This window comes from Saccopteryx bilineata, chromosome 4, assembly GCF_036850765.1.
Source record: "Saccopteryx bilineata isolate mSacBil1 chromosome 4, mSacBil1_pri_phased_curated, whole genome shotgun sequence".
Taxonomy (NCBI): Eukaryota; Metazoa; Chordata; class Mammalia; order Chiroptera; family Emballonuridae; genus Saccopteryx; species Saccopteryx bilineata.
Window position 1 is genome coordinate 31,379,819 of NC_089493.1, and position 288,358 is coordinate 31,668,176.

The 288,358-nt window shown below is 46.9% G+C and overlaps 3 protein-coding genes and 2 pseudogenes across 10 annotated transcripts; 3 read left to right on the forward strand and 2 right to left on the reverse strand.

Annotated features, from left to right (window-relative positions):
• Positions 1–310: 310 nt before the first annotated feature.
• SMOC1 (SPARC related modular calcium binding 1) lies at positions 311–157,221 on the reverse strand. 3 transcript variants are annotated; one of them, XM_066274144.1, is made up of 12 exons: positions 156,870–157,221; positions 80,571–80,736; positions 79,268–79,380; positions 57,562–57,661; positions 55,402–55,449; positions 39,618–39,674; positions 37,520–37,600; positions 20,275–20,467; positions 19,202–19,284; positions 16,621–16,726; positions 7,816–8,060; positions 311–2,151 (listed from the first exon to the last, which is right to left on the reverse strand). In XM_066274144.1, the coding sequence occupies exons 1-12, from the start codon at positions 156,966–156,968 to the stop codon at positions 2,135–2,137; spliced, it is 1,308 nt and encodes a 435-aa protein (XP_066130241.1). In that variant the 5' UTR covers positions 156,969–157,221; the 3' UTR covers positions 311–2,134. The 3 variants fall into 3 exon arrangements, with proteins under 3 accessions (XP_066130241.1, XP_066130240.1, XP_066130239.1); XM_066274143.1 differs by having other exon boundaries at positions 311–2,148; positions 39,618–39,707; XM_066274142.1 differs by having other exon boundaries at positions 39,618–39,707.
• A 6,105-nt stretch (positions 157,222–163,326) lies between these two features.
• Positions 163,327–166,250, forward strand: LOC136335404 (small ribosomal subunit protein eS25-like; annotated as a pseudogene).
• Positions 166,251–211,070: 44,820 nt separating this feature from the next.
• LOC136337001 (U6 spliceosomal RNA) lies at positions 211,071–211,140 on the forward strand (annotated as a pseudogene).
• Positions 211,141–218,717: 7,577 nt separating this feature from the next.
• SLC10A1 (solute carrier family 10 member 1) lies at positions 218,718–253,363 on the forward strand. Of its 2 annotated transcripts, none has more exons than XM_066277771.1 (6): positions 218,718–218,869; positions 226,421–226,942; positions 238,229–238,439; positions 245,047–245,225; positions 247,447–247,643; positions 249,264–253,363. In XM_066277771.1, exons 2-6 carry the CDS (start codon positions 226,587–226,589, stop codon positions 249,356–249,358), a joined length of 1,038 nt encoding a protein of 345 aa, XP_066133868.1. In that variant the 5' UTR covers positions 218,718–218,869; positions 226,421–226,586; the 3' UTR covers positions 249,359–253,363. The 2 variants fall into 2 exon arrangements, with proteins under 2 accessions (XP_066133868.1, XP_066133867.1); XM_066277770.1 differs by lacking the exon at positions 218,718–218,869 and adding an exon at positions 226,056–226,087.
• SRSF5 (serine and arginine rich splicing factor 5) lies at positions 252,820–258,859 on the reverse strand. 5 transcript variants are annotated; one of them, XM_066277777.1, is made up of 8 exons: positions 258,703–258,859; positions 257,691–257,835; positions 256,545–256,615; positions 256,315–256,413; positions 255,949–256,018; positions 254,665–254,738; positions 253,760–253,870; positions 252,820–253,670 (listed from the first exon to the last, which is right to left on the reverse strand). In XM_066277777.1, exons 2-8 carry the CDS (start codon positions 257,814–257,816, stop codon positions 253,400–253,402), a joined length of 822 nt encoding a protein of 273 aa, XP_066133874.1. In that variant the 5' UTR covers positions 257,817–257,835; positions 258,703–258,859; the 3' UTR covers positions 252,820–253,399. The 5 variants fall into 5 exon arrangements, with proteins under 5 accessions (XP_066133874.1, XP_066133869.1, XP_066133870.1 ...); XM_066277772.1 differs by having other exon boundaries at positions 252,820–253,673; XM_066277773.1 differs by having other exon boundaries at positions 252,820–253,673; positions 258,707–258,857.
• Positions 258,860–288,358: the final 29,499 nt, after the last annotated feature.

The window sequence follows — 288,358 nt, forward strand, 5'->3', positions numbered from 1 at the left end:
CCAGAAGCTGTGGAAGGGGCCCCCCCAGTAACATTCCCTACAGCCCAGCGGTGGTTTGGGCGGTGGGCTGCTGCCGCTGCCCAGGCAGGAGTAGGAGGGAGAATAACAAACATGGGGGGCAAGGGCATCAGTCCCTGTCCTCACTCCCGAGTGCGATGCCACCTGGTGGCCGCAGCTGGGTTCCCTCCAGCCTCCGGGGCTTCCAAGAATCAGAGCGGAGGGCCCCCCAGCCAGGAAAAACAACCGAACCTTTTAGGAAATGAAACTTGTCCATCAGAGGAAGCCACCTAAAGAAAGAGGCAACAGCCACCAAGGTTTACCCACTTTTATTTTTCATAAAACAAGCTACAAATAGTGTCCCTCCCCCTCACAAAGGAAAACCACACAACACAGCCTACACACACATAGAGAGAGGCCTGGTGGGAGCCTGATTCTAAGGGAGGTGCCTCCTCTGTGTTGACACGTTTCCTCCGGGCCAGGGAAGGGGGCTGGGGCTCCCCATCCACCTCCCCGTGTTGGGGTGGGGCCTGCAGTCACCCTGGAGACAAAGTTTAGGACTTTCACCAGGACAGCCAGAACCTTCAGATCATGTCCCCAAAAGGCCATGCTCCTCCCTGAGGGGCCCGCCCCGCCCCCAGCCAGGGCTCGAGAGGGCCAGCTAATGGTGCCAAAGCTTCCCAGACCAGGAGGGCACACGGTCTGCAAGCTGGGGCACGTAGGGGAGTACTGGGATGGATGTGAGATGGGGCCAGATTCCCGAGAGCAGTCCGTTAAGGGCACCAGCCCCGGGTACCCGCCCTGGCTCGCTGCTGCCACGGCTGCTCATGGGAAGAGGCGCTGTGTCACTCCCGCTGGCTGTCCGGTGGGCGTGCTCACCTGCGCAGCGGAGGCTGCAGCCCCCGGGAAGGCTGGGCAGCGCCCCGGGGACAGCCTGGGGCCTGCGCTCCCCCCTGCAGGGTTACGGTCCTGCCCACGCTCAGGCTTGCTCTGGAATTGGCCTCAAGCCTGGAGGCCCCGAGAAGCATTTGAAGAAACAGCAAGAACCCCAGTACTGGGTTACAAAATAAAACCATTCAGTTACCAACAAGGTGACGACCCCAACTCCTCCCTCAGGCCCGTGCTGACCACCGAGGCCTTGGGAGGGCTAGGTCTCAGAAGGCCCAGCTGTGGGCCCTGCACTCACCAGTGACTTTCTGTCCTCTTCCTTCCGCTGCTTAAACATGAGACGTCTAAATAAAAGGTCCACTGTGTGCGTTTTTCCTCTTTACCGCCCCCTCATGTTTTACACAGAGTAGGTGCTAAATGTGGGTGGGAATGTTGCCACTGCCCTGATGCAAACCCTCTGAGCATATCCGCGCAGTGGCTCACTGGGGTACTGGTCTCCCTGTGGGGCCGGGGCCACCGGGGCTCTGGATAACGGGGAGAACTGGTGTGTGAGCTGGTATTTCCCTCCCTCCAGGGCAACTCGCATCTCTCCCCCAGCCCGGCCCCCTTGAGAAGGCCGGCTGCCGGGGGGCTTGCCAGCCTTGCCAGCTGTGGCTGAGGGCGACCCTCGTCCCACCAGGAAGGGCCGAGGGAGCCGCCGTGCGAGGGCGTGTACGCGCAGGGCTCCCACCCACATGCACACAGGGGTCAGTTTCCAAACAGAAGGCAGGGGGTGGGGAGTGAGTCCTGGGTTCTAGAAAGCTGGGCTGTGTGTCCAGAGCTCCCACCACCCAGAGCAGGGAGACGGAAAGAGTAAACAAACAGCAATGCCAACGCCTGTACAAAAGAACTATACAATTTACATATATATTTATATACAGTATATAAATCTCTTTCCTCTCACTCCCACAACACCCCCTCCCCCAAAAACCCCTAAAAGTTGTCAGTAGCAGATCCAAAAACTTACACTAAGAGAGAGAATAAACAGTCTTTCTCCCCTGTCCTTTCCCAACTGTGGTATTAGATATCGGTGTTTACAAATGAAACCGAAAAGAAAACACACAAATACGAGTTATTAAAAGTGCAAACACGGTGGGCACCACTCATGTTACGTGGGATGGGGCTGGGCCGTGGCAACGCTGAAGGTTGGGTGTCTGATAATCCGTCCTGCCTCCCTGGTCTCTCCGTCCGGCCTCTGGTGTTCTGCTCCTTAGACGAGGCGTCCTGCTGCGAAGGGGAGGTATAAACAAGTTAGAGCTGGGTTTGTGAGAAATCCAACTGCATTGGTCAGTTTCCCCAAAAGCACAGCCTTTTCTGCCTGCTGCTGGATACACGGCTGAGCAGGACACAGGTAGCCTGGATCTGCAGAGAAGTCCATGTGCTGCCAGCCCATCCTTTGCCACCAGGGGGCGTCACAGCAGCAGCTGGAACAAGTCCAGCATTCCAGCGAACTAGGCTTTGCCTAGTGAGCACACCGGGTGTGCACTCTGCACATAGCACACTTCCCCCGGCCGGCTGCTGGCCTTCCAGGCTGGGCTGGCAGAGGGGGCAGGTGCTTGTGTGCAGGGGGGATGGTGGGATCCTCACAGCACTAACCAATCTATTTCTTGCATCCTCAGCAAAAAAAAAAAAGAAAAAAATGTAATGGGAGGCTAGGTTACTTGGCCAATCCTTCCAGTCCCGCTGCAGCAGCAAAGCTGCGTGAGGGGCCACAGAGCGGACCCCGGAAACACGCCCACTGACTCAGTGGTGGGATTCGAATAACTTAACAACCGGTTCTCTTCCCTAATGACCGTTTTAAGTATAAAAAAACGATATACTGAAAGGTAGTTTATTATTTCATGCATTTAGTACTTAAATAAGAATAAATGTGGTACACAAAACTAGATTATGAGTTTTCAAATACTAAATGAAAAAATATTAAATAATACCTGACAAAAAACAATAAAACTGTTATTTAAGATATTTCCATTTGCTCTTGATTGGCGTCCTCACTTGCACTTTTTTTCACCTATGAACAGAATGGACATTCTTGTGGGCATTTAGTATATGCTGTTATGCAGATGTATGTTAAAAAAAAAAAAGAGTAAGGGATGTGAATCTGTGATTTCCACATTGGGAGGCTGCCCAGGCGCCCACTTTAGGGAGAAAGAACCCTGATTACTAGTGCCACTTTAACAAACCGGTTTGCCGAACTCTACAAAAAATTAGGTGTCAGTTCTGAATCAGTGCGAACCGGCTGAATCCCACCGCTGCACCTACTGAATGGGTGTGTGCCGGCCCTTGTCCCTCAGGGAAGATGCCAAGACTGCCACCTGCAACAACAGGAGCACATGACGCTCAAGTGGACTTGACCTAGACAACTGATAGAGCTTCTTCGGCACCTGTGTTCCTGTCCCCTCTGACTCCCAAGTGGACCCGAGAAAGAGCCAGAGGTTGCGTGATCCTGCTTCCTGTTCTGTGGGTGTCAGTGGCCCTGTTCTGCCTGAGTGTATCCCTGGTTAACCAACAGGGTCCAAGGTGTGCTCTGTCACTACCCGTTCTGCCCCAGAGGGAGGCTTCTGAGGGCCCGAGTCTGCTAAAGGGGGAGAGGGGAGCTGAGAAGCAGGCACGCCACAGCTGGGCCAGCTCCTTGTGACCCTGCAGTCATGTGACTCTGTGCCGCCCGTCACCCTGTAGGTCGGTCTGCAGGATGGGAATTAGGACCACAGGCACGCTGCTTCTGCTCTGCCTCTCTCCCAGGATTGCCTTGAGGGTCAACTGAACTCACGCAGGTGGAGAAGGGGCTTCGAGGAGTAGGAGGTGCTGTGGAACCCACAGCTCCCTGCACCTCCAGTTGTGCTGACCTTCCTGAAGACCTGAGGAGGGGGAGAACGCAGGGAGGGGCACGGGGTGGACAGGGGTGTGTCCAACTGTACAGATGAGGAAACAAACTTGGAAAGACAGGCAGGTGGGAAGAGGCAGAGCCACCGCCACAAGCCCCAGCCAGCAGCTGCTTTCCCAGTGCGAGCGGAGGGCTTCCCACAGCCCTGCCCAGCCAGTGGGGCTGGGACAGGACGCGTGTGCCAGCAGTCACCGGCTCTCCCTGGCATGGCTCCCTGTGCCAGTCCCTGCACCTAAGTCATGGAACGCACTCCTCACAACAATCGTGTGGTTGTGAAAGGGTCAAACCATCCCTATGTGAGGATGATGAAACTGAGGCTTGGAAATGGCCTCGCTTCCATGCGGGGAGGGGGCCTCAGCCCTGGCTGCCTGCGCCCAGAACCCAGCGTTAACCACCCCGGAGGGCAGTGGGGAAGCAGGTCGGAACCCCGGCGGGCGGCTTCCTCGGGGGCAAGTCAAGGGGCAAGCTGCCATTTTCCAAAGATGGAGTAACTAGTCTCCACCCTGCCTGTCTCCCAGGACGGTGACAATAATTCTGATAAAGGTGCGTTATGAACTGGAAGGACCAGTTAAGAAAGAGGTCCAGCTCTCAGAATGTCTGGCTTTTTTATGTCACAGAGAATTCTGCTCCCAGTGAGGAGTATGGTTGCTAAAATTACCTGTGTTCAGGAGTCATTTCCAAAAAATTCAGTCCCACAGATCCAAAGTTACATTCACCCACAACACTGCATCCTCCTCCCAGTCCCTCCATCGCCCCATCCGTCATGCAAGCCCCTCTCAGCCCACCAGAGGGCACTACACAACACCAGATGACCAAGGCATGGGCTCCATTCCCTACAACCATCCATCCAAGCGGCTCCCCAGAGCAGGGCTGAGGGAGGCTGCTTCAGCCATGGACGCGTTCCTGTATTAGTACTAATTTGTTTGTATACATTTCACCACGAACCAGTTACTGGACTAAGTTCTTCACATGCTCCGTCTTGTTAAATCTCCACAACAAATCTATGCAATAGATAGTATCTCCATTTCGCACAAGAGGAAACTAAGGCTCAGAGAGTTTCCATAACCTGCCAGAGATTGCAGAGCTGGTAGGAGGCAGAGCTGGAGGCTTCCCTCAGGTCCTGTGCATCAGCCAGGACTGGCGGACACCAGGTGCCTGGCAAGGCTTGAGAGGAAGGTAGGAAGTCTCCCTGAGCTCCATGGACCCGAGGTCACCACACTCTGCCTCCCCTAGTGCTGTGTGGACCAGAACTACCAGCACGGGCAGGGGACCGAGGGCAGAGCCGCTACAGATCTCTGCGATTCCATCCCTGCTCAGCTCAGAAGAGCTCCTGGGAGGGCGTGGGGTCTACACTGACACTGGGTGGTCTCTTCCCAACACTGGCTTCTGCCTGTGCTCTGTGCAGTGAGCATAGACTCCAAGTGCGCTGAAGCAGGATGCTGCCACCAGGGGCAACCCCCTCACCCATTCATTCGCTCATCTGACCAGGTTCTGATGGGTCGCGACCAGGTGCCATGCACTGTGTGTGCTGGGGTTAGGAATGGAAAAGGCACAGTCCATGGCTTCAGGGGGAAATGGAAGTGAAATGCAGTACGATGTGAAAAGTGTTGTTGACAGAGACAATAATCATGGAGAAGAAAAGTAATGCTGAAATTCTACTGAGTTGTTCCAGCGTCTCAGGCATTATGGCAAATGCTCTTACTGTTCCACTGAACTGGTAAGACAGCCCTATGAGACAGATGCTATGGTTATTCCCATTTTAGAGATGAGGACACTGAAGCCCAGAAGGGCTGAGGAGCTTGTGCATGGTGAAAGATCTAGTCTGTGGCAGAGCCAGGCTTTGAACCTGGGCGTGGCACTGTGTCTTAGGGACTTCAAGTACTGTGGGGACACAAAGTGGCATCCTCATCAAATAGGAGTGCTCCAAGTGATGTCACTCACCCCAGAACTAGGGTCAAAAACCAGAGATGGAGCAGGCAGGCCCTTGGGGTAACTGCCCATGCTGCCCCCCCCCCCCCCCGGCTTAAACCGTCCACCAAGGGTTAGAGCAAGGAAAAGCTCTCGTGTCTCCTTCTGGGCAACCTCAGCTTCCCAAAGCTTATTTCAAATAAGTCAGGGGTAGTCAACCTTTTTATACCTACCATCCACTTTTGTATCTCTGCTAGTAGTAAAATTTTCTAACCGGTTCCACAATAATGGTGATTTATAAAGTAGGGAAGTAACTTTACTTTAAAAAATTTATAAAGCAGAGTTACAGCAAGTTAAAGCATATAATAACAATTACTTACCAAGTACTTTATGTTGGATTTTTGCTAAGTTTGGCAGAATAAATCTTTATAAAACAACTTACTATAGTTAAATCTATCTTTTTATGTATACTTTGGTTGCTCTGCTACTGCCCACCATGAAAGTTGGAACGCCCACTAGTGGGCGGCAGGGACCAGGTTGATTACCACTGAAATAAGTCAACATCACACAGATCAGTACCTTCAGCCCAGACCTTTTTTCTGTCCCACAGATGCACTCATCCTCCGGGGGCCTCCAACATCCCTGTCTTAGCCACACACGGTCTTCCCCACCCCCTGGGCCCACTCCATTCTCCCTTTCACGCTGCCCATCTCAGTGAACGGACCTGCCATCCAGCTGTCCAAACCAGCCTTCAGCCCCGCCTCCACTCCGGCACCAAGTCCCGCCTCTCTCAACCCACCCACTCACTCCTCCTCATCCTCAGTCTTCTGTAACGTGGGCCTGCGCCGCCCCCTGCCTGCACAGTGCCACCATCTCCTGTTGGGTCCTGTGCCGTGCTTGTCCCCATCCTGTTTCCCAGACCGCGGCTAGAAAAACTAAGCTGAGCTACAGCTCTCAGACTGAGCCCCTTCAACAGCTCCCACTGGGTTTATCAAGTCGAAACCCACCCTGCTGCCTGACACCTTCCTGCCCTTCTCACACACACACTTCCGTCACACTCACCCTCCCGGCTCCTGTCAGCCTGTGTCCGCTCCTCCGCATTCCCACCCTCCACGCCCTCCCTGACCTGCCTGCCCCACCAACCGCCACTCATCCGCAGGCACTGCCTTAGGCTGGGGGACGGGGAGGGGGGGCACCTGCCCATAAGAGCAAATATCTTAGGCTTTGCGGGCCATGTATTATCTCCGTCGTTTCTTCATCTATTTAAAAAACTACATCCCTAAAAAATACAAAAACCATTCATGCTCACAGACCACACAAAAACTGGCCATGGACAAGGCTGGGCTCCTGGCCAGGCTTTGCTGACTCCTGGTTTAGACATCGGTCCCTTCAAGTTTTCCGAGGCCGCCTGTCCCCACGCTGACCTAGGTGCCCCAACGTATGTCCCTACAATACTCCGTCCTTGTTTCCTGTGACAGAGACAAGCAGGTGTTGGCCAGAATCCACCTGCTCCTCCTCTTCCTGGGCTCCCAGTGCCCGGTGCTGCTGGGCCTGGTCCAGCCCCTGAGCTCCGCCCGTGAGACACGAGAGGAGCCGTGTGTCACTGCCAAGCTGGCCCATAACCCGGCATCACTCCAGGCTGACTGGGGACACAGGTGACCCCCACAGTGACCGTGGGAGCCACCGGATAAAGACGGCAGAGTCATTCTTAGCCTGGATCTCAGTGACTGTGGGGCAATCCCCACTCCTTCTTCCCCCCACAGCCACCACACACGCGCGTGTGCACAAACACACATACACACACCACTGTGACCGGGAATCGTGCTCAGCTATTACGTGTATGGGTCTGCACCGTCCTGTCCTAGACACTCGCATTGCACTTAGCACAACGGATGAGAACACTTTAACACCTATCTCCTCGGGAGGCTAAGGCAGGACAGAGACCTTGTCCATCAGTCCCTCCTGTGTACAAGCGTCTAGCACGAAGCATAACATCGTCCCTGGAAACAGCTGACTGAGTACCGGGGCCCCGTCTCCCGGGGTCCCCTGGCCCCTGTGCCCGGTGGGGCCAGCACCAGAAGGCCAGGCTGAGCACTCACCTTCTTTGCTCACACCCAGGCAGCCCTTCAGCTCGGGCAGTGAGATGACCTTGTCCTTGTTCAGGTCACAGTAGTCGGTGAAACGCCGGGCGCATTTCTTGGGCTTGGCTTTCTTCTTCACGTAGCGCTTGAAGGGCTTCATCTCCCGCTTGTTGATGTCGTCGCTGCCGTTGCTGTCCAGCTGGCGGAAGTACCAGTGCACCACGCGCTCCTCCAGGGTGTGGCTGGGGTCTGGCTCTGAGAACCTGGGCGGCGGCAGACACCCGCCCCAGGGGACACGGCTCAGGGTGCTGCCGGAAGCACTGCTTTCCCAGACTCGCTCCCCCAGGGCAGGTGCCAGGGCACTCGCGATGTGTGCTGGCTGCCAGGGAGACAGGGACCCTCCAGCCAGGGCCACCGAGACCCACTCGGCCAGTGGCAGAACCCAGCCATCCTCTCCCAACGTGAGTGTCAGGCCTGGATGACTCAAGTCCAGTGGGCGATACATATCACATGAATGTGCCTCACTTTCTACAATAGCCAGGAATGTTCTTGTACAAGACGGGTCCTCACGACACACTGGCTAGATTTAACTCACCTGAGGAAACCACGGAGCAGACCCAACTGTCCTCCTGGCCTAGTGCTCCCTGCCACACAAGCTGCTCTTCACACACGAACATGTACGCTCGCGGGAACATGACCAGGGGAAAGGGTGCTCTGTGTGCACCACGTGCCCGGAACCAGGCCCAGTCCTGGGAGGGCACAGCCCCGGGCCTCACGCTGCTCAATCTCAGCAACACAGAGCCGGAAACGTGAATCAGGCAGTGGCGGCTCAGAGTGAAGTGTGAGCTTCCCGGGGTCCATCACTGCCAGGTACCCAGTAGGGTAGGACTGAGAGCAGAGGGCAGTCAGGATGAACACAAACGAGGCTCCAAATCGGGCAAGTCCCAGACCCGCCAGAGCTGGGTCTCTCCACAGAGAAGTTTTAAGCCAGGAGCTCTGGGGTGGGCCCAGGACGCCACATATTAACTAGAACCCGCAGGGGACTCCGGTGAGAAGCACGGACTACAGTCGCCCAGAAAGCTTCCTGGTGTCTGGATGCCCAGCAGTGACCACGCGGTGACCAAACAGTGACCACATCTGCATAACTGCCCACACGCCTGCCCGTCGTCTCGTTGACTTGTGCCTCATCTTTTCCCCACAAGGATTCAGGGCACTAGTTTGAAAACTTCTAAAGCCAGGACTGGGTTTGTTCCAGAGGGGAGACCGAGGTCTCTGAACAGAAGGACAAAGCCACAGGGGTCCCGGGACTCCTGCCCCCAGGAGCTGGCACTGAGGGCATGTGGTCCTGGTCCTTGTGTTCAAATCTCTGGGCACCTTTCCCTTGTGGGGTGCATAAGACTGAGCCTGGAAGGGTCATTCCTCCAAATACTTAAGTGCACGGGGCGCTGGGACAGACGACATCCCGCCACGCGTCAGAAGCGGGACAGAGGGGCTCACTGTCCCAAAGGGATCCCAGCTCAGGGGTTTGGGGCCTGCCAGCACATTCTGTAGCTGTACCAGCAAGAAAAATATTCAGGGCACTTGCCAATGCCCGGGGGTTCTTCTCTGGGGCTTGTTGAGTTTTCCAGAAGGGAGGGGACCGTCCCTAACTCTTCTCCTAGGAACAAGCCAGCAAGCACCCCCCTCTTCCTACCCCCAAGTGACCTCGACGTGTAGGGGGGAAAAAGCCCAGCCTGGTAAATGCCCAGTCCTCATTAAGTAGACTGCAGTCTCGGGCAGGCCCCCTGGGCTCCCTGGGCTAATTCCAAGAGAGCGCAATTAGTGGATCTGCCAAGAGGACCTCATCCCGACGGGTTTAACGCAGGGAGGACCTGGGACGGTGGAGGTATGGCTGCCTCAGGCTCATGGGAATCTGCTTCGTCTGCCATGGAAGCCAGGCCTGGGAGGTCTCTGTAACAGGCGCTACTCAGCGCGGAGCTCAGATTCTTGTCTCTGCCAGTGCATGGTATTTGGGTGCCGTGAAGCTTCCTCTATTTTACCTGCAACACTCATTTTCGAGCTTGGCACTGCATGGCGCACCAGGTGGGCAGCAGACAGTTCTCCGCCAGCATGTCCACAGTGCAGGGGGGCGGACGGCCCGCTTCCTGGAGGAGCGCCCTGCCTGCCTCTGCCTCCCCTGAACTTGAGGAGGACCCCAGCCGGGGAGGGGCCCCGGGAGAGGTGTCCCACTCACTCCCACCAGAGGCTCTCTAATGCAGCTGGGCCTCGGGGGAGGCCCCGCTGGCCAGGGGGCCATGAGCATCCCAGGCAAAGGCAGCTGACCTTTGGGCTCAGCATGGCGTCATGTCTACCTAGAGGCTGGAATAATAGAGCCTCAGTCGCTGAGACGGGAAGGAATGAGGTCATCTCGCCTGGACGCCCTGCCAGGAGAGGCTCGCTGCCTCCAGCATGTGTTCCCGGGCTCGCGCCTGCCCGGTTCTCAGCACCTCCACGGGTGGAGCTCCCCGCACCTACCTTCGGGTTGCTCTGCAACAAGAAGCCTCTCTTCTCACTTTGCAACCTCTGAGTCCCCCTGCTCCCCGTGGCTCCTGTTCCCTTTTCCCTCCCTTTATCCAGAGAACCATGTTCCTGCCCTCCTCACTCCCAGCAGAACCTCAAGCCGGGAGCAGCCCTGACTTCTGACTGCTGGCCCCCCCGCCCTTGCTCACCTCCTGCCCTAGCCCCTGGCGGCCCCCAGGACGCTTGGCCAGCTGTGGTCCTCCGCGGGCCCTCCAAGCGAGCCCCTTTCCCTCTGTCGCACAACCCACAGCCCACCCTGCGGAGCCTGCGAGGCCTCCCCTTTCCCCCTCCTCCCAGCTAGAGCAGGACTCGGCTCGGAGGCACTCTGACCTCCAGGAACCACACTCCCCCCTCAAGTTTGGAGCCCAGCTCTGCGCGTGATGCTGGCGGGGCGAAGGTCCTGCTTTGGAACCCAGCACCGTGTCCAGGCCAAGCTCCAGAAGCCTTTAAAGCAAGCATTTCTCAGCTTTGGAAGCTCACGGGCCCTCCTGAGAACCTGTGTAAGCAGCAGTCCCTCTCTAGAAAAACGCACACACGGAGAACTCTGCAGGTTTTAGGGGTTTAACGGCTCCCCCAAACCTCAACCAAGGTCACAGGCTCGGGCAAAGAACCCCTGATTTCAAGAGAAGGAGGCTCACCGTGCCCTGGAAGAATGTTTAAGCAAGAATCTTCCAGAAGAAGATTGGGTGAGACAAGACAGTAACAGGGAAGGATCTGGGGTCGTTTTCATATTTCCAATTTAAATATAATAGAAAAAAACAACCTTAAGGACTCTGATTTAAAACTGTACATCAGGTTTGGGGCTTTGTGAAAGCCTTAACTCCCAGACTTACCAAGCTTCACACAGATCCAGTTAGGACCGAGACCCGCTGGGAGTCCCGGCTGAGCCAAACCAGCAGCGGGCAGGTGTGGAGAAGGCAGGAGGGGTCTCTGCTAACCCGGGAGCTCAGGGTTCCACAGGGAAGTCTGGACAGCGTGGGGCAGGAGGGGCCTCTGCTAACCCGGGAGCTCAGAGTTCCACAGGGAAGTCTGGACGGCATGGGGCAGGAGGGTCTTTCCCAGTCTCCAAGAATCTCTCAAGACGACGAGTCTAAAGCCTCTTCGTCACAGTTAGGCTCCCCAAATTTATCCCAACCTCAAAGCTATATACACTACTGATACTTGCTGCTACTGTAGCTTTCCCGAAGTATCCTCTAAAAACTGGCAGCCTGCCCTCCCGGCTCCAGGCTTACACTGGCATCCAACGCCCAAGAGCTCTCTCTCTCACACGTGCACACAGGATACCCACCGGAGACCAGGACTGCTGGAGTTCACAGCTGGTTAGGCACGGGCTGGGGACCCTACATTAGAGGGTACAATGGTTCCTTACAGCCACTTAACAATGATTTGCTGGTCCAGCCACAGCCTCCCTCCAGGTAAAGTCCTACTTCTACTGAAAGGGCTCTCTGGGTATGCAGAGCAGCCGCGTGTCCTTGGGTGTGGTGGGAAAGACAGTAAAATGCCATGTCCGGGCTGTGTCGGTGGCTGTCCTGTTGACTGCTGCCTCCAGGTGTAAGGACGCCCGCTGGAGCCAGGGCCTTCTCCCAGGCTGGGAGGTGGCAGGTGGCACCCAGGCTGGGAGGTGGCAGGTGGCACCCTTCGCAGTGCTCTCGGTGTTGCTTCGGCCACCCGGGCCCCGCCAGGCCTTGGCTGCCACGCGCAGCTGGAGAGCCAGCCCGTTTACCACAGGGAAGCTGGCCTCGGCCAAGCCCGCGGGCCCAGTTCTGCTGCCCCAAGCAGTTTTAAAGAAGGTGAGTTGGGACGGCCTGGAGGCACTGGCCAAACCAAGCAGACCGACTGAGCTGCATCTGGAGCGTCCGGCCCTGCCAGCTGTGCGGGAGGGCGGAGCTGGGAAACGCCAAGTAAGCCACATTCCAGCCCCCTCCTTGCAACGCCATCAACCAGTAACCGCACCGGGCAGGAAGGAGGGAGCCGCAGTCAGGACAGCCCCTCCCCAGGGGACCACGTGAAGGGCCAGGGGGTTCACGTGGCCCATCCCACCTCCCCCTCACAGCTGCCTTTCTCCAGGGCCAGGGACAAAAGGAGAGGGCTCCCCTGCTGGAGCAGAGTCACCCGCTGGAGTCTCAGAACTCTCGTCGGGGACTGACAATGCTCACCGGAAGAGGGTTGATCTACGGAGAGCTGCCTCATGCAGCCTGGTCGGAAGGACCGGGAGGGTGACCCAATCATCCACAAGCCTTCACGAGAATGGCTGTCGTGAAATGATATGAGGTCAACCCCTCCCACGCACCAGCCACAGATGTTTCCATGGACACCCCATTCTACTTTGTCTGCTTTTAGACTTGAGTGGCACTGATTTCTCCCCTAAATCAAGCTAGCAGGCCAAGAAGAGGAAGTAGACATCTCCTTCTCTTCCACTCCCTGCATCTCAGTCATCACATCCTATCGACTTCATTACCGAAGCTTCTGTGCATCACCCCCTCCCCGCCGGCTGCACTGTCCTTCCTCACCCCTCACTCCCACAGCTGCTGCAGCCCTCCTGCTCCAACTGGCTCCCGCCTGCCCATCCAGTCACGTGGTCCCCTGCTGCCCTTTCTGCCATGAATCACAAGGTCCAGCATGACCTGGGCTCTGCCCTACTCTGCAGCCTCGGCCCCTGTCTGTCCACAGCCTGCCTCCTAGGTGTAAACCATACTTCTTGCAGTTCCTACCTTGTTCATACCTCCCCACCCCGTGGGCCCCTCTGCTAGGATGCCTTCACCAGGTCCATCTAGGTCCGAGCATCTTCCCATCCATAAGTGAGGAGGTCGCTCAAATGTCGCCTCCTGAGTACAGCTTTCTCTCACATGCTCTCCCTGCCCCGAGTCCCTGCAGCACTTATCTGCCTCTATTATTATCCTGACTTTATGGTGCAATCACATGATTAGCTATTTCTTCTTCCAGGAGCTCCTCCAGACCAAGGACTATGCCCTTGTCCCTGAATGTCCCCAGAATCCAGCACAGAGCGTATACGAGGGGAGGGTAGAGATGTAAGAGTCTGTGCAGAACTCAGATCTCCACGCCCGACAGGTGGTGGGACGGGAAGGAAGACGCCGTGTTTTCGGCACAGCCCAAATATCCTTCCTGTCTCTTCCTCCTGCTGTCCCTGAGGGAGACTGCTTCCCACCGGCCTCAGCTGGCGTCCGGCTCTGAGTGCCAGACCCTGAGAGGGTGCAGGGAGGACCACATGTGTCCCCTTGATGCTCTCATGTGTGCCAAAATAGAGGCCTTATCAAGACACATTTCTCTGTACCAAGCAGGGATCCCTCCGCCTACCTACCCATCCTTCTAGCTGTTTATTCATTTAACAAATATTTACTGAGCACCTGCTACGGGGCCAGCATTATTCTGAATCCTGGGACTACCTCAGGGAAGAAGGCAGAGAATGCTCCTCTCACAGAACTTAAATTTTCATGGCGGGGGGGGGGGGGGGATGTGTGTGACACAGACAACAAATCAGCAAAATATCAGACAGTGGTAAGCATTAGGCTGAGAACTGAAAAAGAGGTGTTGTGCTGGAGGGTGACCGAGCAGCTCCTTTAGAGGCTAGTGTCTGAGGTGCAACATAAATGCACAAGCAGGAGCATGTCAGGAAGATGGGAAATGATGGAGCAGCTGACGAGGAGGCTCCGGGACAGGAAAGAGCGGGCGTGAGGTGCCCAGGAGGGTGGGCAGCCGGAAGGTACTGACCGGAAGGAGAGGAGTATGAGGCGAGGACGGAGACCAGCAAAACCGTACTGCAGGGCCAGCTGAAGTCAGAGTCGGGCTCCCTGGGGACACAAGGGGGAGGTCCGGGAGACCTCTGGGCCCGGTAAAACCAGTAACCCCGGCCAGCTCCCTCCCTGCACGACTGCTCCTTTCTCTTCCTTCTTACCCCACCACGGCCATTGATTTCTAAATTATTTCTTGGTTCCTCTTGTCTGCCCTTTGATTACAAGTCCGGCTTCTAGGGAGCACAATGACCAGATGCGGATCAACGTTTCATTCGCATGGAAACCAAACACAATCAGGTTATATGCGCTTAACACTAAGAAACAGGTTAGGAAAGCGTATTTTTAATCCCTTCAGCCCATGATCCGAAGGTAAGACATGGGTCCTGACCGTCCCTGGCAGGGGGGCCCACCTGCATTCTCGGCCCCTGCTGGCACACTCCCTGCTGGCCCAGGACTCACGGGCTGGGTCCTTCCCCAGCAGCCTCAGCCTGCCGGGAGCAAGCCCACGTGGTCTCAGGGTCTGGGCCCCTGGGGAAGCTATGGGGCGAGGCTTGAAGTCTTGTCTCCTTAGCACCGAAGCTCACGTGCCAGGCAGTGTCCTGAGCACTTGGCCAGAGCCAGCAGCCCTCATGGAGTTGGGGGGGGGCGGAAGTACCCAGACACACACTGTTAAGCCCACACCCCTATGCCCCTTCCTTTTTTCCCTCTCTTCTAATAAACATCAATATCTCCTACCCATTTCTGCATGAAATTAGAGGTATCTTTTCATATTCCAAGCATAAACAGCATAAAGGCATATAATACTGAATACGCCTTTTCAAGACTCATACCCCTCCCGTCTCCTGGGAGATCCAGACACAGCTTTCTCTGTGAGACACCCCATCGCTGAGCACCCGGGCTGTGCCCCACCGGCGGGTCCGTCAGACCCTGTCTCTGGCTCCTCAGACATGGCTGCACTCCCCCCAGGGAAGCCTCGCCCATGCACAAGGGGAGCAAAAATAGAGCCTGGCCCAGAGCCAGCCTCAGGGCTCACGGGCCCGTGGGTGCTGAGAGCAAGCGCCCCAGACAAGCCGCGTCCAACAGCAGCAACCCGGGAGGCAGCCGCTGGGCTTCATGTGACATCCAGACGGGCTCTCAGGACGGCTGCCTCCACCCTCCTCAGGACACGGAGGCACCGGCAGCTGTGCCTGCAGTCCTGCTCTCCACCCTAGACACACGCCCTGTGGTTCCCCTGAGGGTCACTGAGGGAGCCCTGCTGGGGCCCTGCTCTGGCCCGGTCACCGGGGCGGTGCTCCTTGCCTCACTGATGACCACGCTCTCCTCTGGGCAGATGTGGGGGGACTAGCACCTCCTCGTGGTGAGCCTCACAGGCTCAGAGGCAGGCTGCCCGTCCCTGCCGAGCACAGGGTACTTCCTCCACTGCAAGCACCCCGGCACCACCCAGCCCCCCTCCCCCTCCCCACCCAGCTGTGCCTCCTCCTCCGGCTTCCTACTGGGAAGCAGGTAGGACAGGCCCTTAGAGACCTGGCTCCTGCCCACCTCTGCTGCCTAGATGACAGGTGATTACCACTCTCATCTCCTCTTCCCTCTTCCCCGTCCACCCCAGCCCAGCCATACTGACCTATAGACATGAGCTTGCTTGGAGTCACAGTGTTCTTTCCTTTTGCCTAGAATGGCTTTCCTTCTTTTATTGGCTAAGTCCTACTTAGCCTTTAAAATTCAGCTCAGCTATCACCTCCTCCAGGAAGCCTTCTCTGACTCCTCCAGACTAGTTAGCAATCCTTCTTTCTTCTTCCACCTCTGTTCCAGCACTTACCACACAGCCTGTCAGTATGTCTAGAGCCCATTATCCCCACTAGGCTGCACTCTTTGAAGGAACCCCGGTCCTTAGCCCAGTGCTTGGCATGCTGTACATGTTCAACAGGTGCCGGGCAAATGCATGGGTGCACGCCTGCTCCAACCAACTGACCTAACGGCCCCAGATTAGCGAGCGCCACGGACGCCGGTCACCACGGAGCAAGAGCACTGTGGCTTCGCGCCAGGACAAAGCTGGTTTTGGCTGAGGGAGTATCGAATCCCACTGCCCAGAGCCCATTGGAATTCTCAGGAAGCCAAAAAGGCACATGGCTCCTTCCTTCTCAGAAGAAAACTACCAAGTGCTCTGTACTCCCTCCCGCCTTCCCTGCTTCCATCACGTGCCCATCCCCCTTCCTGCCGCTGAGGGCTATCACTCCAATGTATCCACCCCTGAGACCGAAGTGCTGGAAGTCTCCAGACACCCCTGGACCAGCCTGTAAACTGGTAACCACAAGCTAGAGGTGGGCAACAAAGAACAGGGAGGAGAGAGGGGCAGGGAGATTTTTAGTGGGACAAAGTGCTCTCAGAAAAAGGACTGACTTCCAGCTCTGGCCCCACCCACCCCTCTCTACCCTTCACCCCCAGCCTCCACAGCACTGGCAGAGTCAGGGGGCCCACATTCCCCACTGGGCCCAAGTCCTGCTCACATTCTCACCTCCCACCTCCAGTGGGCGCTGCTGAGTTAATGGCCTGCACCATGTCTGTGGTGAGAGCATCCAGTAGGCTGGTGATGAATTCCATTTTCTTCCCTTCCGGACAGCCTGAAAGACAAGGTGAGATTTGAAGGCCGAGGCCAGGTAAACAGTTTCCTCAGCAACCACCATTTCCAAAACCTCTCCAAGTCCTCGTCCAGCCAAATCCACTCTGGAATCCTGTCCTGCTCAGAAGACTCTCACAAATCGCCACAGCTCCTCTACCTGCAGCCCACAAAGGGACCATCACACCAAATAGATAACAATAGTATCAATTTTCTTTCATTCCACAAATTTTTGCTGTATGTCAACTTGGGCACTATGCTAAATGTTAGGGGTCTAACACAGGGTGATAGGGCCCTTATCCTTGTGAAGTTCAGTCTACTGGGGAATGCAAGCTAGTTCTATAGTATGACCCAGCAGTCATACTAGAGTCTAAAAATGTTGCTCTACAAGCAAGGGCCAGGTGCTTAAGGGACACCAAGGACAGAGAGACCCCCTTTGGTCAAAGATGACTCAAGTAAACCTACCAGTTTATCTATCCAAGAACCCCCTCCTCTTTTTCATTTCTCATCCAACTTAGATGATAATGACCAAATCTCCCTTATGAATGCTCTCAGTTTTCTTCTCCTCCATTGCACTATTCCAGCAATACCCAAAGCACGATGAGCCCTCATAGATGTGCCCTTTCCACGCTGACACCCACGTAGCCCAGTATTGCTGGTGCACACACCACCACACAACTGGAGAGACGGGTAAACTCATGATTGCCGGTCCCAAACGGACCCTCAACACTCCCTACAGAGTCCTCCTCTGTGGTGACACTTCCAGTCTTCTCTCTGCAAATCCTCCAGGTCTCTGGTTAAACACTGCCTTCTCAGAGACGCCACAGACCCTGAGGTGGGCTCTCCCTGCCCACCTCACAGCGTCTTGCTCTTTCTCTTAGAGCCGCTGCCACTGCTCCTCCTACATGCTCGTAACCATCCATTCATTCGTGTGCTCACCGTCTCCTAGGTGAGCCTCATGTCAGTTTTGATCACGAGATGAGCCTCGGTGCTGGCACTCGGCCGAATCCCAATTCCTATTTGGTGAGGAGATGGCAGAAGGAGGTACCCCGGCCTGAACAACTCCATTCTTGGAACGGAGCAATTTCTACACACACACCACACTCAGCTGGAAACCCCCCACTTTCAGAATCCTGTTTCCAGGTCTCCCTTCAGAGTCTTTAATGCAGAATGAAAACGTGGGTCAGGCTCCCATGGCGCTTGTCACAACAATATAATGTTACAGTAATATAGGAAATCAAATATTGTAGAAACGAGTTAGGATATAATATCAAAAGCCATTAAGGCAAGTGAATAAGGTTACGCCCTCTGGGCAAGAGCTAACCTAGTGTGTAGAGATGTTATAGGCAAGGTCATGACCTCTGCACAGGGCCCAGTCAGTGTGTGTGGGAAATGATACGTAGATAAAAAGGGCTCCCTGCTAGGAACCCCCTAAAAGTGGCTTGATGTGATAATCCCATAGGTTAACACCTGTTAGAAGGCTAGGCCAGAAAGGGTACTTAAGCTGAGGGGGCCGCTGCAGTCAGTCATCCAGACTCCAACGTTGGATGTGGACGCCACTCTGACCAAGGACAACCAAGAGGAACATGCCAGTGGGGCTCCACTGAGCTGTACCCAGGCACGTCATAGGATCTGTGAGTAATAAACTGCCTGTGTGATTCTTGCAACTAACCTGTGTGTCGGTCATGCCTTTCCTCCTGTGGTGATTGGCACTGATGAGTAGCATCCTCATAGCTGCCTCAGGAATAGTCTCAAAGAGGCCGCCAGCCCTGCTGTTAAGCAGGAGCGTCCCGCTGTGCGGGGAAGTTGAATCGGGGATACCTGATTGACGCAGAGCTCGGGCTCTGCTGGAACAGCGCTGGTCCCCACTGGTGCTGCTTAAGACCACAGGGTTTCAAGCCACCAACATTTATTAATTTTCTGGTAACTCATTAGTAAATAAGGGAGACCCAGCACAGAAGCCATTTAGAGGTTCTGGGCCAACCCCCAGCCTGTGTGTCTTGTGTCATAGCCCAATGACAGAGCCGGGCCGCCAGAGATCATTGCAAAAGCACTCCTCAGGGCAGGTGACAGACACTGCCCCTCCAAGACAGCCCTCCCTGTAAGCCATCTTCTCTCCGCAGCCTTGGGAAGAGAGGGTTCACAGCACCCAGCGCATTGCCCCAATCACCACAGGATAGAGAATGAATTGTAGAATTCCAGGGCTAGGATTTTCACCCAATGACCACGTTTCAAAGAAAAAAGGAAAGGGCACGGAGGAGAAGCAGTGCGCTCCATGGAGGGCGCAGGGCTGAGGGACACATCCTAGACCGGGCGCAGACCCCTCAGCTCTGGGCTCCTGGCTCCGGGCACACCCTGTCCCATGTTCCTGTTCACCTCACAGATGGAGAAACAGACCCTCAGGAAGGGCCACTCTGTGTGACGGGTAGAGGAAGGGACAGAGAGAGGCGGGGACAGCACGGGCAGCCTCATCTCCCACCTGTCAGCTCCCTGTCCTTGAAGGGGTCGTCGACCTCTGCACTCTTGGCCCGGGCGTCACTCTCACAGCTGGGCATCACGTAGCTGGGAAGAAAGAGACAGGGTGGGTGAGGGGGGACTGCAGCCACTACTGCCAGCAATGACCTGCATCATCGCGAAGCCTCCACTCCCGGGGCTGGCGGTAAAACACCGCAGCCACTGTCCGGCAGCGACAAGGCAATGACCTGCGTCATCGCGAAGCCTCCGCTCCCAGGGCTGGCGGTGAAACACCGCGGCCACTGTCCGGCAGCGACAAGGCAATGACCTGCGTCGTCGCGAAGCCTCCACTCCCAGGGCTGGCGGTGAAACACCGCGGCCACTGTCCAGCAGCGACAAGGCAATGACCTGCGTCGTCGCGAAGCCTCCGCTCCCAGGGCTGGCGGTGAAACACCGCGGCCACTGTCCGGCAGCGACAAGGCAATGACCTGCGTCGTCGCGAAGCCTCCGCTCCCAGGGCTGGCGGTGAAACACCGCGGCCACTGTCCGGCAGCGACAAGGCAATGACCTGCGTCGTCGCGAAGCCTCCGCTCCCAGGGCTGGCGGTGAAACACCGCGGCCACTGTCCGGCAGCGACAAGGCAATGACCTGCGTCGTCGCGAAGCCTGCGCTCCCAGGGCTGGCGGTGAAACACCGCGGCCACTGTCCGGCTGCGACAAGGCAGCCCCCGCCCGTGTTCCCACTGAGACGTGTCAGCCACCTCACCGCACCTCTCAAGCACAGGGATATCACCTTGTGTCTGCATGTGTAAGCCTTTCTTATCTGTAAAACCTAGTGGCTCAGGTAGGGTAATAAACTTCTCATTGGTGAAGAGAGGTTCAGAGAGGCTACCTACTTTTCCAAAGTCAGTGAGCATCCAGGACCCAGATCTTTCTGTCAGAACCTTATCTGCCCATGAGCGGAAACCCTGGTCTCCGAGTGCCTGGGCTCCCACCGTCAGGACAGCGAAGCAGGGAGGTACCAGGGGCCAGGGCAGCAGGAAGCTGGTTCTCCTGCCCCAGGACCCACCTGAGGGCAGGACAGGCTTGGGGGGCTTACCGTGTGGAGGTCCCAGGCAGCGGGCGCCCCGTGTCCACCAGCACGCACCAGCAGTAGCCAGTGGACTGGTGGCACTGCACGGGTTTATAGAGCCCCCCGGGGGCGCACTCTGGGATGACAATCCCCTCTCGGGGGTTCTGCCGGGCTTCTTCCAGGGCGCTCTGCCTCTCCTGGTCACACGAGTGGACTTTCTCTACAAAAGAAGACATGGCCTGTGGTGACTCTGACCCCCGTGACTTACCATTGCTGCCTTCATTGCAAAGACCCAGCCTGGTCTCACGGAACTCGGCTTGGCTGATGATTCACCATGGAGAGCTGTGTCTCCCCCCACCCCGGCCCACGTGAGAGGCGAGAGGTCCAGACCCCCCCCCAACCCCCACCCACCACCATGGCCCTGTCCATTGCCAGGTTTCATCAGCATTCACACCCAGCAGGCTCTAGCGGGGACTGCCCCAGTTCCTTATCAGGGTGGCGGTTTGCCCCGGGGTGGATTTCCTGACTGTGTCAGAGCGGCTCCTGCTGATGCACCGTCTGCTGGCTCCGGTGGGTGGGGGTGGGGGGTGCTGGAGCCTGACTGCACCCTGCCTGGAGCTGACGAGCTGATGCAGGCATGCCTGTGTGTGGACACCCTCCAAGCCCAGACACAGCGGACAAAGCCACAAACTGCCAGCTTCAGGGGGAGCCATGCTCAGAGCTCCCGAGAGCAGACCCCAGCTCAACCTCACTCCTTCCCAGCCTCCAACATGGCTGGACAAAGTGAGCCGATGGCCTTGATCCTATTACACAGCACTGCTCTGTCCAGTGAAAGAGAGAGACAGGCCTACAGGAAGGGGTCTGCGCCCAGGGGCCTCAGGAAACAGGTGGACCTGTCTGAATAGCCACACTGGGTTTCCCCGGGGCCAGGCTTGGGCCGAGGCCAGATCAGGGGACCTCAGAGCCATGCAGCCACTGACCTGAAAATTCTACCAGCCAACCAGTCAACCTACCTGACTTCCCTTTCTTGTTTTTTGTTGTTGTTCTTGTTGTTGGGCTGTGTTTTGCCTTGTAATTATTGAAAATAAATCGCATTGGGTTTCTTTTCCTGCTATAAAGAAATTTTTAAAAACCCATACTTCCACAAATGTAACCCTCCTTCCCTAGACCTTTTCTTACACGCACACACACGCAAATGCATGTGCACACACCTACCTGTATTTCTACAGTAAAAGGGATCAATCACATCATAAACCTGTACAATTACTCTTTTATCTACTTGTTTATTTAGCTTATTACTTCTTTTTCCATTAACACTAATCCAGAACTTTCCTCTTGGACAGGATGACAGTAATACAGTCTTGAGCATGTCATGAAATTTTCCGTGTGTTACAAGAAATACCATTCTTAAATTTTTAAAATTTTTTTATTTATTCATTTTTAGAGAGGAGAGAGAGAGGGAGAGAGAGAGACAGAGAGAGAGAAGTGGGGAGGAGCTGGAAGCATCAACTCCCATATGTGCCTTGACCAGGCAAGCCCAGGGTTTCAAACCGGCAACCTCAGCATTTCCAGGTTGACGCTTTATCCACTGCGCCACCACAGGTCAGGCCAGAAATACCATTCTTAGGGCCAGGAATGTGGTGTCAGCAGCCTGGAGACTCGTGCTACCCACTGACCAACAGAACAAGTCATCAAACTAACAGAAACTCAACTCTAAAGGAGCCAACATCTTTGAAATAATGGTTTTGTCAATGACATACAGGAGCAGGACAGATGTCTAAACTGCAGGTGTGGACATCAATGCAGAACAGCTCAACACTGCCTCAGAGAGATGTCGGGTGATGGGGATGTGACCGTCTCAACAGAGGCGATTCTCACCACAGGGGGAGGGGAATATTTCCTTCAAGGCAGAAGAATGTCAGAGGGCTAGGAGGCAGGTATGTATAGCTCATTCACTAGTAAAACATAATTTTGAATTTAAAAAGTAAAAAAAAAACAACTAAAAAAAACTTGTTTTCATAATGCAAACAGCACAGCTCAACAGACTCTGATTGGGTGAGGGAAGGAGTTTTCAACAGTTGGCAGCCATCAGACTAGGGAATCTGAACCCGATTGTAGCTACCAGCACAACAGCCTCTAGAAGCAGCTTAGGAAAGAGTCATGAACCGATGGGTGAAACCTGGCTTACAGACCCAGAGGTTTTCACTTGAGCCCCTGGCTGGGGTGGAGCCACGGCCCCTTCCAGGGGATTACGCAAGTTTTCAACAATTTGGTAGCCTTACTTTCCTACCTCGTATTTCATGCCACCGAAAAGGCGACAGAGGAGCAAAACCAAAGGAAAACAGCTTTTGACTGGCACCACGTTCATGCAACAGCCTCTGACAGAGGCTTTAAATTAAGATCCTCCGGGCCAGCATTCTAAAGCCATAAATCAGACTGAAAGCCAGACGCAAAGAGGTGGGGGGAGGCAGCTTCCCCAGGGGCAGCATGAAGGATGGACCTGACTTCACACCGCTGGGGATCCCGACACTGTGGAAATGTGGAGAGGAGCCATCGAAGAAGAGGTGGGAACCGTGGTGTGGGGGCTGTCGACGTATTTCTGGAAGTCCTCGAAGGCTGTTCTGAAATGCTTACAGCCGGCTGCCGCGGAGACGGCACCAAGTTCAGTGGAGAATAGAAACCATACAAATGAGAAAGCCTGCTAATTTGGAAAAGCGGGGACTAGCATGGAATTAGAGAGAAGGTTAAATGCAGGGTTTTACTACCCTTTTACTTGTTTGCTTGCTTGCTTATTACTTTATGGCAGTCCCCACAAGTCCAGCTGCCAGTCTGAGAGAAAGGAGGGGTTTAGAATGATAGCACTCACAGTTTATGAAGGGTATACGGAGAGTCTGTCTCCCGACAGAAAGAAAATCTCCCTTAAAATCATCTTTAAACTAAGTCAAAGCAAATATTCACGGAACAGCATGAGCCAGGCAACAGACCAAGGGCTTCACTTGCCTAGTCTCTTCACCTGTGCGAGGTGGACACTGTTATTGTGCCTGTTTGCAGAGAAGGGAGGTGGGCGTTGGAGAGACCCAGGGATTTCCCCAAGTTCACTCAGGCTGGAAAGAGGAGGGCTTGGATTCTAGTCAAGGCTTCTGAGAATCGAGCCTGTCTTGCTAACCTCTAGACCAGTGGTAGTCAACCTGGCCCCTACCGCCCACTAGTGGGCGTTCCAGCTTTCATGGTGGGCGGTAGTGGAGCAACCAAAGTATAAATAAAAAGATAGATTTAACTATAGTAAGTTGTTTTATAAAGATTTATTCTGTCAAACTTAGCAAAAATTCAATATAAAGTACTTGGTAAGTAATTATTATTATATGCTTTAACTTGTTGTAACTCTGCTTTATAAATTTTATAAAGTAAAGTTACTTCCCTACTTTATAAATCACCATGACTGTGGAACCGGTGGGCGGTTAGAAAATTTTACTACTAACAGAGATACAAAAGTGGGCAGTAGGTATAAAAAGGTTGACTACCCCTGCTCTAGACAGTCCTGCCTCTAATCATCTGCTCTCAGGGAAAAATACATTTATTTCTGTAATGTGAAGTTTTCCCACGTCAGTCACTTTGCAAACTACCGTGGATTGCTGCGTTTGAAACAGGTACTTGCTCATTCAACACAGCACAGCCTCTTTTTTATTTTCCTTTCTTTTCTAAGTGAGAGGAGGGGAGATAAACTCCCACATACACTCCAACCGGGATCAACCCAGCAACCCCTGCCAGGGGCTGATGCTCTGCCCACCTGGGGCCATGCTCACAACCAAGCTATTTTTAAGTGCCCAAGGTGGTGCTATCTCAAGCACCTGAGACCAAAGCACTCGCACCAATTGAGTCACGGCTGCGGGAAGAGAAGAGAGAGAGAGGAAAGGGAGGGGAAGCAGATGGTCATTTCTCCTGTGTGCCCTGACTGGGAATCAAACCCAGGACATCCACATGCCAGGCTGATGCTCTAACCACTGAGCAAGCTCAGCCACTTCTGAAACAATTTTTCTCAGCTTAAGCACACTACAAATCTCACACCTGAGTCCTTTTCCCTCTTTGCCTCGGGACTAAGAAATTTAAAACCAAATTTGTACATCACTCACCAATACAGAAGAGTAAAATGAATAATGATAGCTAACATCTATTTGAGTGTTTACTGTGCACCAAGCTTGGTACTGGCATCGTACTTGTATTAGCTCACTTTCAACTCATCACAAGCCCCTAAGACAGGTGTTATCATGATCCTCACTGAGCAGAGTGCCCAGGAACACAGACCGGCTATGATTTCCTCAAGGTCACACAACGAGGAAGTGGCAGGGCCGGATTCCAGCCCAGGCAGCCTGCTCCGGGGCTGTGCTCTGCACCCCTGCAATATCGACTCTCGCCACCACAGACAGGCCAACCTGATTTTTATTGTAACTTGTGTTGTTCTTTTACTTGGAGTGGCAGATCATTACAAAATGGTACCACTGAACTGCACCTCCCTGTATCCCTGCCCTTGAGTAACCCCTCCATGTTCCTTGACTCGGATTTGCTTTGATCAATAGAAAAGGCAGAGGTGTCGGTGGGTTACCTTCAGTCCTCAGCCTCCAGAGGCCTTGCAGCTTCCACTTTCACTCTCTTGGAACCCCCCTGGAGACCACCACGGAAGGAAGCCAGTCCAGCCCACGAGAGGATGAAGGGCCACACAGAGGAGAACCGAAGGGGCTCAGCCCACAGCCATACCAACTGCCAGGCGTGTGAACGAGGTCGTCTTGAACATTCCAGCCCATTTGACCCTCCAGCTGGATGAGTCCAGGTAGAACCGGTCAAGGACCCACCCACCCAACCCACAGAAACATTAGAAAAAATAAATTATTTTTATTTAAGCCATTAAGTTTTAAAGTAGTTTGTTAAACAGCAGTAGATAACTGAAACACCTGCACTTACTCAGCTCTTCATCAATTTCTCTTATATGTTTGTAGCCCTCTCAGACCCTTCCGCGAATCAATGGATAGGTCAATCATTCCTGGAGTGCGTCTCCAGAAGGCATGCAAATACTAATTACTATGTAGCAAGGCTGAACGGAGAGTTCGGAAATATCAGGAGCAAAGATGTGTCATTAGAAACAAAAGCTAAGATCATCCACACCTTCATATTCCAAATTTCTATGCACAGATGAGCAAGTTGGACAAAGCATAAGGATAGAAAAAAATTCATTTGTTATAAATCTGCTTAGCTCTATGGATACACTGGACCACCAGAAAGTTGAACAAGTGAATCCTAGAGCAAATTAAGCCTGAAACATCCCTAGAGGCAAAAATGACAGAATTGAAGCTGTCCTACTTCTGGCAGAATAGGCTTCTTTGGAAAAAAGACAATAATGCTGGGAAAAGAGAAGGCAGCAGGAAAGGAGGAAGAACAAGCATGAGATGGATTGACTCCATAAAAGAAGACACAGACATGAGTCTACAGGAGCTGAGCGGGGCTGTTGAGAACAAGTCAATATAGACATCGCCCATCCATAGGTTCAGAAGGAGTCAGGGCTGACTCGCTGGCATGTAACACAAACATACACCCCAGGGGGCATACACTCATCTGTACCTGAGGACCCAGAAGCCAGTCCCATCCTTGGAGCCATTTTCACCCCCTACCCTTCTGAGCCCCCACTCAGATTATAAAATTATAAATGAATCTTGTAATTTCCAGATATCAGTTTTCCTAGATATCAAGAAATCACCTTCCAGAATGCAAGACGAGGAATCAATATTTCAAGGTTCTCTTTATGACTGTTGGATCAGAAAGAGAGATCCCCAGAAGTAAGCACTCACTGTTCGAAAATGTGTGACCTCTGCTTGGGAAAGTTCAGGGAAGAATGACAAGATTGGAAGGTAACTGTGAGCCTCGTAACTGTGAGGCTGGGCCAGGACTACCGGTGAACACTTGGAAGACATAACAGCAGGGGAGAGGGGCCAATCAGGCTGCCTAGGGGGCCCGGGCACACCTGACCACACGTCCTTACACACTCACGCACACCACCCCCATCATCCTGTCCCGATGGTGCAGAGAAGAATGGGGCCAGGTCCCTCCCACATGGCAGTGGGTGGTTTAAGTTTCCCTCCCGAGCCTGGAGTGCCTAAAAGAAGACCCACGCCAGGGAAGCATCCTGTGGGAGAAGTGGGCGCACGGTCCGGCCCCGGCCACCAGAACGCACCCCACCCTCCGTACCAGCAATGACACAGAGCAGCAGAGCAAGCAGGACTGGAGTGGGGTGGGCGTGGGCACAGAGGGAGGGGGAGAAAAAGACTGGACTGAACCACACAAACAGAAACCCCATCTGCAGGCCCGGGGCGCAGGTTCTTATGCAACCTGCCAAGACAGGAGAAGCATGGAGAACGCTCTGCCGCTCTGGCGAGCCCCGGCCTCTCAATTACTCATGGTCATTAGGAGCAAAGGGGAGCGTGGGTGACCTAAATCCTCAGCTAATCCCAAAGCTCGAGTTCAGCCCAGACTTTATCCTTTGATTCTGGGAACCTTTTCTCCTTTATCATCTTTTCCTTGTTTCTTCTTTACTTTGTTCAACCAAAAATGGCCAAAAAACGTAAAATGAGAAGATTCTAAGTTCGGGTGCTCGGGCTGGTCTTTCTTTCTGCCTTCCAGAGGAGGAAGTGCTGAAGGAGTGAGCAGACAGAAAGGCTGAGGGGCCGGGAAACCCAACACCTGAGTCAGTGGAGCAGTCACGTGGGGAGGTCTGTGGAGAAGGAGCAGGGGGACCTCAGGGTGGTGGAGGCAGTCAGGAGAGCAATGGCGAGGAGGCAGCGGTCAGAGGGTCAGCAGTAGTTAGGGTTAGAAACAGAACTAAGAGAAGGCATCCACACACACAGATACGTATGTGTATGTATGTATATATGATACATACAGATATATTTGTGTGTGCATACACACACACACACACACACACACACACAGAGAGAGAGAGATCTATTTTAAGGAATTGACTTAAGTCTGAAATCTGTAGGGCCGGCTGGCAGGCTAGAAATTCAAGCAAGAATGATGGTGCAGACTTGAGTCCAAAACCAACAGGTCAGGCGAGCAGGCTGGAAACTCCGGCAGGGTTTCTACGCGAGAGTCTGCAGACAGAAGTCCTCCTCCTTCGGGAAACCACCGTTTTTGCTCTTCAACTGACTGGATGAGACCCTCCCACGGTACAGAGAGTTATCTGCATTACTTAGAGAGTCAACTGATTTTTAAGTGGTTAATCACATCTAAAAAATACCTTCAGCGCCACATCTGGACTACTGTGTGACCAAGCTGAGCACCACAGCCCAGCCTAGTTGACACGTACAATTAACCGTATGAAAACTCAGAGCAAGAAAAACGCCAAACCTTACCGGAAACCGTACACAGAGGGACCAAGAAGACTCAAAGGCCACAGAAACAAGTATTGGGAAGACGCCTGGGTGGGTGATGCGGTCCTTCCGGAAGCCCTCTTCCTCGTGCAGGCTCGGCTGGTGATTAGGGGCAGCTGCTCAGCCGCCCTGGCTGAGAGCTGCTAACACTCAAGAACAGGGGAGTGGGAAGCGGACAGCATGGGGACAGTGTCCTGGGACAGCAGGGTACTCCTGAGTCTTGAACCTAACATGGGATCATGAGAAACCCACGCAATTAGGGCTCACAGGGTGGATGCAGAGAATGTTGGAGACCTGCGGGAACCCAGTTCTCACGCAGGCCAGTACTGCGTGTGCTGGCACAATGCTGGGCTCTGGAGAGGTCAGAAACATTTTGTAAAATGTAGCAAGAAAAAAAAACCGGACATGTGATCTTAACCTAACCTCATCCCAGCCTCCCTACATCCCCTGACGGCCCCACCCCAGAGTGCGGGCTCCCTCAAGCCCACCTTACGCCTTGTACGGTGATGAACCCGACTGGAAGCTCCTGAGAGCAGGGACTCTGTAGCACCCTCCTGTTTACCACACACATCCTGGGCCCCCAGCTCCTCATTCAGAGGAGAACAATGAAGTCGTGGTTTTAGAGGCTCCACAGAGAGTATTTAGCCCAAGAACGCCTCCATTGAACCCTGCCGTGCCATCCCCGGCCGCGGCACTCTGCTCCAGCCTGACCCCTCAGGGAGTGGGGCCGCCCGCTGCTGCTGAGAGCCAAACCGTGGGGAAAAGACGAGGAGGCTGAGAAAAGAGTATCCGTCCCTCTGACTCACTCTGGGAAATGGTATACTCAGCCCTCAGACTATCAAGTTCTAGATTTCCTTAGGGGGAAAAAAAATCAATAAATGGTTACCTCTAGAAAAAACAAGAGGAGCTTATTTACGCTCCACTGCAGAAGGAATCAGCTCACCAGGCCAAGAATATTCAGGGAAACACTAGTGCTGTGTTGCCTACAATTACCCTGAAACCCATTCAAATCCCTCACACCTGCCTAGCCTCTTAACAAAACCGAATGAAATGCTGAACGAAAACACAAAATAACAAATTGCGTGTTAAAAACCACCTTCCCTAAATCACAACGTGAAACTCCAGAGGCGTAAGAAATCGTGGGCTCCTGCGTCAGGGTTCTGCGGGTCGGCGTGTGGGCGCGCTGTCAGGACGGCAGAGCCAAAGGCGGGAGGACCAGGCTGGGAGGCTCTGGCTCTGGTTCTGGAAGGGCCGGCCCGGGGCCGAAAGACATCTCCAGGGGGAAGACGCCACTGGAGACCACGGTCTTTGGGAGGGATTTACGGTAGATCCCTGAGCAGGTCCTTTGGTTTATCTAGCCACACGGGGTTTTAGCACTTGAGGTTTCAAGCCAACTATGTGAAGAAGTTATTTTTCTTACTTGTGGACTTTGTGCTTGTTCACAGGAGGGGCTAAGTGGCCCCGGAGGACCATTTAGCCAAGCAGCACTGGCCGGGCTGGTTCTGCCATCCCACCACGGGCCTCCTGTCACATCCAGCACCTAGCTGCCACCTGGCAATCGTGAGTTCACAAATCTCAGATTCATCTAGGGACTCCAAGAACCCCACCAAGAGAAGGGAAACCCACAGAAAATTTATCAGGGCTCCCTTTGGAACAGAGGGCGGACAATAGGCCTGGAAAAGGAAGGCCCAGCAGAGAGGCCTTGCTGAGGCCGGGAAGGAGCAGATATGCCGACACAGAATGGGAATGGTGCGCAGCTGTGCATCGAGCAGGGATGAGGTGGGGAGGAAAGAAACAGAAACACACACATTTAAAACAGTCACCTTGGCCCTGGCTAGTTGGCTCAGTGGTAGAGCACTGGCCCAGCATATGGAAGTCCCGGGTTCGGTTCCTGGTCAGGGGACACAGGAGAAGTGACCATCTGCTTCTCTGTCCCTCGCCCCTTCTCTCTCTTCCCCTCCTGCAGCCATGGCTCGAATGGTTTGAGCTAAGTTGACCCCAAATACTCAGGATGGTTCCATTGCTGAGCAACAAAGCAGAGGACCCAGATGGGAAGAGCAGCGCCCAGTAGGGTCCTTGTCAGGCAGATCCCGGTCAGAGTGCATGCGGGAGTCTGTAGCTCTGCCTCCCCACCTCTCACTTAATAAAAAATAAAAAATAATAAAAGTCACTTCTTCCATGGGAATACGTTTCCTGATCTCATTTAATCTGAAGGCCCTTTCCCCCACAGAGTAGGCAGCCAAATGAAGTGAAAAAGATAATGTCACCTCCCAATCTTAACCTAGAGTGGGGCCTTGGACCACTTCCCTGGAGGCGGGCCTCCCTTCCGATGGAATAACCAGCCAAGAAAAGGGATGTTCTTGAGCTCTGGCCCAGAAGAAGAGAGGGTGTACAGAAGACTCAGAGGGACGGCAGTTTCGAAAGGCCAGCGGGAACTCAGGGCAGTCTGAGGGAAGAGGTTCCAGGGACAGGATGGGGGGTAGTGGGGTGTCAGGCGTTCTTGGCAAGGCTGCAAGCAAGAGGAAGTGCCTGTTTCTGTGCTCCTGCACATGTCACCCAGGGCCTGCACACGGATGGTTCTGTCATGGTTTCATGGAACTCAACAGCAGTTGCAGTAGAGGCAGTAAAGCGTGGTGGTCAAGACACTGGGGGTCAGCTGGATCAGCCTCTACCACTTCTTAGCTCTGTGACCTTGGACAGCTTATTTGGCTGTCTAAGTTCCTAGTTTCTTACTTGTGTAAGAAGAGTAACCATAGCACACATCTCATTAGGGTCACTGTGAGGATGAAATGCAATAGTGTACGTGAAGCATTTAACCTGGCACCAGAGTAAGATGATAAATGGTAGATTATTAGCTGGCCTGAAGCAGCAGTGTCCTCAGCAAATGTGGAGTAAGTACAGACTTCCTGACCTGTCCCTGTGAATGACCGGTCCCCCTAACTGGACTGCAGGGGCTGACCATGGGCAGGCCGTGGGCCCAGCCTATTCCAGGCAACAACAGGGTACACGGTAGGTAAACTAAAAATATACAGATGACTCAGAATCAGTCTGCTTTTTATGATCGCCATGCCAGCAACTCTAAACAATGTGACAGAATACGTCCTCCCCCCTGTGGCGGGCTGTCCCCTCCAGCAGGCACACTACTGCCCAATGGTCAGCTCCTTCCTGAGATGGGCCTTGTATTTCTTCCACGGGCCCCTTGGCACCAAGTTGAGGACTTGACACATAAGAGTTGCTGATGGCCTGTGACCCTGAACAAGGCTTTAACCAGTCTGGTCTCTCGTTTAAAATGAAGCGGTGGTGTTAGATGAGACCACTGTCATAGCCCACAGCCTTCCAGTTAGACAGCATTGGGTGTGCTCCCCACAGCTCAGGGGCCCCCAACACCAGGAGGGCCCTGAGCGTCGGGCAAGGCTGCGGGGACCCTCAGGGTTCTCCCTTGCACCTGTGCTGCCCGCCACGCTCATGCTATGTGGCCCGGCCTGCTGTGGCTCAGAGGCCCCATCTGCAAATCGAAATCAACGGAGCCTGGCCCGCTCACCGACGCTGTCTGCAGTGGCTGCTGTGAGTCGGGCTTGTAGCTGGGACGGACTGCCACAGCTGAGGAGGTACAAGGGAAAAACAACAGACTAACTAGCCTGTCCTAAATAACTTCTCTCTGTGGAACCTGAAACGGCCACACACAGTGCACCACTGTGACCTGTCCCTCCCTCCCCACACACAGAAACTGAGGAGTGAAAGAAAACAAGATATAAATTCTACCGACAATATTTCTTCTAGGATGGATCGTCCCCATATAGCACATAGGCACAACAAACAAACAAACACACAAAACCCTTTCCCCCCAAAGCTTCAGCCACTCACATCCACTCACATTTAGAAAAGGTCTATGGTCTCATGCCATTCACTGAGCTCAGATGACCCTTCCACCAAAAAGAAAATGAAACGCTTCCCAGTGGTTTTGCAATGAGAAGTGGCAAGCTGTCTTTTTCTAGTTTTTCTCAGTAACTCGTTGACCTTGACCTAAAAAAGCTCTGTCTTCTAAGGACAAGAATTAGTAAATTAAAAAAAAAAAAAAAAAAAAAAAAAAAGGACAAGAGAAGAAGCAAGGGCGCAGGCCAAAGGGGGAGATGGGTGAGAGGTTTCTTTTAATTTGTCAAAATAAAGTATCAGAACGTCACCCCTCATCCCCCCAAACACTAATGCCATGTGTGTAAGTGTGTTTATAAGATCTATACCCTGCCGACTTCCAAAGCCATTTTACAAATAAACACAGAATAAGGACCCTCAGATCAAAGCAGAGACTACAGCTGACTTCTAGCAAATTGGAAGGAGTCAATTACAATCCCTCAGCAGGATCTTTGATTTCCGTTTATCATCAACAGAGGCCAAAAACACGGACACGCAGTTTTGCTATCAACACCAAAAAAGCATACAAACTCGCTTACAGAGAAAACAAAACCTTCGCTGGCTGAGCGAGTTCCAGAGGCCGGGTCACCCCCCCACACCCCACACCACTGTGCCTCTGTGCTCCAAGCAAACAATGTGGGGGGAAGGCCCCAGGCAGCCAGAAAGGTTAATTTGAAAACAAGGTAAAAAAGGACTGTGGGCTAGGCTCCCTGGGAACTCCAAACATGTTTACGGCTCCCCTCTGCAAAGGGAAAACCTGAGAAAGGCCTTTGCTGCCACAGAAAACGCCAGGGCCGATCACCCATTCCCGGTTCTAGTCCATTGGCCATGATGGACCAAGACACCTGCATAAGATAGGTGGGCAGATGTCCAGAAAGCCAGTTACAGAAATAAACATCAAGGGTTTGTTTTTATATAGATGTTTTAAATGCACACAAGCCCAGGCTCATCGGAGGAGGCTAACGTTAGTGGATTACTCATTCTTCCTTCCAATCACGTCATGTGTGAGCTTCCAGGTGGCTGCGGGGTATTTGCTTACCACGGCTACCGCTGGTTTCCCTGAGAGCTGTTTATTTTTCCAGGCCTCAGGTCATTACATCACCCCGCGGTTTCTGGGCAGGCCAAGAGTGCTGGTTTGAGAGTGGGGGAATCGGCCAGGAGGTGCAGCTGCCTCAGTGACCCCAAATCCCAATCAGAGCAGCAGCTCTCCAGACAGGAACTTCCCTGGTGAGGGAGGAGCAATCCAAAATGCAGCCAAAGGGGCCCAAAGCAGACCTCAGAGGAGCAATGCTCTAACCCCAGGCAGGTGAGGGCAGGATGTTATCCTGTGACATGGATGGGGAGGCAGGCAAACTCACTCATATATGAAGGGACAGGGGGCCATATTCCAGGCAGAGCTTATAGGAAATGCATTTCCAACTGAGTGTCCACTGACGCCCGTCTCTGGGGGCGCTTACCTCGGGCTGCGGCACCGGTTTGCTGGGCAAAGAGGAAAAACATAGTCTTTCTGGATTTAACCCAGAGGGCCCGTGTTCTGGGGCCTTCCTGAAGCCCCAGATTAGATTACAAAAGCAGTTAACTAGAAAAGATGGGGATAAAAGAAAGAAAGAGGTGGAGAAAGAGAAAGGGAAATTAAATGACCCCACCAGAGGCTACAAGAGTCAACCCCTGGGACTGGGACGCAGGGAAGGGCCCCCGGCCTCGAGGGCACTGCCATGCTGCACAGGAAGGGAAGGCTCTGAGGACCGTGCTTCCTGAGAGACAGTGTTTTCCCGGAGAAGAAAGCACAGACTTTTGTCTTACAGAAAAAAGAAAGAAAAGAAAAAGAAAGACATATAAATCAAAGCCGCAGGCAAGTGTCCACCAATAGTAAAATGAGAAGCAATGAGCTCCAGGATAAAGAATGAGATGAAGCTTAGTTTTTGTCATTTCTTTAATCTTTCTCCTCTCTTCTATAAAATGTAGATGACTTTAAAAAATTATTTTAATTCTAGTTATATTAAGAAATTCCTTGGTAGCTAGCCCCCGAAACAAGAAACTCAGCAAGAGTTCATATTTTCTTATAAAAGCAGAACAGAGTCTGGCCAACATGCATGTATGAGAAGACGTCCAGTCTCGAGTTCTAGGTGTTGGCTGGCCAGGTACGTGGTCTTCCTAAAGGCAAGGACTCCTGGTATAAGAACCAGAGGCGAGAGTCAGAGAGAGGTCCACACTGAGGCAAACCCGTCAATGCTGAACTTGCCAAGTACTCAAAAGGCGACACTGGGACCATGGCGAACAGATGACAAAGCCTTAAAAACAAGGACCAGAACCTCCAGGAGGAGCAAAGGAGGCAGGCTAAGTCTGCAGGCATACGTGTCATGTTATTGCAAAACTTCGGCTGCCCAGTGGAACCTTTCCAACGTCAACAGTCCCCAGGCCAGAAAACAAACCTGGCGTCACAGGGTCTGAGGGTGGAAGAAGGACGTTTGGGGTGTAAAAGAAACTGGGATGGCCTCTTTGCTTCTGAGACAGAGAGCTGAGAAGAAGAGCTCTCACTAAGTCAGTTCTCAGAGTCCCACTCCAGAACCTTATGGCAAACTCAATGGGAACCTGCCTCAGGGGCTTGACCCAGAGGGTCCAGTCCATACCAAGGCCGGAGGCCCAGACACACGTTATCACTAAAGTATATCTGACTTCTCATCAAACCAAGTAAGATAATCTGAAAAGTGGCTAGCACAATACATAAAGATATTCCACCAAGAGTAGCTATTGCTTTTATCTCTCCCCCAACATCCGGCACTATCCACTAACCTTAGGGACACAATGTCACACAACGGGGCCAACCAGGGGGAAATAAAGGTGGCTGGGTCACTCTAACAAAAGGCAGGTGATTATACCTGCCTGGAAATCATTTCTCAACATGACCCCATACTCATCCAACTGGAAATCATATAGAAACAGACAGCTGGGTTCAGTGGAAGCAAACAGTTCACTGTAGCTAGTATCAGCTAGCTTGACGTGGCCACTTCACTACATGCAGAGAACACATAACTCACAAAGACAGGCACTCTGTTCCCAGGGACAGGTGGTTTTCTCCAGGCACATCACTGACTAGCTGTGACTCAGCACAAGTTCCCTCCTCTCTCTCTCTCCACGTTGACGCTTCCTCTGTGAGATGGGACTATAACAGCACTTACAGGGTTATGTATGGTAAAGCTCCAAAGAGATAACGCGTGGGAATTTCTGCAGGACCTGACACGGATGAGCTGTGATGACAGTGATGGTTCTGATTTTGCCAAGGATGACGGTCTTTCCTCCTCCATCCTTCCCCAGAGCACTCAAACACCTCGAGCTCAATTCAATGAGGGATATATTAGAAAACCAATAGAGCCCTTGTCCTCACAGTTTATAATCTAGGCAGAAAACCTAAAACCACTTATAGATAAAAAGGAAGCAATTCGCCCTGGCCGGTTGGCTCAGTGGTAGAGCGTTGGCCTGGCGTGCAGGAGTCCCGGGTTCGATTCCCAGCCAGGGCACACAGGAGAAGCGCCCATCTGCTTTTCCACCCCTCCCCCTCTCCTTCCTCTCTGTCTCTCTCTTCCCCTCCCTCAGCCAAGGCTCCATTGGAGCAAAGTTGGCCTGGGCGCTGAGGATGGCTCTGTGGCCTCTGCCTCAGGCGCTAGAATGGCTCTGGTTGCAATAGAGCGACGCCCCAGATGGGCAGGCATTGCCCCCTGGTGGGCGTGCTGGGTGAATCCCGGTCGGGCGCATGCGGGAGTCTGTCTGACTGCCTTCCCGTTTCCAACTTCGGAAAATTACAAAAAAAAAAAAAAAAAGGAAGCAATTCAAGGAAGTAATTGCTAAATATCAAATGATTGTTCCAGGCATAAGGTGCTGTATAATTTCAGAGCTAGTACACCCTCACACCGACCACGTGGCCACAGAATTCAGCCTCATACTGTACTGGGCCTTCGCAGACCTGTGGGGGGCTCAGAGACCGGATAGACCATTTTCAGGTTTCACTTCCAGATACCACAAGCACCAAAACCAGTTCTCTTTGACTTACAATATTTGCCTAACAGTGAGGGGGAAGTGGAGGAGGGTCTAAGTAGAAGCTTCCTAATAGATGCTTTTGGTTCCTATACAATCACAAATTCTCTCCTGATTGAAGAATTCTCACTACAAGCAGAATCATTAATATTCCCATTTCTTCTTACCTAAAATGATGATAATAACAAATACATGTACTTAGAATTTATCAGGCACTTACTCTTTGTCACTTACCAGGCACTGGTTAGGTACCATGCAAACATTAAATCAGTTAATTTAACCACAGTCCTTTAACCACAGTCCCCTGAGGAGCGATCATGATCTCAGATGAGAACTGAGGCTCAGGGGGATTACTGGACTTGGCTGGGACACTCACTATGTGCTGGAGCCAAAAAGTGAACCACGATTTCACTGATTCCACAGCCTGTGCTTTAACCACAGCCCTGTTTTATCAAAGAATCCAGCCCACAGGAGTTCACATGGTCTCCTTCCTACCCACTACCCTCCAGCTCCCAGCGTTTATTCAACAAGGAACCAGACACATGCTGAGGTTCTGGCCTGCCCAAATCACAGAGGCATCAACCAATGGTGCACAGATTCACCTTGTGGTCTAACTCCATGCATGCTTGTCCCCACACTAGGGTAGAGCTAAAGTGAGCCAAGGACAGCATACTCATGACTTGCTGGTCACGCAAAATTCTACCAGTTGAAAGGGATGTATCTTTTGTTTATAATCCTCGCTATCAACAAGGAAAAGATGATATGGCAAAAGTCAACCAACAGGCATAAATCATGCCAAGTGGCATTTCTCACAATAAAGCCTCGGGCTGAAAAAAGGATGACTCCCCCACCCATAGAGATACACAATGAGTCTGTTAATACGTTTCCTGTTGATGGACATCTGGTCTTTACTGATGGTAAATAAACTTTATTGACTTTGGTCCTCACTGATATAAATGAACTTGACAAATCTTATCATCCTTTAAAAACTACCACCTTTCTACAAGGGGTTCAGCTAGTAGCAAAGCCTGACCATGCACAAGATCCTCAAAAGATGAGACTAGAGCCCTGGCCGGTTGGCTCAGCGGTAGAGCGTCGGCCTAGCGTGCGGAGGACCCGGGTTCGATTCCCGGCCAGGGCACACAGGAGAAGCGCCCATTTGCTTCTCCACCCCTCCGCCGCGCTTTCCTCTCTGTCTCTCTCTTCCCCTCCCGCAGCCAAGGCTCCATTGGAGCAAAGATGGCCCGGGCGCTGGGCATGGCTCTGTGGCCTCTGCCTCAGGCGCTAGAGTGGCTCTGGTCGCAATATGGCGACGCCCAGGATGGGCAGAGCATCGCCCCCTGGGGGGCAGAGCACCGCCCCTGGTGGGCGTGCCGGGTGGATCCCGGTCGGGCGCATGCGGGAGTCTGTCTGACTGTCTCTCCCTGTTTCCAGCTTCAGAAAAATGGAAAAAAAAAAAAAAAAAAAAAAAAAAGATGAGACTAGAAAAGATACAACCATAAGCAGCTCTTCAGAGCCTTAAAGACACGGAGAACCAAGGCGCCTGAGGCTTGAGGTCCAAGTGTTCTACACTCAACCCTTCCTCTTTCAAATACAGAAAGTCAGTGAAAATACTGAAACGTAGAGCATAAAAGGTTTTTTTAGCTCAAAGTATCCACTACTCATGAAAGATGATCCCTGAGATAATAATTCAAGACAATTAAAATTGGAAGGGATTAGCTCATCTAATCTCATTCTACAAATCAGTTTCTACAGAAAGACCAGATAGGTTAAATAAAGTCCACACAGTCAGTAGTTATGGGGTAACCATGGGGTAATCATGGGGCAACCATAGGTAACCAGGGGGCAACCATAAGGTAACCAGGGGGCAACCATGGACTATTAGATAAGTATAAAATCCAAGGCGGATTATTTACCTGAATTTCTTACATTGGTGTTGTTCAGTTTGGAGTCCTTGATTACCAAGTGCTTAATCCATAGAGTGGGAGCTGTGATTTCTGAAAAAAAAAGGGGGGGGGGAGGGGAGTAGAGGTTAGAGAGAAAATTAAGCCTGAGCAAAGAGAGCATGTAAGTTTGAATGTAATCCCCAGACTTTTTAATAGCTTTTTTTTTTTTTTAAGCCTGAGGCATCGAGGCTTGACTATCAGCCTCATCTCCACTTTGTCACCAAACCTCTCCCTTCCTCACTAGGGAAGCTCCTCCCCTGTCAGCTTCTAGGAGCCAAGCAGGGCTCCTGTTCCGGGAGGCAGAATGGTCAGAGTCCAGAGCACTGAGCCACTCCATCCAGGAATAAAAATATTATCCTAGGAGGTGAGGAACATGAGCCAAGCCAAGTCCCTCTCAGCTGCTTCCCTGGAAGAATTTAAAGGGGATAAATCAACAAATGAACACCAAACAAACCACAAAAACCATTTTGGAGGAAACAGCTGAGGCACAACAGATTTTAGGTCTGAGACTCTGCGGCACACGGGAAGACAGCAAAGGTCCAGTGTGGGCTGCAGTGCCCTACCGAATGGTTTCTTGTTGAACAGAGGCTGACCTCCCTCTGGAGAATGCTGGGGTGCCTCTAGGCCCTCCAGGGCTCGGGTCAGCCAGTGGACAGGTGATTTTGGAATCCAGGATGACCCTGAATTCACTGTAGAGGGACAAGATCTTCAGTGAGGGGAATGGGAAGGTCTCCCAAGCTGGTTTGTTTTCATTCCCCACCCAACCCCCAGGGTCCCAGACTTGCCGATGATAAAGGACCTTTGTGGATCACAGAAGCATTTGACCTAGGCATGAACACACATATGTCCTGCTAAGTGACCAGTTACAAAGGATAGTTCACGTTTCAATTCCTCTATCTAGAGCTGAGTCTGTGCTATTGGATATCCCTAGCCACAGTACTAGACACTGGCCTGATTTCTTTCTATTCCTCTGTCTCACTGTCCAGTCTCCTGCTGCAGCCGGGATACACTCAGCTGAAAGCTACTAAAAGGCTGCTGGGTACTGCAGGGGGAGCTGAGCCTTGTGGGCAGGTTCGGCACCGTGCTGAGGTTCCTGCTCCTCCCACGGGAACCGGGAGTACTGAGCAAAGCACGTGGAAGAATACAGGCCTGGAGCACCTCAGACTCAGACGGAGGCCAGCCTTCTGCACCCGCCTCCTCCTGAGTCCTCCCTACACCTCCAGGCACATCCACCTCTGTTTTGCCAGTGGCGCCACTAGTTCTCTTGACCTAGACTTTCTCCTCTCCCAAACGTCTTGACTCAACTCTCAAGGTCCCTACAATGTAACCAAACCAGCTCCACTCACCAGCCTCTTCCCTGCTCCTCTCCTTCCCGCACCCCATCCCCACAATAGTCCCTCCCTTGTCCTGCCAGGCCCCCCGCCTGGAATGCTCTCATTCTTCCTCCCCACTTCTAAGATCCAACTCAAGTCCCCCCCATCTCCTCACAGAATCTTTCCCCAGACCACGGTGATGCCTTTCTTCCATAAATTTCTAATATAATAGCTACCGGGGCCATATAATTTAACGCGTGAAGCCCTCCACAGTTGTCGCCGTCACTGGAGTCCAGGCTTCATCTCATCTATGTCTCCTCCTCCCCCCCCCCCCCCCCCGCGGCCCCGCACGAAGCCGGGCACACGGCAGGAGTCTCTATGCGCTGGCTCGTCCCCGGAAGGGACGATGCCGCCTGCCTGTCTTTCTCAGCCAGGGCTCCGCTGTCTTGGCAGCCCAGTGGGTCCATCCTGGCGGTGTTATTGTTGGACATCAGCAACCAGGCAGGAAGCCTGGCAAGAACAGAGGGCCTTTCCAGAAGTGGAGAGCATACCAGTTCCTGGGAGGGTTTGCATTTTTCAAAAGGTTAAAACAACCCAGTTTAAGCTGGGAAAAATTAAAATTAAAAGAAGGAAAAATAATAACCATAAAGCTTAAACAAACATCCGAAGGGAAGATCGGCCTTCCCCAAATCTGAAGACGGGTGTATGTGTGTGTGTGTGGGGGGGTGCGAGTCGGCGGTAACACCAGGGCTTACCGTCCCCATCGAACACCGGCTGCGTCTCCATCGTGGGCGTCGGCTTGGACCCGTCATCTGAATTGAGGGTTAAAAAGAATCGAAAAGAGACTACCATTATTGAGGTAAATACTATCTACTCTCCAGCACTGTTGAATGGTTTGGGTTTGCGCATGGCCCGGCCAAGTCCCAGTGAAGAGACCAACGGGAAAGAAAGGAAAGAAGAAAGTACAGGAAGGAAAAGAGAACCACAGAGAGACACCAACAAGTCAGACGAGCCCAGGAGTGTGCTCACCCTTCTACCAGAGGGACCCAGGACAGCAAGGCGGGCAGGGCTTTGGAGGACCCTTCCTCATCGCTCTGAGGTCCTTGTCCCTCCCCACAGGAGAGCTAGGAGGGCTGCTTCCCCGCGCAGCCCTGCATTGGGGCCAGGCGTGGTAAGACATGGTCGTCACATATTGTGGCATCAGATTCTGGTGGCCCCAGTTTCTTCCTGCTCTCCTGTCTCTGAGAGGTAGCAGCCCTGTGCCTTTCTAGTGGCCATGATTCAAGAGCTTAAGGAAGACAAGAGACTTCGGTGCTAGTCCCTTCCCAACTTCGAGCCATTTCGCCACCCTCCTTTAAAGCAAAGGATGGATAGCGGAGGGGTGAGAGTCAGTAATACTGTAACAACTCTGGGTGGCGTCAGACGGGAACTAGACTTACTGGAGTGAGCAAGTTGCAAGTGACATAAATGTCTAGTCACTGTGTTGTACACCTGAAATGAACATCATATTGTATGCTAACTCTCACTGAAAAAATAAGATAAATAAAATTTAACAATTAAAAGGAAGAGAAGGCTGAAAAGATCATTCTCTCTCTAGCATGCTGAACTGAAGAGAACTGGGAACCCCTGTGAAACAGCATGCACCCCAATTCCCTGTGAGAGGTGGGGGTAAACAACGTGAGAGGGGACACGGAAAACCGCGCCCTGGATTTGCTTTCGGACTTCTAATACAGAGGACGGAAGCTGGGAGCTCCCAGGAACCAAGCATCTCATGTCCCAGCAGCACCAGCGGCTCCTGCACAGCGAGAACTTCTGCGGGTCCGGAGTGGGTGCAGACTTGGTCTACCTTTCAGGACTCGGTTATTTCATCAAAATAAAACCTTAGTTTACAGCAGTGTTCTTCAACTTTTTTTTTTTCATTATTGCCTCCCTAAGGAGCATTTTAAGACATTTTTCTCCTAATCACCTTTCTAATAATAATAAAAAAAGATACACTCTATGTACTGTACGCATCTCTGTGCTTTATATGTAAACAGAGCATACCGCCCCACTCCCAGAACCAATTTTTGTCTCCTTGGCGAAAACTGGGAGCAGGTACCTTTGCCCCCACTGAGAATGATAGTTTAGAGCAGGGGTCTCAAACTCGCGGCCCGCCGAACAATTTTGTGCGGCCCGCAGACTAATCCACGAAGTTCAAAATATTTTGGATAAAATTAAGTAAGCCTAGGGGCCTACTTGTATTTTTCATTTCTCTAGCATCCTAGCTAGATGTTAGCTTAGTTAACAGCAGTTGTGATGCGAACTACAGTTTCTGGTCGTTTTGTGACACTGAGTAAACTGCATGTACAAATTGTGCTTGTTGTACTGATTTTTTTTTTTGTTTTCAACTGCAGTGAAAAAAGTGTTGTGTAACAGTTGCCTTTTGTAGACCTAGTGCGGGCCCACCGAACGGCTGTGATCTTGCTCTGCGGCCCACATGCTGAGTTTGAGTTTGAGACCCCTGGTTTAGAGAATTCTGTTTTCTCCCTCAGAGCGGGGAGAGAAGGGCACTGTGGTCTCAGACATCTTTCTGATTACACCATTTCTCTCCTCCCAGGACCCCCAGAGGTCTTTCAGACCTACATATGTTATTCTCCAGGCATTAACTATTTATGGAGGGCAAGGTCTCAGACAGCTTCTGCGAAGCCAGTCAGATCATCAATAATAACACACCCGTACCACTTGGAGCTCCCAGAACCTTTGGCTGACTTCCCTGCGTCTTACTGAGAGAGCGAGAAAGAACACAGAGTCCTGAGCCCCATCTTGCGCCAACACCCGACCCTTGGGATCTTCAGCTGGAGCTCTGCAGACCTCAACCCTTGCTGGAGGCTGAGCCAGCAACCCGACAGTTGTGTGACACCTGACCCTGCTCTTTATTCTCTTGTGCTGACTCCAAGACCGAACTCCCAGAGGGGCCAAGGCGATCCTGAACCACCTGACATTATCCCAAGGGATAAGATGCAGCAGGAAGAGAGGAACTAACCATGCTGGCCATCTTATTTGCCTCCAACTGGAGGCCGGAATAGGCATCTTTGGTGCCAAACTGGGTAAGTTTGATCTGGAAGTCATTGAGGGAGGATAAACACGGAGCAGAGCTACAGCATGTCATGTTTTAATAGCATCACTTCCCCTGACTCCATTAACACCTCTTTCCATTGAATTCAATGAGCCACTGAATGAAGTCTTTTGGCAGCTGCAACACACATTTGGTTGCTCCTGCTGGATGGGAAGTTCATCGTCTAAATTGCCCGGCACGGTGTGTTCAGCCCCTTCACGCAGGGGGGAGGGGAGGGGAGTCTGAAGGGTCACAAAGAGAAAGCAGAAATCAGACATTGCCAGTGGGACAACTCGGGGTGACAACCCAAGTGCAAAGCAGCTTAGGTAATATTTTAATACTCAGTTAAAGTCCTCCCATATTCCAAGAGCTGTATCTCCCTCTGGAGCTGGATGACAGAAGACATTCTGTTTATTTCTGCCATCGTCCAGATGAAAGTCCGGGGGGGGGGCTGCCCATCTGGCCCAACCGCAGAAAACACTGTCTGCTGCTCAGGGAGAGGAAGGAGGGTTTCAGTCTCCGGGGAAACTGGGCACTTCTGCAGGTGGAGGACTCCATGATCGCCAGATGCGGGCCCAGAAGCCCACAGAGCACGGAGCCACATGCAGGGAGCAGCTCTTCCTGTGGGGGGGGGGTGTCACCGAGGGCAAAGAGATGCAGCTGCCCTGCCACGGGGAGGCCCGCGATGGAAACCGTTATAAGGTGAGAAAAGACAAGGTGCTCTGCTGCCAGGAGGGCCACCTGTGACATCCAGCACACCCAAAGGATGGGAAGGCAAGCCAAAGCCAACAGGACCCTCGGATCATCACCTCCGGGCACCTGGGCACCTGGCATCCAACCCAGCAAACAAACGTTCCCTTCCACCAAATAGACCACGGCCTGGGTCCAAGGTCCACACCAGTTCTGCCTCCTGGCAAGCCTTGGGGCAACACCAGGCCTCACACTGGGTCCTGGGGAGAGAAAAAGCTTCCACATGTGCCCTGGGCCTCCTAGTCTCCAATGGGGTCGCACCCTGCATCATATGCAATATGGTGGCAATCTGAACCCCTCACTGTCCTTCTCTGGGAAGTGATATCCTCCTCTAAACAGGAAGACTGCCTGCCTCCCCAGCCTCAGGACACTGTAGGAGGAAACGGCTTTAAAGGCCTCTTAAAGGAAATGTAGTAGTTCTAAAACACCTTATCCTACAGCTTATTTTTAAAATTGTATTTGCAAAATTAAAATCCTACCAAAACTTTTAAGTTAAACAATAAAGTAAACCTTACATCTCAATAAGAAGTCAAACCACCTGATTTTAAAATAGGCAAAATATTTTAATAAGACATTTCACCAAACAAGATGCACGATGCCTACTAAATACATGGCAAGATGCTCAATGTCATTAGTCACTAGAAAAACGCAAGTTAAAACCACAACGAGATCCCACGACATGCCTAACAGAATACTAAACTTTTTCAATAGACGGTCCCGAGTGTCGGTATGGAGGTAAAGAAGCTGACACCCTCGTTCACTGCAGATGGGGATGGAAAACTGGGTAACCACTTCGGAAGGGAGTTGGGCAATTCCTTTAAAAAGGTAAACATAAACTTACCATTCAACCCAGAAATCCCACTCCTGAGATTCTAGCCAAGAAAAATGAAAACATGCCCACCTAAGGACTAGTATACAAATACTCACAGCAGTATTGTTTGTCAGCTAATTAGCAGATAAACTGTCATGTCCATATAAAGAAATATTACTCAGGAGTTAAAAGGAATGAACTACTAATACATGTGGCAATACAGATGAACCTCAACAACACAGCAAATGAAAGAAGCCATGTGCAAATACTACATAGTGTGTGAGTCCACTTATGTGAATGAAACGCCTAGTAAAGGACAAACCATAGAGACAAGCAGAGCCGTGGTTGCCGGGGATGGGGTGAGTGTGGGGTATCACTCTGAATGAATGCAGGGTTTCTTTTAGGGGTGATAGAATTGCTCTCTGGTAGCAGTTAGTGCTCTAGAAATGTACTGAATTCAGCGAATTGTACATTGACAGTAACTTTTATGGTATGTAATTCTACTTCAATAAAGCTGTTAAAACAAGGGGAGAAACATCAAAGTCATCACAGATAAACCATCAGGCAGCTGCAGCTAGATGATCTGAGCACTCCTTGATTTGGGAGGGAAACTTTTCTATATATATTAAAGAAAAATATATCTGAACCTCAGTGTACATGTATGCACATAATAATGTGATGCCTGAGACTTATTCTTGGTGATTCTTTTGGACCTTAAATAGTAAGACTTTATTTCTCTTTGCTGCCATAACTTCCTTCCGGACCAAGGGGAAGTGAACTGAAAATAAAATGCCAGTTCAAAGATTTTCACTTTTCTTACAAGGAGAAAAAAGTAAATCCGGAAACATTAAAAAAAATAAATAAGGCAAACTTGAAAAGAATTTCTCAAGGATGATGTCAAGATCAACAACAATAATATTATCACATTTTGCAACACTTCAAGTTTTTGGCTGGTGGCTTTCCTCGCCTAGTTGCACCACCAGCCGCATGGAGGAAGTCACCAGGCTGATAAAAACAGACCGAGTCTCCATAGGAAAGTGGTTTGCTCCAGGCCCCAGAGGCAGTGAGCAGCCTTGGACACTGCCCAGACCCTGAGCCACGGAGTTTGACCTTCCAAGGTCCCCCAACCCCCAACCACGCCTCTTCACAGGTGCAGCCCCAGAAAGTTGCAGCCCCCGCATGGGCTCTGGGAGCCCATACAGACAGCGGGTTTGTGTGACAGCACAATTCCTTGCACTGCAAGAAGGACTGGCCCACGCACAGACAGCTGGAAGTGACTGCGACCCCCGATGACACTGTTCAAAGCCTCCTCTGTTTGGCTTTTTGATTCCTGATTGACATTTGCTGGTGAGTGGAGATAAATGCTGGGCTGAGGACAATGTTGATCTGCTGTGACTATTCTCAGGGAAAAAAAAAAAAACTTTTCAGAATAACAAACAAAACAAAACAAAACCCAAAAACATTGGTGCGCTTAAGGGACTGAATAGAGCCCGAGAGGTCCAGGGAAGCAGGGCTGGGCCTTTTAAGGGTCTGGCAAGTCCATTGAGGAGTTAATTGTTTGGGTGTACAATGAGTTTATTCTGACCACATACAAAGAGCTTTCTCTTCCAGGTCCTTCAAAAGCAAATGTGTCAAAGGGTCCAGCAGAGGAATCCTTATTAATGGCACCTCTTGGGGTCTCCAAGACTGAGGAGCCTTGGAGAATAAGGAAAGAGGAAACCACCCCCATCCTGAGATTCAGAAGGTCTCTCAATGATCCCAAGTCCCCTTCCATTCTTGGGCTCTGCCCAGACAAGGTCTGTCACTGGTCACCCTCTTACTTATATTTTTAGGTTTCCATTGGCCATTTCTTTTAAAGACATGGAGATAAACTTCAGCCTAGTAAAGGTGTCGTAGGTTCTGGCTTTTGAAGGGGCCACGTTTATGCCAGAGCCACCATCCCCCTTAGCATGTGACCCAGGGACCCAGTGTAAAAGTCGAGATCACTTATTCTGAGCACCATAAAGACACAATTGTACCTGATTGCAGAAGTCTCTTAAAAACCTGGCCCGAGTCATACCAGGAGGACCTCGGCATTTCCTGGGATGTGTGTCCCATAACCAATGAGGCTCAGAAATGTACCGTCAGCTGTTCTGACCCTGGACTTTGAGAGCAGAAGTTTTCTGGGCACTCTGGGTCCTTTCCAGAGCAGAAGATCAATGTTTCACATTCTGTCTGCCCACCTGCACACTCCCTCCCAAAAGAGGTGAGAACAAGCTCAAGGTTGTCGTTCGGCAAGCAGCTGCCCACATCCTCACACTCCACATTTCCCTGAACAGAAGCAAAAACTTGAGTATGGTGAAAAGGGTAGACCAGAGGTGGAAGAGGAGGGGACAGGAAGAGGTGGAGGTGGAGGTGGAGGGAAAGGAGGGGAGAAGGGGGAGAAGTCAGTTCAGGGCCAGGCTGACAATAGTAGACTGTGCTAATTTTTTTTCTGAACTTTTTATTTTGAAATGATTATAGATTCACAGAAAGTTGTAAAAATAAGACAGAGAGGTCCCATGTATCCTTCACCCAGTTTCCCCCATTGATAACATCTTTATAATTAAGAATTATATAGGTAACATAATTATATAGACAATATCATTATCGTACAAGAGCAAAATCAGGGACTTGATATTGGTATATGTCACAGGATGCATTAACGTTCCACTGGATTTACATGCACTCATTTGTGTGTGTGTGTGTGTGTGTAGTTCTATGCAATTTTACCCAGGTGTAGACTCATGTAGCCTTCACCACAGTCCAGACACAGCACTCTTCTATCCCAAGGATCTCCCTCCTGCTACCCGCTACAGCCACACTGGCCCGCCTCCACTTCATCCCTCACCTCTGATGGCCGCTCACTCCATCTCTATAATTTTGTCATTTGTATCAATAGAACGTTACATAAATGGAACCATGCAGTATATGACCTTTCGAGACTGGCCTTTTTCACTTCACATAATGGCCAAGAGCCATCCAGGTTATGCATATCAGAAGTCTGTCCCTTTTTACTACTGAGCAGTGTTCCATGGCATGGAAGCAGCACACTCTGCTTTACCCATTGAAGGGCATTCAGAATTGCTCTCATCTTTGGCTCTTCCAGGTAAAGCTGCTGTGACCATCCACGTACAGGTCTTTGCGTGGACATAAGTTTTCATATCTCTGGAATAAGTGCTCAGGAGTGCTATTGCTAGATTATATGGTTAAGTGTATGTTTAGATGTTTTGTTTTGTTTTTTAAGAAGCTTCCAAAGTACTTTCCAGAGTGTCTGTATCGTTTTACATTTCTTACCAGCAATGCATGAAAGATTGAGTTTGTCCACATCCTCACCAGCATTTGGTATTGCTATTATTTTTTAAATTTTAGCTCTTTTAATAGATGTGTAGTGATGATATCTTATCATAGTCTCAATTTGCATTTCTTTATGACTAAGGATGTTGAACATCTTTTTGTGTGTGTATTTGCTCTCTACTTATGTGCTTTGGTAAAATGTCTAGTTGTGTGTTTTGTCCACTTTTAAATTGAATTGTTTTTAAACTACTGGGTTTTGGAGAGTCTCTGTATGTTCTAAATATAAGTCCCATGTCAGACATGTGGTTTGTGAACATTTTCTTTCAGTCTGTTGTTTTGTTTTTGTTCTCTTAATAGGATCCTTTGCAGAGCAAGTTTTAAATCCTGATTATGTCCAACAATTAATCAAGTTGATTCAGCAGCAGAGCACTGGCCCAGTGTGTGGAAGTTCCGGGTTCAATTCCCGTTCAGGGCACATAGGAGAAGTGGGCTATCTGCTCTCTCCCTCCCACAGTCATGGCTTGAATGGCTCGAGCAAGGTGGCACCGGGCACTGAGGATGGCTCCATGGCATTTCCTCAGGCACTAAAATAGCTCTGTTGCCAAGCAACTGAGCAGCCGCCCTAGATGGGCAGAGTATTACCTGAAAGGGGCTTATGGGTAGATTCCAGTCGTGCATGTGGGAGTCTGTCTCTCTGCCTCCCTGCCTCTCACTTAATAAAGTCAACAACAAAAAAATTTTTGGATCATGTGTTTGGTGTTCTAAGACAACAAAACTCTAGGTTCATCTAGTGATAGATACGAAAGATTTTTGTCCTGTTTTTTTCTAAAACTTCTAATAGCTTTACATTTTACATTTAAGTCCAAGATGCATTTTGAATTAATTTTTATATAAGGTGTGAAGGTGTTGGGTGTTCTGTTTTTATGTGTGGATGGCCAATTGCTACAGCACCATTTGTTGAAAGGAGTATCTTTCCTCCACTGAATTGATTTGGCACCTTTGCCAAAAAAAGTTTTCCATACTTGTGTAGTAGGCCTATTTCTGGGTTCTCTATTCTGTCCTATTGATCTAGGTGTCTATCTTTGGCTGATACCACACTGTCTTGATGACTACACCATTATATATAATCTTAAAATCAAACAGAGTGTTATGATTTTTAACTATGTGCCATTCTGAAAAAACAAAATTATGGAGAGAGTAAAAAGATCAGTGGTTAGTGGGGTGGAGGAGGGGAAGGGATGAATAAGTGGAGCACAAAGGATTTTTAGGACCATAAAAATATTCTGTATGATACTGTAAGGGTAGATACATGACGTCAGACATCTGTCCGTTCCCACAGGACATACACCGAGAGCAAACCCAATGTAAACTGTGGACTTTGGCTGATAATGATGTGTCGGTGGAGGTTCACTGAAGGTAACAAATGCAGCACTCTGGCAAGATGACAATGGGGAGGCTGCGCGTGTGTGGAGGCAGGAGGTCCAGGGGAAATATATGTGCCTTCCTCCTGGTTTTGCTGTGAACCTAAAACTGCTCTTTAAAAAACGTCTTTTTTTTTTTATATAAAAGGAAAATGAAATAAACATTTCAATGGAGGTGGCTCACAGTGTTTGTTCAGAAGAACAAAGAAAAGCAGCAACTGAAAATTCATAAAGGGTCATGGAGTAAAATATTAAAGATATCTTTATTTAAAAAAAACAGAAGAGCCTGATCAGGCGGTGGCGCAGTGGATAGAGCGTCGGACTGGGACACAGAGGATCCAGGTTCGAAACTTGAGGTCGCCAGCTTGGAGCGCAGGCTCATCTGGTTTGAGCAAGGCTCACTATCTTGAACTCAAGATTACTGGCTTAAGCAAGGGGTCACTCGCTCTGCTGTAGCCCCCCGGTCAAGGCACATATGAGAAAGCAACCAATGAACAACTAAGGAGCCGCAACGAAGAATTGATGCTTCTCATTTCTCTCCTTTCATGTCTGTCTGTCCTTATCTGCCTCCTCTCTGTCTCTCTGTCTCTGTCACACACACACACACAAACACACACACAAAACCAACAAAAACAGAGTGGTAGCACCCACTTTATTTTTCTTTTGAACAATTGTTTCAGCTGTCCTAGCTCTGCTGCCTTTCCGTACACGGCTCGGAACACGCAGCCCTTGACTGCCACAGCTTCCTTCCAACAGGAACAGACTCGGTGCAGTAGGACCCACACTGGTAACTCCTTAGCCTTGGCCCCAGGAGCTACCTGGAGCTCAGAGCTGGAGACGGGTCAGATGTGGCCCTTGAGGCCTTTCCTCCCACATGCCAAAGTCCCTGGCTCTCTCCAGGTTTCGTGTCACACCTGGAACTGAACTCAATCAAGGAACAGTGAGCAGGTGAGCATGTCTTCAGTGGCCTGACAAGCTCTGGGCTGCCTCACCTAAACTTCAGGGGCCCCCCAAAGGCACCTGACAGAGACCAAGAGCCTGCCAGTGGGCCAGGCTCATCTCAGGCAGGCAGCCCCACCGAGGGTCCTTCCTTAGAGGCTCTGGCCTTGAGCCCTACCAGCCAGGGCTGCCTGGAGGGCCCGTCCTCCTTATTCCCTGCAGAGGCCACGTCTAGAAGTCTGTGCTCCCTGGGAGGCTTTACCTCCACCTGAAGATAACGTCCACAAGAAGGGACTAAGAACTATCAGAATATGAGCTCCACAAGGTAAGGTGAGGCCAGGGCTCTTACATTTTACTTGTTGCTGGAGCCTCAGTGACTGTAATAAGCCTGGCACTCAGTAAGTTTTCAGTAAGTGTTTGTTGAATTGAAGAAAAAAGAACCAAATATAAAACATCAATGGTTACTAATAACACTAGCGACTGGTAAGAATCTATGATTAGGAGATTCTTCCAGGACCCTATAATCCATTCCTTCTCCCGCCCTTGGGAATGGGGAGATGCCAGGGGTGTGAACTCTTAATTTAGTTAGTATCCTCCATGCATGACTTTCATTTGGAGACCCCAGAATAGGGGCCAAGATGGAGGGCAGGGGTTGAGCAGGTGGAACCATCCTGGGGAATACTTAACTGTGGGAATGAGGGAGATGTGGTGCACCCCCTCCTGCACCTTCTCTCTGCAGAGCTGGTACATGGACATGTATGCCAGGCCTGGTCAGGGTGGCTCAGAGCACCAGAAAGCAGTAGCAACACACACGCAGAGAGCAAAGAGCTGCCCTTCGTGGGCTGGGAGCTGTTTAGGCACAGTTCTATTCAGCAGGTGCAGTGTTAGAACAAGAACACTCCTCCACAGGGAAGTTCAATGGGCACAGAAGCCAACCTGTACAGTCATCAGCCTCCTGCCTCCGTTCCAATCCAGCCAGGCTGGTAGGTAATCAGACATTTGCCATTTGATGGCAATACCAACAGATTAACTACTGACCCAGCCTCCCCCTCGGTGCTGGGGAAAGAGGTAAAAACGAGATTGCTGGGAAGAGGTTCAAGTCAAGTGAGCAGGAGTGACTGACGTTCTGCATGCAGACAGGCCTGAGACAGGAGCCTGCACGCCTCGGCCAGTCTCAGGGCGACAAGGTGAATCTCCTTCAGGTGTGTCAACCAACTCTCCTGAGCACTGAGGCTGGAAGCCACCTAGTCCCCTTCCTCTGGGACGCCTGCCACCAGTCGCCCTGCCCTAGGCACGTCCCTCAGCCCTGAATGAGGGTGCTGTTTCATCCTCCACTTGAGTGACAAGATCTCCAAGTTGGCACCAACCTGTAGATCAGCATCCATGAGAAATTCTAAAGATAGAGACAAAGGCAGGAACCTTGGAGAAATAACTGTGACCTACTCTTTCCCTGGAACACATACTATGAAGCAGACAGTGGGGGATTTTTTTTCCAAAGTGAGAAGTGGGGGGGGGGAGCAGGCAGACAGACTCCTGCATATGCCTGACTGGGATCCACCCAGTGTGCCCACCAGGGGGCAATACTCTGCCCATCTGGGGCGTTGCTCTGTTGCAATCTGAGCCATTCTAGCACCTGAGGCGGAGGAGGCCATGGAGTCATCCTCAATGCCTGGGCCAACTTTGCTCCAATGGAGCCTTGGCTGCAGGAAAGGAAGAGAGAAATAGAGAGAAAGGAGAGGGGGAAGGGTGGAGAAGCAGATGGGCACTTCTCCTGTGTGCCCTGGCTGGGAACCAAAACCGGGACTTCCACACACAGGACCGACACTCTACCACTGAGCCTACCGGCCAGGGCCCGACAGTGGGGATTTTTTTAAAACTCTCTGCAAACTAAAGGTAGGTTGGGTTTTGGAAGTTCAGCCCCTCTCCAAGACGTGCTTGACAAATACAGAAGCCCACACAAAAAGATGCATGCAAAGTATGCCAATGTTTTTTTTTTCCTCCCTTTCCTCAAAAAGCTAACTCCCAGATCTCTTACAAGCAGGGGAAAGGCAAACTGCAGAAAACTCCTGATGACCCTAAACTTTGACTTGCCACTTACAGAAGCACCCGGTCCTGGGCACGTGAAGGAAAAACTCCCAGAGAACTGCCAGAAATCACTTTACAAGTGCTCTCCCCTTATCCTTGCGTGTCATCATTCTTCACCACCACCCCCTGCTGTCACCCTGCTGGAGACTGAGACCTCCCCCCTTGCACCTCACAGGCGATGAAGCCCAGGACCAGTCCCTGACTCTGTTTTGTTCTGTTATCCCCAAACCATCCACGTTCATTATCATCAAGACCCTGAAGAGAGGCACCACAGGAAAGTCCACAAGCCTTGGTCTGCCAGGAAGAGCCACTCAGGGTAAATTCACGCTCTCTAAACACATTCACTTCCCAGCCATTCTTCAGACGATGTCAGTTGAAACCAAAAATCCCTCTCATCCACAACGTCTGCAGCCTTTGACTGTTTCAGCAGCAGACCGTCAGAGCTTAAGGGGCTGCTGGGTGGGGGCCCTTTCCCCTGTTCTGACATTGCTCTGTAGCCCCAATAAAGTGCATGTGGATGCACGTGTGCCCGCCCCCTCTAAATACACAGACTCCTTCCACTGCTCTTCAAGGGCGAGGACCGAAGGAGAAGGGAGGGGTGGCCAGGATGGGAGCGCCCAGATCAATGGATATTTGAAACTTAAACACATGGCCAGGCCCTACACTGCATGTGTTAATGACCACACATGTGCCTGTAAAGGAGTCCCTGAAACACAAGGGGCCCAGAGATCAGAGCGAGGCAAAGACATTCCAAGGGATTAAATAAATAGTCTGAAGTTCTGACCCTCTCCCTTCCCGGAGCACGTGCATCTGGGTAAGATAACAGCACCTCCCTCCCTCCTTCCCCCCCTTCTCGCCTCGGGCACCACACCTGTGGACCCAGGAGCCTCAGCGACCCAGGCCTCCCTGTCCAGGCCAACTGGCTGTGCCCTGCTGCCGCCTGGCCGCTCTCCCTCCTCCTTCCCTCCTGCTATCTCTCTGGGCCTCCTCCCCCAGCCTCCTCTCGCTCTGCCTTTCTCCTCTCCTACGGAAGACTAATTCCTGGCTGGCAACCAGACTCTCCATCATTGCACAATACGCCTTTTCATTCCCTCCAGGCAGAGAGAACCGATCCCTCCAGGCCTGTCCGTGGAGCACGTTCAAGAGGGTGGGGAGAGAATAGTCTGGGCTGCTCCCCCCCACACCCCCCACCACCCCATCGCGCGCACACCCAGCCCTGCGGCCGTGCCTCCTCTCTGGCCATACCCCTTACCCTGCGCCAGGGCCAGGCCCAGCATCTGTCTGTGGCAGGCCTCAGGCTCTCTGGAGGTGCCTTCTAGGAAACCCCACATGTGGGCACGAGCTCAGACAAGGGGCCTTTGTGTCTTCCCACCTGCTGCCCTCCAGAGCACATTCCATTCTTAAGTGGCAGCTGAAAGAGGGACCTCAGCGGGCCAACACAGGATATTACGAATGCCCTCTCGCACCCCGTCTCCATTCAGACCTCAGCTTCCTGGACAGGTGTGGCTTCAGGTGGCCCTTCCTACAGGTGGCCCCAAACTGCTTTTGACTGCACTGCCCATGGCAGACAAACAGAAGAGCATCGATCGACTCCTACATTGATCTTCCAAAGGAGAAGGAGAGAGAGAGAGAGCCCACTGGCAGAGGCCAATACGCCAGGGGCAAGTGAGCCCCAGCACCCCTCCCCCCAGGCCTTGGCACTCGAGAGGAAGCCTCGGCAGGACCATCTGGCAGGGAGGAACTCATCTGGGGCAGGAGAGCAAAGAACTAAAAATTCATGGCGACGTATCTCTGAGATGAAGCTTCAGACTCCACCCCCCCGGTTCCCGGCACCATCCCTGGAGAAATCAGATTCCCCTGTCTTCTTCCGGATGAATCCACAAGATCCCGCCACGACCACGTGTCTGATTCTTCTTGTATCCATGGGGTGCCAAGTGGCATCAACCTGGAAAGTGCTCCTCTGTGCAGGGTAAGAGCCCAAGCCCGGGGTGGCCTTGCTTGGTGTGGGGGCTTAATTCAGCATCAGGCCTTCAGTTCCCTTTCAGGGAAAATCTGGCTGGTCGGTTCTGCGTGATTGTCAATTTCTTTCTTCTACCACCAGGACCTCAGGCCCAGAAATAAAGGCCATGTTCCGAAGGCTCTAGCTGCAACAAGCAGAACTAAAGGCGGCTTTCCTCGTCGGCCCCAATAAATAGTAGACACACGCCATTCACAGTGTCGACGAAATGTGCACACCCCTCTCCCACTAGAAAGTAACCACCAGCATGCATGGCTGTCTCCTCTGCTCTGGGAAAGGCCTGGAAAGACGCTGCCACCTTTTTCTACCCACTTACTCACTCCTGCTCACAGGAAGGAGAGCAGGCCAGTGGGTCCACTGGTCCATGTTTTCTAGTGGGTGGTGGTGTCACCATGCTCCACGTCCACACCTTCTTGGAGCACCTGCATGTTAGAGGCAGCAGGTTCTCCTGACACTCATCGGCACGCGGGAAGGATGAGCTTACCTCCTCTTCCCGTCCCCATGTAATGACCAGGGACTCGCCGAGGTCTCCCTGTGATGGTGTCTGCACCTCACTCTGATCCTCTGCAGACCCAACTACCATGTGGACTCATGAACCTCAAGTTCCCAAGGCCCAGACTCAGGCAGGAAGCCTCAAACTCAGCCAAGGTCCCCTCTCTGGTTCTACCTGAGAGCCCAAAATGGGGTTCTGGGTCGCTTGCTCAGGCAATGAAACAGATAGTTGTTTTCTATGAGACTACAGCCCTCTGTGGGTATGTCGTCCCGGAAGTGGTGAACCTTAGTGTCGGGCACACTGGAAATTACGGCCAGCACAGCCCAGGGACCTATTATACCTCATGACAGCTGCTCCACTGAGGAGCAGACAAATGCCTTAACTGGGGTACATATAATTTGTAGGGCCTAGTACAAAATGAAGATGAAGGGCCCCTTGTTCAAAAAGCAGGAAAAAGTGTCATTAAAGACACTAAAAATAAAGTTTTGTTCTCTGCTCTATAGCCTCTCTCGGCTTGCCATGGTGTTGTTTTTTCATTTGCTATTTAATGTTGTTCTAGGTAAAGAAAAAATAATTTTCTTTTTTTTGTGACAGAAACAGAGAGAGACAGAGAGAGGGACAGATAGGGACAGACAGACAGGAAGGGACAGAGATGAGAAGCATCGATTCTTCATTGTGGCACTTTAGTTGTTCACTGACTGCTTTCTTATATGTGCCTTGACCAGGGCGTTACAGCAGAGTGAGTGACCCTTTGCTCAAGCCAGCAATCTTTGGCCTGAAGCGACCTTTGTGCTCAAGCCAGTGACCATGGGATCATGTCTATGATCCCATGCTCAAGTCAGTGACCCTGTGCTCAAGCTTGTGAGCCCGCGCTCAAACTGGCGACCTCGGCATTTCGAACCTGGGTCCTCTGCCTCCCAGTCAGATTCTCTAACCACTGCACAACCACCTGGTCAGGCAAAAAAATAAATGTTTAAGCATACTGTACAAGCCCTATAACGTGCATCACAAAAGCAATAGACACACGGGGACCAAATATCAGCAGCAGATATGCACACTGCACGGATTTCTTCTGCTCATGTATGCCTCATCATCCTATCGACTTTACACACTTAACACAAGTTCAAAGACAAAGTAATGCCTGCAACTGCACAGATCACAAGCCCATGAAGCCTCCGTAGTCTTAGTGAAGAGAATCTGGCTGAGGTGGAATCATTATTAAGAACAGGCAGGAAAAAGTGCTCTGATGGGTTTCCAAAATAAGAGGGTCTGGCAGACTTGAGCGCTCCTATTTTCACTGTCCTTCTTGGTTTTAATGCTGGTGACACTGATGAATTGATGGACTGAACTTCCTAGGACAAGGCTGCCAGGGTCCCCCACTAGCTCTGTGACCTGCTCTCGCTCACCTTCCCCAGAAATTCTGGGAGCTTGCTGCCCACCACCAAGGAGCCTTACTCACCTCCGGTGCTTCTGGGAGGAAACACGGAACGAGAATGGAGATTCTCTGTAGGGAACTTTTAGCTTTCACCCCAGATCCTTCCATGTCGCCCAAGAATGCTTGCTTGGACTGGCTTTAGAAGCAAACATTTAGATAAAGCACAAAACTCTACTCACCTTTCCTTCCCGAGTTACCCTGGCTCGAGGGCTTGTCGGTGACTGAACCTTGGGTGAGAGGGGAAAGAAAACACAGACATTCAGAATGTATCGCGGCTGGTTCCTCCCCCAGAGCTGGCAGGGCCTGAGGCTACGGGCAGGCGGTTGCGTGTGTATCTGTACAGTACACATACCTAGGGACACTATATACAAACTGAGTCCGCGCACACGTGTCGAGTGGGGTTTATTTAACGTCAACGGCACTGATTATCACAGCACTGCTGAGATGAACCATGACTGCCAGGCTCCCTAGCAACAGTCTTAGCCAGACTTTTACAGAATTCCACACCCGTGTAGCTCCCTTTATTGAACATTCCGATAACTGCCCCTCGCCTCCACGCCCCATCTCCCCCACTCTCACCAGCTCCGCGTTCTGAGCCACAACCACTCAGTAGGGCCAACCGAAAAGAAACCCCCTCTCACTGCAAACGCACTGATTGACACCCCTTGCTGGTTAGGGCAGGAAATCGGTGATTTTCCATCTGCATTAAGTAGAAAATTGTTGGCCCAATTGTCCTGAATGGGCCAAAATAGTCTGAGGCATGGAAACAATTTTCTAGATGCAGCAGGCTGTTCCTTAAGGTGGGGGTAGGTAGTATGTGTGTTTGGCCAAACGCTTTGCCCTGTGTGTGCTAGGATGCCACAGGCACCCAGCCTATGGTCCGGCCCTGTGGCACCTGTCTTCCCCTTGATGCCCACACACAGGGCAGAGCCAGTTCGTCCACTGAAGGCCATCTGTGGAGGTCCCACCAACAACATAATCCGTATTCTTTCAATCTATACCACACCCCTTCCCCATGTACAGATTTCGTGAGAATTCAGTTCTCTTACCCTGCATGACTTGTTTCTAGCGCATTTGTTTGCTTGCAATGAAATTTTCCAGGTCACCTGCAAGGAGGGCTCGCTCCTGCCCCTCCCTCTCCACAGCAACCCCCATTAAGGTTTCTAGTTTCCATGTAAACCACAAATAAACTTTCCTTTCTGGCTTGCAAATCTTGGTTTCCTAATGTAGATACTTATTGCCCCTCCCATTTACTTCTCCCTTTATATAGCAGGGCCAGTAGAAAAATGAATAAATTTTGTGGAAAAAAAAAAGTGTTAGGATAGCGGGGTCGCTAACCATTAGAATTTCCAAAAGGTTTTTAAGAATGTTTTATACTTTGCTTGCACTTAAAAATAAGTAAATAAATATAAAACCTCATACACACAGAGAGATCTATGAAGCAGCTGGTGGTGGGCCAGGGTTCTTTTTTAATGAGGGCCGAGCTGGGTACTGAATTAAGGAGTGACCCCCCAAGTCCCTTACAATCTTCATGGAAGTGGAAAGTGTGGGGCGTGTGTAAATCCATAATCCACAATCCCATGAAGCCGATCTAAGAGCAAAAACTTCCCTACGCTTAGAAAGTTAGAGATAGAAAGCACTTAATTTTTGCCACGGGCTGACCTAGAGGGTCACTATGAAGGAGTGGTTCCCTAACTCGTCTATTCATCAGAACCACCTGAGAAGCTTAATAAACATGTGGACTCCAGGTCTCACCCCAGACCTGCGAGGTCAGGATATACAAGGAGGGGCCCCAACACCTGGGCTCTCTGTAATTCCCCGGGCCCGCTGATGACAGCCAGATTTGAGGGCCCCTGTGATGCAAGTTTTCTCTCCACCACTCTTGTTACATTGTTCAGAGTGGCAAATGTATGGCACGCAGGCCACCACTCTCCTCTCCTATGCTCGTGACGGGCATCACTAATTGATCATCATGGCCTTTGATGTTGAACCCCCATGCAGTTTTAAAATCCACCTCGAGAAAATGCTCCCAGGGTCACAAGCAACCAGTGTATTCAAGCTAAAAACGTACATGCCAGGCTCGAGGGGTTCCAGCCAACAACTGGGGGAAACAGAAACCTACACTTAGAATAACAAATCTATGCACACAGGCTATACACTGAGCCTGTCACCCACCAGACTACAGAGCAGTGCACGTGTGAGCAGGCTCCTCCCTCACCTGGGGGACGGCTCATAGCCACCCCCAAGCTTTCAAAGATCCCCCTGCAAGATGCAGGAGAAAGCCAACGGGTCTTTCTCTAGCCCTTTTCTTTCTTTCTTCCCGCCCCTCCCTACGGTACCTGAACATACAGGAGTTTTATTCTGCACAGAAGAGCCACTGATGGGCTTCCCGTCTGGGGTGACACACCAGCAGTACCCTGTGTAAGTGTGGCACTGCACCTGTATGGAAAAGTGAAAAGGGAGAAAGAATTTTAAGTCTCGGGTCACAACATCCACAGTCACTGTCCATCCCTTTGACAGCAGCCCCAGTATGATGGACCAGCTCCCTCCACCCCTCACCCCAGCGTCTGTCCCCAGGGTGTCGCTTGCAGGAGAGCCTGTCAGTCAACTGTGTTTTCTCTCATGCACAACCACAGAAATTTCTTTCTTTCTCATGACTCTTAACATTTAATATCTTATACTTAGATACATCCAATATGTGTTTCTCGTGATGGTTCTCACCAATGCCCACACATTTTTCCCCCAAGCACTCCCATCCAACTGTAAAAAATTCTGATTGGTGAACTAATTTGGCAAGTTACAGTGTTACAGTGTCACCACTGTAGGTTGAGATGACCCTTCTTTATCAAGCGGAGACACGTGGTAAGCTTTTTTTCCTTTCCCGTCTCTTTCCAGCATCCACTCAGATGGTCAGCCTGCCTGTTGATCAGGCGGCACATGTGACGGGGTTTAAAGAACAAGGTCACCGTGCCCGCAGGTTCTAGATGCCCCTCTGTACCATAGTGTGATCCTGCTCAAGCCTCACGACTGGGCCCCCTCTGCCTGGGAATAGTAAATGAAAATGAGGCTTTTGCTTCATTTGGGGTAACTCTTCTTCTCCTGCTGACAGCTGTCATTCTATCCACCTCCTCCCACTCAACCATCCTCTTCCTGTCTGCTTTCTACCCGAGTTCCTAGACACAAATCAGGGCATCACTCCCCTGCTCAAAACCCCTGGATGATTTGCTAGGCTCAGGATGGAGATTAAGTTCATGATCACGCAAGACCTCAAGCGCCATGCAAATGAGCAAATCTGCATAGCGCTTGAGGTCCTGCGTGATCTGCCCCCTTCCTATTCCCGCAGCCTCGTGTTACACCCATGTCTCCGCACACTCTCCATTCCGGCCACAATGAACCCTTTGAAACTTGCAAGCTCGTCCAAGTTTCTCATGATTCTCAACTTTGTTTGCTCCTACTATTCAACCTGTCCAGAATACCACTCCTAAGCCCTTCAAATTCCCACCCTTTTCATGATACACCTTCTCTGCAAAGTGGTCCCAGCCTTCCTGCCCCTCCTTCCTCTGATCCTCCACGCACCCTGGTTTCCCAAATTCTTATCACAATGAGCTAAAACCATTTCTCTATCTAGTCTATTTCCCCCCTAGACTGTGACCTCCCGAAGAGAAGGGACTACATAGTGGTTATTTCTATATTCTGAGCATCTAGCATAGTGCCTGACATTTATTGTAGGTGAGTGATAAGTAGAATAAAGGCATGAATTATCATATTTCTTCAATCTTGGTCTCTATACATTCTAACAATGTAACATCAGTTTAAAAAGCCCTGCCACATTAAATGTAGACCTCTTTTATAAGATGTGTGCCAATTTGCACAGATAGTAAAGTGTAAAACAAGGTGTGCCTCTTGGGACCATGAACACGCTGAAATGGAGGACAGATAGACAGACAGCCTGGAACGGCACACACGCGAGAGCTGAGGTCTACGAGGCACACAGAGGCCCAAGAGAGATCTGAGGGCCTGGATGAACTCCAAGAGTTATCAGCAAGGCAGAAAAGCTACAGAAAGGCTTCTGCTTTTGTGTGAATACCAGACACCGTAGTCTTCCCAAGGCTAGTTGTTTCACGGTGGACCTACCCCCAGAAATCAGGACACGAACCAGGTGAAGGGCATCATGCTCCCACCAGTATGATTCTATGTGTAAAAGAGGCATTTGCCTCTCCTGCCCATGCAAGGAAACAGTAGCAATGCCTTTGCCCCTGTGCCACATTCCACTCCCATTTCAGCTCCTGGAGATGATCCCATGGCCACGGTTGCTTCCCAGATGGTCACTCAAGGTCAACATCTTGCGTTGGGTCCATATTACCTTCTGAAGAGATGTCATGGTGAAATGGAAAGAAACGCAGACAGATCTAAGTTTGAATCCCGGTCCAGACAGTTACAAACTTATAGATGGGGACTCTTTGAGCCCCATCTATACAATGGGGATAAAATGGGGGTAACAGGGCCAAACCTGCAAGGCTCTGAAGAGGAAAACCAATGGTGTGAGCCCAGCTCCTGGCATGGGTGGTGGCCGGAGGCAGGGTGGCTGTGCAGGGACGGCTCTCGGCTGCGTCAGAAACGCCTGGCAAGCCGGCCTCCGCCCACGCCAGCGCTCCCCTAGCAACCTCCTGAAGCCTGGGTGGCAACCGTGGCTGCAGATTCTGTCAGCCCTTCAGGGACAGGTCCTAGAGGCGATTCCTTGCACTGGCAGTAATTTAATAGGGCCTGGCTGGCTGCTTTCTCATCCTTGGCCGATAATCACCTCGAGGGAAACCTGTCCTTGGGGCCGGCTGCCACACTGACTCACTCTTGGGCCCCTTGGCCCCCACGGCCAAGGCTGGCCTCCCTCTCCTTGAGGACGGTGCTGCGTAAACCCAGCAGCCAAGGCTGTGCCCTTGGCCAGTGCAGGCACTGTGGTCAAGGCGCACAGAGAATGGTGGGATGGAAAGCCCCCTCCTCTTGGGTGTGCAAAGTCCCAGCAAAGGCTGGTGGAGACAGAACTAAAGGCATCAATAAGCATTTAAGCCCAAAGCTTTGTTTTGAGGGATATAATGTGACCTCTGGGCTCAGCAGGTCCCAAGGGCCACATGCTCACTAAGTATGCCCATTGTATCCCTGAGGACCTGTGGACACTGCCTCCCAGCCCCCAACCAGGCCGACAAACCCAAACCCAGCCTCTTTCTCCCCAGGGCCCTCAGCACTTTCCTTGAAGCAGGCTCCAAGGAATAGACTTCATATTACAAAATCCTCCAGCTGGGAACTGCTTCCAAGTCCTATACAACTGGAACCTCAGAGCTGCCGCCTCTAAGGCCTGGAGCACACAGAAATAGGCACACCTGCCCCAGGTGTGCTGGAGGTGCAGGAGCTGCCCATGAGGTCACTTCCCTTTGCTCAAAGAGCCCAGAGTGAATTAACCCAGATTCTCAACCAAGAGGATGTTTGTCAGTCGTCTTAGGGAGTTTTCAAGATGTCTTCTTGAAGAAAAAGAAGCCATATGATTGAGTACTCAGTTAAGCAACGCTATTTATTATCATTGTGTTACTTTTCAGCTCAAAAAGGGCACATAGCCAGATCCTCTGCTGGGAACAAGAGGACATCCAATTCTGACCAGTCACAGAGGAGGGGGCAGTCTGAGATCAGCAAAAAAGTTTGAAAAAGTTTCAGTGGAGGATAGGGAAGTTTCATTTCAAATAGCAATAGTTTTATTACACTCAGAGGAAAGAAGTAAGGCTTTTTGCAGGAAAAATGATCAGGATATCAAATTTGTAGAATTGATGGTTTATACAGACATCAAGATGTAACTTCTACCTAGTTTAGCCTCCTCTGCACAATTATGTATTCTCTTGAATTAATAAATTCTTTATTCTTGGTTCCACCTCCCATATCCCAGCCTCAAACTAATCAGTTTTTGAATTAACTTATGGGAAAAGCATGGGCCAAGAGGAATTGGCAAGGTAATTAATAGGCCATTCCTAGTATCCCACTGTGCAGTTCTCAAAACAGCCTGTTCTGGCCTCAAAGGTACAAACACAGGCCATGGAATTTGCTCCTGCCCCACTCCAGAGCATTCTGGGAAGGCTGAAAGGTCAATTGATTGGCCCTTCCTTAAGAGTCAAAAAGTATTTGTACATCATCAACCTAAGAGGGGTATAATGCTCTGCTTAACTGTTCTGTTGAATATAACTGGTATTCCTAAAGGTACTTTAAAATAGTACATTCTTAGGTAAGTAAATTTTTAAATTGAATTTATTGGGGTGACACAGATTAATAAAATTATATAGGTTTCAGGTGTACAGTTCTATAATACGTCGTCTGTGTGTTGTATTGTGTGCTCACCTCCCCACATCGTCTCCTTCCATCACCATTTACCCCCCTTTTACCCTCTCCTCCCTCCCTCACTCCATTTTCCTCTGCTAATCATCATACTATTGTCTGTGTCTATGAGGTTTTATATTTTTATTTTTTTTCTTTGCTTAATCCTTACACATTTTTCTTAGGTAAGTAAATTTCACACCTGACATATATTTAATAGATTTTTGGCTTGAAGTCCTTTGTACAAACAGCCCAGTGGTATTTTGCAGATCAAGGTCTGTCCAAATTAAGACAGACTTTGAAATTACCTTAAGCCCGTTAATCTTCAACATGAGCCCAGCTCCTGGATACGTGGCAGAAGGTGGGCGGCCGCCACTCCCAGCACCGGCTGGGAGTGCAGCTGAGTGAGGGGTGAGTACAGTGGGGCAGAGAGAACGGCAGCTCAGCTCACAGGACGGAGCGGATCAGGGAAGCAACGGAGGAAAGCACCAAGAACAGCGGAGAAGACATGCGGACGAACAGCGCGGGCCACTGCATACAGACGACAGTGACCACAGGAGCCACGCCCCACCTGGAGAGCGCCACCTTCTGCTTTAGAGCGGCTTTTCCATCACCACCAACCATCTGTGCATGATCTCATTTGGGCCTCAGTCACCCTTTGTGCACGTCGGTCACGGGAGAGGCACAGGGAGCAGAGGTCATCTGTTCAAATGTCAGAGCTAGTTCACAACAGCACAGGAATTCGAATCCCCGTCTCCAAGCTTTCGCAGAGCTTCAGAATGAAGAAAGCGCTAGCAACCACCAGCCTAACCCAAACATTCTACCAATGAGGAAACCAAGGCCCAGAGACAGAGAGGCAGCCTGGTCGCCTGCACCTAGTTGTGCAGGTGGCAGGTGTGGTGTCTGAGCGAACTGACTGTGTCTCTTTGTGCCCCTAATTCTCCAGCAGATGGAACTCTCTGGGGGGAGAAGGAGGATCAAGGAGCCAGCTGGAAGAGTCCTGTGCTCCAGTTTGAGCGAGAGGCCCTTCCTGGAGTGATCTGGAGGACACCCTGGGGGCCTCTGCTACACCCAATGGCTGGCCTGCTCTCTGCTGTGATTCCTGGGGGTGGTTCTCCAACAAGGGTCGACCTCACCTCCCAAAGTTCCTCCTCTGTCGCTGGACGTTTGCTTTCCCTCCTATGAAGGGCCCCTGGATCCTTAGGAGACCCGAGCACCTTTACTTCTGCCACTTTGATGTAGTGATGAATGCAGTGGGACTAGGAATTTTGGAGAATGTGAAGGCTCTCTAGCCAAATAACTTTGGAAAAATCAGGTTAACTAAAATTAAAAGAGGTCTCGCCTGCAGGATGTCTCAGAGCCTTGAATCGATTCATGACTTATCTCCAAGACGATGAGATCTTTTGCAGCAAGTCCTAAAGGTATTTGGCTGTGGGACTCTCCCTTCACTTTGTGTGGTGCACACTGAACTTTGCTGGGAGGGGGCAGTATAATGAAGCCCAGCGCCCTGCTGTGTTTCCTCAGTTCGCCCAGCCCTACTTTTCTACAGTCCGGCATCAGGCTCTCAGTTCATCCTCTGATCTTGAAATAATTTCCCTCCTTTTTTTGTAATGCTCTCTCTCTCTGTGTACCTGTTAAGAAATCCATCTTGAACTGCCTCAGACCTTCACTGACAACTGGGGTCCCCTCCAAGACACAACTCAGCCTGTGCTTTTGGGTCCCTCCTCTGTTTCTTCGTGCTTCTTCTGTAAAATAGAAAGTGTGAACCGTATGCAGAGACAGGCTGGATCCAGCCTCCTTAGGAGCAACTACCAAACTTGCAATAAACTGAGTACTGCAATTTCCTAGTGGGAAAAACAAGCTAAAAGCAGAAGGCACATGAATATTTCTCTCCTTTGGCGGTGGGAGTATGAAGCTGTCTTCTTATTTTTCATCTGCCAGTTGCTCCAAATCAGTTCGCAGGTTCTTCGGATTAAGCAAATGCACAGTGAAAGTTAAGGATCTTCCCGTTGGTCCAACTGATCACTCGGCTTCAGGGAAGTCCCATTTTGTCAGCATTCTGTACAAAGCCCTGAGAAAGTGTTTTCCGTGGGTGCCATGGTCCCCGGCTGAAGACTGAGTCTCCAGGCCAACTGAGGCTGCTGCGTGCACCCCCCCCCAATATCTCTCTCCATCAGAAGCTCAGGAAAACAGTGCTTATTGGATGTGCATTAGAGGTACCTGGAGAGCCTATGAAAACAGATGATTGGGTCCCTCCCACAGAGCCCCTGGAGTCATCAGGTTTGGGGCCAGCCAGAGAATTTGCCTTTCGAACAAGTTCCCAGGTGATGCCACTGCTGCTGGTCCCAGAACCACCCTTCAAGAACCAGTTTTAAAGGAAATTTTTATGCCACCATTTCTGGGATTATCACGAAATACTCAAGAAACAAATACAACATTTTCTAGGTGGGAATATCCCAATAAGGAGACTTGTGACCCTACTTTCTCCCAAACTTTTTAGATTCAATTGTTTTGATGGCATGTGGTCTTTCATTGATGGCTCTAGTGCAGTGGTTCTCAACCTTTCTGACGCCGTGACCCCGCAATACAGTTCCTCATGTTGCGGTGACCCCAAACCAAAAAAATAATTTTGGTGGCTACTTCATAACTGTAATTTTGCTACAGTTATGATTTGGAATGTAAATACCTGATATGCATTATGTATTTTCCGATGGCTTTAGGCGACCCCGCGGGGGTCGCGACCCACAGGTTGAGAGCCGCTGCTCTAGTGACTGCACCCATGCAGGAGAGTCGGAAGCAGCGAGGAGCAGGGCAGAAGGACAGGGTGGCGTGATCCTTTTGGGCTGCTGAGCAGGAGAAGCACGCTTTTCCCTCAGTTCAGAAGAGGTTATCCCACAAACATGCTCCTCGTTCACAGTCTGGTTTGGCTCAGAAGCAACAAGATGCAGAAGGAAAACCATAGCTTTGCAGCCAAACTGACCTAGGTGTCAATACCATCTTGCCCACAAGCCATGTATGTGACTTTGGTAAAGTCATTTAACATCTCTGAGTCAATCTATGAAATAAGGCTAATGGCGCCCACCTTGAAGGTCACTGAGAAGACAAAATGAGACAAGATATACAGTGTGGGGCAAAAGGGGGGGTTACAGTTGTTCATTAAAAAACTATGATAATTAACAAATAATAATACAAAAATAAACTCTTCCGTGTACTCACAACTGCAAACCTCCTTCTACCCCACCAAGTACAAAGCAGCTGAAGTCGTGTTGGGTGCAGAGCACGTGCTCAGCATACGCTGATTTCATCCCTTTCCCCCTTGCCTTGTGCAAGGGGGATGGAGGCCACAGCTTCAGAGTGCAGCTTTTCTCGCTGGCTGTAGACACTGTCCCCTGCTCCATGCCAGGTCTAGGGAGGACTGTCTGCTAAGGAATGAAGGATTTTCCTCTCACAGTACTTACCCTCACCCTCCAGAACTTAACGGAGGAGGTGCAGGGAAGGAAGATAACCCTTCAATTTCAAACCCTCCTAAATAAGGGATTCTTTGTTGATTGCTTTTTTATGAGATGATGGTATAATGGGGCGGCCAGCACCCTGTCAGTCAGCAGTGCCGTGTCTAGAATGAGAGACAGCTGCACTCTTCCCCAGGCTGTTTATGACCACATCCGAAACCTCGTGTCCAGTTAGAGGAAGGACATCTATAACTGAGTTCAGGAGAAGGCAGCCCCGGAGGAAAGACAGCCAGGAATCCCTATGATATGAAAATGAGCGATAGAACTAAGGATGTATGCCAGGGCAAAAAAGAAATCTTTGTTGGCTAAAAGGCAGGGCTTCATAAAAACCTAACAGCGTCTGTTTTTAAATCTTTCTGTGGAAAGTGGGATTTCGGTGATTCTGTTAGTCCCACAGCTCAAACTGGGCTCATCTGTTGGAAATTACAGGAAGACAGCTCTCAGTCTTTGTAGAGAAGGACTTTCCAACTAAATTGTCCCGAAATACATTATGTGTGTTGACACTGGCAATAATAAGCTTCCTGTCTCTGGTGGCAATCAAGCAAAAGTTAGATGGCTGCTTGGTGAGCAACTGGCAGTGGAAGCAGAGCCCTGGATGGGACGGGGGAGGGAGAGGAAGGAGGAGATGAACCAGGTGCCTCTAAGGTCGTTTTAAACCACAGGAACCACAAGTCCTGTGATTCTACAACCCTGCTCCAATTTGAACTTTTGCTGCTTAGGAGTAAGGTGGAAATTTATAAACTGGTACCTAATTGTCAGTGTTAACACCATTCTTCCAAGTATATAATGATTTTTTTATTTTTTTAATATTTTCCAAAAAAGTATGAATACCATATCCCTAACACACATTTAAAATGTTTCTAAAACCTGGGTGTTAGGGCTTCAGGGACTCAAAAAGCTTTATTTTCTTGACTCCTGACCCTCCGTTTGGTGCTTAGAAAGCCTCGGTTTTGTAGACAGCAAATATGGTACCTGGTTCATTCATTTTTTATTTCCACTCAGGAGGGAATCAAGTATGATTTTATGTTTTAAAGAATACCCAGTAAGAGTCGCTCTTGTGTAGGAGCTTGGTTTGGACCTGAGCTGGGAAAATCCGGCCGGTCCTGGGACCAGGGTGGCCCGCAGAAGCGGAGCTCCTCTGGCTTCCCAAACCTGACTTCACTTTCATTAAACTTTTCTGCCTTCGTATCTCCCTCCTGTGTTCCTATTACTTTTCTCTACTTTGACACGGGGCGGGGGGAGAAATCTGATCCTTTTAATTTTGCTAAAGAGTTTAGCTGACTGCCCCACGAGGTCACCTCCTGGCACGTTGTATGCACACACGGTGGAGAGGCAATAGCCCTAAGAGTAGGTATTAATGGCCCTGCCTGGAAGGTTCACGAGTGTTTGCTGTGGACCTGGTGTGGACCTACCCACCTTGTTGAACATTAGCTACTGTCATAAAATCCTAAACAATGTGCAAGCTACCTCCCCGGAGTCTCCAGTGTAAGCTCCTCCCAGTACAGTGGCATGCCCTGCCCACCCCACAGTACCCTGCCTGACGTCCTTCAGTCCCTGCCTGCCCACTTCCCAGTGAAGTTAAGTTCTCTTTGTGTCAGACATTCCATCTGTGAACTGCTCCACTCGTAAAAAGTTCTTCTTTACTTTGAGCCAAAATCTGAGTATTTTACTCAGTGATCCTGGATAGCTCCGTGAAACTATTCGTGAAAAAGCTACTGTCGGCCTGACCTGTGGTGGCGCAGTGGATCAAGCGTCAACCTGGAAATGCTGAGGTCGCTGGTTCAAAACCCTGGGCTTGCCTGGTCAAGGCACATATGGGAGTTGATGCTTCCTGCTCCTCCCCCCCTTCTCTCTCTCTCTCTCTGTCTCTCTTCTCTAAAATGAATAAATAAAAATAAATAAAAAAAAAAAAGAAAAAGCTATTGTCATCTACAAACATCTGAAGATGGCTCTCAACTATCCCTTTGGTCATCCCCCCCCACCCCCCTTTGAGTCTCTAAAACAAACCAAACATCTCTGGCTCCTTTGAATATTCCTCATGAGACAATATTTCCCAACCTTACTCACCTGAGTCACCCCTGGCTGTGCTACAACCAACATAACTTTAAAAGACTCAATGCCCTTTAGAGAGGCATAAAGAGTGGTGAATAGGAAAAGAACTCTGCAGCCAGGCGCTTGGGTTTGAATCCTGACTCTGCTACTAGCAAGCTGTGTGACCCCAGGCAAGCCAGTCAACTTCTCTGGGGTTCCACTTCCTCATCTATAAAATGAGGATATAATAGCATCATAGGTCATAGAGAGGACTGAATATGTCATAGGTCATAGAGGGGATTGAGGGAGTTAATATGTGTCAGGCACTTATAAAACAGGCTGGCACATAGTAAGAGCTATATAAGGAAGTGCAGTTGTTATCTGAAGGAGAAAAGAACAGCAGAGATAGTAACTGAAGCCCCCTGCCCACCCCGAATCACTGGGCCTCCCCATTCCCATAGGCAGAAGAGCAGCTGCACATACCACCTAGAGCTTACTTCTTTCATTTCCACAATAGACAAACTGGAGGGACAGACTCACCAAGGGCCCCAGCTGGGAGCACCCAGACCCTGCATGCCCACTCCAAAGCAAATGAGGTCAGCCAATCTGGAAAAGGATGCTCGGTGGCCATTCAGCTGGAGAAAGGCCATTGAAGAGTAGGGCCGAGCAGCGGTCGGGGAAGGCAAGTCCCGACAGAACACAATGGATACAGTGTCCTGAGCACAAAGCAAGCTCCATCCAGCCTTCTCTTACTGCACATGTCTGCACCTGATGCGTGACCCAGGCCATGCCAGTTCTCTTAATGAAAAGACGAGAGAGGTAGCTCCCCCCCATATGCAGGAGATTAGAGGAGTCCCTTGCTAGACAAGTCCTTTCTGCACACGGCTGAATCAGCCATGTCCCTGCCATCATTTATAAAATTTAAAGTTTGCTTTTGCAGCAACATAACTTAGATCATATATTCACTACAAATTACATCTCACTTAGACAACCTACCAGAAGGCAAGAAGTAGAGTCCCCACGGGAAGCCGGCTGCTGGCTGTTGTCCCCAGGTCTCCCCTTCTACATCTTTTCAGATCGTGATGTGCTGAGAACCTTCATGACCACCGAGGCCGTATCAGTGCAGGGAGACGAGCAAGCACGAGCCGGTGCCTGACTCTCGCAGCAGGAATACATCTCTCCTCTAAGGCTCCAGAGTCACTGTAACCCAGTCTCTAATTTGAAAAGGAAACCCCTTCTCTGCTTGTAGATTCAAAGAAGAAATACTAAGTTGCCAAAGACAGAGAGCTCCCTAGTGTCCTGAGGGAGATTCTAGAGTTTCTCACTCTCTCATTTGTAGCTTTCCCTCCCCACCCTTTCCTTCCCTTGCAAGTACCTAATGGAGAACATTGATACTTGTCACAAAACCTCAAACCACAGCACAAGCTTCAGGCTCCTGGGCTCCTGTCTCCTCACTCTCCTGGTGATGGCAGCTGGCATTAACCCCACCCTGGGTGCAGAACACCACTCACCTCACTGTTCATTTAAAAAGGAAAAGGAAGATTCAGAACTTACTACAAAGCTATAGTAATAAAAAGAGTGTGGCACTAACATATGGACAGGCATGGAGATTAATGGCATAGAACTGCAAGTTCAGAAAGAAACCCTCACAGTTATGTTCAACTGACTTTCAACGAGGGTGCCATGGAAATTTAAGAGGGGAAGGAATAGTCTTTTCAACAAATAGCACTGGGATTACTGGGTATATACAAGGGAAACCTCATACCATGTATAAAAATTATCTCAAAATGGATCATCAACCAAAATGTAAAAGTGAAAACCATAAAACTCTTAAAAGAAAACACAGGAGTAAATCTTTGTTACTTTGAATTAGGGAATGGCTTCTTAGGTATGACACCCAAATCACAAGCAATGTTTTTTATTTATTTATTTTTTTTTTTATTTTTTTTAAATTTTTTTTATTTATTTATTCATTTTAGAGCGGAGAAAGAGAGAGAGAGAGAGAGAGAGAGAGAGAGAGAGAAGAGAGACAGAGAGAGAGAAGGGGGGAGGAGCTGGAAGCATCAACTCCCATATGTGCCTTGACCAGGCAAGCCCAGGGTTTCGAACCGGCGACCTCAGCATTTCCAGGTCGACGCTTTATCCACTGCGCCACCACAGGTCAGGCGCAATGTTTTTTAAAAGTAGATAAATTGGGCTTCATTAAAATAAACTTTTAGGTCCTGGCCAGTTGGCTCAGTGGATAGAGTATCAGCCCAGCATGCAGACATCCGGGTTTGATCCCTGGTCAGGACACACATAAGAAGTGACCATCTGCTTCTCCCTCCCTCCCTCTATCCCTTCTCCCCCCCCCCCACCTCATAGCCAGTGGCTTGACTGGTTTAAGCATCAGCCCAGGTGTTGAGGATACCTCGATTGGTCTGAGCATTGGCCTAAGGTGCTGAGGATAGCTCAGTTGATTTAAGCATCAGCCCCAGACAGGGGTTGCTGGGTGGAGCCCAGTCAAGGCCCAGTCAAGGGAGTCTATCTACACTCCTCTCACTTAAAAAAAAAATTAAAACTTTTATGCATTAAAAGACATTATCAAGAAAGTGAAAAATCAAACCAAAGATGGGAGAAATATTTATAAATCATATATCTGATAAGGTCTTGCCTCTAGAATATATAAAGAGCTCTTACAATGCAGTAATAAAGACAAATACCTGAATTTAAAAATGGACAAAAGCTCTAAATAAACATTTCTCAAAAGAAGAAATACAAATGGTCAAAAGGCATATGAAAAGATGCTCAATGTCAATAATCATTAGGAAAAATACAAATCAAAAACACAATGAGATATCACTTCACAGCCAACAGGATGGCTATAATAAAGACAGACAATAGCAAGTGTTTGCAAAGATATAAAGAAATTGGAACCTTCATACATTGCTGTTGGAATGTAAAATGGTGCAGTCACCTTGGAAAACAGTCTGTCAGTTCCTCAAAAGCTTAAACATAAAATCATAAAACTAAGCAATTCTAATTCCAGGTACATACCAAGAGAATTCAAAACATACATCCAAGCAAAAACTTGCACACAATAGTTTATAATATCATTTTTTACAATATCCAAGAAATGAGAACAACCCAAATGTCCATCAGCTGATGGGATAAACACAACGGGGTATATCTGTACAATGGAATATTATTTAACAATGAAAAGGATGGAGGCCCTGGCCGGTTGGCTCAGCAGTAGAGCGTTGGCCCGGCATGTGGCAGTCCCAGGTTTGATTCCCGGCCAGGGGACACAGGAGAAGCACCCATCTGCTTCTCCACCCTTCCCCCTCTCCTTTCTCTCTAACTCTCTCTTCCTTTCCCACAGTCAAGGCTCCATTGGAGCAAAGTTGGCCCAGGCACTGAGGATGCCTCCATGGCCTCTGCCTCAGGCGCTAGAATGGCACCAATTGCAGCCAAGCAAGGCCCCAGATAGGCAGAGCATTGCCCCCTGGTGGGCATGCCGGGTGGATTCCGGTTGGGCACATGTGGGAGTCTGTCTGTCTGCCCCCCTACCTTCTCACTTTGGAAAAATACAAAAAAAAAAAACCCCACAAAAAATAAATAAAAGTATGGAGTACTGATTAATAATAGTATAACATAGATGGACCTTGAAAACAGTCTAAGTAAAAGAAGTCAGTCACTAAAGACCACACACATATTACATGATTCCATTTACATGAAATGTCCAGAATAAGCAAATCCATAGAAATAGAAAGTAGATTAGAGGTTGCCAGGAGTTGACGGAAGGGGTAATAGGGAGTGATTGCTAATAGGTACAGGAGTTCTCCTTGGGTGGTGAAAATGTTCTGGCATTAGATAGTGATGATGGTTACACAACCCTGTGTACTGAACACCACCGAATTGGGTACACTTAACAGTGTGAATCTTATGGTATGGGAATTATCTCATATAAGTTATATTTCGTCTATCAAAGTCAAGCTCTTATTTTAAAGAACAAAACCAAGTTTCCTGGCCACAGGTCAGTCTGCCAGCCTCGGGAACAGACCAACTAACTCTTCCCTTTTACAGGTGAGCAAACTGAGACCTGCAGAGAACGAAAATAAACATTTGCCAAATAACAATTATGTCCTAAATAGTGGGCATTTTCACAGAAATTATCATATGCACTATCCGGATGTTTGGAACAAAAGCAATTCTAATGAAAAATCACATGTACAGCAAGGAGTAAGATGCCCCGGGGCACAGTACATGTTCAAATTGTAACAATACTATGTTTACTGAGCACTTAACAAAAAGGAAAAACAAAAGCTTGCCCAACAGTGGGGTCTACTGACCATTATGCCATCTATATATAAAGGATAGGCTTGGATTTTTAACAGCGAGACTGCTTAAAAAAAAAAAGTTGGCATTGTACGTGCCACAGAAGGCCCACTAAAATATACAGAACTGGCTTTGTTTGAGGGAATCCAATGGGCTGGAGAAGTCCACAACACTCCAGCTGCAACCAGGGTCTTAGCCCTGGAGTGCTCTGAACCTCCAGATTCTTCTGGGACCTCAAAGTTCATCAAAGATAGGACAAATTCTTCTCACCTCAGCACTCCAGCCTGTCCAGGTTTAATCAGCTGAGGCCAACAAAGGCTCACAGTCCACACAAACCACTGATACCTTCCATACCTGCCGGAGATCTGGATGAGGGAGGCCCAGATGGTAAACCCAGGTGTTTCCAGGGCAAACTAGTCACACAACTCAGGCCTGAAGAGGGACGTCAGGAAGTGCAGTTGTGTGCTGTGGGGCAGGGAGGAGGAGGAGCTAAAAGGACCATCAAGGCCTGCTCACACCCGAGCCCACGTCCTAAGGAAATAAGCTGCAGTTCCCTAGGTTTTGGCAAATACAACAGTAAGAGCTATAGAAATGCCGACAAGGGGGGCCCACTGTCTTTGCCAAAAAGCCACAGCACATTCTCTTTGTGCTTCCAACTTCAGAACAAAGCATCATGAAGAAGAAAGTACAGTTCCCCAGGCCCCCATAGGCAAAAAAAAAATGACTCTGGGAAATAAAAGGCTGTGTATATGTGTTCCGTGCTGGAGGAACAGTGATTAGAACAAGTAAAAATGGGGAAAGTGTTAGTGACAGAAAGAGCTCTATCAAGAAAGACTGTTCCTGTCCTCGTCTTGAGCGCAGGCTCATCTGGTTTGAGCAAGGCTCATCAGTTTGAGCCCAAGGTCACTGTCTTTTTTTTTTTTTTTCCTGAAGCTGGAAACGGGGAGACAATCAGACAGACTCCCGCATGTGCCCGACCGGGATCCACCCGGCACGTCCACCAGGGAGCGATGCTCTGCCCCTCCGGGGCGTCGCTCTGTCGCGACCAGAGCCACTCTAGCGCCTGGGCCAGAGGCCAAGGAGCCATCCCCAGCGCCCGGGGCCATCTTTTGCTCCAATGGAGCCTCGGCTGCGGGAGGGGAAGAGAGAGACAGAGAGGAAGGAGAGGGGGAGGGGTGGAGAAGCAGATGGGTGCCTCTCCTGTGTGCCCTGGCCAGGAATCGAACCAGAGACTTCCACACACCAGGCCGACGCTCTACCACTGAGCCAACCGGCCAGGGCCCCAAGGTCACTGTCTTGAGCAAGGGGTCACTTGCTCTGCTGTAGCGCCCCGGTCAAGGCACATATGAGAAAGCAATCAATGAACAACTAAGGTGCCACAATGAAGAATTGATGCTTCTTATCTCTCTCCCTTCCTGTCTGTCTGTCTGTCCCTATCTGTCCTTCTCTCTGTTTGTCTCTGCCAAAAAGAAAGAAAAAAAGAGAGAAAGAGAAAGAGAGAGAGAGAGAGAGAGGGAGGGAGAGAGGGAGGGAAAGAAGGAAGGAAGGAAGGAAGGAAGGAAGGAAGGAAGGAAGGAAGGGAGGGAGGGAGGGAGGGAGGGAGGGAGGGAGGGAGGGAGGGAGGGAAAGGAAGGAAGGAAGGAAGGAAGGAAGGAAGGAAGGAAGGAAGGAAGAAAGGAAAGGAACCTAGCATATTTTTCACATAGAAGTAACATTACAAATTGTGTTTTATATTCTATGGCATTGTTAGAACTACAATCCATCTATACAAAAAATTAAAATGGTTAATTAACCACATTGGTGCTTAACACTATGGAAAGCAGTTTAGTAGTATGCATCAAATGTCTTTAAAAGTACATGCTCGGGACCCTGGCCTGTTGACTCAGTGGTAGAGTATAGGCCCGGCGTGTAGAAGTCCTGGGTTCAATTCCCGGCCAGGGCACACAGGAAAAGCTTCCATCTGCTTCTTCCACCTCTCCCCCTCTCCTTTCTCTCTCTCTCTCTCTCTCTTCCCCTCCCACAGCCAAGGCTCCATTGGAGCAAAGTTGGCCCCAGGCACTGAGGATAGCTCCATGGCCTCTGCCTCAGGTGCTAGAATGGTTCTGGTTGCAACAGAACAACACCCCAGATGGGCAGAGCATCACCCCCTGGTGGGCATGCCAGGTGTATCCCAGTCGGGAGCATGCAGGAGTCTGTCTCTCTGCCTCCCCACTTCTTACTTCAGAAAAATATATATTAAAAAAAAAGTACATGCTTGGTCCTGGCAGGTGTCTCAGTGGATAGAGTGTTGGCCCGGCATATACATGTCCTGGGCACACAGGAGAAGCAACCATCTGCTTCTCCTCACTCCCTCTCCCCCTTTACTCTCTCTTTCCCTCCTGCAACCAGTGACTCCATTGGTTTAAGCACGGCCCCAGGTGCTGAGTAAAGCTCCACTGAAGCACATCAGCCCTAGGCACTGAAAATAGCTCAGTACTTAAGCATTGGCCCCAGATGGGGTTGCTGGGTACATCCCAGTCAGAGCACACGCAGGAGTCTGCCTCCCTATCTCCTCTCCTCTGACCCAAAATAAATAAATTTTTAAAAAAGTGCATGCCCTTTTCACCCAATATTTACCTTCTGAAAATTTAATCCCCAAATTTCCAGGATTCATTGTACTATGTTCATATAATGAAATACAAGGCAGCCATCTAAAAAATTAGATGGAGTTACATGTAACTAACATGGAAATAAGTCCAGTCCACAGTATAATTAGTTTAAGAAAGGGTTATAAAATGATATATGATATTACACCACTTCTTTCCTAAATAATAAGTACACACAAGGAAAATAAATCAGAGGGTTACAGACTTCATTGTTCTTGTTTCAGGAAGATGAAGTCACTAGCTTTACCTTCCTACCCTATGTATTTATAGTCAGAATGCATTTTACAAAGTGTATATAACTTTTCTATTTTGAAAAGATGTAAGAAGGTCTCTATTTAGTTAAGTCTCTAACATACATGCAGATACAATAAGCCTCTACAACACACTGTTTCAGAACCTGTATAATGTGGCTATATCATCATTTGTTTAAGCAATTCTTTCTTATTGAATATTTATGTTATTTCCAAATTTTTTGCTACTATAAGCAAAACTTAGATGGAAATCCTCATGGCTAAATATTTGCACATATTTTTAATTATGTCCTTAGAATAAATTAGAAGTAGAATTTCATGCTCGAGATGTGGGCACAATCAAAAACTTTTGAATCATATTGGAAAATCATCCCATAACAACTCAGTGCCAGTTCCCCCCCCAGCTGCAATGTGGGGGTAGCCTTTTCCCTGCACTCGAGCCTGAATGTTCCAATTTTTACCAGTGTGGTCTGCAAAATGACACATCATTATTTCTGCTTGTATTTCTGCAATTACTGAGGAAAAAGACATCATTCACTTTCACTTATTGACTATTTGTTAGTGTGTAACCTGCTTATTGACATTTCTTGCCCACTTTTCTACTAGAATCTTTTCCTTTTCTAGTTTGTTAAGAGCTCTTTGTATAATATTAGTCCTTTGTCATTAAGGCTAATATATGTCATTTGCCTTTTAGTTTTCCTTAAGGTGTTTTTTTTTAAGTTCAAAAAATTTTAATTTGTATATATTTTCTCAACAATAAAATATGCTCGGGATTCTAAATTACTGATCTGGAAATGGGCATTTGAAATATAACTAGTTGTACATGTATGACTTCATATTCTGGCTACTTTATCCTATGTTCTCATATCTCTTCTGCATGTGAGCTCCTTGAAGGCACAGGTCATGACATTTCTCAAATCCCACAGAGCAACCAGCCCAGAACATAGCAGAGCTCCAAAATGTCTGAGATGACAAAATACTTTGTCTGGGATTTGCCTTGAAGCAATCCAGTTTGGGGTGGAAGGTAAAAACTGAATACGATGAAACAGAATCAGCCACATGTCAGTGATTATTGAAGCTGGGTGATGGGTACATGGAATTCATTATACAATTATTCCTACTTTTTTATATATTTGAAAATTTCCATAATCAAAACAATTTTTTTTTTTTAATGTCTGCTTGACTGATTGGTCAACAGCATCAGAGAGGGGACTTCTAGAATAACAATGCTGAGGAAAATGAACTACATTTACATCAAGGACTGTTCTGTAGCACAACAAAGTTAAGAACCCAAAGTAGGCTGGGTGCAAATTCCTTCTAGCTTAGTGACCTTGAAACAATTATTCAACCCATCTGAAACTCAGGTTTCCGTTATAAATAAGGGAACTAATAACTACCTCAAAAGGTCCTAGTGAAGATTAATGCCTAGCACCAAGTAGCACTCAATAAAGTGTCGCCACCGTTACTATTCAGCGACGCAGAAGCTCGACAAGCCCACATTTCCTGGTGGTGGTGGCCCAACACCTTTCTACGACAGCTGTGATTTCTGTGAATCAGCTCGGGCACTAGGCAACTGCTTGGCAGAGAACTTAGTTGAACAGATGTCAGGAGTCATGTTCCTGATACCCAGAAGACAACTCAGATAAGGCTATAGCAGAGGACAAAGACCATAGCCCCCGGCCTTACTTCACAGGTCACCAAAGAGCATTAACTCCACATTCCAGTGATGCAATCAAGAGCAAGGGCGATGGAGCCCTGACAACAGTGGGCCATTTGCAACTTTGCCCAATCACTGGTATCACCTGAGAGCTTGAAATAAGACAATGTCTGGGTCCTACTCCTAGAATTTGATTTAATGGGCTGGAATGTGGACTACATAAGTATCAAGGCTTTTAAAAATCAAATGTGGCCTGACCAGGCGGTGGCGCAGTGGATAGCGCGTTGGACTGCGATGCGGAGGACCCAGTTTCGAGACCCCGAGGTCGCCACCTTGAGCACGGGCTCATCTGGTTTGAGCAAAAGCTCACCAGCTTGGACTGAAGGTCGCTGGCTCAAGCAAGGGGTTACTCGGTCTGCTGAAGGCCAGGGTCAAGGCACATATGAGAAAGCAATCAATGAACAACTAAGATGTCGCAACAAAAAACTAACGATTGATGCTTCTCATCTCTCTCCATTCCTGTCTGTCTGTCCCTATCTATCCCTCTCTCTGACTCTATCTCTGTAAAAAAAAAAAAATATATATATATATATATAAATCAAATGTGTCTAATGTGCACCAGCCACTCTGCTGCGTGAGTTGGGTGGAGGGGTACAGAAGGGCGAAAACAAGAGAATAGAGGCCACTGCATCCCACACGAACTCCATAAAAGCCAACCCAGTCATCTGGCCCCAAATATGTTCTATGCCAAACAACGAGTCCCATTCGGGTTCCTTTATTCACGCCATAAACTTTAAGAGTGTGTTACTGTAATAATTCACAGGGCTAACCTATGTTATTAACACCAAGATAAGTGCATATCAATATTATAAAGATTATTAAAGCAACACAGCTGATATCTGGGTTTTGGACTTAAAAAAAGTTGAGCTAAGAGATGGCGAAGGTTGGGGGAGGGAGAAAAGCATCTGTCCCATCCTTTTGGCAGCCCGTCAATGCAACTGAAGCACACTCGAAGAGGCAGCCTCATTCTGTGAAGTTATTGCAGTGTCTTTGATCAAGGGAAAAAGCACATCCATTTCAATCACTGTAACAGCAACCGGCAGGCTGTCTGGCTGCCTGGCTGTCCACCAGGGCGGCCAGCTGTGAGCCTGAAGACACATGGCAGTGCTTAGCGTGTCAAACAAATGAGGGGGTTCTTGACTGTCTATCCAACCTTTGCTGAACTTCAGGGGCCCTCTCACTTAGCAATTCTTCCCTGACTAATCTGGAAGTTCCTCTCCCTAGCAAACACCACCTGGTCTGGCCCAGCCTCGCCCAAACAAAAGCTGGCCAGCAGCTGTCTGTCACGAGGTAGCAAACACTTCAGAACCAGGAGGGCAGGGGTCAACCGCTCTCATGAGCAACACACTCAGGATTACACAAGCCTGGAGAAAGGGGAAAAACGAGTTGCCTCCTCCCTGTGACCTTTACCCCGTCTCGGCCCCAAACCCAGCCGACAGAGGTCTGCTTTTCTCCCCCATACGTGAATTCTCAGATCCATATACAAAGATCGCCGGCATTCTTTTCACAATAAAAAATTGATGAGGGAGTTCATCAATTTTCAAATTTGGGGAGGTTCAATGAAAGGTTTTATTTTCGGAAAGTGATGTCATCCATACATTCTGAGGAAGATGTTAATAGCGAAACCAGACGGAGATAATGATGATGGTGGTGGTAAGATATTTACTGAGCAGTCTAGGGGGCTTCTAGTGTTTTACATGTAATAACTCAATCCACAATCTTATGAGATAAGCTATAGTAATACTCATTAGTGATAGTAATAAGAGTGACATAATAATACAGTATGTATAATATGGTAATAATTATTATGTGTAATAATGGAGGTAACCCAGAGATGTTCAGTGAATTGGGCTGAGAATCACACTCAGACAGTCTGGCTCCAGGATCAGTGTGCTAACCACAGCACTAGACAGCCTTCTCCCGGTCCGCTCCTCGGGATCTCCTTTAAAGCTGCCGGTTCAGAGAACAGCCAAGTATGGAGGCCTTTGGATCGAGAGGGAGTCTGCATCACCGTTCTGCCACTCTGCATCCCACTGGGGTTGCAGCTTCTGAAAATGGGGACGATAGCACCTACCTCACAGGGTGAGGCTTCAGTGAGAAAATGAGTAAAAGCATCTCTCACAGGGGTTGCAGCCACGGTCAATTTAGTGCCGTGGCCCGCAGTCCCGGGTGAACATTTGAATCAGCTGGGAACTTTTAAAAACGTGAGGTCCAGTCGCTTCCCCACCACCCCTTCACATTTCCTCCCAAGCCGTGGTCACTGAAATTAACAATCCCCTGGGCCCAGCTGGAAAAGAAATCTGAAACCCATGGGACCAAAGGCCAGCCCACACTCTCTGCCCCACTGATTCAGAATTACAGGGAAGCTTGGAAACCTCTGAGGCCTTTCCCGCCGTCCAACTCAGCTCTCTGCACTGAGGGAGTCCCGGCACCAGGACATCCTATGTGGCTGCCTCACCCCTGTCCAGTGGCCTTCCCCACTTACATCCCACAGAGCCTCATCCAGCTGCTCCCACCTCCCAGGCTGTGTCCCACCGCCAGCCTAACAGCTCAAGAAGGAACAGCCTTTTGTCCCTATTGTCCCGCGCTGCCTATGTTTTAGAAATGACCTGTGCCAACATCAACACAGCCGGCGCTACCTTTACGCATAGTTCTACCCAGAGCAGGATGAGAGATGGGACTGCCTGAAAAGGAAATTTAAAATCCATGTGCATGCATACACATGACTGTGCACGCATGTGCGTGCACACACCATCCAGCCCACACTCACACACACCACACATACTCCGAGATCCACAGTACACTTTGTGTTCAAAGGGATCACTGCTTCATTTGAGGACTTGGGGGCAGGCAGACGGGGAGCACAGAGGGTAGCAATAAACAGTGCAGGGAATACCAGGGTTGCCCATGGAAACTGGCAAGGGTAAGAAAAAATAATCAGCCGACATTTGACAGAAGAGAAAAATGGAGAGGGCCAGCAGGGAGGATGGGGACCGAGTAATGCCAGTTTCCTGGCTGAGACTTGCATACGCCTTTTCAGGACCCACTGCCAGCTGGCAAGGGGTAGCGTAGAGGGTCCAGGAGGGGGAACATGGGCAGCAGAAGGTAGCACAGAGGATGTCAAAGAGCCCTCCGCTGCTTCCCAGAAAGCCCCGGCTCGAGCGGCGGGCACCTCCCCTGGGCCTCCGTCCAGGGAACGGCCCGGAGACTTGCGGGGGCCTCACCTGGGTGAAGGAGCCGTCCTCACTGCACTCCGGCACAAACACCGCCTCCTGGGGCTTCTTGGCTTGCTCCAGGGCCTGCGCCCGCTCCAGGCGACACTTGCTCTGGCCAGCGTCTACAAGAGGGGAGGAGCGAGCCGATTTCCCACTTCGCTTCCATTCCACGCAGGAGCCGTGGGACAAAATGGCTACCCCTCTAGGAACGCCGAGAGGAAACCACGGCGCGGTGGGGCAGCCCATGCACAGCCTCCGCCCCTCACCCCCGCGGGCAGCAGCCCACGCACAGCCACACACACCGCCCCCTCTCCTCTAACTTCGCGAGGGCAGTGAGTGGCTGGCCGATGCCACTGGCCTCATCTTCCCCTTCGGTGTTCTTCTTAGAAAAGTGCGGGGTTGCATCGATACCAGGCTCTACTAATTTTTTTCTCCCAAGTACCGCACCCCTCCCAGGGGGAAAATAAAAGTTCCATTTCTATTACTTTCACTGGGTTTTAATTCAAAAACATGCCCAAAGGGCCTCAGAAATGTTTTATAGTTCAAGAATTGCAAGCATTTTCTTTAGAAAATCAGACACTCTCGAGTGGCCTGCTTAGTGTCCCACAACTCCTCTAATGGCTCTAAGCAGTCCAGAATCGCAAATTCAAATATCTACAGGGTGCAGATAAGTGACATAAATGAGAGAAGCAAGCTGGGTGTGCCAAGAATGACATTCAGCTTGGAGACAAATATGGGGTGCTGCGGACTGTGACAGACTGGAGAACAGGGTCCTCTGTAAAGGAGGTAAGGGCTACTCAGCTCCAGCCATTGTTGCTTTATGGCAGGGAATACAGACCTAATATTCTCAGTGTTTCCAATTTATTATGACATGTACAAAAATCCAGATTTTTATGTCAAATCTCCAATTTCTAAGTGTTGTCTCAATTGTTTTGAGTATTTTTAAACATGTTGAGCAGACAAAAAAAAACCCCCACATTTCGTGACCAACAATTTGGAATTCCTATTCATAGGCCAGCAATAATGTTTTGCTATTTTAAGTATCTTCATTTATAAAATAAAAGTAAATAGCATTAGCCACACAGCAACATATCTCTCTAAACCCAAGCCTGGTGACACTATTTGAAAGAGAGAAAAGTGTGTGTTCCTTCAGGTAGACCAGCTCTTCTCATGGTCCCTGGTAGAAAGGCTGAGAGGATAGTATAGCAAACCAAATAGACACGTTCTGAGCTCCCCCCACAGGGAGTGCACCATGCAGGAAGCGGTGGTACCCAGAACCTCTCTTCAACTGGGCAGAGAGGCACACACTTACCTTTGCATCTGCCTCGATGGACCACACCCAGGGTTGGGTCCCTGCACTTGGCTCGCTGGTACTCACACATGGACTCGTAGGACCTGCTGTCGGAGGCACAGATGGGTTTGGGTTGAGTCCTGGAGCAATGGAGGTTGCACTGAGGGTCGCGGTCACTTATGAGAAACTAGATTGGAAAAAGTGAAAGGGTTTAGAGGTTACTCTTGCAAGAAAATGAAGGGTGAGTCCATGACTTACAATTCTGGTTTGCTTGAGCAAGTCCAGAAGAAACCCAAAGGTATTAATATACTCCAAAAGTAGAAGGGAACTGAACAGCCACAAAGTCTAACCAAGGAAGGCACCTATGCTACACAATTCCCATGCAGGATCTATCTCGTTAATCTTCACAACCCTATGAAATAGAAACCATCTACTTGTAGATAAGGACATCAAAGCTTAGAGAAAGGTAACTTGCCCAGTGTTACATAGCTGTAAGTGGTGAATTTGAATCAAGATTAGACAGAGGTCAAATCAAAGCTTTTATCACTGGGAGGGACACTCAGCCTTTCCACCCACGCCGATGGTCACAAGTCCTCTCTCTTGGTACTTCCCCAAATTAGAAACTCCCTAGCATCTTTGGAATGTTCTGATTATTAAAAAGTAATATTGAGCCCCAAATCTATTACCTTTAATATCTGCCCACTGTTGTCTGGCAGAATGTAAGTTAAATGATTTTTTTTGTGTGAGCAAGGGTTTTCCTGATTTTAAACATAATAATAATCAGCTTAGAGAATGCTGAGTTTAAAAAGGTTTCTCTTTTTTTTTTTAAGACTTTATTTATTCATTTTAGAGAGGTGAGAGAGAGAGAGAATGAGAAGGGGGGAGGAGCAGAAATCATCAACTCCCATATGTGCCTTGACCAGGCAAGTCCAGGGTTTCGAACCGGCGACCTCAGCATTCCAGGTTGACCCTTTATCCACTGCACCACCACAGGTCAGGCCAAAAGGTTTCTTTACTGTAGGACAACACCTTGGATACATTCTCATACATTGTAAATTTCCAAGAGATACAGTAAATTAAAGATAGCTGGAAATTATTTGCTACTCTTCTCATTGAGCTATGGAGTCTAATTCCTTCCCCTTAAATCTGGACTGGCCTCACTATCTTGCCTACCCAATTGAATGCTGTGGCAGTGATGTTTTGGGATTTCTAAGCGGGCTCATAGAAAACCGTATACCTTCCACCTATACCTCTTGCAACACTCTGGCAGAAACAAGCTGCCATGTGAGAAGCCTAACAACCTTGAGACTGCCATGCTATGAGGAAGCCCAAGCTAGCATATGGTGAAACCATAAGCAGAGAGAAATCCCCAGACAACCGAGACATGGAGACACATGAATCTACCCCCAACTATCCTCTGATTGCAACTAACAAATATTAAAGGAAGTAACTTCATGAAAGATCCCAATGAGAACCGCCCAGCTGAGCCCAGTCAACCCACAGAACTATGAGATATAATAAGAAGTTGTTATTTTAAGCCATTAAGTTTTGTGGTAGTTTGTTACATAAATCAAGGGACATATATGATGATGCATCTCCCAAACTTATTTGACCATGAACCCCTTTCTCAGTGAACCCCTGTTAGCTACTATAGAATACAGTCAGGAAACAATAAGTAGGTCCTACAATCCATGAGCTGCTTTTAGATAGCCCATGATTACATTGTATCGGCCTTGAGAGCTGTGTCTTCTCTCAACCACCCCATATAGCAGAGCTCTGGGCACAGCAAAGGCTCTTCATCAGCATGGGGTAAGGGAATGGATATCCCACAAAATGCATGGCAATGTCATGAGCACACATCTGGCGGTCAGTGGTGCTAGAATTGACTGAGGTATCACACCAAGTTCACAGGGGTTAGGGAAGGTATGAACACAACCTGTTTTGGGTATATCTGCAGGCCCTTTGTGAGAAGCAAAAAGATGAGAACTTGCTGACACTTTTCCAGACGGCAGAGGGAAGTCCATTCCCTTCAGGGGTGCCCTGGAAATACACACCCTTACCAGGCAAATTTCAAGACAGTCCAAGCCTGTCCATTATCATACAGATTGCCTCCCAGCTGTCAAGTAGTCCCTCCTGCCACTCTGGCCACACACCTGGGTGCAGGCTGCTCAGCACAGGGAGGGAGCAGCTGAGGGCGGACACCCCACACCGGCTTTGTCAGGAGGGACAGCGCGTCTTGGCTCTCTCTTCAGATTCCCCAAGCTGCTGTACTCAGTTTCAACCTGGGTCTATCCCAAAGCCCAAAAGGAAATATCCTGAGAGTGTTTCATGATGAAGTCTAGTGTTTTGGGATAACACCCAATAAAATGTAGAGTCACGTCCAGAGGCAGACCACCACACACAGGAGGGAGGAGCTTACTGGATAGCAGGAGGGGCACATGGTCCTCAGCCTCAACTCCCCCCGGCTGCCCTTGCTGAAAACCCCTGAGTGGTTTTAAAACTCTCACAGGTGAGGATGGGTCCCCAGTAATAACCTCTCACACCCCACTTTTCTTTCATGGCTTTGAGCGCAGTTAGTGATGACGAATGGATGTGTATGCTTTGACTAACAATGAAAGCCCCAGCTGGGAACCCCACAGGGACAAGGATAACTGTTCTGCCTGTGGACACATCCCCAGCGTCTAGAGCAGGGGTGGTCAACCTTTTTATACCTACCGCCCACTTTTGTATCTCTGTTAGTAGTAAAATTTTCTAACCGCCCACCGGTTCCACAGTAATGGTGATTTATAAAGTAGGGAAGTAACTTTACTTTATAAAGTTTATAAAGCAGAGTTATAGCAAGTTAAAGCATATAATAATAATTACTTACTAAGTACTTTATGTCGGATTTTCGCTAAGTTTGGCAGAATCAATCTTTATAAAACAACTTACTATAGTTAAATCTATCTTTTTATTTATACTTTGGTTGCTCCGCTACCGCCCACCATGAACGCTGGAACGCCCACTAGTGGGCAGTAGGGACCAGGTTGACTACCACTGGTAGAGCAATGCTGGGGCAATGCTGGGGCACTCGAGTCTCTGTGTGGTGAATGAATCCCAGTTGTGGCATTTCCCACCGAGCATGACCTCAGAACCGGCCAGTGCGCTGCGGCAGGCCTCGCCTCCCAGGGTCCTGCCACCCCAGGGGCTCTCCAGGCCTCTCCTGCACCCTACGCCCTGAGCTTTCCCCTCCCTCCAGAATTATGCTGTGGGCAGCAGTGGTCCACAGCTTCCTGCCCTAGCCCACCTCAGAACTTAGGTTATCTCTGAGGCTGAGAGGTGCGTCTCTCCCACCCCGACCCCTGTCCCCTCTGCCACTACAGCCCTCCCAGCCTACAACTGACGGTGCACCAAGGACATCTTGGGAACCAAAGGTCCAGCTGAATGCAGCAGGCTTGCAAAGCTCTGGCCAAAGGCTCCTGGATGGGCACAGGACACAGATGGATGCAAACAGCAAAGGCTGGCCTCTCTTCGTCACTCAGTAAGGCTCCCTCAAACCCATCCCTAATCTGTCTGCCACCTAGAAATGCAGCCAGACCTGGCTCTGTAGGCTCCCTACACCAAGCCAGACGGCAGGTGCAGTGTCCTCATGGGCCAGGCTGATCAAGATCAGGTGAAGGCTCTGCTGTCACCATCCCACTCTCTCTTTGTCAGTGGAAGTCAGGGCCACTGACATGAGGTAACACCCTGATTTTTCAGACCTCTTATTAGGTCATTTTGCCATGTGAATCAGCAGGTGCCAAGAAAGAGCATTCCCTTTGTTTTCATGATCACACGAGGATGAAAATATCTGTACCTTCTACCACCTGGAAAAACCAAGGAACTCATCCTTGGTCACAGAGGGATCTGGTAGCCAGACTGAAGTCTGAAGAGTAATAATAATAAAAGCTGATAATTATATATCACTTATGCTATGCTAACGATTTAATCTTCACAGTAACCCTATAAGGCAGGGTATGTCACAATCTTCATTTTACAGATCAAGGGGCCGAGTCCGGAAGCAGTCTGGAAGTGTACAGTCATGGTCACCTCATGAAGATGTGTGGCAGGTGGCTCTCAGGAAAACTACTATCGGGATCATCCTGGAGCCTCTGGCAGCTTTGCAGAGGGGATGATGGCTCCGGACTAGAACTGGACTGCCTTCCACGCGCCTAATCAATGCAGTGATGGGGGTGGCCAGTACATGTGGTGTGAGTGGTAGGTTTAAAGAGAAGGGGATATTTTTTGCTTGATGTTTCATTTGTCCTTGGACCGCTCAAGCTGAACAGTACGTGACCACTGCTTCCAAGGACCCAGCCCAACTTAGCTGGTTGGGTGCAGAGTTTGTTTCATCCCCAGCTGTACTCACAGCTTTTAGTCTGGCACGTTAGCCTGACCCGTTACACCTGCAGCTAGGACCTTCTCTCTGTAATTGTGGATGGCGTTTGTTTTACATGAAAAGAGAATGTCTTTGATCACTAGAGCCTGTCCGTGTTGGGTTGCTTCCTCTGTGAGGTTCTTAAACATTTCTACTTCAGAATTAATATTAAAGCAATTCATATTAGAGACCCTTTCAACATGAAAGGTGTGTCATTGACACATGATGTATATTTTATTGTTTATAATAAAAACCATCTCCATAAAAGCCCTAGGGTTAATTGTAATATTTGCACAAATCTGTTTTCCATGTAATACACACAATTTCACTCACTGTTGATGTTATTTTCTGTTGAGATTCTGGAGCCCAGGGAGCTTGTGGGGCTTTTTGTTTGTTTGTTTGTTCATTTTCATCCTTATTTCTCTAAAGTAAGAGACTTTGTGAAGCATTAAAGTGCAAGGACTTCACACCAATTCTTTGTATTCTACTTGGTTGCCTCTTGGCTATATAACTTCTGATTATAAATAATTGAACTCCTTAACTAATACCACAGAGAATATATCACAATGGGTAAAGAAAAAAAGCAAAGGAGAGCCCAGAGGAGTTAGGCAATTTCTGAAAGATTAAACAGCATGCACATGTCCATGCTGGGATTGACACCCATGTCCTTGCTCCAGAGCCAGGCTTTCCTTGGCTCAGACAGCCTAGCCCTTTGAGCCTACTGTGAGAAGCTCCTCAAAAGGGTCCTTTTCACCTTAAAAAGAAATAGGCATCAAGAAAAGACATTTTCTTTTAAACTCAAGGAGTTTGCCCTGCTGTCTCCTCCTCAGCTCACAGGAGATGACAGTTGTGGGCGCCACTGGGGCATTGAACTACATACAGTTCATAAATTTGGTTTAGAAATGGCAGCCTCTGGGCCAAGAGAGATGCCACAGCAGCTGTGCCAGAGACCAGCTCACTAACTAGGGAAACACTCTGTCTACAGCAGACAGGTTAGAGCTTCAGTAGAAGCCCCACCAAACCCGACATGTGGAGATCCTTCCAGCTTCAGAAGAGATCCCAAAAGATTCCATCTAGAAATTGCTGATTCCTGAGACCAAATAAAAAAGTTCTAACATAGCACAGGGTCCTTGCTAAAGGCTAGCTTCAGTCATCTGTGGTGTCTCGTTTTCATGTTTTAGGAACCGTGTGGGTTTGTGATTGTTTAAAAAAAAAAAAAGGCAATGAGCCCTGGCTGGGTACTTGGTTGACTGGAGTATCGTCCCGATGCACCAGGCTTACAGGTTCAATTCCTGGTCAGGGCACATATAAGAATCCACCAATGAGTGCATGAAAAGGTGGAACAACAAATCAATGTTTCTCTCTCTCTCTCTCCTTTCCTCTCTCACTCCCTAAAAATCAATATATCAGAAACATTTTGAAAGGCAATGAGTTCTATAAAAATGGAGTTTTGCTAGGATGATTATACCCTAATAGAACCTCTTGAACCTCCAGGGCCCCAAGGGGATAACTGTGTGTCCACAAACACTGCTTTTGCAGCCACCCATTCATCTACTTTTGTACTCAACAAGCAAGTACTATGATGAGCCCAGCACTGCAGGAGGCACGGGCGTCAGAACAAAACCAACAAAGTCCTGCCCTTAATGAGCTTCCATTCTAGGGTAGACACACAAGCAAGACAATGACACTGCAAGGGAACAGGATACTGCAGGACCAGGAAGGATTTAATCCTAGAGTCTCTGCAATGCTACAAAGCCATACAGTCTAGCAGAACTTTCTGCAGTGATGGACATGTTCTACATCTGGCTGTCCAATATGGCAGCCAGAAACCACACGGGGCTATTAAGAACTACAATGTAGCTAATGCAACTGAAGAACTGAATTTGTAGCTGCATTTAATTTTGGTTAACTTACATTTTCCTAGCTACGTGTGGCTAGTGGCTACTGTATTTAAGAGCACAGTTAGAGAAGGGAGGGAAGGAGAGGTTCATCCTCACTGGAATTTCTCCTAGTTGAGCTGAGCTCAGACAGATTGGACCAAGGAGAAGAAAAGAAGCAGAACCTGAGGATAACTTCCACATTCTTAAACTGAACACGAAATCAGCTTATTACTTATGTGTCAACAACAGGACATCCCAGGATTTCATCCCAGTCTACCAGAAGTCACAAAGGCAGATTTCTCCTCTTTTCTCCAGGAGGCAGGAGGTACAGGCTAAATGTCGCCAACATCAGCCTGTGGTCCAGGTCACTTTTCTCAGCACACAGACAAAACTCAGCGTCTGAGTCAGCCTGCTGAGACCTGAACCTCTGAGCCACAGAAGTCTGTTGTGGGCTCAAGAGCAACCATAGTTGGTGGAAATTTTTGGTGTTGGGCAGAGGCAAGCTGTTTCCCCAGTGAGGCAAACATTGAACCATTTCCCTCTGGGGGAAAATAGTATTTTCATAAAAATCCTCACATACATTCCCTTCCTTCTTCCTGACCAAAAGACAACAAAAACAAAATAATTATGTTAAATAAGATTGCGTAATAAGGAAAGCAAACAAAAGGAGTCCGGACAATGGTACATTTGCAACCGTTTCCGCCCTGTCTCCTTGGCGAGTGAATGATTCCAAAGCAAACACACAACATTTTGTGGTCTGCTCACATTTGTAAAGTAGGACAAGCACTTGAAATACATATAAACAATCCATCCTTCCTACTGGAATAGTGAGCTACCAATGAGGGTATTCTTTACCATAGAAGAGGTGAGGGTAAAGGAAATCAATGTTAGACCAGCAATCCCTTCTGTCTGAAAAACTCACACATGCTGATCTGGCCCTGGAGCCTCCAGCAGAGCAGAATGCAAACCCTGCTACAGCCTTTGCTCAGAGAGACCACTCCAATACCACAAGCTGTGTTAGGCTTGACTGCCTGCCAAGTTTCCATGACAATATAAGGAACAATAGAGGCAGCTGAAGGTTCCATCTGGGAGATGTTTGAGACTTCACAATATGGAGTTGGTCTTAGCTTCCACCTGTGCTATGCTGACTTAACCTGTGTCTAAACCTCTACACAGGCATTCGTCTGGTAACATGCATTATCTCTGCATGTTTCCCAGGTGTAAAAGCAGGGGTAGGAACCACACTAAACAACCGAGGCAGTGGCCCAGCAAGTGGGTTTGGAAGTGAGAGGTCCACAATTTAGAGCAGCAAGTGGCCTTCCTCTTTATGATATCAGACTCAAAATTCCCAGGCTACACTGAACTTTCTTGAGAGGTGTTCATTAATAAACTCATGGGTAACACAGCTTCAGGTACTCATTCCTTTTTAATTTGTTCTTTTCTTATTTTAGCAAGAGGAGGGGAGGCAGAGACAGACTCCCACATGTGCACCATCCAGATCCACCCAGCAAGCCCACTAGGGGACAATGGTCTGCCCATCTGGGGCCCTTGCTCCATTGCAACTAGAGCCATTTTAGTATCTGAGGTACAGGCCATGGAGCCACCCTCAGCACCCAGGGCCAACTTGCTCTAATCAAGCCTTGGCTGCAGAAGGGGAGGAGAAAAGAGAGAGAGAGAGAGAGAGAGAGAGAGAGAGAGAGAGAGAGGTGAGAGGGGGAGGGGTGGAGAAGCAGATAGGTGCTCCTCCTTTGTGCCCTGACCAGGAATCGAACCCAGGATATCCTCATGCCAGGCTGATGCTCTACCATGGAGCCAGCTGGCCAGGGCCAGGTACTCATTTTGAACATTTTGCTTCACTCATCAATAGCTGAAAAACAAACCACCCCCAAACTTAGTGGCTTCCAACAACGATTTATCATTTCTCCCCATGCCATGGGTTGGCTAGGCTCATCTGGGAGCTTCCTCGGCTCCATGTGGTGTCAGTTGAGGTGACACACTTGGCTGCAGTTCCTTTGGGAGCTTGCCTGGGGCTAAAATCTTCATGATGACACCACTCTTTAGTGTCTCCACTGGAGTGTCTGAAATGGCCAGGGGATGGCAGGGCCTATCTTTCCAGCTGGCTTTCCTCTTATCCATGATGACTTTATTCAGTCCTTTATCTCTTGCCTCGATGTTTGACTCTTTGCCCCCAACCTCTCTTCCCATTCAAGTTCAAATTCCATATAGCCACTGAGGTTATCATCCTAAAAACCAAATGCTTTCATGTTTTAAACACCATCATTAGCTCCCTTAATCCTCCAGCGACATTGTGTTCATACTTCTATAAAAATCCTTAATATACTGCATTATCATTTATGTGTTTGTATGTCTAGAAAAACTCTTATTCCTCTTTATATAAAGAGGGCTTAACAGCACCTGATCTAAAACAGTTGTTCAAAACATATTTGAAGAATGAATGGGTGAATATCATACCTTATCTAAAATATAAATATATCCTAGATAAGAAACTCCCTTTCCTATCACTTACTATGAAGAGAGGTATTCTTTGTCCAAACACCACCAAAAGCTTAAAGCTCTCAAATGCATAGAGTAATGAAGTCTGTTTGCTCCGTTTTCTCCTTTTAAGAAACATCTATTAGAAAAGGAAAACCATACATTACACATAGCGCTCTTCCCTTGAATTAAAGGAAAGGGGAAAAACTCACTAAGTCATTGATGAGAATGTATCAAAGTGGCTGAGACAGTACCCATATACCATGGCATCTGATCACTAAGTCACCACGGAATTCATTCCTGAGGAGGCTGGTTTAGCCTGAGAATCACCTCGCACAGTCCTCCAGGAAGCCTTTCCACCACCCTACAGGTAAACCAAGTCACCCGTAAATCAGGCAGTAATCTGAGATGCCCAGGGTGGCCAAGCCTGAAATGAGTATGACTTAACAGCTGATGTGACTAGTGCTCTGATCTCCCTGACAGCTCCCATATGCATGCCCTAAAGTAAGAACAACAGCCAGATAATAAAATGGATGCATTTGTAAGTCAGATGTTTCACACCCTGAAATCATTTTTCTCTACAGAATTAAGGCTGTAAATAATGGCGAGTTTTCCAGCTCCATCCACAAATATATATTTGGAAGGAATGGGAAGGGGAAGGTGTGTGCCCGCTCAGTAGGGAACAGGTACAGGAAAGGACCCTGGTACTCGGACCCCGGCTGCATAGAATGCCTTGGCCCCACTGTCCTGTCCTTCCTGTCTCCAGGCCTGGCACATGCCGGTCCTTCTCCCTGGACTGTGCTCCCACCTCCTAAGCTCCTCTCCATCCTGATCTCAGAGCCGATGTGGCTCCCTTGAGGCATTTACTTCCCAAGGAGGTCAGGACCCTTCCAGCGAGCCTCTGTACACTCTCTATGTTACACTGTGGCCTTCATCACACTTGTTATTAAGTGACCAACTGTTCAATTTTGTTTCTTGCCCACCCTCCCCACTAAGCTGTAAGCTCCCTACGGGCAAGAACCAAGATCTGCTGGGTGCCACACTGCTGGATCCCCAGTGACCAGCAATAAAAATTGATTGACTAAAAGAACAAGAAGAAAGCCAAAGCTCAGCCGGTTGAGCTAGCAAGGGTAGAGCATGCCTTTAAGTCTGACTCTAAAGGCCCAGATGCCTTCTGCTCCCCGGCACCGGCACCGCCTCCTTCGACACAGCACCTCCAGCCCAGCCCGAGGCTGGTGGTGCGCCAGAGGGGCTCTGCTGTTAGCTCCGGTGGTGGCCCCTCAAGGGACAGCAAAACAGCGCTCTGCAAGCAGAGAGAGCTTTCCTGAGAAAGGAAGACTCTTCCTGTCCCATGTGTAAACCACAGTCCAGCTCAAGGTTTTAGAACTCAGGCACCAGAAAGCATTCCTGGGAGGGAGCTCTGCTATTGAAGTGGGGGAGCCACTCCTGGAGCCAGGGCCTGGAACAAAAAGGAGAGAGCACATTCCAGAGGGCTCACTGCAGCTCAGCGTCTTCCTCTCCAACCAGGGACTGTCCACCTTTTGTCACTTGCTGCCTCATATGCAAAACCCCAACTGCAGCCTTTTCCTCTGGGGCCCACGTCTTTGAGAACGAAGAGCGGCTTCCCATTAAAACATCAGTCACCCACCACTATCTAATCCATCATCTGCATTGAGAGCCCACACCCCTGTCCTGCCAGCTCGGCTCACCCTTCCCTGACCCCGCAGCCACTGCATTTACACAGGTGCACGGCGGGGTGGGGGCACGGCGTTTGGAGTGGGGCTCGGGAAGATGGAGGAGCGCAGATAAGGGAGGTCAAAGGGAAGGGGCGGCGCCCCATCGCTCTGCTCTTCCTCCGCACACCTCCGCTGCCGGCCTGACAACAGTGTGCCCCGATTAAAGGGCTTTTCACGCTGCTGAGGGAAAGCAGACGTCCCCCTCCAGCTGTTCAGCAGCTGGAACCACTTCTGTTGTTTTAGCCAGGAGAAGCCTGACCTTCGTCACCCCACCCACCCCCTACCCAAGGGAGGAATTTAGTGGTCACTCCACTCCACCTAGCTTTCTTCCTCTACTGTGCCCCCCACAACTACGGGGATGACTGGTCAGGACCCAAGGGAGAAGGCTGTCTTACACCAGGTGCCATTGTGGGGGAGCGGGGAAGGGAGGGTCAGTGGGTCTGACAGAGCCGCTGGAACCCTGAGCTGAGACTCACCGAGGTTGCACCCCCAACCCAGGGCCCGTGCCCATCTGTTACAAGGCGGGTGCAGGTCATCAAACTTCTAAACTATGAAGCATTAGTCTAAGTGAAAGGACCCAGGCTCAAAAAGCTACATACTGTATACTGTATGGTTCCATTTATAAGTGACATTCTGGAAAAGGCAAAACTATGTTGACAGAAATCAGATCAGTGATTGCCAGGGACTGGACGGGGGGGAGGGGAACATGACAGAAGGGGTGGTGAAATATTCTCTGCCTTGATTATGATGGTGGTTATAAAACTATACAAATTTGTTAAAATTCATAAAAGCGTATACACCTAGAAGGGGTGAATTGCACTGCATGTAAATCATATATCAATAACAAGAGAAAAGCATAAAACTAACAAAAAATAATTCCAAAGAATGTTTGTTTTGAACAGCAGGCCTCCCATAGGTCCTCAAAGAGCTTACTGGAGATTTCTCTGCCCACCCCCTTCAATTACCAGGCATCGTGCTAGGTGCATTGGGGGTTATAAAAATAAACAACAAAAGCTCTGCCCCCAAAAGCTGAGCTCGTTGCAAAGACTGACATGTGTACTGGTAACTCCATAGGGACTACATTTTCTAAACCAGCAACCAGGAAGCAAAGCCTAAGTCACAAACAAGCAAAAGGGTAAAACATTAGAAAATGGGATGCCAGGAAGTCCAAGATGTGAGCTGCCTAACTAAAAAAAGGAGGAGAGGAGAGGAAAGGAGAGGAGAGGGAAGGGGAAGAGAGGGGAGGGCAGGGAAGGGGAGGGGAGAGAAACAAAAAGAAAAGGAAAGAAAAGAAAAGAAAAAAGAGGCATGCATTCAGCAAAGAACTACTGAGCACCTCTGATGCCGCAGGGCCAGGCCGTGTGCTGGACCCAGAGCAGCTGACCCAGTTCTGTGGGGTCAGAAGGAGAGGTTATCTCAGACTGGTACATGGAAGTAAAGAAGCAAACTCATTTCAGAAGACAGCAGAGGAGGGTAAAGGGAGGATGAATACCGACGGAAGGAGACTTGACTTGGGGTGGTGAACAGGTGGTGCAGGGTACAGATGATGTATTATGGAATGGCACACCTGAAACTCATGTAATTTTATTAACTAATGCCACCCCAACAAATTCAATTTATAAATAATAATAATAAAATACCAAAACATAGTTTAGAAATGACCATTTATGGGAGAAATAAGGCTCTAGGGTCAGGCTGGGGGAGTGAGATCATGGAGGATCTTGAACATTCTCTGTTGCCTTTTTCTTCCTTATTTTTTTTTTTTTTTTGAAAGAAGGAGAAGCCAGTGGAGGAAGTAAAAGACAATATCAGACCTGAGCTTTAGAAATCTCTGGCAGGGGTATGAAAGACAACAGAGAGACCAGCTGGGAGGTCATTATAGCCAAATATAGCAGCAGGAAGAATGGAGAAGAAGGGGCCAAGGCAGTAACTGGGTGAGATAAAAGCACCAAGAACCACACAGCTCTCTGTGGGTCTGTAGGGAGTGAGCTAACTGTCCGTAGGAGCCGGTCTGCGTGCTCCGTCACAGCTGGCAGGACTCCCATGAGGCCAGGAAGGGAAAGGTGGATGCCACAAGCATGCTGGCAAGAAGGAAAACATGGAAGATGAGTGGCTTTTGTTTCTTTGAAACAAAATAAACAAACAAACAAAACTGAAACAGACTCATAGACACAAGAAAACAAACTGGTGGTTGTCAGAGGGAAGGGGACTTGGGGGACGGGGTGAAAGAGGTGAAGGGATTAAGAAGTACAGACTGGTAGTTACAAAATGGTCATGGGGATGTAAGTAAAGTATAGGAAATACAGTCCATAACACTGTAATAACTACGTGTGGTGCCAGTTGGGTACCACAAACATGGAGGGGAACACTAAAGTATGTGCTTGTCTAACCACTAAGTTGCACACCTCAAACCAACACAAAGTAAAATTGAAAGAAAAAAAAATTAATTTTAATTAAAAAATATATATTTCTTGAACTAAGTGGAGTCCTTTGGCTTAAAAACCACTTAGGTTTTAGCCTCCCTTGACAACCAATGGGGTGTCCAGGCGGACAGCACTTGTTTTTGTTCCCTGCTTGCAGTCCCATCAGAACCTATGAGGCAACAGAACTCACAATCAAGGGCATGAACAAAGTCATTTGCCCAACCCCCCCCCATCCCTCAAACTTTGCCACCAGCATAAATATAAACTCCTCTCAGTCCAAATCAAATAAACAGTGTGCTCTCCAGGACTCAGGACCCAGATATTTTCAATTCTCTCAGCCCACTAGCACTGGGGAAAAACGAAGGTTCAGTTGATGATATTAACAAGGTCTTGTATTTGGGGTGCATCAAATAGATGATGAATTACAAGACAGAAGTCAGATGGGCCTGACCTGTGGTGGTGCAGTGGGTAAAAGCGTCGACCTGGAACGCTGAGGTCGCCAGTTCGAAACCCCAGGCTTGCCTGGTCAAGGCACATATGGGAGTTGATGCTTCCTGCTCCTCCCTCTGTTCTTTCTATCTCTTTCCTCTCTCTGTCTCTTTCTATCTCTGTGTCTCCTCTCTCTAAAAAAATGAATAAATAAAATGTAAAAAATAAATTGTAAAAAATAAAAGAATTATAAAAAATAGTCAGATGGCATGCAACGCAAAGAGAATGGAGATGGTGTCCTTAAGGACCTGTTTGGACCTCCATGCCCAATGCTTCATCCCAATGACACACATGTCCGGGGGTAAGGTTTGCTAAATTAGCACTATCTCTCCACCTGGCAGGAGTAATTGACTCCATCAAGGCTAGCGGCTCCTTCCAAGGTTATCCTGAACTCTCCCACAGGCTCTGCCCAGTGACATGCTCCAAATTCTCAGTGGGTATTAATACTAAGTTCAGAACTCTTGAACATGTCACTGAGTATCCTGGCTAGTGGCAATGGGGGAGACTACTGCTGCACACCTTGGGCTCTGCCCTACCATACTCTGCCCCACCATCACTAGTAGCGTTTCATGCCCAGTGATATGTGACGTGTTTTCTAACTGGGGGAATGAGTGAGGAGACTGGTCAGGATTGGAACTAATGGCTGCAGGGTGTGTGTGTGGGGGGGGGGGGGTACCAGGATTGGCCTTGATCCAGCTGGGTGCTGGGTGGTGACTAAGTTCCTCTGGCTGAAAAGACAATTGTTTTCATGGGTGCCTCGGTGAGATTCCAGGCAAAGGAGGGCGCGCAGAACCTGAAAAGGGTGCCTGAGAGATTCAAGATCACTTTGAGGCGCGCAGAGAAGTGTCTCGGGGCCTTGGTGACAGACAGCCACAGAAACGAGGCAGGCCCTTTCCCCCACCTCCACCTGACACCTGGCCCTGCTCTGGCAACTGAATCAACACCTTTGGCAGCAGCTAGAGACAGTTCTATGGGCACAAGCTTGGGTGACTTGTGCTAGGCACGGCAGCAATGCATCCTCTAGATACAGGAGGAAATTATGACCAGCTTGTGGAAATGCTTAAAGTATCCCAGAGTGGGGGACTGCTGTTTGCTGAATCCTTGTCATTTTGGAGTGAAGGTAAATGGGGCACCATTTTGTAATCACAGGCAGAAGAGGCTTGGAAATACCAGTTATAAGGATATGTAGATGCTAATGGGAATGCAGGCCCACTCGCCGGCTGCGGGAGGTGGAACGAGCAGCCCAGAACTTAGTCAGACTTTGCAAAGTGACAGTGAGCATGGTCGTCAGGTTCCCAGGCTGGCCAACAAAATGCCTCAGGAACTCCTAATGTGGCTGAAATGAAGCTAATGGCACTTGACCCAGAGCAAGGTGGAGAGTCTGAGGGGGATAGAAAGGGCCAGCCAACTGCATCTGTTCATTAGCTGAGGCATGAGTGTGTTCATTATGTGGACACCTGCACATCTGTGTGTACATACACACTCACATATTCAGAAATATCTTTGGAGGGCACAATCACTAGCCCTTGTTCAAGAATATAGGGTCATGCACATTGAAGGAGAAAGCTGCTAGCTAAATTACTTGCAAAAATATAGCCCCGGTAGTCTTTGTGTCCCTCTCCTTGTTGATTTGCTCTGCCCTTTGATACCACCGTACATTCCCCAAACAAGGTGAACAGAGATTCTGTTTAGTGAGCCTCACAGCACCCAGAGAAGTCATGCTCATACACTGCTAGCCCCTCCTACAACAGGGCCAGGTGAGCCCCAGTCCCAGCATGCTTCCTGCCCCCACCCATCCTGGGTGATGACTGGGCCCCAAAGTCCCTTCAAAAATGAGCCCCTTACCCTGAACGACAGACACTCATTGGGACCAAGTCTCTTTTCTTATCTTGCTAGAAAGGCCACCTTTGTCCCTCACGAGTCCACCTCTCAGGATTCGTGGTGCTGCTACTGTCACTTATCTGACCTTAGGTATTCATCCACTCACATACTCTGCAGTGAGTCCTCCAGCCTTGGCCAGTTCCTGCTCCCCTTATCAACAGCACAGGCCAACAACAGCCTTACCACAGCCCACCCAAGATTTAAAAAACCTTTCAGTGTTTAAACACAGTGGGAAGATGAGACGGGAGTAATTCACCCTCCCAGACCCTGGGGATTAACTCATGGCTCCATGATAACCAAACAGCAAAACTAGTATACTTTCAATGTCATGGGATTATCACAAAGGAAGATGTCATTTTAATGCCTGTTTCATTTGAGCAAGATACTGCAGCATACACAGAGGCTCATCTTTGCATCCACTTACGCAGTGGAGCAATTTACATTGACAAAGGAGATAACAGCAAAAGTCACTTTTTCTGTAGCACTTGAGGAAATCCACCCCCCTTACAGCACTAAGCCCTGGGGATGAAAGCTGAGCAAGCACAGCCTCAAACAAGCAGAAGGGGAACTCCCAGCCTCACTGTCATCGAATTATGTTGAGGCTGTGTGTGCTCGCACCGTGAGTTCCCAGTTTCCTTTCACTGAGATTTCCACTGTCATCTTGAGTTCCTGCTGTCCTGGTGGTGGCTTCCGATCACGACACAGAATCAGATGCTTTCATGCCCGTGAGTGCCACACACACACACACACACACACACACACACCTTGAAAGTCACTTGCTGACAAAAGAGAAAAAGAAATAGTTGGACCCGTGGGGGACTGCTATGTGCCACATAAAATCTGATGCTGTCAGACCATCTCGGGCGGAATCCCCACTGTGTCTCTGAGACAAGGATTAATGACTGCTGTCCAGAGCCCAGGCTCACATCTTACTTCACACAAGTGTGAGGCTGTTCTGGGCAGGAGAGAAACCCTGTTGACCCAAACCAGGCCAAGGAAAAGTAAATAGAACATGTCAAAGTCTACAGGCAGGCATGGAAGATTAGCAGGACGGAGAAAGAATGGTTCTTCCATTTTCCTGCCCTTTCAGTTCCTGGGCACAGAGAAAGGCTTCCTGTATTTGACTTTTGAGGATCTTTTTCTTGTAGCTCAGACATCTATAACCCTTACATCCAGAGTTCCCTGAAACACTAGACCTGGCTGAGAAGACCTCTATGCAGAAGCTCCCATCCGAGAAGCAAACAAGACAGCGGGGGCTGGGCTGGCTGCTCTGCGCACCCCAGACACGCCCCCAGACACACCAGGCCAGCCTGCCTCCACCCGCCTCCGCCCGCCTCCGCCCGCCTCTGCCCACAGAGGGGCTTCTCAGCTTTCTGAGTTGCGATACAGGTCCCGCAAAGACTTGGCTCTAAAGACTTTTATTCCAGGCTCCAAAGGGTTTCTCAAGACTTCTTATAGGCCAATAGAATGCTTACAATATAAAGTTAAATAAAAGCAAAGCAGACTATCAAACATATATGCATGTGTGTGTAGATAGATGAGTAGATATATATACACATAAATACATACATATACACATACATATAAAACATACATGCACACATACATACATATATATCTCTTCCTCCCACTCCAGAGAGAAAGGACAAAAGACAGAAGGAGATACTCCAAGACGTTAGCAGTGGCTCTCTCTAAAGGACAGGAATACAGATGGGTTGGCATGTTTGTTTTTCCTTTGCATTTTCTTTATTTTCCAAGTGTCCTATAGTAAGCATGTTTTAAAAGGGTTGAGGGTAAAGCACGTACAAAACCCACACCTGCCCCTTAAGCAAAGTTTCCTCCAAGCTCTACCCCAGATTCTGTTGTCACCTCGGGAACATTGAAACCTGAGAGCCAATGGCCCACACAAGGCCAGGGGAGGGAGAAGCTTGCCCTAGCTTGAAGTGCGAGGGGAAGGGGTCTTCCTCTTAGTTTCTTTATCTCCTAGAAACTGATCAAGTTTCCCGTTCTTCTGCATCACACACACACTTCTGGCAAAGCAGGCACAGGACAGCGTGGCATCTTTCCATATGGTGCCATGTGGGGGGCTGATGGCAACTGCAGCATCTTTCCAGCCTTCTCTCTGGAAGGAACTCTGAATCTCACCAGTCAGGATGAGCTCTAAGCTTCCAGTTCACAGCAGTGCTGTGACCAGGTCTGCCAGCAGCATTCAGCAGCCCCTCTCTCAGAGGCACACCCACCCCCTGCATTGGCCATCAGACTACAGGGTGAGGACAGATGGTGAATATTTTGTCATCTGAGGGATGGAAATCATGTGGCTAAAAACAAGGCCTTAGAGGACAAGCTGCTGTAGCTCCAGGCATGGCAGGGAAGCAGAGGACCATTCCCATCATTCCTGAAGATGCCTTTATGAACAAAAATGCCGTTGCATCTAGTTCCTTGAAAAATAAATCAAAATCAGCAAGGCACTTTTGTATCCTGGTGCCACAACTTGCTACATTCATTTACTGGATAAATATTTATTAACCCCTCTCCAGCCCAGGCAGAGTGTGGGTCCTGGGCACATGGTGAGGGACACAGTGACACGGTCCCCACCCTCATGGGCTGTGTTGAGTCTACAATCCTGTTGTCCACATTTCACATACAGATGATGTCCTTCGAGACAGAGTTGAGTCCCAGGCCCAGACTTCAAGGTAGGAATAAGCCAAAGCAGGGTGTGCCACCCACACGCAGCAAACCCCTCGAGAAGTCTCTTCTTGGCCTAGGTCACAACACAAGTGCCCCCACCCCCCGCAGAAAAAAATGCCATTTCTGAGCTGATTCAGAAAAACAGATCAACGCTAAAGAGAACCCAGAAAACTCACTGGAAGAGTGACTCCTGAGGGCCTCAGACCCTCTTCCAATGCTGCTCAAACTAACCAGAGGACTCAGGCTGAGCCAAGACCCAGGGCGACTGCCTCCAGCCCGGCCTCCAAGAGGAGGGGGCAAAGGGTAATGTCCTAGGGCAGGGGTCCCCAAACTTTTTACACAGGGGGCCAGTTCACTGTCTCTCAGACCGTTGGAGGGCTAGACTATAAAAAAAAAACTATGAACAAATTCCTATGCACACTGCACATATCTTATTTTAAAGTAAAAAAACAAAACGGGAACAAATACAATATTTAAAATAAATAGCAAGTAAATTTAAATCAACAAACTGACCAATATTTCAATGGGAACTATGCTCCTCTCACTGACCACCAATGAAAGAGGTACCCTTCCAGAAGTGCCGCGGGGGCCAGATAAATGGCCTCAGGGGGCCGCACGTGGCCCGTGGGCCGTAGTTTGGGGACCCCTGTCCTAGAGCGCTGGTCTTGCGTAAGAAACTATGTTTTCTAAGGAAGGCAGAAAAAGACAATTTCCAAGGTGCCCTTTTATGCCTCAACAGAGTATATCCTCCCAAGTCCTGGTGTAGTTTAAAGCATTTCTAAAGAAGAGGCTTAAAGTAGAAGCTTCTTTGCTTTAAATAGATAATCCATGCCAGATCTAAATCTATTAGGGTCTCAGCACTCACCATAAAACTGCTTCAAAACGCTGTAGTTTAGTGCAGAAGTTACAAGAAAAGAAATCTACATTTATCTAGCCTGAGAGGAGAAGAGGCCATAGCCTCAAAGTACTCTGAAAGGGGAAGAGGCCACAGCAGAAACAAATTTGAAGGAGGGAGGATTCTCATTCATTGTACGACGTCGATCCATTAGGCACAGTGCAAGGCATTTTACATAAATTATTTTAATTAATCCTGACAACAACCCAAGACGTAATATTTTGTATCCCACTTTGCAGTTGAGAAAACAGAGGCTCAAAGAAGTTAAGCAATTGCTTAAGGCCACAGTCAGAATCCCAATTCAGACTCGTACTCTGTAATATCCCAGCCAACAAGGAACTAAGAACCATGTGAGGACCCATAACAGTTACCCAATCTAGCCTTGGACTATGTAAAGGCTTAGCAATTTAAAAAATTCAATCTTGGAAGGAGACTTGACTTTGGGTGGTGAACACACAATACAATATATAGATGGTGTATTATGTAATTGTACACTTGAAACCTATATAATTTTATTAACCAATTTCACCCCAATAAATTCAATAGAAAAAATTTTAAATACAATTTTCTATCTGAAGTGGTTACATTTTCGCACAACTGAGTAAAGAAAATGTAGATTTCTATTACCCAATCGCCACATATTCACCTCCTCTGGCCCTTCCCCTTAAACAAATACCAGACAAGAGGGCAGTGGGAAAGAACAGGACTAAGCAAAGATTCTGGACCCATCATAGGCCACTGCAACCGGTCTGTCACCAGCAGCAATCTCCCCAGAACTCAACATTTCCACCCTGGTGGTCCAGCTCCACCCATCTTCCCAGCTTCCCTGGCCGGATTGGGAGATCTCTCTGTCTCACTCCTGGGGAGCTGCTGTCTAACATGGTGAGGAGCAAATGTCAGGGACTAAGTTCAGAGTCAGTGCCATTCTATTTCTGATGTGGGGGGAAGAGGCTGTCCTTATTTACGGGCTGGGGGGAAGACAGTTGTCAGCCTAGTCAACACCCCACCTGTCAGCCAGTGGTGACATTGTTAACAGAGATTGGACGTAAGCCTTTCACAGGACACAGCCAAGAAGGTGCCGTCTGGGAAGGTCTTACACATCATATCAGGCAGAAAACAGAGGTGTTAAATGCATAGACTGACCCGGTCCCTGGACTGTGGACTTGTCAAGATACGTCCTTCTGAGTCTCAGTTTCCTCATCTGTAAAGACAAGGAGATACAGCAGTTCTCCTATCCATGCTTGATCACAGGATAAAAGAGTAGGTTGGCATTTTTTAAAAAACTGATAAATCTTAGCTATTACCATATTATTTCTCCTATTTATCAACTAAATCAAGGTTTTTTAAACTGCATCCCATAGTTTCACCTATTCTCACTGACGATCCTGGGGACTGGTTTGCAAACAAAGTTAAACTGTGGCTATTTTGAGAAATAGCCACATTTTCTTGTATTTTACATTTGTGTGAGTGCGTTTCTTTCTAATTTCATATTATATTTCATATTTTCAACCCATAGCAGGGTCATCAAGATGATGACAAAAAGAAGTGGAAAATATTTAAGTTCTAAAATTTTATAAATTAAAAAACTGATACAACTGCTACTACCTTTAGTCAAAAATGTCTTTGATTTGTTTGAGGGAGATAGCAACAATGTATTTTTTGAATGTGAGACTAATATTATTATAACCCCGCAAATTCCATCTGAATCTCACAAAAAGTGAAACACTACTACCCTAAGTACTTTATTTTAGACCCATTATTTCCAATAAGAGTCACTGGCTTGAAGGAAAAGAATAAAATAAAAATGTATCTTAAAGATTTATTTTGCAGCAAAACTATATCTTAAAAACACTTGTAACCCTCTTTTTGTGAGATTTCTACGGGTGAAACTCAGGGAACCATATCAATGTTGAAGTTTTGCTTGCACATTATAATATGCATCATCCCACATATACCAGAAACATGGTGTGGTTTAGTACAAGAGTTCCATGTCTTCAGAAAGTCTGAAAACTGCTGCCTAGGCCAGTCTACCCTTGTACCTGGTATCTCAGAATCACTTAGAACTCCTCATGGGGTGACAGAAGGTCACAGAAGGAGAACCAGTGTTCTCCAAAACTTCCAGGACTGACAGAGCAGCCTTTGCTCCCATCATCCTGTGGTCCCGAGGAGAGAGCGGCCACTGCCCCGCCAGCTAGCACCCCTCCATCTCCCAATACAGGGGTTCCCAAAGCACAAGGGCCGGTCCCCCGACCCACAAAGGCACCCTGAATGAACAGAGCTGAGGGCCCCGGCACGCACCTAATCCGGCCGTTGAGGACCAGGAGACAGCTACAGCTGTATGAACGATTCTATACCTATAGCCCAAATAGGCACCAAAAGGTCCCTGTCTCCTGCTGCCCGTGTCCCCCTGACTCCATCACAGTTGTCATTGTTCCTCACTTCTGCCACTCCTGTCACTCAGCGCCCACCACCACATCCGCAGGGAGACAGCAGAAGGCATGGGGGCTGAGGGCCACGTTGCAGCAGTCTGGAGGTATGCTCCATGGAAGCAGGCAAAACAGCAGAGGAAGGTCCCCCCCCACCCCGTGTCTCAGCTGTGCTCCCATTTCACTGGCACGCATTCTACTGCACAATATACATCCAGGCTTACCATAAAACCAGTACCCCACCTCCTCTCTAGATGGGCCTTCAGGAAGCTGTGCTGTCCAGGAGCTGAGCCAGTGGTTCCACACTCTGGCAATCCAAAGCATATCGCCAGCCTTGGTTAGCCAACGTGTGCTTGGGGAAACCCGGGGGTGGCAGAGATCACGGTGTTTCTGTCCGTTTGGGCAGGTAGGCATGGGGACTGAGGCATACAGCCGACTGTGCACCTGATCGCTGGTGTAAAGCTCAGGTCTCGGGCAACAGAATGGCAAAGCCACTCTGGCTCAGGACTTCCAGAACAGGTGAATGGCTCTGTGACTTTTGCTCTAACAAGGCTGGTTGGTGCCCCCCACCTTCCTTGTGCCTCCTGTGTCCCTTCTTTTCTCACTTCTTGTGTCCACGTCAGTAATGGCCTGACTGTGGCAGGGTCATGGGAGGGCAAGCAGAGAGAGCACCGATCAATGACAAGACCAGAGGAGAAAGGCAGGTTCCAGATGAAAACTGGAGTCTGTGCCGGAGACTGAAATTGGAGCTCGGCCATGTCTGTCTTTCCTCCCCGTTCTCTATGCAAACCTGCCCTGGGGCCGCCACCACACACCCTGTCAGCCTTTCCCAGGTGAGCTGTCTCTGATCTCTCATGAACATCACAAGACCTCCTACTGCTACACCCTTCCTCGATTGTCCTCTCCAAACAACTCACTGCTCTCTAGAAATCCTTCCTTAAGTCTAATCTAAATCCCCCATGCTGCCATTTAAGCTTATTTCCTGCTGGTCAGCTGAACAATTATTGCTTGAGGACCCATGACAGCCCTGACTCCAGACGTGGTCTGGCTCCTCCCTTCCCGACGCCAGGGCTCTGGCTGAGAACAGATCCGCAGCTGAGGAGCCATCCTCTACCTGCCTCGTCACCTGTCAAAAGCAGCAACAGCACGCGGGGCTATAGGGTCTGGGAGAAGGATGAATGGAAGCGGCTGAAGAGACGGCACAGAGTGTGTGGGGCGAGGGCGAGGGCTGCTCCTTGGAGGGTAAATAATGGTTTGTGCTCCGGTGGGCAGGTGGAAGTCAGAACGCCTAGAGCACAGTGACTGCGCATGCGCAGGGCACCACGGAGTCCGACCGAGCTGCAGCACACAGTGACTGCGCATGCGCAGGGCACCACGGAGTCCGACCGAGCTGCAGCAACATGTCTGTGTGAAGATGGGGTGGAGTCCCCCAGTCTTTTGAACCAGAAGGAACCCTTGGAGGCTTGGTAGGAAAGACACTTCATAAAAAAAAAAAACGGGTGGTTTTCCGCTGGCTGTTCTGGCCACAGTGGGTAGAGGAGGCTGAAGGAGCGTAAATGCAAAAGAGACAGTGAAGAGGCGCTGCTGACAGCGAGGCCGGAGCTGCTGACAGAGGCGGGGCTGCCCAGTGGCAGTGCAGACGGAAAGAGAGACTCAATATGGAAGACGATTCAGAGGAAGATTCTGGAAGCGGCTGTCACTATCTTCTGGCTCCAGCCTAGTTCAGTAAATGTGATGTAATTAGGTCACTTCCTGCATTCCCTGCTTCAGGCCAAGGGCTGCTTCAGGCCCTGGGTGAGTGTCCTCACCAGGGAGCAAGCTTCGGAGTGTTCTCTCGCCAGCCAGGCTCCTCTTGGGACGGGCTCTCCGGGTCCTCCCTGATGAGGGCGCTTTTCCAAGGCCCAGCCCCAGAGGCCAGCAGCTCTGGCTCCCTGACCCATTCCTTAGTGTCCCCAGTGCCCCTCCTCACAACTCGGACCCTCCAAACTCCAGCCCAGGAGCTGGGGGGTGGCTCCTGCCCAGGAGAAGCGTTCAGAAGTAGCTGGGTGGTGTTACTCCGTACCCGGTCAGCTGCCAAAGGAAAAAGACACCTCCCTAAAGCTGCAGTTTGGTTCAGGCTACTTAAACTAATGTTTCACAAGAGGACTTGTATCCCCTGACCCTCCTCCCAAACACACATCCATCTGTCCTCAGAAATGTTTTTGGTACAAGGCAAGTGTCAGGTGGACCTCTGGAATGGAGGGGTGCAGCAGCTGACTCAGGGGACCCACTGTGCAGTCATTCTAACCCAGATGGAGACGTGCAGAGATGGACAGGGGCCCGTCGGGAGTGTCAGTCACTAGAAGACAAGGGGCGGGGTTGGAGGCAAGGATGGGACAGAGGCAGTAACGACTCTGAAGCAGGCAGCAGAAGCACATCGAGCTGCTGCAGCCCAGTCTCTAAGATGGACGTGAGGGTCAGGCTGCTCTCCCAGGGGCTGGGACATGCCCCGGCCAGCACCCACCTCCTTCAGGGAGTTGCTGAGTGGGCCCCCATTGAGTTCTGCACCAGACCTTACTTAACCTCCAGAAGAGACTGTCCTTTGCCTAGCCCAGGAACCAGGAAGAGGCTTCCTCTTTCTCCTTCTCCGCCACCAGCCCGATGCCCCCGGGCCTGCCTTCCTCCATGTCCACATGGAGAAACAAGCCCCACAGCATCTGACCAAACTCTCAATTACTACTAAGAAGTTCCACCTGTGTTTATTCAAGACCCAAGATGCTTTTTATTGACTTGGACTTTTCCCCTGGAAAGCACATCCCTCTCTCCCATCTCCTCTGGGGACTCAGATTTTTAAAGGCTCCAAGATTCAATACCCTGTGTCCGGGATTAACTCTCCGATGCTCCTAGAGCACATCTTTAAAACATGCACCCCAATGTCCTGGAAGGCACTCCGTTTTCGGGCATCTCTTTGGCCAGTGTAGAGCAATGTTTAAGAATGTGGGCTTTAGACTCAGACAGACCAGGTTTTCAAATCCCATCTCCACCACTTACTTGCTGTGTGACCTTGGACAGGTCACTTAACCTCTCTGAGATGCTTCTTCATCTGTAAAATAAGAATAATGCCCATTCCATGGATTTGTTGTAAGTTCTGGCGAGATGGTGCATACAAAGCACTTCAGCACAATCCATGGCAAACGATAAATGGTAGTAATGTTTATTAGGACCACTCTACAGCCCTCAGACCAAAACTGAATTTATGATAAAGGTGAACAATGAGAACAAACCTAGGCATAGGAAGCACAGCTATGTATGATTTAACTATTTGGTCTCTGAAAATATGTAATACTAGTAACTATATCCAGACTTAACACATTAATTGTGCAAAATGGATTAGTCTAGATTTTCTCCTGAATTGTTATGTGAGGTGGGTTCTTCTCTCCCTTGCACTCTGAAATAAAGGTCCCAGGCAGCAGGAAAAGGGCCCACAGAAGAGCACCCCAATGTAGAGCACATAGGAGGCCCAAGGCACACATGCACGCTACACACGCCAAGGACCAGAAGGACCCAGAGCTGGAGCCACGCTGGAGTCCGCACACCCAGCCACGAGGCTGTGTGGGCTGGGCCGGACCCTCGCCCCCGGCTGGCTCGGGCCCGGCCTCCAACACACTGGAGCCTGCATAAACAAACGGGATGTTGCTGACCCGGACTGTGAGGAGATTACATTTTTGCTTTCTGAAAAAGTTGCGATTTGCCAAGAAAAACCATCTCTGATACAGACAAGGCAAATCCTGAACTAAATGGGAGCTGCACACGAGCACAGCCCAGGAAGCCCGCCTGCTTTCTGCAGGAGGAGGCCTACTAGAGGTCTGTCCACCCTCCCGCTCCCCACCCTGGGTGTCAGCCACAAACATCCACAGGTACACGGCCTCCTCCAAGCCTCGGGCAGGTCCCTTCTCCCATCTGGGCCTCAGGTCTGAGCTTCCTGGACTCGTTCAGGGCATCTCTTCTCCGGCAGGAATGCCACTGCATCAAGCCCAGCAGTCCCCCTTGCCGCCGTGCCCAGTTCCCTGTCACCCCTTCTCCTTCTCCACACTGACCCCCACCTGTTCTTCCCGTTCTGCTTTCCTCTCCGCTGCACATTACGGGACAGAAGGGAATTCGGCTCCATTCCGTCTGGCTGAGGTGGCTTGAGAATCCTGCCAAGGACTTGGTTCAGATGTGGGCAGGGAAAGAGGACCAGGTCCTTCAAGCCTCCCTCCAGAAAACCAAGGAACGGCTGGAGAGTGGCCTCACCCCAGGCAACCCTGCATCTCCTCTGAGGTTTTCTGGCCTGGGTGGGAGGTTTCCTCTTACCATTCCACGGAGATCCAGTTCCCCGTGCTGCCAACCCCCTCACATTCTCAAGCAGTTGCAAAGCCCTTCCTGTTTGGCATGTGTGGGTCCCAGCATACACACCGCAAGTGCTCAGATGTCAATGACCTCCCAAACCAGACCCCGGGCCTGGACCCTCTGAAGCCTCCTCCAATGTGTGATACTGAACCGGCTGGCGGTTGGCCCATGCTTTATAGAGCACGTTCTGCATAAATGATCTCAATTGGTCAGGAGAAATAAATGCATGGGTTCAACCCTTCACTTTAGTCTGTGGCCTTGGACATGTTGTTGAACTTATCTTTGCTTCAGTTCCCCCAGCTGTAAAACGAGCATGATAATAGAACCATCACCCATAGATGTTATAATTGAAGTGAAGGACAATGAAGGATGTAGCATTGTGCCTGGCACGGGTTGGGTTCTTGGGGAATGTTAGCCATCGTCGCCATGATCGTAACCACATTCGGGTTCTCATAGCACCCTGTGAGCTATGCTGGGCAGAGCTCAGCCAAGGTGCAGAGAGGTGGAGGTCACCACGGAAGAAGTGCTAGAACACAGCTCTAATGAGGTCTGCTTACTCCAACATACTTTCCACCGTTCAGCAGCCAAGAATGTTGGGTGCCAAAGTATCATTCTGATCAAGGAGCAACAACGATGGCAGGGCAAGCATGGTCCCCACGGTTCCCCTGCGGGGAGTAGAAAGTATCAAGAGAGGAAGTTGGTTTGGGCACCGTCTGGCAGGTCTGGTCAGAGGTGCTGGCTTCTGAAGAAAAGGCCATTCATCCTCTGCAGAGCCTCGAGGACTGGGGCCACAAGCGGGAGAAACAATAAGAGAAGGAATCCAGCTCTGTCCTGCACCCACTGCCCAGGCCCTCGAGCCAGCCCTGTTGCTGCACTTTCCCACCCCTGCTTTTATTTCCCCAGACCAGCAGTCCGCCCGGCACACGGCCTGCCCTGAAGCTTGATGGGAGGACGGTCCAGTCTCTCCAGCCCCTGGCATGGAATCAAACACTAAGGTCCAACTTCACTTCTATGGGGAGCCGATGAGCGCTAGGACTGAACCTTTTCCTTCCAAAACTTCTCCTCAGAACCCACTTGAGAGGCCTGGCTGGCCTAACTTCATGACTGTCCTAAAACTCTCCCCAAAAAAATCCTGCTTCTTGCTCTTCCACAGAGTTGTTGTCCAAGAGAGCATAGTTCACTTGTGTTTGTTCCCTGGACATGCAAGTTCCGGAATGTGTTGGGGGTTTGGTAATACCAAGTCAGAAGATGAAAAGAAATATTAAAGACTGATATTACCAGCTGCACAGGCCTCAGTGCCGGAGGGTTCTGAGAGGAGCCCCTCGTGGGGAGCTGAGAAAGTCTCCAGGGAGGAGCATCTTCAGCTGGGAAGAGCCAGGACACCACTCCAGTATGTGCTCAGATTTTTCCAGATTCATCTTTTCTTCCCGGTAGTCTGAGGTATGAGCAGGAAGCTGGGTCTATTTCCTGCTCTGCTTATTTTGATAAGAAGAAAGTTGGAAAAAGAACAACTTCTAACCTACAGTGAACTTTCTGGATAGAGCTGCCTGACCTTAAACGGGCCCCTAAAGGTTCCTGAAAGCTGGCAGCCCTCATGTTTACTCCTCCCAGTGTTCAGTCATTCAGTCAACACCCCTTTGAGCCTACTATGTGCCCGGCACTTTCTTAGTGCTGGGGATTCAGCCCTGAAAGGGAAACACGTGGCCCTGCTCTCCTGGGCTTTGCCTCTTCCTGGGCTGGGCCAGGCAAGTGCACAAATAAATGGACAAATGGCTTCAGATAGTGATGTTTGTTCTGAAGAAAATAAAACAGGGTGGTGGCACAGCAAATGACTAGACCATGTGTCAAGGAAAGATGGGGGAGGAGGGATATGACATTTGAGCATAGAATTCAATGTCAAGAATGAGCTGCCAACACAAAATCATGGGAAAACCATGGCTCTTCCCTCAAAAGCCTCCCAGTCTAGTGGAGGAGGAGAAAGACACATAAACATGGAGTCATGTCCTACCTTACCTACCTTACCACATCCTACCTGATGCAGGAGGTCGGAGAGTATGGCGGAGGGGCAGAGGTCAGATTATGGAGGATGCAATACAGGCCAGGCTGAGAGCTTAAACTTCATCCTAAGCACCATAAGAAGGCACTGAAGGGTTTTCACAAAAGAATGATGTAATTTGATATATACTTTTTAAAAAGATTCATCTCTAATGAGAAAACAAATAACCCATTAAAAAATGAGCCAAAGACCTTAAGAGACACCTCACCAGAGAAGATACCCCGATAGCAAATAAGCACATCAAAAGATGTTCCACATCATATGTCATCAGGGAAATGCAAATTAAAACTACAAGGAACCTGACCAGGCAGTGGCACAGTGGATAGAGTGTCGGATTGGGACACGGAGGACCCAGGTTCAAAACCCCGAAGTCACCAGCTTGAGCACAGGCTCATAAAGCAATCAATAAGCAACTAAGGTGTGCAATGAAGAATTGGTGCTTCTCATCTCTTTCCATTCCTGTCTGTCCTTATCTCTGTCTCTCTCTGTCTCTGTTACACACACACACACACACACACAAACTACAATGAAATATCACGACATGCCTATTAGAATGGCCAGAACTCACAGCACTGACAATACCATGTGCTGATGAGGATATGGGACAATAGGAACTCTCATTCATTTCTGGTGGGAATGCAAAATGGTACGGCCACTTTGAAAGACAGTTTGGCTGTTTCTTACAAAACTAGACATACTCTTACCATATGATCTGGCAGTTGCACTCCTTGGTATTTAGCCATAGGAAATGAAAACTTATGTCTACATAAAAACCTGTACACAGATGTTTATATCAGCTTTATTCAAAATTGCCAAATTTTGGAAGCAACCAAGGTGTCCCTTAGTAGGTGAATGTATAAATAAACTGTGGTACATCCAGGCAATGGAATATTATTCAGCACTAAAAAGAAATAAGCTATTAAGTCATGAAAAGACATGAAGGAAGCTTAAATACATATGACTAAGTGAAAGAACCCAATCTGAAAGGGTGACGTATGGTATGATTCCAATTATATAAAATCCTGGAAAAGGCAAAATTCTAGAGATAGAAAAAAGGTCAGTGGGGTAGGGGTGGGGAATGAAAGAGTGCAGACAAGTTTTAGGGCCATGAAAACACTCTATATGATGCCATAATGATATTGATAAATGTTATTATATATTTGTCAAAACCCATAGAATGAAACCTATATAGGTTCATCAACTATAACAAATGCAGCATTCTGGTGGGGGATACTGATAATGGAGGAGGTTGTATAAGTGTAGGGGCAAGGAGTATATGGGAAATCTTTGTACCTTCCTTTCAATTTTGCTGCAAACCTAAAACTACTCAAAAAAAAATAAATCTTTTTAAGAGAGGTTTACCCCAGCTGCTGTGTAAAAAAGGATGAGAAAATAAGCAGGGAGACCTAAAGTGGGGTTACTGAGGTTCTGCAAGCTGTTTTAAGTAGGATGATTTAAGAGGAGAGAGAAGCCAATGCTGATTGGATAGTTTGGAGGTAGACTCAACAAACTTTGCTAATGGACCAGATGTGGGTGGTTGAGGGGGAAATAAAGGACCAAGAGCGATCTCCAGATCCTTGTCTTGAGAAAATGGGTGAGCGGTGGTGCCGTTTACTGAGACAGGGAAGTCCGGGGAGGACAAGGTTGGCAAGGGAAGAGCAATTTGAGGCTCATTACATTCTAGACGCTTATTGGACATCACAGGTAGCTGCTGTTGGCACCCCACACAGATCCTTTATTCAGGCCGTGCATCCACCCACCAGTCGCTGAAGGCGCTGCAGGTCCTTCCTACAGAACTGCCCTGAGGAAGGCAGCACCCCAACAGGGCACACCAGGGAGGTTATGTGCAGCCTTCCCAGCCCACCCAGTAGATCAGGCCAAGGCCAGACATTACCTAGAACCATGTCCTTTCCTCTTCCCCAGCTTCACTGAAGTGTGACTGACAAAAGTTGTATATATCTAAGGTACACAACATGATATTTTGATACATGTATACATTGTGAAATGATTATACAATCAAGTTAATTATCACGCCCATCATCTCACACAGTTACTCTATCTGCATGGTAAGAAAACAAGATCTACACTCTTAGCAACTTTCAAGTATACAATAACTATGTTTTCATGGCAACAGGCAGCCGGGCCTGCAGGTCATTTTTTCTGGTTACAGTTTTGGTGAGCCAGCCAGGAGCACAAGGGAGCCCCCCACCCTGGTTCCCCAGGCTGCCTATAGCTGACCGACCCCATGAGGGACTTTGGGAGTCCCTAGCAGCAGCCAAGTGATTTTAGTTGAGGACTGTGCTTCACTCTCCTGGTGCTGCTAGTTAGTCCCCTGCTCTGCCTGGCTGGTGAACGGAAACAGGCCTCAGGGTAAGTCACCCAGTGCCTCCGCAGGTGAAGTCGGTTGTTTGTCTGTCTGTCCGTCAGCACTAACTCTGGGGAGCTGACAGGCTCTGCTGGGTAAGTCCCTGGTGTGCATGACCAGAAGCCCTCTGCCCCACCATCTGGGGCTCTTCTGAACCATCTGGGACTCCATAAGGAATCAATCAGCGCCATCCGGCAAGGGGCAAGGCTTTGTGACACAGAATCCCAGCCCCCTGCATGAAGATCTGTAAGCACTCACTTTTCTGGACGTCTGGAGTGCTCTGGACTTCTGAACTCCCAGGTGTAAATACTGTTCTGTTTGTTTTGAATACTCTTTTGTATATATATTTTGTAAGCTATGGACTGTTCTGATTGTATATACTCTGTAAGTACTGGCTTGTAAGAATCACATCCTTTCCATTTCACTGGTTCTGTCCTTGGGCTGGTAACCATGGGAGCAGCACTGTCCATCCCCATGGGCAGCCCCCTCGGCCACATTTTGGCTGATGGGCCTGCCTATGGCTACAAGCTAATGACAAAGAAGAAAATGTTTGTTTTTTTATTATAATACCACCTGGCTTATGTATATAGTTGATCTGGGGAAAGGATGGTCCCTGAATGGGTCTTTGTATTAACCTACTGTTCTACAGTTAAAGTTGCTTTGCCAAGGGTCTGGTAAATAGGATAAGAGCTCTTATATACAAACTTTCATGTTGTTCCATAATAAAGATTCTACTCAGAAAGAAAATAAATTGATGATTTAAAGAGGGGGAGAAAGCTCTTCCTCCCCTCTCAGTCAGCAAAACTCTGAAGGAAAAAAGGGGAAAATAATGTCTTTTAAAACACTTTAAATCTTTCTTCTGGAGGTCGAGGAGCTGCTACCAGGAACAACTGGGGAATTAATACCACCCCAAACCTTCTACAGGCTGTGAGAGTGAAAAAGGCAATTAGCCTGCCCTTCATATGAAAGGGGGGGAAAATGCCACTTTTAAAACCCAAGTGACTCCAAGTTGCCCATCCCTGATACCTCCCCGCCCTCCTCTCCAGCCTCCTTGAAAAGTTGTCAAAGACAAAAGGAAAAATCTTGACTTCTCTACAACTATTAATCTATTTATTTATATGGTAAAATATAAAAGTATCCCAAATGATTTTTTTAGGATCAGGTGGACTGGGAAAGCATTCAGTATTACTACTGGTTTCAGTTTAGTTAGTCTTTTAAAGTCATTAACCGAAAAATATGTATTTGTTTTGCCTGGGTTTACAAAAGGTTCTTGTTATCTCTGTTATGTCTTTTTAAACGATGAGTGTGTTTGCCAGTGAAAGAACCTGTTTCTTAAAGTTATGAAATGTGATATAAAAGTATCCATCTAAAGAATGCTGATTACTCACTTTTGGTTGTCACTGAAGGTTAAGGTTTCTGAGAATTCTAATTAAATTGGAAAAAACTATATGGTTTTAGTAATGAAATTATAAGATAGAAAGATACATTTTTAAAGGGCAATATTAAGAAAGCACTGTTTTAAAATAGTTATTTCTGAAGAAGTTTAAAAAGGCCAAGTAACCCCACCTGGATGGCTCAGTGGTAGAGGGTTGGCCCGGCGTGTGCATGTCCCAGGTTTGATTCCTGGTCAGGGCACACAGGAAAACCGACCATCTGCTTCTCCACCCCTCCCTCTCCTAGATCTCTCTTTCTCTCTTTCTTTCTCTCCCACAGCCATGGCTCAGTTGGTTCAAGTTTATCAGCCCCAGGCACTAAGGATGGCTCTGTGGATCCTCCACCTCAGGTGCTAAAAATAGTTTGGTTGTGAGCATGGCCCCAGATGGGCACAGTATTGGCTCTAGACAGGGGTTGCCAGGTGGATCCTAGATGGGGCACATGTGGGAATCTCTCTATCTCTCCTCCTCTCACTTGGAAAAGAAGGGAGAAAAGGCCAACCAAAGGGGACTGGAAAGTTTCAGGAGGAGGTATGTGTAAGTCGTGGAAGGTCTGTGCAACTTGCAGGAGGTTTGTGCAGAAGAAAAAAGCAAAAAGAGAAAGAATTAAGGAAGTGAATAAAGGTGAGAAAGGCAAATAAAAGAAAGGGACATAAATATTACAGGGAAGAAGGACACCGGAAGAAGAATTGTGCTAAAAGGAAAGTGAAAATAGAAATGAAAGAAAAGGAAAGGAAAGGAACGTAGATAGCTGGTGGAGCTAAGTGGTGACTCGGACAGCAAATGGAAAGGCCCACAGACACTCCCCAGGTATGATGGACAGTGGGGGACAAATTGATTGATTTCTTAATCAATACTGGAGCCACTTATTCAGTTCTAAATACAAAGTTGTTCAAAAGGAGTCAGGCAACTGTCTCAGAAGGAGTTACCAGATTAAACAAAAGGCCTTTCTCCAATCTTCCCAGTGTTTAAATTTTAGGAGCCTTTTTCTTTTTTTTTCTTTTTTTAAATTGTTTATTGATTTTAATTTATTGTGTTTACATAGATTCAAGTGTCTCCCCAAATATATCTCCCCCCCACCCCCCTGTTCCCCCGACACCCCCCCTTCCTCCCTTCCCCCAGTGCCTTCTCCCCTTCCCTCCAGGATCTACCTTTCTGCTCTCTATAACGCTGTTATGTATATATAATTTCACTAATCTCTTTCCCTTCTCTGATCCCGTCCTCTCATCCCCTTCCCCTCTGGTCCCTTTGATCCCGCCTCTGCCTCTATTCCACTCTGCAGTTCACATTGTTCATTAGGAGCCTTTTTCTTAACTGAGAAAAGAATTCAGGTTATTCCAATGGCCCCTGGAATATCAAGGATTTGTTCTCTCTCCTAATCAAAGAGAAATTCTGGACTAATTAGGCCTATTTAATATACTTGAAATTACATGGGAAGCTTTGCCAAAATATAATAATAATAAATCACAATATTCTATTTGTATACATATTATTTATTAAAGTAAATATTCTGGAAATTCTGTGAAAATCTCCAAGAGTCTACAAGATTCTGATATACTTTCATTTACAATTTTAATGGTTATCTTAAAATGTTGTTACAGAAAAGCAAATTCCTTTGTCAACTGCATTGTCATCAAGTCTATAACCAGGTCATTGAACGCTTTTCCCTTTGTCATTTAGAGGCAGTCATTGTTTTGGTCTAATGTACTTCTAGCAAATATATTACATCTTCAGGAAGATCCATCGAAAGGGCTATTATTCTAAAATATGGATGTCCAAGAATAAATGTCCAGGTCATACCTTTAAACCGGATGAAGATGTATAGAACGCTGAGAAATAACAGAACTCGTGGAAATAATGACAAATAATCAGGATAAACAAAGTTGGTTGTATGTGACTGCATGAGCTAAAAAATAGTAATTATTTTTCTGACTGTTCAAAATATTGTTGACTTTTAAATCTTTTTGTTTTCCAGAGGTAAGGAAACATTTTTTCCTTAGAGCAATATGATAAATGATACCTTTATAAGCAATATTGGGACATTTATATTTTTTTCCCTGCTTGATCCCGCCAGAAGCTGGTAACTTTTAATGAGCAAGTATTATTGTCATAGTAATATACTTGTTTGCACAAATCCAGTAAGAAACTGCTCTCTTTATAATAGGATACATTATGCCTGTTTCCAATTATGGTTTTATTAACCCAGACTCTGACTGGAATGACATGTCTGAAAAAGACATGCCTGGACTCTGACTGTCACCAGAAAGCCTTAAGAAATTGAGATTGACTTTTGAAGCTGGTAAAAACCCATTGGTGCAGAAATAACCTAGTACCTTGCTTGATCACGTGATTCGTGGCAGTCTGTCCAGGTAAGGGAAGAAGGTTGCTTTCCTGAAAAATGGCAAGAAAATAATCTCAAAACATCACTGGGGACCTCAAGGACTTGAAGACCTATAGGTACTGACAGCAAAAGCTAATGGGAACAGAAGGGCTTGGCTTCTTCGCCTGGAAGGGCTAATTAAGGCTCAATCTAAGGATTCCTTATAAAATTCCAGCAAAGCAGTTTTGAAAGAGCCTATATCATCAATTACTATTCTTGTTGTGTTTATACAAATAACCAGGCCAAATTGAAACGGGACTTAATGCAGTAGGAGTCTTGATTTGACTATCTTCAATTTAAAGGAGACTGAATTTAGGGGGGAAACTACGTTTCAATAGAATATATAATACACAGCTGTGAATAGCAGACTCTAGACTAGATCCTGAATTTTTCTAGTTTTCTTGAATATTTTGGTTACAACCCTCAGAACCAATGTTTAATTTTTCTCTTATCCTTTAACTTGAAATTACTGAAAACTAAAACACTTTTCTGAGCTTTGCCACGGCAAACTACAGCTAAAGAGCATGACGTGAACTTTAAAAAATTATCACAACAGCTTGAACAACCTTGGTGACTAATGCTATGTAAGTCATACAGAAGTTACCTAAACACCTGATGGCATCACCAGGACATCTAAACTGCAGATAAGAAGGCTCTATCAGATTGCTGCTACCTGCTTTCCTTCCAGCAAAAGAAACAATGAGCCTCTGCATCCATTCAACCGGGAAATGAGGTTTCACTAAAGATCTGGGCCCTGGCCAGTTGGCTCCACGGCAGAGCGTTGGCCCAGCATGTGGTTGTCCCAGGTTTGATTCCCAATCAGGGTACACAGAAGGGGCCATCTGCTTCTCTACCCTTCTGCTTCCCCTTTTCTCTCTCTCCCTCTCTCTTCCTCTCTTCTTCTTCCACAGTCATGGCTCGATTGATCTGAGCACATTGGCCCCAAGCGCTGAGGATAGCTGCATGGAGCCTCAGGTGCTAAAAAATAGCTCGGTTGTGCCTGACCAGGCGGTGGCGCAGTGGATAGAGCGTCAGACTGGGATGCAAAGGACCCAGGTTCGAGACCCCGAGGTCGCCAGCTTGAGCGCAGGCTCATCTGGTTTGAGCAAAAGTCCACCAGCTTGAACCCAAGGTCGCTGGCTCCAACAAGGGGCTACTCGGTCTGCTGAAGGCCCGTGGTCAAGGCACATATGAGAAAGCAATCAATGAACAACTAAGGTGTTGCAACATGCAATGAAAAACTAATGATTGATGCTTCTCATCTCTCTTCGTCCCTGTCTATCCCTCTCTCTGACTCACTCTCTGTCTCTGTAATAAATAAATAAATTTAAAAAAAAAATAGCTCGATTGTGAGTATGGTCCCAGATGGGCAGAGCACTGGGCCCCAGATGAGGGTTGCCAGGCGGATCCCAGTTGGGAGCACATGTGGGTGTCTGTCTCTCTGTCTTCCCTCCTCTCACTTGAAAAAGAAAAGGGAGAAAAAGACCTGGAGGACCCAGGCACTGGAGCTGGCTTACAGGTTTATTCTCACGGATACCACAGGGATTCCAGGCCACACTTGGAAGGATTTTTAATTGGAACTAACTCTCCTGTCTTCATTTTACCTGTTTTTATTTACCTGAAACATTTTAGATCCGAGGTAAATTTTTAATTTCCTTTAATTAAAAAGACTTGAGTCTATAACATCGTCACATGGTTCAGAAAGATCAAGCCAATTAAAAAAATTAAAAAGATGTTTATCAAGAAGTCTTTCTTCCACCCTCCTCTTTTACTGTGTGATCCATCTCTTTCATATCCAGTGTTATTAGTTTCTAATATATCCTTCTAGTATTTCTTTATGCAAATACAAGCCAACATGAATATACAGTGTGTCCATAAAGTCATGGTATAACCTGCTCTTCTTGTATAGGCAAATGCATTTCCGCCTGACAAATGCCTTTGGAAAGTAAGCCTACTTTTAACTCACAAAATTCTGTTTTACTGTAGGCCCAAGTCTTCCACTCCCCTAGGAAATCTGGAAAACATCAATAGCTCCACAGCAATGGAGCCAGACTGATAGGGAGTTGTAACCGGGAATAAATATGCTGTATTACCGGTTTACTGATATTCATCTGACTAGCCATAAAATAGAGCTAACTAAGAAAGTGAGCTTAAGAATTTCTTAAAAAAGAGAAAAAAAAGAATTTCTTAACCAAAAGAATTTCTGCAAAATGTTAAATTCAGTTTGTTGTTCTTTTAACCACAATTTAATATAACTAGTTTAGTGATCACAGTTATGAATTCTGTGATAAAGCAACAGTACATAATCAATCCTGTGTTTTCACCCCTGGCCAAGCTCTCGTTACAGTTAAAAGGCCCGTTCCCCTCCTGCTGACATACATCAAGGGTTAACAACTGAGCAAGAAGAATAAGCATAAGCAGGAGACACGTGCACCTCAGCCTCCTCCTCCTCCCACTGCTCCCATCACACTGAGGCTTACGATTCCGATTCTCGCTCAAGGCCAACAGGGCAACCTGACTACGGGAATATGTGGAAACCTGCTATGTAGAACAAAAACCCTAGTTTATAAGTTACTTACAAGCTTCAGTTCCTGTGACAATCAAGGGAACAAACTCTGCCCTTCAGATAGGCTGGCTCCCAGGAGTTACTGACCTTCAATAACAGACTGGACCAGCTGGCACACAGACCCCCCCCTTAGCAAAGAACTATCACCCCCCTTCTTTAAATTACTTTGTTCTATTTTTGTTCATTCCCCCTCCTTTTCCCTCCTTAAACAAACCCCCGCCTGAACCAGAGGAGTAACATAGGCGTCTGAGGACAGGAGTCTCCCCCATCTTTTCAGGTTGCTGGCACTTGAATAAACCTCTTTCCTTCTCATTAGCATGTGTGTCACGTAATTGACTTTCACGGCAGCTGGACCAGTCGGTCATTTTTTCTGGTTACAATTTTAGTCATCATTCTGTAGGTTAGATCCCCATAACTTACTCCTCTTACAACCAGAAGTTTGTACCCTGTGACCAACATCTCCCCACTTCCCCAACCCAGCCTCTGATAACCACCGTTCTCTCTGGTTCTGTGAGTTTGACTCTTAGTTTCCACGTGTAGGGGAGCAGCGCCACATCCTCGTTTAGCCTCTTCTCCTGCCCTACCGCCCTGTCCCGCTTCCCTCAACCCCTTTCCCTGGAGAGAATGCCCTCAATACACCCCATGCACTAGAATGCCTGTCTCAAGTTCTGTTTGCAACAGGGAACCCAACCAGGAAAACACCTAAATGAGGATGTGCACTGAGCACCTGTCACGGGAGCGTAGAGGTAACGGCTGGAGATATACACGTGAAGCCACAGGACTCGATATCCTCTGGGGGAGTGAGTACAGCTGGAGACAGAGGGTCGAGGACCAAGACGTGAGCAACGCCACACTGAGAGCAGGCAAATGGAAGGAGGCAGCCAAGGAAACTGAGAAGGAAAACCCAGAGAGATCAAAGGAGAACCAGCAAGTCTCTCACTCCTTCATGTCTACAACAAGTCACCCCATGCACTCCTGCCATCCCCGCCCCTCTCTGCACCCAGGTGCAGAACCAGCGAGAGGAAACTCACAGGTACATGGAAACGGTCTGCTCTATTTCCTCAGTTATTTATTGAGTTCTACTGCGAGCCAGGCAGTGAGCTGATACCGAAGACGTATGATAATGATGGCCCTGCCCTGACCCAAGAGTCCACCTGAGAGAGGAGAGAGTCAGTCAGCAGGTCAACGAAGTTCGGTGTGACAACCGATGGGAGGCAAAAAGTCACAGATCAAGTTCTCTTGGTTTTCAGTTATCTCCTCTGCTTACTCCCTCCCCCCTCCGCCCATATGTACTCTCTCCCCACCTGCACCAAAACTAGAGTGAGGGCGCTATCCTCACGAGTGGATACTATGTCAAGCAGGCTTCCCAAACGTTAAGGTGCACACGAATCATCTATGGACCGTGATAACATGCAGATTCTCACTCAGTCAGTCTGGAGGGGGCCTGGGATGCTGCATTTCTTTTTTTTTTTTTTAATTTTTATTTTATTTATTCATTTTTAGAGAGGAGAGAGAGAGGGAGAGACAGAGACAGAGAGAGAGAAGGGGGGAGGAGCTGGAAGCATCAACTCCTATATGTGCCTTGACCAGGCAAGCCCAGGGTTTCGAACCAGCGACCTCAGCATTTCCAGGTCGATGCTTTATCCACTGTGCCACCACAGGTCAGGCGATGCTGCATTTCTAATAAGCCCCTAGGTGATGCCAGTGAAGCTGGCCAGTAGACCACACTTTGAGCATCAATGTGTAGAGTATGCATTACACCCAACAGCAATGCGGGCACAGCAGGAGGTTAGCCTGGGCCACGACTTTCCCCAGGTGAGCCAGTTCCTGGAGCAGGAAGGGCTCAGTGAACCCTGAGCCACAGTGCAGCACTTCAGGCAGCCGCACACACTGAGCCTGAGCACGTGATGATGCACAGAACACCCTGGAAGCATGACAGGAAGAGTAAGAGAAGCAGCTATGTCTACCCGTTTACTGAGCTCGCTGACTTTGTGCCAGGCCCTGTGCAAAGGACATTGGGTATGGTTTTCAGTCTATCTGCCCAGCTCGCAGTTGTATCTTACCAACGAGAAAGCTCTGGGGATCACGTTACTAGACCAGGACGACACAGGCCTCACCCAGGTGGTCCCACTCTGCGCCTGGTCTCTGCATCATGACAACTGAACTGCCTCTTCAATGAGTGAATGGAAAACGAAGCCCACTGCTGTGAGCTGAGGCACTGCCTGATTCTGCAACAGATCTCTGGCTCAGAGAGGTAAGAGGTTGGGGAAGATTAAAGCAGTGTGCCCAGGACAGGCAAACCATGACCACAGCCAGCCTAATTCACCAGGAGCACCGTGGGGGGCACAGGGAGGAGGAGGGGCCTCCTTCCCTTTGTCCCCCATCCCCATCTTGACGCTTAGCCTGCTGTTTCTGGTTGCTACCACAAAGCACTAGAGGCTTCAAGACCCTCTAAGCCATTTTGTAAAAGAAAAGAAACACATGAGAAGCATCAGTCCGTTCTCCAGCTGGATGCAGTGAGACCACCCAGGCAAAGGCCTCGGCCCAGCCCCTGAGAGCGCTCTTGGGTTGGAAACAGAAAACTAATGAGACTCTCCTGGGGTTTATGTCAGCCCCCTCCCTCCCCAGAATGCAAAGCCCTGCACAGATACGGGGTTTCATTCACCCCTCTCACAGACCAGTTTAGAGAAGGGAAGGTGGGCTGGCCTCATCACCAGGGTGAGAGTCCCCAAAGATATGGGACAGAGCCTGTTACCTCTGAGACCCCGAGACACAGGGCCCAGGGACTCGGAACATGACACATCAGGGATGTGCGATAAGTATTTGTTGAATGAATTGATGTCTCCTCTGTCTACAGGGAAACGTGGCCCAGAATAGAGAAGAAATCATCACTCTGAATTTCACAGTGAGTAAGTCAAGATGTAAAACAGTGCAGGCTGTGAGCCTCGTGTCCTGAGAAGGCCCAGGCTCACTGTGGTCAGGCCAGCCCTGCTTCTCTCCACCAGCTTGCGAGATCTTGCCCATCATGTAACAACCAAGGCAGAAGTCTGCAGAGCCAGGGGCTATATAGTCGAGTTCCCTCCTACCTTGCCCCCTCTACCCCACCACCCCAGGCTGTGACTCAGTGGGGAAGCAGAGCTCAGGCAGCACCTGGGCAGCCCCACGGCATGAAGGTGGTGTAACAGAGGGTAGTTCATGGCCCATTCCAGACACTCAAGTGAGGACCTTCATCCTTAAAGAAGTGTCTCACAGGAGCTGGGGTGCATCATACATCCTAAGAAACCCAGTGCTAAAGAACACAGATCAGGGCTCACCATCTGAACAGTGATTGTGACCTGGCTTTAAGAATGGGTAGAGGCCCTGGCTGGTTGGCTCTGTGGTAGAGCATCAGCCCAGCATGTGGAAGTCCCAGGTTTGATTCATGGTCAGAGCACACAGGAGAAGAGACCATCGGCTTCTCCACCCTTCCCCCCTCCCTTCTCTTTCTCTCTCTCTCTCTCTCTCTCTCTCTCTCTCTCTTCCTCTTTTCCCCTCCTGCAGCCATGGCTCAGTGGAGTGAGTTGGCCCCAGTTGCTGAGGATGACTCCATGGCATCCACTTTAGGCACTAAGAAGAGCTAAGTTGCTGAGCAACAGAGCAACACCCCAGATGGGCATAGCATCCCCCCTAGTGGGCTTGCTAGGTGGATCCTGGTCAGGGCACATGCGGGAGTCTGTCTCTCTGCCTCCCCTTTTCTCACTGAATAAAAAAGAAAAGGAAAAATAAAGAATGGGTAGAATTGCAACAGGTCAATCTTTCCCTGTGCCCTCTGCCTAGAGCGCATCGCTTCACTCTTCACTGAGGGAGAGCTCCTCCCCCTCCAGACCTCGCCTGGAACACCTCACCCTCAGGAATGCCCTCCTGCCTGTCTGACCTTCCAAACAGAGTTGAAACCCCAGGGTCAAGCAGTTCCTCTCTGTGGCTCACGCTTTGTGGAAGCTATATTTTAGTGGTGCGATTATTTTATTGCCTCCCCCGCTAGATGTCAACCCGTGGTGGCGGCGGCTGTGTCTGTTTTGTTCTCATCATTGTATCCTCACCTGGGGCTGCATCTGGTACAGAGCAGAGACTCAGTATGAATGTGCCAGGTGAATGTTAGAACAGTGTTGGGAGGACAGAGCAGTGGCATTTCAGGTAGAGCAAATAGTGTGCATATGGCAGGAGCTGGGGTGGAGTATGAACCTATGAGTTATGATTATAAGTTCCACTTCTGCAACAGCCCTGTATTAATACTAACACAGGGGCTTCTTGCTTCCAATGAGGGCCCCCCCACGGCTCTTCTGCATCAGCCTAATTTGCACAGCCAGGTGGGTGGCAAGAACAGAGCCAGCATAGACACTAACCGTATCTAGAGTGAGCACATTGGGGTTCATTCATTCGCAGAGTCAATCAGAGCAAAGCCTGAAAGAAACCAGTCACAGAAAGAGACAGAATATAAGGGCCCGGGCTGTCATGCTTGCTGGCACCGGCCCCATTGCGGGGCAGACTCTGCCCTTCTGCCTACAGATCCAGATACCACCAGAGGCTCTGAGCCTCTCTCCAATATGAATCTGTTCCACCACAACAGCCTCGGCAGCACCAGGGCGCGAGAGCCCACCACGCCTCCAAGGAGACCATGGGCGTGGCAGCACCCACCTGGGAGTTGAGGTACAATGTGTGCCCTTTATACCTACTCCAGGAGAGAGAAGGAGAGAGAGAGAAAGGAATTAATAGGACGGTTTAGTCCAGATGGTTATGTTAACTCTATATTGGATAATCCTCTAAATTTATGTTGAATAATTGTATAATAAAAACACAGTTTTTGAAAAATCTACCTCTGGCAGGTTCCAATGATTTCATCAAAGCCGAGAGAGTGAACAAAGTAGGATTCCTACAGGTCTTAGGCCCTCATGGAAGCATTGACAGCTGTGAGCTAAGAGCATGAGATGTGAAGTCACGGTCACACTTTGGTGCCCAGCTTTACATTCACAAGCTAAGCGACCTTAGGCTCAGGTCAAGTTTAATACACCAGTTGCCTCTGCATATCCATAAAAATGTAAATAATCAGACGAAATGGCATGCTATTACATGTGCCTGGCACCTTCCAGGTATCTATACATATTAGTAGTAATAATTGCTAGGTTAAAATAATAATCGTTATCAGGTTTTTTTTAAGATTGTTTGAATTTTTATTTATTGATTTTAGACAGAGCGGAAGGGGGGGAGAGAGAGAGAGAGAGAGAGAGGAATAGTTTCTGCATAGCCCTGACCAGGGATCCAACCAGCAACCTCTGCACTTTGGGATGATGCTCTCACCAACCGAGCTGTCCAGCAAGGCCAATTGTTATCATTTTTTAAATTACTGAAGGCAAAAAGGGTTTAGAGTACATGTTGGAAGTAGAGTAACTCCCCCTTGACTAAAACACAAGCTGGACAAGGGAGACGTGAGGCTGGGGAGGTAGAGTCCAAGATGAGGGAAGAGACAGGGAGGGCTGCCTCAGGAGACCGGGTATTATTCTTCACCTACATAGGGAACACCTGGGTTTCTGAGCGTCTTTTCTGTCCCAGAAGAGGCGAGGGTTGCTTTGTCCAGCTCTTCCCATGGGTCTGACCTGGCTGCACAAGACAGCAACAGGGTTTCTCAAGGGGAATCCAGCCCCATGAAGAAGATTCCACTCCCTTCTACAAAAATAACCCTAAGTCAGCACTTCTCCAACCCACCGCACGTGGGTGTGCCCCAGAGGCAGCAGCAAAAAAACAGACGACAGAAACTCCGGAGAAGTGGGAATCAAAGACGCCCAGGTCACCACCCCCTTGATTATCCACAATAACAGAAAGATGTGTCCTCACTCCTGTACCATTTGTCTGGGTGTGGTTGTTGTCCTGAGAAGTGTCCCAAGCCCCTCAAAATGCTACAGTTCAGAAGGAACAGAAAAGCTTTTGTTCGCAGCTCAACATCCTATGGTCTTTGTTAACTAGGCTGCTCTGAAAAGTGTCACCTCTCAGAATAATAATAATGACAAACGTTTTTATTGCACTTAGAACAGGTACTATTCTAATTATTTAACATATTCATTCATGTAACCCTCAATAAATTCTTGTCAGATAGGTACTTTTTACGGATTTTAAAGATAAAGAATTGAGGCACAGGGAAGTTCTGTTACTTGGCCAAGGTTACCAGCTGGTAAGTGATGGTGCCACACATGGAATCCAGCTAGTCTGACTCTACGGTTCAGGGTCAAAACCACATCATACAGGCAGGAAGGAAAGGTGAAGCAAGGTTTTACTTTTGTGAAGAGGTCACTACATGTTGCCTCCCTCCTGACCTCCTCTGTTTTCATTCAACATTTAATATTCATTAATCAAGTGTCTACTGTGTGCTTAGAAGCTATTTTTGGAGTCATCCCTAATGGCCCTTTGGGAACAACAACCAAGTTCACTAGCCTGGTGCCTACTGCTCACTAGATTTTATTCATGTAGAACCTGCCTAAAATAAATGTTTGCCATTTTTAAAAAGAGTGTTAAGAAAAAGAATAGCCTGACCAGGCAGGGGCGCAATAAATAGAGCGTCGGACTGGGATGTGGAGGACCCAGGTTCGAGACCCAGAGGTCGCCAGCTTGAGTGCGGGCTCATCTGGTTTGAGCAAAGCTCACCAGCTTGAACCCAAGGTCGCTGGCTCCAGCAAGGGGTTACTCAGTTTGCTGAAGGTCTGCTGAAGGCCCACGGTCAAGCACATATGAGAAAGAAGTGAATGAACAACTAAGGTGTTGCAACAAATAACTGATGATTGATGCTTCTCATCTCTCTCCATTCCTGTCTGCCCCTATCTATCCCTCTCTCTGGCTCTCTCTCTCTCTCTGTCTCTGTAAAAAAAAAAGAAAAGAAAAGAAAGAATAAGAAAAACAGTAAGTTAGAACAGTTTAACTGTTTTTAAAAGCTTTTTTTAAATGAACAACTGCTGTGTAACTGTCCAGATTTTAACACACTGAATACTGCCAATACGATGTCTTGTGGTTTTAAGGTTTCTGCACAACCCTCAGTAATAAAACTTCTCCCAGGCCATATCTCTGTGTGTATTTAAATGTTTTCTAAATATGTCATTCGTTGATTAAGAAGCTCGATGTGTTTTGCTTAGTTGTTTTTTTTTTTCAATTGAGGCTGCACATGTCTGTTCATGTGAAATTCTACAATCAAGTAAAGTCACTCCAGCACATGTGCACTCCAGTCCAATGCTCAGGCACACGCACTCAGCAAGTGTGTTCTCATCAAAGTGTTTTGGTCAATTAAAAACCCATAAATGTGTAACTTACCACATCATAATAACAGCTCATTATTGACAGTTTGAGACCTTATTATAAATCTGGATATTTCTTTCCAGACTGGGATGTGTGTGTGTGAGAGAGAGAGAGACAGACAGACAGAGAAAGAGAGAGAGAGAGAGAGAGGGAGGGAGAGAGAGAAGGAAGGAACAGTTGTTAAATGCTGCCAGTAATTTAACTTTGAAATAAAAATAACTTATCTTTCCTTCAAACTTCTGGGTCAGTTTCACTCAAGTATATTCTGGTATTGCATAGTAAATCAGGACTTTCTCAACTTTACAAAAGGACAACAGAAACAGGGTAAAAACTAGATAAGCTCAAATTAATCAAATATCATTGATATCCATCCTACAAATGTGAGAGAAAGGTTAAGAATTCCAGTTGCAAACAAGAAAAGACAACAGATGGACCAAAGGTTTCATTACAACTCTAAAGGCAGTGTTGTCACTGATTCAGTTAGGGAACACTACAGGGTGAATGGGTTTGGTAGGTTGGTAGGAAAAACCTGGAGTTTGGTTTTGGTCATTTTTAGTTTCTGATACCTATTAGACATCCATGTAGCGATGTTGAGAAGGAAGACGGGTGTTTGACATGAATATATCCACGCTAGAGATATAGATGTGAGATAGCTCTGCATAAAGATGCTATTTAAAGCATAAAATTAGATGAGATCAGCAAAGGAATACATGGAGAAAGTTCCAAAGACTGAGCCTTAAAGAATTTCAACGTTTAGGGGTGGGAGAGAGGAGGAAGCAGGAGATGAGGCAGATGAGGAGCATCTGGGAAGGTAAGACAAGAACTGAGACAGTGCTGTCCCAGAAATTAAAGGAGGCAGTGAAAAGTGGGTCAGTGCTGCTGAAAGCCTAGTAAGATGAACAGCAAACATTGACTATGGAATTAACCAGCTTGGAGGTCAATATGACATTGTCAAGTTGTTTCAGGGAAGAGATAGAGATGAAAACCTAATAGGTGTGAGTTCAAGATGGAAGGAATTGAGGAAAGACTGTACAGACAACCCTTTCAGAGAATTTGATATCAAGGGAGGCAGAGTACCATCAAAGAGATGACATGGGAGAAATTACAGCAGGCTCACACTGAGGAACTGACCCAGATGGGAGGAGGGCAACAGGGACAGCGAAGGCAGAGAGACAATGGTTAAAGTAATGTTCTCGAGTGGGTACATGGAGGTGAGAGCTAGTGCAGAAGTGGAGGTTTATTCTGGGTAGAGGTGATAGCAGTTCACCCACAGTGACAAGAGGATGGATGGAATATTTGGGGACAGGAATGAGTAGATTGGAAACGTAGTAATGGCAGCCTGCAGAAGTTCTCTTCTCTTGCCTGTATTTTCTCAAAAAAGGAAGCAAGGCTACCCAGCCGAGAGTGAGGAAGGAGGTTGCATTAGAGGTTGAAGAGCGAATGTGAGACCTAGTCTCTTAGAACAAATGGAGAGTGAATGCACTAGAGAAATCAAATGCAAGTGCCAGTTAACATGAGATAAACAGGAATAAGTTCCTAGTGAGAGCAGTCCGAATGGTCTCATTAACAAGCATTCCATTTGGAAACGAGGAAAGACTATAGATGGACCAAAACACTCCAGTCACTGGGCCCCTTGAGAGGGACACTTCTCTGACTACAGCAGACCCAGGCAGCTGTTGTATTTTCTTTCTTCCTTGTGGCATTAACTACTTGTGATAATTTGGCTTTTTAGGAGCATTTCACATCTACCAATAAAGAGAAGAGACAAGTGACAAGCAAGTCTAACTACTTTGAAGGAGTCTTAGTTTTTTCAGGGGTCATAAACTATTCAGAAGAGACACATCTGGCCCAACTCCTCATTTTTGTGACTATAATGCCTTATTTACTTTATAACACAGCCACACCCATTCTTTAACACACTGTGGCTGCTTGCACCCTACAATCGCAGACCCTATGGCCCCTAAACCTAAAATATTTACTTCTCTGTTTCTTTACAAAAAAGGGTTGCCTGCCCATGATTTAGAGCAATGGTTCTCAAACATCATTATGTATCAGAATCACCTTCAGGATTGTTAAGAACAGATCACTAGGCCCAACACTTAGGAGTTCAGGATTCAATAGGTCTAATAAATTCCCAGGCAATACTGATGCTGCTGGTCCAGGGACCACACTTTGAAAACTACTGACTTACAGAACTATCACCATTGGCCTACTGTGCTCACATCATACGGGTTTTCTTTGTGACCCATAAACTTGAACTTTTCCATCCTAACTCTACATTCAAATGCATAAATAGATATTAAAGAAAAAAGGAACACAACTCTTTTTTTTTTAATTCTCTAAATAGGCAAGGGATGTGGTAGAGCGTCAGCCTGGCGTGCGGGAGTCCCGGGTTCGATTCCCAGCCAGGGCACACAGGAGAGGTGCCCATCTGCTTCTCCACCCCTCCCCCTCTCCTTTCTCTCTCTCTCTCTCTTTCCCTCTCGCAGCCAAGGCTCCATTGAAGCAAAGTTGGCCCAGGCGCTGAGGATGGCTCTGTAGCCTCTGCCTCGGGCATTAGAATGGCTCTGGTTGCAATAGAGCGACGCCCCAGATGGGCATAGCATTGCTCCCTGGTGGGCATGCCGGGTAGATCCAAGTTGGGCACATGCGGGAGACTGTCTGACTGCCTCCCCATTTCCAACTTCAGAAAAATACAAAAAATAAAAATAATAAAAATAAATAGGCAAGGGATGGGCCAAGGAAATAAGGAAACACAAACCTCACATCACCCCTCGATCTCACAAAACCCTAGCCAGGAGATGTCTCTAAGTGCTACTGTATTGACGACTGTTCTTATTAGCAAGCTCTGAAAAAAAAAAACAAAAAACTTTTATTGATTGTAGAGAGAGAAGGAGAAAGAAAGAGAAAGACACATTGACCTGCTGTTCCACTCATTTAGGCATCCATTGGTTGACTCTTGTATGTGCCCAGACTGGGGATTGAACCTACAACGTTGGCATATCAGGATTATGGGCTTCTAACCAACTGAGCTACCCAGGCAGGGCAGAAAAACTTATTTCTCTTGCTTCAGGAGAGCATCAGAAGTCCCACACTCAGAGCAAAATTATATCAACAAATTTTGTACCCTTGTGCCAAGACAGAGCGTGTTTCATCATTAAAATCAATTCTATCCCACCAACTACATCAGGCTGAGAGGTAATCAGGGCCTTCTTCTGACACACATATGGTCCAAGTAGGATTGCCAGACATTAGAATGTGTAGTTAACCTGGAATTTCAGACAAGCAGTAAATAATACATTTTTAGTATAAGTATATTCCGTGCACTATTTGGGACATTCTTATACTAAAAAAATTTTTTTAATAATTATTTATCTGAAATTCAAAATTAAATAGGTATCTCGATTTTATCTGGCAGGCCTAACATTCAGGTTCCCCAAAGACTCCAATCACATTTCACTTTATTGGGTCTTCTTGGAAAGCCGACGAAGAGTGCACAATTCACGTGGGTATATACATAGCACACTGGATAGAAGTGGAAAAGCCACCACGCTTCTCCCCACAGAAGAACACAATCTAGTAGGAAGGAAAGAGGTACAGAAATTATTTTGTTACTGGCAAGCCAAGCATCGGAGTGGAATTACATAATCAAGATGCCACAGGCACCAAAGTCACACTGAGTTGTCTGCCCCTACACTGGATGGCCTTGGGCTGTCATCTGGATTTTTTTCTGTGAAGAAGTTTCATTGTCAAGTATCAGTGGTCAGTGTCTTCATTTGTCAGCCTTTAGCTATCCCTCCTCTCCAACATTTTGATGCTTCCAATTTTCAAATAAACGTAAGAGGCACAAACTTATTCATGTCATGCTTAACCTGTAAATAAGCAGGCTCTAAGTGAAAGCCTGGCTATCTCCTGTCTGCAGAAAATAGTCACACACATTGAAGGATAAAGACCAGCTGAAGGCCCTGGCCAGTTGGCTAAGTGGTAGAGCGTCAGCCCGGGGTGTAGATGTCCCAGGTTGGATTCCCAGTCAGGCCACACAAGAGAAGGAACCACTTGCTTCTCCACCCCTTCCCCTCTCGCTTCGCCTCTCTCTCTCTCTCTCTTTCTCTCTCTCTTTCTCTCTCTTCCCCTCCTGCAGCCATTACTCTACTGGAGTGAGTTGGCCTCAGGCACTGAGGATGGCTCCATGGCCTCTGCCTCAGGCACTGGGAAGAGCTCAGTTGCCCAGCAATGAAGCAACATCCAGATGGATAGAGCATCACGCCCTAGTGGGCTTGCCGAGGAGCATGAGGGAGTCTCTCTCTCTCTCTGCCTTCCTTCCTCACTGAATTAAAAAAAAAAAAAAGGACCAACTGGACCCTGGATAAGCTTGCAACCAGAAGGGTAAAGAAATGCACATGTTTAACATGAGAAAAAGCTAAAAGAACCTCTTCCAGTTCCCTCTCTCTAGGCTGGAAGGTAGTGTTATGGCTAGAGCACTGGAAACCATCTGTGACCTTGATGAGGAGAACCTGGGTCCCTGATGGTCTGTGGAACCACTGTACCAGCTCCAAACATTCTACATCTGGAATTCCCTTACGTGAACGAATAAGCCCAGATAAAATTATTGTGCTATTTACTTCTTTAAGCCTAAACTATAGTTGGATATCTGTTCATTGCGGCCAGACACCATTCCTAAATGCTACAGGCTTGGGAAAATATCAAAATGTAAAGAAATACCAAAACAGCATTACCAAAATTAAATACCAAACCGCATACCAAAATTTAGTTAAATTTTAAATGCAATTGACCCTTGAGTAACATGAAGGTTAGGGATGCTGACCTCCATGCAGTCAAAAATCTGTTATACCTTTTGATTCCTCCCAAACTTAACTACTAACAGCCAACTATTGACAAAAGCCTTACCGATGGCATAAGCAGTCAATTAACACATATTTTGTATGTTACATATATTATGTACCATGTCCTTACAATAAAGTAAGCTAGAGAAAAGAAAATATTATAAAAAAAGTCATAAAAAGGTAAAATACATTTATATATAGTATTCATGGGTGAAGAAAATCCACGTGTAAGTGGCCCTACACAGTTCAAACTCATGTAGTTTAAGGCTCAACTGTACCTGGCCAGATAGCTCAGTTGGTTGGAACTTTGTCCTGACGCACAGAGGTTGCCAGTTTGATCCCTGATCAGGGTACATGCAGGATCAGATCAATGTTCCTGTCTCTCTGTCTCTCCCTCTCTCCCTTCCTCTCTCTCTAAAATCAATAATAAGCATTTTTTTAAAAGGGTCAACTGTATATACACCTAACAAATTAATGGGTCTTTTTCTACATAAAAAATTAATGTGCTATTTACTTCTTTCAATCCTATAAATTGTGACTGTACACGTAACTTCATTTGGAAACAATGTCCAAAACATTTCAATAGAAATGCAATTTAAAACCACAATGAGCCCTAGCTGGTTTGTTTAGTGGTAGAGCATCAACCCAGAGTGTGGAAGTCCCAGGCTCGATTCCTGGTCAGGCTACACAGGAGAAGTAACCATCTGCTTCACACCCTCTCTCTTCTCCTCCCACAGCCATGGCTCGATTGGTTCAAGCACATCTGCCCTGGACGCTGAAGATGGCTCCATGGAGCTTCTGCCTCAGGTGCTAAAAATAGCTTGGTTAGGAGCAGCCCCAGATGGGCAGAGCATCGCCCCCTAGTGGGCATGCAGGGTGGATCCTAGTTGGGCACATGCAGGAGTTGGTCTCCCTGCTTCCCTGTTTCTCACTTCAGAAAAATACAAATAATAATAATAATAATAATAATAGCAATACCAAGTGCTGGCAAGGACACAGAGCAACTAGAAACCTCATGCATTGATGATGAGAATACAAAATGGTATAGCCGCTCTGGACAAAAGTTGGGCACTCTTCTCATAAAGTTAGGCATGCAATTATTTTATGACCCAGAAATCCCACTCTTAGAAATGAAAACTTATGTCCACACAAAAACCTGCACATGGATGTTTCCAGCAGCTTTTAGTCATAAAGCGCCAAAAACTGGAGACAACCCAAATATCCTTCAGCTAGTGAATGGATAAAAAAACTGTGATATATACTCAGCAATAAAACTATTGATATACGCAATAACATGGATGAATCTTAAATTCACTATGATACGTGAAAGAAGCCAGACTCAAAAGACTGTATAATTCCATTTATATGACATCCGGGAAAAGGCAAAACTATAGGGACGAAAAACAGATCAGCGGTTGTCAGGAGTTAAGGTAGGATGGGTCCATTAAAAGGAGCAGCAAGGAAGAATTTGGGGGTCGAGAGAACAGCTCTGTATCTTTCTTGTGATGGTTATGCAACTCCGTGCGTTTGCCAAAACTCATAGAACTGTGCACCAGAAAGAGTATTTCATTTACTCTGTATAGATTGAAAAATAAGTTTTTAAAAAGTTGTAATGAGTGGCCTTCAGGAAAATAGTTGTGGGCCACATGACTTTCCTGAGTGTCCACCTAGTCTCAGTGTCCATCCTAGTCTGTTCCGTCCCCACCCCCTAACCACAGTCACTAATACGGTGCTAGGCAGAGAGGATTCTCCATCCAAATCCTGAACACATTTTAACACCAGCCATTAACTGGCACCCCTGAAATGCAGAACAATAGCCATATTGTATGCGGCTCCATACAGGCCACTGCATAAACATTAGCAACAAGTTCCATGGTGACTCCCTGCTACTGGCCTTTGCAGCTGCCCAACTCCCAGGACTTGAGGATCTGCCCAGGGTAACATGGAGTCTGGATACAGTTCAATGTGTCAGTCTTAGATCTATATAGTTCATAAGAGTTTCAGTCCTTGGAAACTCCCTGGTTAATAATACAGACATCAGACACATTCTCACCAAAACCCCCTGTTTCAGGCTTCCTGATAGTTATCCCCAATGATCTCCTGGAAGACATGGTACCCTAAAGCTTTGAATGTCCAGGGTTAATCCCTGAGAGTTAGGCCATGGAAATTCCATCTGCTCAGGAGGCATTCTGACCAAGGCACACTCGCTTTGACACCTCCTCGGCATAAGCACAGTCTGTCTCTCTTGACCTTATGCGCTACTAAGCCTGGTTCGTTAAATATTGAGTATCCAGGCTTATTGCAATAGGGGTATTTTTGTCAACCAAAAAAAAAAAACCCTTCAAACATAAATCATTTGAGGCACCCTCCACATTAGCTGGCATGAAATAAACAGAGCCTGTCTTGTGGGAAGAAGGTGCCAGAATAGTGTTGCCAGCTTCAAACCTCCTGCCTGGCCATCATAAACTCCACCTTCCATGCCTGAAATATAGTAACAACCTTCACAGAAAGGTTTCTTCCTAACTATTTTTTTCCACCCACCTGTGCTGGGTAACCCGAACCCTGCTCTAATGTGCTATTACTGCAGCGCGGTGTATTGGAAAACACAAGGACTTTGTAACTAGACAGACTTGGATTCAAGTCCAGTCTTCCTAGGAGTCCTGGGCACTGTCCTGAAATTCCATGTGCCTCGGTTTGCTCATTTATAAGTGGGGATGATAACTGGACCCCTTTGCAGAAATAAATGAGACTATGGAAAACACTGAACATGGTACAGGAGTCAAAGAAAAAACTCTCATCACATTTGTCTTTCTCTCCCTTAGGTTAATTCCCTCTTAAAAACACAGGTAACTCAGAAAGCAGAGGCAGACGACCAGAGAGCAGGAGGAAGAGGCCATCTGCTCCAAGTTAGGGAACCTGGTTCAAAGGAGTGACTGATACATGAGTGAAGAAAAAAAACTCGGTCTCCAGTTGTGTCACCGTGACTAGTCATCAAGTGGGGTCCCTTGCTAGGGAGTGTTAGACCAATAAACCTCTGCTCTCTCACTCCCCCAATTCTCATTCACACCCGGTTGGAATTCTTTTTGGCTCAAGAATCAATGAAAAACAAATTAAGTGGCCAATGTCCATCAGAATACAGATTTTTTTTAAAGTGTTTTAACTGCTCCTACCTCCTAGGGTGCTCTTGGAAAATGCCCTAACATTTTCTGGAAACTTTTTACACAGCATAACTTACAAACCAAGATTGTTTTCCCATGGAAAACAGCTCTTCACCAAAATAAGAGACTGAACCTTCATTAAAGATACAGTCACAATTTTTTTTTAAAGACTTTATTCATTTTAGAGAGGAGAGAGAGAAGGTGGGGAGGGGGAACAGGAAGCATCAACTCCCATATGTGCCTTGACCAGGCAAGCCCAGGGTTTCGAACCCGCGACCTCAGCATTTCCAGGTCGACGCTTTATCCACGGCGCCACCACAGGTCAGGCCTACAATCACAATTTTAAAGATTTCACATAAATCTTCACCAGAGTCCTGTTTCCCCATGCTACACCCTGAACTAAAAGCTGTCTCTCTCCACCGCCTAGACCAGGGGTCCCCAAACTACAGCCCGCGGGCCGCATGCGGCCCCCTGAGGCCATTTATCTGGCCCCCGATGCACTTCTGGAAGGGGCACCTCTTTCATTGGTGGTCAGTGAGAGGAGCATAGTTCCCATTGAAATACTGGTCAGTTTGTTGATTTAAATTTACTTGTTCTTTATTTTAAATATTGTATTTATTTCAATTTTATCTTTTTATTTTAAAATAAGATATGTGCAGTGTGCATAGGGATTTATTCATAGTTTTTTTTATAGTCCGGCCCTCCAACAGTCTGAGGCACAGTGAACTGGCCCCCTGTGAAAAAAGTTTGGGGACCCCTGGCCTAGACACTGCAGGGGAACTGCGTCAAAGTGATGTCCATCAGAGGGCGTGTATGTATTTGCTTACAGATGTTTACCACAAACAGGGAAGAGCATTAGCCAATCCCTGCTATTAGATGTGGTTTATTACATGTTCCAAGCATAAGACAATAGTTTATACACAGTTAAAGTAAAATTACATTGCATATAGAGTAATTATGTACTATGATTCAGAAACATGGGAAACACATATTTATGAGGAAATGCTGGTTGGTGCTTGATACATGTTGGGCCTTGGGAATGACCATGTTGAATATATAGAGACTGAAAACAGGTCTGTCTTCTGAGTTCTATTTTTTTTTTAAGTGAGAGGAGGGAAGATAGAGAGACAGACTCCCACATGCACCCTGACCAGGATCCACCCAGCAACCTTTGGGGACAATGCTCTGCCCATCTGGGGCCACTTGCAACCAAACTATTTTTAGAGCTTGAGGCAGAGGCTCCACAGAGCCATCCTCAGTGCCCAGGGCCAATATGCTCAAATCAATTGAGCCATGGCTCAGGGAAGGGAAGAGAAAGAAAGAGAGAGAAGGGGAAGGGGGGGGGGCAAATGGCCACCTCTCCTGTGTGCCCTGACTGGCAATTGAATCCAGACATCCACATGCTGGGTCAATCCTCTACCACTGAGCCAAGTGGCCAGGGCATTCTGAGTTCTTTTGATAGAGTTAGCAACATGGGATTCCTGCCCTCAAGGAGCCTACAGTCTAATAGGGCAAAAAGATAAATAATCCATCACTTAGCAGATGTGAGTAGACAGAGAGCAAGAGGAGAGGGACATTTCATATAGACAATCTGGAAAGTAGACGTCTCCCAAATAAAAGTCTCCCAAAAAGAAAGTAAGTAAATACACAGATATAACACACACACACACACACACACACACACACACACACACACCTCACAGAATACTTAGCATTAACAGAAAAAGGGGAAAGAAAAAGAAAGAAAACAGAAAACAACTCTGCACTGTTTCAAGCCCAGCCCACCCCAGTCCTAATTGTACCTGGAAGGTTACCACAATAGACCAGACCGGTCTCTCCTTCCAGCCTCCAACACTAACAGGAAGGACGTCGGAGGGCACTGGAAGGCCAGCGCAGCACCCGCAGAACACAAGGCACTGTCAGAATTAGAGGAGCATCCAAGATATACATATTTTTCAAAGAAACAAGACAGAGGCCAGATGAGAAGGGGGGCAGAAAGGATGCTGAGGCTCAGGCCCTCCAGTCCTGGCTAGCAGATTCCCAGGGGTCTAGCTGTGCTCTTTCCTTTTTTTATTATTTTTTATTTTATTTTATTTTTTTTGTATTTTTCTGAAGCTGGAAACGGGGAGAGACAGTCAGACAGACTCCCGCATGCGCCTGACCAGGATCCACCCGGCACGCCCACCAGGGGGCAACGCTCTGCCCACCAGGGGGCGATGCTCTGCCCCTCCTGGGCGTCGCTCTGCCGCAACCAGAGCCACTCTAGCGCCTGGGGCAGAGGCCAAGGAGCCATCCCCAGCGCCCGGGCCATCTTTGCTCCAATGGAGCCTTGGCTGTGGGAGGGGAAGAGAGAGACAGAGAGGAAGGAGAGGGGGAGGGGTGGAGAAGTAGATGGGCCCTTCTCCTGTGTTCCCTGGCCGGGAATCGAACCCGGGTCCCCTGCACGCCAGGCCAACGCTCTACCGCTGAGCCAACCGGCCAGGGCCACCTTTTTTTGTTTAAACACAGCGTGTCCTGTGGCCAGTCTGTCTTGTTCCCACCACCCTCTGAGCAGCAGCTATCATGAAGGTGCAACATGGCCTCACTCAAGGGGGCAAAATGTCAGGAAAGGTGACAGCCAAGACTTACCTTTTTGCATATAGATAATAACCATGCAAAACTGTTGGTCAACTCTGATACTTGAAATGAACAGACAGGCAGATTCAGTGACTGCTTCATTTTTACTAATTGCATTTATACACACAAGAAATGATTGCTGGCCCTGGCCGGCTGGCTCAGTGGATAGAGCGTCAGCCCCGCCTATGGACGTCCCGGGTTCAATTCTGGTCAAGGCACACAGGAGAAGTAACCATCTGCTTCTCTTACCCTTCTCCTCCCCCTTTTCTCTCTCCTCCTCTCACAGCCAGTGGCTCAACTGGTCTGAGCATCAGCCTGCGGAGCTAAAAATAGCTTGGTTGATGTGAACATCGGCCCCAGACAGGGGTTACCAGGTGGACCCCAGTCAGGGTGCATGCAAGAGTCTGTTTCACTATCTCCCTGCCTGCCTCTCACTTAAAAGAAAAAAAAAATGCTGTTCTTTTTAAACAAGGAAAATGAAAACCTCCAGAATCCTACCACCCAGAGGAAACTATTACCATTTTAATGTGTACTCTTTTTTTCTGTGCATTTTACCATTTACAAATTGGAACTCTTCCCTACACAACACATAAGGTTTGAACCTCCCTTTTTCCCACACTAAATACATTGTAGACTTAAACATGTCAAAACAGACAACCATTTTTGTAGATTGTGCCACAGATCTCTGCCATACCTCACCTACTTTCTAGTTCGGTTCATTCTTAATTTCCTCTGTTTCTGTCTTATCCTCCCTCGTTTTTACTGCATGTCACTGAATTGGAGACATAGTGCCTCAACAGTCAAAAAAGAGCAGAGTCACCTTAAATCTTAGGTCCTTACTTATGTTCTGTCTACTATAGGTTAATTACAAGACAAAATGGGATCTGGATGTCTTTGGTGTAGCTCTGGAGGACTAGGAGCAATGGGGAGAAGTCTCAGAAAGGTGGAATTCCATTTAAAGGAAAAAGCAATGATTATGTACTTAAACAAGAAAGCAGATCAACAGTGAGAATGTTTTAGAAAGAATTTAATCATCTAGCTAAGATTCCTTGTGGTAGATTTCATCTTTTATAAATAGATAGTGAAGTTAAGTGAGTTTTGCTATCAAAACAATAATATAATTCCTCAATGATGAGATACTAAATGGAATAGTACTGCTTCCTGTGGTTGTCAATCCCTGAACTGTGAAGCAATGTCTGCTCTACAAAGAACACCATGGTGGACACAAGAAGTAAAAGCAATTCTGGTTCCCAGCCTCAGAAATGATCTATCTCTACCACTATTCATTGAACCTCCTTCTCTCTTCTTTAAAGGCTGCTCAAGACCACTTCTTCATTAGGGTGATTGCTTTCATTAAACTCCTCCCATTTCCTTTAAGACCTTCCTCCAATAATTCATGCTTTCTGCATCTCCACCACTTACCCCTTTCAAATACTTTCCTATGCCCATTTATTTATTTATTTATTTATGACAGAGATAGAGAGAGGGACAGACAGACAGGAAGGGAGAAAGATGAGAAGCATCAATTCTTTGTTGCAGCACCTTAGTTGTTCACTGATTGCTTTCTCACATGTGCCTTGTCGGGAGTAGGGGGGCGTACAGCAGAGCGAGTGACCCCTTGCTCAAGCCAGCAATCTTTGGGCTCAAGCCAGCGACCATGGGGTCATGTCTGTGATCCCACACTCAAGCCGGTGACCCTGTGCTCAAACTGGTAAGCCCACTCTCAAGCCAGCGACCTCGGGATTTTGAACCTAGGTCCTCTGTGTCCCAATCCAATGCTATCCACTGTGCCACCACCTGGTCAGGCTCCTATACGCTTTTAAAGAAAATTCTTAGACCCTGTATCTCTAGTTAATTCTCACCCTTCTTATCCCATGTTTCATGGCCAAGCTTATTGAAAAACTGGTCTGCAGTCCATTTCCACTTTCCTCCTTCACGGCAATCTGACTTCTGTCTTCAGGACGCCCTGAAAGTGTTCCTGCTAAAGTTGCTAATGGTTTCCTAGTGGCCAAACCCCCTGGCTACCTCACCGGCGTCAGCTCTCCAGACCTCTTCTAGGCCTCCCTCTTGTTCGGTTAGCTTCCCACTTCTCCTGACTCTTCCCTGTTTTCCTTGATCTGGTTACTTATCTATCATTGTATAGCAAATTGTCCCATGTCATTGTGAGTTCAGGCTGCCATTACAAAAATACCATAGACTGGGTGGCTTAAACAGCAAACACCTATTTCTCACAGTTCTGGAGGCTGGCAAGTCGAAGACCAAGATGCTGGCAGATTAGGTGTCTGGTGAGGACCCACTTCCTGGTTCACAGACAGTGTCTTCTCACTATGTCCCCACATGGCAGAAGGGGTGAGAGAGCTTACTGGGCACTTTTATGAAGGCACTAATTCTATTCATAAAGCCTTTATCCTCATGAACTAAACACCTCCCAAAGGCCCCCACCTCCTAATACTATCACATTAGAGGTTAGGATTTCAACCATGAATTGGGGGAGATACAAATATTCAGTACATAACACCCTAAAACTTAGCAACTAAAGCAACAATTTTGTCATTCTCACAGATTCTATGGGTCAGGAATTTGGAAAGAGCACAGTGGAGTGACTTTTCCCTGCTTCTTGAAGGACTCAAAGTGATAGGCTGAATTTACAGCAGGGAGGAAGGATCAACTGACAGTGTCTTCATTCAAACTTCTGACAGCTGATACCGGTTGTCAGCTGTGACCTCAGCTAGAGGCATTGGTCAAAACACCTATACCTGGCTTCTCCCTGTGGCCTGAGTTCTTCAAACCATGGCTACCTCAGATTCATACATGGTGGCTCAGGGCTCCAAAGGAACCAGTGAAAGCTGCATCTTCTCTTATTACCTAGCCTTGGAAGTCACACAACATCATCCACACCAGAGTCGCAAGCCTGTTAGATCATGGAAAAGTGACATGGACACCGCCCCTCTCTAGAAGGAATGTCACTGTCACATAGTAAGAGGAACATGAGGGATGGAGAATACTGTTGCAGTCATCTTTGGAAAATGTAATCTGCTACATTCCTCTTGCATGACTTCCCTTCCTATGCCCAACTCAATGGTAGCATTCTCCAGAGTCTGGTCACACATTTTCCCAGGACAACTTTAGCCACACTTATGACTTTAACTCTCATCTACACATTAGTTGTTCCTCGGTCTATCTCTGATCTAGGATATGTCCTGAAAACTTCACCTGGATTTGAAGCTTCAAAGTCAACAAGTCCAAAACCATCCTTCCTTGCCCCTCATCAAATCGGCTTTGTTTTCTGTGCTCCCCTTCCCCCCTTTGCCTGTCCCTGCTCCTGGCTACCTAGCTACCTATCCTAACAGCTCCTCTGCTGGCTTCAGCTGGGCTCACTTTTGCAGCTGCACTAGGCTAGAAGTTCCCAAGGCAGCCTCACTGACATGCTGGGCAAATGGTGCTAGCAGTTGGCTGAGGCACTTCAGTTCTCCTGCACATGGCCTCTCATCCTTCAGCAGACTGATTTTCTTACATGGCAGCCTCAGGGCAGAGGTGCAAAAGAGTGACGGTAGAAGGTGTAAGGCCCCTTGAGGCCCAGTCGCCAGATTCATACATTTTGTTCTCACCACATTCTATGAGTCAAAGCAAGTCACCAGCCAGCCCAGATTCAAGAGGTGGGGAAATAGACTCCACCACTTGATGGAAGAGCTGCAAAGAAACTGTGGCTATATTTAATGAATCACAGGAAGTTACTGGCATGTATAAATGGTAGATACAAGACAGCTTTAAGCACAGCTGCATCCAAATGCTCACTATGTATTATCAGAAACCTGGCTTGAATTTCAGCTTGTTTCATTCTGCGTTGGTTTAATTCTCAGGCAAGTTTTTCATTCATAGTGACCCAGTGAACATCACCCACTATAGACCTACATCCTCAGAATGTCCCAACCCCAAAGCTTCTCTTCCCTAATAGTTTCAACAAAATTTCCAGAATTGAATTCACTGGCCCAGCATGGGTCACATGACCACTCCTGACAGCAAGCAAGCACACACTGATTGATTGAGCAAGGTCCAGTCACACATTTACTCTGCAACTGGGAGGTGGGATCAGTCCACTTAAGTTGTGGGGACTGAGAGTGAGGGAGATATTTTCCCCAAAAGAAACTAAGAGACTCTATTACCAGAAAAGAGAGAATAGAAACTAAGCAGACCAAAGCAACAGATGTGTACTATAATAGGCTTCTCAAGATGATGACAGGCCAAACAGCCACCACAGAATGCACTGAACTTTTCTTTCCCACTGCACCATACAACTTCCCCAGCTGACAGGTCCCAGCTTCCCAGTGGGGTGGCATGTGCACCATTGAATAGCTTGTTGTGAATATGAAAAACAAAGACATAGGACAAAGCCTTTTGCAAAAAGCATTTGCACAATCCTCTGGCAAAAGATGTCTTTTCTTGAATATTTGTCATATTACTCCCAGAGATGCCCCTCCTTAATAAGAATCAGAATGCTCTTTGTCTTTTAACTTAGTGGTTTTTCTGGATCAGAGGCAAACAAAATTTCCTCCTTGCCTCCCATAGCCCTTTTAAAGGCCAACTCATAGATGAATAAGCGAATGAGGTCATGAATCAAAATGTCCTTCTCTGACTGAACAGTGATCAGACCCAAAGCTTCAAGTGCAGGGGGTAAAGCTAGTGGGTGGAGCGTTCCAATCGGTTCATCTCTTTGACGCCTCTTGGACTTCAATGTACTAACATACTTTGTAACACTTCTTTTCATCTTCTTGGACATCTCCAGAGTATGGGACATGGGATGGAAAAAGAAATCTTTGTTTTTCATTTCATCTTATGGTATAGCAGTTTCATGTGGCCCTTAAGACGTAGCCTTCCACAGAATTAGACATCACTCTTTTAGAACTGTAGAGCTGTCCAGCAACGATTCTCAATTTCATGTCAGTGCAGGAATGGCTCCAACCCAAAAACAAGATGCTCCACCACTCTCAAACATGAACATAAACATCTGGGAGAGCAGAGGCCAGAGATGTCAAGCGGCTTCCTTCCAAGAGAGCTTGTTTTGACATATGTAAGTAGCTACTAGGAAAAGCAAATGGAATTTGCATTCATTTATGATCTTTTAAGTCACAGGTTGCATAAACCATAGATTCTAGGCCTTGCCTGAAATTGTAGTTCCTTCTACAATTTTAGTCTCAAAATGTCTCAAACTAGAGTGTGCATGAGAATCATATACAGTGTTTTTTTTAATGCAGATTTCTGAAACTTGTAGCATCTCAGGTGAACTACAGACTAGACTTTAGGAAATACACGCTTTGAGAAATACAAGTCCACAGGATATAAGAAGATTCTTAACTGTTGGTTCTCAGCTGTTCATAGAAGAGGCCAATTTTGGTATCTAACTAACTAAATAACTAACTAACACTAGTTAAGAGACCAATAATGATGTCCAGTTATAGGTAGGCATGACTGAAGGCTCCATGTGCTGGACCAGGCCATTGTGGTATGTGGTCATGAGCCCAGTCACCATGGTGAGTGCAGCAATGGACAAGCAATCTACACTGTGATGTGTAACTCACTTGCTTTAGCACTGGGGAATACCCGGTTGTCAGGTTTTTCATAATTTACAAGAGGGGAGACTTTGGGTATTGGAGATTGGCAAGAATATGTATCTGAGTCTCATAGTGAATGTCAGAGAAAAATCTCTCCATGTTTCTAGCGGGGGGAAGGGAAAGTAGCCACTTTGAAAGAGCCAAGAAGCATTCTGTTTCTTTTTCTTTTTTTTTTTTTTGAGTTAAAGTAAGAAAGATACAGAGACAGACTCCTACATGCGCTCTAACCAGGATCAACCCAGCAACCCCCATCTGGGGCCAATGCTCTGCCAATCTGGGGCCATGCTCACAACTAAGCTACTTTTAGCACCTGAGGTAGAGGCTCCATGGAGCCATCCTCAATGTCCTGGCCAACATGCTCGAATTAATGGAGCCATATGGGAGGCAAAAACAAAGAGAGAGAGAGAGAGAGAGAGAGAGAGAGAGAGAGAGAGAGAGAAGGGGGAGGGGGAAAAGTGGAGAAGCAGATTCCCTGTGTGCCCTGACTGGGAATTGAACCCGGGACTTCTACACACCAGATCAACATTCTACCATTCTACTGCTGAGTCAACTGGCCAGGGCTTGAATTTTTTAAAAAAGATTTTATTTATTGATTTTACAGAGGTGGAGTGTGCCAGAAGTATCAACTTACAGTTGTTTCACTTTAGCTGTTCATGGGTTGCTTGTCATATGTGCCTTGACCCGGCAAGCCCAGGGTTTCTAACCAGCGACCTCAGCATTCCAGCTTGCCCTCAGGAGAATCTATTTTACCGGAGCCTTCCTTATTAAAGTTTTTAGAGCCTAACCCACCTGGAGGAAGGGAAATCTCCAGCTCCAGCTCCCTCTGGCCGTCCAGTCCCACCTACGGGGAAACAAACACTGAGAAGCACTTAGAACTCCACGGCCCAGAGGTTCAGGCTTCCTGAACTCTGACAGACTGAGACCTCAGCATTGCACTGTGGAACACTTCCATGCCCCCTGCATCTTACCACTACCCCACTAAATACCCATCTACTGCAGTTCCTTTTACCCAGTATTTCACATCTGACTTTCAAAAAAAATGACAAAACTTACTAAAATGCAAAAAGACATAATTTTAAGAGACGGAGCTATCATCAGAACCAGATTCAGATATGTCAGAGGTGTTCAAATGACCAAATTAGGAATTTAAAACTATGATCAGTATGCTAAGGGCTCTAATCGAAAAAGTAGACAGCATACAACACAGGTGGGTAACGTGAGGAGAGAAATGAAAATTCTTAGAATCCAAAAAAATTCCACAAACACTGTAACATAAATGAATGTCTTTGATGGGCTCATTAGCAAACTGAACACAGGGAGAAAAGAATCTCTGAGCTTGAGGATGTATCAATAGAAACTTGCAAAACTGAAAAGCAAAAAAAAATAAACAAATAGATTTTCAAAAACTGTTGGACAACTACAAAAGATGTAAATACAGGTTAACAGGGATACCAGAAGCATAAAAAAAAAAACAAAATAAAGAAACAAAAATATTGAAAATAATAACTGAGAATTTTCCCAAAATTAATGTCAGACACCAAACCATTGGTTCAGGAAGCTCAGAGAACACCAAGGCAGATAAATACCAAAACTCTATGCCCAGGCTTATTACATTTAAACAGTATGAAATAAAATCAAAGATAAATTTTAAAAATCTCAAAAAAAACCAAAGGAAAAAATGCCTCACCTATAAAAATAAAAAACAAAACAAAACAAAAAAACACCAAAGGTAAGAATTACATTGGGTTTCCTCATAAACCATGCAAGTGAGAAGTAAAGTGAAATATTTAAAGTGTTGAGAGAGAAAACAATCAACCTAAAATTTTGTACCCTGGGTCAACCATGGAACATGCCCCCTGTGCTCCAGACCATTTGTCATGTGACTCTGTGTACATCTGCACTGATTGTATTGCTATTAAGGAACATTAAGAATCTTAATGTCGGCCCTGGCCAGTTGGCTCAGTGGTAGAGCGTTGGCCTGGGGTGCAGGAGTCCCAGGTTCGATTCCCGGCCAGGGCACACAAAAGAAGCACCCATCTGCTTCTCCACCCCTCCCCCTCTCCTTCCTCTCTGTCTTTCTCTTCCCCTCCTGCAGCCAAGGCTCCATTGGAGCAAAAGTTGGCCCGGGAGCTGAGGATGGCTCCATGGCCTCTGCCTCAGGTGCTAGAATGGCTCTGGTTGCAACAGAGCAACATCCCAGATGGGCAGAGCATCGCCCCCTGGTGGGCGTGCCGGGTGGATCCCGGTCGGGCGCATGCGGGAGTCTGTCTAACTGCCTCCCCGTTTCCAACTTCAGAAAAAAAAAAATAAGAATCTTAATGTCAAGATCCACCTCTACTTCTTCAAACTATCTCTGGCTACTTGTTTTGGTTATAGCCACTGTAAATTGGTGAATTAGCCAAAGGCAACTAGGAAATATAATCTTTTACCAAAATTCAATATTTTTTCAAAATACTTCCTCTCTTTGACTAGACTTGTGCAACTGTCTCAAGTTTCCTAGGGCATCTGTAAATGAAAAAGTTAGGGACAGAGCAACTGAGGTGCAGATCTGGGTCGTGACTCCGGCTCTGTGGCTTGTTGGACATGTGAACTTGGACATTCCTTACCTGATGCATAAAATGAAGACATTCTGAGACTTCTTAGAATTGTGGGTCTATATAACCATGTCCTCATTTGGGGAGCCTTCTGGAATCATATTCTTTGGCCTATTTATTCTACTCTGAAAGTGCCCAAACTCTTCCTACGTTCCCTTTTTCCTATCAGCTCTTTATCTTGGAATGTCTGTGCTGGTAGTCATGTTCAAAGTCGGTTAGTCTTCCTTTAATAGATGAAGACACTGATCACACAGTTAACATACGTGTCAACAGTTAGTCTCCCTTTAATAGATGAAGACACTGATCACACAGCCCTTTCTGGGCTCTGCCCATCAATGTCCAGTGCACTTTTCACCGCACATGCCACCCCACCACTCTGCTGGTCTACCAATTCTACAGATCCCAAAATGCACACTGGGCTTGTTGCCCCAGCATCCCCTCTACTCTCTCATCTTGTATAGTCATGTGGTCAGGAGGAAGGAAGAGGAATAACATGACCCTCAGCTCCAGAAATGGGTACCCTATCACCTTCCCTGACATAGTGAATAGTCCACAGACTCTAGGCCTAACTCACTCACAGCATGGCACTCTCCTGGCCAAAGGGATTGGTTAAAAGAATAGACATTTAATTCAATTTAGATCAATAAGCTAAGAGTCAAAGTTTTCTGAGAGCACATGGGAGAGGGCAACGGGATGCCAATTCCCTTTTCTAGAAAGTGTGATGTTTAGATAGAATGCTTAGAACCACTGCAGCGATTCCGTCACCCTGGAAACCTAGGCTTCTGACTAAACAGACACCACAAAAGGCAGAGAGGAGAGACATCCACTCACTGAGTGTTTGTTTTTGGGTTTTTTTGGACAGAGACAGAGAGAGAGTCAAAGAGAGGGACAGACAAACAGGAAGGGAGAGAGATGAGAAGCATCCATTCTTTGTTGCAGCATCTTAGTTGTTCAATGATTGCTTTCTATGGGCCTTGATGGGGGGGGGGGCGCTACAGCAGAGCAAGTGATCCCTTGATCAAGCCAGTGACCTTGGACTCAAGATAGCAACCTTGGGCTTCAAGCTAGTAACCTTTAAGCTCAAGTCAGCAACCATGGAATCATGTCTATGATCCCATGCTCAAGCCAGTGACCCTGTGCTCAAGCTGGTGAGGTCATGCTCAAGCTGGACGAGCCCGCACTCAAGCTGGTGACCTCGGGGTTTCAAACCTGGGTCCTCTGCGTCCCCTTCTGATGCTCTATCCACTCTGCCACCACCTGGTCAGGCCTCACTGAGTGTTTGGATGGCACCATTAAGCTGCTGAATCAAACCAGTCCTGGAGCCCACCTTGTGTCTATCTGTACCTTCTATTAGGACTTGAGCCAATGAGTAAGCCAGTTCAAAATTTGGTGTCTGTTTCTTCTAACACACATTACCAACTGAGGTATACATGGCAAAGATCACACACAAAGTTGATCTACAATTATGCTTTACAGGCCTCCTAATTAGTACTAGAGAGTAAAACCAGCTCCCTCATACTTTTACTGTGGGTACCCACAACCAAGGAGACTCCCCTTCCTTGGCCACCAACCAAGAACTCACGCAGAGCTTCTTGTGTGACACAGCTCTGCAGGCACACACAGCTTCCTTACCCAGAGGCACTGCTGGGAAGGCAACGAGGGCACCTAAGCCCCTTTCTCCGTACCCTTCTGTGGTAACACCAGAGACCAGGAAGATGGCAAAGCCACACAAAACTTGGAAGCCTTTTGCACTCTACTTGTTTAAAAATCAGTGACAACTCCTAACAAATTAACAGGTCCCAAATGGTCATCGCTGGATGCTAACACCACCGGTGTGATGTGCCTCCTGATGAAAGTACATACCAACTCCCATGAAATAAACTAGCCAAAAATATATCAGATCCATATCTGATCAAGCTTCCAGCTCTATCATTTTACAGGAAATAGAAAGGACAGAGGAACGTGTCACACAACACTAAGGGAAGGCAATCAGCAAAATCTAGTATGGAAAGCCCTACAACAACCTGTTTATTCAGCAAATAAATGGCAACGTAAAAAGGAAGTGGAGGGAAACTCATAAAGTAAGAGAGACTTAAAGTACAGATAAGTCGCCCTAGCTGGTTGGCTCAGCGATAGAACGTCAGCCCAGAGTGTGGAAGTCCAGGGTTCGATTCCAGGTCAGGCCACTATAGGAGAAGCGACCATCTGCTTCTCCACCCCTCTACCTCCCTTTCTCTCTCTCTTTTTCTCTCTCTCTTCTCCTTCTGCAGCCATGGCTTGAATGGTTCAAGCAAGTTGGCCCTGGGCGCTGAGGATGGCTCCATGGCCTCACCTCAGGCACTGAAATAGCTCAGTTGCCAAGCAATGAAGCAGTGGCCCCAGATGGGCAGAGCATCACCCTGTAGGGAGCTGGCCAGGTGGATCCTGGTTGGGGTGCATGCCGGAGTCTGTCTCTCTGCCTCCCTGCCTCCTCGCCTATCACTTAATATAAAAAAAAAAAAGATAGGGATTTTTTTTTGGGATGTTCTTATTTGGATGTTGATTCAAATAAACAGAAAAGCATATTTGAGAGAAACTCAGAGTGATTTAAATGTTGATTGAATTATATTATATGAAGGAATAAATTATTGTTAATATTTTTTGGTTGTGAATACGGTATTGTAGTTAGAGTTCTTATGAGTATCTTTAGAGATATATATGAAAATATTTACAGATGATAAAGTACAATGTCTAGATTTGCTTCAAAATAATCTAAGTGGAGGACTTGGAGGATGGGTGGAAGAAATGAGATGGGTCTGGAATTGTTCATTTCTGAAATTGGTAAGAGTTCCACAGAATTCATCACACTATTCTCTTCATTTTGTGTACATTTGAAAGTCTTTATAATAAAGAAAAGAGGGTTTTTTTAAGTAAAAGGACTCAAAGTTGAAGGAGAATCCAAATTATTATCATTTCTATACCCTTAGAAGAGGAAGGCCTTTTTCATCCTGACACCAACGTCAGAAACCATATGACAGGTTAGCTACATAAAGGTATCAAGTTTAGTAGATTAAAACCACTGTCTTTTCATAATAAAAAGGCATTTGCCAAACATGTCAAAAAACAGATTAATATCCTCAATATTAAATTTAAAAAAAAAAAACCTCTCCCAAGTCAGGCAGTTCAGTAGGAAAAAAAGAAAATAAAAACTACCTCTCTTATTTTAAGAATTAGCAAAATATCTGTTCAGATGATTCTCAAGAGAAAAGGAGCTACAGGGGGTCCCTGGGTCACGAGCATCTTGACATAAGATGTTTCAAGTTTATGATGCTCAATCCCATAAGAACTTTAAAAAATTGAGATGTGAGTGTTTCAGCTTATGTCTTTAGCACCAGACTTACGGGCTACATGGTTGAACTAGTTTGGGTGCACGTGGCAGAATACTGCATACAGTAACGCAGCATCTGAACGAGGGAGCTGGTGGTCCACAGTACACTTACCTACGCCATTTTAGACTGTTAAAAGTGCAAGTGTTCCATTTGTGTTAAGCTAGCTTGTGTTTCTACTTACACCAAAATTCAGGTTACATCACTGCTGTAGGAACAGAACTGTGTCTTAACTCGAACTTGAAGACCCCCTGTCATGTAGACTGCCATTACCATACAGGATACTCTGTTAAGTTTATCTTTCACATAAATAACAAATAATTTCAAATAGTAACAAATAATTTCTTATTGGGGCCATACTTATACTAAAACATTTTTTGTTGCTTATCTAAATTCAAATACATGCAACTTACATTGTTTTACATTATATCATTCAAAATTTACATTATTCAGTGACATTCGATTTTACCCAATTTATAATTTAGGCAAGCCTACGTTAGTATTTTTATATGCCAACTCTGACAACCCTAACTAATGGCCAATAGATTTGAGAAAACAATCGACCTCACCCCTTATCATCCAGGGAGAGCAAGAACAGTGAGAAGGGTGAAGAGAGATGCTGGGGCAGCGGAGAGGAGCACAGGCACCCCAGGGAGAGGCGGGGCAGGGCAGCACACGTGCGTGCAGTGCGTGTGCCAGTCCTGAGCTGGTCAGGGAAGCCTGACCTCAGGAGGGCAGGCCGGTGGAGGCCAGCTCTTGCAGCAAAGGTCACCAGTGTGGCTAACTGTCCCTGAGCATGCTCTTCGGGGGAAAGGAAAATCATAATTAGGAGCACGGAGCAGAGGACCCCTTACAGAAGCATCACTTATATTACTTGCTCTTAAAACTTTCCTGTGATCTATCCAAATGCATTTTTATATTTTACGGAAAAGTTTATGATGTATTATGTAATGCATACAAAAAGTATTTTAAAATCCATGTACTCACTGCCCACCTGAAAAAACATAAAACATTACCAACATATTTCTCTCCCTCCTGCCCTCACAGCTCTGAGCTTCGGAGTTATCATTGCACTTAATTTTCCCACAGTTTTTATAAATTTATGGATTGATTTTTAGAGCCAAAGGAAGGGCACGAGAGACACAGAAACATCTGTCTGTTTCTGTATGTGCCCTACCAGGGATCAAACTGGCAACCTTTGTGTATTGAGACAACACTCCAACCGACTGAACTATTCAGCCAGGGCTTTCTTACAATTTCTTTACATATGCATCCACCCCTAAACAATATTTAGTTTTTGCATGCTTTTAACCTGAATATAAATAGCAGCCTAATGTATATTCTCGTCTACAATTTGTCTTTTCTCATCCCATATTTTGATTATAAAATTGAGCCATAACAGGTATAGCTTTAAATTAATCATTTGCAGTGCTGAATAGTATTCCATTATTTGGAAATACCACAATTTATATTTCTAGTCTCCTGCTGATGGGCATTTAGGTGGTTTTTCAATTTTTTACTACTACCAAAAAAAATTGCTACTGTGTAGGTCTTTAAACATGTTTCTTGGTATATATTTAAGTGCGTTTCTCTAGGGTGTAGATAGGAGTGGAATTAAAATGTCAAAGAGTGTGTGCAACTTCAACTATAACACTACAGAATAATTGTACTAATTGATATTCCCACCAGCAGCAATAAATCCATTTTTTTTACAGTTATGTCCTGCTGAGGTTCATTGAAAACTCTCCTTTAAAGCAGACTGAGTTCAAAGTATGCTAAAAATGAGTAGGAGGCCTGGTATGCACAGTTACTAAACCCTAAAAATCGGCCCAATATAAGCACAGGCCGACTGCGTCAAATGTAGGCCGAATCCAAGGGTCTACAGGCTGGATCGAGGCAGTTTTAGAGCTTTTATTTAAAATCAGGCATGTTTTAATCTTTATTACTTTCCATTAAGATTACATGATGCTCATTGTAAACAAAATTATTTTCATAATTACTAAGACACATCTCATAGAAATGGAACATCCCCATGATAACCAACATTAACAGCATGGCATATAAATCATTCAATTATTCTATACAACGAACTTTTCTTTTTTGCACAAAGGGGGTTATATATTCTGGTTTCCATTTTACTTCTTTTTACTGTTCAATATTTCTTTACAAGGAAAGAAACAATCTGCATTTATTGAAAATTATATTATTCAATAAACATTTACTAAGCACCTGCTCTTGGGCAGGACGGAGTCTATAAAGGAAATTAAACAACTCCACCATTAAAAGACTCCTACTCTAAAAGGAAAGAAACTAATACCTACAGGTCATAATAATGATCCCCATTTATCAAGCACCTTCTATGAGCCAGGCGCTGTGTTAAGTGCCCCCCTTAATGAGTGGGGGGACAGAATAATGCCCCACCCGGTGATGCTCAGGTCCTCATCCTAATACTGCTGTGTAACCTGGCAAGGAAGAATTAAGGTTGCTAATCAGTTAGCCTTTAAATAAGGAGACCAGACTGAACTCTCGCAGTGGGCCCAATGTAATCAATCACAAGATTCCTTAACGGGGAGAAGAGAAGCAGAAGAATCAGAACCATAGAGATGTAGCCTGAAAAAGACCGGACCAGCTATTGCCGGCTTTGAAGGTGAAAGGGGGCCATAAGCCCAGGAATGCAGGCAGTTCTGGAAACCGGAAACAGCAGGAAAATGGATTCTCTCCTGGAGCTTCCAAAACTAAGCTCTGCTGACTGGTTAACCCGTTGAGAGTTGTTCATTGAAAACTGTCCTTTAATGCGTGTTGTTGAAGCCGCTATGGTTGTGATATTTGTTAGAACAGAAATAAGAACAGGAAACTAAGACATCTCATTTTGTTCTTCCCCCCACTCTGGAACGCAGATGCTGTGACCTCCATTGGACAAATTAGGGAACCAAGAACCCAAAAGGTTACTAGCCCAGACTCACAGTGGCAAAGCCAGGCTCACCTTGGGTCTGTGCACCTCCAAAGCCTGTGCCGAGGCTGCCCCACTACCCTGCTTCCTCTGGTCAGCTAGATTACAGGCAGATGGGGACATACATCGCTCTAGGAGTAAGCGAAGCACAGGCGGATGGATGAACTCTGCCTGCAGTGAGGCTGGGAGGGCTGTGTGGAGCCACTGGAGCCCTTCCGAAGAAGGGCAGAATTTTGACAGAGATGAAGAGAGAAGAGAGGTCAGGAAATGCAACATGGTTCACTGCAGCCAAGCTCCGGGCACCTGGGGATATCCAGTGGGAAGTAAGCCTGGGCATGCTGCTCAGGGTCCAGCTCTGTCCAGTGATACAGGCATGAGCCACATGGGGCTATTAACATTTCAATTTAAATTTATTAAGAGCAAGTTAAATTAAAACATTAGTTCCTCAGTTGTACTAACCACACTTAAAACTTCAATAGCCACACGTATCTAACATTGACATTGCAGACATGGAACATTTCCAACCTGGCAAAAAGGTCTACTGCCAGTCGTTTTTGAGCAGGTCAGTGGTACTGTATACCCGAGGAGTGATTTCTGTCCTTTCATAACATGCTCTTGCCTCAACCTCGTCCTTACTATCTTCTGTAGTGTCCTCTCCCCAGAGCCTTCGCAGAATTTTTCAAGAATAGATGCACAATAAACATACACACACACCTATTAAACTCCCAGCCAGGAATGTCCTAGAGATGCTTACCTATTCCTAAAAAGAAAACATTCTAGGAAGTAGGTCTAGCTTTTCTCCTCTGTCAACACTCTAAAAAACAAAACAGCCCTCACAGATAAGTAGTTATAGTTATCACCTTGACACTAGACCGTAAAATGGTTTTTAAGGGGGGGAGGGCATGTTACTCTCATTTGTAGAGTATTTGTCAGGTTTCAAAGGCCCTGACACATTATCTCATGAAGCTCTTTCATTCTTGGTCCTCCCTGGAGGCGAGAGGAGCTGAGTCTCCATTCTCACTAGTGGCCTTTTCTTCTTTGTAGAGGCTGCCCCACGCTGGCTCCAATAAAAGGAGTCTGAAATCCACCCAGGGGAACATCCGGCAAGTACACAGAGTGCCTCACCTATCAAGCTTAGCTGTCTGCCAAAGGTAAGATTAATGGTGATCTAGTCATTCAGTTGAGAATGATGTCAGTTGCAAAGGGAAATCTAATTAATTGCTATAATGACCAATGTTGCTTTGGGGTCTTCACCAGGCTGTTGTAAGTGTTCATGGAGATCCAATCCTCTTGCCCCCTGGGTAAGTCAGGATTCGTGCAGAGCACGTATGTACAATGCTAACCCTGTTTGACAGGCTTCACAAGCAGGTCCGATCGATTTCTCATCCGCAACTCAACCCTTGTCCTCTCCCAAACAGCTCCGCAGTGACAAACGCTGACGGAGGGGGCCCTCCGCAAGGACATCCCCCGCCACCACCAGCAATGCCAGGAACTTGGCTGCCTGAACAATAGATCTCTATGTGGTCGGGAGAGAAAGGGTGCCCTGTACCTGCTAAGCAGGGCCATGCCCCCTCCCCCAGCCTCTGCAAAGGGGGGTGAGGAGGAGGCCGGAATGAAGACAGGCATCAAACCAGAAATACGCTTCCCCCACCCCCACTGGCAAATAAGGCTTCTGACCCAGGCCTCAGCTAGTGAACTTTTCTGCTCTGCAGGGCTGGGTGCTCAGATGTCCAGGGCTGATTCCCCTGAGCAAGGGAGAGGGAAGATTGCCCACTGCCAGCTCAGCTTTACATGAGCCCTTTGGCCAGCTGGTGTAGATACTTGTGCCAGGGCCTGGGCCTGCTCTGGGTCTAACTGGCCAAGAATTGAAACAAAGCCAATAATCACTCCCCAAGGTGGTATTTTAGGTAGGGCCACGTGCACATCTGGAAAGGGGGTGGAGGGAGCAGAAGGCAGGAAAGGTGTCCCTACTAAGGAAATTCTTGTTTCACATGAAGTGCAAAGAATTTAATTATAATTTTTGGTTCATAACTCATTCAACATTGGTACATGCAGGGTCCACTTTTGTTTTTTATTTAAATTTTTATTTAATCAGCTATTCAATCGTTACTAATGGACAAATACCTTCTAACTCATTCTCCCTTACAAAAACATGTGAAGGACTTACACTAACCAACTGCTCGTGCCCCCCAATCCATCCCCCTGCCTCACCCTAACTTCCCCTTGAATCTTGTGTCCATCATTACCTTGCTTTGCTTTTTATATAGTTGTGGGGGTTTTTTCTGACAGAGACAGAGAGAGAGAGTCAGAGAGAAGGACAGACAGACAGGAAGGGAGAAAGATGAGAAAGTGCATCAATTCTTCACTGTGGCAACTTAGTTGTTTTTTTGTTTTGTTTTGTTTTTTTTTACAGAGACAGAGAGTCAGAGAGAGAGATAGGGACAGACAGGAACGGAGAGATGAGAAGCATCAATCATTAGTTTTTCGTTGTGACACCTTAGTTGTTCATTGATTGCTTTTTCATATGTGCCTTGACCGTGGGCCTTCAGCAGACTGAGTAACCCCTTGCCGGAGCCAGCGACCTTGGGTCCAAGCTGGTGAGCTTTTGCTCAAACCAGATGAGCTTGCGCTCAAGCTAGCGACCTCGGGGTCTCAAACCTGAGTCCTTCCTCATCCCAGTCCGATGCTCTATCCACTGCGCCACCACCTGGTCAGGCGTAACTTAGTTGTTCATTGATTGCTTTCTCATATGTGCCTTGACTGGGGGCTACAGTAGAGTGAGTGACCCCTTGCTCAAGCCAGCGACCATGGGGTCATGTCTATGATCCCACACTCAAGCCAGTGACCCCGCTCAAGCTGGTGAGCCTATGCTCAAGCCAGCGGCCTCAGAATTTCGAACCTGAGTCTTCTGCGTCCCAGTCCAACGCTCTATCCACTGTGCCACTGCCTGATCAGGGTCATTTTATATAGTCTTATTGCAGCTATAAGTATTCCTACACATTATTTTCTTTAATTTTAGCTATGTATAAGTTTATAAAAGCTGCTGTGCTCCATCATTTGGGGCATTTCTTTTACTTTCTATCATATTACCAAGATACATCCATATTTTTGCATGTCACTGTCATTCATCTGTTTTGACTGAGTTTAATTCTCCACTTTATGAACACATCACAGTTTATTCATCTGTCCTCCAACTCATGGGTATTTAGACTCTCTCCAGGCTCGTAGTATTGTGAACATAGTTGTACGTGTCTCCTTCTGGACAGGAGTTTCTCTTGGGCATACATACCTAGGAGTGGACTCGCTGGGCCGCGGAAATGTGCGTGTTCAATTTCCGGAGATAATGAGACAATATCAAAGTGTTTTTCCATTTGATTGCATTTCCTCGAGTTTCTAAGATGATTGTTTCCTCCTCCTGTCCTCCTCAATTTTGTTTCTTTAAATTTCTCATGTCAGCTCCATCAAAATGTTTAAACCAAGTTCTTGACCTAACACCTGAGTAGCATCTCAGATAAATCCTCCATGTGGAAAAGAAGGCTTCTTGTCTGGCACACAGATAATAAGAGGGACATCTGTGTAGACACAAGGACCTACCCTGTTCCAGCAAGAGAGAGGCTAATCAAATAGAAGGAAACTGTCTAAAAGCTGCTTCACATTTGGCAAATGCAAGATAAATAAAAAAAGGTTTAGGGTGGAGCTAACACCTGTTTCCCATCCAAGTATACTTACTCTCCTCCCAAACCTCCCATAACCACCACACACAATTATTTTTAAACAAAGAACAAAAGCCTAAAAAATGAGAAATCACTTGTAAGTAACCAACTTCAGGTTCAAATGAGAACAAGGGGTCCAGCTTAGAAATCACTGTACGGCCCCATTCATTACAATAAATATTTACAGAATGCTCTGCAGTGTGACCAGTAAGATCTTCGTTCTGCCCTCAAGGGTTTTCAAGCTTGCTCTCTTAAGACAGGATCGTGCACGAAGTGCCGAAGTAGCCAGTTAGTGCTGAAAAGATGCAGATGCTGGCGGGTTTTCAAGATGTTCACTATAGGATTAGCCAAAGTTAGAACACAAGTGCGCCAGATACAGAAGTTGTTAGGTGAGTGTGATCAGCTTTAACCAACAGGGAAGTTCCTAGAGAGTGAAGCCGGAGCTGGGTTTGCGGGATGACCCAAGAGAGAAGACAAAAAGACTAGACTTAAAACAATTAAAAAATCAAATGTCTTACTCGGACTTCTGGACCTTCCGTTTTCTCCTATTTCTTAAACTTTCTAAATCTATTTCCTGCCTCTAGTCCTGCTAAAACACCAACAAAATAGTACCCATGGATCACTGTGAAGCATGCACAGCTGGCATTTATTTGTTCGTTCCACACACACCTACCAAGTCAATCCCTTGTGCTGAGCTCTGGGGACACCCCAACAGCGAAGGCAGCACGTTACCTGCCCCTCCCAGCTCCAGCCTTCAAGGGCAGACAGAAGATTAGACAAAGACAGGCAGTTGGGTTGGCCTGACCATCAGCCAGACTCCACCGGCCTGCGAGAGAGAGACACTTCCCCGTCCCATCCTCCCCCTGAAACATTTTCAGTAAATTGTACAGGATTAAAGAAATGTCTGCCTCCTTGGTAATTAAAAGAATCCTGATCATGTCCCAGGTAGCCATGCTGCTCAGAGCTGAGAGACCAAAAACTCAGGTGCTTCCTACATAATAGCCTCCAATCTGATACTTGATCACGGCTGGCTTCCAGAGTCAAACAAATGTCAGGAATTTTATGAAGTCAGGAAGCAAATACGAGGGCAAGGATTGGGGTCTAAGCCTCGGGGGAGCTCAATTAGTGAGCCAGATAAACTTAAACCGAAAGGGCATGCTCTCGGTTTCCTAGAAAGCCAGCTGGAAAAGATGCCAATCCTTAAGCCTCTGTCACTCAAAAGATTAACAGAAGAGACCCAGGGGTGCCCAAGGGAATACTGCAACAAGCCAGATGTTTCTGCTCCTCCTATGATGCTGCCTCTCGCCATCAAAGCCACACTTCAGAGACCACCAAGAAGCCACATAAGAGAACTGTAGTCTTTTCGAATAGGTAGAAACTCAAAGATAGCATCGATTAACAATACAGACAGCCAAAAATATCATTAACACTTTCTTTTATTATTAACAGACTCGCCTACGCATGTGGGTTCAGTAGTTTCTCATTGAGCTGTATCTTTCCTTTAACAGCAATGGCATCCCTAGTTCAGCGAACACTCCCTGCAGCTGCTTGGTGGTGTGGCAGGCACACAACTTGTAAACCCATATAAACTGTGATTTGGCTCCCAGCGCTGCATATGCACCATGAGTGTTTCAAGCAAGCCATTTAGCCTCCTGGGTTTCACTTGCAAAATGTTCTCATAAGCACAAGCGATCCTAGCCCAACTGTTCATAAATGGTAGCCTTATTGTTCCCTATAAATACATTCAGGTAACCACATGCTCAAGATAGCAGCTTCCCCTGGGTACTTTCTAAATACACGTGTATGTGTGTGTGTGTGTGTGTGTGTGAGAGAGAGAGAGAGAGAGAGAGAGAGAGCGCGCACGCACGCGCTCTGGGACACACACAAACCTATTTACAGTTCTTGTTTATGTTCTATCACTTCTATCAAATTAAAAACTAAAGAAGCTACAGGGAAACCTAACCAATGCTTCTCTTTTCCCCTGAAGCCCCGAGCTTTCCCCTAAAAGTTGCTTCCTCCAATTTCAGGAGTCAGGGAAGGAGAGCCATATGGCTTAAGACGCTAGACATGCCCAGCAGCAAATGAGCCCCCCACCATTTGTCTCTGGGCCTCTCATGTGGGCGGGCTTCCAGATTTCACGCGGGGTGCTCTGGTCTGCATCTCTGTCTTGACTGTTCCTAATTATTGGAGGGAACGCGCCATGGCTCTCCTGACCTCCGAGTTTAAGAGCTGTGAGTCCTAATATCAAACCAAGCAGCTTCATTTAAAAGGCATCCTCAACTGCATTCATAAAAGTCACTCCCAGAGCCCTTACTTGCCTCAGCTTTGGGAATGCCTGCTGTCGAGGATTTATGACACGCCCTGGATCTAATCTGCCGCACTTTAACTGCTGCTGTTGCACATCTGGTCATAAAAGCAAGGGCCGGCCCAACACGGGGACAAACACTTTTCTTTCCTAAGTGGCTGCAAATCTGATCTCACAGTGATAGCTGGGCTCGGATGTAATCAGCTAGCATCTGGGCAGTCATTAAAGCTCGTCAAACTTTGCGAGGCTTTTGCTCTCCACACGACAGCTATAAAGACGATTCTCATATAGCAAGAGCTATGAATAAAGAACCTGCCATCTGAACAGGTGGTAATGAGGCTAGGCCCAAGGATATCCAAATCCAAAAGCACACGTTGATTAAGGAGCCAACCTCGTTTTTACAAAGATCCTAGCTATTTCATGGACTCCCATAATGCCCGTTGGGGCAAGCAGGTACCGTGAGAGGTGACTGCCCTGACATAAGCTAATGCTCAGCCAGAGATGGTCTGCATATGCTTGACCAAATGAACAACGAGGGGGTTTAATAGTACACTTTTTTAAAGCAGTGGGATTCTTCATTAGATCGATCCAGACCAGAAATGAACACAATGCTGTCGGTTCCAGGCGAGTTTACAATACCCTGGACAGCCTGTCCTGTGCACAGAATTGGCACGTTTCGTATCGTTCAGAAACTCCAATCAGACCAAGGTTCAACAAGTAGTCCAAGCCTCCAGCCTCGGCTTGGGGAGGAGACCCTCGCACCCTGCGCAGCTCCCTTCCACCGCCTCTCCGCAGCCCCCACAGCCAGCCTCCTCCAGGGCTGTGCCCAGCAGGGGGGAGCATTAAAATTATCTGCTGTGGGTTTTACGAGCAGCGATCGGCTTTTAAAACAACAACAACACAAGGTCCTTGTGTGGCTCTCGAGTAACCTAAAACTCCGGAGGCAGAGCTGCCCCCCGCCGCCTGCCAAGAACGCCGGCGCTCCGGGAGCGGGCGCAGTGTGCGACCGCAGGGCAGCCCCACTTGCGCGGAGAGCGAGCCTCCGGGACGCGGGAGGTACTTCTCAGGGTCCTGGTGCAAACTGCCCTGGGAGAAGAGGTCGGGAGAGAAAACCCACCGGTGACAGTTCGGGGGGTCGGGAGATCGCTGAGTCGGTGCTGCAAGAAAGGACTGAGGGTGGGGGACAGACAATGGGCGAATTTTTTATTTCAGCAACTTCGCCAAGAAGCCCGCAGGAGACTGGGCAGTACGTTGGGGGTTGGGAGAACGAGGTCTGACACCTCCCTTCCTCTCCCCCTCTCCCCCCGCCCCCGAGAAGGAGGGCGAGCGACCTTCGTCTCCCTCCGCAGGTGGGCGCGCGGCTGGAAACGCACTTACCCGGGGACCCGTGGTGCGGTGGCCGCAAGCCGGGGACAGCTGCACCAACACGAGCAGCAAGTGGGGTGTGAGCAAGCGGGCGTAGCGCGCGGGCAGCATCGTGCCGGCGCGCTGCGGGCCGGGGTCGCGGGCTCCTCCGGGCGCACTGCCGCGCCTGCCTGCCTGCCTTCCTTCCCTCGGGGGCCCCGGCTGTGGCGGCGGGCGGCCTGCAGCGCGGGTGCAGCGCGGGCTGGCGGAGGCTGCGGGCAGAGCGCACGGTCATGAACCGAGAAGGAGGGAACTGGAGTGCGAGCGTGTGATCTGCGTGCGGCAGTCGCTCCGCCGAGCCGGGTCCCGGCGGCAGCAGGTTGGATGCCAGAGCTTGGGCCATGGGAATTCCCGTTATAAACCCCCGAGAGGGGCGGGGTTGAGCCGATCCTGATTGACGGGCCAAGAGGCCCGTAGAAGCCGCCCCTGTGGCAGGTGAAAGCCAATGGAAGAGAGGAAAGAGGGGCGGCTCGCGGTCAACCCCACAGGGGAGAAATACCCAGTTGCTCCGCCGCAGTGGGCTCCAGGAGAGATGGGAATCAAGAGGACCTTTCTCTCCACCCTTCCGGCCAAGGAAGCCTAAGAGACCTGTAGCAGCCTCAACCTATTAGAAAGCTTACCCGATTTATAACAATGCTTTAAGCTTATATAGGTTTCAGCACGGGTAGTTGAGTTGTCATAACAGCCCAGTGAAATACGCAGGGAAAATACTACTAGTCCCATTTTTCCAATGAGGATACTGGGACGCACAGAGGCTGAGAAATCTGCTTGCCCGCTGTCTCAACACTGAGAAGAACTGGGAAGTCACCGGATGACCCCTACCGGGCAGGCTGTTACACAGGCGTTGGGAGTGGGGAGTGGGCGCATTCATTTCTTTCAAAGAAGCTTCCAGGACTTGGGTGACACCCAAGTCCTACAGCGGTTGCCCTAGAGGAAATGCGAAGAGACGAGGTGAAGCTCTGCTGGGTATCTGCCCCCGGGGCGGGCCCCTGTACGGGGGGCGGGAGGAGGGGCGGTAATAGCCCACCTGTGGCTTTGTGGTGGATCTGGGATTGGAACCCAGGTGTTCTGGATCCCTGCCTTGAACTGGAAAGCCTCTCTGTGGCCTAAGAGCCCGGAAGAGGGGACCAAAAGAACCCTGGGTCTGTGGGTGCAAAGACCCCAGGGATGGGTCAGAGGAAGTAGGGGAGACTTCTCTTGGATGCCCAACCACTTGGAGAGGAGAGCACAGCAGAGGGTCCAGTCAAATGTGGGAAGGCTCTGCTCAGGTTGGTTTCCAGAGGGCCATCTTGGGAAGAAGCGCAGCATCACACCAGCTCCAAACCAGAGCAAGGTGTCCCACTGCATGCACACAAGAGAACCACGGTTTCTCTTCTTGTGTGGGGCACAAGCCTTAGAGTTCACTCCTATTGGTATGGACCACCCACTTCGCGAAGAAATTTTTTTTTTTCTCCAACCAGACTACAAGCAGCATCAATACTTAACTCCTTCTCCTTCTCTGGGCCTAGGAGGCCCTGACAAAGATTAGCTCTACTCCCCTACGACTTCTCTCCTGCGTTATATGAACAGGCTTCCTACCCAACTCCTGTATTCAGTTTTGTTCACTCCCTTGGCCCACCCCATCTACCCTATAGCCAATCATCCTTCCAAAGAGCACATCTGAATGCACCACTCCCTGCTTCAAAGGCGTCAACTCTCCCCAGCACCCTCAGATTTAAGAGTTCAGATGGGCTCTGGCCTGGTGGCTCAGTGGATGGAGTGTTACCTCAGCACATCCAGGTGGCTGGTAGATCCTGGATTAGGGAACATACGAGAAGCAATCAGTGAGCACGCAACTAAACGGAACAACTAAGAGGAACAATGAGTTGATGCTTCTCTCCTCTCTTCCTCTCTCCCTCTCTCTCTCTTGCTCTCTCTCCCCTTAACCCCCCACCCCACTCAATCAATAAAAAAGCCTAAAAAAAAAAAAAGCCCAGACTGGATGCTGAAACACTAACAAGGTACTTGTGATTCTCCAAACAAAGATAACACATCTAAGAGAACTGCCCAGCTTCTTCTGCTGGGAAACAGTGCCGTGGTCAGATGTGTTCCCTAGAGCTACCCTGTTCCCCCGAAAATAACACAGAGTCTTATATTAATTTTTGCTCCTAAAGACACGCTAGGTCTTATTTTCAGGGGAGGCCTTATATTTCTAAGCTTTAAAAAAAAATTGCACTAGGTCTTATTTTCAGGGAATGTCTGATTTTCGGGGAAACAGGGTAAATAGGATGGGTTCAAATCCTGGGTCTGCCACCTAGTGGTATAACCTTGCACCCTTGCACAAGTCACTTTACTTGTCTGAAATACAATTTCCCCCTCTGTAAAATGGGAATAAAAATACTATCCACCTCACGAGTTGTTGTCAGGACTTTAAAAAAAGAATGGAGTAAATAAAGCCCTTAAAATGGTTAATTTAGAAATATCACCATCTGACAAGTAGTAGTTAGATTCAACTTCACAGGAAGTATGTGGATACTCCATGCGATTGTGACTTGCCTGGCCTCATTTGGCTATAAATGACATTCAAGATTCGAGCCCAGGTTTTCAGAGTCTAATTCTGCCTCTGTCATGTGATGACCATGATGTCCCATCTTAAATGCCATAGTTTTAAAAATTCCCTGTATGCTCCTTGGGAATTTCTCCAGTGGCCTGCAAGGAAACTGAGACTTCTGAGCTCCACTGAGCTCCAGAATGTGGGAACAGCAAGGGTCAGCCCTTCCTGGAAACAGCCCTTGTGCTCTGGCATGCTGGGAATTTGCCCAGCTGAATTTGTGACACGTATCCAGTGCTACTGTGCCTCATGCAGCACTTACATCAGTTCCCATGTGCCCACCTAAGTGTTTACCTGCCAAGGGTTCATTCAGCAAGATGGAAATGTTACCACTGGACTCAGCAGCCTGACAGGTTTGTCCTGATTCTACCACCTGGTGACATGCATCCCCATCAAGCTGGTCAGCAGCTTTCTTATTGCTGGAATTATTGAGAAATCTGTTGGCCTAAGTAAATATGCTTGAGATGGCCCCCTGGTATCTGGCAGCACCAAATGCCCAGGGAAAAGGCATTGCAATAGTCCTTTCTATCCATAACACGACATGCTTGCTTTGCAGCCAGAAAGCTTATTTCCAAGTGGTCACTGGTCCAAAATTCTACATTATTATGGATTTCAACCATGTAGCTTAGTTTAAAATGTAAGCGACTGCTTTCCAGTTACTTTGCTCAGCAAGTATTTTCTTTCCCTTCGGTTGGCATGCAGGGCCTGTCGTAACCATGGCCATCATTCAAATGATGCATTTTCTTCTCCCAAATCCTCCCAGGTCCAGAGAAGGTTAGAAATTCCAGAGAACTATTAGTCCCAAACAGCGTCTCTCTGCCAGGCTCAATCTTCTGATCCAAGCAAAGAGTGAAATTGACAAGTTCCTTCTTTCCCTGGAGGCCAAGCTTATAAACAAATCTAGCTATCCGGGCATCTGGTCTGTCCAGTTTCAGCCATACTCCTGGTCCTGTGGGACTTCTATTTGCAAGGGGATACTTCAGTAGAAGAAAAATAATACTCTATATCCCATATTGAGGCCTGAAGGCCTCAAATATTTAGCACTAGCTAGGAATGCCCATTTCAAATAAATCTGTTTCTGTATAATCCAGAGGAAGCTTGCCTCATCTCATATTCAGAATAAAACCTTTCCATTCATTTTAACAAGCACTTTGATGCATCTCCTCCTGCATCCAGCACATGCCTGTCATTATGAGGGTTCGTTGGATGCATACCCTGCCCTCTGAGAGGTTACAATCTAATTTAAGACAGAACAGACAGATATTTGGAGCCCATATGTGAGAGCAAAGCCTGAGATGTGTTTTAGGGACTCAGAGCAGGGACCCACTATAGACCTAATGGGCAGGGAAGGTCTCATGAAGGTAGATCTGAAATGGGGCTTTGGAGAAAGGTGCATTTATAATATAAATATACCTTGATTTATGTTTGCTTCACTTATGACAACAGCTACCAACAGAAAAAGGTGAGTTGTGTCTTAAGGTCCAGGACTTTTTTCAAATAAACTACTGAGCTCAGAAGCCTGGGGCTCCAAGAATCCTGGATTCTTTTTCTGGATTTATAACTAACTTGCAGTAACACTTAGCACTGGGCTTGCTTAGATATAATTAGTCCCATTATGCAGATAAAGTTGACCCACAGGATTTAACATTATCATGTGAGTCCTTAAATTTTAAATATACATAACAACTTACCTCAAAAGTAAATATGTGAAGTGATAGATGTGTTAATTAACTCAGTGGGGTGGGTGGACCGGTTCACAATGCATACATATATCAAACCATCATGTTGACACTTTAAATATCTCACACTTTTATTTGTCAGTTACACCTCAATAAAGATTCAAAATACGCATGACAAAAATAGTTATAGTGACTCAAACGATTTAGATTATTTCTCTCTTTTGTACACAAACTCCCTTCAAAGTATAGGGTAGCTCCTTCTGACCCAGGGTCCTTCTGGTATAGCTGCGTCATCTTTATTAAGCATCTTCTACCTTGTGGTCCAAGATGGCTGCTCAAGTTTTAGCCATCACATCTGTTTTCCAGTCAACAGGGAGGCAAAAGGGTAAAAGAAGAGCACGCCCCCATCTTTAAGAACACTCCCCAGAAGTATATTTTATTTTATCTATTGGCAAGAACATAGTCATATGACCACATCTCCTGATAGAGAAGGCTGAAAAAAATATAGTCTCCACTCAAAGTAGACAAAGGAGTCCAGCTAAAAATCAGGGTTTATGTTACTAAGAATAAAATACCGGGGACAACTAGCAGTTGGGGCCCTCATCATTATGATAGCTTAAGCTGCTGAACGTAAGAACCACAGACCATGCAATGAATCTGGGGGGTTCAGTGTGGTTTCCCTCTAACTCTAGGTAGAGTCCAGCTCCCTCGTGCTAAAAAATAATAATGGTCTTAGGGCCAGACACCCAGACTCTTTCTTTCTTTAGATATAATTGACATACATACTGCTCACAAAAATTAGGGGATAGTTCAAAATGAATATGAAGCATTGAAATATCCCCTAACTTTTGTGAGCAGTATAACATTATATTAGCCCAAGGTGTACAATATAAGGATTGGATATTTATATATATTTTGAAATGCTCGCCCCAATAAATCTAGTTAACATCTATCACCTCACAGTTATAATTTTTTTCTGTGATGAGAACTTTTAAGATCTACTCTCTTTGCAACTTTCAAATATACAAGACAGTGCTGGTGACTGTAGTCACCAAGCTGGACATTACAGCCCCAGAGTTTATTCATCTTCTAAACTGGAAGTTTGTACCTTTTGACCCACTTCACCCATTTTTCCTACCTCCACCCCCTAATTCTTGGGACCACCAATCTGTTTCCAATATACGCTCAGGATTTTTTGTTTTGTTTTTAGATTCCACATATCAATTAGATCATACTGTATTTGTCTTTCTCTGTCTGACTCATTTCACTTAGCATAATGCTCTCAAGGTCCATTCATGTTACAAATAGCAAGCCCTCCTTATCTTTCATTGCTGAATAATATTTAATTGTGTGTGTGTGTGTGTATATATATATATATATATATATATATGCCACCTTTTTAATCCATTCATCTATCAGTGGACACTTAGGTGGTTTCCACATCTTGGCTACTGTGAATAATGCTGCAATGAACATGAGCACAGAAATCTTTTCAAGTTAGTGTTTTGGTTTTCTTTCGGTAAATAACAGAAGTGGAATTGTTGGGTCACGTGATTGTTCTGTTTTTACTCAGACTATTGATGCCACAAAAATTTGCTCCCTGTATTTCCCTGTCTTAGACACCGTCAAGTGGGAGGAATTGAGAACACACTGGGATGAAATTCGGCTCCATGGTGCCAGGGTGGCAAGAAAGGAGCCCCTTAAAGAGACCAGCAGTCAGTATGATCACCAGGAATAATGCACATCCTTGTGAAAATATTCTTGGTGATCATCTGGATTTGTCTATTTCTATTCCTTTCCCTCCGTCTTCCACCTACAGGGGGGAAGCTCTGTTTTCACTTGGTTACTCTTCTGTGACATGCTTTCAAAATTAATAATAATAGTAATAGTAACTAGGAGGCCTTAGCAAATGCCAGGTATGCAGACATTAAACATACACTCTGGCATTTATTCTGTGAGGTAGGTGTCATTACTGTTCTCTTACTAAGAAAGAGACTTCAGGAGGTTATATAACTCACATAATGAGAAACAAGTAGCAGACTTAGAATTTGAATCCAAGCTACCCTATTCTACTAACAGCTGAACTTTTTGCTAAGCACTTTCACTACATGATCTCATATCCTCAGGCCCAGCCTGTGAGTTCAGTATTCTTAGTCCCGCTATGCCGGTGAAAAACTGAGGCTTGACCACAAAGGTCCTTAAATTTTGCATATACATCAAAAGTTTTGGTACTCTGTTAAATCTACTCATTTTAAGAGTCAGAAACACATTATCATGTATTTGCACATGCTATTTTGTACATTACTGAAGGTTAACTCCTATTTCCATGTATGTAAATTTTCCCCAATCACATGCTTGAATTTTTATTTGTCGGCTTCCATGGTTTGTATTATTCCCACTGGAGCCCATGAGGCAAGGAGCCCTTTTATGTCTTCAGGCCCATAACCACATAGTTGGGTACTCTAGAAAAAACATTGTTACAAGGACCTTGTTCAGACTAGGGTTTAAGATTCCATTACAAATCATCACCATTAAGTCCTAATCCATTGGTACAGAGACAAACCAGTCAATCAAACAAATTTTATTGCATCCCAACTGTGTGCCCAGTATTCTACTAGGTGCAGGACATACAATAAGAACAAAAGGAAGCCTGACCTTGGTGGCACAGTGGATAAAGTGTCAACCTGGAACGCTGATATCACCGGTTCAAAATCCTGGGCTTGCCTGGTCAAGGAACAAATGGGAGTTGATGCTTCCTGTCCTCCTCCCCTTTCTCTCCCCCCTCCCCTTCCTAAAATGAACTAAAAAATAAAATAATAGAAGAACAAAGGGAGAAGAAGGTGACTGACCTCAAAGAGTTTACAGTTTAGTAGGCAGACAGACATTAGGCAACTAATTACTAATAATTCACTAAATATAGGTGCCCACAGTACTGCAAAGATGTACAAGATGTTTTAGGAGTTATTAAAAAGATGCCTAACTCAGTCTGGAGGGTCACCTTTCTTGAAGGCGTGATGTTTAAGATGAACAAAGAGCAGGGGGAAGGCATTCTAGGCACGGCAAACAGCATGTGCAAAGGCACAGAGGCAGGAAGAACAGAGAACTAAATTTGCAACTAACTGAATCACTCTTATCCCTTGAACTCTCAGTAGCCCAGGAAAAATATTTATCACTATTTACCATGTGGGTCTGATACAGTTATTTTACGTTTTTATATTTTTAAGTCATTTTACAAATAATTTACAGAAGTAGGAATAAAGGGATAGTGTCTTCATATCTATTGCTATGTAACAAATTACTGCAAAAACTTAATTTTAAAAAAAGCTCACAATTTCTACGAATCAGGAATCTAGGAATGGCTTAGCTGGGTGGCTCCGGCTCAGGGTTTCTTAGAGATGGCAGTCAGAGCCAGCGTCATAGGCATGCAGCCTGTACAATAATGAAAAGTCCCACCTTTAGCTTAATCCTCTGTTGCTGCTGTCATGAAATTTTAATAATTTTTTAACAAGAAGCCCCCTATCCATTTTTGTTTTGCACTGGACCCCATAAGTTATATAGCTGGTTCTAGTTGCAGTCAACCTATCAACTAGGGTTACCATCATTTTTAGCTAAAAGACCCACTTCCAATTTCATCCACGCGATTGTAGCAGTCCTCAGTTCCTCACTGGCTGTTGACCGAATACTTCCGTTCTTCTCCACGTGGATTCTCACAACAGAATAGCTGGCTGGCTTCCCCCCAGAGCAAGTGATCAATGAGAGAGCCCAAGATGGAAGCCACAGTCTTTTATAACCTAATCTCAGGAGTGACATACTAACACTTCTGCCAATTCTATTGATTACACAGGCCAACCCTGGTATGATGGAAAAGGGGAATATGTATGAGTGTAAATTCCAGGAGGCAAAGATCAATGGGGATCAACTTGGCGGCTGATGATCACACATAGTAAAACCCAACTTTGTTAGAATTTTGTCTGACATCACCTGATCTGTGATGGTGCAGTGGATAAAGCATTGACCTGGAATGCTTTGGTAGCTGGTTCAAAACCCTGGGCTTGCCTGGTTAAGGCACATATGGGAGTTGATGCTTCCTGCTCCTCCCCACCCCCTTCTCTCTCTCTCTTTCTCTCTCTCTTTTCTCTAAAAAATAAATAAATAAATATTTTAAAACAAGAATTGCTAATAAAAATTTTAATATATGTATAATAAACCCAAAATTTGTTTCTATATTTTCCTAGTTTTAAAGGAGACATACCTGAAATAGACAGTAAACTTTGATCGAAACCATCTGCTCATCAAATGTCATGAACCTGAAACATACTGATTATGTAAATACTGATTCCAGATTTCAAATGTACCTCTAATTGGTCTGGTTTATCATTCCTTTTTGTTCTTTTGTTCGCAATTGCATCATCAAAGCATAATACCTTTGAAGGCTTTGGTGGCTCATAATTTTGTTGAAGAGAGTATGACCATCTTCTTTGTTCCATAATTGCAAAACATTTCCATTTTCAGATTGATAAACATAATTTACAATCTTCAATCCAATCCAATTCATATTTTTATTCCTACATCATCTATTTCCTCTTTGTACACACACCTGCCTTTGATACTCAACCACACGCAAAGCACTTCAAGTAAACTTTGGTTCACAGAAATCTAAAAGATTACTTTTTTTGTCTGACATCTTAGCAAGGCTGCAGTGGTAGCCGCAGCTTTTGGAGTTGCGCTCTGCAGCCCAAGGGCAACAAGAAGAAAGATGCTGGAAAGTCAGCCAAGAAAGACAAAGACCCAGTGAGCAAATACAGGGCGAGGCCAGGAAGGAGGAGTGGTCCAAAGATAAAGTTCAGGACAAACTCAGCAAACTAGTCTTGTTTGACAAAGTGACATATGACAAACTCTGGTCTTATTATAACCCCAGCTGTTATCTCTCTGAGACTGAAGACCCCCAGTTCGTTGGCCAAGACAGGCCAGCAGGAGCTCCTTAGAAAAGGACTTATTAAACTAGTTTCAGAGTACAAAGCTCAAGTAATTTACACCAGAAAGACCAAGGGTGGGGTTGCCCCAGCTGCTGGTGAAGATGCATAAACAGGAGGTCCACCAGCCATACATTTTGAAAAATAACACTTTATTGAATAAAATAATACTTAAAAGATTAAAGAATATTGCCATCTGTCTTTTTAAGAAAATAGGAAGGTTTAGGCTCTTGTCAAAAAATGTTGTATAATTGAATCCATCTGGTTGAGTGACTAACTGGATGAAAGTACCATATTTCCTCTTTTTCCTTAAAAACATATTCTTAATTTATTGAAAATTATCTAGAATATCATTATCTAAAGATTTACAGGCTAAGATTTCTCTTACACAATCATTTTTGCCATTATCACTTGCTTATATTCTAGAGTGCTACATCAATCTTCTGACTTATATAATAATTATAAAAGCTCACCCTCTACCTCCTGTTGCCATTATAGGTAGAAAAGGAAAAAGCCAGAATTTTCAGTTTTAGCAAATGAAACTAAAAGCAGACCACAAATATGATATCTCTACTTTTCTTTTATATCTTCTTGAGAAATGATACAGTACTTTAGGCAACAAATTAAGAAAACTGGAGGATGATAAAATACTCATCATTTATTATACTATTGCTTCATCCTTCTTGGTAATTTCATCATTCTTCAGTTTTCTTATTATTTTAGGCTCTTTCAGCATAGTTGAGAATAATTGATGAGTAATAATAAAACAATCCTTAGGAAGACAAAAATAACTGCTCCAAGATATAAGAAAAAATAAGATTACTAAGATTTCATAATATATGTTACAATTATAAGAGTTCCAATGTGCTCATATCATAACTGCAAGAGAGAATAAGTTTTATTTTATCTTTAAAAAATAAGTAATAAAGCATCGAATTGGAATGCTGAGGGCGCTGGTTGCAACCCCGGGCTTGCGGGGTCAGGGCACATACCGAAAGCTCTACTATGAGTTGATGTATCCTGCTCCTCCTTGCCCCGCCTTTCTCTTTCTCTTTCTCTTTCTTGCTCTCTCTCTAAAATAAATAAATAAAATCTTTTTTTTAATTAAGTAAATAATGTCTTTGTGCTTTGGAAGATATCTCAAGACAAAAGTCAAAAAATATCAATGCTTCACAAAAATTTCAAGTGCTTTAAAAAATCAACTAAAATTTGGCACAATAGACCGTGGATGGTATTAATACAACTGATCTACTGAATCTGGGAGAAGTGGCACCACTAACACGGCCTGAAGCTGACACTACTGCCCCACTCACTTCCCCTCAACCCACAAGTTTCCATGCAGCTTCCTAAACTCCCAGCACCTCATCTTTCTGCCTGAGGACTCCCTGTGGCTGAAAGTGCCTGCCTACTTATCCTATGCAGAGGGTGTGAGTGCCTGAAAGGTCACACCCCCAGGAGCAGCCCTCAGCCAATGAGGAATCAACATTAGTGTGTAAATATTCCAACTTCCTCAAGCTCCAACATGACAATTCAGATGTGTGTTCCACAGACTTCCAATGAGCCCCCAACAGGATTAGGCCTTAAGTTGCCCACAATAATAGCCATCTCATTAATAAACCATTAGTTATATGGATGAAAAAGGGACTACCATATTTCCCCATGTGTAAGACGTATTTATTTATTTATTTTTGAAAAACTGGGTGCATCTTATACAGTGGTTGTGGCATTTAAATGCCCTGGATGGAACTGAGGACGAGGCAATATATGAAGACAGTGATTCGTCATCAGACACAGATGAGAACAAGCTAATGGATGGGAGTTTTAACAGTGATGAGTTGTATGAATTTTATGATGAATAAAACCTGAGTTCAATAACCTTATGTAATACATTTTTTTTTCAAATTTCAGGTCCCAAAATTAAGGTACATCTTATACATGGGCGTGTCTTATACATGGGGAAATACAATACATACTAAGCCTCACAATCTCAGGGGAGGCTTGCATGCAGGGCCTGCTATCAGAAACCAAAAGTAACCACACAGGATGGTTTCAACATTAAAATTCCTAACTAAATGCGGTCACGGCAGATAGTCACATCCTAGGCCTGTAGCTTCTTTGACAAAGGTGGATCTTTACCTAAGTCAGTGGTTCTCAAAGTGTGCACCAGGGTGCACTGGTGTGCCCTAGAAGATTTCCAGATGTGCCCTATGATATTCCAGAGAAATATATGCCTGTTGGGGACCAAAACACCAACAGGGTTTTTGGAGTTTAGATTTTGAGGGGACGGGACAGAGTTGTGGGGGATTGGCTGTAAGCTGACAATCTTCCCAACCCCCCACCTCACTTGCCTGATTAGGTTGCAAAAGGCTGTTAAGCTGTGGTGCTGGATTGTTTACGCTACCCCCCATGTTCCCTGGAAAGACTGGAGGCAAGTTTTTTCTATTCTTTGTTTGGTATAAAGTTAAGATGATATGTATGGTGGAGATTTTGGATTGATGATTAAACATAAGGAATTGTCTCTTGAGGCCTCTTGGATTTCTATAAAAGAAGAATATGTGGCAATATCTAAAAAAGCTTTGAACATTTTACTACAATTTTCAACATCCTATTTGTGTGAATTAGGATTTTCTACCCTCAACACAATTAAGAGCAAAAAGAGAGGAATTCTTCAATGTATTGATGAGAATACGAGAGTTTGCCTTTCAAATATATGCCCAAACATTGAAGAAATCTCTAGGACACATCAGGCTCATGTTTCTCATAAACACAAGAATGAAAAAACTGGCCCTGGCCGGTTGGCTCAGCGGTAGAGCGTCGGCCTAGCGTGCGGAGGACCCGGGTTCGATTCCCGGCCAGGGCACACAGGAGAAGCGCCCATTTGCTTCTCCACCCCTCCGCCACACTTTCCTCTCTGTCTCTCTCTTCCCCTCCCGCAGCCAAGGCTGCATTGGAGCAAAGATGGCCCGGGCGCTGGGGATGGCTCCTTGGCCTCTGCCCCAGGCGCTAGAGTGGCTCTGGTCATGGCAGAGCAATGCCCCAGAGGGGCAGAGTGATGCCCCAGAGGGGCAGAGCATTGCCCCCTGGTGGGCAGAGCGTCGCCCCCTGGTGGGCATGCCGGGTGGATACCGGTCGGGCACATGCGGGAGTCTGTCTGACTGTCTCTCCCCGTTTCCAGCTTCAGAAAAAAAACAAAAAAACAAAAAAAAAAGGATAACTTTTCTGTCTTTTTTTATTTTTAACCTCTCTTTTTTATGAATTCTAAAAAGCATTAACTCAAAAAATGTAACATAAATATGTTTTTTAATGTCAGAATAAATTTAATTTTGTCTTATTCATTTTGTTTAATTATCATAAAAGCACGCTTGGACTTTATCTTTTTTTCTTTAATATTTGACTTAATTATTATAACATATTTCTCAGAAATTTGTATATAGTGCGCCTACAATTATTTGTAGGATTTTAAATGTGCCCCGACTTCAAAAAGTTTGAGAACCACTGCCTTAAGTAAAGGCCTGTCTATTGTCCTTCTGCATCTAAGATATCGTACCCTTGGAATGTCAGAGCAACCCCTTTCCAGACCCCGTCAGGGCACAACCAAAGCACCAGAGCGTGAGACCACAGAACCCCTCATTGTTATCCTGCTCCCCACAGACCGGCTCCGTGTGCTGTGAATGATGATTACTAACTATCCGGGACCCACCGATGTAAAAGGAGTATGTATCTCTCCATTTTACCTTTCATCCAGTCCCAGAGATTCCTCCCACCATGTTTTCTCCCCACCCACGCCATCCCTTTAAGCTACCACCAATGGGTTTCCTGTAACCCTGTTTAAGGTTCCTCCTTTGATTCTAATGTAGGAAATAAGCTGCAAAACTGGCATTCTCCGGAACATTTTCTCAATCTGTTTAGATTTTGCTTCCTCACAATTGTCGTCAGTTTGGCTCCAATAAACTAAATAATTCTTACTGTTTCGGATGTGTTCTGCGTGGACAACTGCCCTTCCTCCCTTCCCAGCTGCACTTCCCCACTGCTTTGCTGTGTTTCCTTGAATCACTTCTAAATAAATTCCAAAATTTGTACCGAATTCCTTATTTTTTTTAATCGGATATTAAAAAATAAATAAAAAGGAAAGAACCTACACCAAGAAACACCACAATAAAGCAGCTGCAGCTCCAAAAATCACTGGTTTGGCAACTCTTGCTCTACCTGGAGGCCTCACCTACATCAACCCAGAATAGAACAGAGTGGGCTGGTGCAAGCAGGCCACGCAGCCAGGAGACTGGGTAACGGTGACAGACTGCAGTTTAGGAGAATTCACGCTCATAGAGGTCATTAGAGCAAGGAGCTGTCTAAAACCATCAGAAATGTTTTCTCTACTTGACAAAAAGTTGGAATGGGCTCCCCGTGGGTGGCAGATGGACAATCTGATCTCATTTCAGAAACAGCCTGGGCAGCAGAATATCCCTGGGCATAGAGATGGGAGACTTGGACTCCAGTCCAGGCCTCTCTGCCTTCCATTGCTGCCTCTACCAAACAGGGATAATAAAGTCTTCACAAAGTTGCCTGAAGTGATCCTGGGTTGTAGTAGAATGCGTGGTGTTTTTCATCTTCTTTAGCAAGATAATTTGCCAGCAGCCTTGGGGTGTAGGCAGGGACAGAAATTCACCTCAAAGGCCATGGGCCTTGTTTTAGATGTGTCCCTAGAGTCCCCTTTAGTCATGTAAATGAAGGCTCCATAGGCATCAGTGTCTTGGAAAGAGAGTATATAACAAGCCCTTTTTTGTGCTGTAAGCAGCTCTGCTCCTTTAGAGGATTTTGGCCACTGGGGAGCAAGAGGGACCCAGTGGCAAGTACGGGGTCTTCCAAGCTCACAGCCCATGGAGCTCTCTGCACCCGGGAGAGGCTGTGAGAGGGAGCTAGGATACATGGAAAATTGGGACCCTGGAGCTCAGCTCTCAGGATGAGGCCGCTGGATTGTGTTTGACTGGGGGTGGGGAGAAGGCACTTCCCTTGCGGCATTGCAGTACCTGGATCCGAAGATCCAGCTGCCCCCAAACTGCCTCCTACCTTCGAGGATACCTTCCCAGCTCAGCTAGTGCATCCCCTCCCTCTGGCTGCCACTGAAGAGAGCCCATCACTGTTTGGTCTGTGTGCCACCTCGCCGCAGGTCATGGGCGGCAGCACCTGACCTCCAACATCCCCAGGCAGCCCCTAGGAACTTGACTGATGAGGGCACCTAGAGCTACACTCTCCAGGACTTGGTACTGGCCACCCTGGCAGCTTGGTCTCTGTCAGCCATGGAGAGTGTATGAGGCAGATAGGATTCCTCTCCCATGTGAAAGTCACAAGCACCACCCAGGGCTGATGCCGAGTGGGGAAGGGGCAGAGAGACCTGCCCTGGGGTCTTGCATCTATTTCCAGCAGGTGAGGGCTTGTGCTGGCACAGCAGCACGCATGCTATCAATACAGAGAACTCTACTAACACACCCAGCCACCTAGCAAAACACCCCTGCACGTGCCCAGTCAGTGTTGAGGATGTCAGCTCCCACCCTGTGTCAGTTTCCTATTGCTGCTGTAACAAATTACCAGAAACAGTGGTTTATGACAACCCAAACTTACTATCATACAGTTACAGCAAACAGTAGTCCAAAAGGGGTGTTAGCAAGCTAAAATCACAGTGTCAGCAGGGCTGCATGCCTCCTGTAGGGTCTGGGGAAGTCTGCTTTCTTGCCTACTTCCTGCAGGCTGCCTCCATTCCTTGGCTCATGCCACACCCTCCATCTTGAGAGCCAAAAGCTTCTTTCACCCTCTCTCTGACTCTGACCCTCCGCTCTCCCTCTAATATGCCCCCTTGTCATTACATTGAGCTCAGCCAGATAATCTAAAACAATCTATCTCAAAATATCTAATCACATCTGCAAAATCCCTTTTGCTGTATAAAACAACATATTCACAGGTTTCATGGGTTAAGATGTGGACATCTCTGCAGGGAGGGGCTGATTAAGCCTACTACATTCCCCCACACTTCATTCCCCTCCCTCTCACCTTTCTTTTTTTTTTTTTCTTAAGTGAGAAGTGGTGAAGCAGATAGACAGACTCTCACATGTGCCTGGACCTGGATGCATCCCACCCGGCAAACCCACTAGGGCATGATGCTCTGTCTATCTGGGGCTGTTGCTCCATTGCTCAGCAACTGAGCTATTTTAGTGCCTGAGGTGAGACTATGGAGCCATCCTCAGTGCCTGGGGCCATGGCTGCAGGAGGGGAAGAGAGAGAAATAGAAAGAGAGAAGGAAGAGGGGTGGGGTGGAGAAGCAGATAGTCAATTCTCCTGTGTGCCCTGATCAGGATTCAAACCAGGGACTTCCACATGCCATGCTGGCACTTTACCACTAAGCCCACCAGCGAGGGTCCTCACCTTTCATTTAACTAAAGTGTCACTAACTTCATACCTTTTGTTCCTATCCTTCTAGATTCTGTCCCTTCATTGGGGGCTTGTCACTAGTCACGGCCTCAGTGCCAACCAGAGCTTGGCTGACTCTCAAACTAATGCCTACAGCCCATGTGCCTTGTCATAGCCAGAGTGCCAGAGTGCATTATCTCCTTGTCATCCCCAAAGTCTCACCTCACCCCTACACCTTAGCTACCACCCATCACACCTCTAGACACCTGGACCTCTAGCCTCAATACTCCTCCCACCCCCCTTCTTCCAAACCCTACCACTGTCCCTCAGCAATGCGGTCACCACACGTGTGGTCCTCCACTCTGTCCCGTGTTTTCTCCAGCTTCCATTGCATTTCCTGGGCACAGGTCATCCTACACCATGCCCATCGCACCATTCTCCTGTTCAAGGACTTCCAACTATCTGCATTTTTGTGTTAAGGGGAAAGCATTATTTAAAATATAAAAAGTAAAGATCAAATCCAGTCTGCCTTCTCCATACACCAAATCCATAAACTACCTTCATTCACTTTCATAGCCCCTCATCAGCAACCCCCATCCCAACTGGGATACTCATTCATCAAACAGGTCGTGACACCCGCCCTGCAAGAGACACACACATTGGAGCATTCAGCCTCCATCCTTATCTAGACCATTTTCTCTCCTCTTCAACAAGTCAACTGGCCTCCTCATCCAATAAGTCAATCATGAGGATGTAGCCAAAGTGACAAAACTGTCCAACAACAAGGAGAAATAAAAATATAAACCTAGTGGGTTTTTCTACAAGCTTTACCTATAGATGCATTCTAAGAGCTACTATTTATTGAACATTGGCAATATACCAAGCTCTTTATAAACATCTCATTTCATACTCATGACAGCCTTATCATCTCTGAAATATCATATGTAGGATAAGGAGACTGAAACTCAGAGAGGCTAAGACACTTCACTGTGGTTACACAGGCGTCAGTGGCAGCATGGTTTTTAACTTGTCCGACTCCGAAGTCCATGTTCTTCACTACTAACCTATATTGGAAGAACTGGACAACCAGATGAAACTTGTCTTACAGGGAAGTCTAAAGGTTGGGCTGGCACCAGAGGCAAGAGCCAGGCATGGGACTGAGGTTTGAAGTTAATGGTGTGATCTGGGGGCAATGACCTATGGACAAAACAGCACTCGGAAAGGGTCTGGAGTCTGAGAGGCAGGACAACACCAACCGCAGCCTCCTTCTCTAGGGCGCACTCCATGGACTCACACCAGGCTTGCATCCAGCCAAGGAGCCAGCTTGCCCTCGACCAGGAACACTCCCTGACCGACCACAGGGTCACCACAATCAGCCTCAGTCCTTCCGTGGTCTTGTGCCTGTGCTTCTGGATGAGGCTGCTCAGAGGACCACATGTCTCTGGCTAATTAGACCACAAAATCTTGAAGTGGGAGCCCCTAGTTTCTATTTTCTGGCTTCTCTACCTTCCCACATAAGGTCCATGCTCATCACACTTGCTAGTTAGGCCATTCAAATAGCAAGGTGACATTGAGGCAAAAGATTAGAGTGACTGAATTGAATAAATTACTTTAAAATTAGGATGCAATGTAGATTAGGGATAAATTACATGTAAGAGGTGTATTTTCAGTAAGAACATGTAAAAGCTCCTTGGATATATTTTATTTTTACATTTGTGCCTTTATTAGATGTCATGCATAATTAGACATCTGTGCAAAGACAGAAATACTTGCATTTGGATACATGTATTAGAGGCAGGAACTTGGGAGTAAGACTTTGATTCCAATTCTATCTCTGTGACTTGCTAGTTGACCATGGACAAGTCATCCACCTCTCTGAGCCTCAATTTCTTATTTGTGAAATAGTAATTAAAAGTGCCTTCCTTATTTATACCCATCAGGATAGATATTTTATTTTTATTGTTTAACTGAATTTATTGAGATGACACTGATTAACATAATTATACAGGTTTCAGGTGCCCAATTCTACACTTCTCTGTAGACAGTATTGTGTTCACCCCCTCCAAGTTAAGTCTTCATCAAGCACCATGTATTCCCCCAAACTCTCCTCCATCTCCACCTTCCACCCCCACAATCAACACACTGTTGTCCATGTCCATTATTTAAAAAACAAAATAGAACAAAACAAAACAAAAAAAGAAAATAACAAGTGTTGGCAAGAATATGAAGAAATTAGAAATCTTTACTAAAATGTAAAGTGATGCAACTGCTATGAAATACAGTACAGTAGTTCCTCAAAAAATTAATCATAGAAATGCCATATAACCCAACAATTCCACTTCTCAGTATAAACCCAAAATAACTGAAAACGGGGACTTGAACAGTTGTACACCCACATTTAGAGCATCCTTATTCACAATAACCAAAAGGTAGAAGCAACTCAAAAGTCCATTAACAGATGGACTATCCAAACAAATGTGGTCTATCCATACAATGGAATATTATAGGGCCATAAAAAGGAATGAAGTATTGATACACGCTATGGACGAACCTTGAAGACATTATGCTAAGTGAAATAAGAAGTACACAGAAGGTCAAATATTGTATAATTCCACTTAAATGGGGTGCCTAGAGTTGTCAGATTTTTAGACACAGAAAGTAGCATGGGGTTGCCAAGGGCTGGAGGGAGCGGGTAAGAGGGAGGTGCTGTTTTTATGGAAACAGAGTTTCAATTTGAGAAGATGAAAACGTTTTAGAGATAAAAGATGGTGATGGTTGTATCATAATATAAAGTTACTTAATGCCTCTGCACTGTACACACAAAAATGGTTAAAATGGTAAATTTATATTCAACTGAATATTAGCCATAAAAAATGAAATCTTGCCATTTGTGACAACATGAATGGATCTTGAGGGCATTATGCTAAGCAATATAAATCACAGAAGGACAAATATGGTCCTGATCGGGTGGTACAATGACTAGAACGTCATCCCAGCACACCAAGGTCATGGACTCCATCCCCAGTCAGGGCACACACAAGAACAATCAACCAGTGCACTAAATACAACAAGTAAGTGGAACAAGTTGATGCTTCTCACTCTCTCTGTTTCTCTCTCTCTTTTCTCTCTCCCTTGTCTTCTCTCTTTTTCTCTTTCTTTCTTCATCTTTCAAATCACTAAAAAAAAATTTTTTTAAAGGAAAAAAATACCAAATGATCTCACTAATATGTGAAATCTAAAAAAACAAGCTTTTAGATACAGAGTACAGATTGGTGGCTGTCAGAGGCAGGAGGTAGAGGGGATGGACGAAACAGGCAAAGGAGGTGAAAGGGTACAAACTTCCAGTTACAAAAATAACTAAGTCAGGGGGATCTGATGTACAGCATGAAGACTATAGTTAATAACACTGTATGATTGACTGGTGGTGGGACAGTGGATTGAGCGTTGACTTCGGATGCTGAGGACTCAGGTTCAAAACCCAGAGGTCACTAGCTTGAGTGCAGGCTCACAAGCTTGAGCACAGGGTCAACCAGCTTGAAGCCTAACGTCACTGGCTTGAAGCCCAAGGTCGCTGGCTTGAGCAAGGGGCCACTGGCTCAGCTGGAGTCTCCTGGTCAAGGCACATATGAGAAGCAACCAATGAACAACTAAAGAACCAAAACTATGAGTTGATGCTTCTCATCTCTCTCCCTTCCTCTCTCTTTCTCTCTTTCTCATTCACTCTCTCACACACAATATACATCTATATATATGTATATATATAAATATTAATAATACTGTGTTGCATATTTTAAAATTTCTAAGAGAATAAATCCTAAAAGTTCTCATCACAAATAAAAAAGACATTCTGTTGCTATGTGTGGTGATGGATGTTAACTAGACTCATCATGGTGATCATTTCACAATATATACAAATATTATATTATTATGTTGTATACCTGAAACTAATATAATGTTGTAAGTTGATTACACCTCATTATTTTTAAAAGGGTAAATTTTATGTTATATATATTTTACTACAGTCTTAAACGTGCCTTCCTTTAGTTTTGTTTACTAAGGGACTAACACTAGTAAAGCCGCTGACAGTACCCGGCACATGGTAGGGGTTGCTAAGTTGTGGACATCCCTATCATTGGCTTTTGTGTTCAGAATCAATGGCTGAGTCTTGAGCAACCCAGGGTCTACCAGTAGAGCTGAACAAGAAAGAACAGATGAATAGAGAACCCCAGACTGAGACATAAGGGGATTATAACAAGAGAGAAACAACAACAAGGCCCTGGGGAGACCTAACTTTCAAAAGCACCCAGGATGGACAGAGGGGACCCGAGAGAGACCCAGAGAGGAGAGATCTGCAGGGCCTCACATGAAAGAGGGCCCGGGTAGGGCTGCCGGGAAGACGCCGTATGCTGCTACACTTGAACATCAGAAAGACAACAAGTAAATTTTTTTGAGAGAGAGAGGCAGGGAGAGAGAGAGAGAGAGAGAGAGAGAGAGAGAGGAGAACGTCGAGCTGCTCCTGTATGTGCCCTGACCAGGGAATTGAACCGCAACCTCCACGCTCTAGGACAATGCTCCACCCAACGAAGTTATCCGGGCCAGGGCAAAACAAATGAATTTTTTGTAATAATTATGTCGCAAATACGGCGTAATCTGTTTTGTCTTATGGAATGTACTTATACTAAGAACCTATTCATTGTTTATCTGACATTCAAATTCAGCTGGGCGCCTCAGCCTGACCAGGCGGTGACACAGTGGATAGAGCGTCGGACTGGGATGCCGAGGACCCAGGTTCGAGACCCGGAGGTCGCCAGCTTGAGTGCAGGCTCATCTGGTTTGAGCAAAAGCCCACCAGCTTGAACCCAAGGTCGCTGGCTCCAGCAAGGGGTTACTCGGTCTGCTGAAGGCCCGCAGTCAAGGCACATATGAGAAAGCAATCAATGAACAACTAAGGTGTTGCAACGAAAAACTGATGATTGATGCTTCTCATCTCTCTCCATTCCTGTCTATCTGTCCCTGTCTAACCCTCTCTCTCTGTCTCTGCAAATTCAGCTGGGCGCCCTGTGTTCTTACTTGCTAAATCTAGCAATTCTGGGCCAGAGGCATGGCTCAGCCTCCAGCACTTTGCACTAAGTCATTAAAGATGATTAGAGACCCAGAATATCCTGGTATCTAAAACTCTGGACAGAGCAGTGGAGGACAAGATAGGATTCTTTGCTTTTCAAATTTATTCTTTCACAGTAGAGGTCCTAGAAATAGTAAGCTCCCTTAAACATCTTAACATAGAAATTAATTTCTTATAGAAATTGATTTTTTTAAACTTAAATTTGCAGCCCCACTTTTGAAGGAGATCATCTGCCAAAGTTTAAGGCCGTGTAGCCACAGTTCCAAAAACTGTGGTTCTTTGGGCTTCTGAGAGCAAGAGGGGAGTAACCCATACTGAGGTCCAAACCCATACCAGGTCTGAGGCCCACTGCAGACGGAGCGGTCCGGTTGGAAAAGGCTAGATCACCACCCTGTGCCTCCCCACCCCCCAGACCCCAGCTCCAGAGCAACACCAGCACCTTCTGCCCAGGCCGCCCTGGCTTTTTGCATAAAGGACAGTGGATTCCTCGCAAAGCAGAGACCTAAGAAAAAGGGCTTTGTCTCTATAAAACTGTTGGTCAAATAAGTTTGTAAATATGATATATATGTTTGCTCACTTATAGTTTGCATTAGATGTGGGGGGCAGGCTGTAAGCAGGCAGGGTCGTTACAGCCTAAGGCTTAGTTTTAAGACTAAGCCTTTCTCACCCTAAGTGATTTTGTATCAGAGACTTCCTTGTTTGTATATTGGATTAAAGGTTTTGATTTCTACATTATAAAATGGAACAGACCAACTGGGAGCTTGCTCTCCCTCGGTTCCTGAGATTAGCATTAGAGAGGAGAGCAGAGAAAGGCCATGTGGAGGAGAGGAGAAGCAGCCAAGATGGCAGAGTGCTGAAGGAGAAGCCAGTTTGTGCAGAGAGGAGATGGGGAAGAGAGGTGAATAAGGCTGGTGAGGTTAGAAACTTTTGATTCTAGGAAACTCGGATAAGTCTGGCTTTGGGAGTCCCGAATGGAAAGGGAAGTGTTTTCCCACTGTGTGTATTTCTCACCTGCTGGGTGCAAGCTAGGATTAAAGCTAATGGCCCATCAGTTCTTGGCTCTGTTGTTTCATTACCATCTGTCTGAATCAAATGTGAACCTGCGTGGGCCAGGTGGGCTGTGATGGTGGCCGCAGCTACTGGCCTTACATTTGGCGTAGTCTGTGGCAGGATTTGATACAGATTGGTATGGAGCCACCACCAACTTTGAGTGGAGTAGAGGACTGGCTGCTGTTATGGTTCCTCATGGCTCCCTTTTGGGGGCTGTAGGCTGGCTGACTTTTACAGCCATACATGAGGAAACTGAGAGCTCTGTGGAAGAGGTTGCCTGAGACCTGCAAACTGAGCAGTGGAAGAAGCTGGAGCAAACATGGGAGAAAGAGATGCCGACCCTGGAGCTGGAGCAAGCACAGGAGAAGGAGGCCGACCATGTTTGTGAGATTCACTTGGTATAAAGCCAGTAGTGATGGTCACCATCACAGCCGCCTGGCCCATGCAGGTTCACATTTGATTCGGATAGATGGTAATGAAACAATGGAGCCAAGAACTGGTGGGCCATTAGCTTTAATCCTAGCTCGCACTTGGCAGGTGAGAAATATACACAGTGGGAAAACACTTCCCTTTCCATTCAAGGTTCCCAAAACTACTGACTTGTTTGAATTTCCTAGAATCAAAGGTTTCTACCTCACCAGCCTTATTCACCTCTGTTCCCCATCTCCTTCTCTCTGCACAAACTGGCCTCTCCCTCAGCACTCCGCCATCTTGGCTGCTTCTCCTCTCTTCCACATGGCCTTTCTCTGCTCTTCTCTCTAATGTTAATCTCAGGAACCGAGAGAGAACAAACTCCCGGTCTGCCCCATTTTATAGTGTAGAAATCCAAAACCTTTAAGCCAATCTACAAATAAAAAAGTCTCTGATACAAAGCCACTTATCTGAGGCATAAATGGGATTTCTCATAAGAGTGCACCACCCCTATCATGCAACAGTCAAGGGTGTGGGGAAAAGCTTAGTCTTAAAATTAAGCCTTAGGCTGTAACGACACTGCCTGCTTATAGCCTGTCCCAATGCAAACTATAAGCAAGCAAACATGTATATCATATTTACAAACTTATTTGACCAACACTTGGAAATGGAGCAGCCACTGGAGAAGGAATCATAGGTTCATGAGTTGCAGATTGCACTGGACGTTGGGGAGAGCCAGCAGCAGCAGGAGGCCACGGCTGAGTCCGAGGCTGGGGCTGCACAGCCCGTGGAACAGAAGGCGGTGGCGCCCCAGGGCACAAGCCCGGCAGCAGGAGCTGGTGTTTCCAGTTCCTCTTTGAAGGATGAGGAGAATCGGGCTAGAGTTGTGATCCTCAGTCTCTAGAAGATGAGAGCTGAGCAGCAAGGAGACCTACTACAGCCCTGGTAGGTCTGTGATTTTGGGACATAGGGGTGAACCCCATCATGCTCTCTGGAGCAGAGATGGAAATGCTGACTGCCATTGCCATGTGCTCCTCTTTGGGACAGTGTAAGACCTGCCAGGATGGCAGGGATGAGGGGGGTGGCTGAGGCCCCGTGTGCGTGGACTGATTCCTGGACTATGACCGGAGTGAGCACTGGCTCCTTTGTTGAATGGACTTAAGGATTTTGGACAATGTGAAATACCCTGGTGGGGGTGGGGGGCGGCTTTGCTGGAGGCACTCCCCTACCGCGGGAAGCTTTTCCCATGGCTAGAAAGAAGGCCGAGGACATTTTGTGCTTTTGGCAAAGTGCTCAGAGACTGGTGAAGTGTATCTTTGTAATTGTTGAAATTGTATGATTTGTCATGTTGTAATTTGTGTAATGTGCCTAATTTCCTTGGGCAGGAATACCTGTGCTTTAGATTGTAAGCGAGAAAAAGAGGTGGGATGTTGATCAAATAAGTTTGTAAATATGATATAAATGTTTGCTCGCTTATGGTTTGCATTGGGTGTGGGGGACAGGCTGTAAGCAGGCAGGATCGTTATAGCCTAAGGCTTAGTTTTAAGACTAAGCTTATCCCACCCTAAGTGACTTTGTATCAGAGATTTCCTTATTTGTATATTGGATTAAAGGTTTTGATTTCTACACTATAAAATGGGACAGACCAACTGGGAGCTTGCTCTCCCTCGGTTCCTGAGATTAGCATAAGAGAGGAGAGCAGAGAAAGGCCATGTGGAGGAGAGGAGAAGCAGCCAAGATGGCAGAGTGCTGAAGGAGAAGCCAGTTTGTGCAGAGAGAAGGAGATGGGGAACAGAGGTGAATACGCTGGTGAGGTTAGAAGCTTTTGATTCTAGGAACTCGGATAAGTCAGTGGCTTTGGGAGCCCTGAATGGAAAGGGAAGTGTTTTCCCACTGTGTGTATTTCTCACCCGCTGGGTGCAAGCTAGGATTAAAGCTAATGGCCCATCAGTTCTTGGCTCTGTTGTTTCATTACCGTCTGTCTGAATCATATGTGAACCTGCATGGGCCAGGTGGCTTAATGGTAGCCATGTCTACTGGCTTTACAAAAACCAAACACAATTCTCTCGCCTCAGCCCTAAACTGATTAAAAGCTGGAGTTGTTTTGTTTTGAGAAGTGCCGGGATTTATGCTCAGGGATCCCCCCTTCCTCACTGCTTCCAGCTGCTGAGGCACATCAGGGTGAAAGACCACACACCACCGCAAGCCCAGCACAGAGGCCCGGCCCATAGACACCCAGCACAGAGGCCCGGCCCATAGACACCCAGCACAGGGGCCCAGCCCATAGACACCCAGCACAGAGGCCCGGCCCATAGACACCCAGCACAGAGGCCCGGCCCATAGACACCCAGCACAGGGGCCCAGCCCATAGACACCCAGCACAGAGGCCCGGCCCATAGACACCCAGCACAGAGGCCCGGCCCATAGACACCCAGCACAGAGGCCCAGACTGCAGAGGCCCAGAGCAGAGGCCCAGCACAGGGGCCCAGCCCGCAGAAGCCCAGCCCGCAGAGGCCCAGCCTGCAGGGGCCCTGCCTGCAAAGGCACAGCCCGCAGGGGCCCAGCCCTCAGGACCCAGTCCACAGAGGCCCAGCGCAGAGGCCCAGCCTGCAGGCCCAGCACAAAGGCCCCTTGCAGAGGCACAGCCCGCAGGGGCCCAGCCCTCAGGACCCAGTCCACAGAGGCCTAGCGCAGAGGCCCAGCCTGCAGGCCCAGCACAAAGGCCCCTTGCAGAGGCCCAGGCTGCAGGGGCCCAGCCCACAGGGGCCTGGTGGAGATTAAACCCAGGCTTTGGGGAGGGTAGTCAATCCTCCCCTCCCATAGAGAAGGAGAGCTGAGGTTGGAGAGGAGAGTTTAAGGACAGCCCTCCCTGCACGCAGACCTGAATCCCCATTGACTACAGCAAGTCTTATCCATCCTACAACCAGACAAGGGATGGATGACCAAAGGCAAGTCACAAATAAGAACACTGTACTGAATGAGGCCAAATATGCCTGTTGGGCACATAAGTTTGTAAAATTTGTGTTATTTGACTTTACTCACATTTATTGTTAAAAATGACCGCTGCCTGCCTGACCAGGCGGTGGTGCAGTGGATAGAGCGTCAGACTGGGATGCGGAGGACCCAGATTTGAGACCCCGAGGTCGCCAGTTTGAGCACAGGCTCATCTGGTTTGAGCAAAGCTCACCAGCTTGGACCCAAGGTCGCTGGCTTGAGCAAGAGGTTACTCGGTCTGCTGAAGGCCCACGGTCAAGGCACATATGAGAAAGCAATTAATGAACAACTAAGGTGTTGCAACGAAAAACTGATGATTGATGCTTCTCATCTCTCTCCATTCCTGTCTGTCTGTCCCTATCTATCCCTCTCTCTGACTCTCTCTCTGTCTCTGTAAAAAAAAAAAGAAAAAGAAAAAGACCACTGCTCATGTGAAGTGTGAATTGCACTGCCAGGTGAAAGTGCTCATTACCTTCCTGCTTGGGAAGGGCCTTGTTATGCTAATGTGTGCTGCAGGAGGAGTTTTTCAGGCAAAAAGTTTTAAGAAGAAGAAGGAGGAAGAAGGAGGCCATGTTTTGCAGAGTTTGTGCAGAGAAGGAGATGGGGAACCAGAGGGGACTGAGACTGGTGGGGCCTTTGGTTCTAGGAAAAACTGGAAAAGATTCTCCTGGTTGTGGAAACGGAGAAAGTGTGAGTGTGTTTTGGTGCCTGGTGTGTTTGTTTTCACTCACTGGCTGGGTACGAGGCTAAAATAAAGGAAGGGCCCACCAGTTTCTGGCTCCACTGTTTCTGCACCGTCTGTCCGAATCTCATGGGAACCTGCACGTGTCTGGCTGTGACGGCCGCGGCTACTGGCCTCACCATGCCTTTCCCTCAATTTTTTTTTAACTTAACCAAATTTATTTACCATGTAACAAACCTAATTCGAGGAGAAAACCGGGGACAGACGTTTTGGTTTTTCATCTCAGCTTCACCAGCTAACTAGGTGACCTGGGACCATTTGCCTCACCTTGGCCAGCGGCCTCGTTCTCCAACCAGGGAGGCTACGATCCCAGACTGAGCCCCAGAGAGATGTGCGCCTCGGTTATTTCCATGGTCTGACTTAGGATCGCCTAAAGGACTGTGTTTGTTTGCTTTGTTCATTGCTGGTCTCACCAACGGGAATGTCAGAAGCTCAGTGCTGCGAACCTGGTGCCAGGCATCAGTCGGGTCAGGGTCAGGGTCTGGGCCCCGGCAGGAAGGAAGTCTTCCTAGTGGAAAGGAGAGAGTGTGGAAGGTGTGCAGAGGAAGGAAGGGAGCTGGGCGTGAGCTGCCCTTCCCACCTGAGCACACCTCTTCTCTTCCCGGTGATCTGTTTTCTTGGGACCAGAGGGGACCTTTCTGAGTGCCCCGGGTTCCCGGCTCTTTTTCTCACGTCCAGTTCTGAAGCAAATGGGGGTTAAATGTATAGTATTGGGCATTGGAATCTTCCTCCTCCCCCCTTCACCTTTGGAAACAATGTCCTCACCAGCCACGCTGAGGGGGTCTTCAGAGACGTGGCAGGGGTGAGCTTTCTGAGGCCACAGCAGGGAGCCTTTGATGAACCCCTCTTTCTGACTCTACCAATAGAATGGGCCAAGTGCCCTACCAATAGAATGGGGTTGTCTGGGCTTAAAGAAAATAAAAACGGGGCAGGAGGTACTTGGGGGAGGAGGCCCGAGTTCCTGGCCGGCCCCAGCACAGAAACAGGCCTAGGTCCGGTGTGCCTGGAGAGAAGCAGAAGCTTTCTGTCCCCACAGCAGACTTGGTGCTTATTCTGTCCCTCTCCTCCCCCACCCCCACTCCCGCCCCAGTGCCATAATGAAAAATTTATGTTAAAAGCTTCCCATAAGATCTAATTCTCAATATGTACTTTAATTGGAGTAATCGAAGCAGGGGCTATAGTGAGCCCTCAGCCCTTCCTCCCCAGGGTCCCTGTCGCCACAGCTTCCACTCCCCGTCCTCAGCTCCTTCCCCAGCTCCTCTCTCTTCCCTGTGCTCCCCTCTGCCTCCTTCTCTCCCGCCCTCGCTCCCCTCCTCACTGTCCTTCCTGCCCCCCAGACTCTCCTCTCTGTGCCACAGCTTCCACTCCCCGTCCTCAGCTCCTTCCCCAGCTCCACAGCTTCCACTCCCCGTCCTCAGCTCCTTCCCCTCTTCCCTGTGCTCCGCTCTGCCTCCTTCTCTCCCGCCCTCGCTCCCCTCCTCACTGTCCTTCCTGCCCCCCAGACTCTCCTCTCTGTGCCCAGCACTTCTTAAACTCCAGTAAAACCTTCCTTCTTCCCCAACCGAGGGGAAAGCAGCTGGATTACTTAAAATCTTGACAAACGGGAGTATTTCTAAGTATCTGACCAATTGGAGAAATTTGATTTTCCTGGGTTCTAGAATATACACTAGCTACTAAGAAAGTTACAGGACAATAGCACTGAGAGTCTGCGACAGGTAGGAAGTAAAGCATACTCAGTATATCAGTTACTGGTGTGTAAGTGTCACGGGTAAAGGCCCTCGTTCTTGAAATGACTAACATTTCCCGAACATAATCTGGGCTTTGGCATGGCCGCCCCATATTTTTACAGATACAGCTCAACAGCAGAGGGAAAGGGAAATACAGATGCCCTAAGCTGTATCGATGATGCACAGTAAGTGGCTAGGAGGTGCTCTAGCCTTAGCCACAGTAACGAAATCCTATATAGCTGAACAGTTCTGGACAAGTGTGCTGACACGGAGCCCCAGAACCTACAGGGTGGCCCAAGGCTGACTCACAGTGAGACTTTGAACACAGGGCTTGATTCCTCTACCCTCAGTTACTTCATCTGTACAGCGGGAGAAGCAGTCTGGACTGGTGAGCACCACACTTTTTTCATCGTATGCCTCCATCAGTAAAAAAGCCTTTAGAGCATTCATCCCCACTTATATTATCTAAATATTTAGTTATATTATAGAAATATAACATATCTACTTATAATGTACCATTTGTATCAATATACTATGTATACAACATTTAGCAGATTTTAAGGGATAAAAGAAACATGATGTAAATTATGTTTTTATGTTTTACTAATCATGATGGTTTGAATTTAATGCTGGCTAATATTTCAAGGCAACATATTTCCTTAGTACAAGATTCTCCTTGAGAGTTGTTGTAACTCCATATTTCAAGTAGCAAGATCATTTCCATCTGTTTTTGTCACTGCTTTCTTGCCAGATCATTGTTTTTCCCTCCTAACTTGACTGAAAAGAACTCATAAGAGAAATTAGCAAAGTGTCAGCTCACCCACTGTCACTGTATATTTTTGCTTGCAATGCAACGTTATATTATATAACATTATATTATTAATATCTTAAAAACTCAGTTTTCAGCAGGGATCTCTTTAAGCTTGTGAAGGTAGGTATGAGTTACACTTACACAATATAGTTTGTAAATTTCTACTGATGGGCAAGCCCAGGAAAGAGGGAGGGGTTTCCTCCTGACTCTGGGATCTCCAGCCCCACACCCAGCACAGTGCACGCCGTGGGATGTATGACCTGAGCGAGGGAATGAGAGCCATTCCATGATTACACATTAATAAGTACTTTTATTTCTTGAATTTAAACAGACTACAGATAGAAAGAAAAATGCTACTATTCTCTTCCCATCCTCCAGAGAACTGTCTTGGGGTCGCCCTTTGGTGACCACTGCAATCCCCTTATCAATAAAGCTCTTTGACTGCTCCTGTCTCCGTAGAATCTCTCTCAGCTCTTCAGTCTCCCTGCTGCTTGCTGTCGGCACTCCCTACGTGTGAGCTGAGCCAAGGTCGCAGCTTGCACTGAGGTCTACATGCTGCAAAGAACTGAGCTGTCTGGGGTGAGCAGCACTTAGTGCCCTCAGACAGGGCTGGGCCAGACTGAGTGGAGATCTGGCTCCAGGAATGGTTCTCCACGGCTCTTCCTCTGTACAACCCCTGTCCACACCGGAGACCCTCCCTTCTCCAAAGTATGTGAGTCCTTCCCCTCTCCTCTTCCCCTACCCAGGAACCCAGTTTCTGCGTAGCTAACCCCACTGCTCCTGCTGGGAGAAGTAAGAAGACCTTCTGGTATGCATAGGTTCTCACACAGGTGGAACGAAACTGGACTTTCCACCTAGGACCTTTTACCCAGTTTTGCTTCTAGGGAGACTAAGCATGTTGACCTGGGTCATAAAGCTACTATGTGGCAAAAGTAGCATGTGAAGTTGAGGTCTAGTTAATTCCAACACCCATACTGTTTCCTACTCTCCCAGAGCAGAAAATGACTAGGGTTTATATATGTATCATGTGTTTCCAAATGTGCACCTATGTACACATAAACATACATATCTACATGGTCATACAATATAGTTGATCACATGGTAAATGATCAGATAAATAGCTGCAGTGGAGATGCTGACATGTCCAGGAAATCATAGGTCCAAACATAGACTGACAGGTTGAAAATCCTTGGAGCTGGCAGTTTCCTTAGCCCACACCTAAGACCAGCTTCTGGTGACTAATAAGAGAATAAGGGTGTAGCCACTCACAACCTCCTGGGGAAACTGAAAAATAAGACCCAGATTTGTCGGCTCCTGACTTATCTGCTTGGTCTCTTTGAAGGGGTGGTATTTACTCTAGCCTTGGACAGAAACCTGTTCTGGTTTGGAGAGGAATCAGATTCCTTGTCAAGGTGATTATGACCCAAGCTCCTCTTGGGGCCCTTCTGCACCAGCTGTCCAAGCTCAGGGGAATAAATTTAGTGGGGAATTTGTGGTCCTTCTGCCTCTACGTGACTATGTGTTTGGCCATCGAGTCCAAGTTTTAAAAATAAGAGAGCAGAGGAATAGAATCAGCAAAACAGGGCTTGGCTCACCCCTCCTCCTTAAGTGCTATTAGTTAGGGGAGAGTATTTCAAAATAAAAGTCTACACTCCCTTTGTCACTTCACCCCACAGTATTGCCAGTCCAGCCCCACTCTCACTTATGGGGGGGTGTCTCAGCATCAAGATAATGAAGGTGATGATGACCACGATGAAAATGGTACACCATTTGTTGTACACGTCCTTTGTGCCAAGAATTGTCATAAATAGTTATCAAACATTATCTCAATTTACCTCATAGTCCTTTGAGGTCACAACTATTACTATCTTCAGATGAGGAAACTAAGGCTCAAAGGTGCTGGCTGGGTAATGAACCCAAGTTCACATTGCTTTCACGGGCTGGAGTGGGGAGTCAAGATTTGAATCCAGATCTATCTGATTTCTAAGATCATGATCTTAACCACTGCTCTAGGAATCCCAGGTTGGAAACCAAAAAGAGAAGAACCACCCTCTTCTAATGCATTTATCATGAAATAACTTGACAGAGACCTGAAGGACTGCGGGGTTAAGACCTGCAGAGATCTTAAAGAAGCACATCCGACCCTGGCCGGTTGGCTCAGTGGTAGAGCGTCGGCCTGGCGTGCAGGAGTCCCAGGTTCGATTCCCCGCCAGGGCACACAGGAGAAGTGCCCATCTTCTTCTCCACCCCTCCCCCTCTCCTTCCTCTCTGTCTCTCTCTGCCCCTCTTGCAGCCAAGGCTCCATTGGAGCAAAGATGGCCCGGGCGCTGAGAATGGCTCTGTGGCCTCTGCCTCAGGCACTAGAGTGGCTCTGGTCACAACAGAGCGATGCCCCAGATGGGCAGAGCATTGCCCCCTGGTGGGGGTGCTGGGTGGATCCCTGTCGGGCACATGAGGGGAGTCTGTCTGACTGCCTCCCAGTTTCCAGCTTCAGAAAAATACACACACACACACACACACACACACACACAGAAGCGCGTCCCAGGCAGGGGGAACAGCAGATAGGAACTAACGGTGAGAGCATGCTGGAGACCAGGTTTGCCCTGCCTTCCCTTTTGTTAATCTTGCAGGACTCTATCATATACATACTTACTTCGCTGTATGGAGAGCAGAGGCCTAGATTCAGAAAGTTCTTCTCTGTGGTTTCACAGAAAGAGGAAAAGCAGATAACTGGTATTTTATGTACTTATATGAGCTTAGGGAGTTTTACAATGGCTCTGAAAGATAGGACTAAAGTTATGGTCTGCTGGCTCCACAGCCTAGGCCCTTTCCACCCCACCGTGTGAAGTGAACCACGTGACACCAGACTGATGTAATTCCTTTCTTCTTCAGATCTAAGAACACCTGGAAACCAGGACTTCAGGTCTTCAGCCACCCAGCATCGGCTGCAAGCTGCTTGGGTGCCAGGCTCACACTGGGCACTGTGAGGATGTGAGAAAGACACGGCCCCTCCTCTGAAGGATGGCCTCCCCATTCAGCAGGGCCACTTCTAAGGCACACAACCTGATGCGTCACACGCACTCTTACCCACCCTCCAGCCCTATGAATTCCTCCCATCCTGGCTCTGGCAAAGTTAAAATGAGTCCCGAGCCTCCAGGCCTCCACTAACTTTGAGCTGCCCCCCAGGGCTCAGTCTCTGCCACCCACCCCCCTCAGCCTCCACCCTGCCCCGGGAAGTCCTCTGGCTGACAGAGAGCCGGTTTTTCAAGCTGAACTCTCCAGTTCTTGCCCACTGACCGAAGTAGAGGGGACGAGGTAACTAAGATCCTGTCACTTCCCCAGGAATGGAATTTGAGAGACTCCAGAGGGTGGGCCAACCCACAGAGAATCCAAGATGGGCTTGGGGATTCAGACAAAGGTCGGGCCAGTTCTCATTTGATCAAAACAATGTGCCTGACAATAAGCCTACCACACCCCCTGCATCCAAAGGGAATTCAACTCTATCAAGGGTTGCCAGGAACCTATTTCTCAAGTTCTCCTAGAGGGTAATGTAACTTCTACACCCCATGGATCTATGAAAGGAACCAGGAACAGCCAACAGATGAGACAGGAGTCTGACTGAGGGCTGTCAAAGCCTATTCAGAAATCAGCCTGTCAGCCCACGGCTTCCCTCCATCCAGAAAAGCGAAACCGGGCCGTTAGAAATAAGACTTGGAGGGATGGCAGAAGGGAGAAGTATTAAATTGCAGCTACCCACCTCCCCCCAGCCTCAAGGGCTTCTTCTCCTCCAGTGTCAACAAATATGCAACCAATTAATGTAATTGCGGAGTTATTTACGGTGCCCAGCAAAGTGCACCAGATCCTGAAGACAGGGTGGAAGCAGAGAAAAAAAAAAACCTCTTTCTCAGTTTTCGGCGTGCAGTTTTCTTGGTTGGATTTTTTCCCCTCTCCTTTTCTTTCAGATGTTTCAGTCAGCTTGTGGGACCCTGGTGTCTGGTGGTCCTGGCCCCTTCCAGTCCATTTGCAGGTGTTCCTGCCTCGAGGTGCAGGGGAAGAAGGGGGAAACTGGAGGGGAAAAGCGAAAGGTCTTCAGATTTCAAACTGTGACCTGACATAGAAGACTTTTTCAAGGTTCTCCACCCTGACTGCACCCCTGTCTTAATCCTCTCCATTGACCCTTTCCATAACAACCACCACCAAAAATTGCATAGCGATTTTTTTTTCCCCCCATAGCTCTGCTATGTGATTGTTTGGAATGACAGCTGTGTTGCCATTCAGCTCCCCACACAAGACAGGTTTTAATTAGAGTTATTGAGGGGTTTGAATTGGCACAATTAGGGCCAGCATTAATGGGGTCTCCATGTGTTCTTTTGAACAGTTTGGCCCTCTTTTTTTTTTGTCCCAGGGCAGGAGGGGGTTGCAACTAATGAAGTTGGAGAGTGCAAATTATCTCAGCAAAAGGAGGGTGAGTGTGAGCCACCCAGGGGAAGGGTGTGCAAAGAAAAGAAAGTGGTTACATATGGTGGAGACACACACCGGTTTGCACATACTTGTTTTTGTGTCTTCCTTTTAGAAGGAAGTTCTTGCCACCGAATATGTATCACTGGCTAAGAGAGGAAAGAGAAAAGGTATATCTGATGCCAAACTAAAGGTAAATAAGGATGTGTGTGTGTGTTATGCACACACGTGTCTCTATACTTGCCCCAAATGCATATGGGCATATCAGGGGAAGAGCAAGATACAAGGACAAACTTCAATTATCAAAAGTCCTAACCCGTCTGACCTGTGGTGGCGCAGTAGATAAAGTGTCAATTGGAACACTGGGCTCATCCCCTTCAAAACCCTGGGCTTGCCCAGTCAAGGCACATACAAGAAACAACTACTATGAGTTGATGCTTCCTCTTCCTCTCTCTCTCTCTCTCTCTCTCTCTCTCTCTCTCTCCCCTCTCTCTATAAAATAATTTTTTTTAAAGTCCTAACTCTTCCTGATTGCAATGTGGCTTGCTCTGCACTCTGCACTATCCCAACTTTCCATATCCTTTCTTTCCAGATGTCTGTTTTTCTCTTCTAACTCCTTGAGCCCTTGTCCTCTACACTCTCTTGACAGGACTCAATCCAAAGATACGAGCCCCATGCCCATGACCCGGGGCTCCCACCCACAAACCGTATGCAGTCTGGAGGGTACTGAGGCCACTGAGCTAAAGTCTGGTAGGCCCTAACGCCTCCGACTTTCCTGTGGACCTGACACTTCCCAGAGGGGGTTTGTTAATGGCATTTCCAGTAAAAAGTCAATACAGCCATCTGGATAGTAGGAAGGTCAGAATTGGAAAAACAATATGATGGAGCCCATTATCAATCAACCCTAAGTGAGAAAAGGGCAGTTGGACTGACACAGACCTCGGTTCAGTGTGGCCCTAGAGCCTAAGGTTGGCTTTTGAGTGGCCTGAGCAACTCTGGGGACTGGGGAGTGGAACTATTCAGTCAGCTAAAGCACCAGCGGGTCACAGCAGGACAAGGAGGTGGAGGAAGGGTCACATATAAGTTGCAGCTAAAAATGGTGTAAGCACTTATAAAAATCAGGTTAAAGCCCCCTGCCATCATCAGGGGCCAGGAATGGAGCTGGCTGCCTGCCTCAAGGTCTTATGTCACAAGGAGGCTCCATTCTGCTTGGGTGACATCACCTTCCTTCAAGCTGCCATCACTCCCCCTTCACTGGCTGCACTTCCTGCTGTTTTAGCTCTTCTAGTGGCCAACGCTACTCTCGCTCTTTGGCAGAGTGGATGGAGGTTGGCTCACACCCTGCGGGACAGGCTTGGCCAAGAGAAACAGGGAGAGCAGTTGAAGGGACTAAAGGCCATTCCAGATAGACGGATACCCGATTCAAAATGCCCCCAGCGCTCCACGGAGTTTTGGGTTCTGGTGTCCAGACAGTTTGGCCTTGTCTGGTTCAGCCAGCTCTTCTGACACACCCTCTATAGCCCACAGGGCCAACCTTCATAAAGAGAGTCCCACACTGCTTGTCAAATTGGTTTCCCCAAAAGACGAAATACTGGGCCCAGTGAAAACCAGCCTGCCAGCCGTACAGCAGGCCAGAGTTGCTTTAAAACAGCAGTTCTCAATGGGGGGAGGGTGACTTTGTCCCCAGGGAACATTTGGCAATGTCTGGAGATGTGTCCATTGCCAGGCCTGGGAGGGGGATCCAGAAAGAGAAGGCCATACATCCTGCAATGCTCAGGACAGCCCCACAACAAAGCATTACTGAGGCCAAAATGTCAACAGAGCCCACGCTGGGACAGCCTGTTTTCATGTCAAACAGACCTGGGTACAAACCCCAGCTCTGCCCTCCCTACCTGTGCAATTTTAGCAAGCCAAGGACCGCTCTGAGCTTCGCTTCCCACACCTGTAACACAGTGATGTAAATACCTCACTCACTCCTAGATGAAACTTTGTTAGGGGGCAAGAAATACCCCCCCTTTTTTTCCTATTTGTTCTTGTTAACTTATAAAGAATGTTCTGGGCTATCTTTATTAGAATCACTAAAAGAATGTGGCACTTGGGCATTACTACTGAAGTCCTCCAGCCCTGCAATTGTCTTTCACACTTGCAGCTGTCACCTGCCCCCTTCCCGAGGTGTATTTCTCCCACAGAAATGAGAGGGCTGGGTGCCCAAGCCCTTGGGCAGATAGATGCCTTCAAGACACCTTATATTCGGAATCAAAGCAACACGGGGAGGGGTTCTGCAGGGCGCACGTGCCCTGGCCGCCTGTGGCCAGCTGCGCTGTGGTCCCGGCTGCGCCCCCAGAGACCGACCCTGTGGGGGGAGGGGCAGCCTCATTTCCGGTGGAAGTGGACTTGAGTTCGGCCTTTTCTTTTGAACCACACGGCGGCCAAACGTCAATTAGCAGAGCCCTGAAAAATGAGTGTGCTCTCGCTGCTCCTGGGGGAGGGCAGGGCGCCCCGGCCCGGCCTGGGGTGGCTGCCCAGTTCCCCCTATTGTGCCGCCCAGAAGAGCGTTTCATTGAAAAGAGCCGAGTGCATCTAATGCAGTTATCCGTGTCCGCCCCATCGGGCCTGGACTGGGGGCGAGGGCGCAGCTGTCACCGCCTCCCGCGCTCCAACAAAGGAGCCGCCTGGAGAATGTGCTCCCTTTTGAACAGCTCATCTGGTTTCCATTTTTGAAAGGTCCCCAATCTTCGCTTCCACCCAGCCCCCACCCACCTGCACCCTTCCCAGCTCCCCTCCTCTGTGCTCTAGATGCCCCTGGGCGAGGCGCTTTCCCCGCCTCCCCGCCACCCCCACCTCCTCCGGGACACCTCCAGGCGCTCAGTCACCTCCCCACCTCCCTCCTGCGTTGGAGGCATGGGTTTCCCACCACTCCGGCCAGGGCGGCCTGTGGGGGCCTAGGGCTGGGGTGTGCCTGACTTCCCCGCCAGCCTTAGTTTCCCCACATTTAAAATGTCCCGCTTGGATGCCACATGGCGCGTTTCAAGTCCAGTGGTCTCTGAGTCAGCGAAGTAATTTGTAAAATATGTGGCAAATGCATAACAGTATAATCCAGAAATGTTAAATTGCCATAAAAGTTCACAGCCTGGAGATAGCCGCTATTAACATTCCAGAGTATTTTGTCCTAGCTTTTTTTAAATGTGGAATATGTCATATACAAAATTATTGTTGTTTAATCGGGATCATGTTGTATAAACATGATCCTGCGTTTACTTTATCTGGAGCATTTTCCTATGTTAATAGTACTTGAAAATATTTTTAAACAGCTGCAAAATTACAGCTTGTACCATAATTAATTTAACTGGTTCCCCCATTGTTGGACATTTAAATTGTTTTCCTGTTTGCTTGGAGTTTGTTGTTTCAATGTGGGTTTTTTTTGGGGGGGGTTGTTGTTGTTGTTGTTGCTGTTGTTCCCCCTCACTATTACAAATTCAAGGCGATTTTTAAAGATAGATTCCTCAAGTGGCTCCCCAAGTTGACAGCTGGGACTAACCCCTGCCCCATTATAAATCAAAGGCATAAGGCAGGCACTTCCAACGCTTCCTAGGGCTGGCACGGAGGGGAAAGGTCATCACTGGCCTCCTCCTTCCCTCCCTGACACCTCCAGGCACCTGCAAGCTGAAAATTCTGGTGTGAATCATGGCCCCTATAAATTATGGCCTGGGGCAAGTTGTATAAACCTCAGAGTCCTCAGTTACATAATGAAGATACAATCATACCGACCTCAGAGGGCTGATGGGAGAACTAAATGAAATAAGATACTCGAAGTGCTTAGCTGACGCCTGGCACCTAGAGGTCCCTCCTTGTTAACTGAGGCCGAATTCCCAGATGGATTTCAGGTCACGCCAGGCTGGTAGGGGCTAGAAGGAGAATATGAGAAGGGGTCCTCCTCAGATCTCCCAAACCCTGCCCACAGAGCAGAGTGTGCAACTAGGACACAGATGCCCGGATGTCCCTTTCACTGTGTGACCTTGGGCAAGTTTCCTAATCCTTCTGTGCCTAAATTTCTCCACCAGTGAAAGGGAGAGTTGTAACGATTAAAGGAATACATAAGAAGTATATGAAAGAATGCCTGGCACATACTGAGCACTCAATAAATTTAGCTGTCCTTATTGTGTACCCACCTCCTTGCCCTGCTTGTGAAGAGTGACGTCAGCCTCCCCCAGGAACTAGTTTTCTCTTTCATCTCTCAGGACTAGACCTTTCCAAGGCCTTATCAACACAGGCTCCTGCCTTTGACCTCAGGCCCAGCGCAAAACCAGATTCCAATGAAATGCTGAGCCCAGCTAAGAGCCCAGTCCCCAGAGAGAGCTTCACAGAGCATGCCCGGCCCAGCCCCAGCCTCTGTTCCTGTGACTTGGCATTCCCACTGGCCCAGAGGAGGGGCTACATTGGGATGAGGAGGCTGCCTCTCTATGAACCTCCTCAGGACTTTCTGTTCATTTGTCCAGTTAAAAGTAACATCAATATCAGCCACCATTAACTGAGTGCCCACCAGATGTCAAACCCACAGCTCATTTAATCCACACTGAAGCCCTAGTAAAATTTTACAATAGTATCCATTGCTTGATGAAGTATGGAAACTCAGCTCAGGAAGGTTAAGCAATTTCCCACAGTGGTAGAGAAGAGATTTGAACCCATGAGAATCTAACCACAAAATTATGTTCTTCCCAGGACACTACATGGCCCAGGTTCCTTTACTGGTAAAGTTACAGAGTCACCTTTCCTGAAGAACCTAAAATGGGGAGGCACTTGGGGTAGGAGTGCCAGATTTAGCAAATGAAAACACAGGACACCCAGTTAACTTTGAACTTCAGATAGACAATTTTTTTTAGTATAGTCCACTTAAAGTCTTCATTACATATTCAAATTCTAAATTAGCTGGGTGCCCTGAATTTTATCTTGCAACCCTAGTTCGGGAGTCTCATTCACACTCCCTGGCGACCAGTTCAGCTGATGAGATGCACAGTCTTGATCTCCAGATCACATCACGCCATGGTGTGCTGTCACTAACCTCCCTCATCTCAGTGCTCCTCGTCTAACTCTGAGTTTGCATGACTTGTCTGAGATCACAAGACTGGAAGTTGACCCCACACAGCCCCTATCCCCGTCCTGAGTCTCCTGCTGTAATTACAGTGCTTAGCAAAGCTGTTGCCACAGCTCCAGGGAGGATCTGTGCTTCCCACTATGTAACTCACTCAGCTGGATTAACACGAGAAAATATATTGTGAAAATTTTAACAAGGGATACAACCTAAAGACTCTCTCTAAAGATTTATTAAGAATCTTTTGGCCTTGGCCAGTGGCTGAACATCAGCCCGGGGTTTAGATATCCTGGGTTTGATTCCTGATCAGGGCACACAGAAGAAACTATCATCTTCTTCCCCTCACCTCTTCTCCCCCTTTACTCCCTCCTTCCCCTCCCACAGCCAGTGGCTCTATTGGTTTGAGCGTGGCCCCAGGTGCTGAGGATAGCTCAGTTGGACTGCATCAGTCTCAAGCACTAAAAATAGCTTGGTATTTGAGCATTGGCCCCAGACAGGGTTGCCAAGTGGATCCTAGTCAAGGCACATGTGGGAGTCTGCCTCACAATCTCACCCTCTTCTCACCTAAAAAAAAAAAAAGAAAGAAAAAAGAATCTTTTGGTCATAAGTGACAGCAACCTTGACCTAAAGTGACTTAGACTAAAATGGAATTCATAGCTCAAGTCATTGAAAAGTTCAGGGGACTGCTAGGATAGGGGCCAACTGAAATCCCCCAATGCTCAAACCCAGGACAATCTGAGTAACAAAATCAATAGTGTTGGATTAGATCTCAAAGTATAAAATAAATATGCAAAAGTACATACTTATATAAATAAATAATTGAATAAATAAAAAGAGGCAAAGAGACAAATCTCCTGTGCACAAGTTTTTCAAATAATTTCTGTAGATACTCCGAGGGGAAGGAATATAAATCCCCACTCCTTAAGCATGGAACTGCCTTCCAAAATTACAATTTGGAAAGGGGGAAAAACATTAACTATCCAGTGGAGAAACATGACAGACCCAACCTCAGCCAGGTGATCAAGGTCCACATCAGCAATGAGAAGTCTTGTTGACAGTATGTACCTTTGATAAGATGTGACGAGAATGGCACGTTGCTTCTGTGATCTTCCTCAAAAAACATATAACCCTAGTCTAGTTATAAGAATGACATTCCACAAATCCCAGCGGAGGAGCACTTGACAAAATATCTGACCAGTATTCCTCAAATGTGTCAAAGTCACCAAGAACAAGGAGAATCGGAGAAACCGTCATAGCCAGCAGGAGCCTGCATGTAATGTAGTCCCCTTAACGGGCTCCAGGATAAGGGGGTTAGGGGAAAACTGAGAAAACCTGAATAAAATTTGGCCTTTATTGAATAATCATGTGCCAATATCAGTTCATTAATTGAGACCAAGATGCCATACTAATGTAAGATGTTAATAACAGGTGAAACTGGATAGGAGGTCTATGGAAACTCTCTGTGTATTTACACAAATTTTCTGTAAATTTAAACCTATTCTAAAATAAAACTTTTCTATTAAAGAATAGACAGAGGCTTTAGTCATACGTGGACCTGAAGCTTCAACAAGGTCTCCATCTTTTGACTCTGACTACTTCTGTGTAGGCTTCCGGCACCACATCCAACACTGTGTCCTATCAGATTACACACAGCAGAACGGTGCGTGTGTGTAAGGCTCTGTGCCTCACTGCGTCTTGTTGACCCACAGGCTCAATCATTGGGCCTGGAGGAAATAGAAGCTAACAAACCTACTAAAGGTTTGTTCCTGGCCCATGCTTCAGTTCCGAGTCAGCGGCCGATTGTGGGGGGAGAGATGCATGCACCAAAAAACTGGAGGGTGGCCCTGGCCGGTTGGCTCAGTGGTAGAGCATCGGCCTGGCGTGCAGGAGTCCCGGGTTCGATTCCCGGCCAGGGCACACAGGAGAGGCTCCCATCTGCTTCTCCACCCCTCCCCCTCTCCTTCCTCTCTGTCTCTCTCTTCCCCTCCCACAGCCAAGGCTCCATTGGAGCAAAGTTGGCTGGGGCGCTGAGGCAACAGAGCAATGCCCCAGATGGGCAGAGCATCACCCCCTGGTGGGCATGCCAGGTGGATCCCGGTCGGGGGCATGCGGGACTCTGTCTGACTGCCTCCCCGTTTCCAACTTCAGGAAAAAAAAAACAGAAAAAAACCAAAAAAACCTGGGGGCTATTACCTAAAGCAGGTGAATAGGTGTTTGGTGGTCAAAACTCATTGATGTCCAATGCCCCCTTTAACATTTTTGGTGCTAAAATGTCCCTGTATGAGATGATGATCATCATTCTTTCTTTACTATCTGTACTTGTCAAAATACTATAGTTAACTACTCTATATTTGTCCATCAATTTTTAGAAATCTGATTCAAGAAATCCAAGCATGGAGGAACCACTGTTCAAGTCTGACCCAAAGAGTTAAGCATCTCAGATGAAAAGAGTGGGAGCAATGAACTGCCAGACAGTCCTGACCTCCCTTTAGGGCTTCATTTTAAGGACCCAAGAAACTGAGGTGACCTCCTGTACATAGAATAGAAAAACCAGAGGGGTCCCCCAAAATGAGCCCTTCTTGAGCCGAAGCAGAAAGGTTGAGCAAGCCCCAGTTATCATAATAATAATTAGTGATTCTTACAATAAGTCAGACATACTGCTAAGCAGTACATGCATGAATGTCTGTGACCCTCAAAATAGTGCTATGCAGTAGGTATTATCATCCCCATTTGATAGGTGGGAAAACTGAGGCAGGAAGCTTCTGCAAATTTGCCCAAAGTCACACAGCTGGCAAGTTATAGAGCTGGGATCTGCTCTTAGCCTCTGGATCCAGAATTCTTCTTTTAGGGCCTGACCAGGCAGTGGCACAGTGGATAGAGCGTCAGACTGGGATGCGGAGGACCCAGATTCGAGACCCCGAGGTCGCCAGCTTGAGTGCGGGCTCATCTGGCTTGAGCAAAAAGCTCACCAGCTTGGACCCAAGGTCGCTGGCTCCAGCAAGGGGTTACTCGGTCTGCTGAAGGCCTGTGGTCAAGGCACATATGAGAAAGCAATCAATGAACAACTAAGGTGTCTCAATGAAAAACTGATGATTGATGCTTCTCATCTCTCTCCGTTCCTGTCTGTCCCTATCTATCCCTCTCTCTCTGACTCTCTCTCTCTCTCTGTCCCTGTAAATAAATAAATAAATAAAAATTTAAAATAATTAAAATAAAATAAAAACTGAAATAGGAAGATGACTCAAAAATACAGATAGTATTCAATATCCACTCCTCACCCTCGGTATTTCAGGCTTGGGTCACTTACCACTGACTTTCCTTTGGTTGAAAAGTCATTTCAGTTTTTAACCCTTGGGGGCCTGGACCTTGAAAAGAGGAAAAAACGAATCATCTCTCTCTAGAAAGGAAATACAAACCAGCGGGGGAGGGACTGAACGGCGGCCTGTAGGAAACGCAGATCGGGTCCTCTGCTCAGCCTGCATCTCTGTTGTTTCCCCTTGGCTGATGCCCAAGGTATTTTAGATCCAACTTGATTTTTCCCCTCTTCCGAGTCTGTCGCCAGTTTGCACATCCAGTGTGCCCTGACTGCTCCCAGCTCTGGGCTGGCATGCGGCAGGTGTTCAGAATGAGTGTGGCATTCCCAGCAGCAGCACTCCTGCCGGGGATTCAGCCGGGCCCAGGCCCTGGGCTAACGGTGGGTGTGGGGACCTGGCATGCTGAGCCTCTCTCAGGAAACTCCCGTCAGACTCTTTTTTGGCTCTCTGTTCCTCGCTATTACCAACCTTGAGTCCACAGTAATCATCAGAAAGTCACTCCAAACCCAACTCAGCATCTCCCGCCATGAACCTGCCCCTCCGTCCATGCTCCCTGCTGAGGCACAGATGTGCTCCCTGCTGGGACACAGATGCTGCTGCCACCAGCCAGCCAGCCCTGGCCCTTCAAAGCAGAGTCCTGGGCCTTCACACCTCAAGGCCAACCAGTCCTGAAGTCCAGGGAAGTCACCCCCTCCGTGTCTCTCAACCCACCTGTCCTTACCCCTCACCTGGCCTGTTATAACTCCTTCAAACCCTTGCCTCTAGCCATCCCTCCCCTGTCAGAGCCCTCAGTCTAGAGCCAGCATTACCCGAAACCCAATAACAACCAACTATCTAAAACAGCCCGTGGACCCCCACCGCCTACAAGAGGAAGACTGGGATTCCTGAGGACCCAGCTCGGGTCCAGGAGTAATGGGAGAGACAAGAGAAAAGGGGCATTGCCTTTGTACCCAGGGGCCACTGCAGAAGCTGCACGTGAAGCAGACCTGGAGTTTATAGAAGTACAGTGTTTGGCAGAGTGCCTGGCTAAAGTAAGTAAGAGTAGTCATGAGTAGCATTATCATTATTATAGGGTAGTACGTGCCAGGAGCCAGCCAGCTGGAATTAGGCAGAGAACCCCATGTGCCTCCCTTTTTACATTTGCCCAGTGGGGGCAGCTTTGGGAAGAAGCTTTGGAGCCCTTGGATAAAAGATGTTTGCATATCCAGGCTTTTCTGGACTTGTCCCTCAGCAACTCTCCAATTTCTCGCAACCACCACTGTCGTCCCTCCCAGATCGGCTGGGAGGCTCCCTGTTGGTGCAGGAGGGCCCCACTGCCCAGGGACCACGGCACTGCCTGGCCCACTGCCTGGCCTTCCCTGGGACCATCCCCAGCTCTGCTTCGGGAGAGAAGGCCCTCGGGAGAGCTCTTACTCTCCAGGTCAAGACCTAGGGTGCTCTCTCCAGCTTCCTTACAACTGGCTTTCTTCACCAAAGTGGACAGCAGACATAAACACAGGCCCGGTCCCTGAGCTACGCAGGCCCTGACACCCTTAGCTGTTATTAAAATTCCAGCCTTGCTTTTCAGAGAGCCAGTGCCTTGGCCAGGGTGTTAGATCACACACACACACACACTCACACACACACTCACACACACTCACACACTCACACACACACCCCCGCTACTGGTCTCCCAGGTCTCAGTCCCTCCCCTTGCTCTGTGCCAAACTCCAACACCCGCAACGGTTTCCCAACTGCTGCCACTAATCCCATTCTGGGGAGCAGGTCAGCAATGAGGGAGCTAAGCTGCAGCTCGTGTGAAAACAGCCTGGGCTGGCCCCAGCCGCTTACACCTGCACACTCCATTCATCCCCACTGTTTACACATTGTCATCCGCAGTTACTGCTTTCCCAGCAATGGCAGTGGGCTGATTGCCCCACCGGCACATAGGGACCCCATCCTGAGCCCTTGTGTCTGTTAAATTGAGCATGGGGCCTGTGATTAAATTAAGGTCAGTGGCTCTGTTGCTGTGGCCCCTGCTCCATCCCACTCTCCACCCCCTCTTTCTCATCATCTCCCTCCCTCTCACCCCTTCTGCTTTTTCTTCCCATTCATCACAGGGCTTCTTTGCAGTTTGATGGAGGGAGGTGGTCAAGAGGAAATGGCCTGGCCCCTGGACAGGGAGGAAGAGTAGATATCTCCCCCTGGAAGCAAGGATCAAAGAGGATTCGTGACCACTTGGTGAGAGGGTTCTGGGGAGAGAGCACAGTGCTGGAACCAGAAAGAAGAGGGTCGTGTGGGGCCTTTGCTAAATTAAGTAGTCGATTCTGAGAGCTGGTATGGCAGAGTGGTTAAGAATATGGGCTCCAAGGTAGACAGACAGCGATTGAGTTTGATTCCTGGCTCTGCCACTTTCTACCTCCGGGATCCTATTCAAGTTTACTAAGTCTCAGCCCTAGTCAATTTGCTCAGTGGTAGAGCATTAGTCTAGCATGCGGATGTCCTAGATTCAATTCCTGGTCAGGGCACACAGGAGAAGTGTGCTTCTCCACCCCTCCCTCTCTCCCTTCTCTCGCTTCCTCTCTCTCTTCTCTTCCTGTAGCCATGGCTCAATCGGCTCGAGCACGTCAGCCCTGGTGCTGAGGATGGCTCTGTGGAGCCTCTGCCTCAGGTGCTAAAAATAGCTTGGTTGCAAGCATGGCCCCAGATTGGAGTTGCCAGGTGGATCCTGGTCGGGGCGCATGTGGGAGTCTGTCTCTCTATCTCCCCTTCTCTTACTTGGAAAAGAAGGAAAAATACATTTAGTAAGTGAAGAAATAGAAGAAGCAGGCACCCTCAATATGAAGGGAATGGCACTTGATCTCTCTGGTATTGTTCCCCAAACCCCATAAACCCAGTCAGATCATGAGGAAAACATCAAACAAATCCCACAGAAAGATGTTCTACAAAACACCCAATACCTGGTATTCCTCAAAAACCAGGAAAGTCTGAGTAACTGTCACAGCCAAGAGGAGCCTAAAGGGACGTGATGACTAAAGGTGATATCTATTCTAGATGGGACACTGGAACAGGGAAATAAATTAAGTAAAAACTGAGGAAATCTGAATAAAAGATAAACTTTAATTAATAATAATATGTTGATATTGGTTCACTAATCATAATGAACGTACCATAATATTGTAAGGAGTTAATAACAGAGAAGCCCTTTTAATAATAAAGAAATCTTTATAAGATTACTCTAGCTAATCAACAAAGAAAGAGTGATAGAATTAAAATATAATCACTTTTATAACCCTTAATGAATGATGAATGAATGTACTAAGCAATGATTATCAATGGCTGATAAATTAAAAAATCAAAATAATCAGATATTATATATCTCTCAGTGGAGGTATATGCCACCATCTATGAGATAGTCTTGCAAAACACACAAACAAAAATCCCTAAAATGGACCTAACTTCAAATCCAACTTCCAAGATCTAATTTTTACAAGCGCAGGGGACAGAGAAACATGTTAAACAATACCACAGTTAGGAAATCAGCAAAAACGTGGGACTTTTACAGGGCAAAGAATTCATTTCTCCAGCAACAAAAACAACCAAGTTATAAAAAATAAAATAGAGATGGAGAAGGAAATTACAGACCAGTAGAGGCATAAGAGCCATATTGATCAATTATAATATGTGAACCCTCTTAAATCCTGGTTCAGACAAACTCATAAAAACTGCAAGACAGTTGGGAAAATGTGTTCACTGCTCACTGATGATAAAATGAGGGGTTGTTCATTTCTTTAGGTATGGTAATAAAATTGGGGTTACATTTTTCTCAGAGTCTAACTTTTAGAGATACTTGGTGACATATTTACAGATGAAACGGTACACTGACTGATTTGCTCGCACAGAAGGAGCGTGGGTGAGGAGATTAAGTATAGATGAAACCAAGCTGGTGTCATCAGTGATGGTGCATGCTTAAAAATTTTCAGTTTAAAAAGAAAGACAAATTGGAGGGGCGGGGAAGGGACAGAACATTGATTTGCCAAGATCTCCAGCAACCACACTTCCATAATATGAGGTAATTCTTCATCTGTTCCAGTTAAAACCATGATCAGCAATGCTCCCCCTGTCTTTTCTCTTGACCTGGGTTACGGCTCCAGCCGTAACATATGAAGATGAGAGGTCCTAAGATCTCAGGACCTGGGGCCTGGGTTCCAATACTCACCTTTGGGGACCATTTTGCCCATGTGACAATTCACTGTGGGTGCTTCTTTAACCCTTGTTTCCCTCTGTTTTCTATGACCAAAAGCATGGCCATTGGTATTTATTTCCACAGAACAGAAAGACCTTTGGGAAATTGTTGAATGCTTGATTTAATTAACACTTTGAATGTTCCAGAAATTTTAATTTAAATTAAGGAAAACACACAATGGAAAAAGAGGGCAAGTGAGGGGCGGGAGAGGTAAGGTAGGAACTGGGAGACCAGCAGGCTGGGGGGTCGTCAGCGTGGACTCCAAGGTTGCTGGGGGGGGGGGGGGGGGAAGAAGAAAACTGTCCAGGCAAAGCGTAGAATATCTTCTAGGATCAGTCTCCTGTCCCACCCCAGGGGGGGGTGGGGGGTGTCCCCAGCCCCCTGCTGCGTGGATGCAAGCACCAGAGACTGTCACAGCTGTTCAGGCTGCTGTAACAGAAACATCATAGGCCCTGGCCGGTTGGCTCAGTGGTAGAGCGTCGGCCTGGCGTGCAGAAGTCCCGGGTTCGATTCCCAGCCAGGGCACACAGGAGAAGCGCCCATCTGCTTCTCCACCCCTCCGCCTCTCCTTCCTCTCTGTCTCTCTCTTCCTCTCCCGCAGCCGAGGCTCCATTGGAGCAAAGATGGCCCGGGTGCTGGGGATGGCTCCTTGGCCTCTGCCCCAGGCGCTAGAGTGGCTCTGGTCGCCGCAGAGCGACGCCCCGGAGGGGCAGAGCATCGCCCCCTGGTGGGCAGAGCATCGCCCCCTGGTGGGCAGAGCATCGCCCCCTGGTGGGCGTGCCGGGTGGATCCCGGTTGGGTGCATGCGGGAGTCTGTCTGACTGTCTCTCCCCGTTTCCAGCTTCAGAAAAGTACAAAAAAAAAAAAAAAAAAAAAAAAAGAAAAGAAAAGAAACACCATAGACTAGGCCAGGTGGCTTCTGAACAACAGAAGTTTATTTCTCACAGTTCTGGAGGCTGGAAGTCACTGTGAGGTCAAGGTCGAGTTCTGGGGGGAGTTCTCTCCCAGCCGGGAGACCACTGTCTTCTTGTTGCAGCCTCCCATGGTGGAAGCAGAGGGTGGGCGCAGTCTCTCACGACTCTTCTGAGGAAACTAACCTCCGTCCTGAGGGCACCACCCTCAGGTCCTCACTGAGTCCTAATCACCTCGCTAGCCATGGCCCCACCTCCTAAAACCACCGCATTGGGAGGTAGGGTTTCAACGTGTGGATTTGGGAAGACACAAACATTCAGTCTATAACACATACCAAAGCCCAAGGCAGAGGCTCGGCAAGCACAGGAGTCATGGCTTCCTGACCCCACTGGGCCCCCAGGGAGCTGGCTCTCCACTGATGAGCTGACTGCACCTCGGCTCTGCTGGTGGGACGGCTCCAGTTCCACTGGCCCCGCTGGGACTTAAAGAAAGTGAGGGAAGACGTCACATTGGGGTGACGTCCGTGAGGCAGAGGTGGAGAACCAAAGGAGTTGGCTTTCTAACCCGCCCTAATGGGGGTTCACTGAAGAGACTGTGCCTAGCACAGTTTTTGACACCCAGATTAATCCACAACACACCACACACACACACACACACACACACACACACACACACACACACGCAGAGAGAGCAATTCTCCACCCAGTTATAGATGTGGAAAATAGACTAGTGAACAGATTTACAGTAAGGGTAAAATAGTGGGAAGGTTTTCCTGTACTAGTTCTGTCATTAACTAGAAACTTTTTAAAAAAGAATGTGAGGCCTGACCTGTGGTGGCGCAGTGGATAAAGTGTCGACCTGGAAATGCTGAGGTTGCCAATTCAAAACCCTGGGCTTGCCTGGTCAAGGCACATATGGGAGTTGATGCTTCCTGCTCCTCCCCCCTTCTCTCTCCCCATCTCTCTCTCCTTTCTAAAATGAATAAATAAAAAAAATTTAAAAAAAGAATGTGAGGACACCAAAGATTCCAAAGCCCCCAGACCTCTGTTCTTTAATCAGAGTAAGCAGCTCTTTTTCTGGACCTCGTCAAACCCCAACAGCTCTCTAGAAGCAAAGACATCCAAGTGGAAGGGACCCCGAGTCCACATGAAAAGGAAAGTGAACCAAAAGATTGTCTGCCATCCACCTTCCTTCCCTTCCTTCCTTTCTTCCCTTGGTTTTTTTTCCTACTTTTTTCCCAAGAAAACCTTTTATTACATTTCTATTACACAAGTAATACATGCTCTTTGTAGAGCAATCAGAGAAGAAAGATTTGGATTTATCTGTCCATGGTAATAATATGCAGCCACCTAAAGGCATGCATTCTTTCAAGCATAAGGTTGATCTCCATGTACTGACATGAAACAATGTCCATGACATATTGTTTACTGAAACAAGCAAGTTACAGCACAGTGTATGTAGTGTAATCACATTTGTATTAAAATATACATACACATATTTTTATGTGCATACAAATGTCTGGAAAAACATACCAACCTGTCCACAGCAGTCCTCTCTGGGGAATGGAGCGATGGGGGAAAAGCATCCATCTTCTTCTGTCTGGTTTGGATTTGTTACAAGCCTGGAGGAGTCTCGTCATATTTTTTCAAAATCTAAGAGAGTAAAGCAAAACATAAATGGAACAAGGGAATTAGTACAGATATTTCAACATTAAAATAAAAAGGAAATATCAATAAGTCAAAAGAAAAAAAGGTCACATATACCTTTAATCTTCCTTCCTTGCTTTGAGGCAGGCACTTTTGAATATTTTGTTGCATTGCCCAATCTATTTTTTAAACATGTAATGCATACATTATTTTTATTTTCATAAAAGAGATTTATTATGCATACTATTTCCATTCCTCACCTAATAATACAACATGAACATCTTTCCAAATAGATGAAAAGATTTCTCTATCTTATTGTTTTATTTATTTATTTTTGAGAGCTAGAAACAGAGAGACAGGTAGGCAGGCAGGAAGGGAGAGAGATGAGAAGCATCGACTTGTAGTTGTGTGACTTTAGTTGTTCATTGATTGCTGCTTTTTTTTTTTTTTTGGCATTTTTCTGAAGCTGGAAACAGGGAGAGACAGTCAGACAGACTCCCACATGCGCCCGACCGGGATCCACCCGGCACACCCACCAGGGGCGATGCTCTGCCCACCAGGGGGCGATGCTCTGCCCCTCCGGGGGGCCGCTCTGCCGCAACCAGAGCCACTCTAGCGCCTGGGGCAGAGGCCAAGGAGCCATCTGTTCTTGGACAGATGTGTGTGTGTGTGTGTGTGTGTGTGTGTGTGTGTGTGTGTGTGTTGTGGATTAATCTGGGTGTCAAAAACTGGCCAAGGAGCCATCCCCAGCGCCCGGGCCATCCTTGCTCCAATGGAGCCTTGGCTGTGGGAGGGGAAGAGAGAGACAGAGAGGAAGGAGGGGAGGGGGGTGGAGAAGCAAATGGGCGCTTCTCCTATGTGCCCTGGCCAGGAATCGAACCCGGGTCTCCCGCACGCCAGGCCGACGCTTTACCGCTAAGCCAACCGGCCAGGGCGATTGCTTCTCATATTTGCCTTGACCAGGGGGCTGTAGCCAAGCCAGTGACCATGCCTCAAGCCAGAAACCTTGGGCTCAAGCCAGCGACCCCACACTCAAGCTGGATGAGCCACTGTTTAAGCCAGTGACCTGGAGGTTTCGAACCTGGGGTATCAGTGTCCCAGGTCAATGCTCTATCCACTGTACCACTACCAGTTAGGCTGTTACTTTGGGTTTTAACGTTAGGATTTTTTTTTAATGCTGGAAGGTTTTTAAACTTTGAATCAAATGAATTAGTCTCTTCCTTTATGGTATCTCTTTTTGGTGTTATATTTAGAATATCCTCCCACTCCAAGACTACATAAATATTTACCAATATTTTCTTCTAGTGTGACATTAAACCCTTCAGTCCAAAATAAAAAGAATGTGGAAAATTTCCTTGCAGGACATTTGGTCCTGTCTAAAACATCACAGAGACATTTAGTCTGCATAGTTAACATAAGTCCCACTTTCCTACAAGGTTGGAACCCTGATCCATTTGCCTAGCCCTAGTCAGGCCACTGAGGCAAGAAGAATTATTATTGCCAATACAGCCACAACACAATTATTAGACCTATAAACCATAATAGTATTTTTTTATGTATTAATCCTGTAAAACAGAAGTAGAAATAAACATTATAGACTATTTGACCCCAGAAGCAGCTTTTAGGGTTAGACACTTTGGGCAGGATCAAATTTCACGATCCTTTGGCATGGACCAAATGTCTCCTTGAGCGCTTTGGTCAAAGCCAAATGTATGCTAATCACTAATCAGGAAATTTACTTAATTCATTTCACCCCTGGCCAGATAGCTCAATTGGTTAGAACATCACCCAGAAGCACAGAGGTTGCCAATTTGATCCCCAGTCTGGGCACACACAGGAACAGCTCAATGTTCCTGTCTCTCTCTCTCTCTCTGTTCCCTTCCTCTCTTGATAAAATAAATAAATACAAATTTTACAAAGGAATTCATTTCTGTTTATCCAAATAATATATGAAGATATTATGCAAATATCCCTGAATATTGACAACCGCAAACAAGCCCGGGGCTCCTCGTGAGCCCTGGCGGCACCTAGCTGGCTCCAGTCATGCCAAAGCACCGATTATCCTTGGCAGCAAGACCCAGGCTTGTGACTGGCCAAAGGAGGTCCCAGGGTCAGTTCAGTGTGAATGTCTTGAACAATTTTTTTTTTTCAGGCAGACTGAGGCTGAGGGCAGAGATGTGTCTACGGTTTGGAAAAAACTTAGACCCATCTCATTTTTCTACCTGGATCATGCCAAACCTATCCAGAGCTTTCCACGCAAACTCCAGGAAGCTCGAGTTGTTCCCAACAAGCTCAGAAGCAAGGAGTCCAGGCAGGAAGTCAGCAAGGCCTCGGCTTTATCTTGGAAGCGGGGAGGGCTCGCTGCAGGGAAGGGGTGTAGGAACCTGAATGAGCCTCCATCATAGAGAAAGCCCACACCTGTGGGGTTTCCCATGCGTTAGGAGACCAGAAGATCCACAGCCTGCCTGGTCACCTCACATCACAACCACCTCTACTTGGTGGCAATGCCAGAGGGCCTGATGAGCACAGCCCTGGTTTCTAAGAATCAAGTAAAAAAAATAAGATGGTTCGCGGGGAATAACAGCTTAATGAGCATGGGGTTTTAATGCAGGGTGAGTCAATGTTTCGCAGCTGGACAGAGGTGGTGGTCGCACAACATTGTGAATATACTAAATGTCACTGAATGTGTTTACTTTAAAATGGTTAATTTTATATTACATAAACTTTACATCAACTTAAAACAAGAAGATGATTTGATACAGCAGATAAATAAAAAATTAATGCCCAAGAATTACATACCTTGACACAAAACAGAAATGTCCAGTGAAAAAATGGAAACTGGGCCCTGGCAGGTTGGCTCAGTGGTAGAGCGGCAGCCCAGCATGTGGAGGTCCTGGTTTCAATTCCCAATCAGGGCACATAGGAGAAGCACCCATCTGCTTCTCCACCCCTCCCCCTCTCCTTCCTCTCTGTCTCTCTCTCTTCCCTTCCCACGGCCAAGGCTCCATTGGAGCAAAGTTGGCCCAGGCACTGAGGATGGCTCCATGGCCTCTGCCTCAGGCGCTAGAATGGCTCCAGCCGCAAGAGAGCAACACCCCAGAAGGGCAAAGCGTCGCCCCCTGGTGGGCATGCCGGGTGGATTCTGGTAGGGCACATATGGAAGTCTGTCTGACTGCCTCCCCACTTCTAACTTCGAAAAAATATTAAATAAAAAAAACAAAATAAATAAAAAATAAAGGAAACTGGAGGGAAAGTCCATTTTAAAAAGTAACCAGAACTGAAATACTGAGGAGTAAACTTAACAGGAAAGGTGTGAGAGCTGTGCATTTGAAATGATCACATTTAATTTAAGGACAGAATGGAAATAATTTGAATATATGTGGAAAGATTTACCATAATCCTATATCGGAATTCTAAATACTGTGTAAATGGCAAATCTACCCACAGTGTTTTGTAAGTTAATTGCAATCTTAATCAAAATCCCAAATTATTTTCCCGAAACGGAAAGTTTTACTAAATAATTCATTTAAAAATGTAGAAAATAGAAAGTACAATCTCTGTAATTTGCTCATAATCCTAAACAGTTCACATGACTTCTTTCAGCAGTCCTAATGTATTGTGTGATGTGTGCACACGTCTTTGGAAAAGCTATAAAACGCAGCGGCAAAGGTGTCAGGCTCTGTAGTCAGTTGATCACAACTCTGCAGCTGAAGGTGTGTATGAATTTAGCCAGATTACTTAACCTCCCTAAACCTCAATGATCTCTTCTGCAAAATGGGGAAGATATTAATACCTATCTCATACATACGAGGACTAAGTGAAATTTTCATGTTCGAGTACTTAGCCTACTATTTCAGGCATAATGGATCTCAGCCTCTACACACATCCCTATTAACCACCCACCCTGCAACCCCCCCAGCAGTCTCTGGGTTCGAGGCAATCCCAGAAGAGGTGATTTGCTGCCATCTGGTGGCAGCATTGATAAGAACAGCTAATATTTTTGTCCGTTGGTTTGATGCTTCTGGTAAACAAGGAATATGATCTACAACAGGGGTCCCCAAACTACGGCCCGCTGAGGCCATTTATCCGGCCCCCGCCGCATTTCCAAAAGGGGCACCTCTTTCATTGGTGGTCAGTGAGAGGAGCACATTGACCATCATTAGCCAAAAGCAGGCCCATAGTTCCCATTGAAATACTGGTCAGTTAGTTGATTTAAATTTACTTGTTCTTTATTTTAAATATTGTATTTTTTCCCATTTTTTTTTACTTTAAAATAAGATATGTGCAGTGTGCATAGGGATTTGTTCATAGTTTTTTTTATAGTCCGGCCCTCCAACGGTCTGAAGGACAGTAAACTGGCCCCCTGTGTAAAAAGTTTGGGGACCCCTGATCTACAGGAACAAAGCAATCATTTTTTCTCTTTTATTGGAATGTAATTGACATGTAACATTGTATAAGTTTAAGGTGTACAACATTTTGATTTGATACTTTTATATATTTTGATATGATTGCCATTGTAGCTACAGGGAATGTAAAGATTCCAATCAGCACTCCTTCCCAGAATCAGAAGACATTGGGGTTCCCAGGAAGCTGATGACAACCTGGGGTCCCTTCAAACCTGTTTTAACATGTTTAGTTGGAGTAGGTATTCTCTATTTAATAAAATGTTTTCTTGTGTCAAATAAGGAATTTCCCGTATGCACTCATATAAAGCTTTAATCATTCACATGTAACCAAGGAAAGAGATCATTTACAACAAACATCGATATAAAACAATGTCCAAACATGCTTAAAAGTTCTCTTGCTGACTTTGTCAGCAAAATATTTCTAAATTTCTTATACTTCTTCTTAGTTCTCTTTTGCAATTTTCCTAATTGGGCAACTTTTTTAAAGGCAAATTTAAGGACTTTTAGGGGGAATAATACATCACCCCTTACTGATAACATTATGCCATGATTACTTGATTTCAGAATTTTGGCTGACTTCAAATGGCTGTCACAGCTGACAGTGTATCCTAGCATTTTATTGGACAGTCCGCGTTTCCATGGTACAGAAATACTTATAGATCGTTTGTTACTGGCAGGGACTTTTTTTTATTCCCGATCTAGGATGCTGTATCAACAAGACAGTGCTGGGATTCAAGTAATTTAACAACCGGTTCTCTGCCCTAATGACCGTTTTAAGTATAAAAAAAAATGATATACCAAAAGGTAGTTTATTATTTTATACATTTAATATTTAAATAAGAATAAATGAGGTACACAAAACTAGGTTATATTATAAGAAAGAGTTTTAAAATATTAATGAAAAAATATTAAATAATATCTGACAAAAAAACCCAATAAAACTGTTATTTAAGATATTTCCATGTTACTTCATGTGTGTGTGTGTGTAAGAGACAGGGAGAAAGAGAGGGGGACAGATAGGGACAGACAGGAAGGGAGAGAGATGAGAAGCATCAATTTTTCATTGCAGCAACCTTTTTAGTTGTTCAATGATTGCTTTCTCATATGTGCCTTGACCGGAGGGCTACAGCAGAGCAAGGGATCGCTTGCTTAAGACAACGACCTTGGGTCCAAGCCATCAACCTTTTGGGCTCAAGTCAGCGACCATGAAGTCATGTCTATGATCCCACACTCAGGCCAGCAACCCCGCGTTTAAGCTGGTGAGCCCACACTCAAGCTGACAACCTCAGAGTTTTGAAACTGGGTTCTATGCGTCCCACTCTGACGTTCTATCCACTGTGCCACCGCCTGGTGGCCAAGCGGTATTACTTCTTGATTGGCATCCTAACTTCCAACTGAAGTTCCAAACACGAGGCAATTAAAATGTAGCATTTCACCAAGGGTATTATGAGTTTTATTAAATGAATAAATAAACATTACAAGCATAGTTCCCTCAAATTTTTATCACCTATGGACGGAATGAACATTCCTACAGGCGCTTAGAATGAGCTGTTGCACAGATGAACGTTAAAAAAGAGTAAGGAATGGCCCTGGCTGGATAGCTCAGTTGGTTAGCACGGAGGTGTGCTCGCTTCGGCAGCACATATACTAAAATTGGAACGATACAGAGAAGATTAGCATGGCCCCTGCGCAAAGCACGGAGGTTGCTGGTTTGATCCCCAGTCAGGGCACATACAGGAACACACTGATGTTTCTGTCTCTCTCTTTCTCTCCATTCCTCTCTAAAATCAATCAATAAATTATTTTCAAAAATAGTAAGGCATGGAGGCCCTGGCCGGTTGGCTCAGTGGTAGAGCGTCGGCCTGGCGTGTAGAAGTCCCGGGTTCGACTCCTGGCCAGGGCACACAGGAGAAGCGCTCATTTGCTTCTCCACCCCTCCCCCTCTCCTTCCTCTCTGTCTCTCTCTTCCCCTCCTGCAGCCGAGGCTCCACTGGAGCAGGGATGGCCCGGGTGCTGGGGATGGCTCCTTGGCCTCTGCCCCAGGCACTAGAGTGGCTCTGGTCGCGACGGAGCGACGCCCCCTGGTGGGCGTGCCGGGTGGATCCCGGTCGGTCGCATGCGGGAGTCTGTCTGACTGTCTCTCCCGGTTTCTAGCTTCAGAAAAAAAAAAAAAAATAGTAAGGAATGTAAATTTGTGATTTTCACATTGGGCAGGGCGGCTGCCCAGGCGCCCACCTTCGAGGGAACCCTGATTACAAGTGACTTTTTTTTTTTGAAAGAATTTTATTTTTAATTTTTTTTTTATTCATTTTTAGAGAGGAGAGACAGAGAGGGAGAGAGAGGAGAGAGAGAGAGAGAGAGAGAGAGAGAGAGAGAGAGAGAGAGAGAGAGAGAGAGAAGGGGGGGAGGAGCTGGAAGCATCAACTCCCATATGTGCCTTGACCAGGCAAGCCCAGGGTTTCGAACCGGCGACCTCAGCATTTCCAGGTCGTCGCTTTATCCACTGCGCCACCACAGGTCAGGCCACAAGTGATATTTTAACAACTGGTTTGCCGAACTCAAACAATTAGACATCGGTTCTGCCAAACCAGTGTGAACTGACTGAATCCCACCACTGCAACGAAAGTAGGCAGGTCCAGTTTACTCCCCCCCCCCCCAGGAACAGGGTTGCATTTAGAAATTTGAGTTAACTGACTAGAATCCCAATACACTCCAGCGATTTATTTAACGTATGTATTATGAAGTATTTTCTACATCTAAATAATGCATATATGTGTTACAAAGAATAATAAAATACAGCAGTACACACTGCCCAGATCAAAAAAGAGAACCTTGACAGGGACCCTAAGACACTGCATACTGTACCCCCCCACCGAGGGGGACCCAATCCAATGATGTTTTTGCATCCTGTGTTAGTCAGAGTGCCTGGCTGAAAAGCACAGACACAACTTTCATGGTCTTAAACAAAAAAGGGGTTTGTTGAAAGAACAGAAGGCTTCTCACAGAATCCATAGGAAGCTGAAGGGTCCGATCAGACTTAAACAGGCAGGAACCAGCAGGACGGAGGCTGGCCTGCCACCCTTCACACTGGCTAACCGCTCCCCAGGCAGGAGCCCATTTTACTTTTTTTTTTCTTTTTTTAAACTTTATTTAGAAAATTAACTTTAACAGGGTGATATTAACCAATGAGTAGTACATAGTTTGTTGTTGTTTTAATATTTTTTTGTGTGGTTTTTTGGGTTTTTTTTTTTTTTGTATTTTTCTGAAGCTGGAAACAGGGAGAGACAGTCAGACAGACTCCCGCATGCGCCCGACCGGGATCCACCTGGCACGCCCACCAGGGGCGACGTTCTGCCCACCAGGGGGCGATGCTCTGTCCCTCCCGGGCGTCGCTCTGTTGCGACCAGAGCCACTCTAGCGCCTGAGGCAGAGGCCAAGGAGCCACCCCCAGCACCTGGGCCATCTTTGCTCCAATGGAGCCTTGGCTGCGGGAGGGGAAGAGAGAGACAGAGAGGAAGGAGAGGGGGAGGGGTGGAGAAGCAGATGGGCGCTTCTCCTGTGTGCCCTGGCCGGGAATCGAACCCGGGACTTCTGCACGCCAGGCCGACGCTCTACCACTGAGCCAACCGGCCAGGGCATTTTTTTTTTAATTTTTAAAATAATTTTATTTTTTTAATGGGGCAACATCAATAAATCAGGATACATATATTCAAAGATAACATGTCCAGGTTATCTTGTCATTCAATTATGTTGCATACCCATCACCCAAAGTCAGATTGTCCTCTGTCACCTTCTATCTAGTTTTCTTTGTGCCCCTCCCCCTTTCCCTCTCCCTCTCCCCCCTCACCCCGTAACCACCCCACTCTTATCAATGTCTCTTAGTCTCACTTTTATGTCCCACCTACATATGGAATAATGCAGTTCCTGTTTTTTTCTGATTTACTTATTTCACTTCGTATAATGTTATCAAGATCCCACTATTTTGCTGTAAATGATCTGATGTCATCATTTCTTATGGCTGAGTAGTATTCCACAGTGTATATGTGCCACATTTTCTTTATCCAGTCATCTATTGATGGGCTTTTTGGTTGTTTCCGAGCCCATTTTACTTTTGTCTTTAAGTCATCCTTCATTCACAGTAAAACAGTTTTCTAAACCTGGGTTGTCTGTCCACAGCAAGCAAGGGGGTGGCTTCTGGGACTTCGAACCCTGGGGCAGTTGAGTGCCCCAGAGCTGCCAGCTGGTCCGCCTACAGCTGTCTCTGCTCATCCTCAGATTTCTATCTTGGAGGGAAGCCACGCAGGCAAACGGGGCACTGAATGAAGAGTATGTGGAAAGCGTCCCGTGAGGCCGCAGGATGAACGTTACTGAGTGCACACAGACATGACGGACATACGGGAGGGACAAAATACTTCCCTCCAAGGACAGTTGAGTCCCTAACAGGATGGGGAGGATTCCGAAATGGTGTCAGGTCGTGGCAGACCCTTGTATGTCTTCATAAAAAGTTTGGATTTTTTTTTTTTTTTTTTTTTTTTTGTATTTTTCTGATGCTGGAAATGGGGAGAGACAGTTAGACAGACTCCCGCATGCGCCCGACCGGGATCCGCCCAGCACGCCCACCAGGGGGCGACACTCTGCTCACCAGGGGGCGATGCTCTGCCCATCCGGGGCGTCGCTCTGTCGCAACCAGAGCCACTCTAGCGCCTGGGGCAGAGGCCAAGGAGTCATCCCCAGTGCCCGGGCCATCTTTGCTCCAATGGAGCCTCGCTGCGGGAGGGGAAGACAGAGACAGAGAGGAAGGAGAGGGGGAGGGTGGAGAAGCAGATGGGCGCTTCTCCTGTGTGCCCTGGCCGGGAATCGAACCTGGGACCTCTACACGCCAGGCCAATGCTCTACCACTGAGCCAACTGGCCAGGGCCTAAAAAGTTTGGATTTTAATCCTGTAGGACATGGAGGGCTGCTAAATGGTGTGTGTATGTGTGTATGTGTGTGTGTGTGTGTGTGTGTGTGTGTGGTTGTGCTGCTGGTAAGACTCAACTCAAAGAGACCCGTTGGTCATGGGGTTGAACTGCCTCAGTTTTGACTGCTGCTTGAATTCTCAAAGAGAAAGAAAGGTAAAGGGAGGAATGGGGGCCTCTCCATTCCCTTGGCATTGGCGTCATTCTCCCGCCCAGCTCCCTCCCCTCACACCTTCACCCCTGAGGGTGTACAGAGACTGATTCATGGGTGAGCTCAGGAGAAGGAGCCAAGATTGTAGGTCAGCCTTTCCCCACTGTCTTCTCTTGGGAGCCCAGCTCCCAGCAGGCAGTCTGCGTTCAAACAGAACCTGCAGTGGAGAGTCCCGGAGTTTTGACACACCCTCTCCTGGGTCTCCACCGCCTCACCCGTCCCTTCCTCCTCGGTCTCCTTTGCTAGATCTTCTTCCTCCTTGCCCCCAGCTCCCAATGCTGGGAAGCCTCAGAGCTCCGACCTCGGGCCTCACGTCCATGTCCTCATCGGCAGCCCCGGCACCAGAACGGCCGCCTACACCCTGGTGACTTCCAAATGGGCACCCTGACTTTCCCTCTGAATTCCAACTCCAGATTGAACTCTCTGGAGGAGAGAGAGATCTCTCACTCAGCGTTTCCAGATTTATTTGTGGATTTCCCCTCCCCAGCCAGTTCCTTCCTCAGTGTCCCTCATCTCTGCAAGCAGCACCATCAGTAAACCAATTGCTCGGCCCTCACTTCTCACTTCTCAGGCTCTTGCCATTTCTTGCCACCCTCTGTTCCCTCTTGAGCTCATTACGGTCCAATAGAACTCTAGTACGAGCCACATATGCAATTTTAGTCTGTCTAGAAGCCAGATATTAATTTCTTTTTCCAAGTGAGAGGAGAGGAGATAGACGGACTCCCGCATGCACCCCTACCAGGATCCATCTGGCAACTCCCATCTGGGGCCAATGCTCTGCCCATCTGGGGCCATGCTCACAACCGAACTATTTTTAGCACCTGAGGTAGAGGCTTCATGTAGCCATCCTCAGCACCATGCTGATGTGCTTAAACCAGTAGAGCCATGACTGCGGGAAAAGAAGAGAGAAAGAGAGACAGAAAGGAGAGGGGTAGGGATGGAGAAGCAGATGAGTGCGTCTGTGTGCCCTGACCAGGAATCAAACCCAGGACTTTCACATGCCAGGCAGACACTCTAACACTGAGCTGACTGGCTAGGGTGAAGCCATATTTTAAAAGTAAACTGAGGCAGGTCAGGTTAATTTTAATAATATATTTTATTAACCCAACACACCCAAAATATTATCATTTCAATGTGTAATCGATATTTTTAGAAGTTGTCAGTGTGAAATTTAAATAAATAAAATTTAAAAAGTTATCCATGCGATCTTTTATTTCCTAATTTTTGTGGTAAATCTTCAGAATTCAATGCGTATTTTACACTTGGGGCACATCTCAATTTAGACTAGCCAGGTTGCAAGGGCTCGTGGCCTACGTCTGGCTGGGGCTCCATCCCGGACAGCCCAGACAGAGTCTCAGAAACCTTTATCTCCAGTCTGGATTACTGCAACCGTCCCCTGTCTGTTCCCACACTGGCTCTGCTGAGGGCCTTTTCCACAAGGCAGCCAGCTCCTTCCCTTCCTCATCACCTCCCGACTCCCTTTCTTGGCTGCCTCACCACTTGAGCCTCCCTGCTGCCTTTCGGCCTCCAGACAAGCCCCCAGCACAGACCCTCCCTGCCTGCTGTTCCTTCTGCCCGGAACACTCCTTCCCCAGTCACATTCTGTCCGTGTGCCCGACTTCCCTTTATCCCAGCCACGAAGTCCCTGTAACCCAGCCAGTCACATGACCTTGCGGCCACAGCAGTCAGAGAGAAGCCCACCAGCTTGGGTCCTTTCAGCCCAGATGTGCCATCCTGCCTTCTCCACACAATGGCTGCTGGCCACAGCAGGGGACTCTAGGATCTCAGTCCATTCCCCCAGGCCCCAGCTGGGAAGGAACACAGGTCCTTTCTGCTCTAAGGACCCCCAAATTCATTCAGGTGACTGTACCCAACCTGAGGTCATAGCCCTGAGTGGAGCAGAGGGGACAGGGTACCAGCCCTTTCCAAGGGACTTCATTTCTCTCGGACTTCCTCTCTGATTCTCTCCCTTCCCCTCCCATATCTTCTGAAACCTGTTCAGACCTTGGTCTTGAAATTATCAGGACTCTTCTGTTTTGAGTTTCAAATAAAAAGCTGAGTGTTGCCTGACCAGGCAGTGGCACAGTGGATAGAGCGTCGGACTGGGATGCAGAGAACCCAGGTTCAAGACCCCGAGGTCGCCAGCTTGAGCGCCGGCTCATCTGGTTTGAGCAAAAGCTCACCAGCTTGAACCCAAGGTCGCTGGCTCCAGCAAGGGGCTACTCAGTCTGCTGAAGGCCCGCGGTCAAGGCACATATGAGAAAGCAATCAATGAACAACTAAGGTGTAGCAACGCGCAATGAAAAACTAATGATTGATGCTTCTCATCTCTCTCTGTTCCTGTCTGTCTGTCCCTGTCTATCCCTCTCTATGACTCTCTCTCTGTCTCTGTAAAAAAAAAACAAAAAAAAAACCTGAGTGTCCACATGCTTCTTTCTCTCTGCGTTTCTACACTCCTCTGTCGGTCTGAGACCTTGCCAGCCAGGCAGGGGAGGGGCCACACGGTGCAGGACAGTGTGGGTTTAGGGATGAGGAAGGCATTACCAACTTGCCACTTATTAAAAGGCATTTCTATTCAAAGATATTTCTGTTGCAAGATACCTCAATAAGATTAGTGCTAAAGCCTGACTAGGAGGTGGCACAGTGGATAGAGCGCCGGACTGGGATGCGGAAGGACCCAGGTTCGACACCCTGAGGTTGCCAGCTTGAGTGAGGGCTTATCTGGCTTGAGCAAAAAGCTCACCAGCTTGGATCCAAGGTCGCTGGCTCGAGCAAGGGGTTACTCAGTCTCGGTCTGCTGTAGCCCCACAGTCAAGGCACATATGAGAAAGCAATCAATGAACAATTAAGGTGTTGCAATGAAAAACTGATGATTGATGCTTCTCATCTTGCTCTGTTCCTGTCTGTCTGTCTCTATCTATCCCTCTCTCTGACTCTATGTCCCTGTAAAAAAAAAAAAAAAAAAAGATTAGTGCTAAAAATGATCCATTGTATGATGTCATGGCACCATGATATGTTACGAATTCAATTCTCATTACACATGAGATCCCCTGGGGGGGTGAAACTTTGTGGGCAGAAGGGAAGACCCCAAGCTCTTGAGCTCTCGCAGCCTGTGATCCAGGACCACACCCTGTGCTGCCCTAGAGGGGGTGTCCTGTGTGTCTCCCCACAGTAGAGCTGCAGGTCTGCAGGGCTCCAGCCTGCCCACCAAACCACATATGTGGCAAGTACAAGTTAGCACCCAGGAGTGGCAGGAGGGGCTAGGTTCAAGGCCGGCAGAGAGAGACAAACACATTCCTAGGTTAGTGGTCACCAAGAGGTTATTGCTCATCTGATCTCATCTGCACATTTGCTTATTGCAGTTTTTATGTGGTCCAATCCCTTATGCTTCAATTAAATTCTTTTTTTTTTTTTTTTTTTAGTTAAGTGAGAGGTGAGGATGCAAAGACAGACTCCTGCATGCAACCCACCAGGATCCACTAGGCAAGCCCATATTGGGGTCGTGCTCTGTCCTTCTGGGAGCTATTGTAGCACCTGAGGCAGTCCACGGAGGCATCCTTAGCACCAGGGGCCAACTTGCTCAAACTGATTGAGCCATGGCTGCGGGAGGAGAAGAGAGAGAGAGAGAGAGAGAGGTAAGAGACAGAAGAGAGAGGGGTGTAGAAGCAGATGGTCACTTCTGTATATCCTGACCAGGGATTGAACCCAGGACTTCCACATGCTAGGCTGATGCTCTACTGCTGAGCCAACTGGCCAGGGCGTCTTCAATTAGATTTTAACTAGCATTTATGGAATCTTGGAAGCAGCTCCACAGAGTCCTGGGTCCACTAGGAAACCACAAGACTAAAATATTAACCATGCTTATCTCTGGGTGGTGAGATTTTCGTTTTCTTTTTTGTTTATCTTTATTTCCTCCTACTCCAAAATAGGCCCGTGTGACTTGTGTAATTTTGTTTAAGCCTAGAAGTGATCAATGTTATGAAGGACCCCTGACCCTGTGAATCCCACACTCTGGGCCTGGGACCTTCAGGCTCCCATGCACTTTGCCCTCCCCTGGCCACAGAATATTTGCTCACATTTACAAGCTGGTGATGAGTGCCTCAGGGGGTGAAGCTGACCTTCACTCCACCAGCCTCACCATTTTCCAGGCCGAGTGGTGCAGGAGCCATAAGGAGTGTGGCAGTAACCCCAGCCCGAGTGATTCCAGGAGGGTACTGATTCCAGGAGGGTACGGAAGAACTTCAGTAAACGTTGTAAGTAAGACACAGGGAGTTGTCTTTCCCAGCCCCCGGTTCTAGCTCATGATCATCAAGTCCAGGAATCATGGTCTGTGAAAGACCTAATCGCCCTCCACCCCCCTCCACCTCCTCTCACCCTCACCCGCCTGACCTCTCAGCTCTCAGGGATGGGCCAAGTTCTCTAGCGTCAGGGTCTCCGCGACCACGTGAGAGCCTGCTGAGACCCCCATCAACGCAGCATCCCATGTGTTCTGTAGAACAGGCAGAGTTTACAAGTCCCCCCAGGGGGCAGGGTGGCTGTCTCCAGCCACAGGAAGAGGGAGGGCATGCTAGCTGCTCTTTCAACACCCCACCTTTCAGCACATTTTATGTTTATTTTGGAATGGTATCAATCCTCAGAGTGAATTAAAGAGTGTGCTTGCTATCTTTGCTGATTTAGCAGCTTGCATACACATTTCCCAACCACATGTTGGAACATTGGACTGGTACCATTTTGCTTTCATCTCAACAGACTTATAACTAACAGATGATGTTTAGGATTATATGAACCCCTTCTCTTCATCCTCCCTTCACTAACACATCTCTTTCCCTGGCTAGTTTAATTCTAGAATCTCAAGTTAGAAAATAACATGCTAGCCTCCTTGTCCAGCTCCCCACTTGGTACTTGAATCCCCTGAAAAAGAGTCTTCTCTGCTTGGACCTGTCCCACCCACCCACGCCCCAGTGACAGGCACTTCCAAGGCACATCATTCCTTCTTATAAATAGAAGTTCAAAGTCTTCCCTCTGTGGCATCAAAGACAGAGTCACCTTCCCAACTCTGTAATTCTTCAGTCCAAAATGCTTTGAAATCTAAATGTTTGTTTGTGATTCCTTTGACAGCAAACCCTGTTTTCTACGGGTGTGAGGCGATTCATTGTCTTGATTTCCTCATCACATGGTTCACTGCAGAAATGTTGATGTGTTTGAGTATGGTGCTATCCCAAGCCCCAACTGGACTGTTAACTCATACACAGATCATGTACCATATCACCATTCCAAACTTTGAAAAACTATGGAAAGTTTCGATCGAGAAATTGTAAACATGTATCTACTTCTCTGATATTTTGGTCTTCTATATCTGTTTTATTTTTTTTCTAGATGACTTGTAATTGATTGAAAGCGGTGAGTTAAAGTGTCCTACTATCCATTTGCTTGTCCGTTTCTCCCCTGGGTCTCCTGTAATTCAGCCTTATTGCATTTTCTTATTTGGTATATAGGTTTCCTTTTTCATTGTGAATTGCATCTGTGAGCATTATAAAGTGCCTTCCTTCATTTTCACCTTATGTGATGTTAAGATATGACCTGTGCTTGCTTTATTTATTTATTTATTTATTTAGCAAGAAAGACAGAGAGAGGGATGGACAGGGACAGACAAACAGGAGAGAGAGATAAGAAACATCAATTCTTTGTTACGGCACCTTAGCTGTTCATTGATTGCTTTCTCATATGTGCCTTGACCGGGGGGTTCCAGCAGAGCGAGTGACCCCTTGCTCAAGCCAGCGACCATGGAGTCATGTCTATGATCCCACACTCAAGCTGGATGAGTAAGCGCTCAAGCCAGCAACCTCAGGGTCTCAAGCCTGGGTCTTCTGCGTCCCAGTCCAACACTCTATCCACTGCGCCACCGCCCGGTCAGGCAACCTGTGATTTCTTTTCTATGCATTTGTTTCCTGTACCTTTGTACATACTTTTATTTTCAACCTTTAGGAAAATACTTTGTCTTAGATGGGTCATTTGCTTGATTACAGTATGAAGGTGGGTTTTGCCTAGAGAGAAGTCTGAATGTCTCTTTTCTGTGAATAGATGAGTTGAATCTATTTTACCATTGACTGATATGTCACACGTTAGCCTTGGTTCTGCCATATTAATATCAGAGCACTTCTGCTTTTGTCGTTTTTAAAATGCCTTCACTATGTAGTCAGTTGTCTTTGTTGCCATAATTCTCAAATTCTGAAAAATTTCTGTTTTTTGCTCTAATTGTTACATTTTTAATGAAAGCTTTATATAATACCTCTAGTTTTCAATTATTCTATTTAACAAGTGTCTGTTAGTTCCTTATTATGAACCATAAAAAAAGTAATCAGGTGCATCTCTTCTTCTTTGCTTCCTCTCTACCCAACTTCGGTCAATAACATCTTTCTCAGAGTTAAGCTTTGTATGTTCAAAGTGCTGCTTGTGCAGGGATTTTTCTGCCTCCCAGTTATTACCCATGGTGCAATCAGTAAACTCTACCTCTCACCTCCTTTCCTCCTTCCTCTACCAATATTTGTTAATTACATTGTTTATCTGTTGTCAGGTCATATCATTTTCACATCTTTCTCTGTCACTCTAATGTGTAAAATTATTTCAGCTTTAGTCCACAATAAATGTATTCAAACCTTGCTGCCAATGTTTTTTTCATAATTTCCCCCAATTATCTTTCAGTTGACTGGCCTTCGTCTACTGGTAATTTCCTCAAGAAAGGTTCATAGAATAGCATTCTCTAAATTCTGTCATGGTCAAGACTATGTAGTCTTTATAGTTGTATGATAACTTAGCAAGATATAAAATCCTTGGGTAGCACATTCCCCTCCCCCCCGGGAACATCTTTTAAGTATACACCACCAGCTTCTGGCATTGAATGTTGTTCTGGAGAACACTGATTATTAAGTGACTTGATCATTTTGCTTGATTGATCATCTTTGAAGTCTAAAAACTTTACTAATACGTCTCTCAGTTGACTTCTGCATTAATTTTTTCTCATACAAGGTCTAAAGGAAAGTCCTCTTTATTTCAGAAAATCGTGTTCATATTTGATCTGTTCATTGTTTTGGCTTTCCTCTGTGGAGACTCCAATTATGTTTCTATTGAATCTTAGTTCTTTCTATTCTATATCTACCATTTTCTCGCTACTCTTTTTTTTTATTTTTATTTTTATTTTTTTCATTTTTCTGAAGCTGGAAACAGGGAGAAACAGTCAGACAGACTCCCGCATGCACCCGACCGGGATCCACCCGGCACGCCCACCAGGGGCGGTGCTCTGCCCCCCAGGGGGCGATGCTCTGCCCATCCTGGGCGTCGCCATATTGCGACCAGAGCCACTCTAGCGCCTGAGGCAGAGGCCACAGAGCCATCCCCAGCGCCCGGGCCATCTTTGCTCCAATGGAGCCTCAGCTGCGGGAGGGGAAGAGAGAGACAGAGAGGAAAGCGCGGCGGAGGGGTGGAGAAGCAAATGGGCGCTTCTCCTATGTGCCCTGGCCGGGAATCGAACCCGGGTCCTCCGCACGCTAGGCCGATGCTCTACCGCTGAGCCAACCGGCCAGGGCTTCTCGCTACTCTTTAACTCTTTTTTATTATTATTCAGTGAGAGGAGGGTAGGCAGAGACAGACTCCTGCATGCATCCCAGCTGGAATCCACATGACAAGCCCACTAGGGGGTGATATTTTTCCCATCTGGGGTATTGCTTCATTGCTCAACAACTGAGCTCTTCTTAGCGCCTGAGGTGGAGGCCATGAAGCCATCCTCAGCACCTGGGGCCAACTCGCTCCTACTGAGCCATGGCTGCAGCAGGGGAAGAGAGAGAGACAGAGAGAAAGCAAGAGGGGGGGGGGAGAATGAAGGGTAGAAAAGCAGATGGTTGCTTCTGTGTGCTCTGACTGGGAATTTCTACTGTTTTTTTTTATGTATTTACTATAATTTTTAATGTTATATTAGAGTATGCTATTTCTTTTTGTTTTTTCATCTCCCTAATTTTATTTTTTTAATGGAGTGACATCAATAAATTAGGATACATATATTCAAAGATAACATGTCCAGGTTATCTTGTTGTTCAATTATGTTGCATACCCTTTCTACTCTTTAACTCTTTATGGCCATTCTATGTTGCTTGCTTTACTCATTTCTCTCTTTTATGTTTCTTACATAATTTTCTCCATGTGTGTATCTCTCTTTCTCATTATTTTATTTATTTATTTATTTATTTATTTATTAGAGAGAGAGAAGCAGAAAGACAGGAAGAGAGACAAAGAGAGAGAGATGAGAAACATCAACTCATACTACGTCACCTCATTGTTCATTGATTGTTTTTCATATGTGCCTTGATCCAGGGGGCTCAAACCCAGTCAGTGACCCCTTGCTCAAGCCAGCAGACTTGGGCTCAAGCCAGTTACCCTGGGTTCAAGCCAGTGACCTTAGGCTTCAAGCCAATGACCTTTGAGCTCAAGCCGGCAGCCCTGGGATCATGTTGATGATCCCACACTCAAGCCAGTGACTGAGGGGTTTCAAACTTAGAAACCTCAGTATCCCAGGTCAATGCTCTATCCACCGCACTATCACTGGTCAGGCACTATGACTTTCTTTTGTTTTATTTGTATTTCTTCCATTTCATCTTTGGCTCTCTGACACTGTGTTTTACCTGAGTTTTGCCGGCCAGGCTTCATCAACTTCTGTTATCTCACCATCTTATTCCTGTGTCCTTTTTCTCTTCAACTTTTTATTATGAAAAATTGCAAACTGACCAACATATTGGAAGGATAATGCAATGAGTATCCATATAGTCTTCATATAGTTTCACCAATTGTTATCATTTTGCCAGTTTGCTTTTCCTCTTTCTAAACACACACAATCAATACACAAACACATTGTCCCAAACCATTTTAAAATAAATTGCAGGCATCCTGACACTTCATCCATCATGACATTAACCTGCATCTCCTAACATGAGAATATTAAAAATAAATACATAGTCCCTGGCTGGTTGGCTGAGTGCAGAGAGCATCACCCCTGCAAGCGGATGTTCCAGGTTCAATTTCCAGCCAGGGAACACCTGAGAAGTGACCCTCTGCTTCTCTTCTTCTCCCCTTTCCCCTTTTCTCTCTCTCTCTTCCCCTCCCACAGCCATGGATCAACTGGTTTGAGCATCAACACTGGGCATTGAGGTGGGCTCCATGGAGCCTCCACCTCAGGCACTAAAAATAGTTCAATTACAAGCATGGCCCCAGATGGACAGAGCATTGGCCCCAGACGGGGGTTTCCAGGTGGATCCCGGTTAGGGTACATGTGAGAGTCTGACTCTCTGTCTCCCCTCCTCTCACTGAAAAAAAATAAATACATACATACATACATACATACAAAGCCCTGACCATTAGAGCATCATCCTGAAGCACCAAGGTTGCGGGTTAGATCCTCATTGAGGTCACATACAAGAAGCAACTGATGAGTGCACAACTAAGTGCAACAACGAATGAATGCTTCTCTCTCACCCTTCTTCTCTCTGTCTCTCTAAAAAATAAAAAGTATACATAAAATAAAAATATTTTTAAAAAATAAATAAATACATAAATAAATTAAATAAAATAAGAACATTGTCCAGTATAACAATAGTAATTTGATAATTTCCTAATATCATCTAATAACACTCCATATTCAAATTTTCCCAATTACACCCAACATGTTTTTAAATATCTTTTCAACCCAGTGTCCAATCATACATTGCATTTAATTCTCTTTATTCTTTAAATGTAGAACAGATCCCCAACTTTTGTTTTGACATTTACTTGTTTAAGAGGACGTGTCAGTTATTCTGTAAAATGTCCCATATTCTAGATTTGTCTGGTTAGTTCTTTATATTTTGTTTGTTTGTATAACACTCGTTCTTCCAATAAACTGCCAGTTAGGTCTAAAGGCTTGATGAGAGTCAGAGTAAACATTTTTGATTATGTGTATATCATCACTTCATACTGCATTCCATCAGGAGGCACGTGATTTCAGGTGGTGTCACTCTTAAGAATCCCAAGGTTGATCATTTGGTTAGGTGAGTAACAGCCACCTAATATGGTCTTGTCCATATAAAAGTACATATCTTCCCTCTATAATTATAATACTAGCTAAGCTATGTGGTCAATAGTGATACTTTATGAATACCCTGTTTCCCAATTACTTTTTACCCAAATGTTTTAGCCTTTATTGATGATCTTTGCCTGAATCAACTATTACATTAAGGGTCCCAAAACAGTGATTTTTTTAAAAAAATGTATTTGTGTTTTTGTATTTTTGTTTTGTGGTCCTCCTTCATAGAAGCAATTATTGCATTCAGTTTTGTTTTTTGTTATTTTTTTAAATTCAGTGGTATAATGTTTAGACAGCTTTTGTTTGCTGTGGCAGTGAATAGTCTTCAATTGTTGAAAACGTTTCCTCTTTTACTTTATAGTAGATTTAATTTAATGTTGTGTATTACTCAATATCCAATGGGCTAGTTATTTGCATGGCTCCTGCTGGGTGGGCCAGGGGAGCCTTCTGGACTTCCAGCCTTCCATCAGCCAGACACTGGCTGCTTCTTGTGACTACTGCTCACCCATCAGGTTCTTTGTGTAGCCCCAGGTGGAGGATCCTGTCACCTAACCTTGATCTGTGCAGAATTCCAAAGGCCCCCAGAGCCATTGTTGGAGTGTACTCATTTTTAGGAATGTCTTTATATCAAGCCAAAATCTGTCCTCACCTCTACCCCATAGTGGTTCACACCCTGGTCCTTGTCTTGCCCTCTGGAATCCCAAATAACCAGCCTAATCTCCTGTTTCAGCAAATATGAAACCATGAGACCCCCACCCAGCCAAGAGGCGAGTGTGTTTCTGACGACTGTGTTTGTCCCACTCTGAAGGTTCACCCCTGCTGCTGGGTTGAGAGGAGGGAGGCTCAGTAGGGCCCGCACACACTGCGAGCCTGCCCTGGGCCTGCCTGTCTCCACCTGTCTATCTAATGCTGCTGCTTGCCCAGAGCCTGGCTCCCAGCCTGAGACACACAGGCCTAGATCAATAGCAGAGGTGTCAGGTACTGGAAAGAAAAGCCTAGGTATCTCAGCTTCTTGCTCAGAAAGTTTCCCAAGCTACGGGGCTCCCCAGGCTGCCTGCCAGGGAGTCCGGTAACCCATCTCCGGAGCCAGGGTGCCCTCGGGGGCGCCCTCAGAGCTGCCCTGAGAGCCTTGGCTAACCCTGCAGGCTCTTCCCTCAGAAGGGGAGCTACTCCTCCCCTGGGCCCTACACCAACCAGGTTTGGGGACAGCACCAGGATTTCCCCAGGCCAGGCCAGAAGGACACAGGCACCTCACCTCCTAGGAAAAGAGTTGTGGACACACCGCCCCCTAGAGGCCAGGGACACACCCGCCCCTGCCCAGTTCCACAACCCCTGGGGATATGTTACCTATGTCCAGGAAGGAAAGGTAACCTAAAGCTTGACTCTTTCCACTCCTGCGGGCTTGGGGGCAGATGGGCATGGGGAGGACACCCTCCTAAGGCATCAAAGACTGAGCAGAGGATGAGAAGGGCTGGCCTTGGACAGGGTCTGGAAAAAACTGTCTGGGAGCACCCAGTGGGGGCAAAGGAGAGAAATGAGTCCGCTTGTCCCCGAAGCGGCAAGGTGATAAAGGCGTGTGAGTGACACCAGAAAGGTCGAGGAATTGGGTAGAGCAGGGCAGGCTGAACAGATAAGGCTCTGGGCTCTTTTTCCTTTGGGGCCACAATTGCATAACCCTTCTATTTGCATTCTGGTCCAGACAGCCTGCCAGAGTAGGCCAGTATCAGACCTGCTCCAGCTCCATTTGTCCTGAAGCTCTTCCCTGGGAGGTGATTAAAGAAGGTGCCCAGCAAGGACTGAGCAGCGGAGCAGCGGAGGGAGCCAGGGTGTGCCGGTCTCTCGGCTTTCCGCCACCGTGCAGGAGGATGGAGACCCTCAATGTGTCTGTGGCGCTCAACTTCTCCCTGCCGCCCAATTTCGGCAAGCGCCCCACTGACCTGGCGCTGAGCGTCATCCTGGTGTTCATGCTGCTCATCATGATGCTCTCGTTGGGCTGCACGATGGAGTACAGCAAGATCAAGGCTCACTTCTGGAAGCCTAAAGGGCTGGCCATCGCCCTGGTGGCACAGTACGGCATCATGCCCCTCACCGCCTTTTTGCTGGGCAAGATCTTCGGGTTGAACAACATTGAGGCGCTGGCTATCCTGATCTGCGGCTGTTCACCTGGAGGGAACCTGTCCAACGTCTTCAGTCTGGCCATGAAGGGGGACATGAACCTCAGGTAGGACGGGGGTGGGGAGGGGGCAGCTTGGGCACAGGGGCCACACTGGTGGTGTCACAATCAAAGGGGAAACACGGGATAAAGACAGGGGAGGGAATGAGTGGGGGCTGGGGGCAGGATAGAGCAGGAAGTGGCAAGTTTTGTTGTCAAGAGCTTATATGTTGGGCTGGGAGCAAGAATATGTCTTGGTTTAAACACCAAACCAAAGGGACCACGCTGGGTCAGGGGAGTCCTGGAGACCCCATATTCCCAGAGGCATCTCAGGTGGAGCATAAGGATTGTCTCAGAGGAGTACTGGTTTAAATCAAAGGAGCCTCTGGAGAACTTCACCCACCTACAATGGTGGGCACGTTGTTTGCTTTGAGGCCAGAGAGCTGAGACCGGGAGCAGATTGGCTCCAGGCATCTCCATGGAGATCAAGGTGGCTTGGATCTGAATGAGCACCTCCAATTCTTACAAAGCAAGCAAGAGGCCCTGGCTGGTTGGCTCAGTGGTAGAGCGTCGGCCTGGCGTGCAGAAGTCCTGGGTTCGATTCCCAGCCAGGGCACACAGGAGAAGCGCCCATCTGCTTCTCCACCCTTCCCCCTCTCCTTCCTCTCTGTCTCTCTCTTCCCCTCCCGCAGCCAAGGCTCCATTGGAGCAAAGATGGCCCGGGCGCTGGGGATGGCTCCTTGGCCTCTGCCCCAGGCGCTAGAGTGGCTCTGGTCGCAACAGAGCGACGCCCCGGATGGGCAGAGCATCGCCCCCTGGAGGGCAGAGCATCGCCCCTGGTGGGCGTGCCAGGTGGATCCCGGTGGGGCGCATGCAGGAGTCTGTCTGACTGTCTCTCCCAGTTTCCAGCTTCAGAAAAATACAAAAAAAAAAAGCAAGCAAGAATTTCCAAAGCTCTTCCCAACTATCCAGGCAGATGGGATGTCTTCTCTTAGCCCCTTACCCCTACCCCTGTGAGACACAGGAACATTTCCATGGGAAGGAACAACCAGGTAGATCCAAGAGTTTCCCAGCGCGGGCCAGGTTAGGCTGGGCTTCACTCAGCCAGACCGCTGCAGGGAGGAAGCAGCAGCACCACCTACGCCGGCTGAGGAACTCACCTGCAGGAGCTCCTGCCTCAGCCTCAGCCTCAGCCTCAGCCTCCAGCTCAGTGTCCTTTGGTTGGGTCCTCAGTGGAGATGCTTTCCTGTGCCAGGTAGGGCAGTGTCTGTCAGCACCCTGTCCCTGGCCAATGTTTACCAAGGAAAGCAACCAAGACAGGAAGGAGCTGCTCCTGGTGACGCCAGGTGAGGCCAAGTGAGGCCGGGGCCAATTTTTAAATGAAACAAGAGAATGATACTTGAGGTGTGCCAGGAGCCGCCGTCCGAGCAGCTCTGGACTCCCCACCGTAGGAGTCAGCCCTCACCGAGGTAGTCGATGGGAAGACAAGGACGAGACGGGGCTTGGCTGCTACAGTCTCCCATGGGAACATAGCCCGTGTTTCACCACCTCAGTATGAGGAAATTCTCCCCTCCAACTAATCCAAACCCTTCCTGCTGCACAGCAAGCCCCGGGTCTTGATCTGGCCTCTGGACAAGGCTCGGCACAGCCTCCATGTCCTGAGAAACCCAGGCTGTATCTTAATCGTTTTAGAAGTGATGCTGGAAGTCAGGTGTCAGTCAGGCAAGGGGTCCTCTGATGGCTTTGGATCTATATCCATCACATGTTTCCAGACTTCGGATTCCAATTTGAGTTCCTCTAGGACAGGGGTCGGGAACCTTTTTGGCTGAGAGAGCCATGAACACCACATATTTTAAAATGTAATTCCGTGAGAGCCATACAACAACCCGTGTACGTGTACATTATGCATTATCCAATAAAACTTTGGTGTTGTCCCGGAGGACAGCTGTGATTGGCTCCAGCCACCGGCAATCATGAACATGAGCGGTAGGAAATGAATGGATTGTAATACATGAGAATGTTTTATATTTTTAACGTTATTATTTTTTTTATTAAAGATTTGTCTGCGAGCCAGATGCAGCCATCAAAAGAGCCACATCTGGCTCGCGAGCCATAGGTTCCCGACCCCTGCTCTAGGACAACTTGTTGCATGTATTATAATTAAACTAATGAAATTGACAACAACAACAACAAAAAAACAGGCACTGTGCCAAGCGCTTTTTCTGAGCTCCTCACACTGGGAGGGGCCCATTTTAGAGAAGCAGAATCTGAACCAGGGGCTCCACAGCCTGTGCTTTACTCAAATATCTTCAGGGTTCAGGCACGGACATAAACAAACAAAAAACTGGAGGCATGGCCCCCCTACACAGGGCAGACGCCACGGGTGTTCTCTGAGAGTGGGAACCCACCACCACAGCTTCCTGCTTTTTGAGAGAAGGTAGAAACTCCGTTTTTGTGTGAAATCTCCAAATTTTTAAATATTGGCAACTCATTCAAAATTAAAAAAAAAAATGCCATGCAAGCCAAACAATACATGTCAGAGGGCCAGATGTCACGCAAAGGCTACCAGTCTGAGACTTCTCCATAAGCATAGCCCTCTCTTAGTTCCCGTCTAGAGTCTTGCCCATGAAAGGGCTGAAGCCCAGAGACCTGCCAGAGGTTTTCCAGAACTTCTGGGGAAGCGATGTCTGGAGCCAGCCCTGGGCTCCCTCCTCCTGGGACTGCCTCACAGCTGATGTGAGCCTGGGGCAGCCGCCACCACGGGCCACCTGGGGCACCTCTCAAGGCAGCCAGGCATGGCAGCTCCTTCCTCGAGAATGCCATTTAGACAAGTTCCAAAAAATGCAGGTAACCCATAGGCAAGAGAAATATCCTCAAAGCTGAAGCAAGTTTAGCTTGTCGGGGACAGAGAGTGCCAGAGGGAACTAGGTCCCTTTGAATACCTTTGATGTCCCTCAAGTTCATCTGCTCCCCCGGGACCCAGCTCACAACAGCGCCACTGGGTGGGGGCAGCAGCCATGGACACAATCCAAGGATTCCCACAGCTCTACCCACCAGACAGAGGAAACATAACCCGGATGAGATGGAAGCCATTCGGCTTCCCAGAAGTTTCTACTTCGCCACAGAGATTCTGACAGGTCCCCTTACAGCTCCCTCAGCTTTTGCCTCTATTGACAGGGGTTCAAAACCCTTCCCCAAACACAGGGTACGGATGCCCAAAAGCAGGGTGTGTGCAGTGCTCTGAGAGCTTAAGCAGGAAGGATAAATAAAAAGCTGAAGGTGCTCTTTTTCCCCTGGCTCCCTGGCCCCCTGAGAGGCAACCGGGTCCCCAATGTTACTATGGAACAGGTTCCAAATCTGAGAACTAGACAAGTCACTTCCCATCCCTGTCCTTCAGGGTAAACTGAGGATCATGAAAGTCACAGATTCCAGTAAGTCTAGAGGTGGGCAACCTGACCAGGATCCAGGACTTACATATGTGGATGAGGTCTCTGAAGGTCCACAGTCTGGCTCTCACACCCCCCATGAACAGGGCACACCAAGTCCCAGAGCAAATCCCAGAACTCCCAGCATGCCAAGCCAAAGTAAGCATGACTCCTCTGCTCATGACATCAAAACAAGCTCACTTGTATCTGTGGCCTTTCTTCTAGGAAGAAATCAATAGATAGCTTCGTGTGTCCCTCTCCAATCTCATTCCCCTCTCCCAGCGCACAGGGAACACCTCTAGGAATTTAGCACTATTATAGTATAATTTTATACCATTACTCCTATGTACTGATCCACAAACAAGATACACTGTTGTATTTGCATGCTTTTATTTTTTTTAACTTTTTAAAAGATTTTATCTATTGATTTTATGGGGTGGGGGCAGACAAGAAGTATCAACTCATAGTTGCTTCACTTTAGTTGTTCATTGATTGCTTGTCATATGTGCCTTGAGCTAGCAAGCCCAAGGTTTGGAACAAGGGACCTCAGCATTTCAGGTCAACGGTCTATCCACTGCGTCACCACAGGCCAGGCTGTATTTGCAGGCTTTTAAATTTTATACAAACACTATCATACTGCCCATATCATTTGACAAATTGCTTTTTTTTGAGATAGGTATATAAATAAAATAGCCGCTTTGTGCATTTGAACTGCCGTGGAGTTCGCTTGTATTTATCTATTCTCCTGTTGTCAGATGTTTATGTGGACTTCATGTTTTGTTGCTCTGACCAGTCTTGTGCATGTGCCCTGCTGCTCACGTGGGAGAGAGTACACAATAAAAGCAGGATGGCTGGGTCATGAGGTTCACACATCTACAAATAGTCTCTAAATAAAAAGTCTTCTAAATAGTCTCTAAATCGTCATTCCACTTCTTCCATGTCTTCATCTATCTGTATTTGGAATTGTCAGACTTTTTTTTTTTATTATTCATTTTAGAGAGGAGAGAGAGAGAGAGAGAAAGGGGGGAGGAGCAGGAAGCATCAACTCCCACATGTGCCTTGACCTGGCAAGCCCAGGGTTTTGAATCAGTGACCTCAGTATTCCAGCTTGACACTTTATCCTTTGCGCCACCACAGGTCAGGCTTGTCAGACTTTTTAAAGATTGTATTTATTTATTTTTTAGAGAGAGGGAGAAAGAGAGAGAGGTAGCGAGATCATGGTTGCTTCACTTTAGTTGCTCATTGTTTGTTCCTCGAACGTGCCTTGACCAGACAAGCCCGGGGTTTTGAACATAGAACCTCAGCATTCTAGGTCAACATTCCATCCACTTCACCACCATAGGTCAGGCAAGAATTGTCAAACCTTTTTTTTTTTTTTAATTGATTTATTGATTTTAGAAAGAGAAGTGGGAGAGAGAAACAGAGTTGGGGTTAGGGAGGATTGCTCAACTCATGACAGTTGCTTTTCATATGTGCCTTGAGCAGGGAAGCCCAGGGTTTTAACCAGTGACCTCAGCATCCAGGTTGAAGTTTTATTCACTGAGCCAGCACAGGTCGGGCAAGCACTGTCAGACCTTTTAATTTTTGCCATCTGGTGAGATTGAAATGGGTCGCGGTGGTTTTAAATTTAATTTCATGGGAAGTCTAATGCCTTTTCAAATATTTATTGGCCATTTGGATGTTCTCATCTGGAAATACCTCCTTTGCCTATTGGGGGGGCTACTATTGTGTTTTTTCTTATTAATTTGGAATTTGTATTGTTTTTATATGTTGCAACAGCCAACTGACAGTTTGGGGCTTATCTTCACACTTTGATAATTATGTCTTATAACACAGAGCATTTATTTTAATTTAATCAAATTTACCAATATTTTTTCTTGACAGTCTGTGTTTTTTTGGTTTCTTTAAGAAGTCCTTGGCCCTAGCTGGTTGGTTCAATGGTAGAGCATGGACCTGGCATGTAGATGTCCTGGGTTCAATTCCTTGTCAGGACACACAGGAGAAGCCACCATCTGCTTCCCCACCCTTCCCTCTCCCCCTTCTCCCACTTCCCTTCTCACAACCATGGCTCTATTGATTCAAGCACATTGGCCTCAGTTGCTCAGGATGGCTCTGGGGAGCCTCTACCTCAGGTGCTAAAAATAGCTCAGATGCCAGCATGGCCCAAGATGGGCAGAGCATCGGCCCCAGATGGGGGTTGCCGGGTGGATCCAGACGGGGGAGCATGTGGGAGTCTGTCTCTCTATTTCCCCTCTTTTCACTTGGAAAAGAAAAAAATAAAATAAAAATAAAAAAGAAGTTCTTTACTAATCTCAAGGTCATGAAGATATTCCCCTATATTTTCTTTAAAAAGTTTTAAAGTTTTGCTTTTCACATGGAGATCTTCAATGACCTAGAACTTATTGTATATGCTGTCATCTAATTTTATCTTTTCTGTATGATAGTAAAATTTCCCAGTACCATTGAGTGAATTTTCCTCCAGTAATTTGTAATACTATCTCTCCTACAGATTAAATTCACACTTATGGGCTTGTGTCTGGGATCTATCTTCTCTTCTGTTGGTCTATGTGGCTATCCTTGCACAATATTACTTTTTCTTAATTATGACTTTATAATGTCTTAATATCTGAAAGGTAAGTCCCCCTACCTTGTTCTTGAAAATTACACTATTTGTGACCCTTTACTGTTGCAATTGAATTTTGGGATTAATTCTCAAGTCTACAAAGAAATGTTTCTGGAATTTTGGTTATATTTGCATTAAATTTGTAGATAAATTTAGAGACCATCTTTAAAATATTGAGTCTTCTCATCCATGAAAATGGTATAGCTTTTCTTTTTACTTAGGCTTTATTTTATACCTTTCTATAGAGTTTTATAATTCATCCCATAAAGATTTTGCATATCTCATTTTGATTTATTTCTAAATATTTTGTAGTTTTGTGGATATTATAAATGGTGCCTTTTTAAAAAAAAATCATATGATAATTATTTTTCAATTATTCAAGACTCAACTGATTTTTAAAATATTTCTAATGTATTCAGGGACCACATGGATTCTCTTATTTACAAGTCATAATTAAATTTCACTTGAATTTCCTCTGTGAACAGTCTAATCATTGGTGTATAATGAAAATGTAATTTCTTCCTTTTCCATCTCTATAATTTTTCCATGTCTCATTTTGCTTTGCTAGCAAAGACCTATATACAGTAAAATTTAAAACAAAGTTGATGATAACTGGTATCCTTGCTCTAGTTATCTAATTTTTCACCATTAAATATACTGTTTCCTATAGATTTTTGAAAGATAACCCTTTTCAGTTTCAAGAATTTCCATTCTGTTACCAGTGTGCTAATTTTTATCATGCATAAACATTGAATTTTGTTGAATGACATACCATTTATTAATTTAATTATAGTGATATATATCAGTAGATTATCTAACATTAACCCACTCATATGTTGCTGGGATTAACCCATCTTATTCATTGTATTATTTTGTAAAGGCATTGCTAGATTCATGTGCTAATAATTTATTTATTATTTTTGCCTCTGTGTTCATAAGTGAGAATAGCTCGTTTTTCTTTCTCATAATGTTCTTTTCCAGCTTTGGTTCTAAAATTATACAAAAAAAAAGGGGCCATGCTTCGCCTTTTGTATTCCCTGTATAATATTAGGACTTGTATATTTTGACTATCTAGTAGAACTCTACTGTAAAACCAGACACATGGTGTGGAGTTTGGATGAGAGATTTCAGACTACTTATTAAATGTCTTTATGGCTCTAAGTTGATTTGGATTTTCAGCTATATTTTGGATTAGGTTTTATAGATTATATTTCACAGGAAATTGTCTATTAAATCTTAACTGAAAAATGAAAGTATGAAATTGTATCTGAAATTATGTTCCTTTTTTCATTCCTAATATCAATTGTGTCTTCTTTCCTTTTCTTTGATTAGTCTTGTCAGTGGTGTCTATTGGACTTTGCAAAGAACCTGCTCTTGATTTAATTGGTCCTCTCAATTAATTTATATAATTTTTAAAGTTTATTCACTCATCTTTAATATTTTCTTTCTTCTACTTGCATTGGGTTTACTTTGTTTTTTCTGTTTATAATTTTTTTTTTTTTTTGTATTTTTCTGAAGCTGGAAACGGGGAGAGACAGTCAGACAGACTCCCGCATGTGCCCGACCGGGATCCACCCGGCACGCCCACCAGGGGCGACGCTCTGCCCACCAGGGGGAGATGCTCTGCCCCTCCGGGGCGTCGCTCTGCTGCGACCAGAGCCACTCTAGCGCCTGGGGCAGAGGCCAAGGAGCCATCCCCAGCGCCTGGGCCATCTTTGCTCCAATGGAGCCTCGGCTGCGGGAGGGGAAGAGAGAGACAGAGAGGAAGGAGAGGGGGAGGGGTAGAGAAGCAGATGGACGCTTCTCCTGTGTGCCCTGGCCAGGAATCGAACCCGGGACCCCCCGCACACCAGGCCGACACTCTACCGCTGAGCCAACTGGCCAGGGCTCCTGTTTATAATTTTTGAAATAAAATGCTTACCTCATTTTCTTTTGTCTCTGCTTTTCCTATATAAACATTCAAGGCCATAAAGTTTTTTCTAAGAGTTTAATTGCTGCCTAGATTTTTTAAATTAATATTTTTGAGATGTAATTCACATACCATCATAAAATTTACCCTTGTGAAGTGTATCATTCTGTAGTTTTTAGTATATTCACAAGGTTGTACAACTATTAACCCTATCTGATTCCAGATTATTTTAGTTATCCCAAAAAGAAACCCTGTACCCATTAGCAGTCACTCCCCATCCTGTCTAACCCCAGCCCCTGGCAACCACTAGTTGCCTTTTTGTCCCTGTAGATTCCACAGAAATGTAATGTTCCCATTTTCAAAGTTTAGCCCTGTGGTAACATGTAGCAGCACTTTACGTTGCTTTTATGAGTACACCATATTTTGCTTATTCATTTATCAGCTGATGAATTTTTATTGTTTTCTACTTTGGGGCTATTGTGAATAATGCTGGTATGAGCATTAGTATACTAGTTTTTGTATGGAAATATGTTTATTTCTCTTGGGTATATACTTAGGAAATGCTTGCTGGGTCATATGACATCTCTAACTTTTTGAGGATCAGCCAAGCTGTTTTCCAGAGCAGCTGTACCATATTACATCCCATCAACAACATGGGAGAATTACAATCTCTCCACATGCTCACCAAGACTTACCCATCATTTTTACTGTAGCCATACTAATGGGTATGAAGTGGTACCTCATTATAGTTTTGATTTGTATTTCTCTTATACACACTTTTGCACATGTGTATTGGCCAGTTGTACATCTTCTTTGGAGAAATATCTACTCATGTCTTTCCCCCATCTTTAAATTGAGTTATTTGGGGTTTTTTAAGTTGTTGAGTTGTAAGAGTTCTTTATATATTCTGGATACAAAACCCTTATATGATTTTTTGCAAATATATTTCTCCCATTATGTGGGAGACTTTTTTGATAGTGTTCTTTGGAGCATAAAGATTTTTAGTTTTGATGAAGTCAAATTTATATTTCTTCTTTGGTTGTTCATGCTTTAGGTGTCATGTCTAAGAAACCATTGCCTAATCCAAGATCATTTCACCACATGGTTTTTGTGTGTGTTTTTTTACCACGTTTTTAAATATGTATCATCTTATTATTCTGTTCCAAATATTTCCTTTTTATTATTGTTTTACATTTGACCCATAAGATAATTAGATGTTTTATTTTTCCAAATTTTTAAATTAATATTATTGATCTCTTAGTTTTAACTCTCCTCTTTTCAGTAGCCTAAGATCTCAATTCTGGTCCCTCCCTTGGACATTAAAACATAAGCCTCCAGATTACCAACAGTAACCCTCCACCCACCCCCCCACCCGCTTCACACGGTGCAGCTTCAGCACGAGCTCACCCATTAACTAGAGCAGGTCCTTGTTTTGTTTCATTATAATGTTGATGAGATGCTGTAGGAATTTAACTCTTGTTTGTGTCAATTAGTCCATGGTAAAATTACCTTCTGTATATACCTCATTTTTTCTTCCTTACAGGAAGCAGGGAGGCAGAGAGACAGATTCCTGCATGCACCCTGACTGGGATCCTCCTGGAAAGCCCCCTACAGGGTGATGCTCTGTCCATCTGGGGCCGTTGCTCTGTTGCTTAGCAACTGAGCTATTTTAGCACCTAAGGGGAGGCCATGGAGCCATCCTCAGCACCCGGGGTCAACTTGCTCTGCAAGAGGGGGAGAGAAAGAGAGAAAGAGAAAAGAGAGGGGGAGGCATGGAAAAACAGACGGTTGCTTCTGTGTGCCCTGACCACGAATCAAACCTAAGACATCCACACGCTTGGCCGATGCTCTACTGCTGAGACAACCAGCCATGGCCATAGACCTCATTGTGCTTAGTCACAAAACTTATCAACAATGTTAAATGAAGATTTACTTCACTTTGTTTCTGATCCCTGGAAACCTCCCTTAGTTTCTTACAAGCTCAAGTATGTGCTTAAGTGCTGCTGGTGTTCATAAGGGAGGGGTTTTGCCATTATTTAGTCAGCAATATTCTTTAAGGTTTTTCTCCTCATTTCTGACAGTTTCTTATCCCTTGTAATGCCTTCTCCTTGTTGTTGTCCTTGATGGCTATGCTCTGGACCCTTTGGATTAGGCTGTACTTGGTGTTCATTTAAGACATAGTTCACCTTTACGGAAACAATGAAGAAGTATGCATAGAGGATAGGGCTGTGTGGAGAAGGGATACACACTCACTGTGATTTTCCTGGGGTCTCGCCAAGCCTTCACCCCCAACCTTCCTACTAGAATGGAAGCTGAGCCATCTAGGGTAAGATCAGTGTTGACAAATCTAAGAATGTTCTCTAGCAGCTTCAGTCTCTCAGTTGGTCTTTCTGGAAGGTCTGTGCCTTTACAGGGTCCTGGGACTAACATCTAGCACATTCCAAATGGAAATGGTAATAGGACAATTAGGATACAAATTAGAGCTGGGAGGATGTATTATTATTCAGGCTCTGAGACTCACACTCAATTTATCTTAAATAATGTAAGGATAAAACAGATAGTAAAGATTTATCAGTGTTGGGGACGGGACTAGAATTGTAATCAAGATACAAAGCAAGTCTGATGACCAGGTTATCTGGTCACCTACTCAGCAGTGGGTAACTATTGCTGCCTTCTCCATTGCTCCACCATTATGGTCCTTCAGTTACTGTTTCTGCTGCTTTGCTGTTATTTGATAGTCCTTCTAATAATGACCTCCGTTAACTATTTTGTTGCATGTCTTTGGCTTCTGCATGACCATCCTTCCTATGCCACCCACTCTCAAAGACCAAGCATCTGTCACTGTGTCTCACATTCAAAATCTCCAAGAGAGAAAACATTCTTAATGTTAGTTAATCCTTGTTCTCTCAGATGGACATTGTATCTCAATAGCCATTGTATCTAGCCATCCCCTAGGCCCTAAGACAGACACTTACAACTGTGGTTCAGGTGCCGTCTTGTGATCCAATGGGATTTAGTCAAAGTGATGAAGTCATTCAGCCTTCCTCCAAAAGGGCTGTACAAATGGCAAGTGCTCAAAGCAAAACAAGTTCTCTTACAGAGATCAGAACACTCCCTCCAATAATGAAGCACATGGACTGAAGCAGCTGGGTAGACCAGCATACAAACCCTGCCTCAGCCATTACTACCTGTATGATCCTGGGCAAGTCACAAGTCTAATCCCTAGCCTCCTCATCAAAAGAGAGATAGTATATTTAGTTCCTAAGGCTACCAGGAAAAGGAAATGAAGCAATATACATAAAGTGCTTAGCACAGTGTCTAGCACATAGCCGGCACTCACCAAAATGGTCTATATTAATGGGCTTTCTCTCTGCACTCTTCCTATGTCTCCCACCCAGCATCGTGATGACCACCTGCTCCACCTTCATTGCCCTGGGCATGATGCCCCTCCTCCTGTATATTTACTCCAGGGGGATCTATGATGGGGACCTGAAGGACAAGGTACCCTATGGAGGCATTGTGTTATCCCTGATCCTGATTCTCATTCCTTGCACCATAGGGATCTTCCTAAATGCCAAACGGCCACAATATGTACGCTACGTCATTAAGGTAAGAACCTGGGGGCCTGGGCAGGGAGCGAGAACCCCGCTATCGCCCAGTGTATGGCTTGAGGCAAGTCATTTGGGCTTTTTCTGTGTTGGTTTTATCCTTGTTTAAAAAAAAAAAGTTTATATTATTGGGACACCTACTTCATGGGATTGTAATATACCTGAGAATACTTTCAAAAATGAGAAAAAAAGTAAAATACTGCACATAACAATAAGTTATAATCATTATTTTAGTAATTAACTTTTCTTTTTTTTTTTTTTTTTTTTTTTTTTTTTTCATTTTTCTGAAGCTGGAAACAGGGAGAGACAGTCAGACAGACTCCCGCATGCGCCCGACCGGGATCCACCCGGCACGCCCACCAGGGGCGGTGCTCTGCCCCCCAGGGGGCGATGCTCTGCCCATCCTGGGCGTCGCCATATTGCAACCAGAGCCACTCTAGCGCCTGAGGCAGAGGCCACAGAGCCATGCCCAGCGCCCGGGCCATCTCTGCTCCAATGGAGCCTTGGCTGCGGGAGGGGAAGAGAGAGACAGAGAGGAAAGCGCGGCGGAGGGGTGGAGAAGCAAATGGGCGCTTCTCCTGTGTGCCCTGGCCGGGAATCGAACCCGGGTCCTCCGCACGCTAGGCCGACGCTCTACCGCTGAGCCAACCGGCCAGGGCAGTAATTAACTTTTCATTAGGCACCTACTAGATGCTAATTTTCATGCTACACACTCTGAGGATTCACTGTCTCAAAGAGTTTATTTGAGAAAGTGAAGAAGCACATGAAAAACAAGACCCAATAGTGTACAATCAAGCATGGGCAGAATGCAAGGAAGTGAGGTTAGTGAGGGCCAGGTAATCAAGAAAGGCCTCCTGGAGGGGGTAGTCTTGAGCCAGATCATGAAGAAGGTATAGGATTTGGGTAAGTCTAGGGACAAGCCTCGGGACAGAGGAGCTCAGGGGGAACCAAGGGCAAACTTGGCTGACTCATCAAGAAGCCAGAGGGGCCTGACCTGTGGTGCCGCAGTGAATAAAGCATTGACCTGGAATGCTGAGGTCGCTGGTTCAAAAATCTATGGCTTGCCTGGTCAAAGTACATATGGAAGTTGATGTTTCTTGCTCCTCCCCCCTTCTCTCTCTCTCTCTTCTCTCTAAAATGAGTAAAGTCTTAAAAAAAAATTTTTTTTAAGCCAGAGGTGTAGATCTCCGAGGAAGAGGTGGTGTGCACACTCCCAGCACTTCGGGAGGGGGATGAAAGGAGGTGGAGCAGCACCCCAGAGGGTGTAGGAGAGCACTTGGGCACAGACAGGGCATCACGCCACTGCCTTGGCCTCGGAGGAATCACAGACTCCTGGAATGCAACCTTGGTCCCTCTGCTCTTTGGTGACCTCAGAGCTCAGTCCTGCCGGTCTCCATTCCGGCTCACTGTCCATCACTTGTCCTCAGGAAGGACTCTGCCTCCTGACATTCTGAGGGCCTGTTTCTGTTCTGCCGCTGGATCTGTGACCCTGGGCCAGTCTACAGAGCAGGAGACCTGGAAGCCAAGGCTTAGCAGCAGTGTGGGCCCTGAGGCAGAAAAGCTGCAATTCAGGTTTTCAGGGTTATTTGATTTTCACACTACCATTATCAAGAGTAGTTTTAGCCTGACCAGGCGGTAGTGCAGTCGGCCTGGGACCCGGAGGACCCAGGTTTGAAACTCCAAGCTCAACGGCTTGAGTGCAGGCTCACCAACTTGAATCTGGGATCATACACATGACCCCATGGTCGCTGGCTTAAGCAAGGGGGTCACTGGCTCAGCTGTAGCCTGCCAGTCAAGGCACATATGAGAAAGCAGTCAATGAACAACTAAGGTGCCACAATGAAGAATTGATGCTCTTCTCATCTCTCTTTCCCTTTCTATCTGTCCCTGTCTGTCTCTCTCCCTCACTTAAAAAAGAGTAGTTTTGCCCTTGTCCTGGCCCAGTTCTAATACGGTGGTCACAACTCCCCTTCCCACCTGTTGAAAGACATGGACATCGTGTCTCCTCCTGTCCATGCTGATCATCCTACTCTGCTTTGGATGGCATCTTCCCATTTCCCCACCTGTTCTTCACAGAGACCTCCTTCTATTGATCATGTCTCCTACCCTTGCAGTTTCCCCCATCTCGCTCTCATTTCTAGAACATCTCTGTATTAGTTCTTGACAATCAGCATTGATACAGGCTCACCTCTCTACTATCTTTAAAAATAAAACAAAACTGGCCCTGGCCGGTTGGCTCAGTGGTAGAGCTTCAGCCTGGTGTGCAGGAGTCCCGGGTTTGATTCCCAGCCAGGGCACACAGGAGAAGCACCCATCTGCTTCTCCACCCCTCCCCCTCTCCTTCCTCTCTCTCTCTCTTCCCCTCCCACAGCCGAGGCTCCATTGGAGCAAAGTTGTCCCGGGTGCTGAGGATGGCTCTGTGCCTCTCTCTGCCTCAGGCGCTAGAATGGCTCTGGTTGCAACAGAGCAACGCCCCAGATGGGCAGAGCATCGCCCCCTGGTGGGCGTGCCGGGTAGATCCCGGTCGGGTGCATGTGGGAGTCTGTCTGACTGCCTCCCCATTTCTGGCTTCGGAAAAATACCAAAAAAAAACAAAAAAACAATCCCTCACCTCCCACTCGGGCCAACACTGCTCTTTCCTCCCCTCTTCCTAGCTGCAGTTTGGAAAACACCCCTCCCACCACCACTTCCTCTTGTACATCTCCCATCCCCCACACCCTCTCCCCACCACACCACCACCAGGGCTGCCCTCACTAATGACCAGGCCCTCCGCAATTAGGCTGTTATGTGAACCCCTCCCTTCCCTTCTCCTTGGTCTCCCACCCATTCAGCATTTTAATGACACTGGCTCCTCTTTCATCACTAAATCCAAAAGATTTTCTCAATTTTGTGACCTTTCAGCAGCTTTTGGTGTGGTGGACCATTGGCTCCTTCCCGGAAGCCTTCTCCCTCAGCCCCGGTGACCGAGCGCTCCTGCTTCCCTACCACCTCCCTGGCAGGGTGCTTCACCTCCAGTAAAAGTGACTTCCCTGCACTCAGCTCAGCTTCCTGCTTTTCTCGCCTCGGATCTTCCCACTGCGGGAGCTAGCCCACCTCGGCAAACATCTACAGGGCGAGATGACTTCCAGAACAGCAGCTTCAGCCCTCAACTCTCTCCTGACTCTGCAATCCATTCATTAAAAACTTTCTACATGAATATGCTTCAGGCATTTAAAACTCAGCATGTTTTAAATGAAAATCATCTCCTCCCTAAACCCGCTCCTTCCCTCCTCCCCCTGTGATTATCTCAATGAATGGCACCCTGCAAAATTATTCTCGATACCCCTGTCTCTCCCCCTCACACTAATCAGTGATTGTCAATTCTCCCTGCTTTTGCTGGAGTCCATCCATTCCTCCCTATCCTGTGTCTACTGTCTTGATTCAAACCACTACCATCTCTCACTAATCTGGCTCCCTGACCTGGTTCTAATCTGAGAGTGGCAAGTACAAACCCCATCACGTCACTCCACCACCTAAAGCTCTCCCCAGGTCAAAGTTTAAGCTCGTCAGGCCTTTCTCAATTTGGTTTCCTAGCCTCTCCAATGTCAGCTCTTTTCTTCGCACATGCCCTTCCTTCGACCTGGAACACTCCCCTCTCCAAGTCCCACTCACTCACCACCTTTCAGCGGGCTCACATCTACTCACCCTTCACATCTCAACACAATGGCATCACCTCTAGGAAGTTTTCCTTAACTCACAGCCTGGGTAAGAGGCTGGTCTTCTTTGCTCCCATTGCACCCAACACCAGCCCCTTGTAGCACACATCATACTGTATTACAGATACTGTTTGATTTTCCACTCATCTCGAGTTCCTCAAAAAGAGAGGTGCTATGTCCATGTGATGGGCCATGTCCAGCACCCATCACAGTGGCCCTGCAGCCGATGCCTGACAATAAAGAAAGGAATCAGGGCAAGTCCTGTCTCTCCCACACACTAGCAGAAAAAAAACAAAACAAAAACAATGTGTTTGTGTCCATCATTGCATTTATTCAAGATAGTTTGTGGGGGTGTAGGAGTAAAGAAAAAAATAACAGAATATAAAAATGTGGTGACCCCTGACATGACTTAATGCAACTCTCTACCTTTCCCCATTTTACAGATGAAAAAACCAAATAACTAGAACCCGGAGTACAATTGATATAAGAACTTATGCCTCCTTTTTACTTCAGAATAACTTTAGATAGCATTCTAAGGATGCAAAAATATCAGATTTTAGAGCTGGAAAGTCCTTCAAGATGAAGTTCAGTTTCCTACCTTACTCCCATTTTACAGGTAGAATAACTGAGGCCCAGGGAACCTACCTGGCAGAGGCAAGATCATCAGTCAGTCTACCATTCCTGTTGTGCTGCACATCCACTGCTCAGTTCCACAGTGAAAATGGAGTCACACTAACCCCAGAGAACACTGAAAGGGCTACTGTGCACCTGGACTAGAAAGGGACCAGTAACAAAGAATCGTATGAAAGGTGACCCGCATAACACAGGGATGCATGAGACCCAATTCAGCATGGCTAACCATCCAGGGTCAGCAGTGCCATTTATCAAATATTCCCAAACAGAAATCACCCCAGTGAGGATACAGATAAACGTGTGGTCACGAGGCTAACTCTGAGGTTTCCGTACTTTTATGGCTCTTAGTGGGCTGTGTTCATCCTCCATCTCCCATTTCCATAAAATATAGTAAGTTTCAAGCAGAAAAATGAGCCAATGGTCATCCCAGCCTCTTTGCACATGAAACCCTCCTAGAGATTTTCAAATCAAAATTATCCAACTCCTAAAAACTGGTTTTGGCAGAAAACTGGAAAACTCTGTCCAACCAGTTACATTTCTAGTGGTAGGTCATACTTAAGATATGCCAAGATACAATTTCAGAGATTGCCCGTTTGGAAAGGCAATTCAAGCAACCCTTCATCTCACCCACACAGCGGTTTATTCAAGGCTCTGTGGCTAGGTTGATGAACCAGAATACAGCACGACCAGGAGCCGCTTTTGCCATAAGCCATCCACTGCTCTTTAATAAGGGTCCAGGCAGTACAGTGACTCCACCCCTCCACCTATGCTTCTCCCACACCCAGTGCTGATGAACTGACCAGACTTCTTCGTCACATAGCTTCTGCAGCTTGTGGCTTCTGGAGCTCCCAGGCCTCTTATGTCTTTTAACATTAGCATCTCTTCCTGCTTCCCTGTAATCCTGAAAACTCCTAAAATGAGAGGATGCGACTAGTTGGGTCATTCACCAAGCTGTGTTGGCTACCTTTGTGGGAATAGTTTGGGCCAGAACATCTCCTGAGTCAAGCTGATGGGATTGGCTGCCCATGAATGGACAGTCATCACAGTTTCAATCATCAATGACAGGCCAGTGAAGTCAGGTGGTACAAAAAAAATAAGTTGACCTATGGAGAAGTGACTTCCTATCTCAGCAGGAGGTTGTGAACATGAGATTTCCACACATGGCAGGCTCGAGTGTGACAGGAAACTTTAGGATGTTCATATCCTCTCCTTCACCTATGAGTAATAATAGGAGCTATAATTTAGTGAGTGGTTCTTACACGGCCGGTCTGTCAACCTCACTCAAAGAGGTTGAGTGACTCACCAAAGTTGACATACCCTGAGACCAACTGAGCCAGTTTTCACACCAGGGTCACAGCAATGTTTGTGTCCATCACCACTCTACAGCCCCCCCGAGTGGGAAAACGAGAGTAAGGGCATAAAAGTGAATGCCCACACACAGAAAAAGGGCTTCTGGATTCGTGGACATTTCCTGCAGCCCAATGCCCCCTACATTATCCATTACACTCTTCTGATGGCGTCAAAAACTATTTGGTCATTTGATAGAACACAACAAGAGACAAGAATCCAAAAGGAGAAATCAATTCAAAATGCAAGAGTGAACTGAGCAGTTCATCAGTTAATAATCTTTCAATAAAACCTGAAGCCAGTGGTTATTGATGAGACCTGTGAAATTCCTTCCTATCCTGGGATAGGAACTAGTTGGCACAGGTGATATTTTATGACCACAGCAGTTGGAACATGGATTAGAAACATAGAAATGCAAAAACTGTGCCTGACCAGCCGGTGGCAGTGGATAGAGCATCAGACTAGGACACAGAGGACCCAGGTTCAAAACTCTGAGGTCACCAGCTTGAGCACGGGGTTCCTGCCTTGAGTGTGGAATCATATACGACCCCATGGTGGCTGGCTGGAGCCTAAGGTCACTGGCTCTGCTGCAAACCCTCAACCCCCGCTAGTCAACCCACGGTCAAGGCACATATAAGAAAGCAGTCAATGAACAACTAAGGAGCCGCAACAAAGAATTGATGCTTCTCATCTCTCTCCCTGTCTGTCCCTAGCTGTCTCTCTGTCACAAAAAAAATAAATAAATAAAAAATAAAAAATAAAAAAATCCAAGATGGAAAATAAAGGTCTTTTGTATTCCCTTCCACTTCAAACATGTTTTTTTAAAATTAAAAATGTTTTCAACCACCTACGCCCACTGCTGCTTCACTACCCCTCCCCCTCTCTATCCCTATCACCCTTCTAATTGCTTTTTCTTCTTGTCCTCATTCACAGGCAGGAACGATCGTCTTGCTTTTGCTCAGTGTGGTCATCATAGTGCTCTCTGTCATCAATGTGGGCAAGAGCATCATGTTTGTCATGACACCCCACTTGTGGGCCACCTCCTCCCTGATGCCTTTCATCGGCTTCCTGCTGGGCTACATGCTCTCCGCTCTCTTCCGCCTCAATGGACAGTAGGTATTACTTAGGTCTCACTGTTTCACGGGCCTCATTCTTGTCCTGGTCTCTCAGGAAAAGGATGAGGAGATCTGAGGAAGGCAATTTCCTAGCAATACATCCAAATATATCAACTAAACAAGGGGCCCTGGGCTGTGAGAAATATTGGGCAGGAACTGGAGATTAATTAACTTTGATCCAGAGACCAACCGCATCTCTCCATCCAAAGAGCAACAACTCATGGTAAAGTGCTCCCTCAAAGCCTAGACCCCGTCTCCTGCCCAACTTCCTGGTAGCTAATGCTACCATCTCCATGTCATCATGACAAGTGTTGTTCATACTCTTCCTCTTCCACTTTTTCCTCCTTTTTTGCTTTGACAAGGACACCATCAAGTGACAGCTCAATTCACAAACAGCTGCTACTTGAGTGGAGCAGGTAACTTTGCGAGCACGGTATGGGAGCATCAAGCACCCTGTCTATACAGAGCAATACATTTCAGGAACTTTTGCTCTTTTCAAGCGTAGTGGACAAATGCTTATGCAGGAGTCTAAACACTAGTAGCACCCTAGCAACCTTCGCCCCCCACCCCCTCCCAAAAAAACTGTTTTAAAAATACAGTTGAGGATTGCTGGATAAGAGGGAGGTTGGGGACTGGGTGGAAAAGGGGAAAGGATTAAGTACAAATTGGCAGTTACAAAATAGTCACAGGGATGTGAAGTACAGCAGAGAATCTAGTCAATAATGTAATAACTACATATGGTGGCGTTAGGTGGGCTCTAGAATTATCAAGGGGTCACTTTGTAAATTATATAACTGCCTAACCACTATGCTGTACACCTGAAACTAATATAAAATAGTATTGAGCCTGACCAGGATGTGGTGCAGTGGATGGCGTGTCAGACTGGGATGCGGAGGACCCAGGTTCGAGACCCTGAGGTTGCCAGTTTGAGTGCGGGCTCATCTAGCTTGAGCAAAAGGCTCGTCAGCTTGGATCCAGGATCCAGGGTCGCTGGCTTGAGCGGGGGGTTGCTCGGTCTGCTGAGGGCCCACGGGCAGAGGGCATGTGCGAGGGCAATCGATGAACTAAGGTGTCGCAACAAAGAACTGATGATTGGTGCTTCTCATCTCTCTCCGTTTCTATCTGTCCCTATCTATCCCTCTCTCTCTCTCTGTCCCTGTAAAAATAAATAGTATTGAATGTCTAGTAATTGAAAAGTAAAATTTTTTAAGTAGTTTTAAAAAATAAAAATTTTATTTTTTAAAACGTTAATAAAGAATTACTACAGGATGTCACACATGGTGATACAGTAGTCAAAAAGCTGCCAATGGGGCCCTGGCCGGTTGGCTCAGGGGTAGAGCATCGGCCTGGTGTGCGGGGGACCCGGGTTCGATTCCCGGCCAGGGCACACAGGAGAAGCACCCGTCTGCTTCTCCACCCCCCCTCTCCTTCCCCTCTGTCTCTCTCTTCCCCTCCCGCAGCCAAGGCTCCACTGGAGCAAAGATGGCCCGGGTGCTGGGGATGGCTCCTTGGCCTCTGCCCCAGGCACTAGAGTGGCTCTGGTCGTGGCAGAGCATCGCCCCCTGGTGGGCAGAGCTTCGCCCCTGGTGGGCGTGCCGGGTGGATCCCGGTCGGGCGCATGCGGGAGTCTGTCTGTCTCTCCGTTTCCAGCTTCAGAAAAAATACAAAAAAAAAAAAAGCTGCCAATGGGCCCTGGCCGGTTGGCTCAGTGGTAGAGCGTCGGTCTGGCGTGCAGAAGTCCCAGGTTCGATTCCTGGCCAGGGCACACAGGAGAAGCGCCCATCTGCTTCTCCACCCCTACCCCTCTCCTTCCTCTCTATATCCAAGCCAGAAACGTGCAGACAAGGTCCCAACCTCTCAATCTTCTCCTGTATGTTGAAACTGTAATTGTCCTGGGTATAAGCCCAATATAACAAGCCAATGAGTGATATCCCTTCCTTTCATCCCTCACCAGCTGGACATGTCTCCAAATTTTAAATTGGTAATCCTACAAAAGCGAATGAATTGTAGATTCCCAAGATAATAAGGCTGGTTAGTAATTGTAAGACACATCTTCAGTTATTGAAACCACATGCATTCCATACCCTGCTACACTGCCACCTTCCCGTCTTGGACTTTATTGGCTCTTCCAGTATCTGGGAGGGAGAAGATATGGAAGGTTGCACACTCCTGCCTCTACTGTGAGGGCATCCAGAGTTGCTTTTCTTAACCTACACAGGTGCAGACGCACTGTCAGCATGGAGACCGGATGCCAAAATATTCAACTCTGTTCTACCATCCTCAATGTGACCTTCCCCCCTGAAGTCATTGGACCACTTTTCTTCTTTCCTCTCCTCTACATGATTTGCCAGCTTGGAGAAGGGATTCTCCTAATTGTCCTCTTTCGGTGCTATGAGAAAATCAAGCCTCCCAAGGGTGAGTATTGAATTATTCCCCTTGGAGACCTGCTTCCATACTGGAGGAAAGTTCCTGGCAAGGACCTTTTGGATGAAGCTATAATTCTTATCAAGTTACTAGGAACCAGGTAGCATCAAGAAATACGAAGGGACCTCAGAGAGCCAAGGCCACTTCATTTACTGCAGTTTCCAACGGAGAGGCCATTTGGGCTGCTTCAACTGAGGAGACCGTGTTAGGGCTCAGGAGAACAGAATTGTCTTGGCCATGAGAGTTGTGAGGTATTAGTTGTGTGAAAGGCCCCTATTCACCATTCAGGAAGTCTGACACACTAATGAATATTTAAGTTAAAGCTTATTAAAACAGCAGCTATCACAATAATCTAGTTTGATCTGATTTATACCTTAATCTGATTACTAATGAATTAATAGCCAATTAGCACCTATTTTCTAAGAGGCTCAGATCACTTTCATTCTTTTCAAAATATAATCAAAACTCAAGAAGGTTGAGTCCCTTCCTCAAAGTGGGGCTTTAACTCCATCTTTTCCAAACCAGGAAACTCAACCTTACTTGGTAACATATTTCAGTATTTTATATTCCAAACATCAGTGTATTTTTAATCACTCCAATCCTTCTACTCTTATTCCCACAAACTTAATTGAGGGGCCCTTCAAAACTTTTTCTAGACCTCAGGGACTGATTTACACCCTAGGAAAAAGATGCAACTTCCTCTGGTGAAATGACCCTATAGTAGGCAAATGCAGATTTACAGTGAATTAAAATGTAATCTTGGATATCAAACAGCCAAAATGAACCCAGTAAATAGTCGACCGTTACTTCAGAACCATTTTATGAGCTTTGGTTCAAAACCACAGGAGTTGTAGGAAATCTAGACTCATGCTTATTCAAGAGCAACTCAAGAAACCTGTTGCCCACTGAAGACTCCTCCCTCTTACAAAAAAAAAAAAAAAGCCTGGAAATTTCTAAAAATAACCAATCAGGTTCCCAGTTTTAGTTCCAGAAAGACCTGAAGTGCCCTCACAGGGCCACAATGGGTCTTCAGCACTCAAGACCTAAAAAGAACTTCAGCCACAAGGCACTTCAGAAGACACCCTAGGGCAAAACTAAGTGAAATCACCCTACTTTCTGGACCTAACGGACTCTAAGGGCCCAAGCAGCTGTGCTCAGGGTGAGACTCTGTCAAGCTTTTGTACCCTTCTAAAGAGATGGGGAAAGAGGAAAGGTAGACCCTGACTCCCATCTTCACAGCTCCTCACACAACCACGCAGCCAGGAAAAGTAGAACATGAACACAGGGAGGGGCATGGAAACTCACCTTGGAAGACTTCCCTAAAGCTCTTTCCTCCCTGACTCAGCTTTGTTCCCCAAATGCAGTCGATAACCTTGCTTAAACTCAGCTCCCTATTGTTTAGCATGTACACAGAAGTTGGAAATGGAGTCAAGTCTGCCTATTAGACCTTCTGTGACAAGTCTTTCCCCCAGATTTGTCATAGGAGAGTAGAGAGAGAGAAATGAGCCCACCCTATGGGTAAATTGGCATTCTTTTATCTTCCAGATTGAACCACCTTTGTATTAACTATTCTCTCTCCCTCCGCAACCATAACCCTTTTCGATTTTACAGATAAAACAAAAGTGATCTACACAGCTGCCAAAACTGAAGAAACCACTCCAGCAGCTCTGGGAAATGGCACCCACAAAGAAGAGTGCTCCCCTTAAACAGCTTCACCTACCTCCAGTGGCCTGGATTCAGGTCAGAAGGCGATTCAGAAGGACAGTGTGTGGTCAACTACAGCAAGAGGAGAGGAGCACACACCAGTGTCTGAGGCTTTCTCCAACACTTCCAACACAATCAGGATCACCAAAAGCCCTCCCTGGAGGACAAAGAAGGGTGTCCACCCTAAAAGCCTCAACAATCTCCAGCTTACAATTTGACACATTAAAAAAAAAAGTCAAGACTTGTTCAATGACAACCCTATGAAGGAAAGCAAAACTGCTTTTTGCACCTGCATCTCTAGAAGTGTCTGATAGGCACATAAAAGGGGCTTGATTTCTCAACTAGTCAAAACATTTTTCTTAAACATCAAATGCCCAAATCCTGCCCTAAGGTTTGTGAGTAAAAATGCTCAAGAGCTATAGAATTAGATTTCAGAAGTCCTTTCTAATAACCTTAAAAATTCGGACCCCATTCCTTCCCTTACTACTGGGATTAAGGCTCCTAAAACATGACAGTATACAAAAGCAGACATGATAAAACGCAAAAGCAATTAGGCCAGATAAATTGACACACTCAGCCATAACGAAAGAATATAACCCCAGTAGAGGAAAAATTTGAAGAAAAATCCAAGCAATATAAAAATCAACAGAATTGTTTCACTAATATTCTATGCCGTCAGTTCAATATGCTCCCTCAAAATTGTTTTTAAGATTTTGCCAAAATGAGATATTTCTCAATTTAAAGAAAATACTCAAATTACAATTTCATTGGAGAAAATTTGAACTTTTAAGTAAATATTTTGCATATCACTCATGTGCAAATAAGTCAGGTCAAAGATTAAAGAACAAAAATTAACCTTGTCAACAGCTGACCATGCCCAACTATGTGTGATTTTAAGATTTTTTAGAGGAGGGAGGAGCTCATAGTAGTTGCTTCTGCACTCCAGAACGATACTCCAACTGAGCTAGCTATCTAGCCAGGGGCTAATTTTTATTGATTTTTAGAGACAGGGAGGTGAGGGGAGGGGGAAAGGAAGCATTTGTTGTTCCATTTTTTAGTTGCTTCCTGTGTGTGCCCTGACCAGGGAATTGAACCTACAACCTTGTTTCAGGACAGTGGTTTTAACTGTCTCGAGTTTCAAACCAGCGACCTCTGCATTCTAGATCGCTTTATCCATTGTGCCACAAGTCACGCTACTTGTGACTTTCCTATCATTATTAGATACAACTGAAACCATGACAATTTCAGGGCATTAGTCTAACAAACATCCAGGACTATCAATATTCCCAGCACCAGTGCAAATTTAGGAAATCACTGACTTGGGCCTGACCAGTGGTGGCACGGCAGATAAAGCATTGACCTGGAATGCTGAGACCGCTGGCTCTGCGCATGGGATCACCATGTAATTGGCCAAGCATGGGTATTATCCATGATTCCAAAGCTCACCAGGTAGAGCCCAAGGGCACTCACTGGTTGAGCAAGGGGACACTGGCATGGTCCCAGTCAGGGTAGGTATAGCAACTCCATGTACAACGGACGTGAAAGCAACTATGACTTGATGTTTCTCACCCTTCTCTCAAAAATAAAAAATTTGGGACATAATCACCCTATTAAAAATGCAATTTGTGAAAGTCTACTTTTTTTTTTTTTGAGAGGAGGGAGGGAGTACAAGTGGGAAGCATCAACTCATAGTAGTTGCTTCCCCCTATGTGCCTTAACAGGGCAAGCCCAGGGTTTTGAACCAGCAACCTCAGCTTTCCAGGTTGACACTATCCACTAAACCACCACAGACCGAACTGTTTTTACATATTATACCCTAGCTGTTCAAATTATGTTCTCTAATATAGTGGACATCACCTGCTAGAAAACTTAAGAACAAAGCAATGTAAGAACAAGTTTCGCTTTTTGAGGGATGGGATGGCTGAGACTTCAGATACATTGATTGCCCTTGGTGAAAAATAGAGGCTATAGTCAATACTATGTTGTCTTCTTAGTGACAGATGATTGTTAAATCACTATATTGTAAATCTGAAACTGTTACTGCACACCAAATTACACTTTAAAAAACATATTTCCAGGCCAAAAAAAAAAAAAAAAAAGTTGCCCTCAAATCTTGCTTAAGAGTACTAGATGGAAGGAATCTATAGTTACAGAACCCAAAGGTCGTACTATGCCCTGCAAAGGCTGGTCTGACAACAGCTTAGGTTCATACCTACACTCCTGACTTCTCCAGTCCTGGATCTGAGAATTAAGGCAACTTATTGGTTCAGACCAACTCAGTCTTATCATTTGTTTCAAGAAAGGTCTTATTTTATTGTCTCACTATAGTCATCTATTTGCAATATTAATCAGTAAGCCAATTTATATTTACCTATTCAGTAGAGGGGAGGGAAAAAATCGGAAATAGAACTGGTAAATCGTCAAAGTACATACAACATACCACTCATTTCAAAAGCCCAAGGAGGAAACATTCTCCTTTAATAAGTAATTCCTTGGCTGATTTGCACAGCCTTCCAAAAACCACAATAAACTAGGGTGTTTTAAAGCCAGTGCTAAAAGTATCGCATAAATTCTCCCTGGAATCAGCTTCACTATTTTATTGCCAGAGTTCTAGTCTTCGATACAGATAAGTCACCTTCATACCAATATACTAGATACTTTCAAATTCATCCCCTAGAGATTTCTTCTAGAAAAGCCCCACACTTTGGAAGAAATCAAGTGCAACCTAATACTCTCCTCCAAGTCCCTGCAAGAGTCCATACTGCAGTGAGTGGTTTGGGGACTCTGGACTAGACTTTCTAGGTTCTAATACCAGCCCATTTACTAACTCTCCTCTTTGGCCATTTCCTCCAGTAAAATGCTATTATTACACAGTAAGTAGCTTTAAAGATTAAGTGAATGCTCTTCAGTTACCAAATATTTATCTAATCTAGCACACAAACTGAGGACTAAAGTCTCATCAGCCTGAGATTCCTTTAAGTAATACAGCTCATTTCAGGCAGGTAGCAGCAAGCTCTTAACACAATAAAGATGGATAGAGAGCCCTAAGCAGTTTTTACTACTGTTTTCCCCACATGAACTCCTTTAAAGCATTCATGTGCACTTGTCTAAACATAAATACTTTTATGCAATGATTTCTATCAAAACTGTATTACAATCTTTAAGATAGGCAGAAAACAACGGTATGTAGCTTACTTCTCTAACTGTCCTCTTGACTACAGAAGCATAAATAACCTAACAGAATCATCAGGTAACAAAAGGAAAGAGCAGGGGAGGGTCATATACAAAGGAAACTCAGGATGACTGTTAACCATTGTTTTAAACAGTTCACAGACTTCTCTGACCAATAAAATAATAAACCTGAGCAAATGGCTTACTTCTGGATTATCTACAAAAAATTGTTAATGTGTTGAATGCAAATGGGGAGGGAGAAGTAAACAGCACACATCCTTCAGAGACAAAATCAGTTTTATAATCTTTTATTATCACTAACAAACAGCTGCTCTGTCTTTGCCAGGCAGCTGTTAAAGGGTGGGTGGGAGGACACACCCTTAACCCTAACAAGGAAAACTCAAATTAAGCCTTTATGTACAAGCAAATTTAGAGCTCTTTTAATTGCCCAAAGCTATTAATTAGTTTAACTGACACATTAAACTAATTTTGAATTAACATACTTGAATAACCAAGAACCAAAATGTTCAGATTTTTTCTAGTACAAAAAAATTTAATTTGCTTTAGTTATAAAAGAGCTCTGTCAATATACACAAACTATATACTTCAGACATTCACAAAAATGTGAGCAGAAGGCTTATCAAAAGACATTTAATACAATTAGTTTTCAACAACCCCTTAGTGGTCCACATCTACAAAGATATCCAGCCCATCCAACCCCCCTCCAAATCCCACCCCCACAGAAAAGCACATACTTACCAGAATTTTTAGCAAGTATGGTTTGAGAATTTGTGTTTTTTGTGGGGTATTGGGTTTTTTTGTTTTTGTTTTTGTTTTTTAAAAAAAGGCCCCCTGGGCAAGTTATTTACAGTTTAATTGCCACTGTCAACTGATCGGGATCGGGACCGAGACCTGGACCTGGACCTGGACCTCTGGCGATCCACAGATGCTGGAGACTTAGATCTACTTGAAGAACCACGTTTCTGGCTCTTCTCAGGTGCGGGAGACCTACTAACAGAACGGGACTTGCTCCGGCTCCGGCTCCTGCTCCTAGACCGGCTGTAAGACTTGCGACTCCGAGAACGAGATCGGCTACGAGACCTAGAGGAACTCCTGGTCCGTGAACGAGACCGGCTTCGTGACCTACTAGGAAGGAAGAAAGCAAAATACAACATAAGCAGCAGTTCCCACAAATCCAGTAAAACTCGGAATTAAAAATACTAGAGTGATACCTGTGCCTTTTGCTGCCTTCAATTAATTTGATTTTTCTCCCATTTATTTCTTTACCAGAAAGTTTTTCAATAGCATTCTTTAAGTCACCATAAGAGGCAAACTCAACCACCCTACAATGGGGGGAAAAATATTGTCAAGTTATATACATCTTAGTCTCACAAACTACAGAACTCTAGATTAAGTACCTTTTCTATGTTCCTTTTGCTATTGCTATATCAAGAGTTAACTCTTCATACATAAGTGGCATTACAGCATTTTAGGCCAGACCAAGTCTTTATTGTGTGGAGCTTTACTGTGCATTTTAAGATTTTTATCAAAATCTCTGGCCTATATCCACAAGATGCCGAATATTGCCAAATGTCCCCTGGGAAGCAAACTCACCTGAGAACCAAGAGCTTGCGCAAATTTTAAGTACCCAGACACTTTCACAGTAAAATATATTCCAAGATATTTTAAAAGGTTTATAAGCCCTGGCCGGTTGGCTCAGCAGTAGAGCGTCGGCCTAGCGTGCGGAGGACCCGGGTTCGATTCCCGGCCAGGGCACACAGGAGAAGCGCCCATTTGCTTCTCCACCCCTCCGCCGCGCTTTCCTCTCTGTCTCTCTCTTCCCCTCCCGCAGCCAAGGCTCCATTGGAGCAGAGATGGCCCGGGCGCTGGGGATGGCTCTGTGGCCTCTGCCTCAGGCGCTAGAGTGGCTCTGGTCGCAATATGGCGACGCCCAGGATGGGCAGAGCATCGCCCCCTGGTGGGCAGAGCTTCGCCCCTGGTGGGCGTGCCGGGTGGATCCCGGTCGGGCGCATGCGGGAGTCTGTCTGACTGTCTCTCCCTGTTTCCAGCTTCAGAAAAATGAAAAAATGAAAAAAAAAAAAAAAAAAAAGGTTTATAATGTTCAGTACATACTCACCCTTCATTTAATTTAGGTCGATGTGCATCTGCAAAGGTTACCTCCCCAGCTTGTCTCATGAAATCTTTGAGATCCTTAACACAAGACAATTGTGTTAAGCAGAGAAAAGGAAACGGGACACACAAACAACAACATAGTATAAAAACAAGACTACTGAAAGAGAAGATGTTAGATAAAGTACAAACATGGTATTTACCACACTTGTATTCTATCAGAATTCAAAAATTATGTCAGGGCACGAAATAAGCTAATAGCATATTGCTTTTAAGCAAAATGCTGAAGGAAATTTAGATTTTAACATTAAGTAGTATTAGTCTATACTGAGCTCAATACAAAAGGAAAACAAAAAAAACAAACAAAAGGAACAGTACATATTTTTAAAGTAAAGACTAAGTAGAAACTTTATATTTAAAAACAGAACATTTACAAGACACCAGTTATTTTGTGCCCCATATGCCATTAAAAAAGTTTACTTTACCTTTATTATTATTTCCCTAGGCTAGTCAAGCAGCGAACCGTTAATCGGTCGAAGAAACCTTCATGACATATGCCCGACTGGCTCTTCGCCACCCATTTGAAGGACACTACCCAATCGAGGGAAGCTTTTATCGCACAGCCCTCCCTATTAGCAGACTATTGGCGGATGCAGACACGTTCTACTCTTGAGCAGTTACCAAGGACCACTTTACTGCGATCAGGATTCCAACGACCAACGACCAACTAATTTCGTATCTTTGAACTCTTTCGACCAGGACCTCTTATTCGGAAGCGTTACAGGAAGACAGCTCTCAACTTAGGGATCAGATCACGTTATCAGCGCTCTGGGATCGCTGCAACTTTGCACTTCAAGTAAGTGCCCGATTACGTCTAGACCGGCAAACACAGATCTAGAGGTGGCCAATTGATCACTGTAGGAGCTGACTGGCAAAGTCAACCAGGCCCAACCAAGAGTGACCAAGACAACGATTAGGATAACCCACAGGCACTCCTCGTCATAAGGCCAACGACACAGATAGGCTGGCAAATAAAGGGTTTAATATTTGGTTAAAATTGATTTTAAAAACAAGAGAAATATCCTCAAAACATTTACATTTGATCACTAAAATATTAAGTTTGAAACATCCCCCAGTTACATTTAATTAAAATTTAAAATTACAATTAAATCCATTAATTTAATTAAAAATAGAACTACTTTTAATAAAATGTTAATAAAACATTAGCTACCCATTCCAATAATTTTTAAAAAGCCACATTGAAATATCTCAAAACTGATTTTTTACAAACCTGCCAACTGACTCTTGAAGATAAATTCTCAACTATAAGCCGATTTTCTGTTCTTACAGGTGGAGCATTTCTGAGGAAGAAAACGAGTTTTCATACCAGAAGATATACAGCATTGTGTACTTTGTTCAACTTTGAGCAAGTTAAGCAATCAGACATGACAATGACAAGTCATTCAAATGATTTCATCAACACTTTCTGAATTGTTTTGATTCATTATATAGACTTAACAGGAACAGCAGACTTAGGAATGAGAGAACCGACTTTTTTAGTACTACCAGAACCAGTTATTGCCAATGGTTCTTAATCATTCAATACTCGTGCAGTAATAGTAATGATTGTTCCAAGCAGCCCTCCACCATCACATACCGTCTATCATTTCGAGGTCTGCGACTACTAAAACGGTCAGAGTAGCGTCCTCTACCTCTCCCGCCTCGGGATCGAGCCCGAGCATGTTCAATAGTAACCCTATAGGGAGGAAAAAGTCTTCAGTATCCACATAAACTACAGAAGAGCTACTTAGGAAAATATTCCAGCATACGCAGCCTCCTCTATTTTACAATGCTAGCGAATTCTAAAACTGAAAATAAGATTTTCACCTTTCACTACAGAGTTCTTTTCCATCAAGTTCATATACAGCATCATCAGCATCCCTGGGATCCTCAAATTCCTAAAATATAAGCACGAAGAAAATATGCTTAACCATGATTTTTTAAAAAAGAGTTCTATTTATGAGAAAGGAGAAGAGTGGGAGCGTCAACTGGTAATAGTTGCTTCTCCTATGTGCCTTGACCCAGCAAGCCCAGCGTTTCAAACCAAGGACCTCAGCATTCCAGGTGCCCACAATATCGTTATCACTGCGCCACCACAGGTCAGGCATGCTTAACATGACTTTGAGAATATATTCTGGGGCCCTGGCCGGTTGGCTCAGTGGTAGAGCGTTGGCCTGGCGTGCGGGAGTCCCAGGTTCGATTCCCAGCCAGGGCACACAGGAGAGGCGCCCATCTGCTTCTCCATCCCTCTCCCTCTCCTTCCTCTCTGTCTCTCTCTTCCCCTACTGCAGCCAAGGCTTCATTGGAGCAAAAGATGGCCCGGGCGCTGGGGATGGCTCCATGGCCTCTGCCCCAGGCGCTAAAGTGGCTCTGGTTGCAACAGAGCGATGCCCCGGATGGGCAGAGCATCGCCCCCTGGTGGGCGTGCCAGGTGGCTCCCGGTCTGACTGCCTCCCCATTTCCAACTTCAGAAAAATATAAAACAAACAAACAAACAAACAAAAGGCCTGGCCTGTGGTGGTGCAGTGGATAAAGCGTTAACCTAGAATGCTGAGGTCGCGGGTTCGAAACCCTGGGCTTGCTTGGTCAAGGCACATATGGGAGTTGATGGCTCCTGTTCCTTCCCCCTTCTTTCTCTCTCTCTCTCTCCTGCCATCTCTCTAAAATGAATAAATTAGAAAAAAAGTTTTTTTTAAATAATATATTCTGTAACATATTAAGAGCACTAAGACCACATAACAAATGCATAAAAAAGTATCCCAATGACAACACCACATACATAAAAAGCCGAATTAACAAGTGACCAGGAGTGGTTTCCCTGCGAAGTTCTTTTATTCCTTAAAAAAATTCACTGCCTTACGGATGCATAACATCTTCTAAAGCTGCTCTACCTGGATTCAGTAAGATCAAAAACGTTGCTTACCAAAATTCTCCCCAACTTAACAGATAATCCAACTAGTTCCAAATACTTACCACAAAACCAAAGCCTCTTTTCAGATCAATATCTCTTATTCGTCCATAGCCCTTGAAGAACCTCTCCACGTCCTTCTCCCTGGCCGCCGGATTGAGCCTTCCAATGAAAACTCGACAGCCGCTCATGATGCCCGGCTAGCACTTCCTGTTACAAAAATAATCCAATTGAGGGAATACCGGTGAATGTCGGAGGAATACCTGGGCAAGGGCTCAAAGGCATGAACGGCATAAAATAAAATGTTTACCGGGTGATGTTATACACAAGATTGCCAAGAGTGCCTCTTATTAGGCCAGGTCCCTTGCAGACAAAATTAAAACTCGGCTCTCAACACGATCCTTCCCTGGGCCCAGAACGCAGCAACCGCAACGCCCACTGCCGCCTCTGGAACTGCGCAGCCTCACACTCGCCCTGGCTCTTCTGGCCCCCTCCCATCTGCCGCAGTTAGGAAAGGCCGAGAAGTGCGGGCGGAGCCGGCCCCGCCCTCCGCAAGGCCAGCCCAATGGCGACGGGCGCGTGCGCGTCGCCGCCTCCCGGGTGCGTCACAGCGGGTGGAAGCCGGAGTATCGCGACGCCACGGCCGCGCCTGCGCAGAAGGCGGCTGGCGGACGCTAGGCAGCCACAAAATGGCGGCGGCGGAGTCAGCCCTGGGGAGAGCTGCGCGTGCCAAACTCCCTTCTCCCGTCTCCTCCCCCGACTCCACCGTTTTGGAGTCACCATACCCGCCCGCAGAAAGCCCGAATGACACCCGAGGGGTTCGGCTAATGCAAAAATAAAGAGGCAGGGAGGGGCACAAACCCCTCTGTGAAAACGACCATAACCACGACCACCCTTCCACCTTCACTTCCCCTCAAACAATACCCAAAGGGAGACGTGCCCCAGCGCCCACCTCGAATATACTGCGCTCATTGGACGCCGTCCTCCGCAAAGAGAGCAGCCCTGGCCACTCGCGATCTGACTGGGCATGAAGAAGCCTCGATCCGAGAAGCCATTCCCTCAAAGCGAGCCACTCACCTACCGGACAGGATCTTTGGCAGCAGAGACCCAAGAGAGGTCCGTAGTCTGCAACGGAGCCGTCTGCCTCCCCACAGACCAGGACTCAACTCGTCTACGTCTCTCCACAACTGACGCACTTAGCTGCTCCAGCGTCCCACAAAATGGAGGGTGCACGTCTGCGTCACTTCCGGAACCGCCCGTGAAACCTCCCACTCTGGATCCAAGGACGGAAGTTTCCGCGGGGCTGGAGCCTCATTGGGACGGCCGGCGGAGAGACCCTAGCCCCCGGGGGGCGGGGTCGAGGGGCGGGGACGGATGTGGGCGCGGCCGTCAGGTCCCAGGTGCTGGGACAGCTGTTGAAGACGTTTGTTCCACCTGTACCATAAAGTTCGGTTCATCATTATCTCACATAAAAATACCCTGTAATAAATGATGCCTAGTTTTTATCTGAAAAATTTTAAAGATGCCCCGATGAGTACCGGGTACAAGAAACTCAGGCTTTGCAAAAACTATCAGGCCATCTCTGACCCCTTGCTGTGTGCAATGTCAGGTTGCATGTTGGAAGCCACTCCTTAATGAACAATGAATATTTTAACCATACCACAGATGTGTAGTTTATAGGAAGAAGACTAAGAAACTGCAATATCGTTTGTTTGTCTGTTTTGAAACTGCAATATTTTTTTAAATGGAAGGTTTTTGCGTAATGAAATACTGAAATTTTGGGACTGCAGCCAAAAGGCCATCTTGAATTGAGTCCAGAATGCAGATTTCTGCATTTCCAGGACAGTAAAACTGGGCTTGCTAGAAGGTTTCAAACTACTTTTAAGTCCAAATGGTATTTGGTTAACCCTCCCTGTTCAGGTTTCTGTAATGTAACACATGAAAGTCTGGCATTCTTCAAAAAGCAGAACGTTGTATTTTCAAAATGAGTGTGAAACATAGCCCTCCACTTCCATAGCTCTGCATTTGGCCAGTAGGGATATCAGATTTAGAAATTTAGGCATAAAGATGGTGAAAACTTACTTTTCTTTAAAGCTTTTATTTTTTAGGTACCCCATTTTTGAGAAGTACCCAGAATCTAGTGTTGCTGCTTGTAACTAGAGTTAAACAGAGATAAAGTAGTTTAAGAAGGAGCAGAGCCACCCGCCCTTCACTCTGGCCCTTACTCTGACCTCCTCTTGTTATAGTGGAACAGCAAGAAACAGACGTTTGCCACACAATTAAGTAGTCAAGTAAGGAATCTATTTCAAAAGCCAACGACCAACCAGGGAACTAGCGTTTCAAAAACTCACAGCCCCAAACACACTCAGGAGCAAGCTTTTAAAGGCAAGATTACCTTCTGGCCAGGATATGGGGAGGAGGGGAAGCCTAGCAGTAAAACAAAGCAGTGAAACAAACTCATTTACAATGTTTATCTGTATGATTAATTCATGGAAAAACATTCTGGGAACATCTGCAACCTTGCAAAACTAGCCAAAGGCCACAGCCTGTAAAACCAGCCTCAAGGCCAGAGGTAGGGATCTTTTAGAAAAAGTAAGTTCTGCTGAAAGTCTCTTTGCTTCATTTAACTCTGATCCCTGGGGCATTTAGGGACTCTAGATTAGAACTTGGATAGTTTGTATGGCATGGCTTCATCCATTCATGCATTTTTGTTTTTAAACATTTTTTTATTCATTGATTTTAGAGAGAAAGAAAGAAACACCAATTTTGTTGTTCCATTTTTTTGTGTGTATGTGTGTGTGTATTTTTCTGAAGTGAGCAGTGGGGAGGCAGAGAGACAGACTCTGGCATGCAACCGGGATCCACCCAGCAAACCCACTAGGGGGCGATGCTCTGTCCATCTGGGGCATTGCTCCATTGCAACTGGAGCCAATTGTAGCACCTGAGGTGGAGGCCGTGGAGCCATCCTCAGTGCCCGGGCTAACTTTGCTCCAATGGCGACTTGGCTGCGGGAGGGGAAGAGAGAGATAGAGAGAAAGGAGAAGGGGAAAAGTGGAAAAGCAGATGGGCGCTTCTCCTATGTGCCCTGGCCTGGAATCAACCCGGGACTTCCACACACTGGGCCGGTGCTCTCTACCACTGAGCCAACCAGCCAGGGCTGTTCCACTTATTTATGCAATCATTGGCTGCTTCTTACATATGCCCTGGCCAGAGATGGAACCCACAACCTTGGCATATCTGGACACATTGTAACCAACTGAGCTAATGAAAGAGGAACTCAAGAGTTAGACATTTAGCTTTAGTAAATAGTAGTTTCTAGATATAATCAGTAGGATTAATGATTAATGCAAGTAAAAAGCTTTGTTCCTGCTGTTAGATACATGAATTGGTCTATGTGACTTCACAAGGCTTCAAGCAATCCACCTTTGTGCCTCAGGCCCAGGAAATCCACAAACAAAATGGTATCTAAGTCCCTATGCTCCAAGGATGGAATGTTTACTGACAAGACAGATATAGAATTACTAGTCAGCAGATGAAAAAATGGTAAAAGAATCTCTGGACTGCAACATTTTTAAAATATTTTATTTATTGATTTTTAGAGAGAGGGGAGAGAGAGAGAAGGGGGAGGAGCAGGAAGCATCAACTCCCATATGTGCCTTGACCAGGCAAGCCCAAGGTTTCGAACTGGCAACCTCAGTGTTCCAGGTCTACGCTTTATCCCACTGCACCACCACAGGTCAGGCCTGGACTGCAACTTTTATCTAATTAACTTTAACCTAAATTCCACACCCCTTACCTATCCATTTCTTCCCCTTATAAAAAGGGTTGGCTGAGACGAGGTGTTAAGATGGTTTTTGGGTCAGACCACCCCATCTTCTTAGATCACTAGCCATCTGAATGAAATGCCCATAAAGTTTCAATCCCTGTGTTGGGCAGATAAAATATATTATGCTCACTTTGTTAAAGATGACGCTGCCCACGTGGAGGCCGTTGCCCAGGTGATATTAATGTGTGTTGGGGGCAGGCAGGATCCTTGTAGCCTGGGGCTTGGTTTTGGGATTAAGCCTTTCCCACCCTTTTTGATGTGGAGCGGTACAATCCAATCATGCCTCATAGAAGTGACTTTGTATTAGAGACTTCCTTTTTTTGTATATTGGATTAAAGGTTTGGATTTCTACACTATAAAATGGGGGCAGAACGGGAGCTTGCTCTTGGTTCCTGAGATTATCATTAGAGGAGAGAGCAGAGCAGAGAGCAGAAGGAGGCCATGTGGAGTAGGCCAGGAGAAGCAGCCAAGATGACGGAGTGTTGAGTGAGAAGCCAGTTTATACAGAGTTTGTGCAGGGAGAAGGAAGGAGATGGGGAACAGAGGTGAATAAGTCTGGTGAGCTAGAAACCTTTGATTCTAGGAAACTCGGATAAGTCAGTAGCTTTGTGAGCACTGAATATGAGTGGGCTTTGGAGTCCAGTGTGTGTTTTTTGCTTGCCCGCCGGGTGCAAGCTAGAATTAAAGACTATGGCCCACCAGTTTTTGGCTCCGTTGTTTCTTTACCGACTGTCCGAATCCAATGCGAACCTGCATGGGCCGGGCTGCTTTGATAGTGGCTCTGGCCCTGGCTTCTGGCTTTACACCCTGTCTCTTCTTATTGGGCTGAGTGGACAGGCAACATGAACACAGATACTTTTCCTGTTTCACTACCAGGCCAAGGCTTATGTTTGTTTGTTTGTTTATTTATTTATTTATTTATTTAGACAGAGTCAGAGAGAGAAATAGATAGGGACAGACAGACAGGAATGGAGACAGATGAGAAGCATCAATCATCAGTTTTTCATTGCGCGTTGCGACACCTTAGTTGTTCATTGATTGCTTTCTCATATGTGCTGTAAAGCCAGCAGGCAGGGCCAGAGCCACTATCACAGCAGCCTGGCCCATGCAGGTTCGCATTGGATTCGGACACTCGGCAAAGAAACAGCGGAGCCAAAAACTGGTGGGCCATAGTCTTTAATTCTAGCTTTGCACCCGGCGGGCAAGTAAAAATACACACTGGGCTCCAAAACCCAGTCACATTCAGTGCTCACAAAGCTACTGACTTATCCGAGTTTCCTAGAATCAAAGGTTTCTAGCTCACCAGACTTATTCACCTCTGTTCCCCATCTTTTTCTCTCTGCACAAACTGGCTTCTCCCTCAGCACTCTGCCATCTTGGCTGCTTCTCCTGGCCTCCTCCACGTGGCCTTTCTCTGCTCTCCTCTGCTCTCTCTTCTAATCTCAGGAACCAAGAGCCCAAGCTCCCACTTCGTCCCCATTTTATAGTGTAGCAATCCAAACTCTTAATCCAATATACAAAACAGGGAAGTCTCTAATACAAAGTCACTTCTCTGAGGCATGATTGGATTGTACCACCTTACACCAAAAAGGGTAGGAAAGGCTTAATCCCAAAACCAAGCCCCAGGCTACAAGGATTCTCCCTGCCTTTAGCCCACCCCAACACACATTAATATCACCTGGGCAACGGCCTCTTTAACAAAGTGAGCATAATACATTTTATCTGCCCAACATGTGCCTTGACCGCGGGCCTTCAGCAGACCGAGTAACCCCTTGCTCAAGCCACTGACCTTGGGTCCAAGCTGGTGAGCTTTGCTCAAACCAGATGAGCCCACGCTCAAGCTGGCGACCTCGGGGTCTCGAACCTGGGTCCTCCGCATCCCAGTCTGTTGCTCTATCCACTGAGCCACCGCCTGGTCAGGCTGTTTTATATTTTTAACGTTATTATTATTTTTATTAAAGATTTGTCTGCGAACCAGATGCAGCCATTAAAAGAGCCACATATGCGGTGGTAGAGTGTCGGCCTGGCATGCAGAAGTCCCGGGTTCGACTCCCGGTCAGGGCACACAGGAGAAGCGCCCATCTGCTTCTCCACCCCTCCCCCTCTTCTTCCTCTCTGTCTCTCTCTTCCCTTCCCGCAGCCAAGGCTCCATTGGAGCAAAGATGGCCCGGGCGCTGGGGATGGCTCCTCGGCCTCTGCCCCAAGCGCTAGAGTGGCTCTGGTCGCAACAGAGCGACGCCCCAGAGGGGCAGAGCATCGCCCCCTGGTGGGCGTGCCGGGTGGATCCCGGTCGGGCGCATGCGGGAGTCTGTCTGACTGTCTCTCCCTGTTTCCAGCTTCAGAAAAAATACAGAAAAAAAAAAATTAAAAAATAAAAAAAAGCCACATATGGCTCGCAAGCCATAGGTTCTCAACCCCTGGCCTAGATTGTTTCTTTTTTTTTTTTCTTTCAGAGACAGAGAGAGAGTCAGAGAGTAATAGAAAGGGACAGAGAGATGAGAAGCATCAATCATTAGTTTTTCATTGTGCATTGCAACACCTTAGTTGTTCATTGATTGCTTTCTCATATGTGCCTTGACTGCGGGCCTTCAGCAGACCGAGTAACCCCTTGCTGGAGCCAGCGACCTTGGGTCCAAGCTGGTGAGCTTTTTGCTCAAACCAGATGAGCCCGTGCTCAAGCTGGCGACCTCAGGGTTTTGAACCTGGGTCCTCGGCATCCCAGTCCAATGCTCTATCCACTGTGCCACCGCCTGGTCAGGCTGGCCTAGATTGTTTCTCAACAATTTCCACAATAAAGTCATGTTCCATGCGCTGGATACTCTCCCTCCTATCTGATCCTACAATATTCTGTGCATACTCCTATAATTCCTTCATTACTGAGAATGGTTTTACATTTTTAAATGGTTGGGGGCTGGGGTGAATCAAAAGAAAAATATTCCATGACATGTGGTAAATACAGGGCGTCCTCGGGTTACAACACAGCTCCGTTCCTGTGACAGTGACATAACCTGAATTTTGGTGTAAGTTGAAAAACACCCTCACCTAAGTCACTTAGCTATCCTAACACAGTTGTAAAATCATAATCTAGGCCTGACCTGTGGTGGCACAGTGGATGAAGCATCGACCTGGAATGCTGAGGTCGCCGGTTTGAAAGCCTGGGCTTGCCTGGTCAAGGCACACATGGGAGTTGATGCTTCCTGCTTTTTCTCCCCTTTTCTCTCTCTCTCTCTCTAAAAATGATAAATAAAATCTAAAAAACATTACTTAAAAAAATCACAATCTGGAACATAAAAATACAACTAAGCCACAGAAAAAAGAAAAGAAAATATACTGTACTGTACACGGTACTGCATATTCTTCTGCTGCGCACAAGCAAACTAGTTCGCCCACGCAGTCCATAAGTACAATGCTGACAGCATAAGTAGAAACAAGTCTCAATTTTTTTAAAAAGTTTTTATGGGAATGAGAGTCGTAAACTCGCAACGTCGTATGTCGAGACTGTATGTAACCCAAGGACAATCCTGTATATGAAATTCAAAGGTCATTATCCATAAAAAATGGGGAGTTTTTGTTTGTTTTTTTGGAACACAGCCACTTTCATTCATTTAATTTTATTGTCTACATCTATTATCCTGTGATGGCAGGTCTGAGAAGTTGCAATAGAGATTGTAGGCCCACAAAACCTAGAATATTTACTATTTGGCCCTTTATAGAAAATATTTGCCAACCTGAGCTAACTGACTCCTAGACTTTAAACTGTGAATACTCCCCCATTTTTCTTTGCCAGATAATAAAATCATAACAAAGAGATAGGATTTGATCTTTATTTCTAGTTATTTTATTACTATACAACAAATTACCCCAAAATTTTGTGCTTTAAACCACAAACACTTATTATGTCATAGTTTCTGTGAGTCAGGAATTCAGGAGGGACTTGAGTGGATGGTTCTGGCTTAGAATCTCTTGTAAAGCTGCAGTCAGGCTGTCGGCTGAAGCTGCAGTCTCTCTCTTTTGCTTTTTGTATTTTTCTGAAGTGAGAACCAGGGAGGCAAAAAGACTCCCACATGTGCCCGACCGGGACCCACCCTGCAATCCCACTAGGGGGCGATGCTCTGCCCCTCTGGGGCATCGCTCTGTTGCGACCAGAGCCACTCTAGCGCCTGGGGCAGAGACCAAGGAGCCATCCCCAGCGCCCGGGCCATCTTTGCTCCAATGGAGCCTTGCTGCGGGAGGGGAAGAGAGAGACAGAGAGGAAGGAGAGGGGGAGGGGTGGAGAGGCAGATGGGCGCCTCTCCTGTGTGCCCTGGCCGGGAATTGAACCCGAGACTTCTGCACTCCAGGCCAACGCTCTACCACTGAGCCAACCGGCCAGGGCCTGGAAGTTTCTTTCTTATGCCCCCAAATTTTCTGTAAGTGAAATATGAAAGACAAACATTCCAAAGACCAAACCACTCAGGAGATTTATAACAGACAGAAAGAACTGGAAAGGGGCCATATCTAACCAAGTCACTCCCCAACGCTTGTTGTTTGCTGTACCTACTCCACCCCCAAGGTATCAGGAACTGGGGACTGACCAATTACTGGGCTCTTTTCATCTTTGGTATCATGAGGGAAGCCTGAAAGCATGAACTCCCTATACCAATTCCTAACAGAGCCATTGTGGTCGGGTACACCGCCCCCCCCCCCCCCGCCAGAGAGACCTCCCCCAATCAGCACCAATCGTGGGAATTACTCCTTCCCTGATACAATAATTAGGGCCAAGGCACTCAGGATCAATCTAGTGAAGAACACGTGATATTCTATCTGTTGCTAGATAAGAACACCCACAAGTAGGTCAAGTTTAGTCCAGAAGAAATGGTTTACTCTTGGATAGACAGTTATGGAAGGGAATAGAAAGCCCTACCATGTGTTTCTTCCTGATCATTGTACCTCAGATAAAGTCTCTCTTTTTAAGAGTGTATGGCCAACCTGACCAGGCGGTGGTGCAGTGGATAGAGCGTCAGACTGGGATGCGGAGGATCCAGGTTCGAAACCCCAAGGTTGCCAGCTTGAGCACAAGCTCATCTGGTTTGAGCAAGGCTCACCAGCTTGGACCCAAGGTCGGTGGCTCGAGCAAGGGGTTACTCAGTCTGCTGAAGGCCTGCGGTCAAGGCACATATGAGAAAGCAATCAATGAACAACTAAGGTGTCACAACGCGCAACAAAAAACTGATGATTGATGCTTCTCATCTGTCTCCATTCCTGTCTGTCTGTCCCTGTCTATCCCTCTCTCTGACTCTCTCTGTCTCTGAAAAAAAAAAAAAGAAGAATGTATGGCCAGTAGTCATGGCCATTGTGGCCATTCACATGCAGGTTCTCACTGGATTCGGGCAGAGAGTAAAGAAACAGTGGAGCCAAGAAAATGGTGAGCCATTCTTGTATTCAAGTCTTATATCAGTCAACGAGCAAACACACAGGGAAAACACCGCCCTCATCATTCAGAGCTCACAAAGCTACTGACACATTATCCGGTTCCACAACCAGGAGAATCTTCTCTGGTTTTCCTAAAATCAAAAGCCTCACCAGTCCAAAGCCCCTCAGCTCTGGCTTCCCATCTGCACTCACTCTGCCAACACGGCTTCTTTTTCTGCAAAACTGGCTTCTCTCTCTTTCCCTGCCATCTTGGCTTCTTCTCTCTTCAGCACTCTGCCCTCTCTCTGCTCTCACTCTGCAAAAATGTCTTCTCCTTCTTCTTCCTTTTTAAAACTTTTCTGGCGCCAAAACCTCTCCTCTAGCATACATTAGCATAACAATAGCCATTCCCAAGCAGGAAGGTAATTTGCAATTTCACAGATCACAGACCTGCTGCTGCCCAGAGCCACTTTTAACAATAAAAGTGAGCAAACTCAAAAAACAGAAAGTTTACAAACTCATTTGCCCAACAAAGAATTTGGCTTTGGATACTGAGTATTTAATTCAAACGCCTACGGTGTGGGTTAGGGAGAAGTGGAGTAAGATATTCTACCGGTGCAATCAGGTGGATTCTACTGAACTCTGTAGAATCCACAGTGAGGCACTCGTAGGAATCAGAACCACAGATGCTTGGAGCCTGATGGAAGCTAATGCCCAGGACAGGCCCAGCGTCTCCAGGGTTAGCACATAAGAACTGGTGCAGCTTCTGGGTCTAGTTTGGGTTTCCATGCTACTTTGATTAGGCTCATCGCAGTCCCCTCTTCTGGTTTCTACCATCCTAATTCCTAATTAAGGCTCAGCCGCTCCCAGCCAAGGGCCCCCTTCAGAACCGCAGGGCATATGGTATAAATAGTTGGGTGTTGCTCAAAATAGAAACAAGGAAAGAAGAGCCTAGACATGGAGATAGAAAAGATCGTGATGGGTCTCCACTACCATGCTCATGAGCTTGGGTTCTGTTTTTTGCCATTTGGAGTCCTAACTGATGTTGGTCACCACCACCCTTACAGTTTTTCCCCTCTATAACATAAATCTGAGCATGCCATGTTCTTGCATAAAACCTTATAACACCCACTGGACACAAACCAGCTTGTACAGGACATCGCTTGTGTAACAGAGCCATTCTTTCTTACTGCATCTTGTTGGGGCCTGCACTGTCCCCAACAACATCCGGCTAATCACTCCTGCTTTAGACATGCTAGTGATTAGAGGGATTCTGCTTGGCGGTTGAGATTTCACCCCTCAAAAGCCCCACCTATTTTCCTATTCATTGACATAAAAAGAACCTGAATTCTGTACTTTTAAAAGGTGAATTTGAGAACTGCCTGACCTGTGGTGGCACAGTGAATAGAGCATTGACCTGGAACGCTGAGGTCGCCGGTTCAAAACCCTGGGCTTGCCTGACCAGGCGGTGGTGCAATGGATAGAGCATCGGACTGGGATGCGGAGGATCCAGGTTCGAGACCCCGAGGTCGCCAGCTTGAGCATGGGCTCATCTGGTTTGAGCAAAGCTCACTAGCTTGGACCGAAGGTCGCTGGCTTGAGCAAGGGGTTACTTGGTCTGCTGTAGCCCCACAGTCAAGGCACATATGAGAGAGCAATCAATGAACAACTAAGGTGTCGCAATGAAAAACTGATGATTGATGTTTCTCATCTCTCTCCGTTCCTGTCTGTCGGTCCCTGTCTATCCCTCTCTCTGACTCTCTGTCTCTGTAAAATAAAATAAAATAAAATCTCATTTCTCAATTCTCTCCCCTATCACCCAGCCGTCTGTATATCCTCTAAAATTCCTACTCATTGATCAACAAGCTCTCAATGTTTAGAGTCTTTTAAACTGAAACAAAAGAAAACAAAAACATAAACAACAAAAAACCCTGGGCTTGCCTGGTCAAGGTACATATAAGAAGCAATCAATGAACAACTAAAGTGAAGCAACTATGAATTAATACATCTCGCTTTTCCCTCCTTCTTTCTCTGTAAAATTAATAAAATCTTAATTAAAAAAAAAAGATGTATTTGAGAACCTGCTAGGGCTCACATAATCTCAGTTGGAGTCTTTTCTATCAATAAGCCTTTCCTTACTCCAAACTCTGATATTTTGAGTTTTGACCTTTTGAAGCATTGGGCACACGGACTTTGTACCAGTAACACTTGGGCTGACTGATCAATGCTGCAAAATTGTGGCCTGACCTGTGGTGGCGCAGTGGATAAAGCGTCAACCTGGAAATGCTGAGGTCCCCGGTTTGAAACCCTGGGCTTGCCTGGTCAAGTACATATGGGAGTTGATGCTTCCAGCTCCTCCCCCCTTCTCTCTCTCTGTTTCTCTCTCTCCCTCTCTCTCTCCTCTCTGAAAATGAATAAATAAAATTTTTAAAAAACTTTAAAAAATATTTTTTAAAATGCTGCAAAATTGTGATTTTTAAAAAACTTTAAAAAAAAAAAGATTTTATTGATTTTAGAGAGGAGAGAGAAAGGAGGGGAAGGAGTGGGAAGCATCAACTCATAGTTGCTTGTTGTATGTACCTTGACCAGGCAAGCCCAGGGTTTTGAACCAACGACCTTAGCATTCCAGGTTGAATCCTTATCTACTGCATCACCTCAGGTGAGGCAATATTGTGATTTTAAAGAAATATGTTTTGGTCATTTAGATGACCAAATGTAGATGTTTTCATCCACAGTTCCTGACTCACAGCTCCCAGACCCTTGGAATTTCCTAAGTGTGATAAAAGTGTCTTTTGTTATGTGAACGAGGTAACTTTTGAAAGCATGCAAGGATAGGGGCTGGTTGCCAAGAGAACTAACCATATGATTGGAGGGTTGGAACTTTCAGTCCATGCCTGACCTCCAAGGAAGGGAGAGGAGCTGGAGGTTGAATCAAGCACCAAAGGCTTTTTTTTTTTTTTTTGCATTTTTCCGAAGCTGGAAACAGGGAGGCAGTCAGACAGACTCCCGCATGCGCCCGACCGAGATCCACCCGGCATGCCCACCAGGGGCGGTGCTTTGCCCACCCGGGGCATTGCTCTGCAGCAATCAGAGCCATTCTAGCGGCTGAGGCAGAGGCCATAGAGCCATCCTCAGCGCCCGGGGCAACTTTGCTCTGATGGAGCCTCGGCTGCGGGAGGGGAAGAGAGAGACAGAGAGGAAGGAGAGGGGGAGGGGTGGAGAAGCAGATGGGCACTGCTCCTGTGTGCCCTGGCCGGGAATTGAACCCGGGACTCCTGCACTCCAGGCTGATGCTCTACCACTGAGCCAACCAGCCAGGGCCCAAAGGCTTTTTAATCAGTCATTCCCAAGTGGCAGAATCTCCACAAAACCCCCAGAGGACAGGGTCACAGAGCTTCCCGGCTGGTGAACACGTGGGGATGCAGGGAGCATGCGCACCTGCACAGGGCAGGAAATGCCCTGCCCTCTCCCCACACCTGGCCCTGCACATCTTTTTCATCTGGCTGGTTCTGAGTTACCCCCTTTTACAATAAACCAGTGGTCTAATAAGTAACATGTTTCCTCGACTTCTGTAAGTCATTCTAGCAAATTAACTGAACCCAAGGAAGGAATTTTATGGGTACCTGGTTTATAGCCAGTTGGTCAGATGTACAACGTGGACTTGCAAGTAGCATTCTGAATTGGAAGAGGTCATTGCAACTTCCCGTCTATGGCATGTTGGTCAGAAGCACAGGTAAGAGCCTGGGCTTGTGGCTAGTATCTGAATTGGGGGGTGGGTGGGTGGGAGGGCAGGGTGGAGAGGGCAGTCTCGTAGGACTGAGTCCTTAACCTGTGGAACCTGATACTATCTCCAGGTTGATAGTGTCTAAGAGTTGAATTCTTGGTCACCTTGTTGGTATCACAGGATTGTTTGTTGGTGTGTGGGGACACCCCCACCACATACACACATTGAAACTGGGTCTCTCAGAACACCCTCTTAAGTGCCTACTCCTTGTTCTTGGTAATTGGCACCTTCTGTGCTCACACTTACACTTTCAGCAGCTATGTTTCTGTTGCCTGAGGCTATCCCGAAGCCTTTACTAACTGGCTCCTCATGGATCAATGAGATTCTCTCTACCCCAGGAACTGGAGCTTTGAACTAAGAGACCCAACGCAGAGGCATCTTATAATGGCAGCTTGCCAGAAGGACCTTGGCTTCCCTGTCTGTGGCTGGAGTGCTCACACCCACCCTGGTGCTGGCGCCTCCTGAAACTGGGGCATTCAGCCTCCTGGATCTCATGAGATCCTCCAGTACCTCCCACAGATTTTCCTCTTTTTGCTTAAGCTGGCACAAGTTGGCTTCTGAAATGAGAGCAAAGTAGCTTTCACACACATTATCCAGTGTAAGCAGCAAAAGCGAGTTTACATCAAGGATTCCAAAGTGTCATGAAATCCAAGGGCAAGCCTGTGCCCAGGCTTGAGAAGGAGTCTGGAAACAGGAAGTGGGAGCTATCCAGAACTCAGAAATATAATTGCCCTCTATCCTCTCTGTTTTGTTTTTTGTTTGTTTGTTTTGTTTTGTTTTTTCTTTTCTTTGTTCTCTTGCTGCTGCCTGGTTTTCCCTGTCTCTTGATCCCTATGAAAGAAAATGGCCACACCAGGTCACCCAGGTTTTATATCTCCTCTGTCCAAAAGCAGATCCCAGAATGAGAGTTGAAATTCCAACTTCCCTGGAGTGGAAAATCTGATGAGCCCCGTCTGGGCGAGGTGTCTACCTCCACCCAGTCAGAGGAGATGAGGTCATGCAGCGTGAACATGGATATTGGAGAACCCACCTCGTAGACAAGGATGAAGTTCAAGAGGGCCAGTGTAAACAGAGCTGACATCCTAAATATTGAACAAATGGCAGCTCAACTTCAAAATGGCCCAGTCTGGCCTAGTTCCAACTTACAACCACCCACCACCCTCCTACCAGAGCAGACCAAGCCAGCTTATCTGTCTTCCTACACTGGGCACTGCTTCGGCCAAGACTTGTGAAACCACCTTATCTGCCCAAGTCATGCCTCGCCTCCTCAGTCTAACAGAATAGAAGATAGCCTCATAATTACCTCCTGTACGCTGTAACATTCAGAAATCATTGGGGGCCTACTGTGTGGCAAATACTGTACAAAGGCTTTCAGAGACTTATCTTGTGTGACTTTCTTGAGAACTCTTGAGTACTGCTAACCCTATTTTATGGAAGATACAATATGCTCCAAAGGTCTAGTTCCCAAGTCCAATAACTGTTCGTGATGGTGAGGGATTCAAACACAGGCTTGTCTGAACTCAAAGCTCAAGTGCTCTTTCTACTGCCAAGGTCAATTCCTACAAGGAAAGGAGGGGCGGGAAGAATGGAGTCGTGTTCCTTAGAAAGCAGGTCCTGAAAGTGAAATTGAGTTTAGACTGCGGGCTCAGACACTGTGGGCTTCCTGCTGGCTTTCTAAGCTCTGACCCTGACTCCCTACAGCCCGAACTCATCCCTCCGCTTCTCTGACTCCACCTACAACAGGAAAATAGGGCCAACCAGGAGGTCGGTGACAATGATGGCAATGACAGGGCTCGAGATTCTGTACAGCGATTTATCTGCTGGGTCTCAAAGCATTTTATGAGCATGGCCTGTCCCAGGAAGATTCAAAATAAACTGAATGCGGGGGAACTGCCAATAATAATAATAGCTCACATTTATTTTATTTATTTATTTTTTAATTTTATTTATTCATTTTTAGAGAGGAGAGAGACAGAGAGAGAGAAGGGAGGAGGAGCTGGAAGCATCAACTCCCATATGTGCCTTGACCAGGCAAGCCCAGGGTTTCGAACCGGCGACCTCAGCATTTCCAGGTCGACGCTTTATCCACTGCGCCACCACAGGTCAGGCCTGGGCTGGTTGGTTTTTGTATGTGCCCTAATCAAGGATCAAACCTACAACCTGGGTCTGTCAGGAGGACACTCTAATCAACTGAGCTACCTGGCCAGGGCACAACATGTGAACTTTCGAATTCTAGCCATTTGTCTCAAAAGAGCCCAAATTTTACTACTATGACAAAGAAATAAATACTAGATATGTGCTGAAGAAAAACTTCAGAATAAACCAAGAGAAGTTTAAGGAAAGAATCTGTCACTCCAGAGGGAGTATGAGGCCAGAGAGCCATTCTCCCGCGTGAGGGAGACCGGCGGAACCACAGGCAGCCCTGGCTGTGATGGGCCATGAAGAGCTCGCTGAGGGCGTGAGGTAGTTTCCACCTCCCAGCCAGTGGGGTTCACGTTATCGTCACCCCAAGTTCTAAGCTGCAGCGGCTGCTCCGCCTGGCTTGTCTGAATGTGAGTGCCTGGGGTGTGTGAACCCCTGGGGAACACACCAAGACTTTCCAAGTGATATCTGGGCGTGAGATTCTGTTTCGTGGTCCACCTGCCATTCTAGATCTGGGCTGCTTTAGTCAATCTGGGCTACTATAACCAGATGCCAGCCACTGGGTGGCTTGTAAACAATATGAATTTATTTCTCACAGTTCTGGAATCTGGGAAGCCCAAGATCAAGGTAACAGCAGATTCGGTGTCTGATCAGAGCTGGCCTCCTAGTTCATAGGCTGTGTTGTCTTCTCGCTGTGCCCTCACGTGAAAAAGGCATGAGGGAGCTCACTGGGGTCTCCTTTATAAGAGCACATATTCCATCACCTAATCGCCTCCCAAAAGCCCCACCTCCCAATGCCATCTCCTTGGGGGTGAGGACCTCAACATATGACTCTGGGTGGGACACAAACATTCAATCTGAAACAATTCTCCACTTCAACATGAACTCTTCTCCTAAGTTGATGTGATTGTAAACTTTCCTGTTGGTTTAGGCATCTCCTTTCTAGTAGCCCTTCTCCCACTAGACAAAGATTTGGGGTGGAAGGAAGTTATCTTTCTTTGGTCCAGTGGGAGAGGAGCGCTTCCAAGGCACCAAACAAAGGGACAATTAGAAATATTAGGTAGGTATTGAGAAAGCCAGTGTGTCTAAGGACAGGATAACAATTTGTTTGGAAAATCAAATACCGAATTTTTCGCTCCATAAGATGCACTTTTCCCCAAAAAAAGTGGAGGGAAAAATGCCCATGCGCCTTATGAAGCGAAAAATATGGTATTTTATTAAATATTTTAACACACTATTTGGTTCAGGATAATTTTTTTCTTACTTTCCTCCTTAAAAACCCTAGGCGTGTCTTATGGTCAGGTGCGTCTTATGGAGCGAAAAATATGGTAGTTTCCATTCCTTTGCTTTTAATCCAATTGGAGGAGGATATAACTAAGTTGCTAACTAAGACCTTAGTAAGTATATATAATTTTTGATACTTCGTAAAATCATTTTTGACATAGAACTCAGAAGAAAAACAAATTGAGCGACATGGCTTTAACAAAATTCCATCCAATCCCATCTACTTGTTTATGTAAACAACGTTTCTCAGCACTTAAACATACTGCTCACAAAAATTAGGGGATATTTCAAAATGAATATGAAGCAATACGCTTGACCAGGCGGTGGTGCAGTGGATAGAACATTGGACTGGGATGCGGAGGACCCAGATTCGAGACCCCGAGGTCGCCAGCTTGAGCGCGGGCTCATCTGGTTTGAGCAAAGCTCACCAGCTTGGACCCAAGATTGTTGGCTCAAGCAAGGGGTTACTCAGTCTGCTGAAGGCCCACGGTCAAGGCACATATGAGAAAGCAATCAATGAACAACTAAGGTGTCACAAAAAAAACTAATGATTGATGCTTCTCATCTCTCTCCATTCCTGTCTGTCCCTATCTCTCTCTCTCTCTGATTCTCTCTATGTCTCTGTAAAAATAAATAAATAAATAAATAAAAGAAAAGCAAATGACAAGTCAAAGAAACTTGTTTGATTATGCAAATGAGATGCAAAACGAACTTTTATTTCATTGGTGAAAATGCACTATATAAAAGGCTAAAAGTACTGAAGTATCTGCACGTTCCCTGATCCCCTAATTTTTGTGAGCAGTGTATATGAATATCTTTTTCTTGCCATGAATATTATTCACCCACAGTTATATGAAAAAACAGTCTTGCCTGACCAGGCATTGGCACAATGGATAGAGCATTGGCCTGGGATGCTGAGGACCCAGGTTTGAAACCCTGATGTTGCCAGCTAGAGCACAGGCTCATCTGGCTTGAGCGCAGGCTCACCAGCTTGAGTGAGGAGTTGCTGGCTTGAGCGTGAGATCATAGACATGACCCCATGGTCGCTAGCTTAAGCCCAAAGGTCACTGTCTTGATGCCCAAGGTTGCCGACTTGAGCAAGGGGTCACTGGCTCAGCTGGAGCCCCCTGGTCATAGCACATATGAGAAAGCAATCAATGAATAACTAAAGCAGTGGTTCTCAAACTTTTTGAAGTCGGGGCACATTTAAAATCCTACACATAATTGTAGGCACACGATATACAAATTTCTGAGAAATATGTTATAATAAGTAAGTCAAATATTAAACAAAAAATATAAAGTCCAAGCATGTTTCTATGGTAATTAAACAAAATAAATATGAAAAAATTAAATTTATTCTGACATTAAAAAACATTTTTTTTTTTTTTTTGCATTTTTCTGAAGCTGGAAACGGGGAGAGACAGTCAGACAGACTCCCGCATGCGCCCAACTGGAATCCACCCGGCACGCCCACCAGGGGGCGACGCTCTGCCCCTCTGGGGCGTTGCAACCAGAGCCACTCTAGCGCCTGGGGCAGAGGCCAAGGAGCCATCCCCAGCGCCCAGGCCATCCTCGCTCCAATGGAGCCTCGGCTGCGGGAGGGGAAGAGAGAGACAGAGAGGAAGGAGAGGGGGAGGGGTGGAGAAGCAGATGGGTGCTTCTCCTGTGTGCCCTGGCCGGGAATCGAACCCGGGACTTCTGCACGCCAGGCTGACGCTCTACCACTGAGTCAACGGGCCAGGGCAAAAAACATTTTTATGTTACATTTTTTTGTTATGTGTTTTAGAATTCATAAAAGAGAAGGGTTAAAAAGTTAAAAAATGACAAAATGTTATCTTTATATATATATATATATATATATATATATATATATATATATATACATTCTCAGTAATATTTAGTAAATTTGGCAGGTCCCGATGCGAATGTGTTAAGTTTTTCATTCTTGTGTTTATGAGAACCATGAGCCTGATGTGTCCTAGCAATTTCTTCAATGTTTGGGCATATATTTGAAAGGCAAACTCTCATTTTCTTGCCAATACATTGAAGAATTCCTCTCTTTTTACTCTGAATTGTGTTGAAGGTAGAAAATCCTAATTCACATAAATAGGATGTTGAAAATTGTAGTAAAATGTTCAAAGCTTTTTCAGATATTGCCACATATTCTTTCTTATTTTATAGAAATCCAAAAGGCTTTAAGAGACAATTCCTTATGTTTAATCATCAATCTAAAACCCCCACCATACATATCATCTTAACTTTACACCAAACAAAGGATAGAAGAAACTTGCCTCCAGTCTTTCTGGGGGTAGTGTAAACAATCCAGCACCACAGTTTAACAGCTTTTTGCAACCTAGTCAGGCAAGTGAGGTGGGGGTTTTGGCAGACTGTCAGCTTACAGCCAATTCCCCACACCTCTGTCCCCCAAAAATCTAAACTCCAAAAACCCTGTTGGTTTTTTGGTCCCCAACAGGCACATATTTCTCTGGAATACCATAGGGCACACCTGGAAATCTTCTAGGGTGCACCAGTGTGCCCTGGCTCACACTTTGAGAAACACTGAACTAAGGTGTCACAAGTATGAGCTATGAATTAATGCTTCTCATCTCTCTCCTTTCCTGTCTGTCTGTCCCTGTCTCTCTCTCTTACTAAAGAAAGTCCTGTCCACCTTAGTAAGAGATATGTTTCCAGTAAAATTATTTTCGAAATGAAACAACTTTCAAAATTGGTAATATGTTTATGTTGTTTTGGTCAGATACAAAAAATTAAAAAAAAAATTTTTTTTAATTTCTATTTGTATACCAGATTTCCATGCATAGAAATATGAAAGGTGCTTAAAAACACTTTCAAGTATAAAAACATGTTACATGGAGATAAAATTCTGAGGGGGAAGCAGAATGTGTACAGATTTCTGTCCCACTTGGTTTCTCTATATTAAAACGGGACATGATGGGTAGCAAATTGCAATGGGATGTAGATCCCAATGAATTTCTTTTTTTTTAATTTTTTTAATTTGTTTTGTTTTTTTTTTTTTTTACAGAGACAGAGAGTGAGTCAGAGAGAGGGATAGACAGGGACAGACAGACAGGAACAGAGAGATGAGAAGCATCAATCATTAGTTTTTCGTTGCACATTGCGACACCTTAGTTGTTCATTGATTGCCCTCTCATATGTGCCCTGACCGAGTAACCCCTTGCTGGAGCCAGTGACCTTGGGTTCAAGCTGGTGGGCTTTTTGCTCAAACCAGATGAGCCCGCGCTCAAGCTGGTGCCCTCGGGGTCTCGAATCTGGGCAGCTCTATCCACTGTGCCACCGCCTGGTCAGGCTGGATTTTTTTTTAAAGACTTCATTTATTCATTTTAGAGAGAATAGAGAGAGAGAGAGAGAAGGGGGGAAGAGCAGGAAGCATCAACTCCCATATGTGCCTTGACCAGGCAAGCCCAGGGTTTCAAACTGGCGACCTCAGTGTTGTAGATGACGCTTTATCCACTGCACCAGCACAGGTCAGGCCCCAATGGATTTCTTTAAAAGAGTAATGTGTCTTTTTTTTTTTTTTTAATTTTATTTATTGATTTTTAGAGAGAGGAGAGAGAGAGACAAAGAGGTGGGAGGAGCAGGAAGCTTCAACTCATGGTGGTTGCTTCCTGGATGTGCCTTGGCAGGGCAAGCCCAGAGATTCGAACCAGAGACCTCAGCATTCCTGGTCGATACTTTATCCACTGTGCCACCACAGGTCAGGCAATGTGTCTTATTTTGAAATGTCAATACTTAAAATACACTAGAAATCACATCCTTTGTAACTATGTAAATTGCTGATGAAAAGTTTTAAATGTCAACTTAAGTGAACAATCAAATGAGAAGACCATTGGCCTGAGCTGTAGGACATTGGGCAGTGGATTTAAAAGGGTGTCTGTCTGTTGTGGGAAGTACCCTCCGCCCAGAGAAAGTAGGGACCTAGCCTCACACTGACTCCTAATCCAATTTCCCACCAGGTGACATACTGTGATGCAGATGCTTTCTCTGGAAGGCCCATTTCAGTGCTCTCTCTTGGCCCCTCCCTCCCCTAAGTAGAGTCAGCACGCCTGTATAAGCACCTTGTAAGTCAATAGCTCTGAAACTCACAGAATCACCAGTGTTAGACCCATTGGAGAGTCTGGTTCACAATGGGGTTTCAGTGGACCCTCTTCAGATCCATGGACTCACATTCTCTGGGGGCTGAGGAAGAAATGTCCCAAACCTGTGCTGGAATGGAACCCTGTGGTCTGGCATGAACATCTGTTCCATCCCAGAAGAACTTTGCTTTCCTGGTAAAACACTTGAGCAATTTTCTGATGGACTGCCTTCAGAGCCTCTTCTGGGACCTTGCCCAGCCTCCCGAGGACCTATAACCAGTCCTAGCAGGTTTCTGGTAATCTTTAATCAGACATTCTTCTTTGTTCTTTTGTCTCCAGTCTAATATTGATTATCTAAGACAGCACTCTTCGAGAGAAATATAAGGCAAGCTACACTTATCATTTTAAATTTTCTAGTGGCTACACTTCTTTTTTTTTTTAAGATTTTATTTATTCATTTTTAGAGAGAGAGGAGAGAGAGAGAAGGAGGGAGGAGCAGGAAGCATCAACTCCCATATGTGCCTTGACCAGGCAAGTCCAGGGTTTTGAACCGGTGACCTCAGCATTCCAGGTCAACACTTTATCCACTGCGTCACCACAGGTCAGACCTTTTTTTTTTTTTTTTTTTTTTTTAATTTTATTTATTCATTTTAGAGAGGAGAGGGAAAGGGAGAGAGAGAGAGAGACAGAGAGGGAGAGAAAGAAAGAAGGTGGGGAGGAGCTGGAAGCATCAACTCCCATATGTGCCTTGACCAGGCAAGCCCAGGGTTTCGAACTGGCGACCTCAGCATTTCCAGGTCGACGCTTTATCCACTGCACCACCACAGGTCAGGCACCACAGGTCAGACCTTTTTATTTAGTTTTTTTATTGTTGTTTTGTTTGTTTCTTTGAGCCAAACTGTTGACAATTGCCTGGAAGCAAAGTCTGAACAGATTGAGAAAGCGCTCTGGAAAATGGTGGTTTCACTACTCATGGCCACAGTTTTTTTTTTTTTTTTTTTGGTATTTTTCTGAAGTTGGAAATGGGGAGGCAGTCAGACAGACTCCCGCATGCGCCCGGCTGGGATCCACCCGGCACACCCACCAGGGGGCGATACTCCACCCATCTGGGGTGCTGCTCTGTTGCAACCAGAGCCATCCTAGCGCCTGAGGCAGAGGCCACAGAGCCATCCCCAGCGCCCGGGCCAACTTTGCTCCAATGGAGCCTTGGCTGCGGGAGGGGAAGAAAGAGACACAGAGGAAGGAGAGTGGGAGGGGTGGAGAAGCAGATGGGCACTTCTTCTGTGTGCCCTGGCCGGGAATCAAACCCAGGACTCCTGCACACCAGGCCAACGCTCTACCACTGAGCCAACTGGTCAGGACCATGGCCACACTTTTTAAAAGGTAAAATGAAATAGGTGAAATTAATATCACCTATTTATCACCTGAGTGTTGTCAGGAGGTAAGGACAATTTGAGAGTTGAGTTTCTTAGGAATCTTTGTTCACGAGGTAGTATATTTTATTGAACTAAATATATCCAAAATACTATCATTTCATTATGCAATCAATGTAAAAGTTATTAACGTGCAGTTTTACATGTTCACCATATAAAGTCTTCAAATTGCAGAGTGAACTCCACACTAGAGCACGGCTCTCCGTTCAGACTGGCCACATTTCAATGCTAAGGGGCCATGTGCAGCCTGTGGCTACCGTACTGGACAGCAGACATTTAAATACTCTTATATTTTCCTTTTAAAGGGTGTCTGCCAAGGAAGAAGTCTTTGAATTGCGTTTTTTCTTTTTTTTTTTTTTTAAGAAAGCCTCCTCCCTTGCAGCAAATTTGAAACAAAATTTTGACATGTGTTTGCAATCAATGTGTCTGGAAAGTTGCTTTACTAAGTGGGTGGGGGAGGTTAAAATCTGCATTTTATCCACTGTTGGGGTGATTTTCAGGCACGCTTCAGTGTTTGAATCACTCTTCTAACTAGTTCACATCTAATTCCAACTTGCAAGTGTCCAGTTCTTTCCCCGCTGTCTCTATGGAAACCTGTTACCAAATTCTTTCGTAGTCCAGAGGCCAACGACTGATACAGCTACTGAATATCGCTTCTCCTGAGCTACTGACCTCAGCAAAGTGGTAGTCCACTCCTGACTCTCAGCCCAGCTACAGGTCCCAAATGTAGAGGCCTGAAGCGTGGACCCTGCACGCAGAAGGGCTCAACAAGCGGCGGATGTGATTTTTAGGTAGCCAGCCTCTACCTAAAACCAGGTTCTCCCATTAAATAGCTACATGACTTGGACACGTTATTTGACCTCAGGTCTTCATCTGTAAATAAGGGGATATTGATGCTCCTACTTCATAGAGTTGGGCTCATTAGATGAAGCCCACAGGACCATGGCGAACCATTGGCAACTCAACCGGGAGAAGTCGGGAGAAATGTTCACAGGGTTTGGGGCTTCTGCTGAAAGACTCAGGGCGGAAGGAGGGGGAGGGGGAGCGGCTTTGGACTGAGTGTCATCAGGAGGTAAGGACAGTTTGAGAGTTGAGTTTCTTAGGAATCCTTGTTCACCAGGTAGGAGGAACGAGGCTGTCAAAGTTAAGAAAGTAGTAAGGACTCAAAAGAAGAGGGGTGTGTGGTCCCTGGGCCACAGCTTCTTAGACATGTCATTCATTTTAGGTTCTGTTAGAAACTTTAAGTCTGACTACCGCCAAGGCTGGACGGTGAACTCAGAACCTTGTTTCTTTACTACAGAATTCAGCTAAATGTGGAATGTCGCGTCCCCAAACCCCTTCTCCCACGCTCTGCACCTCCGTTGGCAATGAAAGTCACTCTGTTACAGAGACCTGCACAGCTCGGAACCTTCAGGCAGAAGTGGGATAGTCCATTCTCATGGGAAAGATTTCAAATAGCAAAGTTTCTCCTAATCTATGATTGTATTTTATTTTATTTTATTTTATTTTCAAGAGAGACAGAGATGGGAAGGGAGAGAGAGGGTGAGAAGCATCATCTCATGGTTGCTTTCATTTTGGTTGTGTATTGATTGCTTCTCGTATGTGCCTTGACCAGAGCAAGCCAGTGTCCCCTTGCTCAAGCCAGTGACCTGGACTTTCATGCCAGTGACCTTTGAGCTCAAGCCGGTAACCTTTGGAATCGTGTGGACGATCCCCCCTTCCTCTTCCACTCAAGCCAGCAAACCTGTGCTTATGAGCCAGCACTCAAGCCAGTGAGCTGGGGGTTTCAAGCAGGTTATCTCAGCCCTGTCACTGACATTAAATAACCCAATCAGGGTTTGTGGTTCATAGGCATAACTAGTGTTAAGTGAGATGTTATATGCAAAGTGCCTACTGCGTAATAAGGTCCCAACACACGCCAGCTGCTCTTACTAGTGTGTGTTCGTGTTAGTATTGGTGGTATTCATCTCAGTTTCCTGCAGCACCCTTCCTTTCCTCCTGCTCCCCGGCCGCTGCCTGGTCACAGTGGGGCAGTTCTTCATGTCAGTCCTAGCCCTCCCCTGACTGCTCCTGACAGGGGCAGTCACGGAAGCTTCCAGTCCAGGAGCCCCGGCGTGCTCACACTGCCAGGCCCAAGGGTCCCTTCACCTGTGACACTGCCTTCCTTACCTGAGCGTTATGGCTCCACTCTTTCAGGCTTCACGTCTGGCCCTGGCCTGGTTTCCCATGTACAAATGACCCGAAGGCGCCTGGGAAAGGGAACCTAATTTTATCAGGAGTCAACCACCATTTTCAACCCTGCTGCCCTCTCTAGATCAGGGCTACTTGCCCAAAGTGCTGACACACACACACACACACACACACACACACACACACACACGATGCCAGAAGACTCCTCAGGTGCTACGGGGTGTTTCCTTCCTACACGCCCACACGTGTGCTCTGCCTCCACTCTCCTCCACACCCGAGGAAGCAGCGTGGTTTTCAGGCCCTCCCTCAGAACCTGTTTTCTGCACACTGGTTTTTCCAGCTCCTCTTCCTTCTGTGAGTGTGGCACTCAGGGCCACTTCTTGCTTTCCAGTGCAAAAATACTGGGCTTATAAAGTAAAAATGTGTACAAGCCCTTTAATGGCTTGGAAACAAAGTGTTTTCTACTTGCATCTCATAGGGAAAAAGTAATGGGAGAGATAAGAGATAAGTAAGAAGACTCCCAATGTTAAGGTGACCAATCGTCCTCCTCTAGGGAGGACGGTCCTTCTTTTGTAAGTTCTGTCCTCCCTCGAAAAGTGTCCTCCTACATGTCCTCCTATTTGATATTGGAAGACTCATCTGTAAATGTCCATATTTGATTGATGCCGAGTTGATCCATTGCGTGTGCTGTGACATATTTGTATCTAAAGAGTACTTTTTTCTGGTCCTGTTCGGTTGGCTCAGTGGTAGAGTGTCAGCCTGGCGTGCAGGAGTCCCAGGTTCGATTCCCAGCCAGGGCACACAGGAGAGGCACCCATTTGCTTCTTCACCCCTCCCCCTCTCCTTCCTCTCTATCTCTCTCTTCCCCTCCCGCAGCCGAGGCTCCATTGGAGCAAAGTTGGCCCGGGCGCTGAGGATGGCTCCTCTGCCTCAGGCGCTAGAATGGCTCTGGTTGCAACAGAGCAACGCCCTAGATGGGCAGAGCATCGCCCCCTGGTGGGCATGCTGGGTGGATCTCGGTCAGGCGCATGCGGAAGTCTGTCTGACTGCCTTCTCGTTTCCAACTTCAGAAAAATACAAAAAAAAAAAAAAGAGTACTTTTTTCTTACAATCATTACTAAAAATTTTTTTTCTCTTTTTTTTTTTACAGGGATAGAAAGAGAGTCAGAGAGAGGGATAGACAGGGACAGACAGACAGAGATGGAGAGAGATGAGAAGCATCAATCAGTTTTTCGTTGTGAGACCTTAGTTGTTCATTGATTGCTTTCTCATATGTGCCTTGACCGTGGGCCTTCAGCAGACCGAGTAACCCCTTGCTCAAGCCAGCGACCTTGGGTCCAAGCTGGTGAGCTTTTGCTTAAACCAGATGAGCCCGCGCTCAAGCTGGTGACCTTGGGGTCTTGAACCTGGTTCCTCCGCATCCCAGTCTGATGCTCTATCCACTGCGCCACCGCCTGGTCAGGCAATTATTATTAAAAATTAATAGGCATGTAAGCATAATTACAATATAAAATATTAGATGTTTTTATTATGCATTTAATCATATTATAGTGTATTATTGTTGCAATGAATAAAATGTTTCTTTTATTTATGATATTGTTTTCTTCAATCTATTTTTGTCCTCTTTTTCATTGTAAAAAAGGTGGTCCCCTTAGCAAGTCACCGTAAGCAGCCCTTACATCCGTCACTAACGTGCTGACCTCTTTCCAGGCCTCCTTCCTCTGCACACGTTCTTTTGTCAGAATCAAAACTAGGGTCCCCTGTTGGCAGTATTATAACTTTTCTTTTCCGACTTAGCAAAATATACCCCAAACATCTTAGTCAAATAGCTCTTGATGCCATGACTTGAAGCAACTGCTTATCATTTATGAACTCAATTGGCAGTGTAACTGAGGCCAGAAACACGACACGGGGCAGGTGAATAGAGGGTTGTAAAACATGTCTGATGTGTGTGACAGACAGCTGTGCATCTCTCTGAGCAGGACAGGAGGCTGCCTCACCCCGTCCCTTTAAACAGGACAACTCCTTTTTTGTTTTTAATATTTTTTTGATTGATTGATTGATTGATTTTTGAAAGAGAGAAAGGGAGGGGTGAGAGAAAAACATTGATTTGTTGTTCCAGTTATTTATGTATTCATTGGTTTATTCCTGCATGTGCCCTGACCAGAGATCAGACCCACAGCCTTGATGTATCAGGACGACGCTCTAACAAGGTGAGCTACGTGGCCAGGGCTGGACAACTCTTTTTTTAAACAATCCACCAGAATAGGCCGCAGATGCTAAGTGCTTAGCAGCAGTCAGTTGGACAAAAATTTTTTTTTTTTTACAGAGACAGAGAGAGAGACAGATAGGGACAGATGGGCAGGAAGGAGGAGAGATGATGTAAAGCCAGTGGCCACGGCCACCATCACAGCAGCCTGGCCCATGCAGGTTCACATTGGATTCAGACAGACGGTAAAGAAACAACGGAGCCACAAACTGGTGGGCCATAGTCTTTAATCCTAGCTTGCACTCGGCGGGCATGTAAAAACACACACTGGGTTCCAATACCCACTCATTCAGTGCTCACAAAGCTACTGACTTATCCGAGTTTCCTAGAATCAAAGGTTTCTAGCTCACCAGACTTATTCACCTCTGTTCCCCATCTCCTTCCTTCTCCCTGCACAAACTCTGCACACACTGGCTTCTCACTCAGCACTACACCATCTTGGCTGCTTCTCCTGGCCTCCTCCACGTGGCCTTTCTCTGCTCTCCTCTCTAATGCTAATCTCAGTAACCGAGAGAGAGCAAGCTCCCCATCTGCCCCACTTTATAGTGCAGAAACCAAAACCCCTTTAATCCAATATACAAAACAGGGAAGTCTCTGATACAAAGTCCACCCCACATCAAAAAGGGTGGGAAAGGCGTAGTCCTAAAACCAAGCCCCAGGCTACAAGGATCCTGCCTGCCCACAACCCACCTCCAACACACATTAATATAATTACGCCCATTCCAAGCATAAGGGCAACTCATATCATCACCTGGGAGATGGGCTTCCACGTGGGCAGTGCCATCTTTAACAAAGTGAGCATAATATATTTTATCTGCCCAACAGTCGGTCAAATAAGTTTGTAAATATGATATATATATATATATATATATATCATATATATATTTGTTCACTTATAGTTTGCATTGGGTGTGGGGGACAGGCTGTAAGCAGGCAGGGTCATTATAGCATAAGGCTTAGTTTTAAGACCCTTTTAATACTAAGATCTTCTCAACACTAAGTTTTTCCCCACACCCTTGACTGTTGCATGATGTGGGGTGGTGCACTCTCTCATGAGGAATCCCATTATGCCTCAGATAAGTGACTTTGTATCAGAGACTTCCTTGTTTGTATATTGGATTAAAGGTTTTGATTTCTACACTATAAAATGGGGCAGAGGAGCCTATGCTTGAGGAGAGCAGAGAAAGGCCATGTGGAAGAGAGGAGAAGCAGCCAAGATGGCAGAGTGCTGAAGGAGAAGCCAGTTTGTGCAGAGTTTGTGTAGAGAGAAGGAGATGGGGAACAGAGGTGAATAAGGCTGGTGAGGTACAAACCTTTGATTCTAGGAAAACTCGGTTAAGTCAGTGGCTTTGGGAGCCCTGAATGGAAGGGAAAGTGTTTTCCCACTGTGTGTATTTCTTGCCCACCAGGTGCAAGCTAGGATTAAAGCTAATGGCCCACCAGCTCTTGGCTTCATTGTTTCATTACCATCTGTCCTAATCAAATGCGAACCTGCATGGGCCAGGTGGCCGTGGCTACTGGCTTTACAAAGAGCGACCCACATGTTCTCCTGCTCGGTGTGGCATTGTTTCTTGTTGTGTGAGCATCACTCCACATGTCTAGCCAAACAATTCCATTGCTTTCCAGTGTTTTTGTGCTTTTTTAAATTGATTGCAATTGCTAATACAGTAATTGGATTTACATTGATTCATATGGAAATAATTGCCTTGGTTTTCATCAGTTTTGGATTTTGCCAATTGTTTTTGGATGGATTATCGATGAAAACCAAGATATCACTGCACGCTTGAATTATTAGAAGGGAAACATTCACTGAAGAGTTGAAAGAATAGTACAAAGAACATCTGTGTTCCTTCTACTTAGAGTCAACAATTGTTAACAATTTGCCACATTAGTTTTATTAAATGGTGTGTGTGTTTGCATAACTATGACATTCACCTCTAAACACTTCAGCAGGTGTCCCCCAAATCTAAAGACATTATCTGATGTAACCACAATGCCATTGTCACCCACAAAGGAAAATGAACATTTTCTTGAAAGTTCATTCCATAATAGCTTGGCATATCCAGGCCATATTTAAAATTCTGCGATTGTCCAAAAAATGCCTTCCAGAATTTTCTTTTCCACCCAGTCCAGGAACCAATCAAAGATCACACATTACACTTGATAGTTTATATCTCTTCAGATACCAGCTGTTAGCTGCTTCCTGGAAAAGGGAGCAGTGTCCTAGGGCTTCCAGCGTCCCTCCCCTCAACCCACCCCCACACCACAGCGTGAGTTCCTTGTTTCAGCTACTGTGGCTTTCTAAAATGTTAGATATATTGATATTTAAATGAATGCCAAAATCACTTCCAAAAACAGGCACAAAGAACCTGGGAGTATCCCAAATTCTCACATCATATCTCAGGGGAGCGGGATCACAAATTAAGTTCTGCTGCCATCTAGCACTGTGACCTTGGCAAGTCCTTGGTGACGCCCAGGAACTATTAGATGAATGGATGAGAAAAAACAAGCAAACAACAAAAAGCAAGCAAACAAACAGAAAAACAAAACAAACAATTGTTTTCACTGCCCTGGACTTATCATCTCTGTAAGAAAAAAAGATTCAAAGGCCTACTCCAGATCTCACACCTCTTATCATAAGTTCCTGGTCCTGGAAAACACACACACACACACACACACACACACACAATTATTGGATATGGACCTCTCATCTTTTGTTGAAAAATCCGCTCATTATTTCTTCCTTAGATCTCTTCTTCCAGCAGAAATGAACTCCCAACTGTATGCTTAGTGCGCCACCTGATGGACATGGTGCATGCACTGGAGATGAGAGGTCATAGATGTCAGAAAGCTATTCACGTGTTCTGAAAACAGGTGCTGTCCCTCATTATCAAATCACCTTCACCAGGGTTTTTATTTTTTATTTTTTATTTTTTTTGTTTTTATTTATTCATTATAGAGAGGGAAGAGAGAGAGAGAGAAGGGGGGAGGAGCAGGAAGCATTAACTCCCATATGTACCTTGACCAGGCAAGCCCAGGGTTTTGAACCGGCAACCTCAGTGTTTCCAGGTTGACGCTTTATCCACTGTGCCACCACAGGTCAGGCCGATGGGTTTTTATTTTAATGTGAAAGAGGACCATGTGCCTGAGCAACAAATTATCCAAATAGAACACATGAGAACAGAATTTAGCATTAAAATTAAATCAACGCATTGCAAAATCCATGTGGCATATGTATATGATAGTGCAGGAGAGTGGGCATAGGACAAGCAACAACTGATAAAACTTCAGGGAGAACAAGGAAAGTTAGCAATTGTAATTTAAAATATCTCCACATTCCTCTATGGCCCAAAAGAGATAAGAATCAGAGCAATATCATTAATAAGGATGAGATATCAGCTGTATATAACCCTGTACCTGGAAAAAAATAGAATAGACATTCTTTTTTTGAGATATGTGACATTTAGAATATAGTAAAACATAAAGGAAACCTCAACAACTTCCAACTATACTCTTTGACACCAAAGCAATAACATTTTAACTTCATAAAAAAATAGAGTTGTTAACAAAATCTCAGGATAGGCAAAGGTCTATGAAATATTTGGGAGGATAGAAAAAATGTAATGACCTCTGAAAAAATGGGAACACAATCTTATAGATTCTCAACCAGCTAAGGAAAAAATAGAGGTGATAGAAAAAAACTAATGAACTTTATTTACATTGGACACTTCTGCTCTTTGACACTGTTGAGAAAGAGAAAAAGAGAGAGAGAGAGAGCGCAAATATTTGCAAAATACATATCTGACAAAGGACTTGTATCCGGAATAGAGAACTCTCAAAACTGAATAAGAAAACAAACAACCCAATTTTTTAAATGCACAAAAATTTGAACAAACATTCAAATGAAAGAAGACAAATGAATGGCAAATAAGCACCTGAACAGATGTTCTACATCAGTTGTCAAAAACAGAAATAACCTGATTGTCCTTCAACCGGTGAATGAATGAACAAATGATACATCCTTACAATGGATATTGTTTAGCTGCAAAAGAAATGACTGCTGATACATGTAACAACATAGATGATAATCAAATAAATGCATTATGCTAAGTAAAAGAAGCCAGACTCAAAAGCTACATAATGTATGATTCTATTTATATGACATTCTGTGAAAAGCAAAGCTATAAAGACAGAAAACAGATCAGTGGTTGCCAGGGGCTAGGTTGGGGTGTGTGTGACTACAAAGAATTACAAAGGAATTGGGGGGGCAGAGAGTGATGAAATGGCTCTATGTCCTGATCA

What these genes read in the sequence shown, in the direction of transcription:
- SLC10A1 (XM_066277770.1), top strand. Translation starts at nt 226,062, where the DNA reads ATGTTACCTATGTCCAGGAAGGAAAG. An exon ending in AAGGGGGACATGAACCTCAG is followed by an intron (nt 226,943 to 238,228) that starts GTAGGACGGGGG and finishes TCTCCCACCCAG; the next exon opens with CATCGTGATGACCACCTGCT. An exon ending in ATGTACGCTACGTCATTAAG is followed by an intron (nt 238,440 to 245,046) that starts GTAAGAACCTGG and finishes CCTCATTCACAG; the next exon opens with GCAGGAACGATCGTCTTGCT.
- SRSF5 (XM_066277772.1), bottom strand. Translation starts at nt 257,816, where the DNA reads ATGAGCGGCTGTCGAGTTTTCATTGGAAGGCTCAATCCGGCGGCCAGG. An exon ending in AAAGAGGCTTTGGTTTTGTG is followed by an intron (nt 256,616 to 257,690) that starts GTAAGTATTTGG and finishes CTTATATTTTAG; the next exon opens with GAATTTGAGGATCCCAGGGA. An exon ending in AGACCTCGAAATGATAGACG is followed by an intron (nt 256,019 to 256,314) that starts GTATGTGATGGT and finishes TTTCTTCCTCAG; the next exon opens with AAATGCTCCACCTGTAAGAA.
- SMOC1 (XM_066274142.1), bottom strand. Translation starts at nt 156,968, where the DNA reads ATGCTGCCCGCGCGCTACGCCCGCTTGCTCACACCCCACTTGCTGCTC. An exon ending in ACCGCACCACGGGTCCCCGG is followed by an intron (nt 80,737 to 156,869) that starts GTAAGTGCGTTT and finishes TTTCCAATCTAG; the next exon opens with TTTCTCATAAGTGACCGCGA. An exon ending in CACCAATGTAAGAAATTCAG is followed by an intron (nt 20,468 to 37,519) that starts GTAAATAATCCG and finishes CTTCTTTTGTAG; the next exon opens with AGAAAGTCCACTCGTGTGAC.